A 288,358-nucleotide genomic window follows, 5' to 3' on the forward strand; every position below is an offset into this window, starting at 1 on the left:
TGCACTTCGCAGATACTGCGGTTTTGACAGATTGAAGGTTTGTGGAAACCCTGCCTTGTCAGATGATGGTTAGCATTTTTTAAGCACTGAACTGTTTTCTACTTAAGGTAGGCACATTGGATTTTTACACATAATGCTACTGCACACTTAATAGACTACAGTATAGTGTAAACACAACTTTTATATGCACTGGGAAACCAGAAGATTCATGTGACTGACTTTATTGCAATATTCACTTTATGGAGGTGGTCTGGAACTGGACCCACAGTATCTCTGAGGTCTGCCTGTACTGTGCACTCCTTATCCATTTACTGGAAGCAGCCAAGCGTAGTAGAGAAGGCCCAAGGCACCCCTGTGCAGATAATTGACATAAGGCACGAGCCTTGTGTCAGTGAATAAGAAAAAGGTTTAAGCTCAGGAAAACATCCCTCCTGTTCCTCCGCTTCCTTCCCAAACCTCCCCAGTGCTACCGCTCGGCCCCTCGCTATGCCTTGCAGCCCTCCTTCGTTCCAGCCAGCGACGGTCTCTGGCAGTCCCACCATCCTCCTCCATGTCCCCTCCAAGCTGCTGCCCAAGCTTCCCGCGAGAACTGGGAGCATCTCCTTTGTGTCTTCTGTGCCGCCTCCCTGTCTTCCTTTGAAGATTCTGCTCACTGACTCTAGGAAGACTTCGTGTGCAGTTGTCCTTCTGCACCTGCGGAGGACTGGTTCCAAGACTGCCCACCCCTCTGTGGTGACAAAACGTGGATGCTCGGGTGCCTGATATAAAACGGTGCTGTGCCGTCGGCCTTCTGGAAACTGAGTGACTGCACTGCATTTCCCAACTGGCAGGTCACCAAAGCCCGTGACGGGTGTGTTATTTTCATATTGAAAAATTCAACAGTCATTTACAGGTTAAGATTCATACAATCTTAGAGGCTGGAAGGGACACCGGTATCATGGAATTTGCCAGTTTTCAAACACTTCTCTAGCTTGTAACAACTTTCATCTGTAAAATGCGGGTTCCAGGCCTTCATTTCTAATGTTCTAGAAGTCTGCAGCTTGCTTACAGTCACACAGCAAGAGGGGACTAAAATCTGAGCCAGAGGGACAGCTTCCACCCTCACCTCCATCAACCGTGTGTGCAGATACCCCCAGAAGCCAACCTGCCTGCCTCCACCCCTCTCTGAGAATGCTAGCCGATTGGAGACCAAGGAGCAATTCTTATCCTTTATATCCTTAAGGACTTAATACAGTATTGGCGACTGGACTGAGTCTTCTTAATTGCAGGCACTCAGCATCCATCTCTTGTTCCACCAATCACCCCCCGCCCTTCATGCTTTGCTTATGATGATGCCTGATAAATGCATCTGGATGAATGAATGAATGCAGAACCTCCCATTTTGGGTTATCTCAATGGTACTGCTCACCAGGTGACTGGAGCCAGACTCCCTAATTCCCAGGCTAGGTTTCCCTCCAGACGTGTTCTTCTACGGTCTTGGTTCCACCACTAAATAGCTGCATCACTCAGCAGTTACACAGTCTTGCTGCACCTCCATTTCCTCATCTGTAAAATGGGGATAAAATAGTACTTACCTCCTAGGTTACTATCAAGATTAAATGAGAGAATCCATTAAAAGCGCTGGGAACGTTGCCTAGCAATACATGGCAAAATGCTCCCTAAATATTAGCTATTGTCGTTTTATCCTTCATCGAGCATAACCTTTGTCACACATCACTGTGATTCTTCTTTAATTTGTTGACTTTCCAGAAAGATTGTAACGTCACGTCTGTCTTGGTCTTATGCTCAGCATGGTGGTCTGGCAGGTGGTCTGGGGGTCAATAAATGTCTAAGTGCAGCCATGCAAGGAGGGGAATACTTTACAGCTGACACAAATTTCCCCAACCTTTGGACATTTTAAATAATAGTTTTAACTTGTGCTCCTACACCATTTAAGAAGCAGGCGGGGGACCCTATTGCAAAGTGTTTAAGAGCCACAGACAGCAAAGCCAGAGAGAATGGATCTGAATCCCAGCTTCGCCACTTACCAGAATGCAACTTTGTATCACTTAACTTGTGAGCCTCTATTTCCTCATCTGTAAACTGGGAATAATAATAATAATAGTACCAACCTCAGAGGGGTCTTATAAAGATTCGATGAGTTAATGTTTGAAAGTCCTTAGCTGCTCTCATGACCATCATCATCATCACTTGTAAGAACGTGACCCAAAGAAGACCTGAGAAAGAAAAAAAAATGTGTGCAGCTTTGCACTTAAAGGAAAGCATTTTGCAGCAAATACAGAGAATTCGTGGGATGGCTGAAAGGCAATGTTCCAAATAAACACAGTGCTGTGCCATTAATATACTGTCACAATATTGTAGGTTCACACAGTCAAGGCCACGCTTGCGGTAGGGGGTTACGGGAGGAGGGTTTTCAGAAGAGTGTCTGCTTTGCAATGTGCCACCATTGCCTTGCCCACCCGCTTTCTCCGCAAACCCTGCTCTCCAGTTAGGTGGAAATACATCTACAGCCCAGCAACCCTCCTTGAGACTTGATGTGGCCGGGACCACCTCGCCAGCTCCTCCTGACGTGGGTGTTGTCATCACCGCAGTTCAAGGGCCCTTCAGGAACCTAGGGCGGCTGTTTGCTTCTTGGCTGCTGTGCCCCCAAAGGCACAGGGCCTCAGAGAAGGCCAGCTGCCCAGACGACAGCCGCCTCCCCACTGGGCCTCACCGTCGCTGGACCACAGGTCCCCAGGGATGTCCCAGAGCGCCGCCGCCGGGCCTCTCCAGCATCCCCCACCCCACCTTCAGCAGGAGGCGGGGGTGCGGCTTCACCCTCTGACTGAGGAGGGCGGGCGTCAGGGCTCAGCTCTGGGACGATGGGGGACTCTGAAGCTCCAAGAAACCTCAGGGATCTTAGGGAAGGGACCTTAGGTCTCAGAGCAGCTGAAGAGCAGAAATGGGGTCGGAGGAAAGAATGCGAGAGCTTTACATGTTCTGCTTTCTGTTTTAATTAGATACAGTTGACATACAATAAGATGCCAGTTTCAGGTGTACAACACAGTGATTTGACATTTACACACGTTGTGAGATGATCGCCATGGTAAGTCTAGCAACCATGTCCCCATGCAATTATTACAATATTATTGACCATATGCTTTATGCTGTGTATTACATCCCTGTGGCCTGTACGTGGTTTTATTCCGTTTCCGCACAAGGGCTTCCCCTGCAGCCCAAAGCAGTAAGGTGATGTGAAGCTCACCGCATGTAGCCACAGACTGACTTTAAAAGTATCCGTGATTCACCAGCTCACCACTATCTACCTGCCTCAAGATTAGATGCTGTCCCTATCTCACCATCCTCTTATAAGAGGCTAAAATCAAAATCTCTTCATGGGTGAAATTAGTCTCTCTAGTTGTGACCAGGTGCTGTGGTTTATTATCGTAGAGTTCTCTATTCTAGCATTTGCTTAACCTGCCTATCTAGTTTGTTACATGCATTCGTTTTTCTATCGCAAGTCCTATGTTAGGTATGGGAAGAAAATCGCAGGGGAACCTGTCGTGGTTCTATTACAATCAGTACCTTACTTGTTGCATCCGTTGCATATCAGGACCTTTTGTCGATTAACACCCAGCCTCCCCCCTTACACGTACACACACACTAACATGGGTCTCTGACGATACATCGTAAATGGGTCAAATTTGCTCAAGATCCATGGATTTTACATAATACTATTAAATACTAGTGCACCTATTTAAATCATCTTATGTTACAAGATGTTAATCAGTGAATCTCATCTCCTTGGGATGGCCAAACTATCGCATCATGAGACAACATGAATGCTGACGTGGATGCCTGGCTGCCAACAGAAGTTACAGAACCGGGTATCAGGAAGGGTCTCTGGAGGGACCCAGAATGTGGTCCATGCAGTTTCTCACTTGATAGAGCAGGATGGAAAGCTTCATTCATCATTGCCTGACCCTGGTGGGCACATTCTGTCTATATACCATACAATTTTTAAAAGATTTTTAAGATGCATAATGGCCCTCTTTAAATTGGCCATGCAGTGGTATAAAGGCTGAAATGAAAATTCCTCATGGCCTTCCCATGAGTGGCATCACAGTCTTCGGAGAGAGAGGCGGGGGGAAGGCTGGGGATACGTGTGCTGGAGTGTGCTGGGCTCGTGGCACCACTCTTCTGGGATACCAGACAGGTGCAGATCTCTTGAAGCCAGCTGGAGACCAAGGTGAGCTGCTTCACAAACACTCAGCCGATATATAATCAAATGTTTGGAAAAGCACTTAGACGTCATATGTTGCGGTGGTAACTCAGTGGAAGCTTCTGCTCCTGTGAAGAGGGACTATGTGGGAATGGAGTGATGTTGTGGGGCGGAAAGAGCCCTGCCCCACGCCGCAGGCACACAAGAAGGCCCCCTGGACGGGGTAGGCGGCCAGTCGGGCCCAGAATGATGATGGCATGCCCAAGAGAGGTCCGGCTGATACCCAGATGGTCTTCAGACTCCTCGATGCCTCTGGGTTCGAGTCAGGCTTCTTGATTCAGGACTCTCCCTGGGCTTACTATCCACCAGACCTTCTAGGACCAACCCCTACACTTATCCCTCCAGCCCCTTCTTGGCCATATGCTCAAAAGCTGAGGACCATGCCGAGACATCCTGGAGTATATGGACTGTTTGCCTCCACTGGTTCCCTAGGTTTTGTATGACATCCCCCTAGAGCCTCTCACAAGCCGCAGGGACATCCTCCGGCTCAGGAAGCTCTCCTGCCAGCACATGACATCAGTTCTCCATCACTGCCACTTGGTGATTGTTCTTCTTGGAACGTCGTTTCCTATCAAAGCGTTGCCCTCAAAAGGATTTCAGCCGCCGAACTTCCTGTGACCGCGTCACGCCCTGAGCGCCACTGCTAGCACCGGGGCCATCTGGCAGCCATCCTGGGCCAGGGGCTGGGCACCGAGGCCGAAGACCGGCTCAAACACACACTGCCCGACACACGCCCTCCCACGCTCTTCTGCGGTGCGTGATGCGGGGCTGAGTCATTGGCCAGCGCAGTGCGTGATGCGGGGCTGAGTCATCGGCCAGCTGGATGCCTCCCGGACCCACGCTGCCGACTCGTCCGAACAGCGTTCACAGCGCTGCGGTCGGCTCAGCAACAGCGTGACGCCGTGACAGGCACCCTTCAGCAGGGTTGCCCAGTCTCCTAGCCCGGGGTTTATAATGTTCACTGAAACAGATAATGCATCTGTTTAATGAAAGGACAAAAACAACATGATTGTTTACCTAGAGAAGGGGACAGATCTCTGCCAGCCCAGGTGAAGACGCAGGGCCCTGGGGTGTGATTTTCCTGATTACACAGAGCTTTCGGATCGGGCTGGTCGAAAGGACACTTTGTTCCCCTCCTTGTTGTCATGATTGCTCTGCTGAAGCTAATCACCCTCTAATCCATTAGAAACCCAGACAAGAAACAGAAGAGAAGAAGGTGCAATGGCTTCTGCCGGCCGTCCTAGCCCTGTGGGAAACCCTGGTTAAACCTGGTGCCCGGGCTGCGCTGCAACGTGCTCTCCGCGAGCGCAGAGGCCTCGTCCGGCTTGTTTACTAACGTGTCTGCACTGCCTAGATGAGCTCCTGATGCACTGTGGTCACTTAAAAAGTATTTGCTCAATGAAGCCATGAATGAACGAATGGACAAACCAGGCCAGGGTCATCCACAGCAGCAGAGGGGCCCAGGGTCATAGCGGACAGAATATGCAATTGAAATAAAACGCCTTAGGCTGAGTCCCAAGTCGTCTTCTTTTTTTAATTGACACATAGTCAGTTTACAGTGTGTCAATGTCTGGTGCACAGCATCATGTTTCAGTCATACATATACACACACGTATTCCCTTGCATAGTCCTTTTCATTATAGGTTACTACAAGGTACTGAATATAGTTCTCTGTGCTGTACAGGAGAAACCTGTTGTTTTTCTGTTTTATATATAGTAGCTAGTATCTGCAAATCTCAGACTCCCACTTTATCCCTTCCCACCCCCAAGTCTTCTGACTGCACGCACTTGAGTAAATTACCTGATTTCTCTGAGCTATTTCTCCACCATAAATTGGAAGTAACAGAAACAGATATTCCACAGGGCTATTTTATGGATTAAATGATAAAGGTTGTGTGAGTGTATTTCATAAAGTACCAGTTGCCCACACTTGTAATCTGGAAGTTACCCTGGATCCCGCTGACTCGCCCGCCCCCACGCTCCTAATATTTCCCATCTCCGCTTCCTCCCCAGCCCCGCCACCGCTGCCTTGGCCGTGGTTCTCATGACTCATCACCCAGACAGCTGGTCCCTTCCTAATGGGTTTCCTGCCTTGAGCCCGGCTCTTCTACAGCCCCCTCTGCCAAAAGCTTCATGGGTAAGGAACCCCTACAATTGCACAAAAGGGCCCCCCCATTTGAGGTTTAATGCTCTGTGATTGCCATCTTGAAATTCTTAATAATTTTGTGTTTTGGAAGTGAAGTCCACGGGATGACAGACCACGCGTTGGGGGCTTAGGGCCTCGGCTCATCTTGGCAAATTAAAAAAATACCGTGACAGACTGAGGGACTGCAGAATAAAGGGAAAAGCTCTATATTGTAGTACCTTCTTCAGCACTGTTTTTTCTTGGTTTTTTCGTTTTGCCCGGGGCGCCAGTGGCTGGGCCCGGCTCCTGGTATGACTCTTCCAGAGCCTGCACCTGAGCATCTCACTCACCTGGAGTCTCCTTCAGCGCCTTCCCGTTACACGCAGCATAAAGCTGAAGCTTCCTGGCCAGAACCCCGTACTCTTCCTCGTCTGGCCCGTGCTGACTTCCTTAGCCTCATCCCCTTCCACTCACCCCCTCTCTCCCTCCTTCTTGGCCGTCGTGAAATATTAGCAGCTTCCCAGACGTGCCCTGCTGCCTTCTGTCACCGGTCCTCACATATCCTTCCCTTGGTTGCCATTCCCCTCCCCCGACTTTCATCTGACTGTGATCACTCAAGCTCCACTTCCTTCCATGACCCTCACGGACCACCCCCAGCCCGCCGGGCTGAGATGGGTGCTCCTCCACTGTGCCCTGACAGCAAGCCTCCCTCCCCACCGGAGGAACCTTATCATGGCCCTTATCACTCTGTCCTATAATCACGGATGTTCCTACCGGACTTCTCATCAGACTCATGCCATGTGGTCCTGAGAACAGGGACCGTGTCTCCTGTGATCGTCTATTCCTAGCACCAGGCAGTGTCTGGCACTTTAGAGGGGACTGTATTCAATATGAAGCCAGACATGCTGGCTCTGTCTGCTCGTTGCCTCCACTGCCTGCTTAGCGAGATGATCAGAATCACACAAGTCACATTCACAGCAGCCACTGTCCCCTGAGAGAGGAGTCTTAATACCAGAGGTGCCCAAGGCACCATTTTAAACCCGTTTTATAGACCTCCCACTTTCTGACCACGTTGCCTTCAGTGTGCCCATGGGTGTCAGCCCTTGCTGAGCCAACCCCAGCCACAGAAATCGGGGGTAGGAGACCTGAGGCTCCCGTCGGTAAACAAACAAATCATCTCTACTTTTCAGCATATTCTTAACGGTCTAGCAACTCAAGCCCAGGACCAGGATCTCCCCCATCACGTCCCATGGAGACCAGTGCCCCCACCATGGGGTTCACAGTCTTACACCTGGGTCCTCAGCGTAAGCTGGCCCATCGTCTGGTCCACACCTGTCGCCTTGCAGTTGCAGGAGGCCACGTGGCTGCCGACCCCTGGGCCCAAGCTCCCTCCACGGCTCCATACAGTCTCTTGTGAACTGGGAATATTATTTCCTAGCTTTTAATTCACCCTTTTACCCATCTCTCTTTGAAGATCAAGGTCATGCCTCTGGGTTTCTTTTTTTCAGATCTCTAGAATGTTATCTATTGAATTACCCAGTAACTCAAAACCTACAAGCCTGTACTAAGGTGATCCACGATTCTGGCATTCTCCCCCGTCACTTCCCACCGGTGCTTCCCCCAGCCCCTGCATGCCCATCGGGTGGTGTAGTAAGAATTGGGAAGAGGAGGGGTGAGACCGTTGATAGCTATCAGCGATGAGACAATACAGCCAACTTCACTAAAGTACGGCGGGGGGTGGGGGCAGTGGTGAAGAAGTGATGCTCACTGACAGGCAGCACTGGCAGTGTCCACACGAGTCACATGCAGTCTCTCTCTAAGCCAGCCGCTCACTGGCTTTTGGGGGCAAAATAATTACTTCTACCACGATTTCATGAAGAATCCCCTTCTTATCCCACCCCCATTAATGGATGAGCTAAGCCTGTAGGTTTCTGTTCCAGGCAGAGAGCAATCTGCAAATCTGAAGCTTTCCAAAGAGACTGGAAATGGGTAGTTTTATCGTACACATCCCCAGTCACCTTTCTTACAGCCCTCAGGTGTCAGAAATGTCAGTAAATATTCTTTTCAAGAAAAACAGGAGCCCCTAAATCTGACCTCCCTCCTCACCACCACCCTCCCCACTGTCTGCATCCCCCAGGCACATTCCACACTCAGAGCAATGTGGCCAGGAGAGAGTTAGGCTGTTCCGTGTGATGCGATACGGCCTGCTCAACTTTTGCATAGCAATTCGGCAAACACAGTTTTAAGCATTCAATTCTACTTCTACAGCTTCTTAAAATTCCCTGCAATATAATTATACTGATGGGAATGCAGAAAGATAATTGCTTTTAGAGGAAAGTTTCTCCTTTGTTCCATGTTCATCTGGCTTCCAGAAATGGAACAAGAGCCCTTGAACAGCAGAAATACGCATCCATGTGTCTCTAGTTATCATTTATTTACAAAGATAGACCTTGACAAATGTAATTTGTTCAATAAAGTTAAAAGGATGCACGATAATTCACTTAGACAAAGAGACTTGAAAGGGGACGTCATCGACAGCCGGGCCGTCCATCATTCCAAATGATCAGCTGACTTTGAAGAAGTGGCAGGTGTTCCCCTTTTGGAATGCAGCATTGAAATAGTATTTAGAAGGGGGGGAAAAGAGAGCTAGGAATTGGAGCAATTCTTTATTCAGGCAATAATTATACAAATTAGATCTATGAAAGCCAGAGAATGACTGTGCCTTGAACCCTGTCTGTGTGCATAGAACAATGGGGAAATTAATAATTAAATCTATTACATATGCTCATAATTCAATACAAAGGATACCTCCATAGTTCAAACACTCCTGTATTTTCATTTGAATGAGGCTTTCACACATTCTCCTCATTATATATGTATTATATTTTAAATTTAACAGCTTATTTTGTTGCCTTTATGTTTGAATTAATAAGGGCACACTTTAATGCACTAATGGGGGATTGCATTAGCCGGCTCTGCAGACATAACTTTGAAAAATCTCCAGTTTCCCGAGGGTGAAATCAATTTGCCCCAGAACGTGTCGTCTCACAGACACATCTGGAACCTTGGAAGAACAGCTCCCCTCTACAAGCTTCTGATTGGGTCTCTGTATCTGAAAGAGGATCCCCGGAGTAGAAACATTTGCTACATTGACCCGACCCATCGAGATCAAATTCTGGATCTGGCAACCTCTTAGCCAGCTGACATGGTTTCCCCACCTGGCCCATGTTATTCTTCCAGAGAGCAAAAATAATTTGCTTATGAAAAAGTAAAGGTTTATTTTGAATCCAATCATTCATTTTCCATTTTTTGCGTTCCCTCTTTCCCTCTGGCTCCTTCATATCCGTATTTTTAACTCTTCATATGACCTCTGAACCAGGGAGGGTGGCAAAGGGAAGTTAGAGAAGGAAAGAGAGAGAGAGGAAGGAACGCGTATCTTATGGTGGGTGATGTTGGGGTTCAGGAGGGGGTGCCACAGTTGCCGGGGTGTGAGGTGCCAATTAACAGCTCCGGAATGACTGGGGTTCTGGGACAGGGGGAACATTGGGTAACCTGGAGCACTGAAATCCAAGCGAGCAAAATGAGTTCACAAAGCGGGGGCCCCAGTTACCAAGAAAATAGAGTGACTCCACTGGGGAGATTCAGTGCTAAAGATGTAAGCAAGGCAAACAGCCATCCCCCTGCAGCTCAGAGAAAAGACAAAGGAATCAGTAGCTGAGACAGAGAAAGATAGGAAGCCTAACCAAATGCTCCTATTTCGGTGCGAAGCGGCTGCCAGCACCCCCGGCCGCCCAGGCACACGAGGAGGCGCATGCCGCTGCCACCACTGCAGGATGACGAGGAGTTCTGTGCCTTCGGAGGAGCACCAAATCCAATGATGCTAATTGCATTGCAGATTTCTAGCATCATTAGCAATTCTTAAAATTACATTTGCCCTGCTTAAGTTCTCTATTTCCAGCTTGGCCTATGGAGGGGGCAGGTCTCTGAAGGGGATATGGGTTACAGAGAAATTCAATCGGACACTTCAGTTTCAGGTGTGCAGGTGGAGGCTGGCCGGTGGGGATTCACGGACCAGGAAAAAAAAAATGCTTGTTTGTCTTATTTTAAATGCTGATTGCCGGGAGAATAAACAAAACCTGCAGCTAAATGGGCCTTAAAGGAACACTGGGAATTTTGGAAAGAAAAAAAAAGCCTTACCGAATGACGGTCGGAACTAGCCCTGTGGGTCCTATGGTGACAAGCACCATCCAAACACCCCGAGCGATGGAGTAACTTGCATTTGAAATAGTTGGTGCAGAAAAAACCGCTTCTCCTCTCTCCTTTCGTTTGTTTTCATTTAAGACAAATGAATAAAATCCAGATGAATTGATGTTTTTGCTTTGTTTGTTTGTTTCCTTAAAGAGAACATATTTGCTCATTAGGAAAGCTAGACAGTCAGCTCCGGAAACAAAAGCCCCAAGTCCATATCTCTTTTTCGCAAGGACACTTTGCCCCGACACATCCCAGCTCAAGCATCTCAGTACCATTGGGAAGGGAAGGGACATCCTGGTGCAAGAGCAGAGGTCAGAACCCGCCTCCCCCCAGGCTCCGACTCCCGACACTGGGGCAGGGCTCCGAGCAGATGGGACTTGCACCGTGGAGAAGCCACCAACGCCACACCTCCAGGATGTACCCCCTATGCTGATCTAGCAACAGAAGGGAGGCCAGCTCCTGGGCATTTTTTTTATATCATGTAATTAAATACACACACATAGTATCTACACATACACACATGCGTATACACACACACTTAGAAATGAATGTTGTATGTACCAGCTCTACGTATACACACACACATAGAAGGGATGTACAGCTTTTGATTGGGTCATCTTTTCACAGTAATTAAGCCAGTTTTAATACAATACTGTTGATGGCTGTTGGCCATCTTTTGCAGAGCAGAAATAAAGTGAGTGTCTCACACTAGAGGCTGGCTGGCTGGATCAGTCACGTTTGTAGTTATATATTCATTAACAAGCCTAGTTCTCTGCCCGGGGCCAAGGACCACAGGGTCAGGAACACTGAAACCCTGGCAGCAAGTCCGGGTCTCCCGCTGACCGTCACGGAGGGTCATCAGATCTGTGTGAGGGGTTCACGGTCTGCGAAGGACCAGAAGAAGGGTTTGCCTCCTGTCAGACAGGATCACAGCAAGAACCCAGGCCCATCTGTTCTGCCCATGGAATGACGAGGTGACCAACGCCAGGCTGGTGAGCCTTCAGAGCTGCCTGGAGTACCAATGGGCGCGCCAGACCAGGCCGGGGAAAGCTGGATGAGTGGCGGGAGGTCCCCCTTCTATATTCAAGTCTCCTCGTCTACGGAGTCAAAGAAGATAACTGCTTGTCTACCCCATAATATCAGCAAGATAAAAACACAGAGAGGTTTACTCAGATGTGAGGTGTGGACAGTGTTACTATTTTAAACTCCTGAAAGGAGGGTCGTACACCTTAAACGAACACAGTGTTAGAAGTCAATTACATCTCAGTAAACCTGGAAGGGAAAAAACCAGGGCAGCCATTCTCCAACAGGACATACATGATCTCTGCAGGACAAAAATTTAAATAAGGCTTTTCTTTATATCTTTGGCGGCAAAAGGTATTTAGAGGCAAAGAAATGCTTGGTTTCATTTTTAGTCAAAGGGATGGTTTACACAGTCTCACACTGAGAAATCTTTACAAACTCTGACTCACAAAAGCTGAGCAATGGACTTGCCACATGCAGCTGCATTCCAATGAGATGGTACAGCAATACTGGGTGTCCCAAAATATTTTTTGAAAGGAAGGGGCCTGTGTGAAATCCCCCACCGTCCACACGAGGAAACCGACGTGCCACAGGGTTGCACCACTTACCGCCGGCGGCACGGCTACATCAGGAATCCCTCTTCAAGAGTCCCGGGAGGAGAGAGGGGGAAGAGAGTACGCCAGTTAACCCTCTCTTCCTTTCTACCAAGGAAAGGAGGTGACATCGTGGCTCATAAAACGAAGGAAAACACTCATATTTCAGGGAAAGTTACTCCTAACCTCAGACTGGGGGATGGGAGGGGCAGGTACTTCCGGAAGTCTGTGAAATCAGTCTGCGAGGCGAGAGCAATGGCTTTGATCTGATCGTGCTAGCAGCTATCACACTTGAGCCCTCCTTACTGCCAGGAGGGCACTTCACAGGCGTACTAGTTCGTAACCTCCACCACAACCCTATGAAGTCGGCGGCAGTATTCCCATTGTACAGAACAGGAAATTGAGGCTCAAGAAGCGGAGCGACTCACCCCCAGTCCCAGAGCTCTCGGCCGCAGAGGCAGCTTTCAGACACTGCCGGTCCGCAGCCACGGAGCCTGGTTCTTGTAACCCTTCCTGGTCCTCCCTTCCCCTTTTCCTTCGGCCAACTCTTCACGCTCTGTCTGGCGTCTCTTTGGCTTCACAGCTGAGGCTTAATGTAGTTGAAGTTTCCATCCACTTGCCAGGCCTGCACTCCTAGGACATTGTACTCACCGGTAAAAGGCAACTTCGGGGGCATAAAAAAGAGAGAGAGGAGAAAGAAACTGCCCTTACCCTCAAATCACGCCCATATCTGACAGTCACGGTGAACAGGAAAAGAATACCTGAGGTGTGCTTTCCGCCCAGAGAAGGAAGGAAAGGGACCACACTTGGCTTAATTTCTGATTCTGCAGAATCGGGGAGTGGAGGGATGTCTTAGTGTGGGGAGGGGTCCCTGATCCGCCGGGTCCAGCCCAGCGAGCGGTCCTCGGAGGAAGGAGCGGAGATCTGAGGCCTGAGAACCAGTGGGGCCCAGAAGCCATTTGTGCGGACGGGGCAGAAGAAACGGGCGCGGTGTCGCGGGCGATGCAGACCGGGACGTGAGAGGACAGCAGTTGACTGAAACGGGGCAGCTTTATTGCGGTTTGAGAGGCACCTGAGAACCTGGGCGGGATCCGGGGGAAGGGAGCCCCGCCCGCCTCCAGGGGGCGCTCGCGGCGGCAGGGCCGGAGGGCACGCGGGTCCGGGACGCGCCTGGCGGAAGAGCCTCGCGACACCTTCTCCAGGCACGGAAGCCCCCGCCGCAGCCTCTCTAGGCCTTTCGGGGGCGCCCATCAGGCAAGCATAGTTGGTATTACGTCTGCAGCCTTTTAACACTAGAGAGATGGGGAGGTCCATTTAGCGACCCCCAAACCCTTGGAGCGGTGCCACTCAAAGCAAATGAACCGTTAATGACACAGGGGGCGCCGGCGGGGGAGGGGGCGGGGGGCGACGGAGGAGGAACAGACACCCTCGGCCCTTCGGTGTTTCCAGCGCTGGGTGATCCCAGCACCAAATGGGGCACCACTCCCATCGCCGGGCAGGACGACACCGGGCTCTCCCCTAGAGAGGAGCCGTCCTTCTGCTGGGAGGACAGCGTGGCGAGAGGCGGCCACAGCCGGAAGGAACCCTGACCCTGCGTGGAAACCCCGCGAACGCCTCGGCGCGGCGGAGAGTCCTCCCCGGCTGCGACCGCGCCTCGGGCCGCGAGGATGTTCCTTTGGCGCCACCTAGTGTCTGTGGCGGGGACAACGCCCTGGCCAGGGCTGCAAGGACAGGCTGACTCCCGCCCTGGGACCTCAGACTCAGGCCCCCGACCTTGGAATAGGCCTGTCATCTTGTGGACCAGTAACACCCTTCGGCTGAGCAAAAAGTCTCCCAAGACCCCTGTTCCTGCTGCCATCAAAGCGAAACAGAAAATTTGCCAGAATGAGTGGAATAAATGAGGCTCCCTTTCGATGAGACATCCATGAGGTGATGTCTGGTTTTTCCTAAATACAATGGCAAGTCCATAATTAATTCATCTTGAAAAAAAATACTGATGCTGTCATCGTATAAACACGAGTCCCGAGCAGAACTGAGCCTTAGACCATCTGGATGGGCTGCCTCTGAGAAACAGTGAATTAGAACTTTGGGTGGGTCTAAGAAGATTTTTACTTTTTATTTAATGGTAGATGGAAGACCTCCAGGGAGAGATCCCGCAGTGCAATGGAAAGAACAGGGATCAGGGAGCCAGGATACTAAGGTTCTGACATTGGCTCTGCCCCCAGTTATCTGTGTGACCTGGACCAGGGCACCCAGTTTTTACCTCTCACAACAATGAAAGGTCTAGGTTGTTACCACTAAGTGATGGACAGAAAAAGAGGGGCTTCAGGAGGTTACTCAAGGTCAGAGAGCAGGTCAGTGTCAAAGCCAAGCTTCAAAGCCAGGGCTGCCCAACTCTAAAGAGACATTGACTCCCTCTGTGCTTGGCTTCCCCGTCCACAGCGTGACGGGGCCGTGCCAAGTGGTCTCTTGGTCCCTTCCACAATCAGCAAACCCTGATCTAAGGTCTACTCGTCCCTCAAAACTCACTTTTAGTGCTCACAGGCCCCATGGTGATAACAAAAGGGCCTTTAAAAACCTGAAGTCCCACCTCTAAAAACCATCGGATTTTATTTTCAGCTGTGGGCGAGAGAACACCGGAACAGATGTGTTGGAACATCAAACCTCCTTTGAAATTTACGATGGAGGGGAAAGAAAATCTGCAGGGGCCGGAGTGACAACTTCTGGGTCTGTGGCAGAAACCAGACATGCTGGGCACGGCTTATCTCTTGAGCCACTGGCCTCCCACGGGATAATTGCCTTCTGATAATTGTGTAGACTTGATAAATATGTGAAACCAAGCAGTGAACAGTTTATCAGGCTACCAGTTCAGATCTGGACAGAACTAGATTAAAGACTCAGGCACATTTGCAATAACCTCAAAGATAAACCCTTCCTATCAGAGACAGTTTATCTCCTCAAGGGTGATACCAGCCAGTAACTGTCCCCTCAGAAAGAAGGAAGGGAGAGACACACCAAAGGGCTGCAAATCGGCCTTGAACCCTCTCTTCCTGCTGACCCTCACAGGTCACCAGCTCCAGAGCAAGGGGGTGGGACTCTGCCCTTGCCTGGAAAGCCTGGGGAAATATGTTGGCCAAGTGGTGACCTCAAAGCCAAGGTCACCTGCCTCCGAGGCCAATGTTTTCCTCATGGGCTCTCCCTCTACCTCAGAGGGACAAGCTGAAGGAACTTCAGACGTCCCCTGCAAAGATAAGACAGGAACGGCGGCTGAGATCTTGGCCCTAACTGGGCCACGAATTAACCGTGTTACCAACGTCAAGTTCCAGCTTCTCTGGATCTGTTTCCTCAAGTCTAAGCTCAGGGCTTAAAGTTGTGTAGTCTCTAAGACCCTACTGAGCCATTTCATGGACCAGAATCAAAATGACACATATCCTTTAGGGTTTTAGAGGCCACAGGCTTCCCTGAAGTACCGTCTCCCTCACTTACATTCTCCCTCAGCTCCCTTCCCAAAGGCGTCCTCTCGTTTCCCAGCATCCTCCTCTCATTCCCTGGTCACACCCCTGCACCCTCAAGCCCCTCCTGCCTGGCTCCCCGGGAGAGCGTCGCCTCATGTCGCAGCCCCGCTGGGAGGACAGCTGAGCGCTTCCCGTGGATGGTGGACGCAACTTTCATTTTCCACCTGTCATCAAGAAGCGAAGCCCCGGCTCCCATTCCCTCCTCGCACCCTTCTGCCTCCCGGCCAGCAGACTCTGGAGCTTTCCCAGCGCTCTGCTGGGGGTGGCCGGAGTCTTCCTCAGACCAGGTCACTTGGCTCCGGTTACTGGGCCAGCCCCAGCCTGGCGCACCGCCCGCCCTCGCCCCCAGCCCTGAAGCAGGCTCCGTTGGGCTCAGCCGAGCAGTAGCCAACAGTCTTTTCCACCTGCTCTAAAGCACTGGCCTGACACCGTCTCTTTTGGGGACCCATAATTGAGCTATATTCCAGGAAAGAACCTTAATGAGAAAGCCATAAAGCGTTGTTTTTCTGAGAGCCTTTTCTCCCTCATCTTGCACCTTTTCTTCCCCAGCGGTCGTAGGAGAGGGCAAGGGGTAGGGACAGTCTGTCCTCTGCAGCCACGGGTTCAGCCAACTTGGATTGAAAATATTTGGAAAAAACAAATTCCAAAAAGTTCTGAAAAGCAAAACTTGAATTTGCCCCACTCCAGCAGCTCTTTATATAGTGTTCTGTTTTAGTAGGTGTCATGAGTAATCTAGAGATGACAGAGTACGCAGGAGGGTGTGTGTAGGTTAAGTGCAAATACTATGCCATTTTCTATAGAGACTTGAGCATCCCTGCTCTTTGGTATCCACGGATTTGGTATCAGCAGGGGCCCTGGAGCCAGCCTTTCAGGATGCTGAGGGACGACTGTACTGCCTTTTTTGGGAAAGAGACGTCCCAGAGGGTTGAGATAATTCCTTTGTGGTGACAGAATGCTCGCCTTTCAGAGCTCCCCCACTGTGCTGGCTGCACAACGAGCATTTATTAGGTGCTGGTTAATTGAGCAGATGCAACGTCCTGGTGGATCTCCTCAGTATAGCAGATTACAGAGCTAGACGCCAGCAGAGGCTAAGCACGCCGCCCCAGCCTTCAACCCGCCCGCAGCCCCACCTTCCTCCCTGCCCAGCCTCACAGCAAAGCGAGGGGAGGAAGTGAGGATGTACCCCCAAGGAAGCTGCTCCCCGACCTCCAGGCCAGTGTGCTGTCCCTGGGGGCCCTCTGTTTTCTTCACTGATTCATGAGCAATAATATATATTAGGGAGGAAACAGCATCCTTCAATTCTTTCTACCATTTCTCTTATCTTTTCAGGGTTCTTATTAAGCACTATCTACAGACTTATTTATGTGATGTCATGATAAGCAGCCCCATTGTCAACATGCCACTTGCCATGAGCACTGAGATCAGTAAAAATAAAAGCCAAATAAATGCCACATTGTCTCCATGCAGAATCTTCTCTGTGCGTGACTGGGAGGCTGGCTATCCACAGAGAGAGAGGGGGAACCCCTGGAGATGATCAGATAATGGTCACTTTGGCTTCCTGGATAGTTGAAGAGCTCTCCTTCCCCCTCCTCCGGAGCGATGAATCCAGGGAGGCCTGCTTCTTACCGGAGCACAACCTCCGTATGCTCTCAGAAGCCGACTCAGAACTGGGGGCACAGAATCATGGGGGGCTGTTTATTGCCAAAGAGCCAAGTCATTGTCCTTTGCGCCACGTTTTTGTTAGCTTCTCTCTGAGTGGTGGGAAGGACACACAGATACGTCTTTGATCCTTGTTTTCATATCGGAAATGAAGGGGCGGGAGGAGATGGGGAAGGAGCCAGCCTTGGGGCACATCGGTGCCCAGCACCACGCGGGGAGCTTGGACCCCTGCCCAAGCCCTCCGACCCTGGCCGGCGGGGTCAGGGGGCGGGCGTCACCTCTTCTTCCGTATTTGGATAAATGCTTATATTTGAAAACGGCTTGAACCACAACCACAGACAGTGGGGCGCCTCCACACGACCCCCACGTCTTCTCCCAGATCACCCCTTTCTTCTGGGCAGGGAGCCCGCCCTGCGTTTCTCGTCCTCTGATCGTGCATTCCCTTTCTGCAGTGCCTTCCCCCCTCCACGCCCTCATGCTCAACCCCCTTCTACTTTTCAAGACTTATGCAGACGTAAACCTCGAGAAAGCTTCCTTAATCCTCCCTTGTCTGATTGACGCCATCGGGCTGGGCACCGCTGTGCACAGACGCCTTGTGCCACACTGGTCACCAGGGCGTTGTCATGCTCTGCTGGCTCTCCTCTTCCCCAGGCTACCCGGGGCTCTTTGAACACAGGGTCTTGTTCATGTTTGCATCCTTAGCACCTATTGGTTGAATTCTAGGCCCCACCACCACCCCTCTGTATTCTAAGGAAAAGATGCGTTTTCGGGAAGAAGGCAGATGCATCATTCCCACCCACCCCATAGGAGACTCTCTGTCTGCTGTGGAGACCCCACGCAAGGCTTGACCAGCATATGACTCCCTTGTCCAAATCAGAAGAAGACACCCCTTTGTCCTCGCAGACGCAGTCCAGGGCAAGGAGCGAGGCTTGGCGAGCAGCACGTGAGCCGGATTTCTGCACCCTGCACCCCTGCACCCCTGCAGCCTGCAGGCCACCTGCCAGTCAGTCACCCAGTCATGAGCACCGTGACCATTTCTCCTGACCTCCAGCTCAGGCTCCAAGACTCCAGGCTGCCTTTCTACTTTGCTTCCCACCACCTCACCACCGCCCCTCATGAAGGGAACAGTGTGTGTGTGTGTCCGAAGTCACAACACCCCGTGAAACCCAAACACAGACCCCAGGAGGGAGGCTGAAGAGGTCCTACTTTTTCCAGCCGCTGTCTGGGCCTGGCCACGTGGGCCCGTTTACATGGCTGGTTGCGAGCCTTTGGCAGACGGAAGTGCTCAGATAGTTGATACGTGTTGGTCATCATTAAACCTCCCCTTCAGGGTTTCTTGCCACCTTTGGTTTGTGTCTCAATCTGGAGCAAATTTAAGCCAAAGTTTAGGCCTCTGCGTTTCCTTGGTCTAATTAATAATTCATGATGAAGATTTAATCAAGGCATTAGCTTTTGTGGAAGTTTGTAAAACATTTTTATTTGCCCTGGAGATCAGAAGGACCACTTTCTAAATCTGTGAAATCATTTCTTCCCCCAAGATGAGGAACTTTTACTCTCAACTGTAAATTTCAGCTGTTTGCCATATGTAACCACAGAGAACCTGTTTATTGACTTAGTATATTAGAAGTAGTTAGGCAGGAAGGAAAAGGAACCCGAACTCCAGCCGGGAGAGGGTGTGGGGAGGGGATGGGGGGGCCGGCGCTAGAACTGAGCCTCGGAGAATCAGAGGAGGGACAAAGGCTCACGTCCCGAAGGAGAGGGAGACGGGCAGTCGGTGCCCGCTCAGCACAAGCCCTTTGGAGACATAAGCAGAGAACTTGATGGAAAATGGGGGACTGAAGGGGCTGTCAGACACTGGGAGGCCCCGGGGGATGGAGGCCTGTTTGTTAAAGTCTCTAACACGGGACAGGTTTCCACCCGCCTGGAATCGCAGAACGGAGTTCTTGACAAGTGACAGACAGAGGGTCTAGGCAAGGGGGGCTCAAGACCCCACGTGCAGAGGCTTTGCAGCCGCAAAGCCAAATCACTAGGAAAGCAACTTAAAGATGCAGATTGCTCAGCATCCACTTTAAATGCCTCTTGAAGCTCTGCAGGTGACTGATGTGCGACCAGGTTTGGGAGCCAGTTGTCCAGATGACCTTTCAAGGACCAGCACTAACTCTGGGATTTTTTTAAAATTAAGTCAAGAGAGGAAGGACAAAGTTGGTGCAGAAGAGCTGGACACCATCTGAGGATTCAGGCGCTCACACACAGTGATCAGTGGTTCTTCAGAAGAATCATTAGAGTAATGACACCATATTAAGTGTGTGGTTACCCCCACTTAATCTGACAGCAATCCAGAGAGAAGGGGATCCCTGTCCCCAGTTTACAGAGGCGGGGATGGAGTCTCAGAGAGGTGGGGTGACTGGCCCAAAGCCACTGCTGGTGAGTGGCAGGGGGTGCCGGGTTTGGGGTCTCCTGATCGCAGGTGCCTTCCTCAACCCCGTATACCCTCTGTGGACCGGTCCTGCTTATGGCCTGCTTGAAGTTAGACGACATATAACAAGGGGGTTTGTAGGTGTTAAAAGTTAAAAGGAGAAGCCCTGCAGACCCCAGCCACCTCTGGTCCAGGCTTATGAGGACAGACCAGGATGAGTGAAAAGAAATGAACTCTTCAGGGGCTAATAGCCACCAACACATTTCTCATGTGGAATCATGGCCAAACAAAAAGTTGGGGGTGGGGAGGTGGGATCTGGTTTGTCAGAGAATTCAGTGACCAGAACAAGAGAAAAACAAACCTGGCTAGTGAAATAAGCCAGTCACAAGAGGACAAACACTGTACCATTCCACTTATGAGGAACCTGGGGTCGTCACATTCATCAGGACAGAAAGCAGAATGGCGGGTTCCCGGGGCTGGATGGGAAGGAACAGGGAGTTAGGGTTTACTGGGTACAGAGTTTCGATTTGGGAAGAGGAAAGAGTTCAGGAGATGGACGGGGGTGATGGTTGCAGAACCTGGTGAGGATATTTAATGCCACTGACCTGTAAACTTAAACATGGTTAAGATGGTAACTCCTATGTTCTGTGTATTTTTAAGATGTATAACGTAAAAACTGAAAAACAAAAAAATGTAAACAAACAAACGAAATACAGCCAGGCCCTCAGGAGAGGACAAACCACTTCTGATACTGAGACAAGGACAGAGTTTCTCCTTAGAGATCCAGCAGGGGAGACTTGGTAAGGCTGTGGGAGATGGCCTCACAGCAGGACCGCAGGAGATGCGTCTCCCAACCCTCAGTGTATGTTGATGACTTGACTCTAAAATGCGGTTCAGTGAAGCTACTCAGGGGGCCGGGGCGATGTCAGGCATTCAGACAAGCACACTGTGGCTCAGGGAGGCCGGAGGAGCCATGGCCCACATGGCTGTGGGACCACTTGGCAACCTGCCTGGCCGTCAGCGCCAACAGGAGGGACCCTGTGGCAGCACCACTGTTACCCAGGCTACAGGAGACTTGCAAATAGTGTCACCTGACCACCCACTTCAGTCAACACCAGTGTGAGACTAGTGTCTCCAGGTTTTCCAGCCTCCAAGGCTGAACTCTGTCCTGAACCCAGAATCCAAGCTAGAAGACCTCCGGTCTTCAGTGCATCCTTCCTACCCCAGGTATTTCTGAGAATCCCCCCAGAATATGTCCACATCCTGGAGTTCAGGCCTGTTTGTCACTTGTCATATTGCCCCGGACTGTGTTCCACTCCCTCTCAGTCCCCCTGGATCCTCCACTGCATTAACACTGGCCCCTCCACTAGACCAGAACATAATCACGACCAGCCTATATAACCTTGATCAAGATTTTCTGAAAGCTTAAAGACAGCAGAAGGGAATTACAAAATACAAACAAAAGGCTTACACCCTGGAGGTAGGGAGTCTGAGCTGTCATAGTCCGTAGCCCCTTGCTTGACCCCACATTTCAAAGTCACCTACTTCCCCCAGGGAAATGCTGTGTCTCTGTCCCTGCTCCCGAGAATCTAGGTTCCTCGGTGCCTTTCACAGTCCAGCAAGATACAGAAACATCTCAGCTGGCCTCCAAGGCAATGCAATAATCATCTCAGAGACGCAGCTCTGCGCGCAGAGGAGACAACCCGTCACATGAGTTTACGGAGGCACCTAGTTCCTCTTTGTCTCAAACATCTTCATTCCACGTAGGCTTTGCTCGAACATGACCGAGTGCCCATTAAAGTGCTTCCTCCAAGATAAAGCGCCATTTCCCTCCACGATGAATCATGAACCTGCAGTTTGTCCCCGTTTCTAGTTATCATGTTTCCAAAAGTGGAGGGGGTGCCATCTAAGCTCCAGCCACACCCTCCGCCCACTCCCATCGCCGTGGAGAGGATGGGGGCCAGCCTCGTTCCTTCTGCCCACTGGACTCCTTCCGGCCGTGGGTAGGATGGCTTTAAATGTTTGTGGCTCAGTGATTTTAGGACTCATTTGCAAAGCAAATGCAGACCATCTCAAATGAAGGTTCAGTGAAGTGGGCGCTGGCTGAGGACTTCTTCGGTTTGTTTTGTTTGAAAACCGCAGTCTTGCTCTAGAAAATTACCACAGAGCTAGCAAGACGGCTGATAGCTTCTTTTCGCTGTATTCTACTCTTCCAGATAAAGCTGCGATGGACGTGTCCTAATGGAACAGGCTATTGAGGTGGGGTATTTGGCTGGTGGCAGCTGAGTACCGGTGCCCTTAGGGACAGGCCAGCCTGGAAAGTTGGCCTGGGCACTGGTCTCCGTGTTGGTGTGATGGGTCATGGTCCCCAGTGTGTGTGTGAGGAGGGGTGGGGTTGGGCTCTGATTCTTCTTAGGGAAGTGTGGTGTAGTGTTTGGTCAAAGCCCCATGCAACTGCCTCAGATCTGTATTTCAGACGCAACCCAAGTGTCATCCAAATGTGGAGGATGGGGGCGGGGAGCAGCGCTGCCCCCTTCCACTCAGTTTACTCTTGGCAAAACAGATATTCCTGAGTCTCGGGGGGAAAAAGCAGCTTAGACAGACATAAACAGGCCCTGAGGCCCTTTGGACATCAAATAACGCTAGCAAAACAACATTTAGATGAGTTAAGTGTAGATCAGTCAAAAACATATGGACCATATTTCCCTGAAAATACACAGGGGTTTACAAATTACAGGCACGGGGGTTTGGCAAAATGCAGCTCAGGTTTTGCCAAACCTAAAATGTTTGGAGAAGATTTAAAGAAAGTAGACTGACCCCAGATGCCTTCAACTCTGCTCATCCCTGACACTGATAATATCCCACACAACCACAAGCATTTAAGTGCATGGGTTTTAAGAGATTTATATGTTGAATAAACTTAACTACTCACAACAAGCTGAGATTCTTTTCCAAATGAATGTTCGCAGAAAGCTGAAACTGCCAAGAGACCCGCTCACAAAAGGGGAAAATACCCACCTTCTGAGTTGGGCCAAGGAGACCTACGTCGGTGTTTAAACTAGCAACAAAGTGGAGTATTCTGAGCTTTACAGCCTATAATTGCACATTTGTGGAGCAGAGGCTTGGCTCTGCCCCAGCACGGGTCTGTCTTTGCACGACTAATGGTATGTGTCCATTGGCTGTGTATGCGGACAATGTGTGGATGAAAACACTCGTTCCTCCATTGTGTGGTGACATTCCCACATGTGGCAGGGCCATGAGGCATTCCTGTCTCGAAGGAAGGCTGTCCCAGTGGAACCAGGGAACCCAAGATCCAAATGTTTGGGTTTTGAGACTCAAAAATGGAGATATAAAAGATCTTGGCGGACCCCATCCTGAGATGAGATCAAGTCCTCAGGCTGGATGGGGCCAAGGGGAGCGAATGGAAAATAAGAAGACACTGAAAATGGCCCTGCCTCTCGGAGGACGGAGGGGAATGAGGGAGCTTGGGGCACAGAAGAGCAAAGGTCCCCTCTGCCCTTCTCCCTGAGTCCAGGGGACAGCAGTGTTACAGGGGAGCTGCCCCTCCCCACTCCCAACATGGGCGGGAGCAACGGAGTGAGAGTGATTCCCGAGTCCCCAGATCGAGTCCTGTGACAGCCCCAAGGAGTCCCCACAGCTCAGCGGCAGTGTGGGGGGGGGGGAGGCAGAATTTCTCCAGGGCTTCCAAAGAGGCGGGGTAAGTAGTAGGAAGGAGGCAGGGCAGGGGCTGTGGGTCAGTGCCCGAGAATGGGAGGGGATGGTACAGACCTGGGAGGCTGGCGTGGACAGAGGGACAGAGGCCCTGGTCCAAGCTCCCCCCCACTCCCTGCCCCCACCCCCCATACCACTGTGGCAATAACAAGCCATCCAGAATGGGGACACAATCCCGAGGGATAGAAAACTATCCGGCAGTAACCGAAATTGTCAGCCACCAAGAAGAATGGGATTTGAAATGGAAATGACATTAATTTAAACACGAAGTCATGTTTCTTGCACACCTGAGCAGTGGTCCTAGATTCGTGCCCTTGCATCGCATGGATGAGGTGACAGAGCGGGTCAGGGGCAGGTCCCTTTATACTGTGCAGGACACACCCTGACCTCTAGGAGGCAGTCAAAGCTTCCACAACCTCACTCCATCCCAGGGAGGAAAGGAAATAAACTCCTTTGGGTCCTCAGGGAGGAGCTGAGGGGCCGCGGGGGCTTGGAGAGGGTGCAGGTTTCCACTGAAGAAGGGGTTGTCACGGGACAGAATTTTAAAACCCCCTTTTGTTGTTTCTCTCCTCATGGAATCCCAGACCTGTGAGCAGCTGCTGGAGGGAGGTGGGGCCCACAGACAGGAGAGAGCCTCGTGCCACCCTCCACCCCCGCCCGCACGAGAAGGCCGAGGGCCTGGGGACGCTGCGGAGTAAAGCGGGGCGAGGTGGGGGCCCAGGGGGCGGGGAGCCAACCTGGGAAGCTCAGCCTCGCTTGCTTTGTCCCGTCACTGGGACTGGAGGCTCCCTTCGGTCTTCGGAGCCGTCCGCACCAGGCCAGGCCGGGCGCGGGCCGGGGGCTGGGGGCCAGGCAGACGCCCCGAGCAGGCAAGACCCGCCCCTGGTATTTCACTGAACAGGGTGAGAAAATGCAAATTACACCAATAAAAACACAGGGGGTGTAATGTTGTGTGTTTGGTTACTAAAATCCCGTAGTGGGGACCTGGGACAGGGTTTGGGGAATTCTGCGTGTTGGTAGTTGGAGGAACAAACTGGCCATTCAGAAATGAACAGAAAATTGGCTTCCTTTGTCCTTAAGGCAGAAGCTGGAGTTCGGACAGAGGTTTTCCCTCTTCTGGAGGTTCCCTCTCGTGACTCTCTGGGTCATATAGATGTCAGTGAAGTGTCTCCTCTGGTTCTGACCTTGGCCAAGTTCTCCATGTGCAAAGAACATGCTTCAGACTGTGGCATTAGGAGCAGAAAGTCTTTGTTACCGACTAACTCTGGGATAGGCACTTCATAGGAGACGACTTGAGAGAGAGTTTTATAACAATTAGGAGGGGGAAAAAGGTTTGATTGGGGCTTGAACTTGAAAAATAAAACTCAGTTATGAAATTAAGTTTTTAAAAATCTAATATTTAACACAATTTCAGGTATAGTTACAAATGCACATTCTTAGACTAAAAAAAGATGAACCATTAATTTTAGAAAAAAACTTCAAAATTTAGAAATATTTGTGCAACAGCATCGCATCCTCTGCCTTGCATTTTACTTCTCTGGCCAATCTCACGTGAAGGGACATTTTCACAAAAGCATGCAAGGGCTTTATGAGTTTTCCCAAAGGCTTCTCATAGTGATCGATGGACACACTTTTCCCTTTGAAGTGCCTCTGAGGGTCACTCTCTCTGCCGATTCGTGAGTTTTCCTGTTGTTAAGTGGCACACCTCCACCACTCCCCTGTTTTTAAGGGCTTGCTGTGATTTGGGCAATGTTCCAACTTCATCCCCCTCGATCTTTTGCAAGACTTGAAATTTGCCTTTGAAATCGATTTGCATCACTTGCACTGTCCTGTCAGATGTGTGTAATCCCCACAGTCATCAGGTAACTAAGCCAAAAAGGGCTTCGTGAGGTGGGCAGGAGAGGGGCCATGGTGGGTGTTCGCGAGCAAATATTTCTGCGTTTTCATGACTTTCATTTCCCTGCACAACCTTGTAACTACAGGGACTCCAATAATGAATCTCTGGATAACCTCTATAATTCTGTTCATTGTTCATTAAAATAAGGGGAGAAGCAGTACTTCCCTACAGGAAGAGTTGCTGTTTTGTGGTTTGGTTTTAAACTCTTCCCTTTCCATGCTCCTTCCTCCTCTTGGCCTTTTTGAGGCAGACATCCAGCAGGTGCAGCCTCTAGTCGAGGCCTTAAATTGGCAATTCAGAATAATTCCCAGGCGTTTGCACGAGGTCCACGGCCGATCACCGAGGAGGAGCTTGAATGATGGTTGGAGGCCGACACTCTGGCTGAAAAGAGTGTTCGCTTGCCTGGGTGTCCATGGAATCAGAAATAGAAACAGTGAGGACGACATAATCGGTATCTTTAACAGGTAGGAAATAAAGGGTGTCATTGGAAAACACTTGTATTCGCTCCTGCCCCGCAGCCCGTCTAGGCCGACCTGGCCCCTGCACCCCTGTGAAATCTCAGGCGCCCTAGAGCATATCCTTTCAGTTGAGATCATTAAGTCTCTGGCCACTTCCGATCACAGGAACAGACAGTTCAGGGACCAATGTGTCCAGTTCCGTGTAACATTAGAAGAGGGCTCCTCCCACCCTGCGGTGCCCAACCTGCAAAGGATGGAGAGCGAGTGAGAGGTCAAGGGTTCTCTGAGAGTGAAAGAGGGGCGTGGAGCAGAGGGGGGCGAGGGACCACCCCTGGGTTGGGCGTGGTTGTCCTTGCCCACGGAGGAGGGCAGTTCTGTAATCTCTTGTCCAAGCCCAGACACCTCTGAGACTGGAGGGGGAGCCCCGGTCTCCCAGGGGGCCCTCCCATCTGAAGTTCTGCTAACCCAGGCCGTGCGTCCTCCTCCACTGGCTTCTTACCCCCGCCGCCCGCCTCCGAGTTCTGCAGCCCATTCCCCACCCATTCTCTTGTGGGGGTCCCACAGCCCCTCCAGAAGGTCCTCTTAGACCTGGAAGACCACTCCGGGCCACCCTCCATGGGGCCCGTCAGGTCCGCAGGAAACATGCTCACTGCCGAGCTGGTGAGGGAGGGGTGCCACAGAACACAAAATAATTCTTTTGAAAGAAATTTTCTCTCCAATCTCTGCTGCTCTTTTGGCTTCTGAATCTTCTGATGGTCAGTCAGCCAGTGGTTGGAACACCGGTTCTGGCCGCCTCCTTTGCACACTGTGCTTTTGTGGTCAGCGTCTCACTACGAAAAATGGAAGAAATTGGCACCTGTCTTACACTGACTACAACAGAAAGGGTCCATGTACACCATCCTTTTATAACAACAAAAATAACAGTTCCCCTCGCCTCCTGTTACTATAAAATAGCAACTGTGCTAAGGGCTTATGGGATCATCGCATTTAATGCTTACAGCAACCCCATGAGGCAGGTACTAATTACTAGCCGTAGTTTAGAGATGAAGAAAATGAGAAGTTAGTTGGCTGCACTTCACACAGAGCAGAGACTCACACTCGTATTTCTCTCACCAGAGAGGATTTTGGAATCCGGAACCCTGATTCTCTTGAGAGAGAACTCTTTGGGACTAGTTAATTGCTCCCCCCTGCAGGGTAGATTTGGAACTGGCTGAGGGAATCAAAACATCAGCTCTATCGCTGGAGAAAGCTGGGTTGGGGAATGCAGCTGAACTCATAACCAGACAAGACTTCCTGCTCCTTCTCCTCTGAGTGGACCTTACCCCCCTCCGCCCACTGGTCAGATGCTCCCTGAGAGCCCACCCAAGTGCACTTGTCATGGGGGCTGGGGGGTGGGGGGGCATGCAGGCCCCTCGGGGGGGTCAGCAGATCTCAAAGGCAGACCCGTGTCCCATTGCCCCCTCCAGCAGAAATCATGTTCCAGGCTTTCCAGGCTATCAGGCCAGCCAGCTACCCCTGCCTGCTCTGGGAAGGCCAGGGAGGAGCTGAGAGGTGGAGTTCCAAGAGGGATGGTGCATAAAAGCTTTGCTTGATTCTGGAGTCAGCAGTGGCCTAGAAACATAAGAACTTTGGGGAAGGGGGGGAACTTGGAATTGTTCGTATATGCGCCATATTTGCTTTAAGGGGCTGGCCTACAAAAGGGAAGTTAAGTGGAAGAGAGGAGCCAGCGGGGACACAAGAAGGTCTACATTGTCTGCCTGCTTGTGTGGCACATCGAGTGGTTGAGGACGGCCCATAGTGGGGATTTTCCCTGCCTCCCTCCTCTTGGTTAGAACGTGGTGCGAGGCACGGGGACTTGCAGCCATTGACTGTGAGGTGGCACCCACGTCCAGGAAAGTACCCAGAGGTTTTACACATCTCCTGCCTCCTCCTCAGCAGGAGGGGCCCAGAGAGCTGGAGAACCACCCCACTTTCCCACACCCCCAGTATTTCACAGCTGAAGCCAGTTACTGAAGACTCAGTGACCTACAGATTTATCATCTTACGGTTCTCAAGGTCAGAAGGCCAAAATGGGTCTCACTAGACTAAACTCAAGGTGTCACCAGAGCTCCATTCCTTTCTGGAATCCACGTTCTTACATTTTTTTAGATTTTAGAAGCTGCCCATCCTCCTTGGCTCAGGGGCTCCCTTCCGACTTCAAAGCCAGAAAGAGCACGTCGAGTCTTTTTCACATTGCATCACCTGACACGGATTTTTCTTCCTCTTCCATCTTTGTGATGACACTGGGCTCACCTGGAAAATCCCGGCTAATCTCCTGATTTTAAGGTCAGCTGATTAGCAAACTGAATTCCTTCTGCAACCTTAATTCCCCCTTGTTGTGGAGCAGAACACGTTCCCAGGCTGCGGGCGTTAGGACTTAGGACGGGGACACTTTTGGGAGGTCATTATTCCAACTAGCACTCTCCCCTCAACCCTGCCAAGCTTCGACCGGTGTGCGCACACACACACGCATGCGCACACACACGCACACACACAACGTGCCTAAATACTCCTAAAGAGGCAATTTGAACAATGAGCTCACTCAGGTCTACCAGCCTCTGCCTCTGTTCTGTACGGTCCCTCTTCCAAGTGAGGCTGATGTGTTACTTTTCCAGACGTTAGAGATTCACTGCTTGGTGGGTTTTAATCTTATATTAAGTTGGAAAGGCTTTAACCCAATTGGGAACAGCATGCTGCCTTCAGATGTGAGCTCAAGCCGGCTCTTTATTTCCACCAGTGTCAGCCGAGCAGAGCCCCGGCCGGCCGGCCCTCTCCCGGAGGTGTGCTCCGGAGGGTCTGTCCCAACCTCCACAACCACGTCTGTAGATTTCAGAGCAGCTTCCTAGCAGTGGAAGTGTTAACTGCATGATTAAAGATCATGAGAAGAAAAGAACTATTTTATATTTTTTAAACCCCACAGTTATCAATCTTTATTATAAAAAACATATGTGCCTCCCCTTCTGTAATAGACGAGTTCCTGACTGAGTATATGTAAATCAAATTCTTTATAAATTGAGTCATATTTTAAATGCACTAGGGGAGCTGGCTATTTAAAGGGATCCTGCTGTGAATATTTTTGTCAAGCCAAGAGGCTGTTGGTGATGTTAATTTTCACCCCTTAATTTGTCTGTTTCGTAGGTGCAGATTTTCATCAAACCCCAGCAATTCACAAAGCAAAGCAAGGCACACCTGTATCCTGTATTTCAAGGCTATCTTTTTCATGAGGGCTCGGAAAGCTGTCAGGTGGACTATCTCATTTATCTTCCAACATTCTCCCAGAGGAGTGGGGGGCGGTCATCATTATCCTCGAAGGAGGTGTAACTCTGTCCCCAACAGCCACCGCGTGGCGGGGGCCCCGTGAGAGGCGGAGGCTGCTCAGCTGAGAGCCATTATTCTCCAGTTCACAGCCAGCCCTGTGCCGGGAGGGGTGCTTGGGCAGGTTTTCTCTAGAGCGCGGAATGTTCTTTTGGCTCCTCTTCGCCACTGCTGTTCTGAGAGAGAGAAACTGAGGAGCAAAGAAATTAAGTGCTTTACAAAAGTCTTAAATGTTTACTGAATGCCCACTATGCACAGACATGGTGCTGAAGTTGAGTGGGGTACCAATGTCATGATGGCCTGACCACTGTCACCTAGAGCTGGCTGCCTAGTGGGGGAGGCTGGCAGGTGACGGCACCAAGAACCCAACATTAGGAAACACCGAAGCCTTCAACTTGCCCACGGTTTTCTTCTCCCAAGGACTTTATAGATGTGACCTCATTCAATCTTCACAACTCTGTAAGGTAAGGTTGGCTTTGGTTTTACTTTTTTCAGCACAAAGAAACTTAGAGATTGGTGATTTTTCAAAAGGCACATGGCAGGTAAGTGAGTGAGCCAGGATCTGAATTCAAGTCTGTCTCATCCAAAGCATGTGCTTCACACGCCACTGTTATTGAACCTAAGCACAAGCAATGAGCTTTGTGGTTATCGTGGCAGGAATAATAGATTCTGACCATCAGGATGAAAGAAACTGTCACAGAGAAATGCTCTTTGATCCAGGCCTTGAATGGTGAGAAGGATTTCCACAGAGAACTGGGAAAAGAAACTGGACAAAGGCATGAAAGTATATGTGAGTGGTCTGGTGCACCCAGGTTACAAGAGAGCTATAGTGCTAAACAAGGCTGAGAGTTAGCGACATATCATAGAAGGTCTTAAATTCTTCTTTAAAGGAGGTGAAACTCCTTCCCACAGTGGTGGGAAGCCACTGAGACTTTTCGGTGGGTGGGAGCAAATTCTTTCTGGAAGACATTCTGTCATCAGTGCGGAGAATAAATCTGAACCAGAAGATTGAATCTTGATCGTTAGATAGTATTTCAACAAAACCTTGTAGCACTGCTCGAACCCCTGGTAAGAAAAAGGGCAGGCAGAACTGGAAGCCATGTTGCCTCACTCCCCGCTGTCTCCTAAGCCACACACAGAGAAGCTGGGCTTAGAAAGCACAGCTCTGGGGCACGAGAGGCAAACGGAATCATCTGAACTTCATCTCTTCTTCTCAGACACAAGTCCATTAGACTATCCAAATGGAATTCCAAGGACTCTGAGCTGCCAAACCAGAGAAAGAGAAGATGGGAGAGCTGGTGGGGTCTGAGGCCACCAGAAGCCTCGGGTCTCCTTCCCCGAGTCAGACCCACCCACCAAAGTTTATAAATCTTTAATATCCACCCTTCAAAGCAACTTTGCCAGGCTGTGAAGGAGGAAGGGAATTGGAATAAGGTGTACATTTGCCCTCGGTTTCTATTTTTTTGGCCTGCAGCATACATCTTGCATTTGTTAAAGACCTTGGGGCTCCTGGAAGAAAGGAAATTCAAGTAGAAAAGCCATTATGAGCGTACTGCTATTAGCAGTCGTGGGTTTGGCAGGAGGCCTGGGCCACCCGGACTCCAGAGGCCTGAGTGACTCAATGGGAGGCTCCGTCTGACTCAGAGGGGCCCGTGCTGTCAGCCAGGGAGGTGCCGGGAAACCGCCCCTGAACACAAAGGGGAGCTGGGGGGCCCGGGAGGTGGGTGCACAGGGGGATGGGGAGAGGCAGTAGCAGGGGGTGGGACCGGACTCACGGGTCTCTGAGTAGTCCAGAGCAGATACCACCTATGAAGTGACCCTTCTGGGGGCAGAAGGCCCTCCTACTCACTTGCCAATGTGCCCCCCCTCCCGGCTCCAGGGTGCCGGGCTCCCACGAAGCAGAGGTTTTTATTCCTTTGGCTGCAGGCCTTGTGTACACTGTAAGTTTCCAACTCTGCCTTCCCACCCTGGAAGGGTGAGACTCACCAGGCAGAGATCTCTCCAAACCCTTCTTTGCAGAAAGGGCCTGGGTACATGGTGGGAGAGAGTGTGTGAACCGTAAGCCCTGGCAGAGGGTAGCGAGGGCCAACCGGCAGGGGGCAGAGGCCCTGGGAGACCAGACTTTGCTGGGTCCCCATGTTGGATCCGGGCCAAGGCTGCCCCAAGCAGCACCTGGGGGGAGGCTCCACACCTTCTCCCTCCCCAGAGCAGCCCGGACAACCTCCTGCCGCGGCGGCTGCTGTGCAAAGGCAAGGTTTGCACCCGGGGTTGCTCCCAGCACCAGAGAGCCCCAGGAGAATTCCTGAGATGCCCTGGCTGGCCCGGGACCCAGAACTCGGCCTGGCCCGCGCGTGGAATGGCAGACCCAAAGCGCCTACAACGATTTTTCAGTGACTCTGGGAATCTGGTTGCCCTTTAGACAGCAACAACAGCAAATGCCCGTTTATGGACGGGGTATGAAGTATGAAGTCAGAAGTTAGAAAGACACCTTTCCAAAAACCAAAATGGCCCAAGCGTGCCCCTCCCAACCCTTGCAAGCCTTCCTGCTGGAGGCCTTTGCTGAGCTGCAGCCGCAGCTGTGGCCCACATGGAGGAGGCCGTCGCCCTGGGGTCTCACTGCCCCTGTTGCCAAGCCCTGTGGGGCTGTAGGAAAGAGGCTGGAACAGACATGTGGCAAGACTTTCAAAACAGACCCTCTCCCCAGCCTGTCACAGCTGTCAGAGCCTGTGTCGCACGATGGTTAAGAGCTAGAAATTTGCAGTCAGACCTGGATTTGAATCCTGCCTCCACCACTCCCCGGCTGTGTGATCGTGGGAAAGTGTCTGGACCTCTGTGAGCCTCATTTTCCTCATCTGTAAAATGGAGCTGATAGTAGCCTCTTCCTTGGAGCTTTAAGAGGACAAAATAACACAGGGAAAGTGCTTAGCACGGTGCCCGCAGACAGGACATGCTCTCTACACCGACAGCAGTTTCAAAAAGAACGTTTTGAAGAGAATGCATTGCGCCTGAGGGCTCGGCCGCTGCTTGGCTGATCTGCAGAGCCTGGGGAAGGAAGGCTTTGCTGTGCAGGATGGGGACCGGTCCGGATTTCTCTGGAAGACCTTTGAGCTAGGGACTAAGCCTTGGTTTGGCCCCTTGCTTCATTTCAAGGAGAAAAAAAAAACTGCAGAAGAAACTTATGGGAAGCACATGGGTGCTTTTGTTTATGCTGCACAGCGGATCTCAGCCAGTAGGGAGAGCACCAGGGATTTTCAAGTAGCTGCAGGGACTCCCACAGCACCTCAAGCCATAGCTACACAGGTGTCGCAAGGCGGGGAGCAGGGAGCCCTCCTGCCATTAACGCCTTCACAGGGAAAAATTAGGAGTGGACAAGGAACTTGGGCCAGGAAGGATCCGGGCGAAATGTGCTTATTCTGGATGGCTGCTTCGGACCCTCAGCTGTCTTCCTGGATTCCCTGGCCTCGGACATCCAGTAGCCTTTCTGAGGACCATCCCTCCTGTTCGTCTCACCTAGAAACTCATTAGATGGGGCAGAATGGGCGCCTTACTCCAGAAGGACACATTCAGAGACACTTTTCTTCTATTGACCTTCTCTCCTCCCTCCCAGAGGATATTTCAGAAAAGAATTGTCTAAAATGGAAAATCTAAGCTAGGCTAGAATAAGGGAGCCAAGATAGAAAACAGGTGACGTTGGAGCCAGACAGACCTGGCTCACATCCTCGCTCACAGCTCCTTCGTTAGGAGAGGACTTGCACGGGTCACAGCCTCGGTGAGCCTGTCATCTCATCTGTCGGCCTAGCACTGGTGCTCTAGGCCAGTGGGCCTTGAACTTTGGTCGGAGTCAGGACCACCCCGAGGGCTTGTGAACACGCAGACTGCTGACCCTGCGCAGAAGGCCTGGGCTCATTAGCCTTTGACAAGCTCCTGGGTCACGCTACTGGTCCAGAGACAGGATTCCAGGTCGAGAGCCACTGAAGCTGTTACCCTGGCTCAGAGTCCTTGTTCACACAAAGAGGCAGAGACAAGAAGGACATCAGAGTCTGGTGGAGGGAGACTCATGACGTCTGGGTGCGTCCGACTTCCTCTGACTAGCTGTGTCAGCATCCTCAATTGTGAAGTGAAGAGGACGCCCACCTTTCAAGTGAGAGGGTAGTGAGGTCCATATGAAACAGCCTCGTGAAGCACAACGCTCTGGACAGCTGTAAAGGGTTAAAGGCGAGGACTGTTCTGAGGGTTAAAGTCCACAGGGCACGAAGAGGTCTGTGGTGCAGGGACTGGCACACAGTGGGGCTCAGTGAATATTAATTAAATCTAAAAACGCAGTAACTCAAAATAGCCACTGACTCCATGCCAGAGGTTTCGGTCTCTGTCATCCATTAAACAAAAAATGGTAATAAAGTTACAACACATGAAATTCACATTCCAGGCGTGGGTGGCGGAGACCTCCTTGGCTTCCGATCCAATTCATTATTCAATCCTTTTACCAGCAAGCTCCCTCCACTGCTTAATGTGGAACCAACTGTGGATCTTGATAAGAGGGAAAGACTGGGCTCTGTTTCCACTTTGCTCTTGGCAGTCCTCGGGCCTCCAGTATAACTTTCTTACAAAATGAATAGTGTTGGATCCCAGAGAGACAAATCTAATCTCATCTTGTCCACTCAGAAGATCCGTATCAAGCAGTGCAGACTGTCTGACTGCAGTCAGGGGCATCTGATCCCATCTGGATTTGGACCAGAGTTTAAATGATCAAGTGGGGAGCCATTAGCATGTAACTGACCCACTTTTTTAAACGTTGTTCTTGTCTAAAGTTTTATTTGAACAGCCCCCATGTAAGAGGCAGAGAGAGAAACAAAGAGAGAAAGAGCAAGAAGGGAGTTTCAAGTCCATCACCTCCTTTAGCAACATACGAATGCGTCAGCATCCCGCATTTTCACTGTTTATGGGCAGGGCGGTCTGATCAGATAACCGTGCTATGCCAGGAGACCTAATTACCAAGCCTCTGGAGAATGTAAATTACTCCTCAAGGAAAAAAAATAAGTCTCTGGTTACTCTTGGTTGAATAAAATGTCACTTATTTCCACTCCGTCATTTTCAGAAAAGTTCTGCCCACTGCAGATGGAATTACTGGTGACCTGTTACCCAGAAAAGGTATACCTCAGCCAGTCAGTTTTGAGCGATGCTTAAAAACATCAGTTTTTCATGCATGACTCTCTACATTGTTTTTTTTTTTTCTTTTCTATATCTCAACCTGGCTGTGTTATTAAGGAAACACCCAGAATCAGTAAAAACAGATATAAACTAAATGTTGCTGCCACAAATGACATCTCTAGGGATGCGATGTGAAATTCCCTGATTTAGGTCAAACTGGTTCCTATTTGTGAAAGGAAACCGAAGTTCAGACACCAGATCACTTGGGGACTGTAGGTCTACCCTTTGCCGAATTCCAATACTCGATTAGATGCAGACGAAGGCTTTAATTTGGTACTTTAAGAAGGCACCATCTTTTAAAAAATCATAAATTAGGTGTTTAAGTGTCAGAGTATCTTTGATGTTAAGTTTTCTCCTAAGAGACTGAAAGATTTAAATTGGAAAGAAGGAAGAAGGAGAAGGAGACAGAGAGGGAAAGAAAGAACTCAACTCTGGTTCCAGCCTCTCAGTGGACTGCTTAGGGAGAGGAATTTCTTAACATTCTTACAATTCAAAATACTTGGCATCATGTCGCCTGTTCACTGGGGATGGAGGGTGGGGGGTAGTACTGAGCAACAAAACCTGAGCAGGAGGTGTTTTACTGAACTTAGGGCTCATCCTGTTTCTTATCCAGCATCACTGAGAGGCTGACAAATCTGGTAATCTAGTTGCCCAAACCTTTGAAACCCTACGATGAAAAGCAATCCCACTATTTCCCTGTGAGGTCTCTCAGGACTAAGGATGGGAAGCGTTTCCAGGCATGACTTCAGCTTTGGAGCGTCAGCTTTGGGGAAGTCACAGAGATAAGGTAGGGGCTGAAGTTGGCTGGTTTCACAAGATGCCTCTGTCATCAAACCACGGGGCAGTAGGGAATTTTGCGGGAGGTTCTTTTCTCGCCTAACCCAGGTAAAATCTTAATGAGCAAAAAGAGACAGGGGAATCAAATATTTGAAAGCAAGACAGTGAGTCCTGTCTTTGTGATCCTAGGTTCTTGGGCAGACACTAGTCTGTTTCATAAACTTTCATCTGGAAAACAGCCATCACTGGGGGAAAACAGCAGAAAAAGATGGTGAGCTCCTGGAAGGACATGGCCCTCAGGTTGCTCTGCTCTGATGAAGGGATAAAGCCACGAGTGTTTAGATGAACATGTGGTTAGGCCCACATACATAATATTGGTTCTACATGGATTTCAAACAGCCAGTTTATACTGAATTCTGAGAATACAGCCCCTTTGTAGATTGGGACTAGGTGCATTGCTTTGTTCGTGTTACTTATTGTTTCAATGACTTTGGAATTAAAATGCACTGGAATTAAAAATTACATCTGAATGTCATCAATGGCTCTGGCGGTAAAACCTTATTCTTTTAACTTATGAACCCAATTCAGTGTCTAGATTAGTGGGAGGACCATTCACCTGTCGTGCAATTAAGCCTGTCATATAGATAAAGATCGAGTTTACTCGTTAGCGCAAAATAACAGGGACTAGGTGTCTAGAACTTGATTACCTGGGTGAGGTTGGCGCTTCTGCTAGCTCAAGGGTGAAACTAAGAGAGGAAGCTGTTAAGCGTATTAAAAGGTCCAGGGCAGTGGGTTATGAATCCTTAATAACAACATCAACAACAAAAGAGGTGGTTTGTCGGGAAGGAAGAGATTCTTGCATGATTTTTTGCTTTGTGTTTCTTCTTTACCTCCTCTCTCCTCAACAAACAGAGGCCATGTCTCTTTTGCTCATCGTTTATCTCCCTCCTGCCCGGCACATGTTAATGAGTGACTGGGTGGATACACGCTTCAACACAGCATGTCCAAGTAGGTGGTCTCTCATCTTTTACTTTCTTATTTATCATAGATGGTAATGTTCGTACTTCCGTAGTGTTTACTACATAGCAGAGGCCAAGTAAGTGCTAAGGAAGTTTATACATATATTATCTCACTTAATCCTCAAACTCAGTCTTGCTATTAGTGTTATTCCCATTTTACAGGTGAGGAAATTAAGAGGTGGGGACATTAGTTTGTTCACGACCAGACAGCTGCTCAGTGCTGGTGCTGGAGGGCCCATGTCCTCACATCCGTGCAAACTGCCCTTTCCCCAGCCCCTCAGAGCTCTGTACCATGAGAATGCATCCTTCAAAAGTGCCCTCCAGTTGTCCAGCCTCATGAGCATCTCCAGAAGCAGCATGTATATGGTGAAGGACTGGTGGGGGTGGGGAGGGAGAGAAGGAGGCAAGTACTCAACCTTAGAAATCACATGAAATCAGATGAGAGCTCCGTTTTCAAGGAAAAGGGAAGCAAAGCTATCAAGTCTCACAAAAAAAGGATATGGTGGTCTTACCAAGCCGGTCATCTGGTTTTGAATAAACACAGGACCAAAAGGTGGGAAGAAAGGAGTACCGGCTAGCCAGCTCTTAGGGATTATCTTTTCATGGTTTCCCACTGTCCCTGTTTTCAGTCCAAAAATAATCTGTTCAAGGGACTAAGTATTCTCCCTCACAGAATAAAACAAGTGAAAGGAAAAAAAAATCCTTTTACGTATTTCCTGTTGTTTCCCCTCACGGGTCTTAAGAATTAAATAGAGTACCTAGAAGTCCATTATACCTTAAATCGGGCCTTGAAATATTTTTAAAGTGTATTTTAGTCTAATGTTACTAGAACAGAGCAAATCACAAAGAGAACAGTGACTGTGTAGTTTCCCCTTGTTTGTTCATCTGCTTATTCCTGAAATACACAGTGGGGGAAACTCGCACTGTGATGTCAGTTTTGTTGTTGACGCTGCTCTTATGTTTTTGTTTGGTTGCAAGGTGCCAGGCTGACACAGGTGAGCCAGGGCGTGATGGAGGCGAGGAAACAGAACGGGTGAGCCGATGCCTTCCGAGAAAGAAGACAAGTGGACGGAGATCTGGAATTTGCATTTTTGCACCTGTTACCCCTGGAAGAAAGTCCAGGAAGTTCAACTGCTGCTTTAAAAAAAAAAAAAAGAGCTGGTGATGCTGGGAGTGCAGTGAAAATATGCTTAAGGCAATGACTGTTACATACTGAGTTTACTTTCCAGATATCTTAAAAGCCTGGGATTCTAACATGACCAGTTAACTTATAACTAAGACAAATGTCCTCTTTGCTTAGAGTATGGACAGTTTTCTTGCTGTTGAAAGACTGCAGATCATACTCCAGGCCTCCTCAGTTTTACACACGTACAACCTCGCAGTCTGCACTGTTCAAACATAGTAATATGTGAACACAGACCCTTCTGGAACGAGTAAGTCCCGTCTCCTTTAGAATCATCAGCAGCCCCCTGTCTCCTTTCTCATAGAAAATTTGTAGGTAGAAACAACAGTAGGGATCAGAACCAAGAATATTTATGCTATAGGCAAATAAAAAGTAAAAGACATTCATAGGTGGTCAGTAAAAAGTAAAACTCAGTGGTATTCAAAAATATTTATAAAAATACCTTCTCTAAAGTGACACAGCTGGTCTTCCCCAGAGCCCGAAGGGCAGGCCGGCTTCCTGACAAAACTCTCACGCAGCACAGAAAAGCTACCAGTTATTAGTCTGTCCTGGGCCAGTACTTGGTATCTGTCTTGTCCAACCTTTACACCAATATTGTTCTCCCCGCTGACTAGTCACATTGCTAAACGCGGGTCCATTTGACTCTCAAATCCGTGCTCTGTTCTGCCTCTGTGGATACAGACCAAATTCCCTGTTGAGAAAATGTGTCACTGAACTGGCATTTTATTTCAACCCAGTATCATCTAATACTTGCTGGGAACAATGAGCCAGTGGCTGAGAGCTGGGAATCTGTGCAGTTGAGAGTTTCTCCTTTAAGGGTCAGAAATGTGTATCTCTCAAAGAAATATTACAGACGTGTCTCAACTGTGCAATAATGTTAATCACATTAACTTTTTTTCTTTCAAATTCCCTTTTGATTCTAAGTTGATAGCTCTTTCCTTATTTCCTCTTTTTTTCTAATTAAGTATATCCATCCAAAGTCTACTTTGGAAACTTTCTCTCTGAAATTTCAGTTCCCATGATGAAGTCCAAAGCAAAAAGCAGCAGAGGCCTGTCAGTGTGCATGTCACAAATCGGCCAGAAAACCGCGACAGACCAGGGGGGACGCGCACCCCTTTCGGTGACAGTGATGCCTGAGGGTTAAGGTGATGACGCTGAACACTGAGGTCCGTCAGTGTCAAGGCTACGGAAGAAGATACGAAAACAGGACACCAAACCATTTTTCCCCTTCCCACTGAGTGTTTATTTTATAGCTTTTGCATCAGGTAGTCAACTGAAACACTTCGACAACAGAAAGCTGGCAGAATGTAAGGAAAAGGAGTGATTATCTCTCCAACAGATGTGACAAAATGGTTTCAAGTTGGAAACAGTATTGCATAAATGAATCAACTGAACAGGGGAGGGAGAGAAGAGAGAGAGAAAGCAGACAGAGGAAGGAGCCAGTATCTTCCAACATGGATTGTGAGGGTTAAAAAGGCACTGTTTAGCTGTCTGTGTATTCATAAAACCAAAGTCAAAATATACAATCCACGTTTGTCAAAATTACATTCGACACTGCTTCAGAGATGCCCACACACCTGACTCCCAAAGGAAAGCTACAGAAGCTGTCTGAAAAAATCAAGTGGACAGGACCAGTCTGTCTTCCTCACAGGGTCACCTGCCATGTGTTTTAAAGAGATGCCCATCAGGATCCTTCTATAAATAGTACTGCAAAGGTCACAAAGCTGCGCGAACTTAAGTTACAGGATAAATCTGACTAGCTGATCGCCCAGTTCAGTCTTCACAATTCCCACTCCAGGAAATCAGAAAGGAAGCTCCACTCCAGAGGAGCTGAATTGGCAGTGCATCTGGAGCAGAGTTGCGTTTCTCCTCAAAAGGCTGCCTGAACAGCAGTTTAGCTGGCATCTGCTGGCAGCTTTGCGGAGGGTAAATGGATGCAAAAATTCAACAGCAATTGCCTTGCTTCCTCTCAAAAGCAAATGGCACTAATTTATGAAGAGGCGAATTTTCAGATCATGAAGTAGAAGCACCTGGGCCTCTTAAAGCCAGACTTTGTAAAAAGTTTACAGTACTGGGTGCTTCTCGTAACAAAGGATTCTGGGACCATAGGTGTGTGTTGGAGGATGATCAATGGGAAAACCTGGATAGATGGTTTACACACATGTTCTCTATGTAGAATCTGAATATAAATTAAAGTACCAGCTATGCATTTGGGAACCAGCCTTTAGTTAAATTCTCTAGTGCTTTTAGAATTTTTATTTCATTTTATTAGAAAAAGAGAATCATTGTCTACAAACTATTTTCTTTCTAGCTATGCAAATACAATGAGCAAATCATTTGCAATATCAAAATACGTTTGTAAATCACTGATGGCACTGACAAGTTTAGGAATTTCCAATAGGACATATATTGAGAAAGAGCAACAGTAGATTTCAAATTATAGGCATTAACTGAATTTTTAAGAATAGAAAGTAAAATGCAAAGTTTAAAAGTCAGTAAGGTTTTCTCTGATTTTCAGTCATTTAAACCCAATCATCAGGGATTCGGAAGCACCCAATATGTTCCAAGTTGCACAAATGCGTATGGATGATAGAAAAGTAACCCCCATGCAATATTTTAAGTGTTGCTATCAGATATATTTAAGTGATACTTTACAGATTAAAGCTGGGTAAAATCAAAATATATCCTCCCCAGTACGTTTTAAAACAGTCACAATAATTTATCAACAGTTGCCATTTCACAGCAATTAGAAAACAGGAGTTGATACAAGTTGAACAAAAACATACTTTTTCCTCTTTCAGGAAATAAACATATAGATACATACACATACACACGTAACATCATCTTTTAAAATTCAAAGTGGTTAATTTGCTTTTGTATTATATAAAAAAAATTTTTTTTCTCCCATGATCAAAAGACTGAAAAAGCGCAAAGGCTAAAAAAAGAAAACCACATTTGCCACTTTAAAAAAATACATTATTGTCTCAGTGGTTCTATTGATTGGATTATAAAGTTAGGTATCATAAGGACTCTGCGCTTGTCAGACTCCTAGGATGACACTGGACCACACGGAGTTAGATGGAGCCCTTCCCCAGTCTCTCAGAAGGATGCTTCTAACCCACCCTAAAAGGTGACGGAGTAAATGCCCCTATTCTGAACTGCTACACTGGGAAAGAAAAACATGCCCACCTGGAAGCAATCTATGTCGTATAAGTTTATGAATCTGTGGGAGAGGCCGCCTGAATCAGAAAGCTATTCTTTGGATATATGTTAGGAGCTTTTGGGGAAGTATATAAACTCTTTGAGGCCCTCTCTAGAGTACAGGTTCAAAAGTGATTTCTCCATAAATAATCATGTTACAGGGATTGGTGAAGTACAACCCATGGTCCCTATCTGGCATGTCACCTGTGTTAGTAATAAAGTTTTATTGGGACCCAGCCATGCTCACTCGTTTATGTGCCGTCTACGACTGCTTCTGTGCTGAGACGGCGGAGCTGAGTCGTCATGAAGGCGACCGATGGCCTGCAAGGTCTGAAACACTCTTCATTCTCTGGACCTTTATAGACGAAGTTTACTGACCCCAGACCTAGTGCGCTATGTGCTACTCCAGGAACCTAACGGAAGTGATGCTCCTCAAGAGGAGGTCAGCATGTGCTCCAAGCACAACCTGCCTCCTGGGGCTCCTCAGCAGATGAGTGTCGGGTGCCCTGTCCTGAGCTGGTGCTTCACTTCCACGCAAGGAAACCACTCATATGTATTTTCAATAAATATCTGAAAAGAGTATTAAGTACACAAAAAAAGAAAGAAAGCCAAACAAGGAAAGTACGCCTGTTGGTGTCCTCTTAATATGTTCCTATTTCGGGGGGCAAGGGGTGCTAAAGTGATTCTTTCTGTCAATGTCCTTGAACTTTAATTTTGTTTATACATGTCTTTTAATTAGCAGTGTTCCCTCCTTTTTCCTCCCATGTAATTGATAACCTTTAAAGCAACCTGCCTAAAATGCTTTCATCGTTTGGTGAGGCCTTGTTCAGGAACATGTATTTAAACGAAACATATTAAAGATTCTTCTTTTAGAAAATGTTTCTAAAAATTCTTTATCTCTGTGACTCCAAGAAGCGGAAGAAGATAAAGAATGCACAGGGAAATTAAACTCTGCAAAATAGAATATACCTTAAAAACCAGAGGTATAAAATAGCTACCATTTCTGAATGGTTAACGTAAAGTCAAAACAGAAAAATCTTCCAAATTTGAAGAGCAAATTTTCCCCTGTCCTGAGTCAGTTAATGAAGTCTTTTTTTTTCCCCCCCAAACAGGTAACCTCCTGAACTCAAGCAGCTGCTCATGAATCTGTAAGAGTTCACAGGTGTTTCAATATTTCAATAGTTGTTGAAACAGGGAAGATAAAACACCGAGAAGCTATTTATCAAACACAAATTTATATCAGGGTTAACTTTTTTTTTTCAACCAGCTTAAGTGGACTTTTCTCCTTCTTTGTTAAAAAATGAATGGTGTAAACTATACGTTAAAGATGTTTCCATAACACCTTACATTTCTAGAGCACGCTACAGTTTTCAAAGTGCTTTCACATGCCATCTCGTTTAATCCTCACAACACCCCTGTGAGGTAGGTACAGCAGGTATTATCATCCTCATTTCAAGATGAGGAAACTGAGGCAAAGAGAGGTTAAGTGACTTGCCCAAGGTCACACAGCTGGTAAGTGGCAGAGCCAGGAGAAGAAACCAAGTTTTCTGACTTCTTGTCCCGCACTCTTTCCACTTGAACTACCGCCTCCGATCATGAATAATGTACTGTCTATCCAAATGGAAAGGTTACTGAAGTTCATTTCAGTGATGTCTTAACAGTAAAGTTAAATGAGAAATACAAGAACAGTAGGTCTGATGGTCTTACTCGACATAATAAAACTGGTGCAAAACCACTTTTGTCTAATTACTTATAACTTTTTGGTCCAAATACATAAAATATGCAATATTTACAGCATTTTCCTTTTTTTATTTTTTGTAAATGCAATGCTTTAAAACACATTATAAAGCACCTTAGTAAAAATAGTCTACAAGAAAAAGTACAGAAGAAGTAGGAAAACCCTACCCATACCACAGCTCACTGATGGAATTATAATATGGAGTCACCGGTACCTCAGTTTACAGCTTGATAAATAACCCATGGAGAAACAAATGCTAAACTTACTTTTTTGATATGAATGTGTGGAAGCCTTAGCTAAAACTTCAGGCAATGTCAACATTCTTTGAAGTGTTTCCCCAATCCTAGATATGGGGGAGACAGGAATGAGAAATACTGCTTTGATTCTTTTTACAGTATTAGTAATGGTTTAAATTGATTTTTAACACTAATAATCTTTTTTTTTAAGAAAATAAAACAATCTACATAAATATGGGCAATTCCAACTGCAGCAGAAACATCCTCAGCAAACATGATCAAACATCCCAACAAATGTCATGAGACGTGATTCACAAAAACAAAAACAAAGCACGCACTGCCAGTTAATAACACTATTCAGTAGAGGTGTATAACCCAAACCTCCAGGTGAAGGTGGAAATAGCAAATGGATTCATCTTCACTCATGGTTAGTTGAAAAAAAAAATGCTTTATCAAAAACAGAGTATCAGAACTTTTCTGAAACTGTATTTACCTTTTCTGAATTTGTATAAACCTGCTATGTGTTTTTGTTAGCTGATGTGTAGGTTTTGTCTAGGCAGGAGGTTATGACTCCCACCAAAATTTAACCAGGAAAAAAAAAGGCTGAAACTTAAAGTTCCTAGGCCACTGACATATCAGGCAGAATCTACTTCCTTGAGGTCACTGTATCCTAACTCAGCTCAGTACACACTGTCTTGTACACCGATCAGCAGTCCAAGTTGTGGAGCTGAGAACTAAGGTGAAGACGGGCTCAAAGTTTTAGCTGGAGACTCTAACTGCCATACCTTGGACTCAGTTCGATTTAGGGTAAATCTTTTCATAGAAAAAGTTTTGGGCGAGGATGTAGAGGTCTCCGTCTTTTTCCCGCACGGCATGGGCTCGGATGAACTGGAACTGCTCCAGTGCAAACTCGTAGAACTCGTTCTCCATTTTCCAAACGTCAGACTGCTGTAGCTTCGCGATGGTTTGTTTGGTAGGGAGCTTCTTCTCTGTGGTTTTCCTAAGATGGGATTTCTTTCCTACTTACAAAGGGAAAAAAGACAAGGAAAATAAATCCCAAGAACACACAAAAGACCAATGCCCCTTTATTTGAAGAGTTGGTTTAAGTTAATATGGCACATGGAAGGGAGGTAACGTAACTGTCTTGTATTGATATCATTCAGGCAAAAATGGTGCCCTAATCATACTAGAACTGTGATTTGTTCGTTTATAATGTAAATCCTTACCCTTGCTAAAGAATGAGATGTCAAATAACAAAAATTAGAATCGCCACTCCGTAAAGCGTACAGGCTGTCCTTACAACGCTGCATTCTCAAAGGCTTGCTGCTCTAACTAGTTTATTTTTTTAAAGTATGATAAAGTATCTATTTTCAAACTTAGTGCTAGTTTCTCATAACCTGTAGTCTCTAGAACTATGTGCTAGAAGCTAGGGCATATGCACACCCTAGGCAAAGAAGTTTTTTGTTTTTGTATGTTTGTCTTCTTTTGCTTTTATAATTTAATCAAAATAAAGATTGCACACTTTCAGAACTACAAAGTTCAGTAGTTATTACACGAGGTGAATTAAAGTAGTAAATCTAGTCATAGTGATAAAACCATTTATCCACATTCCCATTTAATTACATTAAAATGATCATTATAAAAACAGGTAAAATTTTGTGAAAATATCCCTGTTTATTCTAGCTTAGAGGAGTTGTGCCCCCAACAATGGACCATCAGCACAGCATCAGGTCCTCAGTCATACACCAAGTTTTCCATCCACAGAATTTGTCAAACGGATTTGGTGGCCCGACAGCGATCTGTTAGCCCATGTACCAGATCAAGCATGCCGCTCTCCTCATCAGCGACTGCTCCTTATTTCTCTAACATGCGCTCTTCAAAGGTGAGGGGACAGGTGGAGAAAACCAAGGCTCCCTCACACATTCCCAAACCATCAATATCCATGAGTGTATCTTATCAAAGAACAACAACAAAAAAATCAGAATGAGCTGGACGAGCGCAGTCACATGCAGACGTGGAATCCGGTCGAGGCTGCCGGGGCACTCTCAGGAGTCCTGTGACAGACACAGCACAGGACCGTGACTAATGTGAGCCCGCCTCGGAACTCTGAAGGGAGGAAGGCATGGCCGGCACCACTGACCACCACACGTTTCTGCGGCTGGCTCTCCAGGCTGCCTTTCCACTGTTCCCACAATGCCTTTGAATTATCATCTCATGCATGTTTATTCCTTCAAAAAATATTTAATGGACACCATCTGTGCGCCAAATACTGTTTTGTATTGAAAATGGTGAGGAGGAACAGACAATATGCCTGCCTTTCCAGAGTTACTTCTTGTGCTTTACTCAAGAAACTTCAAGTCACACATATGATTTCATGTTGCCAACAAACAAAGTAAAGGACAACTTTAAAAAGAAACCCATCCTTTGTGTACCTGTACGGTAGAGTTCTGTGGCGCCCCTGAAGAACCGAGGCAAAGCTGCCTCCAATAACATGATAAAATCTTCAAGCTCTTCTGTAACTCCCACCAGAAAGTATTCATTAACCAGGTTGTACTTGGCTTGATCCATAGCCCACCTGCTTCCCACATTCCTAAAACCAAAGAAAAGGAATAAAAAAAAAAAAAAACCTGATTGTGAAATCTGTTAAGTATTTTTGATGCTTTTGATAACGTATGTTATGGAAAAAAACAGATAAACACACGTTCATCCAAAGCCTTACTGCCCTTTTATTAATGTCCTTTGGGAGGCACTCCTGTTCCTAATTTCCTTTGCTTCTGTCCCCAATTTCTGCTCAACTATGCAGTGCTAATTCAGACTTTATTAGGGGATACTTAATATGAACAAAGTTGAGGGCAGTATAAAAATGTGCATATATATCCTCCCATCTGATTTAGTGTAAGTGCATTTAATTTTTTTTCAACTACAGCTGACCCTTGAAAAACATGGATTTGACCTGTGCGCATCCACTTCTATGCAAAGATTTTTCAGCAGTAAATACTGCAATACTACCTGGTCCGTGGTTGGTTAAATCTGCAGATGCCAAGGAACCTCAGATACAAAGGCGCCAACTATAAATTATACTTGGATTAACCCCCACCTTATTCAAAGGTCAACTGTAAACGAAACTTTATTCATTTTGAGAGCTCTCTAGTAATTCTGTTTACTGCCTATCTTAATTTATGAGGTTAGGTTTTTCTGAAATTTCTTAAAAATAGAAATAGGGTAAGCAAATGGTTCTGCTAAGAATCCTTTATTTTTATTTTTCACATTGTCAGCTAGTGGCTGGTAATGGAGATTTGGCCCTGAAGAAACTATGCCTTTGAGTTCTTTTTAGCAATGGCATTCGCTGATCCGAACTCTAAGCTCTGCCTTTAAGCAGTGTGATACTGCTGGCGATCTCGCCTTTCTAAGTTTGCCTTCTCAGCCATTAAAAGGCTGGGATGGGGAAGTAAAATAGTTGATTTCTAAGGTCCCTCCCAGTTCTATGAATCTATGAAAATGAACTTCTAAAGAGATAATGCCCAATACTCTTTATTGTTCTAAGATGGGGGGTTGGCAGACTCTCCCTATGGACTCTGCAGGCCACACGGTCTTGGTCACAATCACTTAACTCTGCCCTTGCACTGTGAAAACAGCCGCAGACAGCAAGCAAACAAATGGATGTGGTTGTCTTCCAATAAAACCTTATAAAAACAGTGTCCAAATTGCAATTTGCCAATTCCTGTCATAAGAAAATGATTAAAAATTGAGAAGACATCCTTTCTATGCTTCCAATTTTTCTTATGCTCCTAGAGTTGGCCCTTTAACAACATGGGAGTTTATGGGCACCAGTCTGATCCAACCCCCCCACTCAGCCAGTCAAAAATCTGTGGGTAACTTTACAGCCAGCCTTCCAGATCCCCAGTTCCATAACCACAGATTCCAACTGTGGATTGTGTAGTACTGTAATATGTATTTATTGAAAAAAATTTGCATATAAGTGAACTCACAAAGTTCAAATCTGTTGATCAAGGGTCAACTGTATTGTGCTTTGATGTAATCTACTGACCAGGACCTTACAGTTCACAGTAACCCAGTGATGACCAGGACCTTACAGTTCCCAGTAACCCAATGATATGTCCCAAATAATGAAGGAAAGAACAGAAGGCATTCCTTTCATCTTTTATCATGGTTTTAAGGAAGATACTAACTTTGAATGTGTTCCTGTTTTTTTTTCTACTTTTACTTTTAAAATGATTGATTAGAACAAATATATATGTACATTATTTTTGTTTGTTTGTTTTTAACAGACTGTTTTTTTTTTTTTAAAACAGTTTCAGGTTCACAACAGAACTGAGCAGAAAATATAGAGAGTTTGTACACAGCCCTCCCCACCCACACATATGTACTCCCCTACCCTCAGCGTCCCTTGTCAGTGTGGCATATTTAGTACAATCGATGAACCTACATGGGCACATTATTATCAACCAGAGTCCATAGTTTACATTAGGGCTCACTCTTGATGCTGTACGTTCTATGGGTTTTGACAAATGCATAGTAACATGTAGCCACCACTACAGTATCATATGGAATAATTTCATTGCCCTAAAAATCCCCTGTGCTCCATCTATTCACTATGTACCATTATTTTAAATTGAAAACTCAGCACATTCTGAGGAAATAAACCATTAAAAAATAAAGTATCTTTACTTTACCTTGGCATTTCTCAAAGTCAGATCGGTCTAACCAGGTGAATCATTTACCCAGTGAGCCTTTTTTGATCTAAGATGGATAGCTGAAGCATTAAGCTCAGGAGAATGAGGTTTATGAAATGACCCCGCCTCCTGATTCAGACGTCCACTAGGACAGAGCAAAGTACGTAGCACCAAAAACAAAACCAAAACAAAAAGAGAGAAAAAAACCAGCATCCGAGAAACCACTGCAGGCATGTTATATGTAAGAACCCTTTTCATGCACCTAAAGGTAACCACACAACTAGGCACTACTTAATTACGTGCTATCTTCAGTCTAGTCTCTCACTCATTCCTTACGCCCAGCCCCTGACTAACACATTCCCCCTTGAGAAACAGATTCTGGAGAGAACAGATTACTGATGGAGGCTAACTGCATTTCCCTACCAGCATTCTGAGCTGTGGCCGCAGAAGAACGGGATTTGAAGCCAGAGCTTCTCGGGAGCACAGTCTGAGCCGCCCTCAGCCACACATTCATCAAAGGTCTGGAATAAAGACAAAGCAGCACATGTGAGCCAGAAACCCAAGTCTCACCTATCAAGTATCTTAATGTGGTAAGTTATTAAATAAATGGCAGCAGTGGGTGGGATGAGATAGTGAATTGAAGTGATCGGTTACAAAAACATACTTGAGATACTGAAGAAAGTTAAGCACGGATATCTCTCACATCTTCATTTTATGCCAATGTTTACAAGGATTCTTTTACTATACGAATGGAACACTCCCCCAGATAATAACCTGTCCTCGAAAATAAGTAGTGGTTTATGTTGAATTTGTGTATTTATATTTTCTATCCCCTTACCAAAGGAAATTAAATAAAAACAAGGATAAAGATACTCCTTGTGAAATAATTATTTGTAAAGAATATGAAGTCGGACTACACAAGTCTTTTCCCCTTTTCTTATTAAAACAAACAAGAAAATCATCGTACAAAGCAGAAATGACCTCAGATTCTCATGACTTGCATGCCCTCCTCTCCAAATGCATCTCACTAAATTAATTAGAAGGGAAAGAGACTCACAGATTATGGATCTACAATTAAATCAACTCCACTTTCTTGAGTACCTACTGTCTGTCACAGGCATTTTAACAGGAGGCATTATCTATGTGAAATGACATCAAGATACCAGAGAACAAACTGAGAAGCTCAGCCTTGCATTAGACATCTATAAACACCACCCGTTATTTGAGAAGAGGGAGGATGAGAGAGTAGAAATGGAACACACCCAGGTCCAGATCCCCGAGTTTCCAGAACCATGTTTAACTCTATTTTAAGTAAGTCTTTACAGCCTTCAGACCTCACTTTCTAATCTATAAAATTAGATAAATTCAAAGGTCCCTTTCAACCAAAAATCTATTGAGAATAGGGCCCCAGATCCTTAGACCTGGCTATGGGTGAAGCTATAGTGGAATAATTATCTCCGCTCAGGCCAACATTTAAGAGGCATCGGCAAACTGCAGCCCACAACTGATCTGCCCATTTCTTTTACAAATGACCTTCGCCATGATTTAGGAAGAAGATCTACAACTTGGGTTTGAATCCTGAAGCCCAGAAAACCTAAGTTTTATGTTAGCTTCCTTATCCAAAAAAGGAGGGCACAATCTTCCTCTGAGGAGGAAATAAAATCATGGATGTAAAAGAATCCACCTCAAAGACTGGTTCACTGCAGGCATTCAATAAATGGGATGTGTCTATGTCTGAGTGTGTCTCTGTCCCCACCTCTCCTCCCTAATAGTCAAATATAATGTTTTGTTGGTCCTTATTCTCCCTGACCTGTATAGCATTTGTCTGTTTCCATAGAGTCACTATGGGGACAAATTTGGGAATGTAAACATCCACTATTGGAATTAAAACTGTTTAAATGAATAAGCACATAAAATGGCTATTTTAACCCAAATTCTCTAGTTAGCCAACTCCTAATCCTGGGTTGTTAGAAGTCTTTTAATATTTCAAACAAAGACAATTTGTAGCTAATCTTCAAGCCTATTTTTGACCAGTAGTTCAAAATGTACTGGCCTCCTCTAGCAGTCTTAAGAGTTACCATTAAAATCCATTCCTCCTTTCCTCCACAGTCCTAGAGTTTAGCCTCTTGTGTAGTTAGGTATGGCCATATGACTCAGTTCTTGCCAGCGGACTGGGGGCAGAAGTGATGTGAGCAGGTTCTGAGTCACTTGGTTAAAAGGAAATTGGTGGCTCTTCACTTCCCTCCTTCCCATGAGCTGGAAGGCAGATGTGGTGGTGACTCAAATTCAACCAAGTGCATAAGGCAAGTCCCTAAAGGACAGCAGAGCAACAATATGGCAGGAACCCAGCTCCCTGAATGACAATGTGGAGTAAAGCAGCTCTATAGCCTGGCCCTTCACCTTTAGACTTTTAATGTATGATAGAAAAAAAATCTTATTTAAACATTTGGGTTTCTTTGTTTTAGAAGCTTAATATCTACACTAACTAATCCACCTATTAAACATTTTATTAGACAATATAAAAAGTAGAAAAACAGTTTGAGTTTTGCCTCCTTTATGGCTCCTTTTTACCATTTGGCAGAGGTGTTTCACTCCCATCAACTAAAAGAAACAAGCCAGAGATGGCCAGTAGCAAGGGAGAAGGAAAGAAAAATAACAACTATGAATAATCAAAAATTGGTGAGCATATATGAATGTGCTAGGTCTTAGCATATAACGGAAATTCCTGTTTCTTTATAAATATGTGATGAATAAAATTTCCTAGTGAGAGAAGCCAAGTTAACGCAACTCCATACCATCTTTACTACATATAACTTGATGAATCAGTCCACTAAGGTTTTATTCAGGATGAACTGCTGCACTCACTCCAACAGTGACAAGAGCCCCGGGCTTCTCATATCACAGAAGAAGACTGTCACTCAAACGCTGGTCACCAGAACTATCCCGCTTAGTTGCTAACTTCTACTAGTCTTCTCCTAAACATTTTGGTCACATTTGAGAAATAGAATTTTTCTATAAATATTTCTCTCTTACAAAACTTCAAGTTCTTAAAATAAAAAGCAAAAACAAACAAATGACATAAAAACACTCCAGATCCCGTCCTCTCCCACAAAACCTAGTTCAGTATACCAGAGAAACAAAAAGTGATGGTCTGCTTTTCCACTTAAAAACCGTCAATGCTTAGAAAAAGCAATTCTTTGTGACCTAGATACAGATGTTTTTTACAGGTACAAAATATCAAAATATTCTTTACACTATTTAGATTATTAGCTCAGATACTTAATTCCTAAAATTGAAGGTTAAAGTCATTAAACAAAATTTGATGCTTGATAGTGATGGAAATTATATTTACATTCAAACCCTTTTCTGCAAATGATCTTGCTTCTTATCTTATATAGAAAACTGATGCTAAGAGTGAACTCCTGTGATTTCCTGCTTAGGTTCAAGCTTATCTGCATCTGCAGCCCCCACTGCTCTCATCTTTAAAGAAGCATTTCCTCCTATCTTTGAATACCATTCTCACTCCCCTCTGAGATCCTGCTCCATCCATTTTTTTCCAGTTTCTTCTATCATCACCCCTTGCTCTCTTCAGCTCTATTAATATGCCCAAGTGTCTGTCATCTTAAAGAAGTATTTTCTGATTTCTTTTGTTCCTTTCAAAGCCAAACTTGTATTCAAGAGCAGTCTTTCCTCTCGGTCTTAATTTCGTCTCTCATTTACTCCTCCATCTTTTTGATTCCACTTAAACTCCTTTCTCGGACATCCCTAATGACCTCCGTGCTGACAAATCTAACAGCCTCAATTCAGTAGCCTCTTTGCAGCTGAAATTATTTTCCCATGCATTTCAAGGACTTGTCAGGTTTGTCTTCGGATTCTCTGACCTCGGTCTCCTCGGTGTGCTCCCCTCCTTCCTCTGTCTATTCCTTAAATGTCGGTACTCCCCAGAGCTACAGATTTGCACACCCTCTTCTTCTTCATCCATTTTTCATTTAGTCCTCTCTTCATGCTCTCTGTGTCTCCCAAGGGCAATTTCATTCAGTCCCTTGTTTCAACTCCCACCTTATGCTGATGACTGAGACAGAGGAGACTGGTCTACGACAAAAAGTTACCAAACCTTTAAATATAAACTGCAGAGATATTACCTTGCTTTCCTGTGGCACTTTTTACATATAAAATACTTTCTAAGCAAACAGTAGTAAGCTCTCAAATGCCTTTGTGAGACAGGATAGTAAAAGCCATGCTCCACAAGTAAAAACCGTGGTCAGGGGTAATGAACTGCTAAGGACTAGGGAGGCAACACTTTGTAAGCCAGTGGTGGGACCACGTAGTGGCTAAGTATGGATTTCTTCTAACCTCATTAATATCTTTTATAAATTAATACATATTTTAGGTAGAATATTCTAAATTCATTATAATTCAAGAAGTCTAGTTATTTTAGAGTAAGAAATACAAAAAGCAAATTGGAGAAGGAACTGGGGTCTCTGGGACCAGTGGGGACTTCTTAAACATAACCAGATTGGCCCCTTAGATTGTTACTTACACTTAGGAAAAGAGTATATAGTTATGTGCAGTGACTCCCTTGCTGTTCTGCTGACAAAACAATTAATAAAAATGTTTAATAATCTATAGGGCAATACAAACCCAAAATATCTATAAAAGATATTTACATATTTAGAAAATGTGAGTGATGAGGTTTCCATGCATAGTTCTTTGGAAGCCATAAAAAGGCTCATGCTGAAAGGAGGATTGAGAAACAAACTATTCAGACTTGGGTATTTGGTTATATAAACAAATATATTTTTATATAAATATATATAAATAACTATTTATGAATAAATAAATATAAATATAATATAAAAACAAAGTGTGCCCGTCACTTGAAAGAAAACAACAGACAGTGGTTCTCAACTGGAGTGTTCCGACCCCAGGGTGACATCTGGCAATGTTCAGAGACATTTTGGGTTCTCACACCCAGAGGGTGTCAGGGGGGATGCTACGAGGCAGAGGCCAGAGATGCTGGTAAATACCCTACGATGGACAGCCCCACAACAAAGTGCTATCTGGCCCAGAGCAACAGTGATGCCAAGACTGAGAAATCCTATGGGAGCCAGTGATAAAAGTTAAGCTTTCAAGTAAAAAAATAAAAAACTTTAAATTTATTTTTGGAAAACTTCATCTGTCACCATAAGCCTGACAGTGTCCCAATACTTCAAGACTTTTCTGATGAGGTCAGAGGTGATAGTAATGAATGTGAATTTTTGACACTCAAAAAATAAATAAATAAACAGGTGCATTGAGATGTATTTTATAATGACATAAACAGCCAATCCAAGCCCTATCATCATTAGGGTGAAAAATGGTTACATTTCCAGGCTGGAGATGGCATACTTACCCAAAACATTCAAAGATGAAAGGGAAATTAAATTAAAATATCTGCCTGCATTTTTCTGTGGAAAGTTTTTCCCATAGAACATTTTTCTCTGGAACATACCTCATAAAAATATCGAGTAACATGCTGCATTCCCTCCCTCCTTTTTAAAGGATATAGAGAGGTTGAGACTGTGAGCTCTGGAGTCAGGGTGCTGGGGTTTAAGTTCCAGCTCCCCCACTCACTGGCAGTGTAATGCCAGGCGCGGTACTTAACCTTTTCGTGCTCCGGCTTCCTTAATCTGTTAACGGAGACAATTACAGCAACTATCCCATAGAACGGTTGTGTAGACCACTTGCAAAACTACACAATATGACTTAAAACAGAGCTGGATACACAATAAGCACTCAAGAGATGTGAGCTATTATTGTTATTCTATTAAGTATTATTATGACCAAATTCCCCAAACCACACAGGACAGCAGCCACAGAACCAGGGTATCCAGGTGTGACGTGACAAATGGTGGACGCAGGAACCTACGTGACTATGAATTCGTTCCTTACCAACGTTAATTCTCCTTTAGTTGAAGGAGGGAGGTGGATACTAACAATTACCAGATGAGAGCTAGTGTAAATGATGGGGCTAAAATTAAAATAGAAAGCAAGCAGTTAGCACGGAAGTGAATTCAGAAATAACTAACAATAAATTCTAAAGCACTAGGTCACAACAGAGTTATATTATTAGATTTTATAAAATTTTGCACAATCTCCATAGTAATATAATTACACATTTTTTTTCAGAAGATTAAATAATACTAAGAGATGAGTGGACAGTGGGGGAAAAAAAAGGTACTGTTTGGCTCAGAACCTTCTGTCTAAAGCTTTGAGACAAAGGAAAGAAACAACAATTTCTAGAAAACATAAAAAAGTAAAACAACAAAAAAATTGCCTCCGCATGTGACACAAAGGGCACATCTAACTTAGAAAAAAACTCTTTGTTGGATGTTAGTTATTACAGTACATCAAGTATCTAGCATCACTACCACACATCAGTTTGGGTTGAGAAGGTGCAGAACTCCCTCGCTGAGCCATCTGCTCAGCACTTACAGATGACTCGGCACCATGCTAGATACGGGGCAGACAAAAGTGAATGAAATACAGCCCCTGCTTCAGGAACTTCACAGCCTCCTGAAGAAGACACACATGTGAACAAATAATTCTTGTACCACAAAATAAATGCTTAAAAAATAGAGATTTGAATGGAGTGCAGTGGTCTGGAAGCCTTGAAAGGGACAAGAGGTTAACATTTGAGTTGGATCTTGAAGGTGGACAAAGAGTTTTCCAGAATGAAGCAGAAACATTCTAAATACAGGGAACAACACACGTGCAAAAGGTATAAAGCAGTAAGTCTGGAGGATGGTGACATCTCACATGGCTGGGGCGCTGGGCGCCTCAGGGAAAATGAGGTGGAGAGGGTGGTCTCAGGTCACATCAGACTCTGTCTCCTGTGCCCTGGGCAATCCTGTGAGCAATGAGGTCCCAGTAAGGGCTTTCCACCAGAAAAGTGACACAGTTTGGTTTCTTAGAAAAACAACTCTGGGGCGACTCTGGAGGATGCACTTAAATAGAAGACAACTCCATCTGAACCTGCTAAGTAAGAACTCTTTTGAGCTACTGTTCTCGTCTTGCCTGAAAAAAAGTAGCTTCTTTAACAGAAGAATGTCCCTAAAGAGATGATCACAAATCAATATAAACCGCTATCATCAACACTATGAGAACCAAAGCATGTACACAAACATCTCAAGTGATAAATAACTATAATGGCCTTGTAGAAAATTCTTAACAGGACTATAATAAAACAAATATTCAGCTCTGGAACAAAAGTAAAATGGCTTTTAAAAGGACAAAACATCACATATACTTCAAAATATCAACTACAAAGTGGTTTGACTTTCGCTTCTTTGTACTGTTGGGTTCTTTTCAAAATTTCCTCAATAAGCAAGCAACGTCCTTGTAACCACTAATAAATTTTAAAAGCACCCTGTTCATTGCATTTCATAAACAATTATCTTTACAAAACATCTTAAGACTAAAATATTACCTTTTTGTCTCCTTGTTTTCGTCGTCTTAACCCTGGTCTATAATCATCTCCAAATCGCAGAAAGTAATAGTAAGAAACTAGCCTCTCGATAGGGTCCCTTATGACATTGATGTAAACTGGCTTCCTCTTCACACCAAACCTGAAACGGGACAAAGTTCGAAAGATGAAATCGACATTTTCACTCCCTGTGGGGTGTCCTGAAATTACGCGTTTGAGGTGTTAATTCTATACTGAAAGAACATGAATTAATGTAAATAAAACAGAGTATGTGGAGATTGACGAACTATTTTGTGATTATTTATGTTACAATCCAGCAAAAAATAAGAATTTTAAATTTACAACTGAAGATAAAGGAGAGAAGGGAAAATTGAATGAAAAATAATTTAAAATTTTACAGGCAAGAATTACATAAAACATTTCAATTCCACGGAGCAACGAGTCCTCATTTCTGGCCCATCAAGCTAGATAAACACTATCAATGGATACAGCAGAGGCCCACACACATGTGACCATTTGAGCCTACCTTCTGTGGCTGCTAATTTTATTTATTTTTTTAAACATTTTTTATTGAGTTATAGTCATTTTACAATGTATGTGTCAAACATACATATATTCATTGTCACTTTTTTTTCGCTGTGAGCTACCACAAGATCTTGTATATATTAACAAAAACAGACTCATAGACGTAGAATACAAACTTGTGGTTGCCAAGGGGGTGGGAAGGGACAGACAGGGATTTCAAAATTTGTAGATACTGACAGGCTTATGCAGAATAGATAAAACAAGATTATACTGTATAGCACAGGGAAATATATACAAGATCTTGCTGCTAATTTTAAAGATGAGATAGAAGTGAAAGCCTTTAAGTTCTCAGCATTATTTCCTTAAGGAATGACAGAAAGTTGAAGGAAAACAAAAGGCTTTTACTTCAGCAACCCCTGCAGACCCCAGACCTACCTAGCTGGTCCCTGTTCCTATCCTCACTCGTCCCAGTCTTGAACCTTAATGTTATCTCGACACTCTGCGTTCCTTCATTCTTCCTTTAGCAGTTACAACAAGCCCTTTTGTTTTTCTCTTTTGTGGGCCTTCTCACAGACTTGACCGGTCTTCATCATTACCTTTCTCTTCACAACTGCCCTCTTCACAGGCCCCTTGCTTGGATGACTGAAACTAGCTGGTTTTCTTGAATCCAGTCTCTCCCCTTTCAACCCATCTTCATAACAATTCTCAACTGCTATTCCTAAAACACTGTTAATGGGCTCACTCATCTTAGGAACCTGAAATAACTCTGCTGTTTACGCTGACATCACACCCAAACTCCTTTGCCTGGTTGCTAATGTCTGTTTGCCTTACGCCTTGGGTACCACTTTACTGACCTAACTTTATTTTCAACTATCCTCAAACAAGAAACCACCTACCCGTGATGGTTAGGCCCCCCCCGTCCACCTTCACCAATGTACCATACATATTCCTATTTCTCTTTCCATGCCTTTGCTCATTGTATCTTCCTTAACTGGAATGCCATTCTTGTTTTCTATTCTTTCCTTCTATTATATCAATTCATCCAAAAAAACACCATTTTTGTGTGTGTGTGTGTAACCAATATATGCCAGGAACTATTCTAACACTAGGAATAGAGCAGTGAATAAAAAAAAAAAAAAGACAAAATTCCTTGTCCTTCTGAAATTAGCATTCTACTTGGGAGAGAGAGAATATAAACCATTAAATAAGTTAGACGGTAAAAACACTAGTACCAATGTTAGACAGTAAACACACTAAGGGGAAAAGCAGTGCAGCGGAAGAGGATACAGAGACATGGGGAGAGCACAGTGCAAAACAGGGCATCACCATCATTATGTGATGAGAAGAGAGCCATGTAGATGCCTGGGAGAAGGGGTTCCAGGAAGCTCAGACTGCCAAGTCAGAAGGCCCTGAAGCAGCTAAGTGCCAGGCGTTTTGGAGGAATAGCAAGGAGGTCAGTCTGGCTGCCGCAGTCAGAAAGGGGAGAATAACGGAGAATGGGAGCGGAGAGACGGGGGTGGAGGGAGAGCAGGTCACGTGGGCCCTACAGGCCGTGAGCACCAGGAGGGGGCCTGAGTCAGCAGAGAAGGTCACAGTGCGGAATCTGACTTATGGCACGGTGACTACAGCTAACAGCACTGTACTGTGTACTTGAAAGTTGCTATGGGAATAGATTTTAAGTGTCCTCACCAAAACCACAGATCGGCAGTCATGCGAGGTGAGGATGTGTTAACTAACCTTACTGTGGTAAACATTTCACAATATATATGTGCATCAAATCACCACACTGTACACCTCAAATGTGCAAGATTGTATATCAACAATGTATCAATTATGTCTCAGTAAAGCTGGTGGGGGAGGCCACTGGCTGGTGTTTTGGAGTCAACTATGGGGGCAACAACATCTTGTGAGGTCTAGGAAGTCTTGCTGGGGCTCGCAGGTAGTGCTGTCTGCTTTCCTTTAACACCTGAACCCAGGAGCTACTGCTGTCCCGCAATTTCACTCTATACCTTTGCCTGCTAGCGCTTCTCTTTTAAGCCCGTTCTCCCCAGGAGCATTATAAGCCACCTGAGGATAGGCACAGTGCTTCACTCTACCTTTATATATTTCACAGGGCCCAGTACACAGTACTTGCCCACTGACTAGCACTATTTGGAAGACTAAAAAAAATAGCAGTCTCTCTTAAAATGGGACTCACTGTGTGAGATGCAGTAAACCTAAGCTGTATGTCTCTGAGCAGGAGGCAGTGAAAACTGCTTCCTGTTTTGACCAGTCTTGCTATGTTCACTCGTCTGTCCACAGAAACCCTGAATTTAGCTAACTGCTTACAATTTAAATTTCCTTTTTTTACCAAAATCTTTTTTCAAAGGCACTAAAAAGCATTCAGCTAACCTAACCAGTTTTACATTTTCCCCTTCCTTCTGCTTATTACAATGCATGTCTTACACACAGCAGGCATCCTATAAATGTTTTATACGAAACTCTTAAGCAAATGAGTAGTGAAAAGAGGCCACGGAAGAGAAAAAAGCAAGGTACCTGCATAACTCGTTACTTTCAGCCTCTGAATTACTGAAAATTAACTGAACAGGAAGTTCCTAACTTACAAACGGGTTATCTTCGATAAGAACTGCTTTGTGCGCAAAAAAAGGGGTCAGCTCTCTTGAATTCTAGCCTTTTTCTATTAAGTAAGTCTAGGTCATTAAACTTGATACATATGGAAATACTGGAAACTACAGAGAATTTTTTTTTGCAAAACATCATTACATTAATGATGTTGTTGGCTGATCAGAACTTAGGATGTATTTTTTCACTGAACAAACCATAAACCTATAAAACCAACAACAATGCAGTAAAAATTTTTTTACAGATTTTTAAAAGAGGAAACAGTATTGCTGCAAGTATATGCAAGGGAGTATTGTTGCAAATGCATTAGAGTAGACGCTCCAGGAGGGCAGGGGGCTGTTTCTGTCTCGTTCACGGCTGTGTCACTAGTGCTCAATGTCAGGCACAGAGGTGTTGGATAGTAGAACCAGGTTGAACAGACTGTTGGGAACTAACCACTTACAGAAGCCCTCCTGTGGGAGAGTGCACTCACTAGTGAGAAGAAGGTAGGGAGGGCAGGCAGAAGGGATACACAGTCGCTCCCTTTACTGAGAGAGCTGAGAGTCTTGTAATAGGGATGTAAAAGAAGGGGGAAGCACAGGACAGCCGGGCAACAACTCCATTCTTAAGACTATGGGATTCCCTGGAATCCAATTGGTCACCTCCATTTTTAGCCACTGATCCACCGGAACTATTCCCTTGGGAACTACATCCTCCCAGAACCTCTCCCACCAATGCTTCTGTCCTCTTTCCTCCTTTCCCCCAGTCCCCGACACGTGGAACAGACAGCAATTTACCACGGAGAAGTGAAAAAGGGACCTGGGACTTGACAAAACTCTTCTTGCTGTCTGGGAAATGACTTCCTGGGGCGCCACTTTGGGTGACACTTCTATGTATGAAACATAATTTTAATGCGATAACCTAGGTCAACTTCTTCTGAAAATGGATCAGAACTATTAGTTGTAGGTTAGGGTATGGCTGTGCAGACAAAGAGGCAAGGAATTAGAACTGGAAATAGGCATGATAAAATGGTAGCAGGCCATCCAGCTCAGTCAGTTAGGAAACAAATGTCCTTTAGGTTTGTAGGTTTAATTCTTTTACTAACCAGGTGGTTTTGTACAAGGGGGAAAAAACGTTGGGTAGTTGCAGACTCCACCTTTAACCCTGGCCAGGCATCTCAGCTGCTCCTCAGGAAGGCTTGGGAGGAGGAGCAGAAAATCCATCTTCACTCCAGGAAATAAAACTACTATTGACTTATTAGGTAAATAACATATTTGGTAGGAATCTGAAAAGTTATATGATGAGCAGAAGGGAAAAAATATAATCTGAGCAGCAGGGTGGTTAAGAAGACATCTCAGAAACCTTACTCCAGCCATGTCAGCATGCACAGCACGGCACAGCCAGGAGCACCAGCGAGCCTCCTTTCTTCACAACCGCCCCATACGGCTTTGAGAGATGGACCAACGAGAGGATGGTTAAAAGAACAAGCACGTACCCAGAACACGTGAAAGGAACCTTGTCAGCTGGCTGGGCCAAGCCTCAATGATCGGCGGTGAAGCTGAAAGGGGGCTGGACCGCCTTTGGGAAGCATTATGCTTTGAGATTTCTGCTTCCTGCTAGATTGAACCTTTTTAGTCACGTGGCAGTCTCTCACTGGGGACGCTGACCCATGGTCAGGTGAATCTGGGGATGCAGAAGCTGCAAATACCAAGGGAGGACTGTGCACATTTCTTCTGGACTCTCTTATCCCTAAAGGGTTCACAGAAACTTTTTCAAATCCTTCTAGTGGTAAGTTCCCACTGTCTTGTTTCAAAAATAGTGAATGACCTGCTGAAATGTGTTGGTCCCACTGATACTAATGTTAAGAAGGAAAGATTTTAAAAGTATTTATCTCCTAAAAAGGGTGTATGTCTGTTAGAATGGCCCAAATTAAAAAAAAAAAAAATATATATATATATATATATATATGACAGTAGCAAATGCTGGCAAGGATACACAGCAACTGGAACTCTTGTGCACTTTTGGTGAGATTGCAAAATAATTTAGCCACTCGGGAAGACAGCTTAGCAGGGTCTTAGAGAGTCACCACATAATCCAGGCATCCCACTTCTAGGTTTTACCCAAGAGAAATGAAGGCCTTGTGTCCACACAAAACCTGACTGCAAATGATTTTGGCAGCTTTACTCACAATCCGCAAAAGCCAGAAACAGCTGAGGTAACCAGACTGGTGAATGGATACAACTGTGGTGCTTCCATCCTTACTACTCAGTATGCATCCATCCTGCTCGGTCAGGAACTAACTACTGATTCAGGCATCAAATTGGATGCCCATCAAAAGCATCAGACTAAGTGAAAAAAGCCAGGTTCAAAAGACTTGGTGACTGACTAGACAGACGTGGTGAAGAAAAGCGTTGTTCAAGACAACACTAAGGTTTCTTGCTTGGATGTCTTGATTAATAAAAATGGGTAAACCCCCCCAAAAGAGAATGATGTTGGCAAAGACAGAGCCCTGAGCAGTGCCTTCCTAGGAGCTGGGGATGAGGAGGGCCAGCAGAGATTCAGGCCGGGAGAGGAGAACACCCGTAAGACAGCGCGGTAACTGAAAGGAGACAGCGTTTTAAAAGACCCTGACAGCTCTGTGTGAGACCCAAACTCAGAGCTCCCCACACATGATCGTGTTCACTCCTCACAGCCACCCGTGCCGTAGTTACTTGAATGATCCTCATTTGGCAAACGGGGAAGCTGAAGCTCAGAAGGCGTGGGGCTGAGGCTGCCGAGCTGGTGGGGGACTGAGGGGCTAACGCGGAGCTGTCTGACTTAGGGGCTGCTCCTTGGCAGCCGGCAGGACCGAGGCTGCAGAAAGAGCCAGCAACACAAGGTGAACAACGAGGCAACCTCCACATACCGCCTATGACGGTGACAATCATTTTTAAAAACGTTTCTACAGTGTGGTGATATGCTTGCTGAAATGCTGCCAGTTTCAACCAGTTCAGCAGAGGAGTACAAGGTAAAAGGGACAATCTCACGTGGATCTATATACTACCACACTCTCCTCAGGCCTAAAATGTCATCACTTTGTTAGTTCTCTTGCATATTTTAGACCTAGGGAAGCATTCAGTTATTTGTTCTTGTCCCGACAAAGCTGCTTCTTTACTGATTCGCCTCAGTTATTCTGAAAAAGACAACGGGGGTGATATGAGAAACCAAGTGACAGTGATGAAAACCCAGACTCACTCCTGGGGACGCCACAAAGGCACACACCTGATGTGTGTCTGAATAAAACTGACTGCCATATCGAAAATAATTTCCAAACATCTTCCTAAGACAGATGCTGACATGTGACCCTCGGTAGCTAAATCACAAAAAAATCTCAGCAGAGTCTGAGCGAAACCAGCATGAAAATAGTTTGCCTTCAGCTGCACATTTTTCTTTACAAAGGAAAATGTTTTGAGAAGGATTTTTGAAAGAGATGTTCAAATGTTTTTCTTTTGCAAATTTGAAGAAATTGGAAGTGGGAGTAACAGATGCTGTTGGTTAATGAGTGGGATGGATTTAAAAGGGAAGGTAATCTGTAATATTTTCATTGTTTATAAAGAAACAATAAAAAATGTACAATTATAGGGAAAAAAGGGGTTTCACTCATGACAAGATCTGCAACTTATTCAACTTTATATTGCCTGCACCCTAGGACATTTTGAAAATGTCCAAGCTATAGAATTTTTTTAAATTAGAAATTTCTAAATTTATGATGTTAGCATATCGACATTATTTTAAAATTGTGTTGTCTATCAATTAAAAAAAACTAATTAAACTCTAAAGGGAAAAACTGAAGGAAATGTGCTTAAAAAGTAAGAATACGGTTAAGACAAAAAGGAACAAGACAGGACAGGAATGCAAATATGTAACGAGAAGATATTTTTGTTATTATTCTAAAGTTCTGAATAAAACCAGATAAAGAAAACCAAAGCATGGCTTGAGCAGACTTAGGCTTCCAAATAAAATGTGTGCCTTTTAGTGATCAGTCTAAATTAGAGGGAACTTTTCACTTTTTATTTCTCTATCTCACTGCCTGGGTTTCCACTCCTTTCAGTGTTTCTGCTAAGGCACCTGAAAAGCTATGTGATTAAGTATTTCTTTCACCAAATTTGACCGTTTTCTCCTGAAAGCAAGTATTTTAATGGACTCAGTATAGTACGACACTAGTTAAGACTATGTTTTCAAAATTAAGGTATTTTAAAAATTGGTAGGTTGCTGTTTCTTTCCTCTTTCTTACACATTCGTGGTATGACAGTCAAACTAAAAATTACTTTAAAGATACAAGTTACATCTAAAATAGTTCATGACTCCATACATCAAAATATATTTCCTCTAGTTGATTTTTTAAGCTATTTGTTAGAAATCTTACAGAAGTCTATTACAATTTTTCATAATACTTTTTGCTCCCAATAACATGAAACACATTATGAAAATATTCAAACCCTTAAACGTTCATGTTAGTATTTAATCAGTGAGATTAATCTTTTCAAGAATCTTTATACTTTTTCAACTACAAGAATCCTAGCTTCATTCTAAGTCTAAGACTTTTGCCAAAAGCAAAAGCACTCAATATATTATTTTAATAATGAAAACCTCAAGTATGAGAAACCAAGCAGTGTGTGGACAAAAAATAAATCATTTAGGTGAAAGGGTAACAAACACTCAATTGAAGGATAATGCAGCCCGGAGGGAAAATATGCACATGAATGACGTTTATAAAATCGGTTCAATGCCTCTGCAAAGAAAAAATAATTAGTTTACTTTAAAGCTGCCTACAAAATGTTTTCAGTATTGCCGTATGAATCATTTATAGAAAAATGTGCATCTGACTTTAAAGCTACCACTTTGCTGAAAGATCTTGAGGGCTGCGGGAGGAACTAGAAAGAAGAACACACTGTGATATGTATGTAACATTTGGGGGGTTCCTTTTAATTACATGCTTTTCACAAAAGTTAAAGAGTTATTATCAGTGTGAATCAGTGATATTTCATTCAACTCTTTCTTTCCAAATTTCAGAGGTCAAAATAACAGTGGGAGATCACTTTACCTTTCAGATTTTATGCAGAATGCCCTTTTAAAGTTGACAGACACATGAGGGTGTTATTACTTTGAAGTCATGGATGCTAATGAAATGACTGAGCAAATATGTCTAAGCTGAAATAATTAAAAAAACACTTTAAATGTTTTTCAAGTTATTGCAGAATCTTATTAGGGAAAAGATTTGGATTTGAGGTTTTACTATAATGGTATTCTACGTGCTACCAAAAAACGTTCAAATGGATTCACCAAGTCACGTATATTTAGAATATTCCTTTTGACCAGTTTTCTTATTAGTATTTGTTTTGGATGTTTTGGGGTTTTTTCTTCTTTTTTTTAAATTGAAGCATAGTCAGTTTACAATGTTGGGTCAATTTCTGGTGTACAGCGTAACGTTTCAGTCATACATAGACATACATTTATTCCTTTTCATATTCTTTTTCATTATAGGTTACTACAAGATATTAAGTATAGTTCCCTGTGCTGTACAGTATAAACTTGTTATCTATTTTATATATAGTAGTTAGTATCTGCAAATCTTGAGCTCCTACCCCTCACCCCCGCCACCAACCGTGAGTCAGTTTTCCTGTGGCACAGACTCGAGGGGGAGCCACACAATGCTGGATACTGTACCCAGGACTGTAGTTTTTACGAACTTTTCTTGAGAGAATTATGACAGGAATACCCTGATCCCACTCCTCCCCAAAATTATGGAAATTGAGTTATTTATCTCCAGCTTCAGGCAAATCACTATAAAGGAAAATCATTTAAAAAAAAAAAAAAGTCTCTTTAGAATATATCCCAACTTTAAAGCTAAAACAAGGAATCCCAAGGGGACCTGACTGCGTCTTGGCTGCGAAGCAGACGCTTCAGAGAACCCGTAACTGAGTGATGGCTTCTTTGCTTTCTCTGTTCTCGGTCAATGACATGGTTAAGTCATAATCCAACTGGCCTCTAGGTTAAAACTTGGGGCTCTCCTAAAATAGTGTCATTTGGCTGTACAGGAAGCAGAAAAATAATAATGATGAATAACTTTAAAGGGTATTACCTAAATTTAATCTACCTTGAATTTCTAAAACTAATATAATAATTATCAATTTATGAACACTAGAGGGCAGTAAAATACTAGAAGGTATACTTAAATTACATAGCTAAAAGTGGCAAAGGCAAGCCAAAGTCGTAATAATTTAAGTCAAAAATTGTAACTTTTTTTAAGTCAAAATCATAACAATTTAATGAATTTATTCCTTTTTAGGCTGTTAAAGTACAAAGCATTCTTTTGTGTGTCATTTTAGGTATAACTTACTTTGCAAAATCCAGATAAGAAACGTGCCCATGATAAAATCCTGGCTTCATCTCTTTCCAGGAAGTTATATTCTTTACAAAGCGCACCTGAAAAGGGAGAACATATTCATTACTAAAGTACAACTTGAGGAAATTTGGTGATAGCAAAATATTTTCCACTGAGGCATTTATAACCAGTCACACCACTTTGACAATTACAGAGCTTGACATACAGTCTTCAGCTAAGGAAAGCAGAGGGTGACCTGTAACTACTAATTCATCATAGAGAAAGCTACTGTCACCACACTCAGAAAGGAGTGAAAGAGGACCCTGGAAACAAAAATGCAAACATTACAATACTGTGCAGTGAGTACGTTTATATGGGGTGAGGGGAAGGTGGGTACCAACACACACGTTGAAGCAGGCGCACTTCAGCACAGGGGTGTTCTATGCAAATCTGTTTTCTTCTCAGAGACTTGTTATTCATAAGAATTCCTATTTATCAGTGACTCAACAAATAAAACAAAAATCGCTAATCCTTAAGCCAAATGATTAAAGACGACTATCAGAAGACTTTGAAGAGCTAAGAGCAGACTTCATAAGCTTGTTGATGAGAAAGATGAATAAAATTAGAGAGGTAAATACAGGTAAAATTAAAAAAAAATCTAAATATCAATTCACTGTAATTAATTTACTATTAATTCACTGGAATTAAAAATATACAAAAGATAAGTTAATATAAAAAATCCTTTAAGTGTAAGTATATTTAAAGAACTGGTGAATATAGAACTCAATCAACCAGCTGCAAAGCAGTGATACATAATTTCTCCAAGAAAAATGGTACATATTTTTGACAAGCAAATCTCTGTGTGATAAACAGCAAGGGACTGAGAATCCCTTCTGGAGACTAGAGACGGTGAGGGGGTGGGTGAGGGGTGGGCGCCCACCCCCCTCGGCTGCACTGAAAGCATCCACAGGCTGGGACCTCGGCCTCTAAGGCACAGCCCTGTCAACTGCGTACTTCTGACAGTTTATCAGTCTTTCATTTACATTTTACAATAGAGTTAGTCACAAGGAGATATTCTGGAACACTTCTTACCAGCTTTGCAGTAAATTAGTAGCAGTGAATGTTGATGGCTGCCTTCTGGATAAGGCCTATTGGAAAGACAGAGGAGGGAAATGGTGCAGAAGCAGCCTTATGTCAGAGGATGTGGACTAAGAGGAGAGGGGAGAGTCTGGAAGAAGAATTTATTTTTTTAGGGAAGGCATCACTAATTCGTTTACTAAAAGAAATAATGGAGTTTTTAGAAGGGAAATGAAATAAACCTTATTTCATTATTTTACACACCGACATACACACACCTTTAAAATAAAATATGAAAATTCAGTTAGAAAACAAAATTATATCACTTTAGAAAATTCAGATATTTACAGTAGATATTTACAGTTTTTTCCCCACCAAAACCAAGAGCCAAAAAAAAAAAAAAAAAAATTGAGATTCCCAGGTTCCTTCCTATATTTGTTCTTCAAGTAAGGCCCCAAATGGAACAAAAATACCAAATGGCAAATAAAAAAGAAACAGAAAATTAAAAAATTAGATGACCCAAGAACTGAACCCTTAAAAAACTGTACCTGTTGAATATGAAAAGTCCTTATAATTTCCACTTAATGGTAAATTATATAAGCCTTTGATCCTGTGAAAATCAATTCCAGTATTTCAGCCCCAAATGAGGGAAAAATCAAAGGCAAAGGAAACAGGAATGGGAGGTGGAGGTTCAAGGCTGCTTAAGACATATTTACAACTCCACTCTATCTTCCAGAAGCTGAGATTTAGTATGGATGTGATGGTGTTAGAGGGAAAACAACAGGAGATGCTGGATTGAAGTCTGAGAAAACTGGGCTACAGAAGCCAAATGTTAGAGGATGCTGTGATGAAAGACTCAGGGACAAACTTCGTTCCCTTTTCCCCTCCTCCCTTCCAAAGGACAGTCAGGATCAAACTAAACCCTCCTAATGGCACACTTCATCCAACGTGTGCCCTTCAATGTGCGGTGAAGAGCCTGGGATGCCGGGTAAGATCTGGACTGCTGCCAGGCTTCCCAAACTCGGTGCGCGAATGAATCACCTGGGACTCTGGTTAAAACGCCGGTTCGGAGTCAGCAGGTGTGGCATGGGGCCCAAGACTCTGCACTTCTCATGGGTTTCCACCTGCTGGCCAGGTCAGTGGGCCACACTGAGGACCATGCCTCCAGCACGTGTGTGTGAGCTCAGCAGCTAGCTCTTGGTTTTAGGAACTTGAAGCCTGTTTCTATAGTGCCTGCAAAGGAGGCCTGGGGTCTGCAGAAGCTTTTTAGCAAGGACATGCTGTCACAGTCACTGTTTTCATGACTCGGGAATAAGTACACTGAAATAGAATGATTTTTTAAGGATTATCTTATAAAACAATAGATAAAACAGAATGCGGGACAGGAGCGGAATGGACCCTGCCCACTCAGTCTTCTCCTGTCACCCTGAAGCACACTGAAACCAGAGCATTTCAGGAAACACAGTTTAAAAACTAACGAAGGAAGAAAAAGGGTTGTGCCTCCACTTGGGCTCAGGGAAGAGTCTGGTGAAGGCAGAACAGAACAAGGCATGAATCTTCCACTGCAGTCACCGGTCTCAATCTGTCTTAACTACACAATCAGCATTTTCGAGGGGAAAGGGGCCGAGGATATCCTGTACTCTTTAATTTTACCAATAAAGAAACTGAAGCCCAAGAACCACCTACCTCAGATTTTGGTCCATCACCCTCTGTGCCACTAGCTAACTTCCTTCATCTATTACTGTCCAATTTAAACAAGGAGGGGAAACCAGAAGGATATGAAAGGAAAGAAGAGCAGACAGACATCATTCATATCGTGATTCTGGTCAACAGACTTGAACACAGAGAATTCCAGGTTTTATCCACTGCGGAGGAAAGCCCTCAGATCCAGTCATTCAAGACTCCTCAACCTCTGAGATCTCAGAGCTCTGCTGACATCTCTCTCTCTCTCTCAGTTGCTTATTTTCCTCATTACATTCATTATAATCTCAACTTCCAATCTACCCTGTTCACAACTCTCATGTTGAATAACCCTTTTTCAACAAGACTTATTCATGCCTTTTTATTGTCTTGAGTAACCTCGGGAGTCGCTAAACACTGCCAGTCAAAACTAAGAGACCCAGTCTAAATGTCCCTGTAGGACTTTGAATTGTATTTTCCTAAATTCATTCCGAGGTAAATTCCGGTGGGTTATTAGTGCTTTTAAATTCTCTACACTCTGTGAAAGTCTCTAAAACACGCAGAATCTTTCTCTAATCTCCAGCTAAGAGAACACTGAAGGCCACAGACTTAATGTATGTGCGTATGTATTTTTTCTCTTTCATCTCATCAACATTTAACTAAGGCAATCTGTTAAAGTCTCATTAATAAAGCTGTAGCTGATTTACAATTTGCAATAAATCAAAAGATGCTGAGCTGAGATTTACCTACCCTTCCCGGGGAAGAAAAACGTGCTAAGCAAACAAATAATGTCAATAAGGTTAAAGCGGTGGTTCACACTAATCTGGAGAATAGGCTGAGCATTTAGAAGTGTCATTTATAAACGACTGAAATCCTACACCATCCTAATCTCCTCTTCAAAAGTAACCTCCAGGGACATAAGGGTCTAATTCATCCCCTTTGAAGAACCGTATTTTTAAAAAGCTTTCCTTTCAAAGTATTAATTTAGCCCTTTCTCCTTTTAGCCATGTTTAATATTTATCGTCTCAGTTCTTCGCAACTTTCCCTGCCTCTCCTCTCCTCTTCACCTTCCCCCTTTCCTCAGTTCCTGCTCTGTCATTTCCTGCCCTCTCGCCTCTCCTGCACAACTTGCCTCCACAGTGACTTTATTCAAAGAGGATTTCCATACTCTGAATGCAGTGGGCTATCAGGACGGACATTCCAGAGGCAGTCGTCAGATACAGTACATGAAAAGAAGTGTTTTTATGGGTAGCCTGGAGCAGCTCCTCAGCGGCGATTTTCATCAGATTTTATAACTCAGGCACAGGCAGGCTAGCAAGTGATCAGAAGAGGCCTTTAGGGAAAACACAAGAAACACAGGGAGTGGTGTTGTGACTTATTTATCAGCTGAACCAGACCTGAACCAGCACTTATAGGAAAAGTCAATAAAGCACCATCTCGCTAACACTGTATCTAGACCTACATTCTTAATAAGATTAATCTCAACATTATGATTATCTGTGATCACAAGGGAACTTATTTTCACTACCTAAAAGTAGAAATGTCACCCTGAACTTCCTGGCCGAATTCCATCTCTGTAATTACTACCTACTGAATGAACACTACCATTAGCTGGGTGATTACAGATTCCGAACTCCTACCCGTGCATATAGTGAAACATCCATTGTACAGCTGTGGGTAGTTTCATGAGACTAGAGAGGAAGTTTTCTGTGCAAAGAGAAAACCTGAGTGATAGTTGGATAAAATATAAGAAAGGTTCAACAGCAATAGAACCCAATCTTGTCAGTAAAATTCAGAACTGCATTGTTCAACCCTTTTTTTTTTTTTTTTGGCGGGAGAGGATGTGTGTCCCAAATCACTTGAGGAAAGGGTCAATCATACTGCCTTCAACAGAGGGGCTCACTCTGCCAGTAATTATCATTGTGGTACTATGTTCAGCTAAGGACTACTTTCAGAATCTAAGTTGGTTCATTTGGTCATTCATTCACTCAACAAAGAAATTACGGACTCTCTACTATGTCTCAGGCACTGTTCTAAGCACAGGGATACAGTGGTGAACAAGAAGACAAGGTCCCTGCCCTTAAGGAGTTTATATTATAACAGAGGAAAAGACAGACAGCCAACAAATAAATCAATAAGTAATAGGAAAGATACTGAAAAAGTGATGGCACTCAGTAACTTGGAACAGGAGTTTATATCTAGGATGGCCAAGTAAGGTTTTGCTATGAGGGTGTCACCAGGCTGAAACCTTACATGAAGCCAACTGTGAGAAGCCAGAAGTGGCAAGAAGAAACAACTAAGAGGAAACGCCAAGTGCAGAGGCCATGAAGTGGGAAAGGCCTGGTGTGTCCAGCGCACCAAAGGGCCAGCGTGGCTAGTACACGAGGTTGATGCAGTGGACAAGGGCTTGATTAAGAAGGGCCTGCAGGCCTAGGTAAGGAAGTTGGATTTTGGTGGGGAGGTAGAAATACGAACTTAAAGATAAGAAACTCACCATCTGGGGAAGATCATAATATGCATCTTCCCATCACCTCACTGAGAATCACATTCTAGATCTTTGCTATTCAAACTACGGTTCAAGGACCAGAAGCATCAGTTTTGGCATTGGCAAGAAGCCTTTTTACAAATTCAGAGTATCAGGCCGTATCTTAGTCCTTCTGAATCGGAATCCGTGTTTTAACTGATGATTCATGTACACATTACAGGTTGAGAAGCATTCATCTAACGCCTTGCTCTGAAAATCAGTATCTGCAGCTGATATCAAGTTACACATTCTAGTGCAAAGGACCAGAAATGGGCTTAACAGCAAATTAAAAAGAAAAGAAAAAAAATTACCATCTTGTCCTACAGAGAATGCAAATTCTAGATGTTACCAATTTCTTAGAAAATGGGTTAAATATGATCAGACCTAAATATGTGAGAGCAGAAGAAAATTAAGAAAGATCAAAAAGATGCTGTACTTCCACTTACCTTACTTTAACGTTACTATAAGGCATATAGACGTAGCTACTTTAAAGACAAGGTGTTTTCTAGTATAGAGATCTCTTCGTGATAGCAGGGTAAACTTCACTGTCCACTGGAAGAGCTGACTTCCTGTCTCCTGCCACCTCCTGTCTATTAATGGAGTAAAAGCTCATCTCAAAAATACAACTTTCATGACTGAGTCCACCTCATTCTTACGCCTCCTCATGCCTTATGTTCTCAAAGGTTTATCTTTTGATCCCCTTGTTCTAACTTTTCCTCTTATTTTATCCCAACTTCTTAACTTTGAAAAATTCCTAAACTACAGAAAACTTGAAAGAATAGTAGTCAACATCTATACACTTTTCACCAAGAGTCATGGGTGACATGTTGCCACTTTTGATTCGCCCTTTTTTCCCTCTCTCTATGCACACACACCACACACTTAATTTTTTCTGAACCATCTGAAAGCAAGTAGCAAACATTTTTGATCAAGGATCCAACCACAGGTCACCAAGTACACGTGGTTTCCATGTCTCTTCACAGTCTCCTCTAGGCTAGAGAAGACTGTCCCACTCCAGTCCTGACCCCACCTTTCTTGTTGTTGGTGTCATGACATTGACACTTTAGAAGAGTTCAGGACAGTTGTTTTAGAGAATGTTCTACAATGTTGATTTGTCTGTTTCCTCAAGATGAGGTCCAGGTTAAACATTTTGGTGAGGATACCATAAAGTCATGTTTTCTTTGAAAAGTCTTCGTAGCTCCTGCAACTATGTTTTACGTTTTCTGGTAAACTATAAATAATCTCCTTGAAAGATGGAGACTTGCTTTTTATTTCCTTGATAATTCCCCAAAGAATGAAGCAGAATCTCTGTACACATGACATACTCAATAAATAAATGAAAACCTAAAAGCAGCATTGAGAACAGTTTCTGAGGACAGCAGAATACAGATAGCTGTGACACACTGAATATTTTTACACCAGTTTTTGAGAGAAATTTTGAGGGAAATAATTGAGCATGTACACAATTTAGCGCAGCGTCTAGTGCAAGATACATCAGGAAAGAGCTTGGGCCAGAGGCAGATTCTAAGCAGACTGCACTGCTGAGACTGGAAGGCAAGGGAATAAATACTACATCCCAAGTATTTTTTTATGAGTAAACTGGGCTTTAAATGGAAGATGGGGACAACAGCAGATTTAATAAAAATCTCATCTTTTACGTCTCACTTGAGTTAGATACTGATTAGAAACTACTTCTCAGGGAAGAAAAAAAGAGTAAAGTAGGCCATTTAATTCCTATTTAAGTAAGAAGGCAGCTGAGACCAGCACATAAGGACAGCAAAAATATGGTATTAAAATCAAAGAATGTTACACAAGATGCGGCTCAGGGAATATTTAAAAAATTATTTTCAAGGCACCGAGTATAATTTAAAAGTTTACATTTCGATGAAGCTTACTAGGTTGAAAGTGAAATTAAAATGTTAACATGTCACGCAAAGGAAAGGGAAGTGGTACCTATGATTTATCTGAAGAACTGCTTCTGTGCAGGAGAGACCAGTAAACAATTTAGATGTGATGTATTAGAACATTTGGTATATAAGCCATTTCTAATTAAGACCAGGTGTTGAACTACCAGCTGACATCTTGAAGTATGTCAACTAATGATTAAGACTGTTTTCCCCAGGGGGAGGGTACAGCTCAAGTGGTAGAGCGCACACTTAGCATGCAGAAGGTTCTAGGTTCAATCCCCAGTACCTCCTCCAAAAATAAATGAATCTAGTTACCTCCGCCAAAATAAAATAATTACATAATACAATAATAAATAAATAAAATACTTTTTAAAAAGACTATTCTTCCCCTCTGCCCCACACATATTTTAAGTGCTGCACATTATGTAAGTCAGTTGCCTTTAAGATAGTGTTTATGCTTCTCTTCTGCTGTGTGTGTGTGTGTGTGTGTGTGTGTGTGTGTGTGTGTGTGTATCTGTTAAACTATTGAAACAAAAGTTTTATCTCAACCAAATGCAACTGGGAAAAAGTACCACTACAAGGTGCTTATAAATGCCTCTGTGATGAACTCCTGTAGATTTATATTTCATGGGAAAAAAAATAGTCAGTGTCGTTATTTGAAATCTTTTAGCTGCCAGACAACTTTGTAACGCTGAACACAAAACAACTCTAAAATCTGAACAAACAAGCTCACTTTATTTTTTTAACAATACTACTGAAGAAATCAAATTAGTATGTGAGTATTAAGAAATGTTCTTTTTAAACCAAGATATATTCTGAAAAGCAATCATGCAAATAGATTTAAAATCTACTACACACTGTATAAAAATGGATAATTTAGGATACTTGCCCTTGAGACATACAATATTACATAATGAATAGTTTTTATGACCCACTTAGCTAAATAAGCTCATGTTTCTTCTCATTTACAGAAGAGTTATTTGATTTGGCTGATGAATGTAGATTTTTGGTTCTATTAAAAAAAGGAATTGAGGACACTACAGAGAGCCAAGAATTATATGAGCAGATGATAGGCCGTAAACAATTAGCCTTCACAGACAGCTCTCCAGCAAGAAAGCGAACCTCGCCTGCGTATCAACGTCACTCTCCCGCTGCAGTGTGAGGACTCCAGGTAAGCTAAAAAGTGGGGTACAGTCCGTTCTGTGACAATAGAACAAGTCCAGCTATTTTCAAACAGATAAATAACATTCAAACTATGTGACTATCACAGATGCCTTTAATAAGCTCCCCCAACATGGTATTTGATCCTATCTAATACTTTCAAATATTACGTTTTCTTCTCATGGAGCCCGATTCTCATTCCCTTCAATATTGGTAGAGAGAACTTTGTTTATAATTACAGTCAGATCTCCATGTGTGAAGAAAATGTCTGCGACTGCTGCCAAAGAGGGGAGTAAATTTCATCTCATGGGATAACTTCCTCCACTTTTCTTAAAACCATTTCATACAATTATCTAGCCACCTGTTTATCTAAAAAGTCTTGACAACTTAAAAGGCAAGATTATGTCACAATCCCTGTTCCCCATGAGTTTATAGCTAATATTTATACAAATTATGGTGAAGATAAGATGAAATTCAGGAGTGTAGTCACAAAATTGAGCCATACAGGCAAGAGAGATTCATCGAGTAAAGATTTCTCAATCATAAGTTGAGACAATGTAATGACATTGTAGGGTATCTGTTAAAATATATTTCACATTTTTAAAAGGATACCATACTGAAGAGTGTCAGTTTTCTCTTCAGAAAGTCAAGCTATTAATTAATTCATTTATTTCACAAATATTTGAATACACACTATATGCAAGGAAATGTACCAAACACTGTGAAGAAAGTAAAATTATAGATGAGTTTGGTTGACTTACCGTTCCCCTCAAGAGATTTAAAATTCCCCCAAGAGACTTAACAACTCATTGGAATCAGCACACACATCCCTTAAAATGCTTTATCTCCTTGGAATACAAAATTCGAATGAGGAAGTGTCAGGAAACATTACACATCCCCACCGTGGTATTTACCTGATCTTGTAGTGACATTACTGGATTATTTTTGGTAGTGTTGATGTGAAGAACGTGGTATTTGTTCTTTGCACACAGGTCATAGGCAATATTGGTAAAAGAGGTGCTTGCTGTTTTGGGGACTCTGTTATAAATGATCACCATGTCCTCTTCCTCATCTAAAGCTGCATCTTGCCGAGGGCCATCCATCGTGTGTCTCTGCTCAATTTCTCGGACTTCATGCCTTGCAATAGCCCTTTCTGCAGAGAAAAACAGATATGAACTCAGTTTTAAAAGACACTATGAGAAAGTTATAAAACACTGAAAATAACCTCCTATTCCTGGAACATCGTTTTCCTATTCAAGAACTGGGTAAGAACAGTTGAAATGGTCTGAGGACTAAAATTTCAGAATTACCTTTGAAGGCTAATGCATTACGCGTACGAGGAACAAAAGAATAAACAGAGTCATCAAGTTGAGAATACTGCAGAGCAGAGAGCCCTTCAGTGTAGTTCAAAAGTCATTTTACATTCTAACAGAATTTCTGCAGCTTGAATTAATTCTCAAACACACAAAGACAGATTGCACGGAAGACTAAACTCCACAGTAAAACAATGCACTCAGAAAATAAATCACTTATAATTTAAGCACGGATTTTGAAATGTATCACTCAGCATGTAGTTACTCCCTGGTTTATCAAAAGGTAGCAAGGCAGTGATTATAAACGCTGGTGTGATTTTCCGTAGCAAGAGCAAAAACAACACCATCAGAAAACCTTTTTCTTTTTGGTGTTGCATTACAGCTAACTCCTGGCTATGTTTATTCCTTAAATTCCATGGTTCCCCTAATTCAAATCACTGTCTACCAAGCAGCTTGAAAAGCAGTTACATTTTGCTTTTTCTACTATTCTCTACTTCGTATAAACGTCAGCTTCAAATATTTTTTAGAATAGGAAAGCAAGAAAGGCGGAAGGAAGAAATAAGGGGAAAAACATAACAAGATTGTAAATTACTTTGTACAAGACAATTATGCAAATAGCATGTACCCTCTATCACCAGATCTTTGTGCGAGCTCTTACCTGCCTTGAACTCATCCGTTTTCCTTCTACACTAACCATGCCTAGTGAGCTCCTCAAACTTCACATTGAATTTAATCATCATCTGCAAGAAAAGCATCATCTAATCTCCCTAGCTAGGTCAAGTCATACGCGCACACACGCACACACACACACAGAGACACACACACACACAATGTATGTATATGTACCTCATACTACATGTCTCATACTTATCATAACTGCAATTTTACATTGTAGGTGCATTAGCATCTGCCTACCATATTGCCAACAATTAAGTAAAGTGACATAAAAAAATCAGTGTGGTATAATTACAATAATAAGTTCAGGCTTCAAATATTGTCTGATCATGCATCCTAAATCTTGGTTCAGAAGATACAGTCATGACATTATAGAGTATGCTCTGAGTTGAGGATTAGCATTTAGAAGACTTGAATTATTTTTCTTTACATTAAAAATTTTTTTTTTAATTTTTATTGAAGTGTAGTTGATTTACAATGTTAGTTTCAGGTATACAACAAAGCGATTCAATTATACATATACACACATACATATTTAATTTTTAGATTCTTTTCCATTATATCTCATTACAAGAAACTGAATGTAGTTCCCTGTGCTATACAGTAGGTCCTTATTGTTTATCTATTTTATATACAGTGATGAGTATCTGTTAATCCCAAACTCCTAAATTATCCCTCTCTCATCCTTTCCCCTTGATAACCATAGTTTATTTTCCACTCCTGTGAGTCTGTGAGTTTGGTTTTTTTTTAAATTTTTTTTGTGGGAGGAGGTAATTAGGCTTATTTATTTATTTTTAATGTTGGTACTAGGAATTGAACCCAGGACCTCAGGCATGCTAAGTATATTCTCTACTACTGAGCTATACCCTCCCCATTTTGGGTTTGTAAACAGAATTTGTATCTTTTTTTTTTTAAGATTCCACATACAAGTGATAGCATATGATATTTGTCTTTCTCTGTCTGACTTATTTCACTTAATATGATAATCTTTAGGTCCATCCATGTTGCTGCAAATGGCATTATTCCATTTTTATGGCTGAGTAATATTCCATTATATATATATTATATATATACACACAGATACACACACAGACAGATACACACACATACACACACACACACATATACACACATACATACATACACACACACTACATCTTCTTTATCCAATCATTTGTCGATGGACATTTAGGTTGTTTCTATGCAGACATGAATTAAACTTCCAGGCCTGCTGCTTATTAGCAGTGGGCTCTCCAAAACAGGAAGAGAAGCACATACATGTACTTATATGTATCCTTTTTCGGGGAGGGGAGCTGGTAGGCAACGTGGGGAAAAAAGAGATGAGATTCATGTTGAACACACTGTTGGACTGGGTGGGACATCCAGGAGATGTTAGGTAGATAACTAGGCACATAGGTCAAGTGTTGAGAATAAAGGTTCATGTAGAGGAAAGACATTTGGAAAGACCATGGAAATAGATGAAACTATCCAGATAATGCAGAATACATAGCATGGAAAGAGAGCTTAATCTTAGAACAGAATCTTAGGAAATACTAACATTTCAGAGGCAAGAGAAAAAGACACAAGGCGAAGAAGAAATAGAAAGTAAAAGAAATCAGGACAGACTTCAGAAACACACATCACATATTAGAAAGCATGGTATTTTTCATATTGACAGTGCTTTCCAAAATGCTCCTATATATCAAGGTACTGTGTGATGTTACAAACATCTACGTAGGATTTGGAAGTTGTCTCAGATTAAATTCAGCACGTATCTATAGAGAGCCTATGCATATTATTATATTCAATGATTCTAAAAGGAATCTTGTCTTCCAAACAACTGCAAACTGCCACCATAGTCCAAAACTATTGTGGCTCTGTTATGTCCACACACCCTCCTTTGTCTACTCAGGAAAATAAACAGTGCTGCTGTCATTTAAGTGCCGACAGAAGTCGGAGAGGCTTCCTACAGCAGCGCAGATATGCATGAAATTACTTTCAAAGGCTACACCTACAACCAACAATGCTGAGTTTACTTTCGCTAGTTTTTCTGAAATCTAAGTATTTGGAAAAGAAGCAGATTTTTTTGTGTTATTTCACAAATGATTATCCACTTTACTTATAGGAAACTTAATATTAAAGAAAATCTATTAATAGTTTTTGTATTACTCCACTTACTTATAAAATTTTACATGCCCAGTAACTACTTTGAAAATTAGCTAATAAATTAATTAAAATATTTTTTAAAGAAGTTATTTAGTCTGTGGTTTTTTAAATTTTCTAATGTGCTAAAACTCTAGCTGGGGCATGAAACTAGCATGTTTTAAGAATTAATCATTGTTCTTGGTTCATTATGTAAATTAAATCATACAAACTGTACATTTCACACAATTTTTAAGAATCTGTTACAGTAGGACAAGATATAAATTCAGGTAACTACTTTCTTCATTTAAATAATATATTTACAGGCATTTTCTACTTTTCAAATGTTTTTACTTTACTTAAACAAACAAGACAATAAAAATTATGGCCTATTAAGAGAATTTTTGTTGTTAATAGTAGTCTATAAAGTCAAATCTCACTTGGTTGAACAGTAACAGTAACTACTGCTGATGGCAAACTGCTGTTTCTTTTTCCTGTGACAAGACTTAAAATCAGCACAGATGTTTGCAATACAGCCATTTTCTTTACTTAGTAAGTATCTGATAGTTCCAATTCTTTCTTTTTAATTAAGTTAAAAAATTTTTAATAGAGGTGCTGGGGATTGAACCTAGGACCTCGTGTATGCTAAGTATACACTCTGCACACACCTAAGCTATACTCACCCCCACCCCCGCCAATTCTTTTTATCACAGAGGCTCTGCACCTGATTAGTAGAACTTCTTCTGAGACTCTCTTAAATCAATGGGGAAGCTTTATTAGTTACAGCACACTTGGAGTGCACTTAGAAAATGGAGGCAGTATATTTAAAAAACTAAAGATGCATTTTGAAGTAATGTATTTTTCATGTTTGAGTAATGAATGACAGTGAACCTGCTATGCAAGCTATTTCAGAACCACCACATTACGCACAGCCTACAGATGACATGGAGCGCGATCCGAGTCACACATCACAGGCAGGCCAGGCGCCGCTGGCACTACCATTCTCAACACTGAAGATGGACACTGAACTCCAAGGCAGTTCTAATTCTTCCAGGCTCCTGTTGAACATGACACATACCTCACCTCCACAAACCTCACCACGTGGCAGAGTATCAACGTACTCAAGTCTTTTAAAAGACCATTCATAACAGCAATAATTAGCAATTTTTGCACCGACAGGGCATTAAAGGCTTATTTATTGAAAGAATATAATGATCAAGCTAAGTATATAACACTGAGTTCAATATACCAAACTAAATCCTATACAGCATTAAAGTCACAAAGATATATATATTTGACTACAGAAAAAAAGAAAAAAGAACTGAAGAAAAGATTTTATTTCCTGAAATCACAACATATCTTTTCATGACCAGTTTTTTTTTTAACATTAAAATTGTTGTTTTGGGAAACACCTTTTCTTTTTGAATATTTAATCAAATGTTCAACGTATTAAATAATTTATATAGATAAATAAATTCTGTGTTCTGTACAAATTAAAGGACCCATGAGTATAACCCTCTCTACCAACAAAGGTTAATTGTGAATGGTCTCAGCAAAAAATAAATATTTCACAGATGTGCAAAATTTGTAGTATTTCTGTACTGTGGGTAACACTTCAGGATTATAGGGATTAAAAAAAAAAAAGCAAATGGGAAGAACAGAAAATTGCCTTGCCTTCAAATACTGAATCTTGGGCATGTTAAAGTAAAAAATATATAGTTTTAGAGAATGGGTAAATAGATAATAAATAAAAGGCAAAGAACATTAAGGAAAAAATGACCAAATTTTTATTATCTATAATTATAGAAAGAAAACATAGAAATTGACGATAATAATATTAAGACTTCAGTAGATAATAAAGGTGGTTTATAAGAGATTTAAACTACATACACATAATACAGCAGAGCAAAAATATGCATTAGCGACTCATAATGATTTTGGGGTGGCAGACCCCTTTGAGAATATGGTGAAAGCTAAGGACCTGTCTCAAAATAGGTTGACTTGTGCATTTCAGAGCTTCCTCTTAGAAACTACGGGCAGGTGACTCCCTGACCTCAGTTAAATTACTCCTAAAAAAATGGCTCCCAGGACAGCAAGGCCTGATGGTAAAATGTCTAAAAGCACTAATACGTATATTGAGAAAAAAGGTTACTCATAGTAAGGACTGCAGGAAAAGAGAAATGACTGAAGAAACTGGCAGTGTCTACTGGAGAAATGTCTACAGGGAGGGTGCCTTGGCACAAAACTTGACTTGTCAGGACTCCCTGGCAAATACGCCTACTGGAGCTGTAGGTAAGTTGGGCTCTTTGAGCTGGGTGCCATCAAATATCTGAATTAAAGTGGATCCTTAGCTCTCTCTAGGGTTAGATCCTGAGTTATTGAATCCCCAATACTGTTCTGAAGTGTAATTTAGTCCCCATAAAATGTGTACACAATGAGAAGCAGGAAGCAACAAAGCTGCACCAAAAAGCAAGCTGTCAGAAGGTTACCGAACTGATCCCTCTTCCAGCACCACTCACTGCGAATGTGCTGTCCAGCCAAACGCTGTCTGATCCTTGTGGAAGTAGTATTTTGTAATCATTATGAATTAAATAAATTGGTCGTCTGATGGTATACATCCTTTTCTTATGAATATTTTTAGCCTGAATCAGTCTCCTTGAACTCAATCACCATGGGGACTGACAAAATAAATTTCTACATGGAAGACGGAAGGCTGGACTCTGAACACTGGCAAACGCTTTCTTGTGTGGATTCCAGGCAGTCAGCAAGGGTTGCATGTATATATCATCAAAACTTGCAAGTATGTTTATGTGAGTCACCCTATAAGAAAGAGCTGATAGCACCTTCCACTTCAAGGAAGATGGAATGAACCTGTTTTGCTAGTCCTCCTATGAAGTGCAACTAAAAACCCCGGACATTTTGTACAAGACAAACATAAGACTCTAAAAGGTGGGAAGAAGAAGACAGACGAGTTAGGGCCTTTGGGGCCCAAGCAACAACAGAGTGGTGAGTTCCTTAAGTTTTCTTTAGCCTCATACATCCCAGACTTAGAGCAGTAGAAGCTGGCAACCCAGAAGAAAGCATACATAAAAAGAAACCCAACGAAAGCCTGCCCTCTCTTGCCAACGCACCAAGAAAGGGATAGCACAGTAAGACAGAAGTTTTCTAGACAATAACCACTCTGCTTTAGTTGAACTCCACAGAAGAAACTGTGGTCCCACTTCCATTCTCACAGGCCGGGTGGGGAGCCTAGACTTCCACCCTCACACGGCTGTAATCAGGTGCCCAGTATCTTTGATGGAGTGATGTCAGAGAAGACCAAATAGGGAGCCAGGACTTTCATCCCAGGCAGCAGGTGACAAGGCACCTCTGCAGTGCCAGTGAAGACCAAGCAAGGAGCCAGGATGTCACCCATTACATGGCAGTAATGAGAGGTCCCTTCCCTTCCCCACTTGGTGGTGTCAGAGGAGACCTAGCAGAGAGTCAGGACTTCCACCATCATCCTGTGTAATGAGGCCACTCCCAACCCTCCCCATCAGTAACAATGAGCCCCCAGCTGTTGATGGAGGCTGAGTGGGGAGTCCCGACCTCTACCTCCACTTGGCAGCAACAAAGCAGCACCCCTTTCCTTGCCAGAGCGGTGTTGGAAAAGTCAACTAAAACACAAGGTTTAAATAAGATCCAGAGTCTCCACAGATAGAGAACAACCAGTGGTTACCATGGGGAGAGGGAAGGGGAAGGGGCAACAGAGAAGTGGAGGGCAAAAGGGGTTAGTATGAGATTATATAAAATTATGCATGTGAAACTTTAGGAAATTGTAAAGTACTATAGAACTTAAAGAAGTTTTCATTCAATAATTTAAAAAAAAATCCAGAGTCTCACAACATAATATAAAAAGGTCCAGGTTTCAGTCAAACCCTACGCAACATATCAAGAACCAGGAGCATCTCAAACTCAATAAATACAGACAATTAAGAAATGACAACATCAAGAGGACAGAGATACATGTTAGAATTAACAGAGATTTAAAGCAGTCATGATAAAAATGCTTTCATGAACAATTACAACCAAGCTTGAACCAAATGAAAAAAATAGCCTCAGCAAATAGGCTCAGTAATGAAACAGGACATATAAGGAAGAACCAAATGGAAATTTGAGAAATTAATCACCTGTATGAAATAAAAATACTGTTAATAGCTAACACTTGAGTTCTCACTACGTGTTGTAAATGCATCATCTATTATATGCATGCTCTGTGTTAAGCATTTTATGTGCATTATGTTTTGATTCTTAAAACAACCCTAGGAGGCACTATTACTGGTCTCATCTAGATGACGAAACTGAGTCTCAAAGAAGTTAAGTGATCATCAGCGGAATGCTCATGTAAAGATACCATTCCAGGTCAGCCTGACCAGAGCCTGCGTTCCACGTTATGCTGGTTGTCTCAGATTCAGTCTGTTTCTGTATTAGGAAGGAGTACAGCCGCATAGTTAAACACAGCATGATGACACTATGGAAGTACCAACTATTTTCCAAGCACTTATCTTTAAAATATATCATAGTTAAAAATCACAGCTGAGCTTACTTTAAGACTTCACTCTTTACAGATCGCAATGACGTGAAATGAATACCGATGGAAAATGGGGACTCCAGCTAATGTGCTTTTTCCTTTTCTCAAGCTTTACCAAGATAGGACATTTCAAAACATCCCTCACATCTTTTTACATACTTCTCAAGTGATCTATTCCTATTTTAAGTTTCCACCTTAAAAGCTTTTAACACAATTTGTTTGTACAAAATCAAACAAATACCATTGTAATAAATGCTAAAACAGGGAACAAAATACTTCTGAAACCAAGAATGGGGGTAAAAACGTAAGGAGAAAGATACACTGGATAAGTTGAGCCTTGAAAGGATGGGGCAGGCTTTCAAAATGTAGAGATGGGTCATGGGGGAAGCCACAAAAGCCTGCAGAGTGACTACACTGATACATAACAAATATACTAGCATAATTTGATAATAAAGGTATTTAACAACAGTAGTGTGAAACAGCTAAAAGAAAGCCTACGGCAATTGTAGGCAACACTGATAAGCATACAATTATCACAGTAACAACTGTTCCACTTACTGGGGCTTTACTGTGGGCCAGAAGCCATGCTGCCGTCTGAGAATTCAGGGCAGGAGGAAGACCAATTAGCGCAAGAGAAGAGAGGAATTCAGGACGTTTGGAAATCTACACTGAAGTTCCAGCTGAGAAGTCAAAGATGTAGGTGGTTTGTTGAAGAGTATTTTCATAAGGGCTTTAGTTTGAACTAAGGTAAGAATACTGCCAAATCCAACAGGTCTAAGAGACAGGGTAGAGCACTGCACACGGCAGGAAAGATCTGGACTGGAGAGTGTCATCCGGCATCTCTCTGCTCCCAGCCCCATGGGTGACCGTATAGCCAAGCGTCTGAGCTTTTGGAGAAAGGGAGTGCAGATGATGATGAAGGAGCTGTTTTAATGAAGGGCTCTGTAATACACAGGGCACCATTTAAGTTAGGGAAACATCACCTACTATAATAAATAAAATTTCTATTGTTTACTGCAACAAAAGTTTAGTTCCTGTTCAAGTTCCAATGTGAGTGCTCCTGGTTTGGTAGGTGGCCTTGTACACAATGATTCAAGGAACCAGGCTCCTTCCTTCTGGTGACGCTGGCATTCCCTCAGGACCTCAAAGTCTTTTGCATCCAGCTAGTTGACAGGAGAAGAGTAGAGAAAAAAATAACAGTTTCTAAACGGCCTTGGCAAACACGAGTCACATGGCTACACCTAGGCGTGGGGCGTTTTTAAGAAGCTTCATCCTTGGGTGGGCAGTTGCTTCCTAGAAATAAATAGATATATCAGAGGATGTGCAGGAACAGCTGGTGCATGGTGGCCGCCTCCTCACACAGGCACACAAAGCCGACCCACAAGTGATGAAGTACGTCCCAGATGGGGGGATGTAAGAACTTTCTCCATTTGTACATGGAACATATCATCAATCTCAACACCATGAGGGCTCTGGTATTTTCTGACATTTCCTCTTGGGGCAGCAGCAGAGATAATTATGCTTGCTTGATGGCAGAGGTTGCCCAGTTGACAAACAGGTGGCCGAGCACATGCCTGGACGTTACCAACACTATCTATACTAAGTATATGTGCGATCCTGAAACACATGGCAAGATCAGGCCCTTACCTACCGATGACTATTTTAGGTGTTTATTGGCCATACTGTCCACTTTTAAATATCTGTACTTACTACACTTCGACATGTAAAGCAGTTTTAAGACATACACCCTTGCTTCACATCTTACTGATACACCTTTGGAATGCTTTAAGAGCTTGATAAATTTTGTAACTTACAAAGCACATATTTGAGCCTTACTACTAGAGAACGCATTTAACTAAAATAAATCTCTGCTAGTATCCTTTTTTAAAGTAAAAACAAAGATGTGAAAATGTGGAAGTTGTGAAGAAGGTAGAAAGTTATTCAGAGAAGAGACTTTTGTTCTTAAAATGTAAACACTTCAGGAAAAATACAGTAGGTGGACGTGATTATATGTAAGCTTTGGAACCCATTTAAAGTATTAATTTTGTTATTAAACTGGCAGGAAGATTCAGAGATTTGCTCAACTTTTAGCAGAGGTCCAAACTGTTATAAAATAGATGTGCTTCGACTGTTGAAATAAATGCCATACCAAAAAGATTAAAGCATTTTCAAAATCAAGAAAGAAATGCCAGTATTGTCTACGGAGCTGAATTACCCTCACACTTCAACAACTGCACCTGGTGCTCCACTGACAAGTACGTGAAAGAGTAAGGAGTAACTGGGACTCAACTCCAGCGGGGCTGGAAGATCATTAACTAAAACCTATGCAGCAGCTGTTTGAAAATGAGCTTAGTGATGCTGAAAACTTGTCATTATTTCACGAGAGCTTGATACACAGCATATTCTACAGCAGTGGGTTTCAATTTGAGCATGAATCAGGGTGATTTGCAAGGTTTGTTACAATACAGATCGCTGACTTCCCGCCTTCTCCAGTTACTCATTCAGGGTCCAATAATCTGCTATCAAGTTCCCAGGTGATTCTGACATCATAGTTCAGGAACACTTTGAGAATAAATGTTCTAGAGAATATGTCTATTGTGGTTTATTAAGATACTGGGAGAATATTCTCTTTTCTATGTAATTAATTAATTTGTATCCCCGTTAATTTGGAATTTGCAGTAATTTTAGATAAAGTTTACAGATGTGGAAAACAACACTACTAAGTTTCTTGGTATAACCAAATGGTGAGGATGTTCTAATCAAAACGCCTGTTACCCTTTCACTCATGGCACTGATTCTGCTGAGCAAGGTGGGTGTTCCATCTCCCTCATGGCTGCCCACCAACCATTAGGTCCCCAAAGGTTAGCAGTTCCTCCTTCAAGGATGCTATAACCATTATTATGGATGCACAAGGGAAATGTTTCAACTGTTCCTGAGAATAAACTGTTATCAAACCCTTTAATATGCAACATTTATTAATTTTAACTGACTTTCACTACCCCTTACCCTTTCTGTCTGCAATCATTATTTCTGGATACATTCAAGAACCATAGGCATTCATTTTGTAGCACTCTACGTAAATGGAGAAATTCTGATCAGACTACAGTTTCCAGTATTAATTTGCAAAAGAATTAGTTAAGTTCAGGTAGACTACACATTACTGTCAAGACTGAAAAAAATTTAATACTAATTTTATATTTTATAGTTTTGTATCTTCTGAGAAACTGTGTTACACTATAGCTTTCTAGTTGGATGCATATTTTTAATGAGTTTTTAAAAATTAGTTACAGGTTTTAAGATTCTAGAGAACTTCATCATTAAGTGTCAATTTCCAAAATTCTCCCTCTGCATTGTCTTGTGTAACAAAAAACAGTCAATTGTCCAGTGTCCTGTTAACTACAATTCTTTACTAGCAGACAATTTCATGTGCCCACAGTGCAATGATGATTGGTATTCTCAATAATGACCTAACATATAGGAAAATTCTAGATGGTAGTATCAATCAATGAAGACTAACACTTGATGACTTGGATCTTATGTGTGTTTTATTGTATTTTAATTGTGTGACACATTAATAATCCAAGTATCACACAGATAAAATTCTCAGTTAAGTAGCACATTCTTCATCTTGCCAATATTTTCCACACAATACTATTAATGGTCATTTTAATATGTACTTTACAGTAAACTATTGTAAAACAATCCGCACCTATCCCATATTAGCTTCAAATTCATTAATGTGAGGGAGGGGCTTATTTCCCTCTGTCAAAAATAAAACTATACTCTTTATGTAAAGGTGTGAGTTGATGAAATTAATGGAGATGAGTAATTGTTTATTCTGTAAACTTATTAATCTATTTGAATCAGGCAACACAAATAAGTACATTCTAATTCTACACTGGGGCCAACAAAATTGTGGAAATTGGAAAATCACAGTAGAATTAATGTGACCTTTTTATTTTAAGAAGGGGCTGCACAATTTTTTACAAAATTACCTTCTTTCTTGGAAAAAAAAATGGTGGTGACCATTATTACCCAGCATAGAGTAGATATTAAATAAACTTGCTTAATGAAGACCATATGGTATTACTAAGTTAATCCATACAGAAGATACAGTTCTTTACTGAGCAATCCAAGATAGGACAATTTTAAAAATAAGGGAATGTTTGATATGATTTGATCCCTACTAACTTAGCAAAGTCACACTCAGCATGGTCAAAGCTGAAGCTCCATACATATAAGACTATTTACACGTGTAGGTTTGATATTTGAGGTTTGTCAAATCTAATCCTCAGGATTTTTTCCACTAAAGGTGCCAAGACTGTGTGAGAGAGGATAAGAAGCAGAAAAGTTAGAGATTAAAGGAGTCAAATAACCAGGGTAGGACCATGGTTTCTAAGCCTAGATGAATCTAAAAATCCTAAGAAGAGCTATGTTATATTAAAATAGATTCCAGGGCATAACAAATTCTGTAGGGCGGAGAAGTATTAGGAATGAGTATTTTTACAAAGCGCCCAAGGTGGTAACGTGTCTGAGTGACGTGAAACCTACACAAATTGGAAACATTACAAAGCATAATAGGACAACACTGGAACCTGGCTAAAAATTTTTAACTCTGGTTTATGACCCTATAGGTATCATTCTCCATTTTATACATAAATAAGATATTATGGAAGAAATCTTAGTAGCATAATTTCTCATCTTTGGAGGCTGTGGTATTTCTTATTGAGTCAAGTTTCTTTCTCCATTTTGGCTTTTTTTTTTTTTTTTTGGTGGCTTAATATAAACTGAAAATAATAAGTCTAAATAAAACAAAGTGGTTTTAAGGAAAATTAAGATTTAGGAACAAAATTATTCTAATTCTTAAATCCTTATTTATAATTACAAAAATTGATGTTTAGACATTAAGAATAAAAGATTTATACACCCCAATGAAAAGGCAGAAACTGTCAGACTGGATCTGACATATTTCAACATAGTAAGAGCTATTTATGACAAATCCACAGCATAATATGGTGAAAAGCTGAGCGCCTTCTGGTTAAATTCTAGAACAAGAAAAAGAGGTCCACTCTCACCACTTCTATTCAACACAGTATTGGAAGTCCTAGCCACAGTCATCAGACAAGCAGAAGAAATAAAAGGTACCCAAAACAGAAATAAAGAGGTACAACTTTCCCTATATGCAGACGACATGATATTTTATATAGAAAACCCTAAAAACTCTAAAGAAGAACTATTAGAATAAATGAACTCGGCAAGGTAGCAGGATACAAGACCAACATACAGAAATCTGTTGCACTTCTTTACATTAACCATGAAATATCAGAATGAGAACATTAAACAAAAAAATCCCTCTTGAAATCGTTTCAGGGGGAAAAAAAAAAACCCTAGGAATAAACTTAACCAAGGATGTGAAAGACCTATACACTGAGAACTATAAAACACTTATAAAAGAAACTGAAGATGAGACAAAGATATCCCCTGCTCTTGGATTGGGAGAATTAATATTGTTAAAATGGCAATACTACCCAAAGCAATCTACAGATTTAATGCAATCCCTACCAAATTACCTAGGACAGTTTCCACAGAACTGGAAAAAATAATCCTAAAATTTCTACAGGATCACAAAAGACCCATAATTGCCAAAGCAATTGTGAGGAAAAAGAACAAAGTTGGAGGTATAAACCGCCCAGATTTTAGACAATACCTCAAAGCTACAGTAATCAAAACAGGGTGGTATTGGCACAAAAACAGGCATATAGATAAATGGAACAAAGTAGAGAGCCCAGAAATAAACCCACACACCAATGGTCAATTAATCTTCAACAAAGGAGGCATGAACATATAACAGAGAAAAGACAGGCTTTTCAGCAAGTGGTGTTGGGAAAGCTGGACAGCTGCATGAATATCAATGAAGTAAGAACATTCCGTCACCTCATACACAAAAACAAACTCAAAATGGCTTAAAGATTTAAATATGAGACATGACACCATGAAACTCCTACAAGAGAACATAGGCAAAACATTCTTCCACATAAATCTTAGCAATGTTCTCCTAGGGCAGTCTACCAAAGCATAGAAATAAAAGCAAAAATAAACAAATGGGACCTAATCAAACTCATAAGCTTTTGCATAGCAAAGAAAATCATAAACAAAATGAAAAGACAACTTACGGACTGGGAAAAAAATTTTAACACCTTTATTGTGGTCTGGTTCCTGTACAGTAAACTACACTTATTTCAGATGTTTGATTTGATGAATTTTGATGGATGTATAAATCCATAAAACCACCACCCCAATAAAGATAGCTAACATTTCCATCATTCCCCAAGAGGTGCAATTATCAAATTCCCAATTTATTCCTTCCCACCCCCTTTATCCCCTGGTAACTATAAGTTTGTTATCTATGTCTATAAGTCTGTTTCTGTTTTGTAGATAAGTTCATTTGTGTTTTTTTAGATTTCACATATAAGCAATATCATATGGCATTTTTCTTTCTTTTTCTGGCTTACTTCACTTAGAATGACGATCACCAGGTCCATCCATGTTGCTGAAAATGATATTCTTTTATTCTTTTTATGGCTGAGTTGTATTCCATTCCAGTAATCTTCTTTATCCAGTAATCTGTCGATGGACATCTGGGTTGTTTCCATGTCTTGGCTGTTGTAAATAGTGCTGTTGTGAACACTGGGGTGTATGTGTCTTTTTAAATCATATTTTTCTTCAGATATATGCCCAGGAGTGGGATTGTTGGATCATACAGTAAGTCTATTTTCAGTTTTTTAAGGAACCTCCATATTGTCCTCCATAGTGGCTGCACCACATTACCTTCCCACCAACAGAGTAGGAGGGTCCTTTTCCTCCACACTCTCTCTAGCATTTATCCTTTGTAGGCTTTTTAATGATGGCCATTCTGACTGATATGAGGTGATATCTCATTGTAGTTTTGACTTGCATTTCTCTAGCAATTCGTGATGTTGAGCATCTTTTCATGTGCTTGTTGGCCATCTGGATGTCTTCTTTGGAGAGATGTCTATTTTGGTCTCCTGCCCACTTATTGATTGGGTTGCTTGTTTCTTTGATATTAAGGTGTATGAGTTGTTTGTATATTTTGGAAATTAGTCCCTTGTCAGTCACATCATTTGCAAATATTTTCTCCCATTCTGAAGGTGGTCTTTTTGTTTTGTTGATGGTATCCTCAGCTGTGCAAAAGCTTTTAAGTTTAATTAGATCCCATTTGTTTATCTCTGCTTTTATCTCCATTACTCCAGAAACTGGTTCAAAAAATATACTGCTGTGATTTATGTTCAAGAGTGTTCTGCCTATGTTTTCCTCTAGGAGTTTTATAGTATCTGGTCTTATTCACGTCTTTAAACTATTTTGAGTTTATTTTTGTATATAGTGTTAAAAAATGTTCTAATTTCAGTCTTTTACAGGTAGCTGTCCAGTATTCCCAGCACCATTTATTGAAGTATGATGTTAGCTGTGGGTTTGTCATATATGGCCTTTATTATGTTGAGGTATGTTCTATCTATGCCCACTTGCTGGAGCTTTTATCATAAATGGTTGTTGAATTTCATCAAAAGCTTTTTCTGCATTTATTGAGATTTCTGCATTTATTCAGTTTGTTAATGTGGTGTATCACACTGATTGATTTCCAAATATTAAAAAATCCTTGCATCCCTGGGATAAATCCCAGTCAATCATGGTGTATGATTATTTTAATGTACTGTTGGAGTTGATTTGCTAGTATTTTGTTGAGGATTTTTGTATTTATATTCATAAGTGATACTGGCCTATAATTTTCCTTTTTTGTGACATCTTTGTCTGGTTTTGGTATCAGGGTGATGATGATGGCCTTGCAGAATGAGTTTGGAAGTATTTTTTGGAATAGTATCAGAAGGATACCTGTTAACTCTTCTCTAAGTGTTTGGTTGAATTCACCTGTGAAGCCATCTGGTCCTAGACTTCTGTATGTTGGTAGTTTTTAAATTACTGATTCAATTTCAGTATTGGTAATTGGTCTATTCATATTTTTTTTTCTTCCTGGTTTGTTCTCAGCAAATAGTACTTTAGGAAATTGTCCATTTCTTCTAGGTTGTCCTTTTCATTGGTGTATAGTTGCTCATAGTAGCCTCTTAAGATCCTTTGTATTTCTGTGGTGTTGGTTGTAACTTCTTTTTCATTTCTGATTTTATTAATTTGGGCCCTCTCCCTTTTTTTCTTGATGAGTCTGACTAAAGATTTTATCCATTTTGTTTATCTTTTCAAATAACCAGCTATTAGTTTCACTGATCTTTTCTATTGTTTCTTTAGTCTCTATTTCATTTATTTCTGCTCTATCTTTATGATCTCTTTTCTTCTACTAACTTTGGGGTTTGTTTGTTCTTCTTTCTCTAGCTGTTTTAGGTGTAAGGTTAGGTTGTTTACTTGAGATTTTTCTTATTTCCTAAAGTAGGCTTGTATCAATAAACTTCCCTCTTAGAACTGCTTTTGCTGTGTCCCAGAGGTTTTGGATTGTTGTGTTTTCATTTTCATTTGTCTCAAAGTATTTTTTGATTCCTTCTTGGATTTCTTCCATGAACCATCGGTTGTTTAGTAGTGTATTATTTAGCCTCCATGTGTTTGCAGTTTTTTTCTTGTAGTTGATTTCTAACCTTATAACACTGTGGTCAGAAAAGATGCTTGGTATGATTTCAGTTTTCTTAAATTTACTGAGGCTTGCTTTGTGGGCCAGCATATGGTTGAGTTTGGAGAATGTTCCATGTGTACTTGAGAAGAAAGTGTATTCTTTGCTTTCAGATGGAGTGCCCTATAGATATCAAGTCCATGTGGTCCATGTCTTTTAGGGCCTGTATTTCCTTACTGATGTTCTGTCTGGATTATCTGTCCATTAATGTTAAGTTGAGTGTTAAGGTCCCCTACTATTATTGTGTTATTGTCAATTTCTCCTTTTGTGTCTGTTAACAATTGCCTTATATATTGAGGTGCTCCTATGTTGGGTGCAAAGATATTTACAATTGTTACATCTTCTTCTTGGACTGATCCCTTGAACATCATGTATATCTCTCATAACAGTCTTTATTTTAAAATCTATTTTTTCTGATATAAGTATTACTACTTCAGTTTCCTTTTGGTTTCTGTTTGCATGGAATATCTTTTTCCACACTCCTACTTTCAGCCCGGCTGTATCTCTAGGTCTGAAGTGGGTCTTTTGTAGACAGCCTATTTATAGGTCTTGTTTTTGTATTGATTTAGCCAATCTACATCTTTTGGTTAGAGCATTTAATCCATTTACATTTAAGGTAGTTATCGATATGTATGTTCTTATTGCCATTTTGTTAATTGTTTTTAGTTTGTTTTTGTAGTTCTTTTTTTCTTTCTTTCTTCTTTTTGTTCTCTTTTCTTGTGCTTTGATGACAAAAGAAGTTCCTCCAATATTTATTGTAAAGGTGCTCTGGTGGTGCTGAATTCTTTCAGCTTTTGTTTATCTCTGAAGCTTTTGATTTCTCCATCAAATCTTAATGAGAGTCTTGCTGGATAGATTCTTCCTGGCTGTAAGTTTTTCCCTTTCATCAGTTTAAATATATCATGCCATTCCCTTCTGTCCTGTAGAGTTTCTGCTGAAAAATCAGCTGATAATCTTAAGGGAGTTCCATTGTATGTTATCTGCTGCTTTTCTCTTGCTGATTTTAATCTATTCTCCTTCTCCTTAATTTTTGTCAATTTGATTACTATGTGCCTCAGTGTGTTCCTCTTTCAGGTGATCCTGTGTGAAACTCTCTCTGCTTCCTGAACTTGGGTGACTGTTTCCCAAATTAGGGAAGTTTTCAGTTATCATCTCTAAAATTTTTCTCAGGTCCTTTCTTTCTGTCTTCTCTTTCTGGGACCCCTATAATGTGAATATTAGTGTGCTTCATGTTGTCCCAGTGTTCTCTTAAACTATTCTCATTTCTTTTCATTTTTTTTTCTTTTTTATGTTCTGCAGTAGTGATTTCTACTAATCTGTCTTTTAGATCACTGATCTGTTCTGCCTCATTTAGTCTATTCTTGTGTGTCTAGTCTAGTATGTTACACGTTTCAGTAATTTTATTCTTCAACTCTGGGTATTCTTTATATTTTCCAACTCTTTGCTAAAAACTTCACTCCGTGCATCTATACTCCTGAGTTCTCTGAACATTTTTGCCATCATTCCTCTAAACTCTTTCTCAGATAGGTTGCCTATCTCCTCATCACTTATTTCTTCTTCTGGGATTTTATCTTGTGCCTTGGCCTGGAAGATATTCCTCTGCCACCTCATACTATCTATCTTTCTATCTGTATTTTTAGGGAGGTTAGTTATGTTTCTTGACCTTGGAAAAAGTGGCCCTCTATGGGAGACATCCTATATGTCCCAGCAGTACACTCCTCTCTTGTCACCCAAGGGCCAGGGTCCAGCCAGTCCATCCCAGTGTAGAGTCTGGTCTGTGTTTGTGGATTCCTCCCACAGGCTTTGGAATTGTTGTTTTCTTATTTCTGGTATCTTCTGCCTGGTGGATGAGGTTGGACTAGAGGCTTATGCAGGTTTCCTGCCAGGAGGAGCTGGTGCCTGCCCACTGCTAGGTGAAGCTTGATCCTGGCGGGTAGGGCTCTGCCTAGAGGTTTTTGTGGCTCAGGAAGTCTGGTGATGGGTGGGGATGCGTTCCCACCCAGTATGTTATTTGGCCTGAGGCTTCCCAACACTTAAGCCTACAGGCTGTTGGGTGAGGCTACATCTTGGTGCCAATGATCCAATCAAGACATCAGTCTCCAGGAAAGCTCATGTAGATGAACACTCCTGGAATGTCTGCCACTAACTTTTATGTCCCCAGGGTGAGCTACAGCCATCCCTTTCCTCTCCAGGAGACCTTCCAAAACCAGGAGGCAATTCTGGCCCAGGTTCCAATGAAATCACTGCCTCTGCCCTTGGACCCAGCACATGCAAGACCCCAAAAGAATGAAGTCTCTGTTTCCCCCCAGTCCCATGAGGTTCCTGGAGTTAAGCCCCACTGGCCTTCAAAACCAGACATCCTGGGTTCTCCTCCTCCCAATGCTGGAAATCTTGGCTGGGAAGCCTGACAAGGGGCTAAGAACTCTACTGCAAAAGCTAATACAATCCTGAAAAAGATGGATTCACAAAACTAGAAAGAAGAGGAAAAATAATATAACCTCACCATCCAAATAGAACCACTGTAAATATCTGGGAACATTTCTTTACTGTTTTCTCCTCTGTACTTTTTAAAAACAGTAATTATAACATACAAACACTTTTGTGGCTTGTCTTTTCCCCTTAAGTTTAGAAACATGCTAGTTCTCTCACATTATTGAAAACACTGTTATTTGGAATAGTTGCATCTGGTACAAGCTTTTAAAATTACAGAAGCCAAGCATATATGTGCTGATGCCTATCTATACTGAGGTACAAAGAGAGCCATTCATTTCTATTCTTAAATTTAAAAGTAAGAATTAAAGAAAATATGGATTAAGAAGAGCTAAAAATTAGATTCTTCATGAAGACACCATAGGCAATAAATAATTGCTATCTTACTTAAAAAAAAAAAAAAAAGGCCTGACCTGTTATTTTTCCCCTTTATTCTCATTTACTACCTCAGTTTATTCAATCTATAAGAACAGCTTCTCAGACAGACTAAGACAACCAGAAAATTGCTGCTAACTCAAATAACAACCTCTGGCAATTATCAAAGCACTTCCCACTTCAAAGAAGAACAGTGAAAACAATTACCTATGTGGAGTTTTTAAATAGAGTTTCAAAAACATCCTTCACTTCTGTAAAGACAGAAGCAGATTTCATGCCTGGTATCTAGCTGCTGCTTTCCTACATTTGTATTCTAGGGAATCAATCATGTAAATATAATAAAGATGACAGGAATGACAATGGTGTCAACTAGGAAGCTAAGAACAAGTAGAGCTGGAATGTCCAAAAATGTGAGTATGGACTGTAACTGCTGTTTCCTCACTGGCCTTTAGTTTCTTATTTTCCAGTTCCACATAAAAAGTATTGCCACATTTCAAAATTATATAACTGAATAGTGCTATTACTACCACAGAACGCTCCTCCTGCTGGGTGTTCTTGCTTGTTGATTATTTACCAAAGATTTGGTCTAAGCCCAAGTTTCAAGGGTTCTACAAAAATTTTAAAGCATTTATCTTAATTGCCCTGATGCTTAAAATATAAAGATGTTTTTCACTTATCCAAGTTTTCTAAAATAAACATTACTTATGGAATTCAAAGAAAATTCACTAACAGAATATATTATAGCACAAATACAGTCACCCAGCTAAAATTTAAAAATAGACATTTCTATACATGCATTTTGTGGCTACAGATACACTTACATACATTTATTGAAAAATACTAAAGTTGATATATAGAAACAAAGACTTGAAACACTTAGTAAAGTCCTACTCTTGGAAGCATTTTTATGCATATAAAAACATACACATCCACATTTTTCAAAGAGAAGGATGCCATTTGGTTCCAAGACAGGACTGTAACAATCAAGTCTTTATCTACCTGTACTTCTTACTACATTAGGATGTGGTGAACACCAAATCTCCATCAGTTGGTTCTTCGAGATATGAAGAAAGTAAATCTAGTAACTGGTTTGCTTTACAATAAGTTTAGAATAAAATCTTTCTGTTGATTATTAAATCAGTTATTTAAGCAGTTTTAGTTGATCTCATCAAATGGTTCAAGCTAAGGCTTAACTTGGAGAATATTATGCTAAATAAAACAAGCCAGTCACAAAAGGACAAATACAGCACAATTCCACTTATATGAGGCATCTAAAGTAGTGAAACTGATAGAAACAGAAAGTAGAATGGTGGTTGCCAGGGGATGGGGGACAGAGGAATGGGGAGTTGCTGTTCAATGCACACAGAGTTTCAGTTACACAAGATATAAAAGTTCTAGGGATCAGATGTACAAATATGCTTATAGCTAACAATAATGTACTGCACACTTAAAATTTTGTTATAAGGGTTAAAAAAAGGTTCATGATTATTTTTACTGATTTACTTTTTCCATCAGAAAATTTAAACAATTTACAACTTTACATAATAGGGATTATGTTAAATTTATAGATTCCTTTGAAAGGAAAAAAAAAAGCAACACACTTGAGTGATTCAGACATGAAGAAGTATTTCTAAAAGGCTGCAACAAAAAGTCTCAAGAGATTCTGTATCCATCTACCCAATTTCCATCCCACAGTTTATAACCAGTATTATTAGTTATCCCTTCAGAAATCATTTTATACATATACGAGCTAAAACAGCTCAACACTTCTTTTTTGACACAATTAGGATAACATATACTTTCTTCACCTTGCCTTTATTTCTTTTTAACATAAATGGATCTTAAAGATTTTTCCATATCAAAACATAAAGACCTTCCTTGTTCCTTTTTTTTTTCTTTTTTAAGCAGCAAAGCACTTTACAGTGTAAATATACCATGATTTACTTAATCAACCCTATTGATAGACATTTAACTTACTGCTATTCTTTCACCATAAAAAAAATTCTGATAAAACCTGGTACATACATTAAATTACGGAGCTTTTCAGATCCTTGAGAACAATAGTAAGAGTGCTAAAGGCTTTACAGAAACCCTTTTTCCTGACAGATTTGCCTGACATGACCCTTCAACAAAATTTTTCTTTCTCTAAAAATGGAGAGTGGAGGTTGAATTATCTCTATAGTCTCTTTAAATATAATTTTTATAGGATTTTCCAGAACATATGTACCATATAATACTCTTAGCTTAAATTCTGTAACCTTCAATTAATCTTATTGAACTTAAGTTCTCACTTGACATTTAATTTTGAAATATTTTCATGCAGGAACCCTAAAAGTAGATTTTAGAATAACATACAAGAGTTGTTTAATTACTTACATGTATATTGATTTTCCAGGGTGGCACCCCAAACAAAATAAAATGGACTATTAAATGTCTCACATACTGAAAAGAATTATTTCAGTGGTAGTGATGGACTTCACTCATCTGTATATTCACTGATACATTTCACTGTTTTTCTTAGTAATAGAAGACTCATTGTGAGATAACGGCTCAGTGTTAACACAGCATATTGTCATCCAACAACCAAAGCCATCTTGATCAAACGTATGATCATGACCTAATCAAACATAATCTGACTATTTTTTTAACTGTGATATTAAGAGGGAGCATAGTTAAGTCTGTGAACATTAATAAGCAAAGTTCCATTGGTTAAAATAAAGTATATTGATCACTAATTCTATAAAGCTTTTCATTGCATTCTTCTCCAAAAAGCATCCAAGATCAAATTCTACTAGATGAATGAATGAAACATTGACCAAAAAACAAGCTCCCAATAAAATGCTAAATGAGAAAAGAAGCCACAAAAGTATACAGACAATAGGATCCCAAATTTACTAAAAATAAAAATTACACAGATACATACAAACACACACAGTATGTTGTGAGTACAAACTGATACAATCACTTGAGGGCAATCTGGCAATATAAAGATGTGTGTCCTGTGCCAAGCAATTTTATGTCTAGGCACTCACTAGAAAAGCATTTGCTTCTGTGTACAAAGAAACATGAACAATAATGTTGATGACTGAACTGCTTATAACTGGTTAAAGAAAACAAGACAGATAAAACTTAAAAGTCCATCAGCAGAATAAATGAAAGATGGTACATGTATGCTAAATAGTATTTAAAAGAACTAGATTTAGAAATATCAATATGGCTAGCTGTTAGAACTATTAAGTGAAAAATACAAACTGTAGAATGAACATACACTATGATAAACACCTCTGCAAATCAATAAAAATATTTTTCTATGGTTACATACATGTGAGTAAAAATATTTACCAAAAATATTAGATAAACATACATCCGATATATAATAGTTATATTAATTCTAAAAGAGAGATGAGGGATCAGAATTAGAAATGGTCACCAAAAGGAACTTGAGCTTTATTTGAAATGCTCTATATTTTAAGAACTAACTTATACAAGCTTTAAAAATGTAGCTTGTAGTCTGAAAGTAAATATGCCAAATTGTTAATACTTGATAATTCTGACGGGAGTCATTTATCTCCTTTTTTGCACTTTTCTGTATCTCTAAAATGTTTTTATTAAGAGAAAAATGTTCAGGACAACTTATGCACAGATTTATTGGGCCAGAGAATTTTATTTTGTATTATAATTACAAACATACAGAATAAATGGAATGAACAGAAAACAGTTTAACTTGTGCCTTTCAACAGTAAGATGCATTGAGTAATTGTAAGAGTTATCTAACTCATAAACCAACTTAGAATCTTCAATGGCTGTCTCACGTCACAAGACATTATTCATTTTTGGAACAAAAGAGAATTATCACCAAGATACTCACAATTCACAATATTGTATCATCAGTTAACATTCAGGTACCTCTTTTACAATCAGAAAATGAGCACATTCAAATGACAAAATGAATGAGCATATTCAAAAAGCAGAAGTTCGGAGCACATAAAGAAAATGTCAGTATTTATAAATGTGGTAAGTTAGACAATCAGATAAATGAATTTATATTATTTATTTCATTGGAACAGGAAAAAAAAAACTTCAATTACCAAAATGAGTAATGCTTCATTTAACAAATATTGTTGGGAAATGAAGTGACATATACAAGTGAATTTTCTATATAACTGGAGCTTATCTATTAAAAATCAAAACCTTTCAATTTAACCATTCTGATGAGTATCTCTCAAAAATTATACACTTCACTGTGATCTAAAACACATATATTGAACTTATCCAAGGTTTTCCTTGAAAACTACAGGTCAGCATTCATTCATTCACTCACTTATTCAGCAAATTAGATTTGTCTTCAAAGAGCTTGCAATCCAGATATTCTGGATTAAACAGTCTGATTAAGATAATTTTACAATTAGTTCATCAATTGAATTAAAAATAAAATTCCATAAAAATGAGAATATCTAAGCACTTTTTCACTTTATTCCAGTATTACCTTCCACCTTTTCCCTAAATAAGTCTTCTAGTCAAACTGTTATGTCCCCATAAACTAGCCTGTATTTTCCCATCTCTGAGCCTTTGCTCCACTCGGAATCTCCTCCCTCTAACTGCTGCCAGAAACCTACTCACAAGTCCATTTCAAACTTCAACTATACTGTGAATAGTATTTTTATCTTCCCAATTAAATCAACTGTGCTAAAAATGTAAGATCCTCACTTTCCTGAACAACCTGTTTTACAACAGTACTGGGCAGGTGAATTTTAAATCTTGCTGGGAGATAAAGAGTTGCACAACAAATAAAAATTTACTTCAAATTAATGAGTCACAGGGTCATATTCAGGGTACAAACTCCCTTGTAAAATACAAGGAGCATCAAACTTGCAAGGTTATTCTGGAATTTATAATATATAAGGCCTCCACAGCAATGATCACTACACAGCAGATGCACAAAAAAATTGATGATCACTATGATCTACATCAAAAATGGAAAACCCAACCTAAATGTCCATCGACAGATGACTGGATAAAGAACTTGTGGTATGTTTATACAATGGAATACTATTCAGCCATAAAAATGACAACACAATGCCATTTGCAGCAGCATGGATGTCCCTGGAAAATGTCATTCTAAGTGAAGCCAGAAAGAGAAAGAAAAACACCATATGATATCACTTATATGTAGAATTAAAAAAAAAAAGATGACAAATGAACTTAAATATAAAACAGAAACAGACTCACAAACATCGAATACAAACTTGTGGGTGCCAGCGGGGAGGGAGGTGGGAAGGATAGACTGGGAGTTCGAGATTTGTAGATACTGACAGGTATACATAGAATAGATAAACAAGTTTATACTGTATAGCACAGGGAACTATATTCAAGATCTTGTAGTAGTTCACAGTGAAAAAGAATATGAAAACAAATATATGTATATCCATGTATGACTGAAAAATTGTGCTGTACACCAGAAATTGACACAACATTGTAAACTGATTATAATTCAATAGAAAAAAAAAAGGCAGCAAAAAAAAAAAAAAAAAGGAAAACCAAGCCAAGACGCCACTTACCAAATTATCCTAATAACAGTATTCTTTCATGGGCATGTAAGAACATCAGAAAATCTTCTAGGCCATGGAACTCAAATATGTGCTAGCTCTAAGAGACAAAAGCAATTTGAGGCAGGGCTCATTTATTTTCCCTGAGTACATGAAAAGTCTGAATAGCAAAGGAGAATAAGGTTTTTAAGGAAAGACGTATTTTCTAAAAAGTGTTAGAAGTAAGAAAAAGAAAAAAAGTGTTAGAAGTAATGGGTATAATACCAAGGGTTCAATGCCACTATTGAAAACTGTTCATGGATATATTAATTTCCTACTGCTGCTTTAACAAATTATCACAAATGTAGTGGCCCATAAGAACACAAATTTATTATTCGATAGTTCTGGGTATCAAAAGTCCTAAAATCAAGGTGTTAGCAAGCTTACGTTCCTTCTGGAGGCTCCAGGGTAAAATCCACTCCCTGGAAGCTCCCTGCACCTTCTAAGCTCTATCTGCGTCCCGTGGCTCATGCCGTCTCCCACCACCTCCACAGCCAGTGTCAGAGCATGCTCAAACAGCCCTCTCAGCAACTCTGCCCCCTGATTCTTACCATCATATCTCCTTTTCTCACTCTGACACTCCTGCCTCCCTCTTACAAAGACCCCTGGGATCGCACTGGGACCACCTAGATAATCCAGGATAATCTCCCCATCTGAAAATGCTTAATTTAATCACACCGTCAAGTACCTTTTGTCATGTAAAGTAACATATACACAGGTTCTGGGGGACCCGCTTTTCAGCCTACCGCAATGGATATTTTTACCTCTTTCATTTTATAAAGATTACTGACACTTGAACTCTTCAGTCCAACTTTTAATAATCTTTTAAAAGCAAAAGCTTACTATAAATAATTTAGTAAAACTGTAATAGTGTCTCAACTGATAGAATGTTCAAAAGTTTTAGAATATTCAAGATTTTTTCCAAAACGAGATTTTGATTTCTTAGAGCTTCATGTTACTAGCCGGACACAGTATATTTGCATTTTTGAAAATGTAGTTCATTAAATGGTCACGCTCATTAGCACATTTACAACTTGAGGATAACTGTGAATAATTTAAAGTTTCTTAGTGAAAAGAATTACAATAGCTTGAAGAATAAAATTATCAACCCATTATTAATTTAGTTTCTCCCCTTCAGAATCTGGGAAAACCATACATAATAGTTACCCCAGCGGCCACAGAAGACAAACACTGAAGGGAAAAAAGTGCCCGACTACTCCAGAATAATGATTCTCCAAGTGTATATTTAATGTACAATGGCTATTTCCCTGTAATACTAATATTTGCAATCTACAAGAGTTTACATTTTCATTTGGCATGATGTAATAACTTACTGTGACCTTCACTGGTATCTCATTAAGCCATTCTCATCACAAATTCCGTTTCTGTTTTAACACTTTGAAATAAATTAAAGGGTAGGTGGTCTATTCAACTTTTAGCTTTGATCAAGATTAAAAATGACTTCTTTTATCTTTGAAAGTTAATTCTTTCTTATTTGCCAAATATCACTCACTAGATAGGTAATACAATCTGTTCAGCCGCAGTGTCTCAGATGATAAATGAGGAAAACCGTCTTTCCACTCCTGTGTCATGCCTAAGCTCGCTGCTCACTGCGGTACTGCACACTGCTATTCATTATAAGGAATTATAAGTCCACATAACACAGTAATAGCATTATACAAATGAAAATATTTACCATTTTAAATTAAAATCTGCACTGAAGAATTAGAGAAAAAAGATAATTTCAGAGTTTTACTGTGGAGCTGCTGTGAGGGCATTTCAAACTCACACTGCAGAGTCTTAGTACATACTACACGACAGTCTTTGAACTTCAACAGAAAATTCATATTCCCTCCTAGCAAAGATTCTTCATTACCTATTATTACTTCTGAACACCCAACAGGGTTCTTGGACTCCATCCATTCTAGTTCATCAATTATGGGCCAGTAATCAAAGGAATATTCATGGATAAATTGTATGATGTCTGAGATACGCCCCAGTGGGGGTAGAGATGGATAAAGATTATATGTGAGATGATAATTGCTGCAGCTTGCTGTTAAATACAGGGATTCATTTTACTATTCTGGTTACATTTATCTTGCAAACATCCATAATAATTCAAAAAATACTCTCAACTTCCATAATTTATAACATTTAAACAATGGCATTTATCATTATTTTTCAACCCAGAGGCTCATCATGATTAGAAGACTGAGTTTACAACACATTAAATGGATTAGAAAAAAACCAAAGATTGGGAATGAGTCAGATGAAAGGAAGGAAATTATTTTTATAAAGGGCAGTAATCACAGATGGTCAAATTGAACCAGCTGTTCATCCAGAAAATCTGTGGGAGTTAATCTGGAGCCTATTCAAAACTTTTCATTACACTGGCCTTTCATATATACGTTTCATAGCTTTTTAAGACAAGAATATTTGTTATTGGGACTACCTTCTCTATCAAATAATTAGGGAAAAAAAGCAGTAAGAGGAGAAGCAAAACAAAATGCATTTTTATTAAAAACAAGAAGTCCGAGTAGGTAAGCAGTCTGGTGGATTTTGGTCCTTTATTCATCAAACATTATGTGGCATCAGTGTGCTTCACGGGTAAATACCATGTTTCTTTAAATGTCTTTCAAGATGTCCAGTTCTGCAAAATTTAAGATAAATTTGAACACATTTTATTTTACATATTGCATGTAACTTTTATTCAGTGTATACACTGACTAGATTCATTCAACAAATATGTTGTATTGGACACCTGCTGTGTGCTAGGCACCTTCCTAGGTACTGGAGTTAATAACAATGAATTATACAAAATGCTTTCTATCACAGAGCTTTAAGCAGTAAGCAGGACCGTGGATAAATAGAATCCTGATTATTCTGGAAATTAACTCCTGCCACTAAAGGGCTGTTACTACCAATCTAAAATAATCTATGACAGTCTATGAGTGTTTGCTCTGAGATAAAATAATTTCCTATAATACTCTATAAATGAATCAAAATAACAAAAGAAGAAAATCTCAAATGTATCAATAACAGAAATAAAGATGACCTTAATTTTGTCTTAAAAGTTAATGGTACAATTTAGATCTTTGATTAAACTAGCAGTTTAATATGCAGATCTATTTTTTACCTTTAACATATAAAATTATGCAGCATTGGGAAAGAGAATAGACACACCACAAGTTTCTAAAATAGATTAATTTTCATCCAATACTGTTTATAAACTATCTTCAAAGATAAAGACATTTATAAATTTACAAGTTTCACATCATACAATTACTTTAAATGGTTTTCTATAATAGTGAAAACTTTCTCGTGTGCCTGCTATTCTCAGTCCACTCACGAACAATCCTTTTGGTATGAGTTAAGTTACTTGCAGAACAATGTTTATTGATTAACTGATATATTTAAAAGCAATTATTTTCTTAATTTTCTCCACTTATCATTAATGGAATCCTATTTAAATATATCACAGAATTTTTTACATTTTAAAACTGCTTTGCCATCATTTTTAATAATTAACCATGTGTAATTCAATTATTTCTTGTGACCACGAAGAAAGAATGGTGCACTGAAGCAGGAAATTGTGCCATAAAATATTAGAATTATAATATCACAGTGGTAGAAGACTGACACCTAAACTTGTTCTTTAAAAAACATTTGTTCTTTAAAAAACTGTGACCCAACATTTTTAACCTTTCAAACTTTGCCATTTCCCTTATCTAAGTAATATTCTTCTGTTTATTGTCATTTTAAATACTGCAATAACAATTTAAACCAGTAAATTATAAACAACTATATAGGTCATATTCAGTTACAAAACTAAGAACTAGGAAAGCAGTGCTACTCAAGTGCTCATCTGAGACCAAATAAGGACCTTATACAGGAGTGTCAATTAAATTCACTACTTCCTTAATCAAGTCTTGCTACTTAAAAAAAATTTAGCCAAATTAAATAGTGCACAAATGCTTTACTTGATCTGTATTCTGGCACAAGCTGCACATATCCTTGTGGGCTGGAAATAAGCAGTGCAAAGACTGGCAGGCAGTCTGTGAACCACCCTCTGAGCAGCACTGCATTGTGGGTCATCCAGTTCAGAGGGTCTCAACCCTGGCTCTGCAGGAGAATCCTCTGGGAAGCTTTAGAACATGTGAACACCTAGGCTTCACCGTCAGAGATCCTGATTTCATAGGTCTTGGTTAGGGCTGGGACATTAAGTATTTCTGATTTAGGCCCATTCCATTCTGCAGATGGAAACACTGAGGCTTATAAAATCTCAGTTTCTAAGACCTGAGAATCACAGAACTGACTTTCAATACTATACACTTTCTTCTCTACTCCCTATATAAGATCAGTCGCAATTATTACAGCGCCACTCTACATTCAGGACACTGGGAGAGCAAAACACTTGTGAAATTTTTGCTTTCTCATTAATAAAGTTAGGAATAATGAAGTGTAAAGAAAATACTGCATGGTTAAGTTTAGGTTACTTGAAAGATTAATCACCTCTTCCTTAAGATACAAATAAATCAATTTCTGTTATTTAGAAAAATTCAAAAAGGAATATTAATAAGTTAAATACTGGTTTCAAAATATTGACTTATTAATACTTAAACAATAAGCTATTATCAAATTAACTTGATTGTTCTCATGTCAAGTGGAAAGGCATATATATATATTTTTTTCTAATTTGAAAAGATTCTGTGAGCATAAAAGCCAAATCGACTTTTATCATCTTTCTCTCCTGTTTAATGCTCACCACAAAGCAGTTAATCAGTCATCCTGGTCAGTGCCTAGGATGCGTTAAACAAGGAGCCCAGAGCTTTGGTTTTCTTTTTTTAAGTCCTATCAACCAGCAAAAGCATAAATGGGAGCAAGCTGGGGCTAATATTTGGAACTGCTGAAGTGCTTTTCTTCCTACTCATTTGAAAGAAAAAGTGTGCACTAATTTGCTTTCATTTTTATTAAACCGCTTTTCTTCTGGAGCATGAAACCAAAAAGTAGTGTGCATGTTGTAAGTCAAACTCAATTCTATTTATAAGACCAATACATTTAAACCTCATTAGTATGCGTCCTTCGAAGATGTTTCCTCACCTTTTGGAGTTTCAGCTTCCTCATCTAGATACATCTTTTAGCCACTTCCCCTAATTTCGTCTTCCTGTCTGTCCTGCCCCAGCTCAGTTGGGAGCCTCTCCTTTTTGTTATTTTAGACTCCAATACACAGAGGGGAGAGTACATGGAGTCATTAAAGAAGAATGGAAGGCAGCGTATAACCAAGCACTCAACTGTGTGGCTCAGATAATAGAAAAGGTATACATTTCAGAAGAAAGGGGGATAAACGAGACCTTGGATTCCTTTTATACAGGAGATAAGATTTGAGATGGGCTTGAAAAATGGGTAGAATTTTAAGACAGAGGAAAGCAATTAAGCAGGATTACTAGCCTATTTAGGGAGCCATAACAAAATTCCACAGACTGGCTGGCTCCAACAACATGCATTTACTTCTTCTGGCCCTGGAGGCTGGGAAGTCCAAATTCAAGGTGCTGTCCATTTGGTTCCTGGCGGGGGCTCCCTTCCTAGCTTGAAGATGGCTACCTTCTCCTGTGTCCTCACATGGTGGAGAGAATGCTCTGGTGCCTCTTCCCCTTACAGAGGCACTAAATCCCATCATGAGGGCAGCACCTCATATAAAGCTAATTATCTCCCGAAGGCCCCATCTCTAAATACCATCACACTGCAAGTTAGGGCTTCAATGGATAAATGGGGGGGGGGGGGTAATGGAGGACCACACAATTCAGGCCATAGCACAGGGTTTTGCAGAAAAGAAGTAACCTCAGTGAAAGCACTGGCGAGGTAACGAATACAGGATGTTAATAGAACTGGCAGAGATCTGCTTCTTCAGATCCAATAAGTCTTGGAATACAGTGGAAAATTTAGGGGATAAAAAGAATAGGATAAGATTATGAAGTTTCAGTCTTAGTTTAAGATTTGATTAAGCAGGAAATAAGAAAATACCAAATGTTACAGAGAAAAGCAGCGACAAAAGGAAAACATTCTTTAAGATTAGCGTGGCGAGCTGCAGCATGGCTTGCAGAACGTGTCACACACACACGAACACCCCAAACAACAGCTTTAAACCACCCTGTGCCCACAGTTAACTCTCTATACAGGGACCCGAAAGACCCTAGAGTTCAGGTGGCCCAGGGAAAGCTATGAACTGAGATGTAGTGCACACTGTCACCCATAATTTTGTGTCAGATGTCAAGGGAGTTACAGAACGGTGTCAAGGTAGAAAACTGGGGTGAGGAGCTTCTGGGATAATTCACTGTTTCACAGGCAAGCCTTGTTTTTGATCGACTTCTCTCAGACATCATCCTTATCCTGTCACCACCGAAATAAAACACAAACCAAAGCAAGGAAGGAGCCCCTGCACCATTACCCCAACAACAATTAACTCAGCCTAAAAGAGACCACTTAGGAAGGTTTCTCTCTCATGTCCAAACTAAGGATATGTAGTTATTTCAACCAGGAATTAAATATTAGGGCCAAATTTGTTTTGTTACTTTTGTATAGAATAACCTCTGATTTCAGTAGAGGTTAAAAAAAAACTATTTTTTAGAGGAAATATTCTTCAGTAGAAAAATAATAAGTGAATGGAGGCAGTAAACTTCAGTAATATCAGCTTATACTGTTTTTTTTTTCCCCCTTATAGCCCTTTTCAAGCATCCAGTCTAAAAATGGTGGGCTAATTTACCTTTAGGCCTGGGGAAAGAATGGCACTATTGCAGTCAGTTCCACTGAAACAGAAAATTCGCTCTTTAGAAACTCCCTTAAGAACAGGTTGCTAGTCTCCGCAAGTTTGTGTACATATCCAATATATAGTATATATCCACTGTTAATATATCCAAAATGCAACGTTTTAGTTCACTAATTTTTCCACAATTTATTTACAAGATAGTAAATAAAACAACACTGTCAGTTCCATGTGGAAGAACAGAGAGTGAAAGCTCTTTGGAAAAATAAAATTTCCCAAACTGAGCGGGCCGACCATGAAAAAGAAAATGGTGTTATTTGTGGGGATGCTCATCAATGGTTAGTCAAATTATTTTTTTTAAGACAATGGAATTATTTCCTTCTTTTGCAAATAAACCAAATAGATAAAAAACAGAAAGTGCTCTGATTTGAAGGGTGATTGGAAGCCCAGCAGGCTTCTACCCTGGCCCTCAGAGATGGCCTTGAAGCAGGATGGCCTGTGAGACCCTGCAGCTCCCTGGGGCACTGTTTGGAAACCATGGCCCACATTTATCTCAGCTGGGGGTTTCTATCTGGAGTTCTACTGACAAGAAAATCACTTGCCTAATAAAGGCGCCTGAATGTTCTACTTAAAGTAATTATTCTCTATTGTTATCCTCTACTGTTTGGCTTTTCAAAGGAATCTTACTAGACCCAGCAGAAGTGGGAGGTAACAGTTAATGCCAGAAACAAGCAGATACAGTCTAAGGCAGTATTTCTTAATACTTAATGCCCTATTCTAATAAACATAAAAAAAAAAACTTATGTCCTATTTTGATAAACATAGAAAAACCTTTTTGCCATCCTTGTCAGTCGAGGATCTGCAGCATTTCATCACCACCAGTTACTGAATTTTACTCCTGTAGATTGTATTAGAAAACAGTACCTTCTTAATTTTCATTTTCCCAGTATAAAATTATGCTATCATGTTAAATATGCTTTCTCAGGCCATATCACCACTTATTTTGATCTACCACTAGGATATGATTCCTATTTGAGAAATAATGACCTAAGCTCTAGGTGCTGAGTCCTCATTCAGGTTTCCAAAATGATGCCTCTTTCCTATAATTTTCAAAAATGTTGTCTACTATGTCCTTCCCTCCCACTGATCAGTATTAAAGTGATTTAATTATAGTGTCTGTCTTACAAATATCCAAGACATTGAGAGCATAAAATTAAACAATTTAATTATGTAATTGTCCTTATTTGATAAAAGAAAGTAAATACCATATAAAGACTGGGGAAGCAGCTCATGAGAATAAACACCATTTAGACAGAATTCCAGTTGAAGAAACGGTTAACGGGGAAAGCTATACAGTGCTTGAACACTGACACTGGCATTCCAGTGGTATTCCACAACCAAAGATCTGCACTGTTCTCAACTAATGTTAAGTAACTGACTTTCATCTTCATCAATGATAAAAATATGAAGGAAAATATCTCTATGCATATTTCAGCCTCTTTCAGACTATTAGCAGCATATGCAACATTGTTGTGTTCTACTTAATTTCTATAGATCGCTGGAGTGCTGTGTGTGACCAATTCATATAATTTACCCAAAGTCTGCCCTCAGGCAAAAGAAAAGGTGTTTTACGGTCCTAGCATATTTTTACAAAAGCTTCAGGCTAAAGCATGCTTTTAGAACAACTGTGAGTATTCTTCATTACAAGACAAGAATGTATCTCAGTGAAAGCAAGAGCCAACAGACAACTGTGGCTTTAGTGGGAACTATGTAACTAACTGAAATTTAACTGACATGTCTATAGTTGTAACAGAGTTGTGTCTTAATTATATCAGCTCATCTGCCATGAATACCAGTATCTGGGAAAAAAAAAATTACTCTCTTCAAAAATACCAAACTATTCTTAGTGAAAAATGCAGTTGTAATCTATTGGCTCACTTTTGTAAAGGGGGATAAGAACATTAATCTTTAAATCATAAAGACAGCCTTATCTCTACAAGTCCACCCTGCTCTAACTATAAGAAACAAAAAATCCACACTAGTAATTTTACTCAAATAATAAGTCTGTGATTGCAAAAAGGAAGTCAGATTTTAGGTTATAATTTTTAATTCAGGTTACATCCTAAAAATCTTAACACTTGGAAGAATCACATACAATAAAGAAGGGAAAGGTTTTCTAGAGACTCATGAAAGTTTAGATCAAATGTCTAGCAAAATTTGAGGTGGGTGGGTAAGTTGTGTGGAATTTTTAGTGAACTCAGTCTTCGTTTCTGAGAACAACACAACTAAATCATTGATGAAAAATGTATGAACAGCTAAATCCCTTCTAGAGACAAAAGGATTTCAAAAATGCAAGTTTTGACATGAAAGCAATATATAAATGTCATATTCAAATTATGATAATAGAAATATTCTACAGGTCTCTGTGCCATTTCTTAAGTTATTGTCTCTTAATTCCAAATTTACCTTTCTCTACTCTGCCCTGGGATCCTGGGGCTAGAGATCTGCAAATGACATTTATTTGTTCATTCAACCCTCCAACACCTATGTAATTCCCTATATTAAATCCCCTCTGTTGAAATGCATAGTGATTTTCTGTTTTACTGACTGAACCCTGACTGAACCATCCCTACTGTGATATTTGTAGCCATTTAACCTTAGGTAATTATCTTAACTGCAAAACATATCTTTTCATTATTAAAATACACATTAAGCATGATTAGCACACTATAGGGGCATTTACCAAATAATTTCTCACAATTCAAAATTACATTTTTGCTATGATAATTCAATCACAGACATATACAAATGTATACTTAAAACAATATGTAAAATAAAACTTACAAAATAGCTTTAGAATGGACCTTAGAAGCCAAATAGTATAACACTATATTGGAAAAAAAAAAAAAGTTCCCATTTCAATGGCAACAGTCACCATTAACTGAGAGCTTCATATAACATGGTGTTGAGTACTTTACCTTTTCTCAATCCTCACAGCAATCCTATACGATACATTACACTTGTTTCATAGTTAAGGAAATTTTAGTAGTTGCTTCTCGCCCAAGGTCACAATAGTTCCTAAGAAGCACAGCATTTTAATCTGTATCTTCTTGATTCTAAAAAAGGACTACAGATCCCTCCATTTCACCTTTAATCCTGACAGGAATCTCTGTACAAACTATTGCTACCAAATGCCCTTACGGCAATGCTCCTTCAATTGTTAGTAACGATTAATTAGCATGCTCTCATATTAGGCTGAAATCTGTCTCCCTTTACCGTCTGTATCAATTCACCCTGTGTCTGTCCTTTGGAGAAAGACACAACTAACTTAAACTAACGTCTCCTAGTGTCAGCTCTTCAAACATTAAAGATGTAACATGTCTGCCCTTTGTCCTGTTTTCCCCCTTCCCCAGTTTCTTCAGTGGCTCTGCATCACTGAAGTTTCTCCAAGATGGTGGTGTTCTGGTAGCATGACACCCAAAGATACATTTAAATAAAAACCTTGAAAACAGAATAATGTTCTGAGTACAGGAAAAAGCTCCCTTTTTATGCAAGTGATAGTATATCATACACACTGCTCTAAACATATCCTGAAAACATCACATTTCAGTTTGTATAAGTGGCTGTTCTGAACAGCAGCATGGTATTCCTCAAAATACAGGAACTATAACTTATTTAACCACTGATCTGTTAATAGACATTTAAGATGTTTATACTTTCTCTTATTACAAACAATTGCTGCAATGAATATCCTTGTGAATGCATCATTTTGCGTAAGTACTTATTTATCTCTAGGATAATTAGAATTTGTGGGTAAAAGGGTATGTGCATTTCAAATTTAATATATATCCTAAAATTACTCTCCATAAAAGTTATACCAATTTGATTAGTTCCCCTATAACGCCGACTTTGAAATGTGAATTTGTTCTAATACTGTTGATGTACTGGGAACAATTTAGTATGGCCCTGATTTCATCTCCAGGAAGCTCTACATAAATACAAAAGATCACACCCAGCTAAATTGAGCAGGGTAGGAATACACTAATCACACACACCTCAAACATCGACCAGCTACCTCAGTTTACTGCCTGTGTTAATAAGCCACGCTGTTTACAAGTTCCGCCCCATTTCAGAGAGTCTTCCTTCCACCACTTCACAATAACTCACAAGGTGCAACTCTTCCAACATCCACTTCCGCAAGGACACTTCATGTCTTTTGCAAGGTAAAGTACCATATTTATTGTAGTTTAACCATTTAACATGTGCAACACTGTTGCAAATTTATTAGACTCTCATATTTTTCATGTGTGCCACTGATGAAGTTTTTGAGTGTAGTATCCCAACCTCATTTTCTCTCAAGTCCTGTTTCCCTAGCGCAGTGACTTTTAGGAACACATCAAATTACAGCAAAATGGACTGTACTCTCTCATAACAACATAGGCTGATGTCTGTTTTCCCATACTCATGTACCTCGGGGTAGTTTATGTTTTAATTGTATCTTTAATATGAAGAAAAATTATCTTTAAAAGATAAAACTATCCATTTTTCCACTTAATAAAACAAGTCAATTATCTGTCAAACTAAAATAATCTCTGGCAAACAGGCCTACTGACTTCAGCCATGCTTTACTATTCCTTTCTAATCTCTCCGAGGAATTTTGGGAGTCCTGTGCCAAAACCGCATACTTGCTTCTCCCGTACGCACATATTATTTTCAAGTACAAAACTGTGTTACCTACAGACACTTCTGTGACTCTGAACGCCACATAAGAAGCAGGACACCACCTTCTAATTGGTATAAAATAAATGAGAACAAAACTTCTGGTTGAAAGGATCTGTAATATCACTATAAAAAACTGTCAACTACCAACTGTCAGATAAACCTTATTTTTTGTTTCAGAATCATGAATTTGACAAGCAGGCTGAGTACCCTGGTTTACAAGGCCATAATTCTTCATTATCCTAAAAAAGAGGTTCAATGAAGAAGATGGAACCTTCACAGAGCACGCAATTACTGGCTGAAAGGAGAACTCCATGTCACAGTCTCTGAACAAGGTCTAAACTGTGTACTTAATGCAAACTCAGAACACGTTTGCTGGGAGTGGGATGGGCCTGCAAGGAATTTATCCGTATGTAATGAAAGAACATGATACTAAAGACAAATCAGTGGAAACCTGCAGGTAAAGTCTCTCCACTAAATCCCGCAAGTTACCCCTTAACTAACCTCCTGGCCAGCGTCTTGGGTAAGGGGAGGGGAAAGCCACCCCAGACAGGAGGAGAACTACAGCTAGGATACAGAGGAACTTGGTTTTAAAGATACGGGCGGAGGCTCTTGGGAGTATCTCCATAGACTGATGCTCAAAACTGTTTCTAGTCACGGTTCATTTGGATGAAGGCTAAAGACACTGTTATGGGCTGAACTGTGTCCTCCTTGTGATAATATAATATTAATATTGTACACACACACACACACACAGTTGACCCATGAACAACATGGAGGTTAGGAGCACTGACCTACTGTGCAGTTGAAAATACACATATAACTTAAAGCTGGCCTCCCACCTCTGAAGTTCCCCTGCATCCACAGAGTCCACCATCCACGAGTTGTGCAGCATTGTACCACTGACTATTGAAGAAATTCGCATGTAAGTGGACCTGCTCAGTTCAAACTTGTGTGATTCAAGTGTCAACTGTATATATTCGGTCTTCACTCCAGCCCCTGACCAGAGCTCCTAAGACCCTTGTAATTTCCTAAGCAAAAAGAATGAAAGGAGAATCTTTTGTTATAATATTTGGCCTTTTGTCCTCTGTTTCCAAAATAGCTCCAGAGCCACAAAGGTGAAAAGAGTGTCTTGTGTTATTAATAACAAGCCCTTTTAAACACATCTGAGTACTTGTTAATGAACTGATTTTTGGAAAGCCCCTAGACAAACTCAGGGTGAGGCGCTGGTTGTCAGGTGAATCTGGGAAGGGGAGTGGGGCCTGAGGTTGAGTTTATCATTAACCAATAATGATTTAATCAATCATGTCTATACAACGAGGCCTACGTTAAAAAAACAAAAAACAAAAACACAAACAAAAGCAACCGTAACCAAAGGGGTTTGGGAGAGCTGCCGGACCGCTGAACACATGGAGGTGCTGGGAGGGCGGCAAGCCTGGAGCAGGCGCGGGAGCCCCACACGTCTCCCCCTGCCTTGTCCTGTGCGTCTTCCATCTGGCTGTCCCTGAACTGTATTTTTTAAAATAATAAACCAGTAATCTAGTAGGTCAACTTTTTCTGAGTTCTGTGAGCCATTCCAGCAAATTGTCAACCTGAGGAGGGGGGATGGGAACCTCCAACCTGGAGCTGTTTGTCGGAAGCACAGGTGACAACCTGAACTTCTGATTGACATGGGGGAGGTGGGATGGAGCCATTATTAGCCTGCAGGGTCTGATGCTAACTCCAGGTAAGGAGTGTCACAAATGAATTTTACAACACCCGGTTGGCATCTGGAGGTTAGCAAACTGGTTGGTGTGGACAAAGTCACACATCTGGTGTCAGGCACAGAAAGCAGAAGAGTCGTCTCCTCACACACCCCCAAATTCATCTCTCTAACCTCTGCTACTTCAGAATGTCACTGGATTTGGAGACAAGAGTTGTTAAAGAGGTAAGTAAGGTAAAATGAGGCCATGGGGTGGGGGGGCTAATCCCATCTGACTGGTGTCTTTTTAAAAAGAGGAGACTAAGACATAGACAAACACTTTGTGGAGACAGAGGGAGAAGACAGCCATTGTAAAGCTGAGGGGAGAAGCTTCAGAAAACTAAAAAAAACAAAAAACAAACAAACAAAAAAACGCTACCAACACCTTTATCTCAGACTTGTAGCCTTTGAAACCACAGGAAAATAGATTCCTATTGTGTTAGCCCCCAGAGTGTGGTACTCTGTTATGGCAGCCCTAGCCAACTACTACAGACCTAAAGAAAAGGGACAATAAAACAATCAAACTAAGAACTGCAGTATCTAAAATCTGAGACTCGGGGAACACAGTGGTGCTCTGTGATGAAGGCTGGTGCAGCACGCTGATGCAGCGCGTTGATTCGCTTTAGCACTGCATCTGCTAGGGCAGGAAAAAATAAGTAAACGGCCAGCTAGCAGCTGGTCAGACCTGAGGATGAGAGCTGCATTTGTAACAGTGGAACAGAGGCAAACACACATGGTGGGAACGAAAAACCTTGGAATCACTCGGCACTTAAGGACACTCCAAAGACCATCATTTTTATCTCCTTTCTTCTACCCCTCCACTTTAGAGCCAGGGAAATGTGAAATGGCTAGAGCTCCACATGATAAGGAAAGTGATTTCTGTTTAGTAAATGTGAACACATTCAGAATAAAATTTAGCAAAAACTACACTGCGAAATAATAAAAAACTCAAAATAACCACCCCACCCATCCACAGTTAAGCCTCACAAAATAATGGAAGATACTCTTGATGGTAATAGAAAAATAAAAAATTTTTAAAGATATTCAAAGGGACTTAATACAACCTCCTGGCCTGCCCAGCTGCCATTAGTAGTATACACACGGGCGAACCGACCAACTTCCACGGGAGTCAGAAAAAGTTTTTACTGTTGACAGCACAAACACACCCAGCAGACCAGATGCTGTCATCAAATTGTACTATTCAGTTCCTCTGCTTTGAAATTAAGTGAAGTACTTGTTTAAAAATGTTTTCTCATTAGACTGTACAATGATCATTTAGGATTCTATCTGCTATAATAGGACATTTCTGTCACACTGCAATCTGGACTATTGCATAAACACTATTGTACTTCAACAGATGGAAATCATAAAGTGATATTTAGCTACAGACTTCGTGTCATATAGTTTTGCAAACTGAAAAAAAAAAGAGAAATCAACATTCACAATCAACTAAAAACAAAATACTATGTTGTAAGCTAAAGTGATGCTCATGTGACACAGGACTATAAATGCCTTCAACTTAATGTACTGTGGCTGTTGGGGAAAAAGAAAACATAAAGTGATACCTCATAAAGTTAGTCAAGATTGTGAGGTGTGGAGGCAGGGCTCCTGGAAGAGAGGACTGTAAGGTGTCCACAACAGACATGCCTGGCATCTTGCTTAACAGTTTTAACTGATCAAGTGACGTATGTTCTAGTGAATTTACCATTTGATGGTTAAGAAATATCCAAAGCTATTACGGAATACCCTTTGAACTCTAGAGCCTTAATGTCTTCTTATAGAAAATGGATACTTACAACCTACTTCATAAAATTACTAAAGAAATTAATAAATCTATGCAGAGAACTATATAGTGCAAAGTGATTATAATTCCAAGGAGGGTTTTTTTTTTAACTCATTAGTAGATGGATGTCTAATCTATTAATCGCATGACATAAGATCACACTGCCGCATATATCTAAACTTCTGAGTTCAAAACTTACAGTTTGAAATCAATAAAGTCATCAAAACTAACATTGTGGTGAAATATATTCCACACTCATGTGCTCAAGAATAGCAATCTACACAGGGAACTATATTCAATACCTTGTAATAGGTCCATAATGAAAAAGAATATGAAAAGGAATATACATACACATATATATATGTACACAAATGAATCACTATGATGTACACCAGAAATTAACACAACAATGTAAATCGACTATACTTCAGCTAAAAAAAAAATCTAAAGAAACACCTTAATTAGTAATTTATATATATTAGACTCTGCATTTTACAGTGTTTCAGTCAAGGTCTGATCAGGAATTAGAAACCAACCAGCCATTTGAACAGGAAAAGTTTAATATAAAGAATTATTAATTCTTAAGAGTATCGGAGTAATAACAGATTGACTCCTAAGGAGTAAAGAAAACACTACAGAATATAAAATGAGCAACTATTAAGGAGCAAGCACCACCCCCAGGACTGAAACAGAGTGAACGAAAAAGAACCCCACACCCCATGCCTTGCTAAGACCCAGACAGCTGGAAAGGGCACGTGGTGCCCTGGGTGATAAAGAAGCTGCTGCGGCGCAGCACTTGCAGAATTTGCTGGAAATCTACCCTCTAGGGTGTGAAGGAAAGCCATTCATGGGGAGGTGTCCTACAGGAAGCACGCCATTATGAAAGTGCCCAGAAGCTGCTGCTTGCCGTATACTACAGGCGCCAAACGCTACCGCAGCAGCAGTGGTAGCAGCAGAGGCACTGGGCTGCAAAACCGCCCGGTGGGCGCAGGTCGGGGTGGTACAGGGTGAGGAGGAAGCTGCTGGCTTTTAGGTGTTGCTGACCATCGTGCACCGCAGGAGGCAGGGAAGCTGCAAGCACTCCAGAACCATGCAAGATCCCTCCCACCTTCGATGGGACAGTGCCAGCACCCTTAACCAACAAAACTTGACATGGTGCCAACCGGAAAAAGGAAAGCAATCAAAGGGTTCGCCTCAATTTTTCTAGATCAGCCAATGAAGGGTGACTACAGAGTAAGAGGTAATAAACTGGAGAGTGGAACACTGAGCTACAATTCCTAGAATTCACGTAAAATATGCATTTTATCTCGGAAACTAAAAATAAAGACAAAAGTGAAACAGTCAAAGACAGAAAAACCTTAGATAAAATTCCTTGAACCTCAGTTTCCCTGAGGAACTAATAACGGAGGAACAACCATTCACGTTTGACTCATTTGAGTTGGGGCAGCTTAATAAAATACAAAATCTGAAGTTTCTGATTTGGGGCCTCTTTTCCCACTGAAACTTAGGCCAAACCAGAAGAAAGGATACACTTGTAAAAACACAAAAACAAAAACAGGCACCTTGTATCTAGTTACCATGCAAGTAACCGTTTTTACCAAGTCTACTCGCAACCTCTTGACCTAATGGCTGTGTCCATTCCCTTCTGCTACCATGTCTGCTGGGCACGGCCAAGCAAAAGTAGCTGATACTTAGAATGTTCTCCTTGCCAAATAGGTGCAACATATTGGTTACAATGATTAAACTACGGTATATGATAAAAGTGAAGAAAAATGCTAATTAAAAAAAAGAGAGAGAGAACGGCATAGAAGCTGCTAACGCAAAGTTTGTTCTTGGTTCCCTTCACTCTTAATTTTAGAGTCTTGGCCTAGAAACCTTATTCACTCCCACGCTGATGACTAAATCTCCAGGCTAACTTCTTTTCTAAATTCCAGACTCTCAGATGCCTTAAATACAGCATACCATATGAAATGACCAAGCACCTAAAAATATGTGATAAAAATTGACACCCCCACTTCCCCCCTCAAAGAAAGAAAACCTGAAAAAAATCAACACCCATGAAACTAAACTGTAGCCGAAAATCTCCACCATCTTTACAACAACACATACGCTGTCTCAAACAGCATTCAGTTCAGATCGTTTACCAGTGATTTTTACCAACTCTTATCTTTTTAGAAGAGTCAAGTTATAGAAGGAAAAAGAAATGCCATTTTTGAGGCATTTAATACCTTATACCAACTTTAATAATAAAAGTGGACACACGTGGTACAATAAAAGAACCTTACAGACCAATATACCTTATAAGCATAGATGTAAAAATCCTAAGTATTGGGAGATTTTAAATATAAATGGTAGTAGTAGTAGTTGTAGCACAGCAAGACCAAGCCGGGTTACGACATCCAAGACTTGGAAACCACCTCAGTGCCCATCGGTGGATACGTGGATAAAGAAAGTGTGTGTGTGTGTGTGTGTGTGTGTGTGTGTGTATACACAAACAAAATGAAATACTATTCAGCCATAAAAAAGAAGTAAATTCTGCCATTGCAACAGCATGAATAAACCTTGCGGGCATCGTGCTAAGTAAGACAGAGAAAGACAAATACTGTATGATCTCACTTATATGTGGAATCTAAAAACAAAACAAAACATACAGAAACAGAGTAGAAGGTGAATGTCAGAAGTGGGGGGGGTGCAGGGTGACGGAACTGGGTAAAGGGGGTCAAAAGGTACAAACTTCTAGTTATAAGATGAATAAGTTCTGGGGATGTAATATACAGCATGGTGACTATAGTTAACAATACTGGTATATTTGAAAGTTGCTAAGAGAGTAAATCTTAGAAGTTCTCATAACTTGTAAATTAAAGAAAAAATTTTGTAACTATGAGGTGATGAACGTTAACTAAACTTACTGTGGTGATCAGTTCATAATATATACATGCATCAAATTGTTATGCTGTACACTTAAACTAATGCAGTGTTCTATGTCAATTATATCTCAATAAAGCTGGAAGAAAGCCTAGGAAGGGTTTATTCTAGAATTAATGGGATGTTTATTAATTGGAATACTTCTTAGGAAAACTTATCATATTAATAGACTAAAGAAAAAAAAAAACAAGTTACCATTTCAATGCATACCAAAAGCTGTTTATCTAAAACTAAATTTAGGAGCTCTGCTTTCAATTTTATTCCTCTTCCTGTGTTTTATGTAAACGTCTACATATTTCTTTGTGAACTTTTACCTTTTCCTCACTTTTCTCTCATCCAGTCTCTCTTGATCATAGCTCCAGAATGTCTCTGTTACTAGAATGGAAATACAACAGCTCTCTACATTTTTTATGAAATTTTTTTCAGTTTTTTTGGGGGGGGCGGGTGGGTTAATTAGGTTTATTTATTTACTGGAGGTACTGGGGATTGAACCTGGGACCTCGTGCATGCTAAGCATGCACTCTACCACGGAGCTACACCTTCCCCCACAGCAGTTCTCTACATGATTCCTGCCCCCGAACAGACCCCATACCCAGGTTATAAGAGTCTACTAATGAGTCTCTCTTCGTCCAGCTCCTTTACTTTTAGGTACTTAATGTTATTACACACTTCCTCTCTTCCCAAAGAGAAAGCTTATTTTAAAAAGACATCTGGAATAAGATCCATAAAAAATCAATAAAAAGAAAAAAATTAGCTGAGGAAAAGAAAGCAATTATGTCAACCTTAAGGCTCAACATATTTGCCATAACTGTGAAGTTTCCAAGCACTTGAGGAAAAAAAAAAAAAAAAAAAATTCCATCCCTTACAGAAATCTTTGTTACCAAAAATGAAGAAATACATCATTTCCTGAAAGAGGATAATTTCTCCCTAAATAAACTCTCTTAGAAATTTTTCACATGTTAAATTATATAATATAATGAGTAATGTCCTCAACAATAATCTTCCAGCAAATAAAGAGATTCATAAAGCTAGCTTTTGCAAAGACTTTCAAAAGTGCAAAGTATAAAGCTGAGATACAGCTCAGTAATTTTCAAGAACCCCAGGATGATTTAGTCCAAGTATATATTCTCCCAGTAACCCAAATGGATCCAAGGAGAGGATTTCGGGTTCCTAAGGGAAGGATGGATTGCCTGGTCTTTAGACAAAAGTCCTCCAGAATGCTAACAAGGGCAAGTCGATACACAGGGCAGTGAGAGAAGGCAAGGTGGAATTCTATTCCCCGTCGTAAATCAGAGCCACTTCACTTTTCATGTTTATATACAGACATTTAAGCTATAAGGTACTAATATCCTCCGAGGATTGGTTCCAGGACCCCCACAGAAACTAAAATCCAAGGATGTTCAAGTCTGTTAATGTAAAATGGCACAGTATTTGCATGAAATCTATGTACATCCTCCTGGGTACTTTAAATCCTATCTAGATTATCTAACTTATAACACCTAGTGCAATGTAAATACCATGTTAATAGCTGCCAGCATGCTGCAAGTTCAAGTTTGCTTTTTGGAACTTTCTGGAATTTTTTTTTCCTGAATATTTTCCATCTTTGGTTGGTTAAATGAACAGATGCAGAACCCACAGATAAGGAGGGCCGACCACAGCGTAAGACTTCCTAGGAAAAAGTCTTGCATTCTGCAAAGTAACACACTGCACATAACTGGATTTGGGAGGAAAAACACGGTTAGTACGGGCCACTCAAAACATACACAATTTGGACTAAAGAACCAACAGGCATAAAAACAATTCTAATAAAAAGGCTTGTTAAGTTCCTAATAAATAATTACCTTAGCAAACATAGAGCATTATTTCTAAAATAGAAGTGAAGATGGCTCGACAGAAAAGGATATAAGAAACAGCTGAGTTATGGGAAAAAAGGGCAAAGTGAATGAAAATTGTGAAGCACAGAGAATAAACCCTAAAAAGATACAGTACATAGTCAAACAGAACCAAATGACAGAGTGTGTGGTGAATGGGCTGCAGGTATGCAGTTTCAACATTCAGTCTGTTTCGCATTCAACTGCTCCAATTGGGAGGTGCTGGGAAATACCACCATAAACCAGCTCTACTGACATCATCCCCTGGTGCGCCAGCAGTGTGCAAGCCAAATTGTCCTCTCAAATGAACAACAGAATCAGTTGTGCTGTGTTTCCAAGACATTTTACTTGAAAAAGAATTCTACTGAAAGGAGGAAGAGGGAAGCAAGGGAGGAGGAAAGAAAGAGAGGAAGTGAGGGAGAGAGGAAAGAAGAAAAAGAGAGTAAGAAAGAGTAACAAACTGGTTAATTAATTAATTGACTGACTGACTAATTTGGGAAACAACTGCATGACACTATCTTCCCTAAAACTGACTCACCTCATCCAGGTTTCTAACAGGAAGTGAGTAAGTAACAACCGCAAGGCTAAGCACCACCGATGAGAAGCCAGGATCCCGGAAGTTACGCCTTCTGCTGTTAACTGTGTCTATCCAGAGTGGGCTGGTACATTTGGCTTTAAATTCTGAGTTAAATGAAGATGAAACAACTAGAAAAACCTTCAGTCTAATTGAGAAAAAAGAGCTAAATGACTTCTTACTGGCTTTACTTTTCAACTCTATGATAGGAATTCAAAACAGTACCACTCCAAACCAGGAAGTTTAACTTAGAGTAAAATGGGCCTCCTTAAGGCATTTTTTTTTTCAAATGCCCTTCCAGAAAATACCTAACAAAAAAAAATCTGATACCAAAGGAAAGTACTGCTGAGTTGAGGCATGCTATATAGCTATTTCAAAATTTGAATGTTGACAGTGATAGAAAAATTTATGATTTGAATACAAGTGCCAATAAAAAGGTAGAATACTGATGGGGAAGAAATCCCTAAATGAAGAAAATAAATACGGGAAACCTCTAAGCAGTTTCTGTTCTCTGAAAGCACTGCAAGACAATACTGTGGAGAGGAATTAATCAATTAGCTATGAATAAATGCACTGCACATACACTGAAGGAACACCTTCATAATTCGATGTTACTATGCAGACACAAAACATGAACTGAGTATGAATTCAAGTTAACCTTCCTCAGCCACTAAAAAATATAAATAAATCAATGTGTCCTAGATATGCTACTTGCACCTCCAAAACCAGGTATAAAGAAGAAACCTACTGCATCAATTCCTCCAAGCACATACCTGAGACCTAAATCTGTCATCCTGACAAACTACTTTTGGCTTTGGATGGTGCTACTACTGAATAAGAAAAATTCTTGTCTACCCTGATAGAGGTGCTCAATATGATATTAAGATTTAAATTATGCTGATTTTGGTAGGTAAGACAGATGGCTGTCCTATAAAACAATGCCCTGATTCTATTACTGTTGAATGAGTTGAGGAATGAACGGAAAGAGAAACTGCTTATAAAATTAAACCTTTCAAATGTTATTAAGAATACTGAGGATACAATTTTCATAAAAAGTAAAAGTTAATAACTAACTGAACAAAACCATAGGAACTGGTGCTCTGTTGACTTGACAGAAAGGAAGTTCAAGATCTCTATTTTATGTTTAGAATGGTTTGAAATTCATTAAGCAGAATATTTCTCTATAACAGATTTTAAGAAGTCGGCAAAATATCTAGATTATCGGACTGTCACTATTCCCACACATCCTAATATATTTTTATGCAGGGTCATTTTTCTTTAATCTCACCTGGTTATCACCGGGACACTATCCTGCCTACAAATTTCCTCAAAGAGCTTACCAATGACACTACGAGGTAGGTACTATTACAACAGATGAGCAAATTATACCATGAAGAGGTTCAAGAACTTATTCAAGATGACAAAGTTGGTAAGGAAAAGAGCTAAGCTATACGCCTAAGATAAAAGTGTCTGTTTTCTAGCTATCCTGTGCAATTCATGTCACCAGCAGGTAGTTTTCTGGGTAAGTTGTTATTGTTTGTTAAATGCAATTTCCACATGGAAACAAATTCTGGATTATAAATAAATAAATTTTACAGAACAAAAACTTTTTTTGTTGTTTGTTTGTTTCGGAATTTGGGAACTCTTTCTGTATTTCATCACATCAACTGTCTTAGATGCAATAATTGTGGGGAATAAAAGCCAGGCAGGTGTCTGCGGGAACTTTAAAGAGCAGAGCCAGGGAGGACAGCATTGTAGTATCATAAATGCTTTTGAGCTTAGTAGGGATATAATTCAACTAAGTTTGGCTCAAATACTAATTCACAATTTACTTCATTCTGGTTTTTTTCACCTTGAAGACTTTATGAAATTCAAGAATGAAAGCAAGCAACAGAAATTTGAGGGTTCTTCCCCTAATGGGTCTGTCACTGATACTTTAAAATCTGTTTGTCACTTTGTTGCTTTCTCATCCTTCATTCTCCTACCTCTAGGAATCTCCTATGGCCCTATAGGGTACCTTTTTAATCTCTTTCTTGCTTCCTATAAACATTTGGTTATTAATTCTTGGCTTCATCCCAGAAATCTTCATCAAATCCTATCTTTCCATCTACATGGCTACTGTCATGTTATCACTTTTTCTTATCTTTAACTTGGATGCTGCCACTGGTTCCCCTAAATGCAGTGACTGTTAATTGTTGTTCACGTTCCACAAGGGAGACAGAATTTTGTGAATGGAGGGAGCAAGAGAGGTTATTCTTTTATCCTATTTTTAAAAAAAAAACTTCCTGATGCTCTAAGTCCAAATGCCTTAGTTGGCAAACAAAGCTGTTAGTAATCAAGTCCCAAGTAACCAATCCAGTTTATTTATACCCATTTCCTTCTCCTTGGTGGATTTTTCCCTATTCTCTGTTTAACACAGTCTTGCATGGTTGCTTCTAACGGCTGTTCCCTCTTCCTGAGATGTCCTTCTAAACTTCCTGCTCAAATTTCAAGGTCCAGTTCAAATCTCAGCTTCCTTGAATACATCATTCCTCTAGATATTAAGTTACAATAATTTGTTTCCATCTAGATGACAGCAGTACACATTTTACAATTACTCACTATTTACATGTCTGTCTTCCAAACCAGAGGAGGTCCTTAAAGATAACAAACATATCTAGTTCATCTTTATAACCCAAATTTCTCATCCACAGCCTGGCATATAGTATGTACTGAGTGGTTACTGCGCATGGGATTAAGAGCACAATGTTGCAGTGACATCAGCCAGGTGGCAGAATAAGAAATCCTAGCCTGCACTTCCCCATGGAAATAGCAATTTAACAATAACACAAGAAGAACCAAAAGACCTTTATAAGATTTCCAGATTCCAGTTAAGAAGACGCAGTACCCCAGGCAACATTAAGCCAAGAATAGCTGTCCTGAAATGGATAAAAAGAAAGTTTCACTGTACTAGCAACAGTTCCTCCACGAAGCCAGAACAGATGAGCCCCAGATCACCCTGACTTGGAACTTCTCCTGGTGGTTGGCTGGGGTGGGGGATGGAGCATGCATCCAACATTATGGCTTTTTGGAAGGAACACTTAAGGGACTCATTTCTCTCTTGCCTAACTCTTATTTAATCAAGGAGGAAAAAGACTTGTACACTGAAAAATACAAAACAGTGTTGAAAGAAATTAAAGAAGACACAAATAAATGGAGAGACATTCCATGTTCATGGACTGGAAAATTTAACATTGTTAAAATGCCCATACTACTCAAAGTGACTTACAGATTCAATGCAATCCTTATCAAAATTCCAGTGGTATTTTTTTACAGAAATAGAAAAAACAATCCTAAAATTCATATGGAACCCTAAATGGCCAAAACAACCATGAGAAAGAAGAACAGAGCTGGAGGTCTCAAACTTCCCAATTTCAAAACATTACAAAACTTCAGTAATTAGAACAGTATGGTACTGGCATAAAGACAGACATATAAACCTATGGAAGAGAAGGGAGAGCCAAGAAATAAAGGCACATATATGCAGTCAAATGATCTAAGAGTGCCAGGATTAAATACTGGGGAGAAGATAGTTTCTTTAACAAATAGTGCTAGTAAAACTGGATATCCATATGCAAAAGAATGAAATTGGACCTTTATCTTACACATACACAAAAATCAACTCAAAATGAATTAAAGACTTAAATGTGAGACCTGAAACTATAAAACTCCTAGAAGAAAACATAGGGAGAAAAGCTTCAGGACATTGGTCATGGTAATGATCTCTTGAATAAGATACCATAAATACAGGCAACAAATGCAAAAGTAGACAAGCACTACATCAAACTAAGAAGAATCTCCATGGAAAAAGAACAATCAACAAAGTGAAAGGCAATCTATAGACAGGAAGAAAGTATTTGCAAACCGTATGTCTGATAAGGGGTCAATATCCAAAATATATAAGGATCTCCTACAACTCAATAGCACAAATACAACTCAATTAAAAAATGGGTAAAGGACTTGAATACACTCTTCTCCAAAAAAGACATACAGATGGCAAACAAAGATACACAGATATTGGAAAAGATGCTCAACATCACTCATTATCAGGAAAATGCAAATCAGAAACCACGATAAGATGTATCTCATACCTGTTAGTATGGCTTTTTTTTTTTTAATGCTCCTAAAGATGTGGAGAAATTGGAACTGTTGTTGAGAATGTAAAATGGTATAGCCACTATGGAAAACAGTATGGAGGGTCCGAGGAAAATTAAATATAAAAGTACCACATAATCTAGCAGCCCTACTTCTGGGTATTTATCCAAAAGAATTGAAATAAAGATCTCAGAGAGATATTTGCACTCCATGTCCACTGTAACATGATTCATAATACCCAAGAGGTGGAAACAACCTAAATGTCCATTGACAAATGAATAAAGAAAATCTTTCATACACACACACACACACACACACAAAATGGAATACTATTTAAATAAGTCAGTTACAAAAGGACAAATACTTCATGATTCCACTTATGTGAGGTATCAAAAGTAGCCAAACTCGTAAAAGCAGAAAGTAAAATAGTGGTTGCCAGGGACTGGAGGAGTTGCTTTCAGTAATAAAAAAGATGAAAAAGTTCTAGAGATCAGCTATACAACATCGGCCTTACAGTTATAAGTACTGTACTGTACATTTAAAAGTTTGTTAAAAGATCAGGTCTCGTGTTATGTGTTTATTGTGTTTTTTTAATCACAAAAACAAATGGAAAAACCAACTACAATGTTGATGACGTTATCTGCTGGAGAATCTACAGACTATCTCAGAAAAAGGAAGAGAGCACGCACGAGGTCTAACAGCAACAGGTGGTTCAAGGTTGTTGGGACCAAAGTGGATAATTTTACCAGAAGGAGAACTGCACAGAGACACAACTTCCAGAGTGGGAATATGACCAGAATGAAGTCTTTGTCAAGTTACTATTAAGGTGAGTTAGGATATGTAAGCATAAGGAAGCATACGTAAAATCTGAGCACAGGGGAAATGGGGAGGAAAATTCATCTTGATTGACAGAGTTTTACACACCTGAGTGCAGCCTGAGCATTTTCACTGGGCAGTAACCACAAACAAAGAAACCATAAATAGGGCAGGGGTGAGCAGAGCGTGGGAGGCAGGAGATAGGAACTAGTATTCCAGATTCTGGATGGTATGTAAGTAAGAAGAATTAAAGTCCTCTGCAGAATTTTTAGAGACAAACCTTGTTTCAGTATCTAAGCCAAGAATTACTAAGAAATTTGATTTACTGAGAACAGTGTAGCCATCATTAGGCTTGTGGATACCAACTCTGGAGCGCTGGCATGGACTCTCTCATTAAGAGAGAAAAATAAGTAGCTTGGGACCATAGACAAAGCAGCAAAGTCTACCCTAAATCCAAGATTCTCATAAATAAGACATCACGTATAAAAGCGCACTGTAAACTATAAAGATAGATATGTTAGTTGCAGATACATGGGTTTATATAGTTACATACTGTTAATAGCTTAATATTCATATTCATACAGCAATATGCAGATACTGCTAATTTCTAGTGCAACCTGTGAGTTCCATTATTTTATGACCCAGATAATCTCAGCCATAGCTGAGATAGCTTTAGTTTCACACACAAATGTTATTACAATTATAGTTATCTTCTGTTTACTTAACAGCAAAGGTAAAAATTACCAGTCTGTAGTGTACTATATTCTAGTTGAACTAACATTCTATTTACCTCGTACTTCATTATTTTCTCTTACATATACCAATCTTCTGTACCAATCCTCCCCAAAGCAGCTAACGTAACATTAGACGCAAGACACTGAACAGGCACATACACACAAAAAATCCTGTCTTTGTCTAAGTATCACTTTGTAACTCCACATCCTGGAATCCAAAGACCCTTGCATTCATTGGCTGGCAAATAATTGTTAATGATAGGTTTTGAATTCTAAGCGGAAAATCCAGCACTTTTAATAATAACACAGTACATAACACTTAACATATTAATACAAAAGCCATTTTAAAATTGCTAGACCCGTTTTTATTTTCTTAAAAGCTCTCTGTAATAAATAATGTGGCCTTTATGATTTACATACATGTTTAGTCTTTTCCCTTTCTCTCTTCCTCTAATTAATATATTTTCTAGTCTAGAATATTTCCCCCCTGTAAACTGACTCAAATGCTTTGTATATTCTGAGAAGTTATAAATAACTGTTTAACATTTAAAAAGTAAAACAAATTATATTACTTAGAATTTTTTTTTAATTTCCACAAGTATTTTGGATTAACTGTATGATGTTCTGCAGTGATGCAAAATGAGTTGGAATTTAATGATTTAATTTTAGACAGAAGACTACATCAAGTAAAGCAACAATTCTGCTTCATTTACTCCAGCAACTAAACACAGCAGTTATTATTACAATCATAACATTTGAAATGTGTTGACAAACTGAAACTATCAAGGATTTAAATTTTTTTAAAGAGGACAAAAAGCTATCTATTTAATATGTGGCTTATAAGGGTTTACTCTGACTACCCAACTTTTCAACTTTGTTTTGTGTCTATACCCAATATCTTGAGACCAATTTTCTTTTCTAATCTTAGAAAACTGTCCAAAAACCTAATTAAGAAGCCTAAGCACTGTTTTCTATCTGTTTTAGTGAAGGATGAGCAGAAGAGCCTGGAAAACCTGAGACACATCAATGCCAAGTCTTAGTCACTATACGCGGAAGGAGTACTCTTCAGGTTTTGTTCAACTTCGTTCCAATGAGAGGACCTCAGCTCGACAATGCCATTAATCTGTATGGATAAAGGAAGCACTTTTCCCATTTACAGTGAGGAGGAAAAGGTACTGAAAACCTACATGTGAGAACAGGGTTTCAGATCTGGTGTTGCTAAGTTCTTAATGAGGTAGTGTAAGGAGTGGGTCTTGAGAAGTCCATGCGGAAGTGTAAGACCATTAAAATGTTACCAAATCCCAAAAACAGTTTAATAACTGAAATGGAACCTGGTTTTATAACATATAAAGTCACTAGCACAAACCTCCACTACAGCACTTACATTGTATATGTATTATCAGTCTTTCTCAGAAGAACATCCCATGACCTAAAAGATTAGAATCAGTCAATAGTCTGCTGAATGAATGAATGGTCTTGCTTTTTAAAACACTTTGAAAGAGTCTACTTTCCAAAAGGCACTAGTTGGTTTTAAACCAAATAAATGCAAACCAAGCAAAACTCAAAAATAATTTTTTTAATCAAAAATAAAGTCAAGGTACCCAAACCAAATGCAGGGGATGATGAAACAAAAAATGCAGAGAACTACTCTGGTATACTAAAAAATAAAACTCTACAATCTACAAATGAAACAGGACTCAAAATATATTAAGATGTACCATATGGGATGCTTTTTTAAAAAGACAATAGGACTTATAATTTAATTTCCATGGTATAGTGATTTGTGTTTTAAGCAACTGGCTGTTAAATTTGTGACAGATACTACATGTACCCACTAAAATTATAGTACTTATTGCCCTTTTCCAAACGCTAACAATAAGTGCTTGATTAGCATTATGTAATATATACCTCTTTTCTGATCAGGACCAGGCAGAATATTTCAATACAATATGCACACAATACACTGAATTCAGTTTATATTACCACAGTAACATTCGACAGTAATAACTAAGTATTAAGCAGAATGCAGGTTGTCTTTTGGAGGGTAATACCAAAAACGAACACCAAACAGCAATAATAAGAAGATGTATGTTACTTTTACCAAAATGAAAGTACGGAAGTCTCTTCTTGTTTTTATGTGCTTTTCTTTCATTTTAAATAGTACGTAAGAAACCTACCTTAAAAGCTTTGGTACTTTAAAATATTTCAAATTTATATCCATATGAATACAAGAGGAGAACATTACTTTTAGTCTACATATGAAAATATTTGACATGAGATATAAAAACGTATAATATGAAGTAATTGGTTAATCTAAATTTCTCTATTGGTTCCTTCATCCCCTGAAAGAAGCTCTGCCAAAAAGAGGAGGGAAAGATCTTTTTTCCTACATTATTTTCAACTTTTTGTGGTAGTGACTCAGAAGAGGTCACCAGAATGAATATGAATAACATGATATGCTCTGTAGACTAATCTCTCTACATTCACCAGTATCTCTGATTTTTACTGTTCCTAATTTCTGCTCTGTAATACATAAATGGTAATTAAGGAAAAGAATCAAGAATCATATAAAAGCTAAAAAAGTTTTTCTGTACTTCTCTACCACAAGCAGTAGGGGAGGGGCAGTGGTGGGTGAGGGTAGGGAGACAGGAATGTTAACGCCCGTGTGATAATTTTGTTACTGTCCTAATATTAGCTGCCCCGCCTTTACTGGGACTTTTCCTACAGGAGAGTTCTATTTTCTGCTTCCATCTGACCTGCTTTTTGCCAATGAAACATGAAAATGGCACGTGCTGGTCCCAAGCAGAAGCTTTAGGAGCTGTCATTCAAGTTCTATGACTCTTTTCCCCCCTCCTTCATATGTCTCGGAAAGAGGGCAGAGACCAAAGCCACAACTGATCTGCAAAGTGTAAATGAGAGCAAGCAAGCCACTGAAATTTTGGAGTTGTCCATGGTTACAATTTAGCAAACGCTCTCTAACACACCCTTATCTATAGCAAGTGAGAGAGGTACCCAATATTATAAGCACAGACATTAAATGGTCAGATGGTACATACCCATGGCAACTGTTCAATACAAACTCCTTTTGCGCCTACAAGTACTAGCCTAATCGAGTATCAGGAAACTAGCATAACAAGGCCAGTTGCTCCCATGTTTTCAGATATCCCCCAGGTATCTGTGATTACATTTAATTTGACCCTGCTTACCTTTTCTTTCCACTATTTTCCAAAGACTACTGGAGGTCAATAATCACACTTACATACAGGATACTGCGATGGGGAAAGGTAAAAACGTAATACATGTTGCACACAATTAGCCAGTGGCACTAGCCAGCTGGACACTAGCAATACTGGACACAGCAGCTTCCCAATCTCAAACTCCTGCATTTTGCATTTGGGGAGTTACAGCATTAGCACCTAGACTAACATTATCCATGAGGAATTTATAATGTAATGAGGATTGCCTAATCTTCTTAAGATACAGCCAGCCAAATATAAAGTACACCTATTCAAAGTCTTTTAAATTTTATTCTGCATTATTTCCTAATAAATTCACCTACATGCCATTTTAAAAGGCTTGTCAGAACATTAATTTATGCATTGGGCTAAAAGGCTACTAACTGCTGAATTTAGAAAGTTCACTGAAGAACTGTGTTGAAGCCTATAGATAACTGATAGTGGAGTGAATGCAATTAAATAAGGCACTAACATGTCATTTTTGCTCAGCAATTATACTTCAAAATATTACAGTGTGTAAATGCTTTGTCAGATCATGGCACAAGCAATCAGTCTTCACTTTCGCTTAAGTGCTAGATACAATTTATTTACCAAAGTCCAAATATAAGGCATAACTAATGGTATGTGTCCTTCATCATGTCAGCACTCTTTTGCCCTAAGAACATGAGTTATGAAAAGAAAAATGAGACGGATCTCCATGTAAGACTTGTTGAATTTTTCGTATTTTTTTTAGTCACCCCCGTATATGCTGATTCTATCTAGGGTTCTATCTAGGGAAGATTTTAGGTAAGTGGACTTGGCTTCTCTGAGATTTAACGGAGACGTTTGATTTAAATCACTTGTCAGGAAGACTAGACCTTATTTCTGCTTTAAGTAACCATCGTTCTGATACAGTATTATTTTCCTTTCTCCACAGTTAAGAAATCTGAGTACTTTTTATTTTTTTCTTTTTCAAGAGGTCTTCTAGGTGTTAGGCCTCTTTTTGTTTTGTTTTTTTTTCCTAGGGGGAGGGATTAAGTTTTTATTTATTTATATAAACGGAGATACTGGGAATTCAACCCAGGACCTCGTGAGCACTAAGCATGCACTCTACTGCTGAGCGATACCCTCCCCGCCCCACTGAGTACCTTTTTTAGCTGTTACATCCTACAATTTAGGGAAGCAACTTTTACTTCTAAATTAATTTTGCAAATAAGTTTAGAAGGTAGAATGACTTGTACCATTTTATGTTACTGAAAATAAAGATAACATGATTGAGAATGTTGACAGTTTTAAGGATGGATGTACAGGAGCACACACACACAAAACATAAACACAGCATTTCTATGCCATTAAGTTTAAAAGAAAGAAAGGCAAGGGACCTGGGCACCAAGAGGGGATGGTATCAAGTATCAGCACTGTGCATAAATCCACACTATCACGTACTGCTTAAAAACACCAAAAAGCCACGTATTGTGCAGTAGGCTTACAACGGAAAAAATACTGTATAGTTGCATGTCACTGGAGATGTCCGAGAAATTCTGAATGGAAGACAACAGGTGAGAAGTTAAACAGAAGATGTGGTTTCATCCATCACATTGTAACCAGCCTTGCCATGACAGCAGTGCATGGGGACCAGTGCAAGGCTCCTACTGCCTGAGTCCATGCCCTTCTGTGTATTCTCTATAATACCCAGAGGCATAAGCCAATCATTGTGGGAGTCTTGGCAGGAGCTACCAATTAAGCATGTGGTAGCTCCTTTTATTCATGTGCTAGGAAGCCAAGGACCATGAAACCTAAAGTAGATTCTAAAGCAGATGGAAAGATGCACACACATACCTATGTATCTCTTAGGATTTCACATGAATACATGTGTGTAAGGGTATGCACATGAAAGTATCTTCTAGAATATAGATTTTTTTTAAAACTAAAACAAAATAGTCTCAAACACTGATGAATGAGTTCCTAAATGACTTTTATCAGCTTCTGGTGTGATCATGTGGCTGAAGGAACAAGACTGAGAGGTTATTTAGGTACAATCCATACAGAATTTGTTGACCTACAAGCTATTATGTTATTGTTAGAAGAGAATTTAACTCTCCTACTGCGTGGACAGCATTACTCACTTAGTTAAAATGTACTACTTTAAAATGCTTTCTCTTTTACAAGATTGTTATTTCACTCAATCTACACAGTAAAAGGAGAAGTTTTAAGTTAAAAAATACTAGTAACCATATAGTGAAAGGGCTAGAAAAATTATATTGAAAAATTAATGACGATTTTTCTTCTCTAACTCAGCAGCACAAGTGAACAAAAATTTTGCTAATAAAGAGATTAAGCCATTATCTTATGTTAACAAATATTTGAAAATTCATTTCAGACTAATCAATATACTAGGAGAACTGACTAAAATCAATCAAACTTTACTCAGAATATTCATAGCATGACTTCAAGTAGTAATTTTAAGCTTTAATAATGTCAAGTGAAAAATGTTAGTGTAACGCAATGTGATTCAATCTATTTCATTCAGAATTTTCATCTTGACCCTTCTAATTAACTAAAATCTATAATCATTTGACTATTAATCACTTGTGCATAGAATTGCCAAAGTGTTGCCTTTAATAAATACAATCTCATGGTAATAGACCTAATCCATCAGTAGGCAGGCAAAGCCTATCTATGCAAACCAGCCTCTGTTGCCCACTAAGTGCTCTGTGCACTTTTACTCTGATGCCCTTGGTTTAAGGATTCCCTGCATCTTTGGGTAGTGACCTAATACTGACCTACCTCAGCAACTCCTGTGGCACACAGAACTACTAAATGTCTTCTGCTGAATATTTTGGCAGCAAAAAATAAGCTGACTGGGCTAGGTCAATGCTAAAAGTTTTCATTAGTTCACTACTATTCCTAGGCATTAATGGTGCACTTTAAGGCGATGAAAAACATTACAAGGAAACCAGTAAGCATTTCCCCAAATCTGAGTGGGACACTGAATATGAAACTTGCCAGTATGTTTTAAGAATTTCATAAAAATATTTCTCTAAAATTTTTTAGTAATAACAGATTGGACAAGAATTTCTCCTGTTTCACCTAATTTCGAAATATTACAAAAACCATATTCTTATACAAAAATAATATGATTCGAAATACATCTTTCTCTTCACTCAATTAAAAACATAATGAGGATATTTTCTCCACATGGGAAGAAGTAGAGGCAGAGGTAATGTAATTTTCCACTGCTCACAAAATTGCTAAGAGAAATCTACACTCTTCTGCAATTATGCTCATTCTAAAAACTTCTAATAAAATGTATTTGGCTAGAGGAGAATTCTTCCAAATACACAGTTTTCATAATCTGATTAGAGGAAAACAAGGGTTGGCATATGAGGATATCTTTCACTAATTAAATTTTAGGAGCATCTCAGTTCTTCCAGTAAAAGAGGATCTCTTAAATACATTACAAAAGTAATTTAAGTACGCACATACTCAACAAGTAATAATTTACAATGGAAGAGTATTAAAAATATTTATCTCACTCCTTTTGTACAATCTATGATTGAGTGGGCTGGAAAAACAGCAGAGGCAAATGTATAGAACTTGGCCATTTATGCCTCTGCACAATTAATTTTGTTACTATATTTTTCTTAAGATTCTTCTTTTTATAGCTACTTTGCATCTCCCTAGGATCTTTTTTCTCCCTAGTTTTCTCTATTAATGAATGTTAACAAAAATATATGTTCATTAATCTTTAATTATTGAATCCAAGGACTGCTGCAGAGAGATTATGTACAGTGTTCTTTTGCCAGTTGGTGTAAATCACTGACACCTATTTAAACACAGGACTTTAATATCACTCAATTTTGGCTTTTATTGTAGTTAATTTTTTAAAGACTATACCTTACTATTCACTGTATCAATAAATATAACAGTTCTTAAGAGTTTTTAAATATATGACTATAGATTAAAATATTTTCTTTGCCTAAAAAATTATCAGGATTGATTTATTTGAACACTTAGGAAAATTATAGGATCAAGTACCCCCCAAAAAAGTTCTCAAACTATCAAGGCATAAATTATGAAAAGCTCATGAAAAATACAAAACCAACATATACAGAAGAGGATTCTGCCTCTAAGTGGGCAAAAGAGAATTCATATGATAAATGATCCTAAGATGCTTCTAAATTTGAGTTTTATAGCAAAAGACATACACTAGGTATTAAAAAAAAAAAAAGCTAACTAAAGGAACATAACTATCTCTAAAATGACAACTGCCATGTATGAAGGCCAGATTAGATTAGGTTTAGACTGTTAACTCCACAGGTCAAAAATGAGACCAAAGAATAGAAAATAAGAAGCATCTTTAGTTCAACTGACAAGAGATTTTCCAAAGAGAGTTACTTAAAAACGAAACTGATTACCCTTTACTTACATTACAGTTTCTTGGAATTTCAAGTAGAAGACTGATGCTGGCTTATAAAAAACAGCATGGAGTCGATTTCGATCCTGGTTGACAGGGTGAACTATGTGGCTTCTAGCTCTCATTCCCAGAAACATTCCTGGAAAAACTTGAACTTCTACAAGCACCTTAGTATTCACCGTGAATCCACTCCTGATATTCCTAGCCAGGATATTTTTTTCTTTTATGTTCTCATATCAAACCATGCATAAATTAGTTCAGGGAACACATTCAAACTGCTACCTAAAATTTTATTTTGTCATAATTCAAACGACAATGACTCCAAAACAGAAGTAAGTATTGCTTTATAAAAGCTGGTAAACAGTCTTTGCTGCAGGGTGCACTCCTGACAGAGAAGCATCTCCTTAGTCAACAATGACATAATCATGGTTTAGGGGCTAAAGTTTAAAGTTTGAGACATATGGCTGGCACTCAATAAATACTTTTGAATCAATAAATGAATAACAAAAAGTACTTGGAAACTATTTTAATGGCATAAGTAAACATATTCCTTAGCTACATACTAAGAATCCTATTGCTAAAAAACACAAAAGGCTGCTGACTAAAAAACGTACAATTACATACGTAATAGTATCTGTAAAGGTAAGAGCATCAAGCAAAATTCAAGAGAGGCATACAAGAAATTACAAAAATGAACTATATCTGTTCTAATATGCGCCCCCTAAGCACATTTGATTAAATGGGCCAATGGTAATACAAGCACTTAACTTTATAATGCTGTTTCATGAGAAGAAAAAAAAAAACCTCAATAGCTTTTGTTCATGAACACTGTACGCATTCAAACTTTATTTTTAAACTTTGGTTAACTGCATATAAAATCCCATCTACTAAGAATACTACTGTTAAGTTTTTATCTAACTTCAAAACTGTGTAAACATTATTCTACTTTTTTCTCCTGAACTCTGACTTCAATTAATTTCGTATCTAACACAAAACACAAAACCTCAAACAGCTTTTGACTTAACTGTGCCAACTTCTAAGAAATCAACCACAATCAAGTATTTCTTCAAAATTTATGAGGCAGGAACATTTTGTACTCCCTGGTCAAAGATCCTTCTTCACCTGACTCGCCTCTCACTAAAGACCCATTCTGCGGTCATGGAGCCCAAGGGGCTTGGGTCCCACACTGCCCCTGCTCATACAAGTCTTTGGGGCTCAACCCCAGCTCTGTACCCCCTGCTTCAAAAGAACAGTACACTTCTGTGCCTCATATTTATACACTATAAACTCCTATGAAAGATTTTAATTCAAGAGTTCCACAACTTATGGTTACCAGACGGGGTGGGAAGGTGTAAGTTGGGAATTCAAAATTTGCACCTCTCGGGGAGGGATGGAAATGTGAGCTATCTTGACTGTGGTGGTGGTTTCATTGGTGTGTACATCCATCAAAATTCATCAGATTGTATATCTGAAATATGTGTACTACTGTACAGGAATCATGCCACAATAAAAGTGTTAAAAAATTTAAAAATAAAATAAAAACAAAAAAAGGGCCCCACTGCTAAGAAGTCGGAAGAGTGATTGCTCTAAGTCTACATTCTAGACTAAGCAATGACTCCCAAAAGGCCTCAGGTGACCCCCAAAAGGTCCGATCGTGAGTAAAACAAGGATTTTCAGGACTGCTGGTGACCAAAAAGTAGACCATACAAGATATTCAGTGGAGAAAAGAAAAGGAATTAGTATTTCGCTGAAAGGGTAAGAAAAAAATAGGAATTTTTTATAATTAAAAAAAAAAAACTACATTGAGATTAAGATACACAGACTTAACATTTAAGGGTCTGATAGTAGCTACACAGGAAGTTGTCACTTACCAAAGGATTTAGAATGAAGAGTTATTTTTTTAAAAATAGGAACTGATATCACAATACACAATCTTCTCAGTCTTTTTAAAACTATACTTTATCTTCAAAGCTTTTTATTCTAAGCCCTAAAGTTCTGAAGGTTCTTTCTCTTAATTTTCAGAGCATAACTGTCTTGGATTTTTCTTTAACCATTTAAAAGTAAATATTTAACGTCACATTAGATTTTGGATTTTATCCTTTCCAGATAGCCCATATGAAAAAGGACAGAGCAAGGAAGGTTTGTAAAACCACCACTAAAATAGACTCTTTTTTCAAAAGGAAATAAAGATTTGAATCTCATGATACTAACAAAATTTCATTCAGAGATTATATGGGTATGTTTTAGAGACAGGAACTTCATTCAAAAAAGATCTGAACAGATTATGAGAAATAACCTATTTACACTAAATCCAAAGGTCTTCTTATATAGCACCTCTACTCTCCTGACTATCCTAACATTTCAGCCTTTCAGAAAAGTATATTTTGAAAAAATATTTTTGCTGTAGCTTTTAATCTATTTTGTCTATTCCCCAAATTAATATAGTAAGATCGCCAGGGTTCCGCTCATTTGAATAAACACGAAAATGTTCCCCCATTATAACTGAGACCAAGCTTCTATGGACCTGCACACTGGGTACCCCTCACTGCCCTGGCCCTTCGTATGTCTGGGGGGTAGAGAGTCTGCATGATCATTGTCAACTGCAGAAACCCCCTCCCCAGTAGGGGTTGAGGCATCTCTTCCCCGTCACAGTGTCCCAGGCTCCCATGGGAACCCCCAATCCACCCACCCATTAATAAAAAGACTGATGTACCTCGTCAAAAAACAGTAACAACAAAGGAAACAAACCTGGAAACCAATATACTGTAGACATTAGTTTTGTTTTGTTTTTTAACAGGGGAACAAGAATTTGATTTATTTTAATAATTATTCAATAAAAATTCACAATTTTATTCCATTTATTTATTTCTGGTTTCATTAGAGAAATACAAGTATACTTCAGTGGTTCAGAAATAATTCTTTTCTCACTGAAGTATAGCTAAATTACTGTATTATATTAGTCTCAGGTACACAGCACAGTAAATCAGTATTTTTTGATTATATACCATTAAAAGATACTACAAAATAATGGTGATGAGTCTTTGCTCTGCATATGTCCTTGTTGCTTATCTATTTTTTATTTATTTTCTGTTGAAGTACAGTTGATTTACAATGTTGTGTTAGTTTCCAGTGTACAGCAGAGTGATTCAGTTATACATATTAACTTTGATTCCTAGTTACTGGAATTTTACATATCTTTAAAATAGTAGTAGTATTTGGCTACTCTTCAATTAAAAACAACTGCGGGTAAAACTGTTAAAACTGTTTTAGTTATAACTGTTTAGTTATAACTACATAAAACCGGAGAGTATTTTCCGAAGGCAAAACTGCATACATTCCCACTGTGCTATATAGCCGAAGCATACAAAAGCTATAAAAGGTAAAATGCTTGCCATACATAAAGAAAAAGGCAGTTGAAAAAATGCACAGAGTCAAACTTGGCAAAAATCTTACAAGCTTTTAAACACATAATTTTAGATGTCTCCAACAATCCATTAACCTCACACTACCAAGTACACCCTCCTCTTGGATCATTTTTCAGAACATGAGGTCTTTATGTTAAAACTACTCACGTGCACAGTCTGACTCCAAACGCTGTCATTTAATCCAAGTGCTAACCTTTTATTCCAAATTGGAAGTGAACATAATTTGCAAATTTTATATCTTCGAGCTTCCGAACTTTAGACTGAAACCCAAAAGCTAAGAGATGTGTTCTGCATACTATTTTGGCATGAAATAGAAGCAAACATTGAACTCCTGTCTCAGCTTCCTTTGCTGTAAAATAAGAGGGTGAGGATGTAGGATGTTTAATGTTCCTCCATCCTAAAATTGTGCGTACATTAGTATCTATTAGTTTCCATTTATATAATTTAATTTCAGCCTTAAGAAATAACTACCTGTCCATTTTATGCTAAGCAATCATACGGAAATATTAATTCCTCTTCTTATGTACCTAAGGGTGAGGGCACTGATTATTTCTTCATAAGAACCACTCTATTTTGCACAGTTTGAAAAGTTTGATGATATGTATATTTGGGACATGGTGAACATCAGAAATGTAAGATAAGAACGCAGGTGAAGAAGTTAGGGCTGATGTTACTTTAAGAAGTACAGCAAAGAGCTGAGGGCCGAAGAAATGAGACTAAATTAGATAAGCAAAAAGAAAGGAAGGGATACAACAAATGACATGGTACAACCACCCGGAACAAAATTAATATTACTATTTTCTAAAAAGCACAGCACAGATTACCTCCGCCTCTGAGATAGTCCTTAAAAGCTTTAAAAACACTTTGATTTTTGATTGTACTTTGTGTGGGGCTCTAGGAAACACGCTTTTAGATCAGTGCTTTTTGGACTTCAATATGTGCAGGAATCACTGTTTATTAAAATGCAGATTATAAATCAGCAAATCTACAGTGGGGCCCAAGATTCTGCATTTCTAATAAGTTCACAGGTGATGGCCACAGAATGCTCTTCTAAGGACCACAGTTTGAGAAGCAAAGTTTTAGGTGAATTTCTAAAAACAAATCCTGAGATTAGATTTTGAGACAGAAGTAACAAAATACTACACTTAGTGAATTTCACTAAAAAATTGAATACAAGATCCTTAAAACATGGCAAAAATAAATTCTGATCAAAAGAACATGTTTTAAAAGTTGTATTAAATACTTGTCTGTGTGTGTGTGTGTGTGTAGGAACAGAAACCTAAGAAAATTCAAGACCTCAAGACTGAATAAAATCAATCCTATTTAAAAAAACAAAAAACAAGAAACAAGCTAGTAGTTCCCACTAATAAGAGAACAGGAATGACTTTTGTGCTTCTGAAGTAAAATTACTGTCAACAGTAAGTAAAATAGAGACATTATGTTCCTTGAGAGAATAACTATTTCGTGTTTTGCTTTCTGTATCGCCTGGAAACTTTCTAGCGCAATAGACTTATTGACTTAGACAAGCATATTTGCAAAGGTACTTTAAAAATAATTCTCAGCAATAACTGTAGAAAATGCATTGACCTATTTAAAAAAAAAAACAAAAACAAAACACGCTCCTGAGTGCTCATGTTCCTGTGACCACTGAATGCATCTGGTCATGCATTAACTGTGCTGGTCAATCCTGAGGACACTTTGGTGCTTACATCAAATGTCCCTAAGCATTTAAAAGCAGGCTGCGTACAAGAGCAAAGAAGAACTGGAAACACAGCTTTCAAGTTAAATTTTTTAAAAATGACTTAAAGAATTATGTATAGATCAACACAAGGATATCCTTGACCTCTGATTACTTCTCACCTCATGTAGCAACTGGGTATAGCAAATGAAACGTTAACAAGGATCATACATTGTACTGGGCAGACAATGTACCATTATGACCCAAAGATGTATTGTTTCATAGTCTAAAAACTCAAGCAATATTTGCATTTGAGACACAGCCTAACTCTTCCATATTTTATAAGACAAAAAAAAATCAGTATCTGGCCTATTATTTTATTTCTTTAAACAGACTCATCACTAGCTCTTAAAAACAAAGAAACTATACACATGTGAATATATCCTAGCAGTGTATATAGATAGATAGATAGACAGACAGACAGACAGATAGATAATGGCTTAAGTGTGCTTCTTACTAGTCTTTGATGGACTTGAACCCAAATATGTCTCCCTCAAGATTGCAGAAACCTCACATTGAGTATTACCTGAATCCCTGCTCTAGGAGGTATTAAACGACTATACTTGACGGGGAGTTTATTTGTGGACATTCTATACAGAATGTTCAGTCCTCTGCAGTTGTCTCATCTCCAGGATTTGGCCTCATTCCCCAGCTTCTTTGAACCCTTAGCCCAGTAAAACTGCCTCTTTCTGCTTGAGCTTTATCTGGCACTGAGAACTGGAAAATTACCTCAAGGGAAAAAACAATAAATACGGAGATCACTTCATGAGCTTCTCTCTTTTTTTAAGAATCACTCATAGTCCCCCAAGTGCAGCTTGCACTGGTTGCTCTCCAAGGCCTTCAACTGGTTGTTTTATACACATGGCTCAACTTTATAATCAATCTCAGTGGGTGGGTTCACTCGACACAAACCAATCAATAAAGCCCTGAACCAGAAGGCTCACTGACTTCATTACTGTGTATTCTCATTTCTAAAACTTTAGTCTATTCCTTTACAAATCTGCTGTGGTGTTTCTTATGGTTTCCGTGCAGGTATTTTCATGTGTGTCATAATTTGTAAGCACTGCTGTTTTAAATCTGTGTTTAATAATTTCAATATCTGAGGTCTATGGAGTTCCGAGTTTGCTGTTTACTCTTGCTGGTTCAGTTCAGTTGTCTGTTTCTTTGTGCGCCTTACCTTCACTCCTTGCTCAAAAAGGTATTGCAGGGGTTCACTGTAAGATAACGTGCCTCAGCCATAGAAGCTTCTTCTGCCTTGGGGGACACTACCGGACAGGACCGTATCCAGCCACAGCGGGCTACGTGAACCTGCGACACGGTATGTATGAGAGGCAGTCTGTGGCCATACTTAGTTACTCCTTTAAAAACAAACCTCTTTCCATTTTATTGTCCTGTTCTGCTCGGCATTCAGTCCCTATCAGGTTATAGGCTGTTCTGAAAAAAAGTGGCTATATTTTTAGAGCTTAAGTATTTTTGAAGCATTTAAAAATATATTTGATCCAGTATATTTCTTTAATTTCAGTGAAAAAGCTGATCTAAGTAATTCAGCTTACCATTTTAAGAAACCAAACACCACTGGTGTCCTCTCATCACCTTAATGATCATCTTTGCAATACGATCATCCGTGGGGCTCCCCGATCACTCTTCATCACCCCATCCTCTGTTGTTTCCTTCATAGCACTTACTATTCTATGAAATTATCTCATTTGCTTATTTTTTCACTATCCCTGAATAAGAACATAAGCTCCAGTGAAGCAAGAAGCTTGTTATCCTGTTTTTATTGTATCCCCAGAATACTGTTCTTCCAAAAGATATAAAAGGAATATGTTAAATCAATAACCTAGATTACAAACCTGAGATTTCCAAATGGCCTAGTAACGCCTAGGGGTGGGTAGGAGGAGACATTAATTTCATTTCTCTCTTTAGACAAACTAATTTCTAACAGTCAGTCCCAAGTGTCCAAACCTAATCCTCTTTTACTCTCCATGTCATCTCTATGTCGCCAAGGAGCTGCTAAATACAGAGAGAAATAAAATATAATGTTGACACTTTTAAGAGCCTTCAAGTATCAGAATGCGTACCATTGTAGATCATATCCCGGTAGACAGATTAATACTCATCGGAACTGTTAAACACCAAGGTAACTCATATACGCAATGAGAGTAGCTATTTTTATATAGAGATGTTAATGCTGAGAGTAAATGGTCTACAATGGATTTAATTTTTATATTTAAATGTATACTTTTGAAAACAAACAGGTCAATTATAAAAATCAACAGTAAAGTTTTGTTTTAATTTCCCAACTGATAAACAAGAAATCCAGCAGTTAAATAACCATACAGGTTTGGACTCTTTCATTCCTAAGAGCACTAAGATGACAGAGTTGAGAGAGAAAAACTTCCTACAAATTCTATCAAGTTGAAACTTACTATTTTTAACACATGTAGCATTTTCTTCTAGGCTAAAAAATTTTAAGCAAGCAATAACTTTATTCTTTATTCTGAATTAGTACGGTTAATGCTACAAAGAAAGTTTGGTCAAAAGAATGGTTAGAAATTTGAAATATTCCTATTCCTATTCTAAGCATCCTTGCTCAGTTAACAGAATTTCAGAAAACCTTATTCAACAAAAGTATGTACTTTCTGTTATTTGAAAATACACAAGCAAAACACTGCAAATCAGTGTTAAGCAATAGCATACATTTTTAGTTTGTTAATTCTTCAAGAAACAATACAGCTTCCATTTTGTAATAACAGGCAGAGCCCAAACATTAGCTTTACTTGTCCCAGCATTAGGCTTAATCACTGAAACCCACTGCAAACTCTGACATCTCAAAGATTACAGTGTACTTTCACACTGTGCCTTCTGAAACCATCACTATTATTAAACTATTTTTAAAGAAACTGATGAATCCCCCGAAAGGGAAGGGAACCATCTTTGTGCTGAACATTTCAGTCTCACTTTACAGTTCTTATCATCACAGGTGCTTCAGCACTGCAGAATTAGCCAACTGTCAACTGGGAGCTGTTTTCACTACGGGACCTATTAAGACGTAACACATAGTAAAGCAAATGCATTTTGTTGCCCGTAATGAAATAACGTACCTCATCCACTCTCTTTACACACTATACACACATATCCAACTGAAGAGCACTGAAAAATAAAATGTAGACAACTACGTATTGTGTGAAACATTTCTTTTTATCCAGACAAACACCAGTTTACCAAATTGCATCAAGAGAAAATGCAATCATATTGAATAGATTATCTGATTATGAAATGATTATATCAAGTTGTCCCTCTTGGTGTAATTTGGCAAATGTGAATTTATGTAAATGCGCAATAAGGCTTCACAGATAATGTAATTCACACAGAAATGGGACCAAGGTCCTCCTTTAACATACTTAAACACTACATTTATACACTTAAGTGTCCATGTAGGGGGTGTGTGTGTGTGTGTGTGTTTGTGTGTGTGTGTAAGTACTGTTAAAATACAAGGACATGACCCACACAGAACCTACATGGGTAGAATAGTAAGCATATATACCTTAGTGATAAGACTATATTTATAAGCCCTTATGAAGAGGGTATGTAACCAACTTTTAAATTATCTAGAAATAAAGACAACAAAACTTAAAAATTACATGTTCAGGCAGACATACAAACAAACAAACACCACTGCTGTATTTCTGCAAAGGGAAAACAATTTTGTTCTACGTACTAGATAAACTTGTGTAATTGATAGAGGTAACTCCCCCCACCCCTCCACCACCACCACCATTCCTCAAATACTCTTGTTGGTTTTTTGATTTCTAAGTATGGTTGCATAAATTACTAACAGGACCTTTATGGCAGAAGTCTGTGTATGGACTGCAAGTCATACAAAGTAGGTCTATGAACTTGAATGTGTAAAGTATAAATAAAGCTTCAGATCAACCATGGCCCCTTATGAGAACCCTGATGCAGTCAAATCATGGTCCAAGCTTTCTTAACAATATATCCACCATCAGCCATATCTACAAAGGAGACAATCTCGAGGGTAATATTACCTAGCCTTGTAAACTGTGATGGGAACAAGGGGAAGAAGTGGTAGTGCTCCTTCCTTCTCTCCAGGTTCTAGAGAATTCATTTTCTTGCCTTTTCCAGTTTCTAGAAGTTGCTCTCAATCCTTGGCTCATGCTCCAGCTTTAAAGCCAGCAACAGACATATCTTTCTCACACTGCATCATTCTGACATTGACACCTCTGCTTTCCTCTTCCACATTTAAGTATCCCTGTGTTTACCCTGGGCCCACCTGGATAATCCATGAGGCTCTCTCTATTTTCAAGTCCATTGATAACAACCATAATGTTACCTGTTACCTTAATTCCCCTATGCCATGTAAACACATTCCAGAGACCAGGACACAGATATCCTTGGGGAAGGGGGGCGGTCATTGTTATGCCTACCATAGACAAGAGAATCAGAAGACTGAAAGGGTAATAATGTACTTAGGATGGAAAATTGCTTAGCAATAAGATACCAACCTAGTGGAACTAACTCAACCCTTTAGGTGACAAAGTTACATAGCTAAGGTAACTGTAACAAACATGGGCCAGGAAAGGCTTTTTGTTTTTGTGAATTTACATACATAAGTATTTACATTAAAAGTTCTTTTAAAAACCCACTAAAAGATATAAACCTTAAATTACATTATTTAATGAATTACTTTTAATAAATTTAGAAGTGAAATAATATTTAGTGAATACATCAGAGAAAATGATCCCTGACTGTATGAAATTAGGGCTGTTCTGAAAATCTGGGAGGCTTTTCTTTTTAATTTTTGAAGAAATAAAGCTAAGCCCATTAACAAACACCTCAACTTGCCAGGCAAAGTTCATAAATTTAAGATGATTTCATAGAAGTAGAATAATTTGTGATACTTTCTTAAAAAAAAAAAAAAAAAAGGTGTCAATTCCTGCCTTCTAGGTAAATAAAAATGGTTGGTTTCCTTTGTATGGTTGCTGTAAATCAAAATTATTAGATGGGGAGGTAAAATGGGTGAAGGTAATCTAAAGGTATAAGCCTTCAGTTATAAAATAAGTAAGTCCTGGGGAAGTAATGTACAGTATGTTGGCTATAGTCAACAATATTGTACTGTACATCTGAAAGTTGCTAAGAGTAGATCTTAGAAGTTATCACAAGAAAAAAAATATGTCACTATGTGTGGTGATGGACGTTAAAAAAAATTAGTAGTAGCCTGAGTTAAGGTAGAGGGGGAACAAACATGAAGTAAAATATGAAAGGTTTTAAATGCTTAAGAATATGGTATTCTTACAGATAAAATTTCCCTAAGCTAATGAAACTGAATGCATCAAATATTTTGTCAAGCTAACAATGTAGGATGTTTTACTATTTATTTATTTTATGAGAAATAACCTCAAACACATTCAAAAAATCAACTGTAAATGTATGCCAAGATTTGAGGTGGGATTATTCAGTGTTAGAAACGTACGGAAATGTATATACTTTTAGAAACTGACCACAAATACCAGAAGCAACACGCAGAATAGGTTTAAATTAACAAATTCCAACACTTTTACCCAAAGAGAACTGGAGAGAAAACAAAACTTGCTTAAGATGAGCCAAGAACTGGCTTTACATAGATTTTTAAACAACTTGAGGAACTAATTCACATTAAGCAAACACAGAGCAACCTGATTTATAAACCAGAATACCAATTTATAGTATTAATTAATGGACAAAGCTAAGACAGAGTCTCTACCCCTGTCTTCCAGTAACTATTGCAATAAGCATCTCCATACAAAAATACATATAAAATATATTTAACTGATAATTAAAGGATACTAGCAAGACAAAGTGAGTGGATATCAACATCTAGGGAACTGAGGAACTTTTACACATCTTGCAAATGCTAATAGGATACTTAATAATTCATTGTGTTCAACTGGATTAAAGTATTATCTGTAAGAAATGTCACATATTTCTCTTAAACATTTAACTTACATGAAGCTACTAAAATCCCACAAGAAAACAAGATTAAGCAAAGTATATCTTAAATCTCTCATTGTCCTTTGCTTTCAAGCTCTAATTAACCACCTTACCTCCATTTCCTCTGATTTCAATGTGGTGGGGGTGGAGGGGGGGACAACAGGGACAATGACTTTTGAGAAATGCTTCCTCTTAGAGAAAGCTGAGGTGACAAAAGGAATTCAAAGCTAGCTATCACATAAATTAGGCGGGTCAGGTCAATAGGCAGCTAGTAATTTTGAGTCAGACATTCTATGCATATGAATCAGAATTCTGTGAATGCATTCATTTGAAAGCCTTATTGGCTATTTTATCTTAAGTCTCTTAATAACTACTTTTTTAAACCTGAAATATATATTACTTTGTGACTTTGGAACAACTGAGTAACACTGCCAGGCCCCAGTCTTCCCATCTATAGTACCTTCTTTTACAGGGCTAGAGGCACTGTATGCTAAATGCTTCCAGCAACGCTTGGTAATTATCAGGCATCTAATAAATGGTTATTACTCAGTAGAAAAACTGTGTTTCTAAAGAAGGGACATTTTCTGTGCTGGTCAGGAAAAATTAAGAAGAAGGGGTCACTGTAAGGTTCCCTAGCAGTGGTGACGTTCAACAGTCAGAATTCCAGTCCAGGATGAAAGGGAGTGAGACGGCGAGGGTCAAGGCTGACTGGCTGGCCCTCTTCCTTTCTTCCTTGAAAGACATCTGAAGCTTCAGCTCCTGCCATAGCTTCAGTTTCTGCTCCTCTGCCATAGCACCACCCTGCTCTCTCTCCAGAGCCCCTTCCTGAAGCACTGCTCTATCACTAGGCACTATCCTACACCTGTTAGGCTGAGAGGTCCTCTTTAAATCAGAATGTGACATCAATTCAGAAAAATAGGGTTATTCAAAATTCAGTAATATTTATGGTGTTACATATTTCTCATGCTTTTTTTTTAAGCCAGAAAGAATTGACTGTAGTGAATTTTCCACTATTTCTTTCCTTGTTGATAAAAATGACAAGTTCTCATTAATAAAAACTAAGCTGTTTTCAAAATGGTACTTCTTATTTAGGCTAAGATATTCTGATAGTGCTGGAAGGAAATGGACCAAAAATAAAAACTATTTTCCTAGAGCTAAAATTAACATTCTTCTTTGATCACAATAAACCTTGAATTTACTCGGCATAAATTCAAGGCAGACCAAATGTTCATTAATTGGTCAACATTGGCAACATCAGAGAAAGCAGAACTAAGCAGCATCCCTCTCCTTTATGTAATTATTATAACTTCTAAAGTAATAATACATGTAAACTGCAGAAATTTTAGGGAATTGAGAAAAGGGGGAAAAAATCAATGAAATGGCTCATTATCTTAGAACAACTGTTACCACTTTTTGACATTATCTAACAGCCTCTTTTCACAAGCATTTTTTAAAATGAGATAACTGGTATACATAAAATATATAATTATAATCTGTATGCTTTATTTACTATTACTAAACATCTTCCCTAAAAATTGTATACATTCTTTGAAGCCACACTGTTTTATAGATATATTCCACAAGTTATTATATTTTGTGTATTCATTAACTTGTTGTCTCTCTCTCCCATTAGACTACAAGTTACCTCAGGGAGGGGCCATGATTTTCTTATTCATCACTGCATACTCACTGCTTAGTGTAGTGCCTAACATGGAATAGGTAGGTTTTTGAATTTTTTGAATGAGTGAATTAACGGACTAACTAGCCATTCTCCTATTGTCAGAGATAATTCTCCTTTAAAGCAACAGTATAGAAGTTTTCATGCCACAGCTTACACAGTGTAGTAGTTTGTCTTTTATATTAAAAGACTGTCTAAGGAAAACAGAATAAATCCAGGGAAGAGAGGGATAATCTGAAGCAGAAATAAAGACAGACAAGGATATACTTCACACACGTTTGGATGGCTATTATCAAAACAAACAGAAAGCAAGTGTTAGCAAGGATGCGAAGAAACTATAACCCTTGTGCATTGCTGGTGGGAATATAACACGGTGCAGCTGCTGTGGAAAACAGCACGGTGACTCCTCACCACAGTGTATAATCAAAAGAAGTGAAAGCAGGGAATTGAACAGGTACTTGCACACCCGTGTTCATTAGCAGTATTATTCACAATGGCTAGAAGGTAGAAGCAACCCCAGTGTCCACTGATGGATGAATGGATAAACAAAATGTAGCATACACATAGAATAAAATAATATTCAGCCTTAAAAAGCAGTGAAACTCTGACATATCACAGCAAGTGTGAACCCTGAAGACATTATGTTAAATGAAATAAATCAGGCACAAAACCACAAGTTCATTTATATGAGATACCTGGAACAGTCAAGTTCATAGAAACAAGGTAAAATAGAGGTTACGACCAACTAGGGGAAGTGGGAAGTGGGGAGCTGTTGTTTAATGGGTACAGACTTTCAGTTTGAGATGATGAAAAAGTTCTGGTGACAGGTAGTGTTGGTGGTTGCACACAATGTGAATGTACTTAATGCCACTGACTGTACACTAAAAAATGGCCAAAATGATAAACGGTTATGTTGTGTCTATCTTATCACAATAAAAAATAAAATATAAAACCAAATAAGGATATAGGTTCATAATGAAAACAAAAACCTAGGAATCAGTGTTTTCCAATTAAAAGATTTTAGGTAAAGCACTGTCAAAAGGAACTGAGATACAGTTCAATATCTATTTTACCACTATCAATATACTATATCCTCAATTAAAAATACTTCCATCTTTATTATTATATATGTATAATTATTCAGTTAGGAATGTAATTAAAACAAAGTAACATAATTGCAATGTTCAGATCTTCTGCAACATGCCAGATTATACAGTGATTTATTAAATATTCAACCATAATAACCTCTGCTAATTGAGATAGTAGTCTATTTAAATACAGTGAGTCTGACTCTTGATCACTGTTAAATAACAAAAACTCAACTGAGTAAATCTGAAGATCTAACTGGACTTATTGAACAATTTGTGAACCAGGCAGCATCCATCTAGCAAGCAGAAAGGTGCTCCAAGGAGCTGTACAAAAGGCAGAAGGGGGAAGCAGTGGATTGCTCCAGGCTGAAGTAACCCGCCTGTGGGGGACAGATGGGGTTATGTGCTTATACACGGAGCTTAGCACAAGTGACTCCATTTGGCGCCTGTAGCTTCCTTTTAACACCATATACGGAAATAGAATGTAAGGAATAGAATATTTCTCAAGGATTTCAAAATTGATATTATACACTTTAAAAAAAAAAAAGACTAGAAAAATTTTAATATGAAGTATTCCTTACCTTTTACAGTAAAACTTGTCTAGTACAGATAATTTGAATTTGTTCCACCTTTTGACACTGACCAGTATTATCTACAGATCAAAGCATGCAAGGTATGTAACAGTTGATAAATTCTTAAAATTCTCTAAAAACTTTAAAATATTTATAGAGTTCTCAAAGATTTTTATTAGCTTTTATATGTGTATGAACACACAAATCGATGTTCTGAACTTTTCTTCAGTTACTGTTTAATTTCTGACATACACCTCTATATTTCCATATGTCTCAAAACAGGAAATGTTATCTTCAGCTAATATATTTTTTCTCTTAAGTAATTTTCCTTAAAAACATTACCAGATAGCCAAAAGAAGAGAGAGACAAGACTTAATAAACTGATGACACTGTCTTGGCTTTCTTTTGGGCTTGAGATTAAAGGCCTTTCCTATTTGAAAGGTTGTTTAAGTATTAAGTGAGTACCCTCATTTAAATACAAGACTTTTGATATTTTATTAAATGGTCTTTCACATGCTCAGATAACCAAGGAATCATAATTCTGTCTCAGTAAATGTCATCACAGTAGCTTATCTCAGGACATGACATTACAAATATGCAGTGTGTCTTAACTGCTAAGCCTGTATGACACAAAATAGTTCAAATTAATCAAAGACATGTCTGTTAGCCTCACAATGCACTCAGATACTGCACACAGTATATATTAAGAGTCAAAATCACACAACTTGATGGTAATGGCAAATAGCAAACAGTCATTTGCCAACAAAGGTTTCCTAAGTAAAAGAATGTGACTTTCAGAGGTACACACAATGAAGTGAGAAGATTTCCTCAGCAATTCTACATTGTCTGATGAAAAGAACAGGTAAAGAAAAAGACTAGGTTTGAGTAGATAATTATTAGTCTGGCAAGAGGTGAATTACTATTCTTCCTATCAGAAATAAGTTAATGGAAAACAAAAATACCATTAGTCTTCAAAAATCACTTATACCAACCAGTTATGATGCCATGGTTTTCAAGGGAACAGGTGGAAAACTGAGGGACCATGGGGCACAAGAGGCACTGTCACTTTCTTTAAAAAATATGGATACATAATTTTACAAAGAAATGATCAATTTACACACTGTCTAATGCTCTAGAAATAATACCCATTCAAATAAGAGAAAATCATTTTCATAACATATAATTTGGATATATTACCCATTGAATTAGTCAAAAGTAATGTTAACTTAGGCTCACATTTTTCTCCTTTAAAAAATTTTTGCTTTATCTTGCCTGTTTTTAAATGAGAAGAATCAATTTTAATTATACCTAACAAAGCCAATGGCTTCAAAAAGCTTTAGCCTCTCTAACTTATATCCCATTAGGAAGCATTCAGCATTGTCCTAGTGAAAGCTTTCCAACAGAACAGTGCATCCTTTTCACTCCTGGGAATGAGCAGCCAGATAGATCACTTCAATAGCAAAGATAAAAGATGAGATAGCAAGTTACTTTGCCATGGCAACAACTTTTAAAATTCTAAACAGATCACTTCCTCCTATTTAAATACAAATGTGTCTAAAGCAGCTGCTACAATGACTGACAAGTTCTCAATCAAAATTTATCACCCCAAGGGTTTCCAACTTAGACTGCTTAACAATTATTGGCTACTGAATAGAGACAGAAGCTTAAAATGTATCATTCCAAACTATGTTTCCACTACAGATATTTAAATTCCAGCATTCAAGTCTAATCTTAATCATATGTTTAATAAAAGTGTATTTTGGCTTTATTTCAGAGAATTAGGACACACACAAAAAAATCTGCCATGGCATTTTAAGTTTGAGTTTATAAGGCTGGATGTTATGAGAGCTATTTAAATCTCCCAAAGTATTTGGTCAAACACATATAGCCTGTAGAAATAGGTAGTGAAGGATGGTATTTTTATTTATTAACCCTTGTATCCCACCCTGAAGTTGTCAGGCTCCTACAGAAATTTAACCTGGGAACAAAATTTATAATATTTCTCTATTAATAATTCTGACACATAAAGATTTACTAAATGACATCAGTTACATTTTTTTAAAAAAACATGATTTTGGCAGAAGGTATAAAATATACAGTACCTTAAAATGAAGCTAAATCTCTGGTAAATCTGATTTTAAAATCCAATCCTGATTTTCTTCCTTCAGATTTAAGTAGAACACATATTTGTAATTTATCCAGCACCATTCAAGGTCATCTTCATACCATCAAAAGAACTGTATTAAACACCAACTACACGTGTGATCAAAAGCTCTGCCCTACCTTTAAGTAGTCTATCATTTGGTAGCTCATCTGTAGATTCAGAATTTCTACTTAAATATAGTACTATCTTAAAAACTATGTCATTGTGCTTACCCTTTCAGCCTTTGATTTTCCTTGGGGAAGAGCTACTAAGTTTACTTCAATCAGGAAAAACAAAATTAAGCTGCTTTTTCTATGCTGCCAATTAGCACTTTGAGCACCACAAATCCCAACAGCACTCCTTCCTTTGCCTAGTATCAACATCCGAAAAGCCAGAAGTATAAAACGCTGATCTCCCTTTCACAGAATATGGTTTTAAATTATATGGAAAGTAACATGATTTTTAAATACACATATAAAAATTATTTCTCTACCAAAGTCCTTAAGTACTCAGAATAAATTAAATGTAAGGTACATACACAACACACACATACACATACACTCACACGGGGCACACCAACAAAATCAATCTCAAAAACTACAGATAGACAAATAAGAAGTTCCAGGAGCTTATCAGGATCCAGGTAGCTCTGGAGTGGCAAATGGAAGGATAAAATTCTGTTCACAAAGAGCCCCAAGAAGTTGACTTCAGTCAATCTGATCCCCTAATCAACAACAGCCCTACTCCCTGAATAATCAACTTAAAAGATTTAAGAAGACCAAAGGCTTAGAATTCTAAGGAGATCAAAGAAAAACCTAAGAGTTTGGAATTCACTTAAGAAAAAGAGTAACTTAAGAGCCTTAGATCTAAGACATGCTAAGATTTCACTGAGGCATAATTTAATACAATAAAATATGCTACTTTCAAATGTATAGTGGGATGGGTTTTGAAAAAATAATTAAAATATAAGATATTTCCTTCATTTCAAAAAACTCCCTCAGTCCCCTGTAAGGTCAACGTCCCATCCTTGGCCCCAGGCAACCAATGATGCACTATCATTACAGATTAGTTTTGCCTTTTCTAGAATTTCACATTGATTCTTAGTATTAATTCTGTGAGATAATGTGTGGCTCAGTGAAGTTAAGCAACTTGCACAATTTCACACAACTCCAAGAATCGAATTAAGGATCTGAAGTCAGGTGTATATGATGCCAAAGCCTACTCTCAGGTGACATTATGGGATTTGGGTCTCTTTCATTTTTGCATTCCTAGCATTTTTGCACATCTGGTCTCTGAATGATGAATTAAAGTAAGCTGATCTGAATGAGGTGGGACACCAAAAAAGATAGATCTTGAATGATAAATCAGTGTCAATGTTTAAAGGGAACAAAGAACGATAAAGGGTCCTTGAATGTTATTTTCATAGTCTCAAAGTATCTCCCAAGAAATTTATTAACTACAATGGGAAAGGTAGTAGCTTTACACTGGAAAAACCCAGCAGAACCCACCTCAACCCAGTGATCAAGAGCAACACCACTAGTAAGACATACTGGCTTCATGACCACCATGATAAAAGACACACATCATATTTGTGGTACTCTTGTCAGACATGCATAACTTTAGTCTAATCATGAGAAATCAATGGACGAACCCCACTGAGGTCATGAAAGACAAAGAAAGTCTGAGGAACTATTACAGACCACGGGAGAATAAAGACAAAATAATAACTAAATCCCATGTAGGGTCCTGGATTGGATCCTGATCAGAAAAAGGGCATCAGTGAAAAAATAAGTGAAATTCAAATAAGGTCTCTAGGTAACAAGATTGCACCAACGTTAATTTTCTAGTTTTGATAACCATCCAATGGCTATGCAAGATGCTGATATCTGATGAAGCTGGTAAGGGACATTCTGTTTCCGTAACTTTTCTGTAAGTCTGAAATTAGTTCAAAACAAAAAGTTAACTAAGGGAGAACCTTGAATATTTTTCTGCAACTTGTGAAAAGAAAATAAAAAATGGAGTTGGTATTGCTGAGAGAGCTCTCTAAAACGGAGCCAGGAGGCTATGAGGAAGTGTGACTTATGCACATCTCACTGGGACAAAATCTGACCTTTTGACCATTCATTGTCCTCCTCAAGATAATTACCAAATCATGATCATAAAATAATTCATAACAGCCTATCTACTTATTGGATCCCTACCCCAAAAGAATTTGATTCCCTAAAGTCAAATACTTCCTGACTTGTATCAGAGTCTATCACAATTCTCACCAGGCAATTTTAACAGCCATGTGGCTTTTTTTTTTAATTGAAGTATAGTGAGTTTACAATGCTGTGTCAATTTCTGGTGTACAGCATAATGTTTCAGTCATACATATACATACATATATTCATTTCCTTAATCTTTCTCATTATAGATTGCTACAAGATTTTGAATATAGTTCCCCGTGCTATACAATAGAAACTTGTTGTTTATCTATTTTATGTATAGTTGTTAGTATCTGCAACACAAATTCCAAATTTATCCCTTCCCACCCCCTTACCTCCTTGGTAACCATGAGTTTGTTTTCTATGTCTGTAAGTCTGTTTCTGTTATGTAAATAAGTTCATTTGTCTTTTTTTTTTTTAAAGATGTCACATATGAGTGATATCATATGGTATTTTTCTTTGTCTTTCTGGCTTACTTCACTTAGAATGATGATTTCCAGGTCCATCCATGTTGCTGCAAATGGTATTATTTTATTCTTTTTATGGTTGAGTAGTATTCCATTGTATAAACATATCACAACTTCTTTATCCAATCATCCATCAATGGACATTTTGGTTGTTTCCAGGTCTTGGCTATTGTAAATAGTGCTGTTATGAACACCGGGGTGCATGAATCGTTTCAAATTAGAGTTGCCTCTGGATATATGCCCAGGAGTGCGATTGCTGGATCATATGGTAAGTCTATTTTTAGTTTTTTGAGGAATCTCCATACTGTTTTCCATAATGGTTACAGGTGTTGTTGGGAAACCTGGACAGCCTCATGTAAATCAATGACGTTAGAAACCTCCATCACACCATACACAAAAATAAACTCAAAATGGCCTAAAGACTTAAATAATAGACAAGACACTAAAACCTCTTAGAAAAAACCTAGGCATTTTCTGACATAAATCTTAGCAATGTTCTCCTAGGGCAGTCTATCTAGGCAATAGAAATAAAATAAAAAATAAGCAAATGAGACCTAATTAAACTTAAAAGCTTTTGCACAGCAAAGGAAACCATAAGCAAACAAAGCGACAACCTATAGAATAGAAGAAAATATTTGCAAATGATGCAACTGAGAAGGGCTTAATTTCCAGAATATATAAATAGCTCATACAACTTAATAACAAAAAAACAAACAACCCAATCCAAAAATGAGCAGAAGAACTAAATAAGTAATTCTCCAATAAAGACATACAAATGGTCAATAGGCACATGAAAAAAAGCTCAATATCACTAATTATCAGAGAAATGCAAATCAAAACTACCACGAGGTATCACCTAACACCAGTCAGAAAGGCCATCATTAAAAAGTCCACAAACGATAAATGCTGGAGAGGGTGTGGAGAAAAGAGAACCCTCCTACACTGTGTGGCATTTGCCTTTACAAACCCAGCTCTTCCTCTTCCCCAGACCACTCTTTTGGTTTTATCCAAACCTGTGTCTGAAAACTGCAATTCTTAAGACCCCAAATAAAGCTCTTTTGTTCTTTGCAGCCTCAATAATGATTATTGTTCAACAAACTCAAACATACCTCATAATCTTGCAATAATGAGCACTTAAACCAAGCATATGATAAAACCATATACGTTCAATTTTTGTTAAATTCAAATTATGTCAACATTTACTGAACATCATCTCCATGTAAGTTAGTACAGAATGTGGTGACATGGTGACTGCCTTCAAGCTACTTAAGGTTTAAAAAGTGAGCCATGACAAATACAAAAAGCTGAAGGTCAAAATCTTAAAAGAGATAGTTCCAAATACAAAACCAGTTATTCTGAAAAGTAATAGTTTTCATATTTTCTGAGATTTGAATGGTTTCGCTTTTCTAGTCTCTTAAGAATGAAGAATTCAATTGCAGACAGACTATTAAATACAAGTACTAGATCTTCTCTCTTTGCAAAAAATTGCTACAAGTTCTTAATAAAAAATGAAACCATGGAATAAAATCTGAAAGTCCTAACCAAACACAACGTTACATGAGGGTACATACTGTTAGGGAGTTTGTTTTGTCTGTAGAGAACACAATGGCACAAACTTCCTACTGTGAAATGCTCATTTCCTTAGGTTGGAATTGTAAAGAAACTCCCATTGGTATTAAAATCTCACTCCTTCATGGCCAGGAGTCTGGCGGGTCTAGAAGTAGACTTTTGACCAAAGCTGATTCCATCATAAAACCCCACTTCAGGTCCAATTTATATATTAGTTAAGCTCTTGGTTTAAAGCAAATTGAAGAAATTATACGTAAGAGTGAGAGGGAAGCAGTCTTACTGGAAAGACCGGAAGGTACTGGGGTAGTTCACAAAACTGAAGAATTAAATCATCAGGCTTTAGGATGGAAGAACGGGGGGGGGGGGGGGGGGGGCTCTCTGTAGACCTTAAATGCATGTATTCATGGCCCTGCCCTCTTGGATGCCACCATCTCTATGTCAAGGCACAATTTATTTGTTTTAGGAGGGCAGGCCACCACTGTATCTCTAGCAATGAAAACAATGTCTATCATAACAGGCCCTCAATAAACATTTGCTGACAGAATGAACTAATAAAAATCGTTACAAAAGTTAACTCCTGAGTAAGAAATGCAAAAAGCCCAGTTTATTTCAGGGACCTGCCCCTCCATCAACAAACTGATCTAGGATCAGATGAAGCCCCTCTAGGAGCTTTTCCATAAAAGAGAGGCTTATAAATGCTAACTGGCACCTATTATGTATACGAATATTAAAACAGTTCACATGTAAATTACTCTATCACAACAAAGAAGGCATTTTTATATACATTTTAAGGCCTCTAGATTTGCACATATGTATCATCTCTTATTTTACTTGTATAATTTTCTGATGCTTTTTTATCTCATAAATAATAGGCAAAGCTATGCGTGAACCAAAAAAACTTTAAACATGGGCACCCATGCCATCACTGGCAAAACTGAATAAAAAAAATATAAATGCTAAAATTAGGCTTAAAATCATTTAACTTGGGTTTCATTAAGCAGATTTATTCATTCAGTTTTTTGATTCATCAATGACCTACATTTTTCTTAGTATTTAGATTGCTTATACAAGAAATTGTACTAATCATGTTTATTTGAATTAATACATTATTAATTGTAAAACATCCATTAATAGAATGAATAACCTAAACAAGATTTAATCATTGTCATAAAATGTTAAAGTTGTCTCTTTAAATATTCTTTTTTGTAAAGTCTTTTATTTAATTGAAGTTTAATTGACTTAGATTAGTTTCAAGTGTACAACATAGTGATTCAATGTTTTTACATATTACAAGTCTAGTTACCATTTGTTACCAAAGTTATGACAATATTATTGACTATATTCCCTGTGCTGTACATTACACATCCTAACCAATGCTCTTCATTAAAAGATTTTATGTGTCAATCTTGTTAGTGAGCAAGTTTAACCTAATTGTCCCAGCTAAAAATCAAAAGCCAACTAAACAAGGAACAATTCATCAAACTGTGTTTATAAATTTATAAAATTAGCTCCTCTGCATTCCATGATCATAATTCTAAATGTTGGTAATACTTATACAAGTAATTCATTTGTTTGTGTTTGAAAATATGACACAATTATAAAAGTCTAGCCTTTAGAAAAGAAAACCATTAAATCGTTCCCACCTTGAACTGAGAACAATTCTATGAAATTAGCTGAGAAGGAATAACTTGCAGCTGAATCCTTCCCTCAGCCCACACCTCTTTGTACACATGCACGATTGTTTACAAAGCTACTGCAGCAAGTCAGAATTAGAGAAATGGGCTCCATTAGACAAATTACGATGTTTGTTTCAGAAAGAAAATGTATAGGAGGAAAATTTATTCTTAAAAGAAATTCTAATTGAGGCTTTAGCAGAACCTAACTAGATACCTGTAACTGGGCACAGGATTAAGAAATAAAATTTTAAACCTAAAAAGCAATTTTAAACCTGAAAGATTAATGTAACTTTGTTTATGAACAGGCTTTTAAGGGAGAATCTCTGTAGGTAGATCAAAGTAAAACTGTTCTAAGTCAAGTAAGAAAAGTCCCCCTTTATACTTAGGATTTTGGAGTACAAAATGTAAAATCAAACTGCCTCTGGGTCCTGGTTGACCTTGTATTAGCTGTTTCCTCATCTGTAAACACCTTTTAGGTCTGTTGTAAATATCAACATCATAACACAAGCAAAAGGCTGGGAACTGTATTTACTATGTGGTCTTCAATACATACAGGCTACTGATTTTTTTGTTGTTGTTGTTGGTAGATAAATTAAGGGGAATTTTTTTACATTACATAAAGACATTGTTGTGGCATTTTTCTAAGGACCAATTAGTTGTCCCCATATAAAGCTCAAACCTGGATTAACAATAACCACATCAACCTAACAAGATAATTCTCATGAGAGGTAGATCTAAGAAGCTCCTTTTAACACTCCCAATGCTAATTTTTCAAATAAGATTGATCAACGAATACTACTTCCAGGAATTGGAGAGATGTATAAAAATTTATGAAATGACTGTTTATCATAGCATTATTTACAACATTTAAAAACTGAAAATAATATGTGTCTACTAATAGAGGACTGGTTAAAATTGTAATCAAAACAAATGATTATCACCACCATCACCACCATAATCATCATGGATAATAATTTTTAAATGCTTACTAAGTCACTGTTCTAATAGCTTCACATACTGCAATTCATTTAATCCACAACTCTATAAGGTAGATGGTATTATTTTCTCCAGTTTCAGAGATGAAGTGATAAAATACCTTATCCTGTATCAAATGGCTAGAAATGAAAAAAAAAAACCAAAAAAAAAAAAAAAAAACAAGATTTAAACCCATGTGGTTCCAGGACCAATGCTCTTAACCATTAGGCTATGCAACTAACACTGCAAAAAATTAAGTTACTGTTTTGACTGGACTGGGCTATACTGTCAGTACTCTGGAGAGCTTGCGCTTTGTTTTTAATCTTTGCCTGCAACATCTATTCCAAATGTTTCTTCAAAACAAATAAAGATAATAGACATCTTTGATAGCACTTTGATATGGCCAACAAAGGTTATCATAATCTTTAAGTCAATAGTTCCTAATCTTGGATGATTACTAAAATTTTCATCTGGAAAGCTTTCTAAACATACCAATGCCCAGGTCCCAAGCCCAGAATTCTAGTTTAAAAGCCATCCTTACCCTAGTCCAATTAAATCAGATCTCTGAATACAGGGCTTAGGCACAATTTTATTTTTTAATTCCTCAGGTAATTCTAGGTGGAAACAGGGTTGACAACCACAGCTTTAAATAGTGAGGGTCTAGAGGAAGAGATAATTTACATGAGCTTTCAGCAGCTCCTGTCAGCAACCATGAGAAATGAGAAATAGATGTTCCTACCTAAAGAATACACGTATGTCAAGAAATCATATATTTGGAAGAACCTTACTTACGTGGAGTAGGTACAAAGAATTTAATGAAAGTATTCAATTTCTTTGGCAAAAAACTTAGTTTTCTACACTACTCAGCTGAATGGTACCAATGACTTCATGCCTCTACGCAATCAAGAGAATAAAATTAGTTTACACTTATTTTTAACAGGGTTGAAATTAAATTTCCAAATATATGATTTCTTAACGTCTTAACTCTTAAAATGTAGCAGCATGAAATTTTGATTTTTTTTAAGCAAACCGAAGACACTGAAACAGTACACAGAAATAGAGGAGGTTAGAAGAGCCACTTATGTTTCAAAGACTAGAGAAATAGGTAATACTAAAATGACCTGAGTCAAAACAATACAAATATCCATTATGTTTTTGCCAGGACTTCAAGGACTCTGCTACCAAATACACACATTTGCTCTGGATATCATGCAAAGCCTACACCTGAATAAACGAATCCCACAGCAAAGAAATACAGTGAAATGGTCACATATTAGTGAACTAGCTAATATCCCCTTAAAAAAATGAAAGATTCTATAACTTGTTCAAGTACCAAATGATGAACTATAATTATATTAATAAACTTAGCAAATGTCACAAGTGTTTGCTGCCTTAGTATTATATTTCCAAGAACTGTAATGGTTTGTTTTTTTTTTAATCAAGAGAATTAATCAGGTAAATTCTCAATAATATGCCCTAACAAATAAGCCAATATAACTTACTATAATCTTCCTTTTGAAAGAAAACTAGAGGTTCTTGTTAAACAACTCCCTTGTGCACTATAGTTCTAATCCTAAATATCTAAAGAATGGAATATATTCTATCATTTAAAAAAATAATCTAAATTTAAGTTTGGTTGGAGATCTATACCACGGGTTAGAATGTAAAGACGAAAGAGATACCAACCATATTCTTATCAAAATAATTACTGGGCAAGAAGTATTATTAAAAGCGGGATAATTACAAATGGTGTTGCAACAAATTCTATTTTAGAAGTCATGATAAGTATATATTTCCCACCAGGTTTCTAACTCAACTAAGAAATAATCATATAAGGGCTCCTTCCATACTCATCAGTATGCGTATCCTCCAGTGGCCAAATCCAGGCTACGGGTTCAGCCCCGGAGGCAGAAAGAAGGAAGTGAAAATTTGGAGATGAATCTAAAAGCAAATAGGCAAATGATAAAACAGAGTATATCCAAAAACCTCTTTTGGTATTTAGTAGACATTATACAGACTTTGTATTTCATAAGGCCTTATCCATATCACATTGTTGTCTAAATTATGCCTTTCCTGAAGAGCCTGGGAATCGTCCTATATTCCTTAATTTAAATTTTTAATCCACTACATCTAAAAACATGAGGACTGTATCTAGGCAGTTCAAGTTTTAAAGGATTCCATGGGTCATCTACCCCAGTGGTTAGATTTTAATCAATGGCTGGAGATTTTAATCACCTAAAGAGTTTAAATACACACACGCACGCGCACATACACACACACACACACACACACACACACACACACACACATCCCTAATACCCAACCCTCACCAACCCCACCCCCAGACCAATTACATCAGAATCTCCAAAAGCGGAGCCCAATCACTGGTAGTTTTTCTAAAAACTTCTCGAAGTGATTTTAATGTGCAACTGAACTTGAGAACCATTAGTTTATTCAAGGTATTACCAGAATTCTAAGGATTAAAAATTAAAATATGCTCAATGATGCACTAATATCACAGCCAGAAGAGGGCAGCAAGGAGCTGCTAAGGAAAGCCACGTCTGGAAAACTAAGGTACTAAGCAAGGAGCTGTCCTCAAGGAAAGACCCCATGGAGATTCACATATTCTGAAAGAAATGTCATGCTTCCAGTGGAAACTAATGAATGGTAAGGAATCAAACAGAGAAAAGCCAGCAAATAGAGTGAGTTGAAGAACAAGAGAAGTCCAAAAATGGTAAAGTACCTGGCACAAAAATGACCACTCAGTGAATGAAGAGGCTAAAAATTAAGTCACCAGGAAGCAGAAGGAAATTCTCCAAAAGAAGGCAGAAATTAGAACAGCTTCCTGAAGTCTGCATCTTCTACAATAACAACTCCAGCTATACGAGAAAAATAGTGTGAATCTTGAGAGGTGGTTTGGGGATTCACAAAAATATAATAACGTCAGCATTAAGTGAGTAGCTTAAAAACCATCCTGGACAGTATAATAGGAAGAACCAATCAACGTGAGATGTCAGAGGGACCCACAATAAAAACACATCCCCATTTTAAAATTGAAACTACAAAACTTACAACCTTTAGCAATGGGTATATGACTTCATAATCCTGTTCTACAGGATGCTTGGGAAAAAACAACAACTAGATGTTCCAATTTAGGCACTTATCTACAGCTGTTTAGAAACCCGTATATATTACACCCCAAAAAGCAAACAAACAAAAAATTTACACCACTTCTCTTTCACACCTAATCCTTCTTTTCACTGGCCATTAGGAAACTCAAGGCTTTTAGAAGTCTTTTTTCTGGGTCTTTTAAGGTTGGATGTCATGGTGTACATTTTTGAGGATTCATATTATCCTTACAACTACTTAGCTTCCTTGTGCTCATTTTCCAGTCATCCAGATTTCCTTAGCTATTTATATCACCTTATTGCATCACCGAAAAATAAATAAAGTCCTTTTCAAAATGAGACTGAGATTCAGGGAATCAATTAAAATAGGACCCAGACCCATCCAACCTTTACTTAATGGCTCCCTTAGTACTCTGTAAACACTAGCAGTAATGCTACAAATACATGACGTTCCAAACATGTCTAGTATAAACATACCAGTACAAAACTATCATGACCACTAAAACAACAGCTCTAAGCGTACAGGAGAGTTTACAATTCCTTATACATTAAGATAATATGTCTATTACTACTAATATCTCTGCTACTGACCACATAACAAAAAAAATAAATTGGGGGGTTCAAGATGGTGCATAGGAAGAGCCTAAACTTACCTACTCCCACAGACATGACAAATATACAGCTACATATGGATCAGTGCTCTCTGAGAAGAACCTGAGAACTAGCTGAACACCTACTCCACAAAAAAAGGATAAAAAGGATCACATCAAGATGGGTAGGAGAGGCAGAGAAACACCCTTGCTAAAATCCCTAGACCTGTGGCTGAACACAGCCAGGAGGGATCTCATCAGACGGGCACTTTACCTAGGCGAGTGAGGGCTTGCCCCACATAAGGCGCCCCAACCCCTGGGATCTACACCAGACAGACGAACTCCTAAAATCTCTGGCTTAGAAAATCAGATGCCGATATCTGAGGGCCCCAAAGTGCTATAGGACACTGAGACTCCCCTCTTAAAATGCTCTCATGCCGTCTTATTCACCCTGAAACCCAGTGAAATAACAGCAGTTTAAAATAGTGCCAAGACTTATATGTGAAGAGTCATTTTCAAACCTAAAAACTTCAGCTGGGGGGCTGGAGGATGGTGGAAATGCTCCCTAGAGTGATGTGGCACTATCTCAATCTCAACACATCACTGAAACTGGAGACCTCTGGCTGTGGCAGCACTCACTCCCACCTCCCTAGGTGGGGAAACAGAGAACCCAAATAAAGACAATTGGAAGTCAAAGAGAAGTCACACTGATACCACTGAAATACAAAGAATCTTAAGAGATTTTATGAACAGTTATATGTCAATGAATTGGGCAACCTAGAAGATATGGATAAATGCCTAGAAACAATCTTCCACGACTGAATCTGAAAAAATACAAAATCTGAATAACCATTACTAGTAATGAAACTGAATCAGTAATTTTAAAACTCTCAATAAAAAAAAGTTCAAGACCAGACAGTTCCACAGGGGAACTCTATCAAACAGTTAAAGACTAGTTAATATGTATCCTTCTTAAATTATCCCCCCCAAAAAATTGAAGACAGGGGAACGCTTTCAAACTCATTTTTGAAGGCCAGCATTACCCTGATATCACAGCCAAGACACCATGAAAAAAATGAAATTACAGGCCAATATCACTGATAAAAATAGAAGCAAAAATCCTCAACAAAATACTAGCAAACCAAATTCAACAATACAGTAAAAGAATCATATACCACATACCATACACCATATACCATGATCAAGTGGGACTTATTCCAGGGATGCAAGGATGGTTCAACATCCTCAAATCAATCAATGTGATACATCATATTAAAAAAACAAAGAATAAAATTCATACCATCATCTCAATAGGTGAAGAAAAAGCTTCTGACAAAACTCAACATCCATTCATAATTAAAATTCTCAATAAAGTGTGTATCAGGGGAAACATATCTCAACACAATAAAAGCTAACAACACACTCAACAATGAAAAGCTGAAAGGATTTCATCTAAGATAGAGAACTGGAGGAGAATGGCGACTCTTGCCACTTTTATTCAACATAGAATTGGAAGTCCTAGCAAATTAAGCAATTAAGTAAGAAAAAGAAATTAAAGGCACCCAAATTGGAAATGAAGTGGTAAAACTGTCTCTACTTGCAGATAACATTATACAATATACAGAGAAAACCCAAAAACTCCAACAACAAAAAAAAACTATTAGAACTAATAAATGAATTCAGTCCTTTACCATATATGTTTTGCAAAAAATTTCTCCTCTTCTGTGGCTTATCTTTTCAATCTCTTAAGAGTATCTTTCACTGCCATTAATTTCTCATTTTAATTAAATCCAACTTACCAATTTTTTCTTTCATAGATAATGGCATTGTTTCTAAAAAGTCACTGCCAAACCTGTGGTCATCTAGATTTTCTCCTATACTATCTTTCAGGAGTTTTATAGTATTGTGCTTAACATTTAGGTTTATGATCCACATTGAGGTAATTTTTGTGAAAGATGTAAGATCTGTGTACAGATTTTTTTTTTTGCATAAGCGTGTTCTGTTGTTTGAACAGCATTTTTAAAAAATGTTCCCACTGAACTGCCTCAGTTCCTTTCTCAAAGATCAATTGACTATAATTTTATTATTTCTGAGCTATATTGTTTCATTGATCTACTTGTCTATTTTTTCACTAAATACCACATTGTCTTGGTTACGTCACTTTATAATGAGTCCAGGAGTGTCAGTCTTCCAACTTTTTTCATCTTTAATACTGTGTTGGCTATTTTGGGTCTTTTACTTCTCCATATAAACTTAGAATCAGTTTCTCAATATCCAAAAAAATAACTCCATGGAATTCAGATTGGGAGTACATTGAATCTACAGATCAATTTAGGAAGAAATGGTATCTTAACCATACTGATTCTTCCTATTCATGAACATGGAATATCTTTCTGTTTATTTAGATCTTTGATTTTCTTCATCAGAATTTTGTCATTTTCCTCATAAAAATCATGTACACAATTTGTTAGATTTAAAGATGTCAGATTTTGGAGTGCTAATGTAAATGGTGTTCACATTTAAATTTCAAATTCCAATTGTTGGATTTATACCGATTTCGAGTTTTTGTGATAATGTAAGTGGTAATATACACTTAATATCAAACTTAAATTGTTCACTGCTACTATATTAGAAAGCAATAGATTTTTGTATATTAAACTTGTATCCTGCAACCTTGCTATCACTTATTAGTTCCAGAAGATTTTTGTATTGATTCTTTGAGATTTCCTACATAGACCATTATGTCACCTGCAAACAGAGTTTTATTTATTCCTTTCCAATCTGTATATTTTTTATTTCCTTTTCTTGCACTACTACTTAGTTAGGACTTCCAGGACGATGCAGAATAGCAGCAGTCAGAGGGGGGACAGCATTATCTTTTTTTCTGATCTTAACAGGGAAGCATCTACTTTCTCACCATTAAGTATGTTGTTATCTGTAGGGTATTTTGTAGATTTTCTTTTTAATCAAGTTGAGTATATTTCTCTCATTCCTAGTTTGCTGAGAGTTTTTAATCATAAGTGGGTGTTGGAATTTATCAGAAGTTTCTTCTGCATCTACTGATATGATCATATGATTTTTCTTATTTATTTAGCCTGTTAATAGTAATGGAGTACATTAACTGCATCTTAAATGTTGAGCTGGCCCTGCATACCTGCAATAAATCTCATTTGGTCATGGTAATCAATTCTTTTTTATACATTTTTAAATTCAATTTGCTAACATTTTGTTGAGGATTTTTACATCTATATTCATAAGAGGCATTGGTCTGTAGTTCTCCTTTCTTATAAAGTCTTTGGTTTTGGTATTAGGGTAATGCTGGCCTCACAGAATAAGGAAATATACCTCTATTTCCGTTTTCTGGAAGAGATTGTAGAGAACTGATATAACTGTTTTCCTTAAATGTTTAGAAGAATTAAAGGGATTTAAAAAAATATAATATTTAGCTTTTCAGGTAGATATGTGAAGGCAATAGTTGTTGCTTATTTTTAAACCCTTAATATCTTCAAGGCAATAATTCTAATAATACTATATTTGCAATCTTTTCAACAAACCTATGAGTTATTAACTCCCTTATTAGTTCCTTATTATAATGTCTTTAAAGAAGTGAGTTCATATAAACAAGTACCTTGCCCACGGTCACCCAGCTAGTGTATACAGATTTGGTGTTTTAACCTAAGTATATTTAACCCTTAACGTTTCTTCTAGTTCTTCTAGATTTTATTTTTATTAAAACAAGAGAAAATTTGGGGTTAGAAAACAAAAAGCGAAGTAAATTAAAAAAGCAGATACCCTGGCAATGCAGCCTTAGGAGAAAGATAGAAGGTAACGTCACAATACTGTTAGCTCCATACATTTTGAGAAGCATAACATAGTGGTTAAGAGTAAAACTGCCTCGGCTTAAATCTTCATTCCATCACTTGTTAGATGTATGATTGTGGGCCATTTATTCTGTTGGAGCCATGTTTTCTTCTCTGTAAAATGAGTCGATTAACTACTTGCCCTTATAAGGTTTTTGTAAGGAATAAATTACCAAATTAAAGAATCTAATCCATGTAAAGAATTCAAATAAAAGTCAGGAGTTCTCTCCTTTAATAATCTGTCATTACTTTTTAAGATAAAATTTTTTCAAGAAAATTACTCTACATGTTCATAAATTTGCTCATTACCTAAAAATTCACTTTGCACATACTGACAACTTGTAGCCCACAACCCTTGATAATTTAGGCTAAATTATCTCCCCCTTTATAACATAAAGCTTAAAATGTGGCAGATCTTTTCACAGCATTTCTCATCTGCAATTTCAAATGACAGTATCATAAATGATTTCAACGTTAAATATAATTCATTTTTATTGTCCAAAGATTCAGGAATGAGAAGAAAAGTTCTATTCTATAGTTTCAGAATATATCCCCTAATCCCCTAAATTCAACTAGCAAAGATCTGTGTGTAACTAACAAGCAAACGTTACTCAAAGTATAAAGAGAGAACCATGCAGCAGTATAAACCTCTCTAAATGCAGGGTAATTTACCATGTAGACGAGCACCGCAGACCAAAGCGGTATTTTCCTGGTAGGAAAACCTTCTTAAGTGGCACCCTATAAAGACACCACCCTTCCACCTAAACAATAGGTTTTCCTTTTCAAAAAAATCACAAGACAGCAGAGCAAAAAGTCAGATCATAGAAACTGACTAAAGCAAAGGCATCACGAGGGGACAATCCGAAGGGAAAAAAGTTCCTTTCACCAACAGTTCCTTTTTGGTAGGTTCACACTGCTCAAAACCAGATTTTTATGAAAGCATTACTGGTACTTTCCTGCAGCCACAATGGCCAACTGGGAGTATTTGTTTGAAACCATCTTCTAGCTAAACGTAACTAGGCCATCTATGTTTTAAAGAACATTGAGGACTTGACTGATTCCTTTTCAACATTAAATCAGACAAAAAAAATTTGGTCCTTCAGAAAAATCCTGGCTTTACCTGGAGATTCTCTATTGGCCTACTTTCCTCTAAATGTGGGACAACCTTGGATTCAAAAGACAAAATTTTTAAATTCTGCATTTCCAGAAAAGGAAATTATCACTTGCCTATTTCTTCTTTTTTTTTTTTTTGGTGTATATATATATATATATATATTTTTTTTTTGGTATATATATATATATATTTGTTCATTGAAGTATACTCAGTTTACAATGTGTCAATTTCTGGTGTACAGCATAATGCTTCAATCATACATGAACATACATATATTTGTTTTCATATTCTTTTTCACCATAAGTTACTACAAGATACTGAATATAGTTTCCTGTGCTATACAGTATATATATATATATACTCTTCCTCCAACCCCCTGTAACCATAAGTTTGTTTTCTATGTCTATGAGTCTGTTTTTGTTTTGTAAATAAATTTGTTTGTCTTTCTTTTTTTTAGATTCCACACATGGATGGACCTGTAGATTGTCATTCTAAGTGAATCAAGGCAGAAAGAGAAAGAAAAATACCGTATGATATCACTTATATTTATTTCTTAAAATAATAAATCCACCCCTAGTTGTTAACCCAAAATAACTGCTGCTTAAGCCCGTTCCTTGCCCAATTCTTATTAACAAAGAGATTTAAAGAAATCATACATATATATATATATAATAATTATACAAACTTTTATACAAATATATTTCATGAATGTGTGTGTATATATATATAGAGGCGGGGAGGGCGAGCTAAGTAATCTTTATACAAAATCTTTATATCATTTTTGATACACATTAGGTTTTACTTTTGCATAAAGATTACTTACTTAGCTCCCCACCCTTCACCCCCAATAAAATTACACCTAAGCTTCGTTAGCTTTCACTTACGGTGATGTAAGAAACGAGCTCTGTGAAACACACTACATCATTCCATACTCCCTATATGAGGCCCCCTTTAAGAACTTTCTTTCAGAAATAGGCACTAGGAATAGTTTTGCCCCCTCCAAGGAACTAGTGTGTTTTACTTCTGGCTTTAAACAGGAGGAAATTCTGAGAATCAAATTCCCAGCAGCCCAAAATCATTAAGCTGTACACTTAAGATTTATACATTTTACTGTAGGCAAATTATAACTCAAAAATTTTTTTCAGCTCAACCTTAGTGAATAAATTCTGGTGAAACAAACATGAAACACATATGTAACATAGAAACTAAGATGCTTTTACTTATTTTGTTTCCTTGTCTGAAATGCCTTCCTATTAACTGGCTGAACCAGCTTACAACTGCTTATCCCAAGTTCAGCGCAATTCCACCTCCTCCTGAAAGGACTGCTCCAACTTTACAAATCCATCCTGTGCAACCATCAGGCAGAAGATATGGAGGGGCATCTCTTGGAATTGTCTGCTGAGCAGACAGAGTAAGAAGCAACTTCTTTTAACCCCAACCTTTTACTTCAAAAAAATTCAAATCTAAAAAAAGTTTGTAAGAAAGTACAGTGAACACCCTTACACTCTTCATCTGTATCATTCAGTCTCAGTGGGGGAAATACTGCCCCTCAAAGGGCAAAACTGGTTCATGGGAGGGATGTGGAAAAAAAAAAATCTATGACATTACAAAAAGGTTGAGAAACCTAGACTGACTGATTGTTAACATTTTGCCACATGTGCTTTCTTTCTTTACACATACAACTTTCTTTTTTGGTTCAACCATTTGAAAGTTACTTGCAGCATCATGACATTTCACTCATAACTAAATACATCAATATGTACTCCTCTAAGAGCACAGGTATTTTCTTCTATAATCACAATACAATTATTATACCAAAAATCTATTATTATTATTATCATTATTATTATCACCACCATCCATTCTCAAATTTTTCCAATCATTCCAATATTATCCTTTATATCCTTTCTACCCTCCAATCCAATATTCAATAAAGGATCCAGCACACAACACAGTTAATTGCCATATCTCTTTAGTCTCCTTTAATTTCCCCGTTTATTTATTTAGTCTTTCATGAAACCAGTATTTGTCAAGGGTCCAAGCCAACTGTTCTAGAGAAGATTCCTGACATCAATTCATCTGATTGTTTCTTCATTAAATTATCATTGTTTTTAAACTGACAGAAATGCCACACGGGCGAAGTTTTATTCTTCTTGGAGCATCACATCAAGATGCATTTAATATCAGTTCATCCTATGATGTTAAGTTTGTTTCGATAAGCTAGTAAGATTTCTCCACATTCTGTCCCAACAATCTTTCACCCCATGGTTCCAGCGTCTTATCTCAATCAATTATTTTTGAGGTGATTATTCTATTTACAGATGTTTCTATTTCTATAATTCTAGCCACATTTATTAAATGTAGTTTAATAAAAAGAAGAGCAAAGGAGCACTTTCCAACCATGGACCTAAGGGCCCTGTGTTATAAGGGCCTTGGGGGGGTCAAGTGGAGTAGTGGAGTGATTCTTGGATCTCCTGAAGAGCATCTCTGCTTCTTCCCACCTTTTATATTGGATTCTGGTTAAAATTTCATGAATAAAAGGTTCTACCAATTGGGATGAAAATATTGAAAACCACTAGGTTAGGACAGCACTGTCCAATACAACTTTCTGCAACAATGAAAATGTTCTGCACCATCAACAGCAACTACTAGACACATGTGGCTACCAAGCACTCGGAATGTGGCCAGGAGCACCAAGAAACAGAATTTTTAATTAAACTTAAATTTAAATACCATCTGTGGCTGGTGGTGTTTATTAGACAACACAGGTTTAGACAATCTCCACTCTAAAATTTTTATCATGTTTGCCCCTTAAATGCAAATACATGCAACAAAAATCTAATCAGCTTTTTAAAACAATAACGTGGTAAGAGGAATAATAACTACCATTTGAGAATCTTTTACATACCAAGTTTTATATAAGGTGCTTTAAATATATTTTTACTTAATCTTCACTATGACCCTCCAATCAAGAATATACCGTTCTGAGAAATGTTTTGTAATTAAATTAACCATGTAATTACAGCAAAGTTCTGTTGAACAAAATACACTTAGAAAAACTAGGGTCAGCTAAACAGTTAACTGATCTGTTTTTAATATACTAAAACTTTTAGTACTAGAGTAAAAGCATCAGTTGCAAAAAAACCTATAGTTAATGAAAACCTCTAACAGGTGAAGTTTTTTTAAAAGTTAGCAACACCTTTTCTATCCTGATTAAAAATGAACGGCACCAGGGAAACCTTAACTTCTAATGTCACTGGATAACTTAAGAATATTGTGTGGACCATATTGTGCCTGGAGCAAGCGGTAAGCTTTTCAAATGAAAAACCAACCACGATTTCTGGTCAACAGGCAATATAGCGGTCTAGTTAAATAAAGCTATTTTGAACATTTCATTACTGATACACAACTACACAGTAATGAAAACTACGCTTTAAACAGCAAACTCGTAAGCAATCTCCTCCAAAAACTGGTACCTTTAATACTGCAGCATTCTAACACTAAAACATAAACAGCAAAATATTTCTCCCCCTCCTCCATCCTCCTCCCACCAAAAAAAAAAAAAAAAAAAAAAAAAAAAAACAGATTTTTTAAACGTCTGCATGGAAGGTTTCACATATGATAAGCACAACCACTGAAATCCATAAAATCAGAACTTCACTCCCTGACAGACTACAGCCTGCAAAGGCCTCAACAGGTTTGAATTTGAAACTTCAGCTTTAAAACTAGGTTAATATCAGTATCATGAAATACTCACAATTCTACATTCTTCCTTCTGAACCTTCACACGTACTGCTCTTCTTCTTGGGATGCTCTCTGCTACCTGTCTTCCCCAAACCCTCTGTACATGCTGCTCCCTCCCTGAAGAAAATTCTTCTAACCTTTAGCCTATGCAGTCTCGTTTCCTTAAATGGCACAGGATTGGAGTGAGGGTTAAATAAAAATAAAAACGCCTGGCATATAACAACTGTGAATGCAGGACACACAATCATACGTAGATACCCTGCTAGCACACAGATTCTGGTCCGTGACAGGAACACTCTAGGCATTTCCTGAAATAGCACAGAGGGAAAATGTTTTGAGACAAAAAGATGGGGCAAGAGGAGGAACAGGGTGTATTCTTTTGGCATAATGGAATTTGAATATTTTAAAAGAAAATCCAGTTAACCAGAATACCCTTCATCAAAACTAAGCAAGTTAACTTTCATGGTACTGTAGTTACAGGGGCATGTAACATACAAACAACAACAGTTTTCCTCCAAAATAAAAACAAAGTACACAGAGATCACACTTCTGAAACCCTGTTTATTTTAACATATTTAGATTGAAGAATAATCAGTGACCAAGTCTGTCTAGTATAACATAACATCTTTTGGGAGACAATTCTCCATTGGTCTCTCGGATTTCTCCATGCCCTGCAAGCAGAGGCACCGACAGATCTTTGCTCCAGGCTATCTTTTCAAGGGTGGCTGTAAAGCAACAGATGGAAGATAAAGACAGTGTCTCCCTTAGGAGCAAAACACATGTGCTCCCTACGCTCAGGGCTCCTCTCCAGCAATGCAGCCCTCCTGGTGTGCAGGTGTCACCCAGCCCACTTCATGTCCCCTGCGGTAGGAGGAGCTCAGGAAACTGGTACAAGAATGCGGATACTCATGTCTTCTTACCAGCATCCCTGAAACTACAGCAGGCTAATTAGTTGGTTTGCAATAAAAGCCCAGAATCTGTATATCCATAAAAATAATCATGTGGAAAAATCAGAGATCTCACAAGTCTAATTTTTTTTTTCCTTCGTTTTTCAGAACATGTATGGTAATGCAATCAAATGTCTTTTGTGAGCACTGGAGAGAATAACTTTATGGTATCCATCTGCAGTGCAAATAGTTAGATTATTAAGCTACCTGTTTTCTAGACACCTATTTCCAAACCACAAGGATATTCTGCATGTTTCCAGCCACAGGGCTATGCTTAGTGATTAGAGATGCTCTTGAAGTGATGGGCTCTCTAGCCAAATGGTTTTCAAAGAGCAGTTGATGTATGTATTTTGTCAAAGGTTCACAGGAGATTGTGACAGATAGCTTCCCATATCTTACCCAGGTAAGACTATTCATTGCTTTAGGATTCCAGCCTCATAAACAGTAAGAAACTTCTACTAGCAGGGCGCTGGTCTACAGAACTCCCTCTTGTTAAATACTTGTTAAATACAGTAGTGCAGTTTAGTAATAAGAGTTCTTGCTCTAGTTCTAGTTCTAACAGCCTTAAATGAATAAGTAACCAAAGCCACATCACCTAGTTCCATGCTTCATTTGCCTTACCTGCACAAGAAGACTTCACTGGACAATTACTAAGATCCCTTCAATGGTAAAATTATTTAATTCACATGCTACCAGTTATCAAAATGGCTGTGATTCAATGGAAGACATTCACATACTACAACAACAACAATATTTCAGTTTGACATTCCTGTAAGATACAAATAATGCTATCTCTGGGTTAGAAAAAAATCAGAACCAACGCATATGAATCAGCTTCTAAATTCAAGGAGCCGAGGTGGGTGCCCACGTTATGACGAAAACCAGACACTTTTCGGTCCAGATCTAACCTGTCAAATATTTATAGCCTAAAATAGAGCAACGAGGGTCTCCCTGAACACACAGGTTTAACCATTTGTCTCAGAGACTTTTTTTGTTTTAAGAGTTTCGGACATCAAGACGGTGTTTTGTTATCCAAAATAAACACAGCCTTCTTTCTGGGGCCATCAGTTCATGTGTCCTGTAGCAGCGTATTTATATTTGAAGTTCTTCTGAAGCTTGGCACATGAATGATCATAGTTCTTTCCTCAGTCCAATATAACAGTAAATCACCTCGTCTATAAGAAGTTTGTGCTTGTTGCAGATTTCTTGTATAAAATCTACAGGTCACTGCGAAGCAACTTTAATCAGCTAGAGAGGACTGATAAGGTAGCATAGTTTAAGAGAGATGTGGATTCAAATCTAACTTATTAGCTGCTTGAGTCTTTTCAGCCTATTTAGCTTCCCAAAGCCCCAGTTTCTTCAAAGGATAATGTCTGCCACATAAGACTGCTTGTAAGAATTAAATGAGATTATTTCCTAAAAGGCCTGACACAGACTTGGACACACAGTAAATATTCAATAAATGACAAGTACTATTACCCAATGAGCTGGGACTCACTGTGTTCCATGGTCTCTTCCCTATCGTCCCAATGGCATTCCACTGTTTCCTGACAATACAGTACATTTCTAACATGCCATACAACATCTCATACGCTGAATATACCTTTTGTGCCCCCATCTTCATACCTTTGATCATGCCATACTCCCTGCCTGAATTTTCCCCGTCAAATTTTTATTCATTCTCAAAACCCTGATCGAATAACCCCATTCTTCTTCAAGAGAACTTCAAATACCTACTTCTTTTCAGAAAGTCAGTTAGACCCCTGGTGCTTGCAGCTGGTGCTCAAAGGGAAACAAATCATTAACCCCCAAGAAAATTTAGAAGGCTATACAAGGTAACAGGTGTGGGCTTTGTGCAAAGGAGAAACTAGCAGCTTGAACACGAGAAATAGGCCAAAAGGATAAATCTTCATTTTGAAGCTAAACTTATCATGAAAGCAGGGCAGAGACAGCAGAGTGTCCAGTATACACCGGAGTTGCTTTGTGGCTATGTGAGGTAGTGAATGTCAGGAAAAAAGCCTACAAAGTTTAAAATATTATTTTTCATGGGTCTTTGCAGATTCAGGAATTGGGATAGCTATGTTGGAGACACAGGCTCACCCTAGCCTTAAAGCAAATATGCTTTCCACCATTTAAAAAATCCTAAATAGCAAGATACCATTCACTCTCCCAGACGTCTCCTTCCACTAATTTTTTCTTAATTTTATAGTATTTGCATTAAGGTCAACCTATTTAAGTCTCTTTTCATAATTTAGGATCCCCAAAAGAAATGACAGGCATTAAATCTTTCAAAGTGACTCTTGAAATCCTTTGTAAGAAGTCTTCAGAACTAAATATTTTGAAATAAAATTTTTATCTTTGGGGGCATACCAGGTCCCCTCGGGGTCAGCAGCTGGTGGGTCTAGTTCCACCTGCCCGGATACTGACTGATGAGAGCAAATTTATTCCTCTTTCTTCAGTAAGAACTTAGAGCTTTTTCTTCAGAAAAAGTTAGATGTAAAGTTCAGTATTATACACTTTTGCCATATTAATAAATATTCACTGATTCATATGTAATATTGATACTAACATTTCACACTAAGTACAAATTTCTAAATGTCTTATTCTGAATTTTTAGAATCCTTTTTGAGAAATCTGATCTAAAATCAGTACTTTTCATTGAACGTGTATTATTAATATTCCTTTATCAGGCTTTTAATATTATACTCCAACATTTAATTTTAGATCTTAAAAGTCATCATAGTATTTTAAAGCTGGAAAAAACCTCGAACATCTCGTGCTTCTTATGAAATGTAATAAAGCTTAAAGGAAGCCTAGAAGAGGTAAAGAGGTAGAATCCAGAAAGTCTGATGACTGGGGAAAGGAATCAAGGATGACTCCTAGCTTTCAAGTCCAAAAGCTATGCAGACATTAAGAAATCATTTGGTAGAGTTTAGAAATGAAACTAATTTTGCGGGGGCAGGAAGAGGGGAAGAAGAGAAAGGTGGTTTTGTTGTTGCTGTTTTAAATAAGCAGAGGAGGACACTAATCTTACCTTAGTGCAGAAAAGCTCATTCCTTCTTAGAGAGGAGACTGGAAGGGGGTACGGGGGGGGGTTGGGGGGGAGCAGACGAGGGTGGGAAGGGGGTCCGGGGGAGGGGGAGGGTAACTAATCACTGCCTCAGCAGGAAGTAGGAAATCTGTCTCCATTCTACACATGAATCCTTTTTCATTTCCCACAAATAAATACCTAAATTGCCTGAGAAAAAAAAAAAAACAGCCTTCCAAAATGTTGGTTTTCTTATAAATAATACAAAATATTTTCATTATTTCTGAAATAAATGTACCCATATTTTTGAACTCCAGACAGATTTATAATCTTTGTTCCACCCTCTTCAGCATTACTTCAGCCCTTTTCATGTGAACCAAATGCAACAGCACAGAGAACCAAGATAATCTAATCAACAATAACCTATTTCAGCTGCACTGTAAATTAAAGGCTAAATGAATTCTATTCATTATCTAAAATTTAAAGGGATTGATCTCTTATTTGACAGAGAATTTACTAAAGATAAAAGAGCTGGCTGGTTTTGGAGGTGCTGGCACTGTTAATTGTGCCTGCCAACAACCTAGTCCCATAAACATTGAATTCTGTTCATCCAGGGGTTCCTTGTCTACAAGCCATAATCACATTTCGACACACATTAGTAGATTTTAACAAAGGAGAATTAATCCTTTGTGTCTCCTTATAGCCTAGGTTCTCAAGCTTTCACAATTTTTTAACAGGAAAATCTTTAAACAGTCAGCACTGAACATTCAGATATAGACAGATGAAAAAAATCTAGCTGCAGAATTGGTTTTATCACTATTAACAGCCTCGATGGGGTATCCAGTTTCTGCTCATAAACACTTCCCTTCCAAATTTCATTCCTTTTGATTCATTACTTAAGAGATTGATTTGGTTTATGAAAATATTTCTGAAAAAGATAAACCCCACACAGTGGTTACCTGTGCAGAAGAAAGGGAAGCAGGTTCAGTGAGAAATTCCAAAGGCCTAGACATATCTGTGATGTTTTATTATGAATGTGGAAATATATTAATATTTAATAAATCCAAGTGGTGGGTACACAGGCTATAAATTAAATATATGGTTGGGGAAAAAATATGGTACAAACTGCCTTGTCTGTCTCTCGACCTACCTGTCCCACCTGCCCCGCCCAGAGAAAACTCTACAGCTAAGAGAGACCTCAGTGCAGGGGAGAGAAGAAACAGTCTGGGGATATTACACCTTTCATAGGAAGACAAATCGAGTAATGTATAGAAGTCAGAGGGACAGGGTCACAGGACTACAGACAGAGTAGGAAAAACTCCAGAAAACAGGCAAGTACCAAATACAAATTATGATATAATTTTGCCAAGAATTACCCATATCAGTAACTGTTCTTAGTGACGCTTCTAAAATTATCCTTAATATCATTTTTCCAGTTGTACAGCAGATTATAGATGTTTGGGCCACATACGTTTGATCAGCATGTGAGCAGCTTTTCTACCTTTTGATGTGTTTTCAATAGTCATCATTTTCCAAAATCATATGAGATTTTGGGTTTAGTTAATTTTCCCATACCCAAATATACTGAAATACGAAGACGGCCACCAGCCTTCCCCTAAGCTACATCAATTATTCTGAGTAGAACACTGAATGTCACTTTGAGTCTAATTGGACTTCCCACCATAGCCTACTGAATTTGAAAATAACATATGAGAAGTTATCTATAGAAGATCTTAAACATGTACACTTAGTAAACAGTAACGAAGTGTTAGAATGATGAATCTGTTCCAGTAACGTTTGCACACACAATTTCAAAAACCTCTGCTCAGGTTTTGAGAATGAGAGAAAAAGGACCCGAAGGCAGATGGGGGACTTACAAGACACCTTGTGGAAAAACCATGCTGGCTGGAAACGGACCAACTGGGATTTTACTCATCCCCCCGAACGATGTCAGATGTGGGGCTGACCAAGACAACAGTATTTCTCTGCCTATCTTGTTACTTCTCATATTTTGAAGGAAATAGCAGCTCACTATTAAAGGCAGTTCATTGTTAGTAGGCTTTTTGGTCTTTTGACCAAATCTGGTAAATAACTATCAAAATATAGGGAGGATTAACAATGTTCACTTTAAGGTGACCATGGTAAACTCAAAAATGTAATTTAAAATATTCATGATACATTAGTCTTGTAACTATGACAAGGATTTTTAGGAGCTAATTAAAAAAAAATGTTTCTGTGCCTTTGAACTAAATACGTCCAGTATGAGTCTCTAGCCTCAGCTGCACATGAGAACCATCTAGAGAGCTGAGGTCCAGGCCACATCCTGAACCAATCAAACCCATCTTTGAAGGGCAGGACTCAGGCACCAGCATTTTTGAAAGCTTCCAAGGTGATTCCGCAAGTAACTCTGGTTAAGACACACTGCCCTGAGGTCCTAACAGTATAAACCTGTTATACCGTTGTGGTATTCCACAAAGGGAAAACACAAACACATACAATACGCAGTTGAAAAAATTAAACAGTCCACTTGTTTTGTGGGGCAACACACGGTAACTTCTGTCTAAGTGATCCTGACATCCTTCAGCTCGGGTTAATTTTCCCGCCACAAAAGCAAATAGCAAATCCAACAGCCAGAGAACTGGGAGGGATGAAAACACCTTTCTGTACAACTGAATAGTGCACATACCTGCATCTGGTCTGCACCCTGAAGTAAGCGTGAGATGAAACATTTATTTTTCCTAAGGAATTATATTTCACTTTTCTCCTTAAAGAAAATAAAAGTCCAAGTGGTAATAATGAAAATTCATCCCTATCAATGAGAAAATACATCTGAAAGCAAAACTCAAGAAGCCCTCCTACACATTTTATATGGCAGGAGATTTAAATTGAATCTATCTGCATAAAAACTTCACAACTTTTTTTTTAAAAAAAAAAAACCACTTAAGTTTTACATATGTTCAAGTACTAATTAGTATTCAGAATGAGAAATCATATAGAAACTCAAATCCAGTCTCTCCCTTAAAGGAAGTTTTTTCTACTAGCTGAATTACATTTTTTTTCAAAGCAGCTTTTACTTTGTCATAATAGTAGTTTGCATTTATACTGTTTTGACATTTCCTAGGCTCTCTAAGAATCAATCCATCCAACATCTCTGTGAGGTGGATACTAATCAGTTACCCACACATTATTCTCAACTCCTTATTTCCAAGACTGCAAAACTTACTCGTAAGCAGTTACTGAACTGAGCCAAGGTGAATGAGAAAAAAACGAAATATCTGAACACTTGCCAACATTCACTGTTTTGTTGTTCTGTTTTGTTTCACTAATCCACTCCATCCCAGTCAAAAAAGGGAAGTTATAACATGTGAACATTTATCCCACTGTTTTTCATAACTGGGGAACCACAAAAGCTGTGTAGGGAGTCCTCGCCTTCCAAAAAAAGAAGAAAAAAAAAGCTGTCAAAAGAGAGCAAATATAAAGAACTCAATTAGAAAGAGAATGAAAAAGCTCAAGAGAAATGGACAGGAGGAATTATTCACAGCAATTTAATTGAAAGTGACTGATATTTTAAGTATTAGGAAAAAAAGATTCTTGTTTAAAAATTAAGCAATAGTGCTTTAATCAAGTCCAGAAAATACCCCATTCCAATACCGAAAAGCATAGGCACATTTTAATTTCAAGCGTGTACAACTAAGTAAATAAGCTCACCCAGTTTCTCATTAACGTAGCACAGAACTTCTGAAAAAATGTCTCTGGATACAGTCCACCTTCAAACATAAAACAGAGTACACTTTATGCACCCTGTTCTACCAAAGTACCTTTCCTCTGACCAGAAGAAATTAACATACAATCATACCTTTCCTTCCAGAGGATTTCAGAGTATTAATGTTATGGTAACAGCTCAGGGTTAAGGCATGCAAGACAAAAAACAGCTAACAAGGGATCTAGCTAGATACTAGAGAATGACTATTGTTTGAGTACACATATAACAAAGGTTAGTGACAAAAATAAAATGCTTTTTAAAGGATTGATTACATAGTTAAGATCTGTAAGCACAAGTGTGGTTTGACAGCTTCTTCCTAATGAAGTTACTGAAATAAATGTAAGACAGGTAGACGGTACCAATGAATGCCAATGCGGAAGACAAAAGCACCTAAAGAAAAGCAATATAGCCACACTAAAATTGATCAGCTCAGATGTGAAAGGGACATACAGGTACAAGGTATAAGAAAAGGCAATCTGACAACAGTAAACGTAAGAGTGACACAGAATTAAGAAAACTGTTAAAGATTGCAACTAAGAATACAAAATTAACCCTTTCCCCACAAATAGCATGCTAAAAAATGTCAGAGAAGGAAGCATTCCTACATGGGGAAGAATATTAAGTAAAATGTCCTTCATGGCTCCTTTCAAATAAAAGATACTATTATTTTATGATTCATCCACTAAGTCAGTAAAGCCTTGATATCCTCTTAAAGTCATCAAAAATAAGAATGCATACTAAACTTAAACTGCTGAGGAGTTAACTTTTGATGTTTCTCAAAAAGGTTAACTATACACTGTTCCTCATAATTAAAGATAAAATAATTTCATTGGACCACCATGCTTAATTCCACATCTATCTAACTAAAAAAATTTTGCCTTATTTAGATACTCAGTACTGGCTATACCTTCCAACAAACACCTGTGGAGGGAAGACACAGAAGGAGAAAGGAGCAGGCTTAGTACTTCTATCCTTTAAAAAAATAAAGACATCTTTGATATCTACTTAAACACTGAAATATCAGTTTGCAAACAGTGTTTAATCTGAATTTTATAAAATTAATTTATTCAATTCTAGAATGCTATCTTCCATAGAATAAATGCATGCCCTAGAATCAAATTCATCTGAGTACCTTAAAATTCATCTTTTCTATTGTTTATAGGGGTTAATATAAAAGAATGGTTACATGCAAAATAAATAAAAAATTTAAAAACCTGGTTTGAGCCACTCCCTACACAATGTGACCTTAAGCAAGTAAATTATTTAACGTAAGCCAATTACTACTCATCTGTACACAAGGAAAATGCTGATGCCTGTCTTAGGAGATTGTGAGGATAAAACAAGATGATTCATTTAAGGTGATCAGAATTCCTGAAAACACTGTATATGCACTCATTACATATCAATGATTAATTTTAATGCCAGATATTAGTGAAACCAATTGTACACATTTGCCACTAATTTTCCTTAAAGGTGAAGCCTAAGGAAAATTACATAAAAATCAGGCACAAAATACGTAAAATTTAGAAATCTAGCCAATGCAATGTGGCATGCTTTAAAAAGAAACAAAAATAACATTATTAGTAAATAAGATTACATTCCTAAAAATATTCAATGAAAGCAACTTAAAAACCTTTAGAATTTAAAAATCTATTAGCCAAGCAGCTTCCTGGAAATAAACAGCATTATCGCTCTCCAGCAAAGAGCAAGAGGAAGAAAAAGAAAAGGGGGTGGGAGGGGAGTTGGGATGGGAAGAGGTGTGTAGTGGAAGGCCATTCCAATAATAATGTCATATGTAAATATATGTGTTTAAAGAATGCATGTAAAAATTGGTGAAATCCAAATAAAGTCTATAGTTAACAGCATACCAATGTCAATTTCCTGGCTTTGATAGTGGCATTATAGTTTTATACGATGTTATCACTCAGAGAAGCTAAGTAAAGGGTACACAGGAACTCTATACTATTTTTATGCTACTTCCATTAGAGTTTAAAATTATTTCAAAACAAAAAGGTTTTAAAAATGCAGAAAATAACACCTCACAAGAAACTTCTGTAACTGAGACAAAGTAAATTATAAACTTCTAAAATGTAAAAGAAGACCTGAATGAACAAAGAGAAATATGTTTCCAGATGGGGAAGTCCAAATATAACACTACCATTCTAATCATATTATTAATCCTTGGAAATGACCTAAAAGTCCACCGACAGATGACTGGATAAAGAAGCTGTGGTAATATTTATGCAATGGAATACCACTCAGCCATAAAAAAGAATAAAATAATGCCATTTGCAGCAACATGGATGGACCTGGAGATCGTCATTCTAAGTGAAATAAGCCAGAAAGAGAAAGAAAAATACCATATGGTATCACTCATACGTGGAATCAAAAAACAAAAACAAAAAAAGACACAAATGAACTTATTTACTAAACAGAAACAGACTCACAGACATAGAAAACAAACTGATGGTTACCAGAGGGTAAGCAGGGTAGGAAGGGATAAAATGGGAGTTAAATATTTGCAGATCCTAACTGCTATATATAAAACAGATAAACAAGTTCATACCGTATAGCACAGGGAACTACATTCAATATGTTGTACTAACCTATAATGAAAATGAAATAACATATGAAAAGGAATATATATGTATATGTATGACTGAAACATGTACACCAGAAATAGAACATTGTAAACTGACTATACTTCAATAAAAAAAATTATTTAAAAAATATGATTAATCTTAAGCAGTTCTATTTATAATCCTAATGCTTTTTTCTTTTATTAACAAAATGGTTCTGAGGTTCAACTGGAATAATAAATAGACAAGTAAAGCAAAGAATTATTCAGGAAGCATTAACCCTACCAGGTACTGAAGAATATAAAGCTCTAAGAACTGGAAGTACTGTAACCTAACATAAGAATTATTAGACAAAGCAGTATAACAGGATGGCCTAGAAATATATGTTATTCCCTACATCCCTATAAACCTAAATTTCAAATGGACTGAAAAAGAAAAGCCCCCAAAATAAAATAAAATTATGTGACAACCTATAAAATATCATTAAGGGTTTCTGGTCTGACATATAAACAGCTTAGATGTCATTACTACCATTCTCATGACAAGAAAAAAGCTGAACAAATGGAAAATCACCAGCTCTTCTTAGATCCATCAGAGAATTGAGATCCAAAGCAAACTGCTGCCTGAGAACTGGAGAGACAGATAAACACAGAGAATCACAGCTTACAGGATGCCGAAGCCCATAGTTTGGGACAAGTATCCCCAGAAGCACTTAAGCTATAACTGATGAACTGCTGAAAGCTCAGTGTGAACTCGCTTGAGAGCTAAAAACTCAGGGAATGGGCAGTCTTGGGGAGGGGAACTTCCCTGAGTTTTATCTCCAGGTGCAGCAGCAAGTTCCACTATGAAGAAGTGAGAAAAATCCCCTTATGCTCTTAGCAGAGGGGGAGTAACTATTTTGAAATAACTTAGCACTCTCTGTTCTCTAAAACAAAGTCCTGCTCACAAAGGAAACTTTTCACCAAAGACTAACCAACCTGAAGGAAAGGGGAAGGAAAATACCGAATTTCTTCTCTAAATGTCTCACCTAAATGTCGAGTTGGGAGGGCAGGGGAGCTAAGAAACACTCAGGAAAGTCACAGCCAAGAGACAGAGGCTCAGTAAAAGACTGAGACCTAATCACAGGATTGTAGAATGCTTCTTCTCCCCCTAGCCCCCTAACCCCCCCTTACCTACCATCAATAAAGTACCTATATAATAAGGGGTATAGCTGGAAGAACCACAAGCCTCAGGAATTACTTGGGAAGCCCAAAGACAACCAAAAGGAAATTTTAGCCTCTGACACCACAATTACAGCAAATAGTAAACACAGCCGAACTCCTAACACAACACCTCACACTAAAGGCCTGTTTTCCTTTACTCAATACATCATGTCTGGCTATCAACAAAAAAATGACAAGCCATGCTAAAATGCAAAAACACAGTCTGAAGACACAAAGTAAGCATGAAAACCAGACTCAAACTTGACAGAGACCTTCAGAATTACCACAGTGAGAATTTAATAACTATGACTAATTAACGCTAAGAAGTTCAATGGAAAAAGTGGACACCATGCAAAAACAGGTAGATAATGTCAGCATTGTAAGCAGAGACTTGGAAACCCTAAGAGTCAAAAGGAAATGACAAAAATCAGTAACACTGTAACAGAAGTGAAGAATCCCCTTAACGGGTTCATCAATAGACTGGACACTGCTGAAAAAATAATTGGTGAGCTTGAAGATATGTCAACTGAAACCCCGCAAACTGAAAAGCAAAGAAGAAGAAAGAATCAGAAACACAGAACAGAATATCCACAACTATGGGACCATTACAAAAGGTCTAACTATGCATGATGGGAAGATTAGAAGAAGGAATGGAAAGGGACAGAAGAAATATTTGAAGTAACAATGGCTGATAATTTTCCAAAATAAACGACACACACTAAACCACATTCTATGAAGTTCAGAGACCATCAAGCAGGATATATACTGAAAAAAAAAAAAATCTACAGTTAGGCATATCATATTCAAACTGCAGAAAGTCAAATACAGAGAAAATCTTGAAAGAAGCCAGAGGAAAAAACACCTTCCCTAAGAGGAACAACATGAAGCCTTAGACTAAAATCCTCTTCAGAAACCATGCAAGAAGAGACTGAAGTGAAATATTTAGTGTTGAAAGGAGAAAAATAAACAAACAAACAAAAAACACCAACCTAGACTTCTGTATCCAGCAAAATGACCCTTCAAAGGTAAAGGACAAATCGAGATTTTCTCAGAAAAACAGAGAGAATTTGTCACCAGTAGACCTGCCCTCAAAGAAATATTAGAAGTTCTTCAGAGAGACAGAAAATGATACGTGTCAGAAACCAGATTTACGTAAAGGAAGACCCTTACAGAAAGAACAAATGAAGGTAAAATACCATTAAGCACATACACATTTAGATAAGATTTTATATATACATATGTATTTATTACATCTTTATTTAATACATATAACCAAAGGCAAAAACCCAAAGGAAAAATGATTTGGACTACATCAAAATTAGAATCTCAAGATCTATCACATAAAAATACCACACCAAATTGAAATGTCAGTGTTATCTAGGGAAAATTATGAAAACAGACGTAATACACTTTTTAACAAAGCAACCACAGCTTGGAAAGGGGGCGAGTAAAGGATCGATTGCTTTGAATACAAAATAAACGGGTGTATTACATTAACTGTGAAATTTTATGTACTGTACCATGGACAATGAGAAGAATGGTTTGATTTAAAATATTTTAAAAAAGGAAACAGCTCTCCTCAAAACTATCTGTAATTTACACTTTGGCAATTTCACATTAGCCTTTAATGTTAATCTAACAGTACTTAGCTTAGAAATGTCAAGTCAATCCATAGTTTTCTTACCTATCAGGGCTACATTAATCAGTTATAAACTACTTTACCAGATTTTCTTAAACTAAAAACCACCAAAGAAAAAGATTACCAACATATCATAAATAATTTTCTTCTAAATAACAGCATGGTCTTAAATTCTCTGTCAAAACGTAATTAATACATAAAAGTTCTACCTCGATGGATTTTACATTGAAAATGACCTCATATCACAATCAGAGCTTCTGGGATCACCGTAAGAACAGTCCTGTGGCATAAGCAATACCCTAACCTTCATGCTGAGGATTAGAAGACGGAATTCCCAAACCATCCTTGTTACCACTAAGTTAAAGGACCTTCCCATTTCACTTTTATTCTGTGATCAAAATGCAAGTATGAAGTATGCTTCCCCCCGGCTCCTTAAAGAAAAAGGCAGCACATATAATATTACTCCAAAATTTACCTCAGAATCTGAAGTAAGGGTTGTATATCACTGTAGTTAAAAAGACCATCTACAGAAATCTTTTTGGTATTTTAATACCTCAATGGCCAAAAGAAAACAAAATGGGCTTTAAAAAACCCCATTAAAATGGCAGTTAATACTTACACAAATACTTCTTTTCCTACTTTTTGCCTTCTTCACTCATTCTGTATTACATGTACATCTGTAAATCTCAATTTTTCAGTACAAGTAAATGAATAATAAACGTGAAAATGCATAATTCAAATTTATAAAGTCGACTGCAAACATTTAACAATACTCATCTCAAAACCTGCTATTCCACACGTCACATACAACTCCATTTATATGAGACCATAATTAAAATTACCTACTATTCTCATTTAGTAAGTTTTTAAACTACCCCTAATTTCAAGGAAGATTATTTCTAGAGACAGTAACTTCGTTTGAGGATGGGGGAAGGTTAGGTGAAATCCAAACGGTTCACAGAGTTCTTCCATTCTATCATCCTCAGTCCTGGAGAGGGAAACTCACTAAGAAATAAATTCAGAAAAATCTTGAAGTACAGCTAAATGCAAGTAAACAGAGCTCCCAACAAACCCAGCGTCTTGTTCAAAATGTTTTCACTGCTAATTAGGACAATCAAAAGTTCTTCATAAACATAAAAAGTTACTATAATATGCAAGTCAAATCACTGCTCATTCATGTGTATAGCAGTTATATGTTAAACCTTCAGTAAGGCTGACCAGGACTTGTGAATAACGCTCTAATGCCAGAAAGGAGAAATAACAATAATATATGATGACAGAGGTGGTGACACCGCAGTTTCTCTCTCACAGTCTCCATCTCCCTGGCCTACCAAATCTTCTGATTGCAGAACAGCAAATAATTGTTGACCTGAGTTAAGAAACCTCTGAAGCTGTGTAAGAGCCAAGAATTCTGTTCTTTGGAATTCTCATCATCCCAGCAATAAATGTAAACGTACAGCCTATTCTGTTCTATATCTGAGTGAAAAAATAAGAAAAAAATTGAAATTCATAAATTAAAATTACGGATACAAAACACATTGTTCCCCTCTATTTGAGAATATGACAATGAATCACTGTGGGAAAACGGACAATAAAGGAACTACCATGTAAAACTTTTTCCACAGGGAAGGAATAGGCTTTTTCCTCCACTAATTTGACCATCACTAATGCTCTAAAAAAAAAAGCACTCAGAAGCCAAAGAGTTGTTTTACCATACATGTGTATACATACACTCATACAGAAATTTCCCTGTCACAATTCAAAATTAATTTGCATTTTATAAAAACATATCCTTAAGGGGAGGAGGGTATATCTCACTGGCAGAGTGCACGGGCAGTCTGCACGATGTCCTGGGTTCAATCCCCAGTACCTCCATTAAAAATAAATAAATTTAATTACCTCCCCCCACCAACACACACACACACACAAAGCACATATCCTTAAACAGCCAAGGTGCTGAGAACTAGTAAGAAAGCGGGAAGGTTTCATCATGTTAAAAGGCCAGGAGTTTTCTATAATTTACATGATAGCAAATAGATTTCTATCTTTAAGAGCAAATAATAACATGAATTGCTAGTGATTTTTACTCCTTCGTAAGCGAGGAAAAAAATGAACAGCCAATCTGAATGCCAAATCTATAAGTCATGGAAAATCATCATCTGATTTACCTGAACTCTTATCAGACAAGTGTGAGCCTATGAGGTGGGGCACTGCGGAAAGCCTACAGCAGAAAGAAATGTAAATTCTAAATTACATTAAACCAAAGACAACAACAGCAAAGAGAAAGCAGATGTATTATTATCACTATCAAAAACAATTTAAAATTATACTTTTCATCGTTTACAAACATTTTCACATTCACTATATTGTTTGAAAAATTATTTGATTTTCCCAGCAACTGAGAACAGCAGAATAAGCATCATTTATATTAAATAAAGTTATACATTTACAAAATACTTAGAATATGCCTAGTACACAGTAAGTACTCAGCAACTGTTGGTTATCACTGTCTGCTACAGCACAAGGTTTAGAGGTCATGACGGCAAGCCACTGGTGGGAAGGGCAGAAAACCATTTAAGAAACATGGGTCTAATGGCAAAGTAGGGAGAGATTCTAAACAACAAAAAAAAAAAACAAAGGGAAGTCAGAGTGGTCATGAGGAAGACTAGATTATGAACTAGTCACAGGCTTACTTAGTCACAGAGTTCCAACCTAGGGCAAAAGGAAAAAGGCACGTATCTCATCGATCAGACATTCCTGGACAGATTCATCCCAAGTCAAACAGAGGCCATGATCACTATCAATCCCCAGGTTCAGGAGCAAAAAGTCACATAGACTCCTAATTTTTCTCACTGAGAAACCTACTTTGAGACACTAAAATATCATCACAAGTTTGCTTTTTCCCTTGTTTTAACCTTCAAAACACGAAGGGAAGATAAGAAATTTACCTTCTAGAGGACGATGGTGAATGGTTTTTATTCTATCCTATGTAGCAAAATGAAGAAGCTGCCTATTAAAACATCTTCAAGATCATGTCAAGCCAGGCTTTCTAATCAGTTCTTCTGTGGAGGAAACAACTGAGCTAAGTTGGTTTTCTGCCAAAGATGTAGAACACACTGGGAACATGCAACACTTTAATAAAGACATGAGTGTGTTTTGTTAAAAAGCAGTAACGCTATGCTGAAATAAAAAAAATACTGGCAACCGGAAGCAGCTTCCTAACATCCAAATACAGAATAATCACAAATTTGTCAGTCACATTTGATCAAGAATCTTCGTGCCAAAACTGACTGCTAAACTAGTTTCAGTCTGACATGGACAAAGATTAAATAACAAATGCAAGGTTGAAGGAGGATTTTATTGATTTCATTTAAATCCAAGAACTCAATTTACTCAAAGCTCCAACATTCCTCCAAATATTCAAAATATTATATCTTTATCACTCAATATTTGAGATATTATCCTTTTTTTATCACATCTTAGAAATGTAAAGAACCGTATCAGCCCTAATTAATCACTAAGCTCTTTGCAAGAACAGAAATAGGATAGAACTTACAACTCTCTTTATTGAAGATCAAATAAAAATTCATTTTTTGCAGTAGGATCTTAGTTATAATGTTCATGCTGTGCAGCTAGTTTTTTTTTAAGACTTTATATATTTTTTAAAGTTATTATTAACTAAAATAAAAGTATACTATAATAAGGCATTATTTTGAAAGCACAGTACTAACAGAGAACTCAATACAGAATTCATTGTTTAAAGACAAGTATGGAAACCCGGATACCAACACCTCCTGACAGATTTACCAGAAGAAAGTCAACTAGAGTTATCAGCCCATTGCCTATACTGTCTTGCTTCAAAGCATAAAGGGAATATACACCAGGAATATGTTATCAATGAACCAATATCATCTCTAAATCAATTCAAACATAATTTACAGTTAGAAATAAATACGCCAAGAACTAGTCTGCACCTGCACAGTCACTTAGCCTCATTGCTCAATACTGAGCAAAATTTTAAGGCATTTTCCAACTCAGACGTCTGAAGAGCCTCTAAATTCATTTCTGTGTGCTTAACTGTGCAAATGACTTATTTTTAGCTATGTCATAAACTTAGCCAAAAATAATGGAAATACATCAATGACATGTGATATGATCATGCATGATTCTTAAACTCTACTGGAATTTAGAAAAATGGGCATTTCTTTCCCTCTAAATTCAGGTTTAAATTGCTACATAAGTATCAAATCAATTTACAGTTTTTCAAACCACTAACTCCCAAAAGGAGAATCCAACAATTTCTATTAAAAATTGTCATCCCTAATGCTCTGTAACACTCATAGGGATTCAGTACAACCTAACTACCTTTAGCAAGAATTATATCATGCAAAGTGGACGGTCTGGTAACTGTAACAATAATGTTCACCTTAAGGTAAACTAAGTACATTTTCTGTTGATGCAACATAGTGATTATAACTACTACTGGTACCATCATCTCTTATGATTTTCTTCTCTACTACTTGGCTTAGAATAGGGGTATTACAAAAGGAACACAGTTCAAAGAAGTCTCTGAAGAGGACTATTCATCCACCCACCCCAGCAAGGATATGACCAATTAGCTCAAGAACCATTTTGACAGGAAAAGCAGAAACCTCTTCAAGAGCCAGAGACTTCATTGCCCAGTTTGAAAGAGTGTCCTTTGGGCTCAGCTGTATCTAAAGGGATGCAGTAAGAACTAGTCTCTTGCCGTTACAGTAAAATTGGTAACGTCTTAAGGAATTCATTGCAATTTACTTGAAACTTCAATGGGGAAAGGAGGAGATGTGTCTATCGTGGACAAGACTTGCCTCTAACTTTGAGTAAACAATTTACTAAGGGCCTGTACACAATACCATGCTAGAAATTATGAGGAAACAGAGAAGATAAAACATTATTTCATCCCTAAGTTTATAATATTAGTTTTAATCATCAATTATAATTCAAATTATCCAACTTCACTACTTTCCCTTAAGTCAACCTAGGGACACACCATCAAAGACAACTAGGCCACCTCGTTTCCTCGTCCAGCCCAGACAGAGCAACTGGGCATTTGCCCTCCAACCTGAAACAACTGAAAGAGAACAGATACACAACAAAGTTTTCAGACACTGGACATTAGACAGGAAATCAGTACAGGACGGTGATCCCTAAGAGAGAGGAGGGAAATGAGGTGAGTCATATGACTGAACAGAGTTTCCAGGCTACAGCACAGAGAAGGGGAACTCGGAGCCCAGCAGCCTCCCTGGGGGCTCAGGGAGGCCAAGGCAGCTGAAGTTTGCTGGGCAATGGGCTAAAGAGGACAAAGCTGCAAAAAGAGAATTTCAGCAGGGGACCAACCAATGCATATGTGTGAAGAAACCAAGTGAGGCCACCCAAAAGGAGGGACAACCTCTGGGATTCCCTCAACCACCACTCCCACTACCCAGGGTGGGAAAAACTTGTAATACACCAGGCACTGAGTAGAGCACCCCAAAAAAAGCTGCAAGGGTACTACTGCCTCAGTAGTGGAGCAAAATTAATCATAGGCTAAAGGCTATTCCGGCCCCATCTAACACACGTAAAAGCAAACCTAGGAAAGATCAAACTGTTTCTAGGTAACTTGAACGTGTCCTAAAACAAAGCTTAAGAGTATATTTATGCATCTGAAAATACCCAGCACCTAAAAGGTACAATTCATAATGTCTGGCATCAAATTGAAAATTACCAGGCATGTAAAGAAGCAGGAAAACATGATCCATAATGAAGAAAAGAGTAAATAAACAGAAAGCAATCCAGAAATGGCACAGATGCTACAATCAGTAAACGAGAACATCAAAAGAGTCACTATAACAATATTCTATTTGTTAAACAAAATAAAGAAACATAGAAGCATATTAAAGAGAGAAAGAGAAGTCTGTTTTTTTTTAATACAAAATGAACCTCTAAAAATGGAAAAGAAATGATTGAGATGAAAAATGCACTGGATGGAATTAAAAGTAGATTCCACACTGCAGAACACAGAATTGGTGAACTGAAGACATAGTAAAATAAAAAAAAAAAAAATTAAACAATAAAAAAGAAAAAAGACTGGGAAAAATGAACAAAACATCACTGAACTGTTATGACAATTTGTATAGCCAATATGTGTGTGATTTGAGCTCCTGAAGGAGAGGGGAAATGGTACATAAAAACCATTTGAAGAAATGATGGCCAAAAATTTCCAAATTTAATTTGGAAATATAAACTGACAAATCCAAAAACTCAACAAACCCCAAGCATGAGAAAAATGAAGAAAACTACAGCAAGTCCCTTTATAATTACTTAAAACCTAGTGAAAATCTTAAAAGCAGTCAAAGGAAAAAAGACACTATGCACAGCTGAACAAAGACAAGAACGATGGCAGCCTTCTCGTCACACACAACGCAGACCGCAAGACACTGGAGCCATGCCTTTACAGTAGTGAAAGAAAACCTGTCAACCTAGACTTCTATACCCAACAAAAATTTCTTACAAACACTAAGGCAAATACAGACTTTTTCAGCCATGCAAAAGTGAAAAGAATTCATCACCAAGTTGAATTTCAGCACAAGTAATTTTAAAAGAAGTCCTTGAGGATGAAGTTCAAGAGCACCAGATGGAAATCTGCATCTCCACAAAGGGATGAAAAGCATTGGAAATGATACATGTATGAGTAAATATAAAATACTTAAAAATATTTTATATCTTTTTAGAAGATAATGGGTTGCTTAAAAGAAAAATAATAACAATGTATCATAGGACTAATAGAAGTAAAATATATAACAACAACAATGTAAAGCCAGGGGAGAGAAACTGGAAGTACAATGACTAAGGTTCTTATTCTATGCATGAAGTACTATAATGTAAACCATAAGCCCTAAAGGAACCATTAAAAATACATAAGAAAGAGCATTGCTAATAAGTTATCAAATGAGATGACACGGAATCAAAAAGTGCTCAGTTAATTCTAAAGAAGGCAGAAAAAGAGAAAAGGGAACAGATGGAACAAACAGAAAACAAATAATAACTCAGAAATTTAAACCCAATCATACCAATAATATTAAAAGTAAATGCTCTGAACACCCTCATTTATAAGGGAGTTTGTGAAATTGGATACAAGCCCCAGCTAAACATTGCCTACAAGAAATCCACTTTAACTAAAAGGACACAAACAGATTAATACTAAAACAGGAAAAGTTACACCATGCTAACACTAATGAAAACTGAAGTGACTATATTAATAATAGACCAAGTAGATTTCAGAGCAAAGAATATTACCAGGGATACAGAGGGCCATCTCATAATGAAAAGGGGATTAATCAATCAAGAAGACATGACATCCTGAACACTCATGCAGCTAATCACAGTACTTCAAGAAACATGAAGCAAAAAGTAATAAAACTTTAAGGAGAAATAGACAAATCCACAGTTATCACCAGAGACCTCAAAACCCATTTCTCTACAACTGATGAAGCAAGTAGGCAGAAAGAAAGGCAAGGATACAGAAGACTGGAACAATCTGACCTGACAGTTACAGCACCTGCTACCCTGTAACAGCAAAATATACATTTTTCATGTTTACACAGAACATTTACCAAGACTGTTTATATTCTGAGTCACAAAACAAGTCTAAATAAATTTTAGGATTTATTGGAAAGGATTCAGAAAGTCCTATGTATGTCCCCCACCTTCCACAGTATACAGTTACAGCTGATAAATGACTGCCAGCTAAAAAAACCATTTCCCAGCCTCCTCCCCCTGCATATGGACAGTAACCTGTCCTCATGCACTAACTGAGGGTGAAAGAGGTCAAAGAAGTTGAGAAGGGGGCACCTCCTCACCCTTCTCTTGCCCCTTCCCCAGGCTGACAGCAGAGAATTCCAAAGCCAGAGGGGATGGCCTTACTACAGGACAGAAGGCACTCAAAATCCTGAATCACCATTAAGAGGAAAACCATCCACCAAAATGATCACCTAAAACAGGTATGGGGGAAAAAAGGTCATTTATTGTGTTTAACCAATAAAATTGTGGGCGTGGCTTTAAAAGCAGCTAGCATTACTCTAATTCAGGAAGCTTCTAAAGAGTTTTATGCAGAGGAGTGACATGGTTTTTTTAACATTTTAAAAAGATCACCCTACTATTGTATCAAATAGGCTGTGGGAAGGCAAACGTGGAAGCAGACAGACTAAGGCAATAACTCAGGTAAGAGATGATGGTATCTGGAATTAGGGTGAAAGAGTGGAAGTGCTGAGTAGCAGTCATATTCTAGAAATAATTCTGAAGGTAAAGCTAACAAGATTTTTTGTGACAAGTTAGATGGAGAGTGTAAGAAAAAGAAAAGTCAAGTAAAACCCTAGCACATGGAAGGCTAGAGCTGCTATCAAATGAGACAGGGAAGGTCAGAGATCAAATGAGTTGGTGGGAGGGAGTCGAGGCAGGGGACAGAGATATCAGAAGATCCATTTTGGCCATACTGAGTTTGAGAAGTCTATTAATGACTCAAAGAAAATTTCAAATGGGCAGCTGAATTACATGAATTAATGTTTAGGAAAAAGGTCTCAATTAGAAATATATATTTAGAAGTTGTTAGCATGTAAATCACCAACTAAGGAATAGTAAAGAGAGAAGAGTTCCAAAGACTGTGCCCTGGGGTATTCTTATGTTAACAGGTTGAAGAGTGAAAAAAAAAAGGAGAATCTAATACAGGAGACAGAGAAATGGCCAGTGAGGGGTGAAGAAAACAGAGTATGATATATTGGAAGCCAAGTAGAAAGTCTATCAAAAAAGAGGAAGTGATCAAATTGTGTCAAATTCTGCTGACAGATCAAGCAAGATGCAGACCAAAAACTGACCGTAGGATTTAGGGAAGTTACTGGCAATTGTGACCATTAGAGATGGCAAAAATAGACATTTTTTTTTTTTGAGTTTTAGAAGGGAAGCTGAAATATGGGACAGAAGTTGGCTGAGAAAGGGGGAGTCAATAGAAAATATCATTTTGGGTTTTGGTTGGGAAAAAAATAATAGCATGTACACATGCTAATGGGAAGAATCCATCAAAAAAGGAGGAAATGATGACTATAGGAGAGTGAGGGAAAACTTCTGGAACCATGTCTTTCAGTAGGTAAGGGAACAGGATCAGGTGCACAAGTGGTCCAAAAGGCAGTTAATCAATAATTAACAGTCAGAAAGGTGAAGTACATAAATGCAGTTACTACAAGGTAGGTAGATAATTATAAATAATTAGGCTACAGTGAACCGTGATTATCAAGTCCATCCGTAAGTACATCCCTCAAAGTGGTCTTTCTGGAGAGCAGTGTTTGAATATTTACTGCTATTTCAATTTCACTAAGTGCCAAAAAGCTCTTAGAAGGTTTACCAGGGTGGTAGAGAGATATCCTGGGATTACTTTAATTGAGATCAACTGTTTCAGTTGACTACTCCGTAGCACTGGATATCGTATCCAGGACTCGTAAGTGAGACGCCACTTAGCAATTCCAGAATAACTGCGTTCCAATTAACCCAAAGCCCTCTAAACAGTAACTACTGTGAGGTTTTCATACAATTTCATAAGTAGAGAAGTTTATCATTCTTGGGAACATTTTACAGGTATGTATGGTTTCAGGCACTCATAAAAACTACCTAATTCCAAACAGCAGTCTCAACCTTGGCCCTGGAGTTAGTTCATTAGTTTAGGAGGGTTTTAAGAATATAGGGAGTAATATAATTTTGACCAATGAAGACGGCTACATAATCCATTCTGAGTTGCTGTCCTCATTTAAAAGATTATGTCCTAATGCATTCTTAAATTTATGTGGTGGTTATAAGCATGTGAGTAACAAATATTTTAAATGCCTAGGCCCTATAGAAAATAATTCTACAAGCATATAATTCTAACATCATATAACAAAGGTTTCATTGACTATTCCATCAGTCAGCATTCGCAGCAGTGTGCTCTTAAGATTCAGAAAGAACTATTTTGTAAAAGCAGAAAATTCTGAGATGCAGATTCTAAGTAACAGCTAAGCAACTGAGTAGTAAGCTAAGTTATAGTTTTCGTTTTGACTCCATGTTATCTGCATCTCATTAGAAAAATTATGTATACATTTCAATAAAATAGAAGTTTTTTAATATAACATCACAGAGAAATTTTTCATTACTAATGTACTTGTATCCTAAATTTAACTCACAAGTTCTTTGTTGTAATATGGTAATATTAAAAACAAGCAAAACACACACTTACTCCATTAAATATAAACCATCTACTACAAATCATCAGTGATTCTTACCATTAAGAGGACTGCATACTCCTTTGCAAATCTGATGAAAGCTATGCATATAATTTCAGGGAATTCATGGATGCCTTGAAGGCTATATATGGGTCCCCGAGATTTAAAGAATCTCTGATTAGTAGAAAAGAATGGTGTCCAAAGTTGATCCAAGAACATATGAAAACTAATATGCATAATATACGACTAAAAGAACTATAACACATAGTGGGAAAAAAACAGATTAATTATTAATATAATATTTGCCATAAGTGGCTCTTCACCAAGAGAAATTACAATAAATCTCTATAAACATACAAAAGCTTTAAAGAGCTAAATGTAAAAAAAGTAAAACCTATAAAATACTAACAAAATACCCAGAATGCACATAATCCTGGTTGAGGGAAGTCTTCTTAAGCAATGTAAGAAACCAACTTTCCTAAACTGATCTGATTGTGTAAATTGTTTAACTTCTACATAAGCAAAATACAACATAAAATCAAGGGACAAATGACAGACGGGGAGAAAAACAAATACAAGATACATGACAGATAAAAGATCACTACTGATAATTTTTTTAAAACCCTAAAAATTGATAAGATAAACTACTACCCAGCAGACAAATGAAAATGAACTAATAAGTAACCGATGTTCAACCTAATTAAAAGCTGAGGAAATTTAAATTAATGCAACAACATACCATTTCACAGCTTCAGACTAGACAAAAATTAAAAGCTAACAGCACCCAGTGCTTGTGTGTGTTGTCAGCGTAGATTACTGTAACTATTGGGGAATGAATTATTTGGAAAGTAACAGATTTTAAAATCTGTTAAATTATAAAATACATACATTCTTTGTCCTAGTCATCCCTTAATGGGAGAATTTATCCTACTGAAAAATGACACCAACAAATAAGGAGTTAAATAAACACATAAGGAAGTTTCTCATAACATTGTTTATAATGCCAAGAAAGAAAATGGAGAAAAAAAGCAGGGGGAGGGGTTGGAGAAAAACAGACAAATTGAATGTTCATTATTGGCATAATGGCTTAATAAGTTATGAAACATGCACACTATGGAATACTATATAGCTGTTAAAATGAGTCAGTCAGATTTATACATATTGACCTGGAAAGGTATCTATGATATTACAGTTTTTAAAAAATGATGCAAAATAACATAAATCACCATGCCATATTCCTTGGGAAAAAAAGATAAAAGAAAACTATTATGTGATAGTCTTTTTTTAGGAATTTCTGTTTATATACTTAATGTCCCAACTGGTCAATGAATACATCAAAGTTTTGAATACATCTATTGCTCTATTAGAGATCTCACCATCAAAATATTCCCAAATTATGGTGCATACAAGGCATTATCAGAAAATGCAATCCTTTGGAATCCTCTACAACAGAGAAGATAACAATAAAAACTAATTTTAAGAGCAAAATGTTTAATAGTTTTTCTGACGCCAAAATAAAAATGCTTTTAATGTTGTGATTTTTACACTTACAGAAAACAACCAGAGATTTTTTTTTTTCCCACTGTAGCAGAAATAAGCTATCTATTTCAGTCCTTCCACTGGGTAATATAATTATGTTCATTATATGGATATAAACAAGCAACAGACATTACACTAAACTAATTCCTTTGTGTTAGAAATTGAATTTTCTAAGAGTGATATTCATTCTTAGCAATAAATGCAATTAAACATTGGTATTACAGTTTAAAAATTCTATTCAAACTGCTAAATTTTAGTGTAATGTCAATATAAAGTCCCAAGCAGCCTGATATAATTAAAGGGAAACTTGATTTGGAATCAGACATACTTGGGTTCCAGTTCTGGCTCTGCCACTTAATAGATATGTGGTCAAGTTATATAACCTATGAACCTGTTCCTGCATCTGTAAAACATGGTTTTCTGTGGTGTTCTTGGAAGATTAAATAAGAACATCACATACAAACTGCCTAGTACAGCATCTGGTTGTCAAAATATGCCTCCTTCCACGTTCCTTTCCTAAGGAAGATTACTAACTGGCAACATCTGTTTTAGTACTGCCTGTTTCATAAGGCTTTTTTTTTTAATCAAAAGACTGCTGAAATAAAGTTACATTTTATTTGCTATGATTTTGCTTCTCCAGAGAATTATTGGCTCCTTCTAGTATTTGTATCTGAGGCTCCTTTTCTTGGTTCATTTTTGAGAATTTCTTAGTTTAAGCCATATTCATTCACTATTTCTAATTGAATTTAATGGTTTCTTTCTTGTAAAAAGAAAAAAATCATGAAAAAACACTTTATCTTCTACCTGTGGCTTTCTACATCCTCAGATAACTCTTTTTAAAATCATTCAGGTTGTGCCTATAGAAAGTACTTTCAAGTATTAAAAAAAAAAAGGAAAATCAAACTTTGAAATTATTCCAACCCATTGAAATATGTCTAAGAAATTCAAATAGCAATACAACAAAGAACTAGTACAAATTTTAATTTTAATAACAACTTTCACCTTTCTTTAAAAGGAGAAATTTCTTCCGTTAAGCTAGATCATTAACCAGGCCAGAATATGACCCTGAATGCTGCTAAATAGATACAAACAAAAAAGAGTGTATTGGCTAACATTCAATATTTAAAGTGAGTATGTTTCCATCATACAAGACACATTAATAAAATCATAGTAAAAAAAACTTGGTATTTCTTCAAAACTGAACAGGGTAAGTTTTATTCTAGCGTTGAGGTGTGAAATTATCTCTAGATCCTCCACAAATTCAGTTGCACTTCAATTAGATTTATTTGATGCTCTTTGATAAACTATTTTAAATGTCTCCAAGGCTTTTTGCAAAGTCTACCGAAACTGGAAGTAGCTACTATTTGAAATATTACAATTATTTTCTGATACATTTTCCCTAAATATTAATCATCACCCAGAGCATCATCTGTTACTTCTTAGTCTAAATTATAATACTGCTGGTATTTCATTGTTTGCTTTTAAATGATGCTGAGGTGAAAGTGTATGCATAAAAATACTTCACATTACTTTTCCACATTCAAATTACAGCCTCTTCAGCTGATTTTTAAGTGCCATGTACAATTTTTAATCAAAATGTATTGCTGACATTCTTTTAACACTCCCTCCCCATCCCTAGTTCTTCCCAAATGCCAAAGTTCCCTACTAATCTCTAAGTACCTATTATCTGTGCATTCTTCTGATTTTTCACATCACACTCCAACTTTTTGTTCTTCAGACCTCTTCTCCCATGGAAGTTAAGTACTGATAACTCCCTAAGGTACTTAACCGTAGGGTAAACAACTTTGTATACTCTTACTTTTCCTTTCATAACTTAAATCTCACTGTAGTAATTCCCCTTCAGCGTTTCCTCGTCTTCTAACTTCACTACATCAACATTGCCGCGAAGCAACGTGCACATATATCCCTGTTCTTTAGCTCAAAATATTCATCAGTTTAGCGCCTCTAAAAAAGAATTTAAATGCTTGGATGCCACGTTTCAGTACTTCATTGAAGCTTTTTATTTGCTTTTCTGTCCTACCTGGGCAGCCTATTTCTCCAGTTGTGCGGTCCCTTGCTGCCCCCAGCACAAGAGTGCAACTCACTACAGTGTATTTCTTCTACTCACCATCATTACAGTATCTCCCTCCATTTCTGCGCATCTACACCTTCGTGAACCTCCCCTGCCCCAAAATATTCCGTATCTCGGTGCCCGCATCTCCAATTAGAATACCCCTCGCCTGACACTGCCGGGGCTTTCTGGACGACTTCAAAGAGAACACGCAAGCCTGAGCGTTTCTGTCTCCTCCAACAGTCAGCACTCGTTCCCCAACGAGTTCGGTCTTCTGTTGCTCTCTCCCTGTGGAATGCCTACTTCGGGGTAACCCTTTGGCTCTGGGAAGCCAAATCTTGCAACCTCTGCCCCGCGACCTCGCGAGCCCAGCATGCCACTCAACCTCAATTCACACCATTCTTGGAGCTTGTGCTCTCGATAGCCCCAGTCTCAGCTCTCTCTGCAACCTTTCAGTCTCCTGCCGCCGAGCCAGACCCCAGGTTAGACGGACGCCCAGTTGCTCGGGTTGCAATGCCTCCCCGGCCCGGCCCCTTCCACACACCACTCAGCCCAGAGTGGCTCGGCTCCTCACCTAGCTTCGATCGGGACTCCTCCAGTTTCTGGATCTGGTTCTCCAAGAAGAGCATCGCCACTGCGAAGGCCACCACCGCCAGCAGCTGCAACTTGGGCGGCATCATAATCCTGAGGAGCCCCATGAAACCCGCTGCTCGGGATCAAGACATACCGCGGGGGGCGGGGATCGGGGCCCCGGAGGCGAGGAAGACGCCGGGAGGAGCCCCCCGAGCCGGGAGAAAAGCAAGGAGAGCGCGACAGCGAGAGAACCACCGCAGCGACCCCCCTTCTCGCCTCCCCAGTCCCCCGCCCCCAGGCGCCAGCACCAACGCCGCCGGTGCCCGCTTCTCCTCGGCCGACTCCACGGCCGCCCCCTCCAAAAGCCCGCGCAGCAAACAGCGCGAGGCGGCTGCCGGGCTCTCGCCTCCCTCTGCTGCCTTAGTCCCCGACCCCCGCGCCCGCCCGCCTGCCCGCCTCCCTCTCTTCCTTCCTTCCCTCCCTCCTTTGCTCGCGGCCGCGCGCTCCCCGCCAGCGCTGCAGCTGCGGCTGCGCCGCCCTCGGCCCCGCCCCCTGCCCATCCCCCTCCGCCACCACGCGCACGCATCCACGTACGCTGCTCGGCAACCAGAGGCTCCGCCCTCTGCTCCCGTTCGGTGGGGCCTATTGGACCGGAGAACTCCAGCGGTTCGCTCTCGGTTCGTGTTACGGTTGGTTTCCTTTGCCATAGGTGTCAACCAAAGCGGTATTCGATTGGGTAAACTTGGAGAAGGAGGCGGGCTGAAACTGTCGAAGGCGGGGCTTCTTGGCTGCTCCACGAAATGTCGTGAATGAAAGGAAGGAGCCCGGAGAAGCACAGCTTTGGGGAGTTTACGAAAATGCCTGATACGAGTGTTCGAAAGGACCCAGTGACTTTATGTTTATATGAAATATGAAGCTATTTTGGCACCTTGACGCTTCCATATGTCCTTAGTTAATACCCGTCTCTGCAGAATTAGAGATTTGATGGCAACGGCCTTTAGCCGCCTGTTTTGGATCAGGCTCTGGAGTGGACGCCCCTAGCAGAGGGGTCCTCTGGGCAGCCCGAGACCGACGGGAGACGGCAGCGATGGCGTCGGGGCCGGGCGGATGGCTTGGACCGGCGTTTGCGCTGCGCCTGCTGCTGGCCGCCGTGCTTCAACCGGTGAGTGCAGGTCACCTCCGCGGCAGCCTCAGGGCGAGTGGGAGGGATTGCGCTAAGGAAGACAGAACGTTCGGTCGCGTTTGGGAGCCACACTTGGGAAGGGTGGGAGGTCTGGACTTCCTTGGCGACTGCTGCTGCCGACATGCGACGTGGCTTAGTTCCGCGTCTGATGCTTAGCCTTCCCTGCCCCCGGTTTCTAGCGGCTCTTTCTCCTGACTTAAGACTCTCTTGAATGCAATCTGTAAGACATGGTGAAGGGGAAAAAAAAGGCACAAACTTTTGCAAAGGAATGAAGATTGTTTTTAAACGGGCAGAAGTGCAAAGAACTACCGTTACTTATGACTCCCAAATCTTGGAGGAAAGCCGTCAAATCTTTGGTCCAGGGTACACTTCCTTTTTACTTCTTTCTCTCAATTGTTTATGGTCTCTGTAAGTCACTTTGAGGAGGCCTTTTACCCCGGTTTGCTGGCATTCACATGCCGCTGGGTGCACTTCAGTGCCATTTGTGGTTTTTAAACAACATTGTTGCAATAAAAGCAGCTACTCTATACCGAAGCATAATTTGTTTTTGAAATTGATTTTCTAAAATAATAGCCTTTATCTCGTTTACAATCGAGGAGTGTTTAACCAGGTTTTAAATTTCGTTTTTCTCCATTAACAGAACAGATGTGTTCTTTATCTTTGAATGGGGAAAGGCTAATTTTGACTTATTTACTCACAACTTACTGTTTGTTAATTCCTCGTTAGAAGTTTTTACTCTGTTTTAACTGAATAATAAGACGTTTTAATAGGCACTGTACTCGGAGTTTTTACAAATTTCTTTTATCAGACTAAGTTTCAGGTGTTCTCTTTACTGAACCTGCTGAAAAGTATTCTCCTAGAAACCTGGTTTAATTAATTTATCCAAGGTTTGGAGGAGTTAAGGCCTATACTGCAGGTCTCTATAAACACCTGGGCTTTTCTTTCAAGGAATTTGAAGAGCCTGCCTGTTTCCTTTTGCAGCCTTACCTAAAAGGTGAATTCTTTGCTTCTCTAATTAGCTTTACAGTACTCCATTATTCAGGCATTTGGTGCCTTAGAAATTATTGGGAGATCCCTCTCTAAACTTTGTACTCAGGAGGTTTTTTTTGGGTTTGTTTGTTTGTTTGTTTGTTTGTTTTTGTCAGTCTTAGGCAATTTGCGTTCACCATCACAAAAAAAAGATTTAAAAAAAAAAGAAAGACTAACATTTCCAGTTGCCTTCTGATTTCCCTGTCTCTGACTGTTTCATTATCTGTAGCTGTGTAACCACCCCAAAATGTAACGACTTAATATAACGATTTCTCGTAGTTCTGTGGGTCTGCTGAGCACTTGTTCTGTTGGTTTCTTCTGGCCTCGTTTATGCAGCTGTGCTTTAGCTAATAGGTCAGCTGAACTGAAGGGTCCAGGATGGCTTCATTCTTAGTGGTGCTGACTGTCCACTGGGACGACTTGCTTCTCTTCCCAGTGACCTCTTATTCTCCGGTAGGCCAAATCAACTTCTTTTCATGGCAGTCTTAGGGCAGCACTCCTGAAGAACAAAATCTGCAATGCCTTCTAAAGCATAGCCTTCAAAGTCACATATATCACTTCCACCTCATAATATCTGCCAAAGCAAACCACAAGACCAGTTGAGATTCCAGGGATGGGGAAATGGACTCCATTTCTGCATGAGAGCAGTGACGTGATCACATTGCAAAGGTTGCCCAAGTGGTTCTGAGGCACAACTGTAAATGTAAATATGTACTGTTGTCTGTGTGAATGCAAACTATCTTCCACCTTTTTTTCCAGAAACCAAAACTCAAAAAAAAAACAAAACAGAATAGCAGGAATTTATAGCCATTAAACAGTCTACCACAGTGACCATCCACAGAATTCAGGCCAGAAGCTTGGATGTCACCTTCGACTCCTTCCTTTCCTTACATACCTCATATCCGTATTTTGCTTCCTAAATATCTCTCAAATTCATCCACTTTTTTTTTATTAATTCCTCATTTAGGCCACCAACCACTCTCTCCTTAAAAATAGTGGCCTCATGGTTCACCCTTTGAATTATCAGAATCTAAATGGTTGATTTTGCCAGCTTCCCAATTGCCCAAGCCAGAAATTAGTCATTTTAAATTCTTCTCTGAACTCAGTCAGTCATTAAACCCTTAAAAATCTCCAAACCAGTTCTAAGTTTCTCTCCACAAGTGGTACCTGAATTCAGGCTACCATCTTTGCTTGCCTGGAATTACCACAGCAGCTTCTGTAACTGGTCTCCTTTCTCATTTTCTTCCACTTCCTAATCCAGTCTCTGCAGTGCATCCCAGTCATCTTTCTAAAACTTAGATCTGTCATTGTTAAACAGCTCTTCAGTGGCTCCCCTGCTTTTAAGGTGAAGTCTATCCTCAGCGTTCCTTAACAGAGCCTCTTCGACCTGATACTTGTTTATATATCCAGGCTTAATTCCCAGCATTTACCTCTACTGGGAGAGCACAAAGGTAGAAGTGGAAAATTGGGGTCATTTGTTTTAGTTTTTCTCACATAACCATGTTCTCTCACCAGGCCTAAAGTAAGGTGTTTAGATAAAATGAAAGGCTTAACTTACATCCCATTTCCAGATTTGCGAAGTCTGATATACCCTCTGCTTTACATATTCTGTCATCACACGTTGTGCTGTATTACACAGATTCACAACTGCACCGAAGCTGTGTGTGTGGTCTGTATCCCTCCAGTCCCCCACACCCCTGCCAAGTAGAATGTAGCCAGAGGGAATACAGGGACCATTTTTCTTTTACATATTTTTTATTGCACCTCATAAGTGCTTGTTCATTTAAATCCCTCAGAAATGTGAATGGCCTCCTAGTTCACTTGAATTTGTTTCTTGCTCTCAAAGTCATTAGGATATCTGTATTTTATATAGAGCAGTGATGAACCCAGCCAAGCCCTACAAATACACAGTGGCTGTAAAAAAAGAAAGGGTAGCCTGAGCAACTCACCTTTGTTGAACTGTTTTAACTTCCCTAAAGCTTATTCCCGTCACCTTCTTCTGTAATGCCTAGTGTTTTTAAGAAAAGAAAGCAATAGAATGAAAAGGGAGGTGTAGGGGATGGCTGGAAAAACTCTAAGAAATTAGAAAACGCTGCATTTCACAGTTTCAGCCTGAGGGGGGAGAATGGCCAGGTGGAATAAGTAATTGACAGTAATAAAAATAAGCCAAAGCTTTGGAACCTGACAAATGAATAAAGAGAATGAAGGAAGAATTTCTTGGTGCCTTGCAGTTGAGCTGCTGGTGTGGATAGAGGACTTAGCTCCTACTTTGTTAACTGACGCCTCTGAGTCCTCAGACTAGACAAGTTGAGTTTTTATTACTGTCTGTGCCCCTGAAAAGCTCTAATTTAAAGTTAATAGCAACGCACAGTTATCAACATTCCAACGAGGTGACCACTGGGAGGATATAAAATGATTTAATCTGAAGATGTATCCTGAGTATGCTTAAGCATTAGAAAAAATATTTTAGTATGGCCTAAGGGAGCTGTTTTCTAGAGAGCCCCAGAACCAAGTGGTATTCAGTTCTTCAGCTATACATAATACTGCTTCATTCAGAACGGCAGTGTACTGAGGGCAGTATAAAATGATTTTATGTATCATTGATTCTGAGACACCACACCCCATCCCCTACCCCCTTTTCTACACAACTTAACATCTGGATCGGTCTTATCTCAATGGTGGCACAATTGTAATTGCCAGCATTTTCGTTGTTATTCTTAGCGGTACATGCAGTAATGGTGCATGATGGATTCTCTGAAGGGTGGTAGTTAGTAACAGTGGTAAAGTGTTTTGAGGGCAGGCCAGGCTTAAAATCTTGATGCTGCCACCTATTGTTCGCTGTATTGTTAGGTTACCTCAACTATCCCAAGCCTGTTTCCTTCTCTATAAAGTAGGACTAATACCTATTTCATAGGGGATTAAGATTAAATGGAATAATGATGTAACGTGTTAAGCAAAGTACCTGGTGCTTTGTAAGAGCTTGCTATAATGGCTGTGTTTCTGGTATTCGTTTTTATGGGGTTTGTCTGTAAACCCATGTATTTGCTTTTGCTTCCAATTTGAAATCTTAGAATTACATGAGAAACCTATGAGTTTATGCATAAAGGTAAGTTAAGAGACAGCTAATCTTGTGTATGTGTAAGTATAATAAAGTATATAGCTGTATCAGGCTTTTGCCTGAAAAGGTAATGTTGCAATATAGTTAATACAGTTTCCCTGCCAACAGCCCTTATGTTTGTAAAGAACGTAGTTATATCAAAAAATAAATCAATGCATAATGCAAAGGAGTCTCTTAGCTTGTCAATCCTACTTTGAATTGGAGAAAGGTAAACTGTTAAATGGTTGTATCCCAATCAATGTTATCCCACCCTGTCCTTAAAATCTGTCTTTGTTACAAGGGTAGCTAATTATTTTAAAATTTAATACTTGGCCTTACTATGCACATTTAAGTGCTATTCAGTTTTTTTTTTTTTTTGGTAATAAAAATATGGGTGGGTATAATTTATAACTCTGAACTTTTCTATATTATTTAGCATTTTGTACTTACCTATGAAGTTAAAAATATGTTCTAATGTTCTTAGATTCAAAGCAGTGGGTCTGCAAAATCAATGACAGAAGACCCCAAAAAAGATCAGTTTACTCATGAAACTCAAGATACTTTCAGTCTCTGCTACACTTATCTCTATCCCGTGTCTAGTATAATGATTTAAAAATAAGTAGTGTTTTGCAGTTTTTAAGTGTGCTTTCACAGTGGAAAGTGGGAATGATTCTAACATTAAGTACTCACTGTGTACTGGGTAGGATACTAGATGCTTTCTGTACTTTTTTTCCTTTAATCCTCAAAACTCTGAGATAAGTGGTAATTACTCCTATTCAGAAACTCACAAGATTGCTCTGTGCTGGTATTTGATTCCAGATGTCATCAGACTCAAATATGTGTTTTGGATGTTCTTGCTCCCTGTCAGTAGGTACTCAGAAAATACCGGAATAGAACCAAATATTACCATCACATGAGTATTTGAGATTCTTGGTTTGTAAAACAGGCTTTGGTAACAATTGCTTACATTAGATAAGCAGTTCACAGTTTCACAGTGATTTCGTTTTTATTACTTGGTTTAGTTACTGCAAGTTATTTGGCTGCAAAACAAATTACCCTAAAATTTAGTGGTGTAAAACAGTTGTTTATTTTGCTTTCAGATTCTGTGGGGTCAGCATTCATACAGGGCACAGCAGGATGGCTTATATGTTCCATGGTGTCTCAGACCTCAGCCTGAGACTAAAAGACTAAAATGTGAAGGCTTTTTACTCACATGTCTAGTAGTTGATGCTGGTTGTCAGCTGGAGGCCTCAGTTGCTCTCCACATGGGCCTCTCCACATTCTCTCTGTAGTTTAGGCCACCTTCCAGCATGGTGGCTGAGTTCCATAGTCGAGTGTAGTAGAGAAACAGAGACATGGCACCTGCAAGCACTAGCCAAGCGGAGATTGTTTCTTTTTTTTCTGACCTCAGAAATCACAGAATACCCATAGTATCACTTCCTTGACACTCTGTTGGTCAGAACAGTCCCAAGCCCCTTCCCAGATTCAAGGGGAGGGAACATAGACTCCCACTTCTCAATGTAAGACTGCCAGTCATATGTAGGATGGTGTGTGTGTGTGCGTGCGTGCGCATAAATACATATTTTGGTGTGGCCATCTTTGGAAAATAGATATTAACCTGTGAAATAAATCAAGAAGATCACTTTACTAGTAGATAAGTTACACAAAGTATAGTAGCAAGTGTCTTAGGTCCCTCCCACTAGACTGAAACACTTGATCTGTTTTGAAGGTGATGTACATTCCACATTAATACTGAGATAAGGTAAAAGATGGTTGTACAAGGTATCAAGTTAGGATGTTGACTTAATATAACGCCATTGGGATGTCAGCCTTTTGGAGGAATATGCCAGCAATACTTAAAGTTTTTTACTTTGGAATATGCCATTGAATTCTAATCTGCCTAATCGATTAGTCAAATCCAGCTAGCCTTGCTTTTGTAAATAAAGTTTTATTGGAACACAGACATCCATTACTTATTATTGTCTGTGACTATTTTTGTGCTGCAATAGCTGAGTTCAGTAGTTGCTGTGGAAACTATATAGCCACCCAAGCCTAACATAATCACCACATGGCACTTTACATAAAGTTTGCACACACTTCCTTAGTCTGGAAGGTCAACCAGTCACAAACAATCTGAAATTCTCCCTACTTGAGGCTGTGGTTTTGACCAATTCATTTGTTTAACACACATGAGAACTAGCACAAGTGCTGGAAATGCAGAGAAGTTACTTAATGCTTGTCCTCAATGCCCTTGTAATATTCTGGGGATTCCGACAATCCTAGGTTTACATAGTACGATGTTATGAGAATTGCTGCCTTACAGCTCTGCATAAATTTCTTTCTCAGAAAAGTCTGCGACTAAAGATTGAGATCTGACTTTTTTCAGAGAAGCCTTCCTAAGAAGACTGACACCAGTCAGGGTCTTGGAAATAAGTAGAAGTTAACAAGATGGAAAGGTGAGAAAGAGCCTTAGAGTAGAAAAAGTACGAGCAAATGTATGTTTGAGTAGAAGTTTTATACTTCCAGGTACTGTAGGAATTCGTTAAAGCTGAAAAGTAGAATGGGATTGGAGAAGTACTGAGAGGGAGGACTAGCTGACCACTTAACGTACTGAGGCGGGAACAGATTTGGGAGCTGTTGAAGAGAAGAATTGTCAAAACACATTAATTGATTGGTTGTAAGAATGGTGAAGAGTATGGAGTCTAGGATGACCGACCTGGACAACTACATGGTCAAGGAGAATGGTGCCTTTTTGCTAAGATACTCAATACACTGGATGGAATAGATTGAAGAAGAAAAGATAAGTTTCCCTGTTGGAGAGTTTGAATTTGCAGTGCCTGAGCAACATGTAAATGAGACCTCAGGTGGGCCGTTGGCTTTGGAAGCTTGGAAGTTTTCAATAAATGAGTATTTGAAGCCATGGAAAAGATGCAGTCATCTATAGAAAGTATGCAAAGCAAAGAGAATGCCAGAAATAGAAATGGGAAGCAACAGTATTTAAGAGATGCATAGAAGAAGGAGGAGGGCAAGCCATGGAAGGAGCAGTTGGAGCAGAACAATTTTGAATGCCGCTGCATTTAGTGATTTGGGGTAAGTTTAGCTGAATGGTGTGGGGGGATCAGAACCCAGACTAGCAACAATTCAGAAATGACAGAATATGGGGAGAGACCATTAGAACCATGGGGCTTGAATACACTGACGATTTAAATTATCAGTGAAATTAAATCCCTGTGGAAATGACAGAGATAGAATTCAAAGCAGAGGTAGAGGGACTGACTTTAGACATGGAGGTGTACCACCATCACTGAGACGTGAGAGAAGAATGGATACAGAAAGACAGCTAATACTCTTGAAGGCTTTTTTTCTTTGCTAGTCATCCTGTTTGGTTACTTTACATAAGTCATTTCATTTAATCTTTACTGCAGTCTGATTTATTTGGGAAGTTCTATGCTTTATCAGTGAAGAAATCAAAGCTTCGGGAGGTGTTCTTGCTCAGTGTTACGCACCTTGTAGTTGGTGGAGCTAGCGCCTAAACCCTAACGTTGTATTTTTGATGTGCTCCTGCTCTCCCTCACTTCATCCCTTTCTGCATCCTCCCCCTGCAAGATATGAATGTAGGTAAGTCTGTAGGGTATAGTACGGACCTAGAATTTAATGTTACTCCATAGAGCATGTGAACAGGTACTGAGTTCTTAAAATGAAATGGAAATTCATTTTTCTTCAAAAGATATATAATACATCTCATAAAATAACATATAATATCTTTTTTGTTAATCCATATTTTAGCCAAGCTGTAATATGACAAATTTTTAAGGAAAAAATTTGTGTGGGAGGTGGGAAAAACCAAAAACTCATATAAGAGTATAGAGTTTAAAAACAATTAAACATTTGCCTCCAAATGAGGCTATTTCACAAACTCATCACTAGTGTGTGAGATTTTGACAACCCCGGTTTCTCCTTTTTCGGAAGCTTTATAATTTAAATGTGGAATTATGGGGGTTTTTCTTATTTTTTATTTTCAGGTGTCCGCGTTCAGGGCAGAGTTTTCATCAGAGTCTTGCAGAGAGTTAGGCTTCTCCAGCAACTTGCTCTGCAGCTCCTGTGATCTTCTTGGACAGTTCAGCCTTCTTCAGCTGGATCCTGACTGTAGAGGATGCTGTCAGGAAGAAGCACAATTTGAAACCAAAAAGGTATTTCTAATATCTCTCTTCCATTAGACAGTTTAGTTGAGGTAAGGTAAAATATTAAGTTGCTTAGTCAGCTTAAATAAAGAAGTCTTTAGCTTTTACATCTTGTAGTTTTGGAAACTCAGTTGATTTCTGGCCTGGCCCATTGGGTCAATCAAAGCAAATAAAAGGAAAAGTATGGTTACATACTGGGACACCATCCTACCATGGCTGTCCAGCAGAGGGGAAGCAGAATTGCTATAGCATGCTTAGATCCTAAAGCTATCCACTCTTCCTCACTTCTGGCCACATGAAGCCAAAGAATAATGTGATGCTTTTATTTCATTTATAAGAATCCAGTCTTATAATGAAATTTGAGGTAAAAGTAGAGCACCTATTACCTGGCACACAATTGTGCCAACAGTAAATTGTAACTTTTAATCTGGTTAACAAAGGATATGGTCTGTTAACTTGCACACCTCTTACCAATACTTTCAGATACCTAATCTCACCTTTAACACCTGAAAACAGCCAAGGTTAGGTAATATCCAATACAATCTGCTGTGGTTTTACCTACTGTTCAAATTAATACGAAACTTCCTCAATTTTTAAATCTTTTCATTATATCCTTAGACTTCTTTAGTTTATAAAGTATCATGAAAAGATCATTTACATTATCCAAATAAAACTGAATTAATGAGGTCCCTGTGTTTGGGTGAGAAAAAAATGTTAGCATCACTCTGTTTCCTTCTAATATTCTCTTTCAGTTGTACATTGTGAATCCTATTTGAGGTGTTACGGTTTGTAAAGCTTTCAAACAGTAATTGTATCTTATTACTAGGTAGTAAAGGTTTATTTCTAACACTGAGTAGTTTTATAGTTCTAAAAGAAAAAGCAAGCAGACAAGCTTTGAAAATGTTAGTATTCAACGAAAATTTGACACTTGATTTTTTCGTTGTGAACCTGAAATTCCTGTGTCCCGAGAGCAGCTTCCATGTCTTCATTTTCTTGAGTCACATATACCAATAATCATTTTTAATGTTTAGAAGATTTCCATCCATGTAAATTCGTCTTTAATGCAGGTAAATAAAATCTAAACAAGTTTTTAAGACTCAATTTTAAATCTCAAATCTAAATTTTAAAGAGATCTAAAACATAGGACTTAACTTGTTCTGTAGGACGCTTCCCACTTGTTTTTCTGCTTTTTTTTTTTTTTTTTAAATGAGATTCACATGCAACAAATTGCTGAAGTGTATCATCCTCTCATCTTCAAGCTATTACTCTATGGTCTGTACAACTACTCAGCCAACAATGATTATTTCCTGAGACACCAAACTTACAAGGATGAATAACAAGGGGTATTTTATAATAAACAATCTTTATCACACACACATCCTTGTAATTAAGGGTATATTAAGAAATTCTTCCATTTGATAGCAAGTGTGTCTAAACTGTAAACCAAGTGCACATAAAAAATACTTTCATCTATTGCCCTTTCTCAGTAACTCTTTATTGTACCCCAGTATAATTTTAGCAGAACCAAACTTGGATCACATGCTTCTCAAATTAGTTATATTCCTGTGCAGTTTTCCTTATTAGTTGAGCTACATGTGGTATCTTGACACCTTTCACACCTTTCATCAGTTACAGCTCAACAATAGTAGTAGGCAAATAATCCACCAGTTAATATATGCCTAACTAATTACAATCTGAAATGATTATTGCATCTAAGTACAGGTGAGCCTGTATCCTAATGTATCTTTTATACTATACCCAGTGGTCTTTTTCCCCTTAACTTCTTGTGCCTCACCTGTAAGATATACTTCTCATTAAGCATTTGCTAGCACAGTATGGCACAAAATCAATGAATGGTTTTCTTTAATAGCCTAGTGGAACTAAAACATAGGAAAACACTTAAAATAGTGTTAAAAATATTAAAGTATGGCATGTTAGGCAAGCCTCCATTTAGATGCAAACCATATTCAAATGTAGCAGTGACACTTGATTTAATCTGTACAGTACTACTCTCTAGATTATTGGTGCATAATCATAGGTACAATATATACAATATTTTTCCTGTCTCAACTCTGGCTTGATGCTTAATTTTGAAATCATAATTTAATTTAGTCCTAGTTTAGTGAAAGTAAAAATATGCAGTATATAGACTAGTGCCTTACATCAAAAACATTAAAAAGTACTTAAACATGGCAGTGTGTGTTGTAAATCATTGGGGATATAAATTCTTTAGAGGAGAAAAATTGTGTTTTATATACTGGAAAGTTTTAGCAATTTATAATGAGGAAATGTTACCTGAATACTCATTTTGGTTCTCACTTAGTTGCATACTTTATAGGTTTGTTCAAGGATGAGGCTGATCATTTTTTGCATGCTTACTCATTTAGCAGGCTGAATTTAGCCTTTGATAGGCAGAAGCATAAACTTTGGTTAAAAAAAAATTACAATAAAAGCAGAAAATGTCTTTGAAATCCTTTATCATTCTGCAAATAAATATTCCATTATTACTTTTATTTGCTCTTGTATTTTTTTCCTCCATTTTTAATCACAAATAGCCTAAGTAAGCATCACAAATACTAGCTAGAATGAGATTTTTTTGATAAGTTACTTTACTACTATTTTCACTAGTTTTGCTCGTAACTGTATGCCTAGGTACTGTTGACAAACATTAGTAAGGATGTTGACTGAATTATAAAAAGCATAGGAATTTGCAGCTTAAGAGAAAAAGAAACTAATGAAGGAAAAAATATTTAAATTTTGGTGGTATTTTTATACAGTTAATATTACTAAGTAGCACAAGTGACTTCAGCTTTCTGTGTGTAGAATCTTAATATGGAAGGGATGGGTTCATTCTTTTTTCCACTACTGACTGGCTTTTTCCATGTGATGGGAATATATAGTAACTGCCAGTTCCTGCGTGTTTTATCTCATGGCTTTTCCCACCAGAAAAGGACTAACTCTTCCCCGTTTACATTTTTGAAATATTTTAGACAAGGATTACTGCTGGCTCAAGCTGGCTCACCAACCAGTTGTTAGCTAGGATTATGGAATGATGTAAGAACCATTAGTGCCACAGTAGCTGTGTGGAGTGTTGCACTAGGGAGCAGACAGATGAAGCAACTCTCAGATACAGAACAGGCTATTTTTCCTTCAGTTACTAGAGTAAACCACTTCTACTTGAGCCATTTTAAAGATTTAGCTTAAGTGCCTCCTATTCTGGGAAATCTTCCCTAATTTTTCTTCCTTACGCACTACCACTGCCACTCCCAAGTTAGGTTAGCTACACCTCTGTATTCCCGGAACACGTGAGGACACCTTGATGTGCACCTTACCTCCACTATACTGTATCTGTTGTTTGGTTTTTCTTTCTCTGCCAGTATATTATGCTGTTTGTGGTCCAGGACTACTTTTTGTTTCTGAATCCCCAGCCTTTAACTTACAGTATTTCACAAGTTTTTGTCCTTGAATAAGATTGTTTTTACTAAGAATAGGTTAGAGTAGGTCACTTTTTTAAAAAATTATCTTGAAAATATACTTGAACTTTGTAGATGCTTGTAAATACCTTTTTCATATATTTAACTTGTATGTCCTAAATACAAAGAGTAAGAAAGTTTGTCTTCATGTTGTCAGTTATTTATTAGTCATATTTTGGTTATAATTATTTATCTAACTATAAATATAGGACTCTCATTTCTATATTTTAAGGATTTCATAAGCATCCCGAATCTATCTAAAAGGGAGATGTTAATTATTTAGCACAAATTTTTAGTGATTCCAGTCTGACCACTAACATTATTTTTCAAAGAGTTAAAAGTTTCTGGGGATTTTCTGTGGTGGGGTGGGGGATCAATTCACTTTTATTTTCTGTTAGGAATTTTTTGACTTATTTTCTAAGATTTATAAAATTAAATGTAGTCTTACAATAGATGGGTTATTTTTCTCATGTTTTTTATATTCCCAGTTCTGTGAATTTGAACTTTGTGAGCTAGGTGCTTTTTTTCTGTCTCATTCATTTAAGATTTTCATATCTTAATGATTTCAGCTTCTTCCAAACATTATTACTGTATAACTTTTGTATTTCTCCTTGTTTGTATTCCCCTATTTCCTTACCTACTACCCGTTCTTTTTAAGATCGTGACTTCACCAGAATCCTTGTAGTTCAACTGCTGTCTTTTTTCTTCTTTCAAATTATTTTGATTTAATTGGTTTTTAGTTCTTTCTGTTCTTTTGCATTCATATCTACCTTATCTCTGAACTACTATTCTGAAGGTTTGGGAGGAAACAATCCACTTAGCCGAATTACTCATATATATGAACCAATAAGTGAATTATTTCAACCTAATTTGCTGTGTTCGTTCAGTATTGACTGGATTGGGAGAGTTGAGAGCAGTGATTAATAAGAGCACAGGCTCTGATAGGAAACTACCTCAGCTCAGATCCTCCGCTCCTCAAGTTCATATCTTGAACAAATTACTAATCACTCTGTACCTGTTTCCTCATTTACACATCGAGGATAATATTAGTTCCGATCTTCTAAGGATTAGATTTGCCAGTGATAAAAATTTGGAACAGATCAATAGGCACATGAAAAAAAGCTCAATATCACTAATTATCAGAGAAATGCAAATCAAAACTACAACGAGGTATCACCTCACACCAGTCAGAATGGCCATCATTCAAAAGTCCACAAATGACAAATGCTGGAGAGGCTGTGGAAAAAGGGGAACCATCCTACACTGCTGGTGGGAATGCAGTTCGGTGCAGCCACTGTGGAAAACAGTGTGGAGATTCCTCAAAAGACTAGGAATAGACTTACCATATAACGCAGGAATCCCTCTCCTGGGCTTATATCCAGAAAGAACCCTACTTCAAAATGACACCTGCACCCCAATGTTCATAGCAGCACTATTTACAATAGCCAAGACATGGAAACAGCCCAAATGTCCATCAACAGATGACTGGATAAAGAAGAAGTGGTATATTTATACAGTGGAATACTACTCAGCCATAAAAACCGACAACATAATGCCATTTGCAGCAACATGGATGCTCCTGGAGAATGTCATTCTAAGTGAAGTAAGACAGAAAGAGAAAGAAAAATACTATATGAGATCACTCATATGTGGAATCTAAAAAAAAAAAAAAAAAAAAAAGCATAAATACAAAACAGAAATAGACTCATAGACATAGAATACAAACTTGTGGTTGCCAAGGGGGCGGGGGGTAGGAAGGGACAGACTGGGATTTCAAAATTGTAGAATAGATAAACAAGATTATACTGTATAGCACAGGGAAATATATACAAGATCTTATGGTAGCTCACAGCAAAAAAAAAATGTGACAATGAATATACGTATGTTCACGTATAACTGAAAAATTGTGCTCTACACTGGAATTTGACACAACATTGTAAAATGATTATAAATCAATAAAAAAAATGTTAAAAAAAATTTGGAACAAAATTCTCTTACTATTGCACTTTCAAGCTCCTGGATCAGCTGAATCAGGAGGAAATATCCTATGATGACAGAATTAGTGGTATGAAAACTTTTACCGTTTGTAATTACTTGCTGATATGCAACAAAACACAGAAATAAATTATGTCAAATATAACCTTAAATTTCAAAATTTTGAATTTGACACATTTTTAATAAGGAGAACAGTGTGCAAATTTGAACTTTAAAAATGTGTACCCTTTTAATCATTTTAAAATACCAAATGAAAAACTGCATTTGAAGAGAAAAGGTTTTTCCACTAAAAAAAACTCAAAATCATTGGTAAAGTGGAACTCAGTTTTATTAGGACAGTCTATCCTGAAAATTGAATGAGACCCATATTTTAAAGTCAATTTAAAATAAAGTATATTATTGACTTTCAAACTTTTTCAGATGGCAGATCAGGTAGAAGACATGCAGTATTCTTTGAAATCAGAAATAACAGAAAATAAATTGAACTATATGTTTGAGTTATAAAAATAATCACTTTGCAAAACCAGCAGGCTGTCAAACTAATCACAGTTATTTCTAACTTTCCTACTAACATTCCTCTGCTACTTATATTTTTAATCTAATACTTAGTAACAGATTTCAGAGGTTTAAGAGAATTTTGGAAGAGAAGAGCTTAAAAGTGAATTTTTATTTCAAGACTACAGATTGAGAAGAGATTTCTTTTATTTGAATTTGGAACATCTTGGTCTCACTCACAGAATACCAGTAGAGCCCTAGGCTGCAGGTCACCAAATCATACCATTACTGGTTCTGGAAAATAAATCAACAGTTAAGGTATTTGATAAGGGAATTCTATTTTCACTGAAAAATCTATTTTTTGGATAATATTAAAAAGTTTAAATATTTGTCTTCAGTAATGATTGTATTACCCCAGCTTTAAATAAACAGACCTTAAGTAGTACATAAAATAATTTTAAGAATATAGTTTTAGATTCCCTCCGCTTCCCACTCCATTACCTAGTTGGAGTTATACTAGTGTTAATTGACCAGCTTTGTATAGCAACATTCCATTTTCTGTGTGTATAATATTCTGCCTTCACATAAACACGCACTACCGCAAGATGGAGACAGGACCCAGGTAATATTAACATATGTATGGGTCATTAGAAGTTTATCCTCTTCTTCCTTTTATATAAAAGTTTTTGAAAGAGTTGAATTTTTAATCTCAGCTTCATTGCTCAATGGCTTTTGTGACTTTGAGCCAACAAATTACTCTGGGATCTTCAGTTTTGTTGTAATAATTACACTGGTTCACCTTTTAGTTATTATTTTACCTTGGTTATGTGCTGAAATGTTTTACCTACATTATCTTTAATCCTCACAACAACTCTGTAATGTAAATAGTATTATCCCTATTTAACAGTAAAGGAAGCTAGGGTGTAATCTGGCCAGAACCTGACTTCATCTCAAGTCTGTTTGACTCCAAAGCCCCAAGTTTTTATTTTTTTCTTTACTTTTTTTCATTTTCATATTTTTTCATTGAAGATTATTACAAGATATTGAACATAGTTCCCTGTGCTATACAGAAGAAACCTTTTTAAAATCTGTTTATATATATATTGGCTAACATTTGTAAATCTCAAACTCCCAAATTTATCCCTTCCCACCCCCTTTCCCTGGTAACCATAAGACTGTTTACTATGTCTGCAAGTCTGTTTCTGTTTTGTAGATGAGTTCATGGTGTCTTTTTTTTTTTTTTTAAAGATTCCGCATATGAGTGATATCATATGGTATTTTTCTTTCTCTTTCTGGCTTACTTCACTTAGAATGACAGTCTGTAGGTCCATCCATGTTGCTGCGAATGGCATTATTTTATTCTTTTTATGGCTGAATAGTATTCCACTGTATAAATATACCACAGCTTCTCTATCCAGTCATCTGTTGATGGACATTTAGGTTGCTTTCATGTCTTGGCTATTGTATACAGTGCTTCTTTGAACATTGGGGTGCATGTATCTTTTTGAATTAGAGTTCCCTCTGGATGTATACCCAGAAGTGGGATTGCTGGATCATATGGTAAGTCTTTTTAGTTTTTTGAGGAATCTCCATACTGTTTTCCATAATGGCTGCACCAAACTGCATTCCACCAGCAGTGTAGGAGGGTTCCCTTTTCTCCACAGCCTCTCCAGCATTGTCATGAGTGGGCTTTTGAATGATGGCCATTCTGACTGGTGTGAGGTGATACTTCTTTGTAGTTTTGATTTGCATTTCTCTAATAATTAGTGATATTGAGCATTTCTTCATGTGCCTATTGGCCATTTGTATGTCTTCATTGGAGAACTGCTTGCTTAGTTCTGCCCATTTTTGGATTGGGTTGTTTTTTTGTTATTAAGTTGTATGAGCTGTTTATATATTCTGGAAATTAAGCCCTTGTCATTCGCATCATTTGCAAATATTTTCTCCCATCCCATAGGTTGTCGTTTTGTTTTGCTTATGGTTTCCTTTGCTTTGCAAAAGCTTATAAGTTTAATTAGGTCCCATTTGTTTATTTTTTCTCTTATTTCTATTGCCTGGGTAGACTGCCCTAGGAGAACATCGCTAAGATTTATGTCAGAGAGTGTTATGCCTGTTTTCTTCTAGGAGATTTATCATGTCTTATATTTAAATCTTTAAGCCATTTTGAGTTTATTTTTGTGTATGGTATGAGGAAGTGTTCTAACTGCATTGATTTACATCCTGCTATCCAATTTTCCCAACACCATTTGCTGAAGAGACTGTCTTTTCTCCATTGTATATTCTTGCCTCCTTTGTCAAAGATTAATTGACCATAGGTCTGTGGGTTTATTTCTGGGCAGAGCCCCAAGTTTTTAAATATCTATACTGTTTGGCTCTCATCTTGAAAATGTTAATAGTAATACCTACTTCACAGAGTTATTGTAGGAAAATGAATGAATTAAACATAAAACATAAACATTAAGGGCTTTCTGAAAGTCCCTTTTGCATTTATAGTTTAAAATTTTTAAAGTACCATCCCATTACTAGTTTCTGTTTAAAATTATCAAATCTTTACTCCTCAGTTTACTACAGATGCTAATGGCTTCCACTACTTGGTGTTTTTCAGTAATATATGAAAAAATTGGCTTTATTTAAGGCCCAACCAAATATTTTAAATAAATTACATGATTTTTCTTAATTCTGGTAAAAGAACATTGAAACATTTAGTTATTTTCAATTTACATGGAAATTTTGTAGCCAATTTTAGAGTGATTTAGAAGTCATCTTAAAAAGCATTATTCAAAACAGTGGCGAGTTTTAATCTTTATCCTATCAGAACCAATGTTACTGGTGTGTAAAACATAGAAGGATGAAATGGAGGTTAAGCTAACTGTGCATGAAATTGTAGTCGCTAAAGAAATTTCACAGTTGCTTAAAATAGCTCCGCTTTGGTAGTGTCTGTAGCATCAAATATGTGAACTGATTTCTTCAAAGGAAACAAAAATATAATTCAACAGATTATAATATTAAAACGTTGTTCACAAAGAAGCTTTTTTTAAGACCTCAATGATGTTTGGCAACAGTTCAAATGCAGTGTAAGAATCTCTAAGACTCCTGAGTAGCAACAATACTAAATAATGACACAAATACTTAATAATAATAGCTACTGACATTCAGTATGTTCTTATTATATGAAGACACTGTTCTAAGACTATGCGAATTATGTAACCCTCACAACAGCTCTGTCAGGTAAGTACCATTATCATCCCCACTTCATAGCTGAGTCTGAGGCATGGAGATCTTGCCTACAGCCGTACAGCTGATAAGCGGCAATAAATATATGTGTCATAAGTTTGTATAAGAAAAGTTTAAAGTTTCTTTTGTGTAGCCATTCAATTGAACTGAAAATATTACTTAAATTTATTTTTATATTTTCTAAATGTGGAATTTCATCTGCCTTTAATATAAAAAATGCAGTCAGTTTTTTTTTAGATATTTACAAATTAGGATCGGCTTCTATCTAAGCACCTTAAAACAGTCTGTCACATTTGCAGATTGTAGTATTTAAAAGGAAAACAAACCCTTAAGGTTACTCATGATCTATATCCAGGCTGTCTTACAACTACATTTCTTAGACATACCTACCTCAGAGTGAAACTTTCTGTTTATACACTAAATAGCACTTCTTAGTATAGTCTCTGAGAATGCCAGAATAAGACAAGTCACTGTCCTCGAGGAGAAGAAGAAATAGACGTGGAAATTGGACTGCTAGAATGCAGCGGGCAGGATATTTTGTTGAGCTAAAACATAATATCCAATGTAATAACCGCTAAAAGAAATAGAAATAAAAGTTGGAAGGAGGAGGGAATCAATAAATCTCTTAAAATTGACATAATCAAGCCCTATAGATTTAACCATATTAATCATATGGATGTGACCAACAGAAGAACTAAAAACAAACAGCTTAAAAGGTATTGAATGAGAGATAGGAGGCAAGGGAAAATTTTTGCTTCTTATTTATTATTTCCAGATGCATTGATTAAAGAACTCGGTGAGATGTGTGCTGTAAATAAAATACTTGTGTAGTGTGAAAGCACGCAGGAGGGGCATAGCCATTTGACAGATCAGGTAAATATTACCACTTGCTTATGTAGAAACTGATGCTTATGATAAGATGGAAAATGATTAGGAGAAGGTCATCTCTGGCAGAAGGAGAAGTCACGGAAAAGGTACAGAGTCATCGTGAGAGAGATGGCGATCTAAGATAAATCAGGTAGCTTTTTACAAGGAGAGATGAAGATGGTTAAGTAAATAGGGCCTGTGTGCCCTGTTAGGTTTAGACTCTAGTCCATAGGCAGGGGACAGAATTTAAGGATTATAAACAATGAACTGACATCAGATTTGTATTTTAATAACTTTTGGTGGCGGTATAAGTGATAGCTGATAAGGCAGAGGGGAATACTGTTGTCAGAAAAAGAACTTACGTTGCCATTTTCCAGAGGCTAGGTACAGGGGCTTAAGCTAACACCCTGGTAGTAAAAATGGAGAAGAAACAGATCTGACATAGATTTAGGCAATAAAGCCTGCAGGATTTATTGACTGACTAAACTGGAGGAGGAAAGAGATGAGTGAGGATGCTTTCCAGTATTCTTATTTGAGAAATTGGTAACCCCAACAGGCTACAAAAGACTTCCACTTAGCTACAAGGTGGCCCCTTACGCCAGTGGAGGTGGGTGGGAGAAGGGGCAGCAACAGAGTTAATTTTTAATAAAGCGTACGTCCCTTAGCTGCAAACTGCTTTTTTAGTTTTCTTTTTGAAGAAATATGTGTTAAGTTTTAATTTAGCAGGACGTGAATTTGATCTGAGCACCATAATGGATTCTAAAATAGATAGTATACTTATCCAAAGAGTGGGCAAAAAATAAAAATATGTGGCGTGATCTAGTTTCTTTTGTTCTAGTTTCATACTGCTTAAGTTTTATATACTATTTAACTTTTGGATTACTATTGCTTTTTTAAAATCTGTTCTTAAATATAAAATATATTACATGATTACATTCTTTGATTTTTAAGAGAACGAAATCATCATTTAATTTGTGCCATTGTTTCTCTTTATTTCAGATACCTGTAACCTTTCTTAAAGATGATCATAGTTGTCCCCTTTTTTGACAAACAGCGATGTTCAGTATTAGAGTGGGAGTAGCAACACTAACACAAAAGACTCAGTTCTCTTTTGAAAAGCAGCTTTGCTGCCATATATGTCACCTTCATGTTTGTTTTTTAAGGCTATTGAACGTTTGAGTGTTGAACTCTATTTTAACAGGATCTCAGTTTTTCAAATTAACAGGAATATGTTATAATTTTCAAACATTTTAGGTTTAAAGAGACATCGCTTTCTCTTTATTATTGAGTACTTGTACTAAATAGCTTACCATTTTCCAAAATATTTTTACTTATAATACTTATAATACTGATTGGTTAGTTGGTCTTATTTAAAAACTATTTACTAAAATATTTAAGCTTAGGATCATTTTTATCATTCTCTGAGTATTCTGACCTCAGGAAATACAGTGACATTGTATAATTTTTTTCGTTGTATGATATTCTCTAGGTAGCAGTAGAATTGAATACATTGTTCCTAAGTGATACCCTGAATTATTCATACTTGTAGCTAAAGTATGTATGGGAGTATGTGTGTGTCTGTATCTGTGGGTATATTAGTTTCCAGGTGAAATTCTCATCCTTACAGTCTTAATCTCTTGCAGATAAAATTCTCTTTGTTTTAGGTATATACAAATTCTGTTCCTCATCACAGTATTGAAAGAAGCCTCCTCCTTTTTTTCCTCAGATTTCATGGTCTAGTTTAGATTGTGGTGATGTTAAAGAAACTTTTTGGGTACATTTTCATTGAGCATTTTTGGAAAAGCAGTTGCATCTTTAGGGAAAGATTCCCCCAGTGTATTTTTACCTTCTTTAGAGCCTAATTTAAATTAAGGTAGATATTATCTTGCTAGTTCTGTAGTTTTCTCAATCTCAAGGCAGACACTAAAAATAAAAAAGGAATAACAGTGTAGGAGATAAAGTTTTAAACTTATGGAGCTTCCTTAGGCATAGTCATTGCTTTGTATTTTTTGAGAGTTCAGTAGAAAGCACTTAAAAATGAATAGTTTAATCTCGGGTATAATATTAGAGAGTTATATTTAACAGCTTGGTTTGCTATAATTGTAAAACTTAACTTATTTCCCTAATCCTGCATATTCACTCATTATTCCTATGCAAGAATGTCATCAGTCAGAGCGTGTATGAAAGTGTCAATAAATACCTTATACATCTGCTCTTCAGTGACTTAAAGTGAAATCTTGACAAAAGCTTACTACGAAGTCCCAAAGAATTTAGTGCCCTAATTATTTGTTCATGTCTAATTGGAGACTTATTGTTTCTAGCACTACAGGCACTTTAAAAAACATCAGAAAATATAGGAATGACTTGGTGATGATAATTAAAATTTAAAATATCAGCAGCTCAATAGTTGGATTTAGTTAGAACTAGTGGTTTTAAGTAGAAACATTTTCCCTGAGGATTAACTAGCTGAATTTTGCTAAAAATAGCTTATACATGATGTATTTTTCCACTGCAGATGGTCCCCAACATACAGTGGTTCGACTTACGATTTTTCAACTTTATGATGATGCAAAAGCAATACACGTTCAGTAGAAACTGTACTTTGAATTTTGAATTTTGATCTTTTACCCGGGCTAGCTGTACACAGTACAGTATTATGATGCCACAGCTCCCAGTCAGCCACTCCAACACAAGGGTGAAAAAACCAATATATTTACAACCATCTGTACTCATATAATCATTCTATTTTTCACTTTCAGTATACTATTCACTAAATTACATGAGATATTCACACTAAATTACATGAGATATTCAACACTTCATTATAAAAAAAGCTTTGTGTCAGATGATTTTGCCCAACTGTAGGCTAATGGAAGTGTTCTGAGCACATTTAAGGTAGGTTAGACTAAGCTATGATGTTCGATATGTTAAGTATATGAATGCATTTTTAACTTACGATAGGGTTATAGGAAGATCTGTGTGTGAAAGGAGTAAAGTTGACTTTAAGAAATTACGCTGGATGCGATTAGTGTTTGGCAGAGTGGCTCACATGTATTTGGATATATCATAATTGCTTTTCATTTATCTCTAATATCTATAGCTTTCATCATATTATAGTCATACTTCTTATTTTAAAGTTTTCATTTTATTTAAGAGCAAACCTTCAGAAGACCTGTGAAATAGTTACTCCTCAGATCTGAATTTTTTTTGGCAGACAAAATTTTCCCTTTTGCTCACCTAACATTAGAGCATTTCATCATATTGCTATTATATATAGTCAAAGTTATTTTTCTAATGTTTTGCTTTAAATAAAACATTTCAAAAATAAGAATGTATGACTGCAAGCAGTACTTCATTAAGGGAAGAAGAACAAGAGTCTCACAGCATTAGTCTTGCTTAGTCAGTGTTTACCCGGCTTAGCTTTTAGAATTGATTTGGTTTAGTCTATTGAGCAAAAGCCTATTATTTGATTGTTGTGTAATTTTTGCCTCATTAATAGTTGAGTATAGTCCAAGGCAGTGATTCTCATCCTTGACTGCCCATTACAATCACTTGGGTAGCTTTAAAATTAGTAATAATAATTAAGATACTGATGCCTGGATCTCACCCCCAGCTATCCTGATTTACTTGGACTGGGGTGGGTTCTAGGGAGCAGTAATTTTCAGAATCTTCCCGGGTAATATACTTGTACAGTCAGGGTTAAAACCACTGCTCTAAGGTAATTTGAATTTGAAAGCTTGAGAAATTTTGAAGTGGCCATTCTAATTACAGGGGAACAGTGAACAATAGCCCTGAATAGCCCCTGAACAGAAAGCTCTGTGAAAGTAGGTTTCAAGCACACAGCTTACATAACCATAACCAATAGTGTGAAAGAAAATACTGTAATATTCACTGTTGTTATTGAGCATCTGAAGAATCCAGGCTTTTTGCATGTTTGGGTTTGTTTTTTTTTTTTTCTAACTCCTTTTATTAATTCTGGAAGGCAGGGAATATCTCTTGTTTAAACTATAAACTGAAGCTTGAAGAGAATGACTTATCCAAGGGGACATGCTGCTTGTAAGCGGCAGAACCACAATTGGACCATATACACATTTGATTTTATAACTTGAGCTTTTTTCACTATACTCTTAAAAGATAAACTGAAGCATATTAAAACTTTTAATAGGTTGTGCAAAAATCGATTCCAATTGAGCAGTACCAAACTGGAGGTTGATTAGAATGCCCCACCTACAGGAGTTAGGGGCAAAACTTACAGAAAAGATGCAGAGCAAAGCAAAGCAATTTTTTGACTGGCTGTAAATTAATTGGTTGCCTTTCTTCGGAAATCCTAGTTCATTGTTTGTGATTGGTTGTCTTTAGGTTTTTGACTCAGGTTAAATAGTTTATTTCAAGGTTTTATTATTGTCAAGTTTCTTTAGAGCCATAGATTTCATCACCAACAAAAATATATTAAGTGCTTATGCTGGAAAGTAGTAGAATATTTCTGACTTGGACTAGGTTTACAGATTTGCTGTGATGGTGGTGGAATGATGGTAGCAGTAAAAGTTAACAAATGCAACACTTTGCAGGAAAGGTGTAGCTCAGTGGTAGAGCACTGTGCTTAGCATGCACAGGGTCCTGGGTTCAATTCCCGGTACCTGTATTAAGAAATAAATAAATACATGCATGCATACATACATACATAAACAAACCTAATTGCCTCCTCCCCCCAAAAAATAATAATTAAAAAGAATGCAACACCTTTTAAAGAGTCTTCAGAAAATTTACATAACTCACACGTGTTGCCTTTGATTTTATAAGTTAAACTATCTAGGAATCCAGCTATCTGGTGAAAAACAACATCTGTTAAATCTGAACCACTTTATGGCACATAATTAGACTTTAATTATAGCAACGTTATCACTACAAAATAAACATTTTGGCCTTTTTCTATATGGGAAAACCTTATTATAAACCCTTATTAAAATTTTATAACAACAGGTTGGTCCAGTGGGAAAAAAATCATTATATTCCAACAATAAATTACCAGGGAAATCCTTCTGCGATAAAGGGAGGACATTGTCCCAAATTATTAGGAAAATATGTGAAATGTACAGAATCTAAAATTGAGATAGGTGCAAATAATCTTGGAAATGCTTAAAATATACTTATTAAAATTGTGAAAAAGTTAGCCACCCACAAAGCTGAATTTGAATTTAAAAATAATAATTATTATTTTTAAATGAGAGGGAAATTAGCATATTAAAAAATCCTGCTACAAATAAGGTAACTTGGTTCTAGAGCTGAAGCCGTTAGATATTTCTGATTCCCACCCAGAGGACCCTATCCGAGGTTTAGGAAAACCTGGCAATAATAAGTAATATGGAAATAGGTGTGGATTCCGAAGGGGAAAATGCAGTTTTGTGTATCATTCTCATATTTTTCTAAAGGTGTTCATATATTTCCGTTTAAATTATTTGGGCCAGTATAATATGACCCTAATGGAATACTGCCGGGAGTTAGATTGTCTGTACAAATAAGGCTTCTCTAGTGCGTACAGGAAAGAAGCCTGCTGGCTTGCTCTCTAAGCTTGCTGTGTAAAAGTGATGTGATTTGTTTCTTTGATTTCTCTTCTGTTGGTATTTTTCCACAAATGTTTGAAGGTCAGTGTTTTTGTATGCCAGTGATGTTACTTTAAGAAGTAAAAGTGCTAAAGGTGAAATTCAAGGAAATTTCAAGTTTTAACCTTTTTTAATCCTTTCATACTTTATGCCCTTGAGGAATTCTAAGTAGCATATATTTCCTTGTGTGAATTTATGTGTTGCCAAAGATGCTTATGATTACCTTACAAATAATTGAAAATTTACCGCAATTTGTAGTTTATTTATTCACCATGAAAAACAAATGTTTTCCTATGAACACTATAAATTCTTTAGTAAAAAAGGCCAAACTAGCATCACAAATTAATGCTTTTAGAATTGAATTTTAATAATGTTAAGCAGCTTTGAGTTACATTTTGTTTACCCTAGACTGGAACTAAACATAATCTACAAAGCATGTCAAAGGAGCTTGAAATGCTTTAAAGTTACATGATGAAAAAAAAGAGTCATTTAATTCTGTTAAGTGAATAATTCTGTCCATTCAGCACACACATATTGAACGGCTTTGTGTCCATTTCTGAGGAGAATTGTGATTAAATAAGACATTTCCTGTCCACAGTCAAGTTATGGAATATTTATAGTACATTATGACAAGGGCAGAATTCTGCGTAAGTTTACTAGGAGAGTAACTCCTAGTAGGAGTCTCCTAGTGAGAGAAGGAGATAAACAAGTTTTCCTTGCAAAGCTCACATCTAAACTGCCTGTTAATTAAAGAGTATGTTCCCAGTATCTTTAATTAATGAGTCCATGTTTTGTGGTGCAGAGAAGGCCTTTCCATGAATGGGTTACAAGTGTGCTAGGATACTGAGACCATCAATCCTTGGAACAACCAGATGAGGGCTGAGATGAGCAGGGGCTCCCAGGCTAGTCATCTGTAGTTATTAGCAGCCTCCTCCTCTTACCCTAGTACTCCAAACAATTATTATTTTCATCGTGTCATGATAATGAAGAATATTGAGAAACAGTGATATAGAGAAATACCATTACATAAAGTAATGGGGTCTCCACTGAAAACTCCCAGGGGATCATCAACTTATAAATAAAAGATAAACCTAATAACGAAATTTTAATATGGCTTTACAGTTTTTTTAATTTTCTTAATTCTGGTAAAATATACAGAACACAAAATTCACCATTTTAACCATTTTTAAGTGTACAGTTCAGTGACACTACATACATTCACATGGTCATGCAACCTCCATCACCTTCTGTCTCCAGAACGTTTCCATCTTCCCGAACTGAAACACCGTATTTATTAAACGATAACTTCTATTCCTCCCTCCCTTAGCCCCTGACAACCACCATTCTACTTTCTGTCTCTGAATCTGACTACTCTGAGTACTTCATACAAGTAGAATCATACAGTATTTATCCTTTTGTGGCTTCCTTATTTCACTTAGTATAATGTTGTCAAGGTTATTCCTTGTTATAGCGTGTAGTAATTTACTTCCTTTTTTAAGGTTGAATAGTATTATTCCATGGCATGTATATACCACGTTTTGCTTAGCCATTCATCTGTTGATAGACGTTTGGATTTCTTCCACCTATTGACTACTGTGAATAATAGTTGGTATACAAATATCTGTTTGAGTCCCTGCTTTCAGTTCTTTTGGATATATACCTAGAAGTGGAATTGCTGGATCATATAATTCTATTTTTAATTTTTTAAAGAACCACTATTCTGTTTTCCATAGTGGCTGCACTGCTTTACATTCCCAACAGCAGTGCACACTGAGTGCATTTTCTCCACATTCCAGCCAACCACTTATTGTTTTCTGGTTTTCTGAAATAATAGCTTCTCAAGAGTGTAAAGTAGTATCTCGTGATTTTGATTTGCATTTCCGTAATGATTAGTGATGTTGGACATCTTTTTATGACCTTATTGGTAATATGGTCTTGTATTTTTTAATTAAAGACTTGGGAAGGGGAGGGGCTGTGTAACCAAGACTAGTCAAATCAAATTCAGAAATCTTAAAGATCATCAGAGTTCTTGATCTGAAATCCATCAGTGATTTCAAAGAATCCATGAACAGCCTGGAGTAAGGCAAATTCCATAAGATTCTCACTATCTTTGAGCCCCTTAAAACTTAAGAACGGTTACTGAGCTAGCCCAGAATCACCAAAATATGGAAAAGTCATTATTTCAGGAGAGTTGGAATTAAAGTGATTGTTAAATTTCTATTTTGTGCTTTTCTGTATTATCTAAAGTAAACATGCGTAGTGCATGTGATTTTTGTGCTATTTTAGAACTTGGAAAATAAAATCCATCTTTAACTCTTGGACCTACAATTTAAAAAAAAAAAAAAAAAGGCCAAAAGCTAAGAAAAAATACAATGGATATAGTATGTCCTTATAATTGCCTGCCTTCTCTTGGACTCAAGGCATTCCCAAGTCAATACCAGAATGGGCAGGGCTCTACAGCTACAAAAAAGTGATGTTTACTGTTGAATCCATTTCAGCTGAATTCATTGCAGTAAAATATTTGCATCTGAGTTTTTTATAATGAGCTTTTACTATAAAGAGAATACACAGGTTCTATAGCTAGAAAAGCAGTATTTACCATTGAATCCATTTCAGCTGAATTTCATTAAGGGAAGTATTTGCATTCAGGTTCTTTATAATGAGATTTTACTGGTTTGTCTATAATATCTTTACGTAGTACTTAAACTCTACTTTTTTAAAGGTATTGAGTTTTGTTTAATTTTAAAACATCGATCACTCAATTTTAAAACCAACCGAAAAGAATTCTCATTAAGTATTTATGTTGAATAGATGGATATATACATGTGTTCAACTTAGCATCCTAAAAAACCGTAGGAAGTCCTTCTTTGTGAATAACTTCCTAGTTACCTATTCAGGTTCATTGTCAAGTCTCCATATCTCCTTCCATCTTTTTGGCTAAGTTTAAGAATACTCAAAGTAGGGCTTGATAGCTCAAATAATACTCCTCTACTATTTAATATGTAAGACCTCCATTTTCTCTTCTGCTATTTGTTTGATCTGTATATCTGCTTAATTTTAACGTTTATGCTATAAAATTTTATATTTATAGCTGTGTATTTTTTAAATTTATACAGTTTTTTTAACTCCTGTTTTTCCTTTTGCAGCTGTATGCAGGAGCTATTCTTGAAGTCTGTGGATGAAAATTGGGGAGGTTCCCTCAAGTCCAAGGTACATGAAATTAACTAGTAAAATTCCAGTTAATAATTTAAAATCAGCAATTCATAAGAATAATTTTCATTAAATATTCCCAAGAATAAGAACCTGTAAGGTTATATTTTCTCAATAGTATATGAATTCTCTCTGCATGTTTTTGTAGAGGTGGAGTTTGATAGGAATTGTTGAATATTAGGTTACTTTAAGCAATCGTAAAATACGAAATTTAGATTTAAATACAACACGTGATGAAATGGTTATTTTCTTAAAAGGAGAGCTTTTTCTTTTTTAACCAAGTATGAATTTTATGAAAAACTGTCTTTTACTAGATGGAAATGTAATATTTCTAAATAATATATCATTTAGTATATTTTAAATGTAAATTTATTTATATAAAACCCCTAAGGAACAGTTGCATTAAGTGAGAGTAGACAAATCAAGAAGAGAACTAATTGCCGTAGAACTTGAGGTGCAGAAGAGAGGAAGTCATACATGTGTATCTTCACAGGAATTAAAGATAAATATGTGAAAAGGTAATTGTGAAAGTGTATTCTTTTGGTTGACATCAAACAGTAACGGAGCTTTGTATCTTCAAAAAGACTTGGACTAAAGCTTTTCCATTCTGTCCTTGCACATCACTTGAAAATCAGTTTTATGAAACGGAACTTTGTCTAAACGTAATGAAGTTGGGTTTGGGGTATTTTTTAACTGAAATACATAAGTGTTCTATTTATATACCTCATTCTGTTTTTGTTTCTGCTGCCTTTCCCATGATTGCTTGCCTTGTTTACTTAATGGCAAGAGAATTTCTTGGGTTTAGTATTTTATAAAATTGCCTATATTAGTACATGCCCTTTATTGCTAACCAAGAATTGTTTATAATAAAATATTGCTCATTTTTGGCATAGAAACAAAATTGAATAGTTTAACTTGGGGACACTGTATATGAGACCTAAAGCAGATGCATGTCTAATTAAATACATTGTTTGTTAGAATAAGTGCATATTCTGATGTAACACAGAATATAACATTAACTTCTTCTGCTTAGGGAGAAAATTCCTTACTCTGTGATTTATCTTGCCTCAGACACTTCAACTCAGAAGTGTACCAGAGTTGTTTTGGCTTTTTTAATATAAATTGTCAATGTGAGCATTCTAACTCCTAAAAAGTTTTTGCATATCCTTTTTAAATATATTAATTTATATTTACTGACTTAATAATCTTTTGTGACTCAGATTTTCATGAGGTCAAGAGTAGCTTGCAATTAGCTGTTCTGTTTGTGATATCAAGTTTACTACGTCCATTATAATCATTGCTACAGTTGCTAGTTGAGTCTTTAAAAGATTGAGTTGTAGATTATTCATCCTTGGAGTGCAACTTAATTTTTTATACATATTTCTTATGTATAGTTAAATTATTAAACCTGTGGGTACATGGAGTCATACAGTCTTTTCCTTTTGAAAACAATTGGATTTTAATTCTTTGTGTAAATATTTAATTAGCACAAGCTTATTTAAATTAAAATGATTACTTCTATAATCCATAACCATATTTAATATAATTATGTATAATACCAATATCTGAGCCCATGAGAAGCTAATATTTTTTAAGTTCACTTAATTTAAATTAGCCATGTCATAAAACAGAGAAAAAAATAATGTTAAATTATTCCAGAAGAGAGAAGGATTAAAATTTGAAATGTGTTGTCCACATTAAATAACTTTGTAGAGGGGGGAGGGAAATTACCAGATCATTTCCCATGTTCTGGTTTTTTAAGTACGAAAGGCAATATATGTAATAATTCCTCATAATTGGACCTAGTGTTTTTTTTATCATTTATGGTGACATCAAAAGTGATGATGTTAAGTAAGTATGCTTTCCTTCTCAAGCATGAGTCTTACCATGTTAAGGATATGTCTGTAGTCTGTCTGTCTGTCTCAAAAAATGTGAATTTTCCCTAGTTTTGTAGATCTTGGCAAACTTTTTCTGTAAAAGTTCAGATAGTAAAAATGTTCAGCTTTATAGGCAACGAGGTCTCCATTGCAACTATTGAACTTTGCTTTTGTGGTATGGAAGCATCCATAGAAAATATTTAAATGAATATGTCTGGCTGTGTTCAAAAAAACACTTTGTATACAAAAGCAGGCAGGCCAGGTATGGCCTACAGACCGTAGTTTGCCAACCTCTGTATTAGAATCATAAACCTTCAGACACAGGAATTTTAAAATAATGTAGAACTGAGATAGCAAATAGCTTTTCACTTCAGACCAACTGTGGCTGACTGGGTAGTGGTGCCGAGGATTATGATGCGACCTTGGAGTTTTGCTGGAAGGAATACTGAGTCATTGGTACTATCTTCATCAATTTTTCTCATTTATAAAATGGGTTAATAGACAGTATAAAATTGGTTAATACCTATCTTACAGGACTGTTTTGAGAATTAAGTGAGGTAACATGTAAATCACTTAATGTGTGTTCGGCACCAACATACAGAGTAAGTCATTCACTAATTCTGTGAATATTTATTGAGTGCTTGTCATATGTCAAGCACTATTCCAGCACTGAGAATATTAAATGGTGGGTATCGTGGTTCTATCTTATACTCTTTCTTTCACGAATAAGTTTCAGTTACTAACCAACAGGTATTCACATACTCATTTATTGGCCATCTTTTAAAAAAAAAAAAAATAGTTCAAATCAGCACATCAGTTATAGCAGCAGCCTGACTCCTCATGGTATGCAAAATTTTATTTGCTCCCAGCCAGCCATTCCTGAGTCTATGACAGGCTGGCTTCTCTTTCTGCCATTTTTCCTCCTGGCTATGACCTCTTACTTGACTCTGTAGCATTTGAAACTCTATCCTCTTCACTTGCGCTATCAAGTCTTCCCATTCTCCTTTCCTGGCGTCTCGTCTGCCACACACACTTGCAACGTTAGTGTTCGGGTCTGTGTTCATGTTTTCTTTTTTTCTTACTGTCTTGAATGATATCCTGCTCCCTTAGTTACAGCAGCAGTGTTTACCTGATGACTCAATCTGTATTTTTAAATCAAACCTTTCTTTTGTTAGGTATCACATTTCTGACTGCAAATCGGCATTTCCCCTTGCGTGGCTCATAGTATCTTAAAGCAGTGTACATATGTGTCACCTGGATCGCCTGGGATCTTGTTAAAATGCAGAGTGTTACTCTGTAAATATGGTTTGCACCCTGAGATTCTGCATTTCTTAACGATCCTACAGACTGTGGCCTGCATTTTTGGTAGAGAGGCCTTAACCCCAGCATGTTTAAAAACCAACTCCTCTTCTCTGATAGTAGTTTGCCATTTTCTTCCCACAGATGGTAGTATCGTCACGTAGGAGCGTGAGCTTGAAACCCAGGAGTCATGATTAATATTTCTTGCACACTTTATACCCAGTTAGCCACCAAGTTGTGTCTCTTCCCTCTCCTTAATGCCTTCATATCTTACTCCCTTGGCCTTCTCTATGATTTTAATCAGCCACTTAGCATCTTTATCCCAAAGGATTAGTTCACTTGTCTGTCTGTCTCTGTTCCCTTTTCTTACTTCTGTTATCTCTTCTACACAACTACCAAAAAAAATTTTCCATGAGACAGATTTGATTATGTGAGCCTCTTGTTTAAAATTCTCTATGGTTCCCCATCACATACAGAGTAAATATCAGACTCAGTGGCATCCATGCAAGGCCTGTCCTGACATGGATTCTCTTTCCTCGGTTCACATCTCTAGTTTATGGGCAGAACTATTTGCAGTTCTCTGTACTCGTAAGTCTTTGCACACACTGCGTGTCTTCCTGACCTGCTATACCCCTTATGTACCCCTTGCCCATTCTTGTGATGAACTCCTATTCAGTCAAAATGTAATTCGAGTCTTATTTTGGATTTGCCTTCAGACAGAATTTTTCACTCTCCCCATGTGTTCACAGCAGTTTCCACGTAACTTGTTAAGTATTTATTTGATTTACTGGTCTTCTGCCTCTGCCAAACTAGGAACTCCTTAAAGCTCAGAATAGTTAAAACTTTTATCGTTAATTTACTCTAAATCTTTCTAAATCTGCACCTCGTATTAAGATGACTTCAAATAATTATTGAGCAAGTGAATGGATTTTCTAAATTTATCTAATTCATAGGTGCCTCTATTGACAAATGGGAATCTGGTAAAAAGCCTGTGTTTACGTTGGTTCTCTACCCTCTATGAAGTTATAAATTATAAAGTAATAACCTTTTTAGCTTGTGTGCGTTATTGTACCTCCAGGCTCCCCAAATTCTCTTATTTAAGTTGCTGTTCTCTGAATGTTTTTAAGTACTTTTAAATTGTCTTGTTGGGAGGACCGAAATGACTTAAGACTTTGCACCGCAGACAGTTTGTATACAATAGTAAGTTTTCTTGTTTTAGGAATACGCTTAGATGCCCAGCAGCTTCCCTTGAGCACAGTTGGGAATTCAGTTCCCCTGTTTGTTGCTGCTGCTCTTCTCTTTGCATTGTCGTTTCTGGGTCTGCTGAGACATTTTTATTCAGAATACAGTCTGATTCAAATAAACTTGTTTTCAACCAACAGGAAAACATCTAATTATCATTCCATATAATTTATATGGCAGTTTACAAATCTTAATCGTACCTGCCATAAGCCCTTATTTATTCAGTCTTAAAGCCAGTAAAGTGTGTTGACTGCTTGTAATGTGATCGGAGGTACATCATTAAATTCAGCCATGTATGTTTTGCCTCTTTTCATGTTGTTACTTGTTTATGATTCTGAGAATAACATAGTTCCAACATTTTTCTTTGACCTCAAGACATATCCTTCCTATTATCCCTCGTCCCCATGTATCCTCTTTGGAATGAAGAGGAGGCTAGGTTTTGATTTTTTAGTACTCTTTATCGTTGACTTGGAAGAGCCTCTGAGTTATGAGCGTCCCCCGTGACTTTCCAAGCAGTGTGAATAGAAAAACTTAGCTCTTACTCGTCCTAGCAGCTGCACAGATGGCATCTGATAAGAATCTTGAGAACAAAACAAACATTTAACCTGTTTTCTAATCATTTCTGTATATTTGATCACTTTGAAGTATTATTTACAAATCTGCCTTTGTAACTGACAATTAAATGTGGCATAAGAACGTTCTATTAAAATAGAGTGACTGAATTAATTTCTTTAGGAATCTCCAAACTGATATCCTTTATCTATTTTTAAAACAGCAAAAACTAAAATAGAAAATAAGTTTCAATGGGGTCTTTTTGCAAGTCCCTTATATTCTCATATAGCCTATCCCAGCACTATGTGTATATAGTAAGTACTCAAATATCTGTTAAAAGATTAATTTGCTGCCTATAAAATGTGATTTGCTCCTACAGGACATTTAATAGCTATTCCCCTCATTCAAAATTAGGATGCTTATGGATTTATACGCAGCAGAGAGACGAGAAAAGGACTGATGAAAATAGTCATTAGTGACTAATCTTAATATTCCTCTTAAGTTTGTTTGCTCATTCCAGCCTGTTAAAAATCTTTTGAATGACAGAAAGCTATTAAATGTGCTAGGCTGTGTTACAGATAGAAAAAAATATTTAAGAATAGTCCTTTTCCCCAGGAAAGTTTCTTACATAATGGTAAACACACTTACTGTGTATTATTTGGTGTTTTGCATAGGTGTGCATGTAGCATTTGCCAACGGAGTGGTGTAAAATGCAACCGGACATCATAAGCTCTTTTTTGTTTGCGGATTCAGGAGTCTGTAGGGTATTTGGACAAATTTTAAAGGATGAAATTAATAGAGAAGATACTCTAATAAGCCAGAATAATATAGTCAGTTTTATTTTGAAATAAATTTAGTAGGGGAAGTCTGCAAAACCTTCAGTATTTACTAATCTTTATTTTATTGTCCTGAATGCAAGTATATTAAGATCTTCATAATGAAACATGTCTATTGTGCTAGTTAATTATAAGTTTAAAAAATAAATTTTCAAAAGTGTGTCACTATAAAATAGGGACTGATGTAAACAATAACAGAACTGGTATTATGAACTGTCAGGTATCTAAGTGAAACATCCCATTTGTGTTTATTTTAGAAGAATGTATTCTAAATTCTTTAACTTGGACAATTAGACATGACCATTACTGAAGACTTGGTAAAATTAGTAGGTCAACAACCCAAAAGGGAAAACATTTAAAATTTTCACAAACCCTATGCTCCATATGTAATCCCCTATTAAAGTAAGAAGTTATTTTTGAACTGCTTTGTGTATTGTATTTCTTAATCTTTAAAAAAATATATTATTTAATACTTCTAGGCTTTTTCATTTGCGAACATATATTTATGTAAGAGTTTACTTCTGTATCACTAAATATAGATTGTTATAATTTTTAATGATTGGATGCATTCCATAGTGAGGTCCATGTTAATTTATTTAACCAGTAGCTTTTTACACACTTGGATTATTTTGAAATTTCCCTGCTTGGTTAGCAGGACCTTATATAATGTATCTTTCATTATCTTTCATGTTGTGGTTATTTCCTCAGAATAAAGAAATTCCTAGAAAGGGACTTTGCAGATTTCCAAGACTTTTGGTTCATTTTGCTAAATACCCTTCAGGAAGGATGTGTCCATTTATATTTCTCCCACAACTAACCTGCAGCAAAATCTTCTCTTCCCCATCTCTAACCTTAAATATTCTTTTTATTTTTTGTCACTCTGAATGAGGTTACCTCGTTTTCACATTCTTTGATTATTTGTGAGGTTGGACATTTCAAATGTTCAGTGGCCATTTGTGTGTTTGTATATTGTACACTTCTGTCCTTCATTCACTTCTCTACCTAGTATTTATTTATTCTTATTAATAGGAGCCCTTTTATATACTGTGTTAGAGATAAAAATAACATATTGGGGAAAATTAGTTTTATTTTTGCGTATAGTGGTGTTTTGCTGCACTGAGGTTTCCTTTAAGTTTCCATTTTTCTATAGGCACATCTATAAAGCATTTTCTTTAAGCTCATGCACAGGAAAAGAATTTTATATTACGTATCTGGGTTGTCTGTGTTAAATGCTATGATAGTTTTCTGAACTTTTTCTTTTTACAACTTATCATGACTGAAATGGCCAGTTACACAGTTACTTGTTTAGCACCTTTCTTCCCCTCCAGACTTAAACTCCCACCAGAGCAGGAATTACGTCTGTTTTATACAGCTTTATCTCTGCTGTCTGCTATACAGTAGATATTTAAAAGTATTTATTGAATAATTCACACACACCCTCCCCAGACACCCACAACTGTAATCTCTCCCTCCCCACCTCTCTCTCTGGTTTGTTAGCTTTACCATATTGAAAAATACAAGTATTTTTCTCTCTGTAGATTTCCTAATCTGTTTGTTTTATCCATTGTGGTATAAGTATCACATAGTATATTAATGAACAGTTGAACAAATTCTCCCATATTTTACTTTTTCTAAACTGCCCTGACTATCCTCAGACATTTACTCTTATAACTGAGCTTTACTGTCATTTGGTCAAGCTTTCAAAATTCCATTGGAATTTAGGACTTCGATTAATTTGAAACAATTATCATCTTAAAATATTTAGTCTTCCCCTGAAGAGTATGGGATGTCTTCCCATTTATATGTGTTTTAATTTTGTTGGTTTTTCCATATCTGGGAGCTAATTTTTTATTGGGTTTATTTCTACTTTTTGTATTGATCTTTGTAGCTAGCTTGGATTTGAGAGTGAATGATTTGAATCTTTTTTTTTTTTCTCTTAAGCTTTTGTCAGGAGTGATAAACCCAAACTATTCAGAGGACTACAAATCAAGGTAATGTAATTTTAATGGGATTTTTTTTTCAGCATTAATTTAAATACTTAAATATTTTAATTAATAGGTAATTTTTTAGAGCAGTTTTCGGTTTACAGAAAACTTGATTTGAAAGTTCCCGTTTACTCCCACCCTCAACTTCCCTTATTAACATCTTGCATTGATGATGTACATTGTGACAGTTGATGAGCCAATATTGATACATTATTAACTAAATTTCCTAGTTTGCATGAGGGCTTATTCTCTGTGTAGTTCTAGGAGTTTTTCCAAATGCTTAATATCATGGATCCACCATTACAGTATCATACAGAATGTTTTCACTGCCCCCAAAAGCCCCTGTGCTCTACCTGTTCTTTCCTCTCCACACCCTGCCCTCCCAACTCCTGGCGACCACTGATCTTTTTACTGTCTGTGTAGTTCTGCCTCTTCCAGATTGTCATATAGTTGGAATCATGCAGTAGGTACAGGAGGCTACAGCAGATAGCCTTCTCAGATTTCAGTTTGAACTCAGTATGCATTTGCAGTTCCTTTGTGTCTTTCTTGTAGCTGGATAGCTCATCGTGAACAATAGGCATAGTCTTCTGTTACACCATGGTTTGTTTTTCTACTCACCTGTGGAAGGACATGGTCACTTCCAATTTTTGGCAATTATGAGTAATGCTGCTGTGTATTTTGGGGTAGACATAAGTTTAACTCACTTGGGTAATTAGGAGCACAGTTACTGAATTGTATAGTAAGACTGTTTAGCTTTGTAGGAAACCGCCAACCTGTCTTCCAAAGTGACTATACCACGTTGCATTCCCACTGATGATGAATGACAGTTCCTACTGCTCCGCACTCTCACCAGCATTAGTTATTGTCATTGTTTTGGATTTTATCCATGTTATAAGTATGCAATGTTACTCATTGTTTTAATTTGCAGTTCCCTATTTGAACATCTTTCCATAAGCTTATTTGCCACCTGTATATGTTCTTTGATTTATCTGTTGAGATCTTTTGCCCACTTTTTAAAATTTTAATTGTGGTTGAAAAACAAAACTTAACATTAAACTTAAGCAGCTTAACACTACCAAACCGTAAACTTAACATAGCTAAGTGTATTCACACTCTTTTGCAACGTATCTCGATTTTTTTCATCTTGCAGAACTAGAACTCTGCCCACTAAACACTAATTCTCTCCCCTCTTTCTCAGAGCATTGCTGAGGAGCTCCTCCAGCCCTTGGCAGCCACCTTTCTACTTTGTTTCTGTGATTGACCACTTGAGATACTTCATAGGAGTGGAATCGTACAGATTTGTCCTTTCATGACTGGCTTATTTCACTTCAGCATAATGTCCTGGAGGTTTATCTGCACTGTAGCATGTGATAGGATGTTCTTTCTGCATCTGTTGATATGATCATAGGATTTTTCTTATTTAGCCTGTTGGTAGTAATGCATTACATTAATTTTCAAATGGTGCACCAGCTTTGCATATGTGGAATAAATCCAAATTGGTCATAGTATATAATTCTGTATCTGTTGTTGGATTGATTTAATATTGAGGATTTTTGCAACTGTGTTCTATAATTTAAGTTTTTTGGACTGAAATGAGTTTTTAAATAAAAAAACGAATCACAAAAAAATTGAATTTTTTAAAACAATCTATGTTCATAACCTGACCCAAAAGATTTAAAGTAGTAATGTTACTGCTTCATTAGCTTAAGAGGGCCTACTTCTAAACTCCACAAATGGGTGAGAAAATACCAGATGCTCATAATCACAGAGCTTGTCTCTATCTCTGGAGTTCATAGCCCTGGAAGACCTAGAAAAACGAAAGTATAATTGCTGAAAGAAGTTCTGAAAGCCCCCTTCCTCATCACTGCTACATTTTTAGTTACACGGCTCTAACTTAATGTATCATTGAAGATTGATCGCTTAACAAATGGGATCATATTTGTGTCACATTTACCCAGAGTCAGAATTCCTCAGGGCTCTCTGGCAAAACATTGGACCCCACTAGTAGATCTGAAGTTTCAAGAATCCAGTTGAATTATAAACTAATAACAAAATCGTCAGATTTCTTAAATCAAAGAAAAATGTAAAGTCCAATACAGAATAATAATTTGTCTGGTAATTTGTATGCACAGCCCATTTCAACATGATTCTCTCATTAATCATTTTGAGCTTGTCTGCCTCCTGCATTAGATTCAACTCATTTGAGAGCTTGAGTGTGTTGTGTGTGCAATATTTATTACATTCAACAATAAGCTTACATCCAAAGTAAACTGTCTTGATCCCAGCTGGTGTTTCTCTTCAGAAGTAAAATGAAATTTTTTTTTAATTCTCATTTTTTATGAAATCCCATTACACTTTTTTGAAAGACTTTCTTGAAGACTTCTCATGATATTATATCTAAAAGCCTATTACTATTAAATTTAATAAAGCTGGAATTGGTTTGGATTGTGGTTGAAACTGGAAAGACACTAAGCAGAGAATGCTCTTCCTCTTTTTTGTAGTATGTTCGTGGTTCAGACCCTGTGCTGAAGCTTTTGGACGACAGTGGGAACATTGCTGAGGAGCTCAGCATCCTCAAATGGAACACAGACAGTGTAGAAGAATTTCTGAGTGAAAAGTTGGAACGCATATAAATCTTGCTTAAATTCTGTCCTATCCTTTTGTTACCTTGTCACATGAAATATTACAGCACCTAGAAAACAGTTTTGCTTTCTTCCATCGATCAGTCTTTTACTGTGAGGCATTAAACCGCTAATTAAAAGTTGAAGTGGCAGCACAGCCCATGATACGTGAGGAGTTAGCAAGCTTAACAAAACCCATTTTTTATAAATTTCCATCCTCCTGCATTTGTCGATACCACTAACAGAATGCTTCGTAATAGTCTTGTGGTTGATTATGCAAATGATAGTTTGTGATAATCGGTCCAGTTTTACGAACAACAGATTTTTAAATTAGGGAGGTTAATAAGGGAGGTGAATACTCTACCTCGTGTGCTGTGCGCTCTTTGAACGCAGTGACAGAAAACCACAAAGCGGGTGAGATTACACAGAGCCTCACCAGATTGCCTGCTGCTCAGATCCTCTCTCATTTTTGTATTACCCAGCTTTCCTTTTAATAGAAATGTTATAGTTTATAATGAATGCACTGCATAAAAACTTGATGGCTTCATTATTGTGAAACAGATTCAAGATCTATGGTAAGAGTGAAACATTCACACAGAGATTCGCGTTAATGAAGACTACACAGAAAACCTTTTTGAGGATTTGTGTGGATCTGATATTTAGCAAATTTTTGTGCTTTACATTCTTACAGCAGAGTCAATTTTAAAATGAATATGTGTAAGACCAAATATAAATAAAAGGTTTCTAAAATCTGAATTTGAAATTCTTTGCTTTTGTCCTTTCACATTTCTCAATTCATCTTTTTCACATAAGCCTTTTTTTAGCCAAAAGACACAAATAGCTTTTTTGTTTAAAATATAACTTCTTGTTGTTATATATATATACTGCTTTATATTTGTCTGAATTTTTTTTAATTTTTCAAAAAGTGCTTTCATTTATGAACAGATTTTCGCTGACATATAAGGAGTAGCTCTTAAAATACAGAATTTTTATGAGCTATTAAAATGATTTTTCTTTACTTATTTAGCTTTCCATCTGATGAAAATGACTTCTTCATTAAAGGTGGTTCACTAAGACCAGCATTCATCCTCATGACTTTGAATCATATAAACCTCTTTACTAACTTATCAAATTGATCTAATATCGTATTATGTCAATTCAATTTTAGGGCAAATTCTTTCAATCTGGAAACTTTAATTTTTTATTTTGAATTAAATTATCTTAATGAAAGATATTTGAAAGCTTTTTAAAGACAACTCTACCAGAAAATGTTTATGGAATATTTATTTTGACAGAGGTCAGTTATTAATCTTTACTAGCATTTTGTGTCATATTTAAAATTAAGACATTTTAGAGCCAACCCGAGAATGAATAAATCCTGGGCAGTTTGATTAGTCAAAATAAAATACTATGAGAAATCCTGGCAGACAGGCTGTGGTCTGTTTCCGATCATCCGTAGTAATGGAGAGGGCCATCACTTTGACAGTACGAGGCTCTGAGTGATGACTAGTCCCCAGTGGTGGTTCTTACTTCAGAACAAGAGAGAGTGAAGCCAGTCATGGGCAGTGGGGAAAACAGCAGGAGAGGAGTTGCTACCACATTCACAAGAGTAGCAGGATGGAAGGGATGAAACTTCAGAACTGCTGAGATTGGCAGAGAAAACTAATTTGTTGTGGGCAAGAGGGGCCGGTTAAATGAATATCTAGCCTTGAGACTTAAGAATGAGAAGCCTATTGTATCAAGTTATTATTAGAGATCAAAAGAGACTGAAGAACCTTGAACTTTCAAGAACTTAAAGCTTTAAGTTCTTGAGTTGATGAATAAATGAGTATCTCTACCAAGCTCCACTGTTTTAATTGGGAAGTTTGAGTTAATTAGCCAATTCCAACTGTTTTTTGCCAATTCCAATCCAAAAACGGCTAAAAGCTTTTTAAAGACATGAATCTTGATTACCAAGAAAGGGGCATAGAAATACTGATCCCAAAAAGTACAATTTTATAGCCAAAATCTGACGTTTAAGCTTACTCAGGTTCACAAATATGGATATGCAGTAGTCACTTGATATTTATAAATTTGCTCCCCTGCCAAAATGATGTTACTTATAATCTAAAACGGTTAATTTATCTCTAAATTCCTGAATTTGGCAAAAGCCTCTTGCAAGAAGCTATGAGCAAGAACTGACATTTCCTGTTTTAAGAGGATTTGAGACTCGAAAGCCAATCTAAAATTAAAGTTAATAAAACTGCAGAAAATATTTTTGAAAGAAAACACTGCAAAACTTTGGAAATTTAAATTAGCAGGAGCTAGCATGTGAAAGCATGTCTACAAATATATGGAAAGTAGGAGTACAGATTAGAGATTAGCCCAACTTTGTATTTCTTTTACTTGAAAATTAAAGTAGCTTTTAATTACATTCTGTGGTAACAGAGGACTTTTCCTTGGAAGAGAGGGCCTACGTTTGTGATCCAGGATTCAAATTAGACTTTTGCTGATTAAAATAAATATTTTACCTTCAAAATGGTCCTTAGCCCAGGAATCAGTAGCAGGAAACATGGTTATCTAGAAATACCAAAGAAATAAAACTAACAGCTGTCTCAAATTTCTAAAACTGGTTCTTTCCCGTTAGCCACTCTGGAAACTACAAATACATATAGCATTTTATCTAGCATTATAAAAAGATTGAAGTTTAGATCTTGAAATTCAAAACTTTTTTTAAAAACCATATTTGCAAATTCACCTACTCGTTAAAATTGTAACCCCATGATCACAATACTCTTGGTGCTTTTGAAGCCATTCACGGATGTGCACAGAGCAGTGAAAACTTGGAGTTCCCCCGCCTTGCACACATTCCCAGCCAAGGTCAAAGTGACAGTCTGCCTTGCTTCAGTTCCTGCCGTGAACAAGAGTCCTTTTTATAGTCTGTTTCGTGCCACATTTTTTTGCATTTTTATACTTTTTGCTGGTGATTTAGCTCTTTAAAGTGGCCCCCAAGTGTAGCACTAAAGTGCTGTCTAGTGTTCCTAATGAGTGCAAGAAAGCTGTGATGTGCCGCATGGGAACAAATACATGTTTTGAACAAGCTTTGTTCAGGCATGAGTTACAGCGCTCTTGGCCATGAGTTCAGCGTTAGTAAATCAACATTTTAAATTAAGTGTCTTTAAACAGAAACACATAAAACAAGTCTATGTATTGATAGGTTGGCAAAAATGTGACCAGAGGCTTCCAGGAACCTAACCCCGTGTGTCCCCTAAGAGCAATGGTTTGGTGTTCGCTAATTCAGTACTTGCAGCAACTTTACAGAACATAATTACTACTATGAGTAATAATTTAACATTTTTATTGGGACATCATTCATATTTAAAATTCAACCACTTGGAGTATCCAGTTCAATGATTTTTGTTGTTGTTGTTAGTATATTCACAAAGTAATGAAACCATCACTACAGTCTAAATTTAGAACATCGTCATCACTCCAAAAAGAAATCCCTGTGCCCATTGGCAGTCAGTCCCACACCCATCCACCCTCAGTCCTAGAGTCTGTCTAGGTGGTCTGTATGATTTCTGCCTGGATTTGCTTGTTCTCTATACAAACTCTATATAAGTTGAATCATACAGTACGTGGCCTTTTGTGTCTGGTTTCTTTCACTTAGTTTGTCTTCAGGGTTCATCCGTATTATTTCATGTGCCAGCCCTTCATTCCTTTTTTTTTTTTGGCTGAATAATATTCCTTTGTATGAATATACTACATTTTATCCATTATTTGGTAGATATTTGGGTTGTTTATACCTTTTGGCAATTATGAATAACACAGCTACATACGTTGATATACCAGTTTTTGTGTGGAAATGTTTTCGTTTCTCTTAGACACGTAACCTAGAGGCGGAATTGCTGAGTCATATTATCTGTGTTGAACCTGTGGAGGAACTGCGTAACTTTTCCAGGATGGCCGCACCATTTTACGTTCCCATCAGCAGTGTACAACTTTTCTAATTTCTGAACCACCTATGTTCTTCATCGCTCATTAAGGGTACTCATTTTACAGTCATCAGGGGTCATTGAGATGTGTTAAGCACATTTCCCTCCACTAAATGGTCTTAAGACTGCAATTCTTTTAATTCTTTAGATGGTATGTTCTATTCCCTCAATTTTTCCTGCCTCTTCTGCTTTCTGTTACTTTACTGGATTTTAACTCCTTTTTCTCTTTTCCAGCTTCAGTCGTGGAAAGAACTATAATGTCCCCACATCTAACAGAGATCACATTCTAGAGTGAGAGGCAACCATTAAACAAAGGTACAAATACATGCAATTATGGTAAAAGCAATGAAGAAAAAAGTTAGAAGAGAATTACAAAGGAGACTGGTGAGTTTAGAGATCTCTGAAGGATGTGACTTTTAAACCAAGGTCTAAACGATGAACAGAAGCCATGCAGGAAAAGAGTAAGCTGAAATGCCTTTCAGTTAGAGGGAAGAGTACGTGCAAAGACCTAGACTTAACAGAAAGTCTGGAGGCTGGGAAGGGAGGGGGATCCAGCTCATGCTACCTTAAGAATTCAGCTGCTGCTTTCAGAAAAAAAAGAAAAGAAAAGGAAAAAACCTCAAGCAGAGGAGTGACAAAGTCCACCAAGATCCGCTCCAAAGTCACGATCGGCAAATACTGTTACGCCTATGTAAACACGTGCTTTATCTAGTACACTACCAACCTCTTCAGGAGCCTCTAGTGTACATTTTGTTCTTTAAAACTACCTATCAACTTGCCTTGAGAACAAAAGACAAGCCTAAGCAAAAATGTTAAGACTTTATCAGATTCCAATATTCATTTGTGTCTATACTCAAAGAATTATTAGAATATTCACTAGTTACATGGACTAATAGGAGATGCCTAGTCCTCCTTGCCCCACCTCTAAGCTGAGCGCTAATCTCAGTTCTAACTCCAAGGGAAGAACGTGGAGCTCAGCCTTGGGACTATTTGACTTAATAGCCACAACAGTCTTTCCATCGCCACCTCCATCGTAACCAGTCCCAGATCGCTTGAAGCTGGTTCTACCCCCTCCCTGTAGACTTCTGAGGCAAGCCCCCAGTTCCTGTTACGTGATCTCCCACATCATGAATGCCCATACGACCCACCTAGACGACTCTGTCTGCTATTCCAGATTTTGGAATCTATTCTGCTCTGAAATGTGTTTCCTTGCCTTCCTTCCTGGTTTGAACATCTGGACTGACCTGTAGCCCAGACTCTGATCTAAGTTCAGTGTTTTCCTGCCTCAGCTAACCCTATGAACAGTGGCTACCTCAGCCACTTTAAATTCACGTATCTCTTCATCTTAGCCCAACAATACAGTGTTTTTCCCCATAGACAGTGAGTCTCTGTCCAGCTCTACCCCTTGCCGATCTGCTCAGTATCAGAACTCATCCCAGCTCAGATCCCAACCAAGCTCTTCTAGTCTAGTTTCTCTTGCTGCATAACAAACCGTCTCAAAGCTTAATGTTTTTAAGAATTTGAATATCTCTATATAGAGAGGGAAAAAGATTCTATTGATTTTTTTCTGTAGAGAACTCTAACATACCTCTTGCAATACTCTGTGTTAATGATTAACTTTCACTTATAAAGATTTGCAAGAAAAGGATCAACATAAGTCTAGATTATAGGCTCTTCATACGGCCTCTGTTCAGAGATTGTCAGACTGACAGAGTTTCAGTGTTAACAGAATTTTGACAGGCTCCTCTTCATAGGCACCTAGCCAAAGCGTCTCTGTCAAGGTGGTGGTGTTTTCCTCGTTAGCCATAACATACAAGACTGTGTTTATGTCTGACTGTATACAGTGCATACCATCAAAGCTGATTAAACGAGTCACTTAAAACTGTTTACAGGAAAAGTGTTTAACAGATGTCAGAAAGAAAAAAAGTCATCTTTTGAGTGTAAACAATGATGTCAGTTGGTTCAGAAGTTTCTGAAAAGCAAAACAATAGAGGGAAAAATATGTTTTGTAGCTGATTTGTAAATGGAAGTGGAAAAGTTACTGGGTAGTAAGCTAGCATGGCTCTGGAAGAAATACTTCTTGTCAAATTAATGTAATCATGTTCAGTAGAGTTATTGGCCTGTTAGAACAGGGGGAAGTGATGGGTGAATCTGTCTTCAATGTAGCCAGGTATTTTTTCCTGTCTGACATCACACAGTTATTTGTAAACTATGTGAAAATATGATAGAACACCTCGGTTCTTAACTGGGTGCATTCGAGAATGCTGAGGTACTGTTCTTAGTTATTTTCAATGGCTCAGTATCAACAGGGCAAAAGCAAGTGGCGTCTTAGGTTTCCATCATGTATGACTTGCTAGAATCACGGTACTTGTCAGTGATTAGCCAAGAGAGGGGGGAAAGTTACTGACAACTGACGATTCTCTTACTCCGTGTCAGCTTTTCCATTGGCGTTTGACTTGTTTCCCCTTCATGTGACGTCTCTTGGAATAGACTACATTTGCTTCAGTCTCACACTCTCTGATGCCAGCTGCCTGTAGAGATAGCCCCTCTGCCCTCTTTTTAACATTTTGCCCCATGTTGATTTCTCATGATCACTGGATACATTAGAGCTTTGTCTCTTCTGTGCCCTCATCCCTTTCCACGGTACTGATGGTTAGGGCTTCAACAGATGAGTCTGAGGGGACTCAATTCAGCCCATAACACTACCAGCAACCAGATTTCAAGGAAGTGAGAGGAGAATTGAGCTGAGCAGAGATTGGGAGGTGGGAAGCAGGGACAACTGTTTGGAGAAACTGGAATAAGATGGGAAGAAGCTAGGTTGGATTTGAGAGTCAAAAGAGGAGGTACTTTTAGCCTGAGAGAAACTTGAGTGTGTTATTAACAGAGAGGAAGGTGCCAGTGAAGAGGAAGTAAAATGAGGGAGAGGCAATGGGTCACATACATGTGTGGAGAGACTTGGTTTCAAACAGAAGGGAGAGTGTAGAGGACAAGTGATGAGGATGGGGGAGAGGGTAACAGGGTAGGAAGATAATAGAGACAATTCAGGGACATCCGCTTCCGCAGTGACCCAGGAGGCAAGCTTATTCATCAGGACTGGAGAAATCAGACAAAGGGTTGAGCAAAGGACTTGTAAAGGTTTGGAGTAGTTGCTGAGGAAAACAGAAGAGGAAGCAGAGGGAAAACCAATCTCAAGAAGCACCGATCTTCCTATTTGGAGTCGAGACTAACCCTGGCTCTTCACTAACCCACTGTGTGAGTTTGGCTTCAATTATCTAATTATTCTTTCTCATGTCATTTTCATCTGTGAAATAGGGTTAATCATAGCTATGGTGAACACTCCACATTATTTTGAGGATTAAATAACTGGTTAAATTTTCAGGGACATTGGGAGCATTCTGGTTCTTGCATTGCCCAACACTGTACCCTAGTTGGAACAAATTGGTTCCGATTTCTCATTTTCTTTATTCAAGCTTCACCTGGGCCACATACCAAGGACTCATTTGTCTGATTGTGTAGATTTGATGCTGGTACCCTCATTTCCCATTCAAACGTTAAGCCAGGAGGTGTTCCCTTGCCTGTTTAGTCTTAAATATTCCCAGAACATCCCAAATGCAGCCTGTTTTTCCTCAAAGGAAATAAAACATACACATACCAAGACATTTTCAAATTAAAATCAGCACTGAACAGACATATTTCTGCCAAGAATAATCTCTGCTCAACTCAAAGCTGGTTTACAGGATTGTAAATTGAGACCAGCCTTTGCTTCTCACTCTATAGGGGCAGTGAGTCAGGAGTTCCTGAAATTAACCAATCATGTAAAATGCATTAGTGGCTTCTAGAAGACCTCAGGCTTTCTTGTGCCAAGAAATTAACCTAATTCTTGGCATCTCTTTCATATCCACCAGTGACTTTGGTTAAGAACCTTCTATCAAACTCACATTTACTATGACAATGTAGCTAAGATTCGTCAATGAAGTTTATTTTTTTTCTAGGAACATAAGCCTGGTGATGATTGCTGCATATCAGTGAGAAGGGTGGATTTTAAGTCTGAATTTTTTTAATTTTTTTGGTCAAAGCTACACTGGCTACTAGTCCTAGCTCAATTCCTTGCATCGCTTAACCCAGTTACAACCTCGAACGGCAATCTCCTAATTGCTAATCCCTTGTTCTCACTCTATTTGAACTTTCTGCCCCCATTCCACTTCTGTCATGAAACACCTTTTGCTTTCCTAGTTCTCTTCTATCCTTTGTTGGTTATGTCTCCTGCGCCTACCCCACAGATAATACACCTTGTCCCTCATTGCCCCTCCTCTCTGTCAAGTGTCAGAAACTCAAATGGCAGCAGGGGCCAGGTAGGTAACATGAAGGTCAGATATAGTTAATAGGGAATGATAAGAACTCTGGCAAAGAGAAAAGGCATATTCCATATAAAACACCCACAGCTGAAAAATTTTTTAACATCTTGGCCAAAAATCCTTTCATGGGTTGGACTGTACAGGTGTTTCATGACAGTCATCCTCAGAACCGAGGTCTTTCCCTCCAGGACTCTGAGGACAGGGCCTGTTTATAGGGTGTTTTGTGTACCACGTAACCCGTGCACAATAAACAGCAATCATTCCTAACTCTGAGTCCCGGGTCCTGGATAAGTCACCCAACCTGATTTATTTTTAATCTATGAAACAGACTTCCTTAGAGGCTCACTTAAATTGGTTTCTCAACATGTTGCAAGCAGCCTTTTAGTAAGTGGCAGTGACATCATTCATATCTTATGTTTTCCACAGGGCCCTTTTCCATTTCTCTAACTTACAAGTGTCACCTCCATGCATCCTTAGGTTCTTTCCCACCTGTCACCCGCCCAGAGTTTACTTACACTGTCACATCTGAAACTTGTGCAGAACTCATTAGGAAGCATGCAACTCACCTTCTCCATCCAGAAATCTTGTTTTTTGTTCTATGCCTGTGCAGTATTGGAAGATTCTATTCTCTTGGGCTTAGCACCACAAATGTCTGTTTCTTTAACATCCTTTCTCATTCAAATTCAATTTTCTATGAGAAAACAGTTTTAAAGACTCTGAATGAAAATCGTACATCTGAAGATACTTTTTCTTGCACACTCAGAGTAGACGTTAAAAAAAAAGTATTTTCTTGACAAAGTTCTTTAAATGATGCATAATCTGAGTAGTTTTCATGTTTGCTGAAGCTGCTACAAAGACGCCAGAGACATCACCAGCAGAGACTAAAAAGATACAGCTGCTTCTCCATGATGTGTTGTCCGCAGCTCAGCAGAGCCAGTTCAGTTTGCCTCCAGAATCACTGGTCCTCATTTTGCAAGATTCTACACAGGGAAACACTCCCTGCCCTTAGTCTGAGATGAAAGAGGATCTAGGTTGTCAAAGTATTAGACAAAAGAGACAGGAAGAAGCACGAGGCTGAATTTCAGGCTTCCCACCACCATCCCACACTCGAACTCCATTCCCCGCTTCCCCCAGCTCAACCCCTCCCCCCCACCAGCATACCACAGATGAAAATGCACAGGATTTTGATTACATCCTCCCTTTAAGCTGTCACCTCATTTCCATCTTCCTCCAGCTCATCCAGCCTGCTCTTTCCTTCCACCTTTGTCTCTAACAATTGATACAAATCAATTGTCTCCTTACACCAGTGTTCCCTGCCTACCCCACTAGAGGGCGAGGGCCATGAGGACAGCTACCCTGTTCTTATTACTGTTGTCTTCACGGGGCCGAGTCCAGAGTCTGGCACAAAAGAGATGCTTCATAAATATTTGTTAAAATAAATGGAATGTTCATTCACAGTGCAGGTCTTTGTCCCAGTAATTCTCTCTACCCAGAACGTCCTCACTTTTCATCTCCAAAGTCTCAAGGCCACATTAATCTCTGTCGTGGGCTGAATGTTTATGTCCCCCTACCCTAGATTCATCTGTTGAAACTCTTAATTCCCAATGTAATATTATTAGGAGGTGAAGGCTATGGAAGGCATTTAGGGCGTGAGGGTGGGGCACTCGTAAATGGGATTAGTGCCCTTATAGGAAGGACCCAAGGGAGCTCTCACCCCTTCAGCCATGTGAGGACACAACAAGGAAGGACCCAGGAAGCCAGCTCTCACCAGACAGCAGATGTGGTGATCTTGGGCTCCCTAGCCTCCAGAACAGTGAGAAATAAAGTTATGTTAGTTACAAGCCACCCAGTCGTGATACTTCGTTGTAGCAGCCTAAACTGACTACGATAATCTCATTCTTCTAACACGAATGGCATTTCAAGTTTGCTCTGTACAATTTAGTGCTTCTGAATATATCCCACACTGGTGAGATCCATTCAATTTTCAGGAAAAGGCATAGTCAACTGTTAAGTTCTTTGCTGCTCCTGACACGTTTGGTTGCTCAGTGAACACTGAAACTCCTTAAGTAGACACTTACTAATATCTGCAACTTGCCAGAAGGAACTCCACTTAATGTTTTGAGATCAGGACTGCAGTGTTCGGCTTTCAAATAAGTCAGCTTAATTGCAGGGAAGTCTGAGCAACTGCAAGAAATTATTCAGAAAGGATAGAACAAGCCGCCCTGATCCAAGGAACAAGAGCACTTTACAGCAAAGTCATTTCCAAAGAAGCAAGAGAAATTCCCTCAGCAGGAACGTTTGGGCCTGACTTTTCTGAAGATCCAAGTCTTCCCCTCCACACAATAAAGCCTCGCTCCCATTTTTACATGCACCAAGTAAGAGCTCTTCTGTGGGTTTCCTAAGTGTTTGTGGGTGAAGCCTCTGGGATCGTCTTGTCCTGCAATCACTCAAATGAGTATTTTGGTCTCTTATGGGCCACTTGTTCTAAGGCAGAGACTCGTGGGGGTACTTGTTTCTCCTTCCTGACAAGAAGGAGATAAACACCAGTTAAATTCCACCTTCTGTGACAATGACACATGACCCTAAACAACTAGCAATTGCAGAATGGATTTAGGGGTTTTTTTTTCCCCAGAAGTTTCTATTTGATAACAGAAATGACCAATTTCTCTATAATTATGCAAACTACTAGATTAATTAAGGTCATATGTTTTCAAGTGGAAACTTGTGTCAGGACTCATCTCATTGTAATGCTATAAATCTAAGTCAAACTAAGCCTAAAAGGGAATTTAGTGGCAAATCTAACTCCCAAGGTCGTCTGGCTTTAGGTATGGTCTAGGGCAGGAGTTGGCAAACGATAGCCCATTGCCTGTTTTTGTAAATAAAGTTTTATTGGCACACAGTCATGCTGGTTCTTTCACATAGACAACAGTCCACAGCAGCTTTTAAGCACAAACAGTAGTACTGAGTACTTGCAAGAGAGACCTTATAGCCAGCAAAACCGAAAATCTTTGCCATGCAGCTGTTTTGAGAAAAATATTGCGCCAGCCCCTGACCCGGGGGCCCAGGTGATGTCATCAGGGCTCTCTAGCTCCTGCCTTTGATCCTCCACTGAGGTGGCTTCACTCTTGGGCTTTATGAGCATCTCCAGCAACTCCATGCTGGTATCATTCCTTGGTGCTAACAGTCCTAGTTGAGAAGAGCACTTCCTTTTCAGTAACTCTTGCCAAAATCCTAGAGTTTACTCTAAACTGACAACTTGGGCGAGGCACCCATCCTTGGATTGATGCTTTATCACTAGGAGGATGGCTTTTCACAGATCGGCTAAGGCTGAGTCACACCATCCTGGTGCTGGGGTTGGCTTAGCACCCCAAAGCAATGGGGACTAGGAATAAGGGAGAGGTTCTCCAAGGGGTGATGCTAGGAAGGCACAATCTACAAATGTCCATTATAAACCTTTACCCTCCACCTTGTGCTTGGTCACATTCTGGTCCTGGGTATTTCTCAAAGTCTGTCAATGAAACGTTCGGGTGATTTTAGAGAAGCTTAAGGAGTTACTATTAATAACAACCACCACTTACTATTGATCAGGTTTCAGTGCCAGACACTATACTAAGTATTTGATATTACCTAGTTTACCCTCTCAACAGCTATAAACACTAGGCATTTTTATTTCCACTTTACTAATGAGGCAAATAAGGATGAGAGATTTAATAAATTGTCCTAAAAGTCCCACAGTCGGGATTGGAACCTAGAGCTGTCTAACTGTGAGCTTGAGTTATGCTGGCCTCCCTCCCCAGCCTTATAGCCTCACATTTCTGGGAATTCCCAGCCACACCCTCTGTGTCTGAATAGTGCTTGTGCACTGCACTGGTGATCAAGAGGCCTGAGTTCTAATGATCATCTCTGCCACTAACTCACTGGATGACTTTTGGCCAAGTTAATCAGTTTTGGGAACCTCAGTTTCCTCACCTGTAAAGTGAACAGCTCAAATACCAGTGACATTCAAATTATGTTCTTCTAGTTGAGGGGTTTCTGCAGAAGTGCCTTAGAGTTTGCCATAGAGAGTGAGGGACCCCCTACAAGGGCTCCCTCCACACTCATCCAATCTCATCATATCTGTTGCTTACTATTGGGCTCCTTAAGGATAATATATAAAGAATAAAAGTTTCTGTTGCCAAAGTAAGTAAATAAATAACCACGGGACTAGAAGACCTTCAGGATCTGTCAATATCCTCTGCTTGTTCTTGCACCCCTCTTTTCCTGTCTGTGTCCTGGGACGCTGACCTATATGGCTGGACCACATCAGCAGGTTCCCTGCGCTCTGGCCAATGGGAAAGCAGCAGAAAAAGAACGGAAGTAGAGAGAGGTTGAGGCACTGATTCCCCTGGCTCAGTGGCTGGGTTCAAAGACCACAGCTCTTTGTGTGGCCCCCTCATCCAGCTCTTTTTGGTTTTGGGAGATGTGTCTATTCTCTACCCCAGTCTCATCTAGGAGTAGTCATGGCTCACTGCTGTCACCAGCCCTGGGGTACACTGCCATCCCCCAGAATCTTGTTGCAATGAAAATGTGTCTGGTTTATGTAGATACTGTTGTAAAAAGCCCCTTCTTTAAATACTCCTCATTGGAGAAGGTGGCCGAGATGGCAGAGTAGGAAGACCCAGAGCTCACTTTCTCTTATGGACACATCAAAATTAAAACCACTTACAGAATATCTATGAGAATGACCTGAAGACTAGCAGAAAAGATTTTCCACAGCTAAAGACAGAAAGAAAAAATATCACAATGCAATGGATAGGAGGGGCAGAGATGTGGTGCAATTAGGGCTCACACCCCTGGGTCAGTGACCCACAAATGGGAGGAATATCCTAACTGTACAGCTCCTCCCCAAGGAGCAAGGGAACTGAGCCCCACGTCAGGCTTCCCAACCTGGGATTCCTACATTGGAAAGATGGTCCCCCAGAACACTTGGCTTCAAAAACAAGTGGGGCTTATGTTCTGAAGAGCCAGAAGGCTATAGTAACCAGAGAATTGCTCTCAAGGGGCACATGCAAAATCTCACATGCTCCAGGTCCCAGGGCAGAGGCAGCAGTATGACAGGAGCTTGAGTCAGAACCACATGCTGATCTCAGAGAGCCTCCCAGAGAGACAGAAGGCAACTGGGACTTCCCCTGGGGATGAGGATGCTGGCAGCACTCCTTTTAGGGAGCTTGTTTTACCACAATAACGCTGGCACTGGAAGGAGTCATTTTGGAATCCTTCCTCTAGTCTTTTAGCACCAGCGGCCTGGCCCCTCCCACCAGTGGACGGGCAGCAGGCCTGCACCCCCAGGTTGTACAGCCACCTAAGCAGGAAGCCTACCCCTCCCTCCAGTGTGCTTGCAGCCACTACACAAGGCACAGCCTCGCAGCCAACTGGGCCAGAGGCCAGCCCGCCTGCCCACCAGCGTGCTCGCAGCAGCTGGCCCGGCCACAACAGAGAGGTCCACACAGTCCACACAGCGGGCACCTCTAGATCACATAGCTATGGTGATCAAAGGGGAGCACGCTGCTGGGTCCCAAACAATGTTTTCTACATAAAGCCAATTCTCTGAAACTGGGAAATGTAACCGACCTACCTAACACATAGAAATAAACACAAAATTGGGCAAAATGAGACAGAGGAATATGTTTCAAATGAAGGAACCAGGTAGAACCTCAGAAAAAGAACTAAATGAAGTGGATCTACCCAATAAAGAGTTCAAGGTAAAGGTGCTCAACACACTTGATAAAGATGTTCTTACCTGTAGAGATAAAGACGGTCAATGAACTTGAAAGAATGGATCAACAAATTACTAACAAATAGTTAGTAAATAGAAACAACCAAACAGCTGGAGATTATAGTAACTGAAATAAAAAATATATGCTAAATAAAGTGAAAAAATTACAGATAAAGAGAATCTTAAAAACATCAAAAGAAAAGTAATTAGTTACACACAAGGAAACCCCCAAAAGACTTTCAGTTGACTTTTCAGCAGAAACCACAGTCCAGAGTGAGTGGCATAATATATTCAAAGTGTTGAATGAAAAAAAAAAACTGAAAACACCTCATAACTAAAAATGCTCTACCTGGCAAGGTTCTCATTCAGAGTTGAAGGAGAGATAAAGTCTTTTAGACAAGCAAAAGCTAAAAAGAGTTCAGCACCACTAAACCAGCATGTGAGAAATGTTAAAGAAACTTCTCTAAGTGGGAAGGAAAAGGTCACAACTAGAAATACAAAAATTATGAAAGGAAAAATCTCACTGGTAAAAGCAAACACAATAAAGCTAAAACATCAACCACTACAAACCTAGTAAGGAAGGTTAAAAGATAAAATTAGTAAATATCATCTATATCCACAATAAGTAGTTAAGGGATATACAAAACAAAAAGGATGTAAAATATGACATCAAAAACATTAATGTTGAGGGGGAAGGGAGTAAAAATGTAGGATGGTTAGAATGTGCTTGAACTTAAGAAATCTTCAATTCAAAATTCAGCTTAACACACATATATAAGTTGTTATATACAAATCTCATGGTATTTACAAACCAAAGATCTATAATAGATGCATACCAAAAAAAAAAAAAAGAGAGAAAGGAATCCAAACATAACATGAAAGATAGCCATCAAATCACAAGAGAGCAAAAGAAAAAAGGAATAAAAGGAACTACAAAAACCAGAAAAAAAAATTAACAAAATAGCAATAAGTACACACTTATAGATAATTACTTTAAATATGATGAACTAAATGCTCAATCAAAACACACAGTAGCTGAAAGGATAAAAAGAAAAATGACCCATATATATGCTGCCTACAGGAGACTCATTTCAGATCTAAAGACACACACAGACTGAAAGTGAGGGGATGGAAAAGGTAACCCATGCAAATGGAAATGAAAAGTTAAGGTAGCAATATTAGACAAAAATAGACTTTAAAACAAAGACTGTAAAAAGAGATGAAGAAAGACATTACAGAAAAAAAGACATTACAATGCAACAAGAAGATGTAACAACTGTAAATAAATATATACCCAATATAGAAGCACCAAAATACATACAGCACATATTAAACACAAAGGGAGAAATTGGCAGTAATACAATAATTGTAGGCAACTTTAGCAACCTACTTGCATAGATGGACCGATCATCTCGACAGAAAGTCAGTAAGGAAATGCTGGCCTTAAATGACACATTAGACCAAATGGACTTGATATATACAAAACATTTCACCCCAAACAGTGGAATATACATTCTTTTCAAGTGTACATGGAACACTCTTCAGGATAGATCACATGCTAGGCCACAAGTATCAGTAAATTTAAGAAGATTGAAATCATTTCAAGCATCTTTTCTGATCATACTGGTATGAGACTAGAAATCAACTACAAGAAAAACTGCAAACATACAAACATGTGGAGGCTAAACATGCTACTAAACAACCAATGTATCACTGAAGAAATCAAAACAAACAACTTGATTAAAAAATGGTATAGGAACTGAACAGTTGTTTTTCCAAAGAAGATATCCAGATGGCAAAAGACACATGAAAAGATGCTCAAAATCACTAATTATCAGGGAAATGCAAATTGAAACCACAATAAAATTCCACTTCACACCTATCAGAATGGTTGTCATCAGAAAGACAACAAATAATAAGTGTTGACAAGGATGTCGAGAAATGCACGTTGGTAGGATTGTAAATCAATGCAGCCACTATGGAGTATACTATGGAGGTTCCTCAAAAAGTTAAATAGAACTGCCATATAATCCAGCAATTTTATTTCTATGTATTTACCTGAAGAAATCACTAATTGGAAAAGACATATGCACACCAATGTTTATTGCAACATTATTTACAACAGCCAACATATGGAAGCAATGTAAGTGTCCACTAATAGATGAACACATAAAGGAAGTGTGGTATATATACACGAGGGAATATTACTCAGCCATTAAAAATGAAATCTTGCCATTTGTGACAACATAGATAACATAAAGGGCATTAAACTGAACAAAACAAGGCAGACAGAGACAAATATAATATTATCTAACTTATATGTGGAATCTAAAAAATAAAAACAAAATAAACTCAAGTACAGAGGACAAACGAGTGGTTGCCAGGTGGAAGGGGATACAAACTCCAGTTATAAAATAATCCAGAGGGATGTACAGTGTAAGAATATGGTCAGTAATATTGTAATAACTTTGTATGTGGCTGATGGTTACTACACTTACGGTGATCATTTCATAGTATATGCAAATGTCAAATCACTATGTAGTACACCTGAAACTAATATTGTATGTCCACCATATTTCAACAAAGGGTGAAAATTAGTTAAAAACCCTCCTTTACCCATTTAGAGGGGACCATCAGACTTCTGACGGTATAGTCTTTAGGACTTCAGGATCTACAATTCGACACATAGTAAACTTAAGTCCACCCTGCCACTTTTATGTCCATTCCCTCACCACTTGAATACCTACTAAGTGGCAGACACATTCGACAGTGGATGGTGCCTTCAGCGCTACACTCTAATGGACTATGACTCAAAACCTGATATCAGAAGTTATTTTTGTGCTCTTGTTTTAAGCAGATATTGGCAAAAGATAGCAAAATAAACTGACACCTGGGAATTTCTTTTGAAACATTTTTAAAAGCACCTACTTTTCCTAATCATTATTGCTTTTATTCCTTCACTCTTCCATTTAATATTTATGGAGTATTTGTGTCCTAGGCATTGACTTGGTGCTAGAGATACAGGACCAGCACAAGTGTCAAGGATGTCACAAACCCATGAGGGACAGACAATCTGAGGGGGGATTTACCTATTATGTTTACTCAAGGGGAAATACCCCTTCCCACCCATTCCCAGAATGACTCACTTTCCAACACTGAGATATCCTGCAGTGTAAAAGGTGCCTCAGTATCTTTCAATAAGGGTTGCAAAGCAAGCTTGTCTGGTTAACTTTAAACTGAAAGTAAAACTTACTGTTAAAAGGTAATCTATCTCTAAATATAATTCTCTTGCACTTAGACTCTACTAACTCAGATTTTAAGTGATTTATTAAAGTATTCATCTTCACTATTGATAAGCATAGTAATTCCTTCCTCTGCAGATTACCAGAAGTCTTTTTTCATTAACATAAGGAATTCAATCTGAAATTTAGGGTTAGTTAAGACAAACGTAAATAACTAAAATAAGATGGCGGATGACAAGAGAAGCATGAGAAGTATTGGTGCTTGGGAAAAGGGCAGTAAAGTAACAGTACTTGAATTGTCAGGGCCAAGTGGAATTGGTTGGCAGAGCTTGGAAGAATGTTCCAGACCAACTGTTCCAGAGGAAGAGAACAATGTGACCAAAAGCCTGTCAGCAGGGAATTACAGGATGTGCTTCAGACACTATAAATAGTTCAATTTGACTCTAGTGTAGGTGTGGGAGACATCTGTTTCTGCCACTCAACAACCACAACCATTCATTATTCTAATGGAAATGATATCCCATATTGTACTTGGAGAATAACCCCTTCCTGCAGTTATCCTATTAGGTATGAGAAAGATCGACAACCTTCATGTTCAAGTGTGGTCCCCCACTGGTGTCAGTTAATCAGGAAAGTCTAGCCCGTTGGCCAAAGTGATTGGTTCAGTGATGGGTGTGTAATTCAATTCGGACCAATGAGAATCAGATACAGGAGTTGTGTTTGAATGTGGCAGAGTTCCAGCCAGAATTCAACTGTGAGAGTCCTCTTCCCATTGGATTTGAAATTCAGAGGCTGTAGAGGCAGGAGCTGCTGGAGCCAGTTTGTGATCGTGAGGTGAGAGGCTAAGAATAGAGCCAGCACAGAGGAGAGGCATCCGAAAGGTAGGAAGAATCTGGTTTCTGATCAGTCTACTCCTAAGACTGAAATAATCCTTGAGTATTCCATTAACCAGCCAATCGTCAATCAATGAATTCCCTTAATTTCCTAAGCCAGTTTTAATTAGGATTTCTATGTCTACTTAGCATGTAGACGAAAACAAGAGACAAGACAGTAAAGATGGTTTGAAGCCAGAGCACAAAAGACCCTGAAGACCAGGTTTTGAACTAGATTCAATAGGAAAAAATTTTTAGCAACGGTAGACATAACTCTCAGATTTCCCTTTAGGCTGGACAGAGTGGCTTTATGTAAGTTACTGTACTGAATCTTCTAGTTTCCCCAGACAGTTCGCATTATCTACCATTCACAAATGAGGAAGCGGAGTCCCACAAAGGCTAAATGACTTGCTTAAAATTGTGCAGCTCATGAAAGAGCAAAGCCTCAGTCTTGGATCTTTTGATTCTGAATTCATGAGCTAAAACCAAAGCTACCTCACCAACATGCACAAAACACTGAACCTGATGGTCTCAGATGATCCTTCCCGCAGAGATGCCTTTCTGATTTGATAGCCCGTCGGCTCTGGAATGCCTGTAACCTTTGGACAGAATGCGGTCATGCTGGTCTGGACGTCTTCTGATCCTACGAGTCATCTAGATTGCGTGGCCCTGGAAAGAGTACGGGCTTCAAATACACAGAGCGCCTGACCACTCCTTATTAGCATGGCCGCTGGGAAATGCACGTAACATTTCCTCGTTTGTAAAATGGTGATGGTACAACAGACCCTTCCTCACTGGGTTGGTACGAAAACTGAATACGTGAAATTCCTGACACAAAACAGGCACCAGTAAAAGTCTCTTTATCATGGAAGGCAGCAGACGCGAGGGTTTTGAACCAGACAGCCCCGGGTTTAAGCCCTGACACGGGTCCTAACTAGCTGTACGGCACCAGCTAGTCAGTAGTTCCCGGAGAGCAGGGACTATGTTTGTCCTTATTCCTGCTGAATCCACAGTGGCCCGTAAATGCTTAACCAAATTTAAGTTTTCTGTGCTTAAATTTAAATAATTGAGATAGTACAAGACTACTGTAAGAAATAAAAGATACAACACAAAACAATTCAATGCCTGGCCCATGGACAGTGCTTAGAAGTAATTTTAGCTAATTTCTATCGAATGTTTACCATGTACCAGTCCCTGTTCAAAACACTCTACGGATATTCGTTCACCTAATTCTCAAACCCCCATCCCTACTTTACAGATGAAAATCCAAGCCCTATTTTTATTATCCAAATACTAGATGTCCACTTTAGGCCTCAAAACTTGTGAGTCTAACTCTTTTAAAGTTTGGGACTCTCAAGGCGTCTGATTCAGGGCCCCCTCAGCGATGGCCTCTTTTTTCTCTTTTGCATTATTAGGAAGGAGTAAAAGCGTCTTTCTTTAAAACACAATGAAGACTTTCTCTCAGTCTTCCTCCTCCCTCCCCCATTATTTTCAGAAAGTGAGGTTGCACTGCCTGAGGTTTTGTCTGGCAGGAGCCCTTTAATTCAGAGCCAGCCAGCAACTCAACAAGCCAGCGGGCCTTTGCCCTCTCCCAGCCCACGCTGAAGCAGCCAGCGTGGGACCGCCCAGTTCGGGTTGTCTCTGGTTCTCTCTCTGAATTGCCTGCTGCCATCTGCTGACCAAATTAAGTTAAAGTCATCACATGGATGCTTTCCAAGTTTCCAGGTGAGGCTCCTGTTGTCTCTCAGAACTGCTTCCCAAGGCACCTTCAGGGTCTGCCCCAGAGGCGGGATTAGCAGACAGACCGACTTGGCAAGTCTGCAGATCTTGGTTCGAAGCTAAGGCGCTCAGGCAAAGACAGCTGACTTCCATTCAGGAACATGGAGGTGAATCTGTTCAACTACACCGGTGAAGTCAGGGAACTTCTCGAACCATTATCCCTAAACCAGTCCTCCTCCCAGCCTACAGATGTGCCATTTTGTCCAGAACCACAAGTTTCATACCCGCCTCCACTCCCACCAACCTCCCTGGCGTTAGCATAACAATCACCTACTTAAGTGTTCTGGTAAACAGTTGCACTTGGAAAAGGTACAAGAAGAGTACAAAGTAGTCCCCTCTGTCCTCCCAGATGCCCCATTCAAGTTTTCCCAGTTGTCTCCGGAGCTCCCTTAGAGCAGTGGAGTCTGTCCAGGGTCACGTGCTCTCCAGTTGTCATGTTCTCCTAGTATCTTTCACTCCTCACTCTTTCCTGGACTTTCATAACCTTGGCAACTGCTGGGCTACACCCCGCAGGCTGCAAGCCTTGTAGTTGCCAAGCCTGGAGACTGAAGAGCGAGCTGGGAGGCAGTGACAGAGACATGAGTGGTTTAATAGATGGGAATCTTAACACGTCTGAAGTGAGGTCCTGGAGCGACACCCCACCACGTGGGACAGACGGCGAACAGGACATGGCGACAGTCTTTGCTACCCCCGGGGAGAAGGAGGCTACCATTTACAGGGGGAACTGACGTCAGGTTGCCTTATCAGTCACCAGGGGAGCCGGCAGCTGGCTCCTGACAGCCCCTCAGGTTAACAACCATCACCAGGGCAGATGCCTCCCTTTGATAAACTAGCAGATGGAGCCGCTCTGGCCTAAGGCATGAGCCTGGGCACGTGAGTAAGTGTAGGTGAGGCAGGGACTGGTCGAGCAAGGGCTGAGCAGAGGGCGAGAGAACAGCCCCCTGGAGCGGCCTGATCATACACTCCACTCCTCCACACCCTGCATAGCCCTTATGGTCTCGGTCCCCCCCTTCTGTGATCCCCTGGGGTCCGGTGTGTCAAGGGGCGGTGCAGCCAGACACCACAGATGCAATACAGACAGCAGCAGCTACAGAGTAGCAAGAGAGCGAGACGTGGGCAAACTCTGGAGCCAGGCGATTGTTGGGTCCGTTTTTCACGGAAGCCCAGAGGCAGAGGACAACGGCATCTCTCTTTAGACCCCACAGGCAAGCTCACTTCACAGCGAGGTCACTGTGTTGGTCCCTAGTCTGAGCGGAGGGACTCTGTTCTCAGACTGGGCAGCCTGTACGATGTCTAACAGGCACAATACAGGAAAGATCATGACCACTAGTCAAAATGCAGGCAGCAGCAGCACTCTGAGATGACCCCGCCTGCCCGTGGGTTCTGTCCTGACCTGTAGAGCTAAACCGCCCGTCCACGCTCCGTCCCCGCCGCCGGTGCTGAAAGCCGGCGAGCTGTGTAAACGCAGACCAGGAGGTTAACGTAACGGTGGCTCTACCAGTGGGAGGCCCCAGTACATCACCTTTGTAGTCTCAGGTGCGCAGGGTAGAAGACAGGTGACGTTTGTAATCCCTTTCTAACCCTGTTCCCCACAAGGCAGCAAACCCAAACTGCAGGGCCATTTTATGATGTGTCCCCTGAGGGTAGGTCCTGGGCAGGGGCAAAAGGGAGCTATTGTCCCGGCCAATAGTTGGCAGCAGTCCTTCCGTGGCCGACAGTTGGCCTCAGATGCCGTGGACTAGCTGCGTCTGGGCGAACAGGGCGCAGGCACTGGGACGATCGCTCCTGGGATGTGTCCACATGTTGAGAGCCTTCACTGCTGAAGTGCCTGCTTGTCCTTCCCGCTAGCTCAGCAGCAGTGGGTTGTAAGGCAGGTAGAAAGGCCAGTGTTCGCCATCTTTATCAGCCCATTCCTGAACTTTACGGCCGGCAGTGTGGGTTCCTTGTTCACTACAGATTTTCATGGGGGTCCCGTATGTCACACATAGCTGTTCTGGACCTCAGCAATGGGTTTTTTTGTGTCGCACAAATCGGGAAGGCCTCTTACACTGTCTCCCACCCGTTGTAAGGCTCTGTAGGCCGCACACAGCTGCGTCTCCATCACACTGTGTACTCGCTCTGCCCCCGCCCACAGCTGGGACCAGAAGCCCGAGGGCCCTCTTTTCCTTTGCCACAGGCCCCAACCAAACCCTTCCAGGTGACTGGCCACATCCAGTTCACAGGCCTGTCCCTGAGTTAATATCCCGAAAGCCTGTGCCACAGGCCTATTGCTCGGGGGTGGTGCGTGAGGGATACGCTTGCCTTACCCCATCAGGTAACACCCACGTATTTGATAACCAGGTCCTTGCGTTTTGTCTGTGTTCACCAGCCATCCCCGTGCGGGTGGTGAACCATGAGCAGGGGGCTGCTACTTTTAAACTGGAAAGAGACTCTGAGGTTAAGCAAATGCCATTAATGTAAGGGAAGAGAAAGACACCTCTCATGGGGGTCAGCCGCCACAGGGCCCCTCATACCAGTGGGCGGCCTCCTCTGATCACGCCTACAACTATCCTTTCCTGTCCTTCTGTCCCAGCATCTCCGCGCTCCCGGGAATCTCCTTGGCCTCCTGGCTGGCTTGACAGTCCTTGGGCCACATCCTGCAACCCTTGTAGTTGCCCAGCCTGGAGACTGAAGAAAGAGCCAGACATGGTTGAATAGAGGGGAAATCTTACACGTCTGAAGAAAGGTCCTGAAGCGACACCCCATCGTGTGCAGCAAATGACAGGCAGGACATGACAGCAACCTTTGCTACCCCGAGGGAGGAGGCGGCGGCTACGATTTACAAGGGGAACTGACGTCAGGGTGGCTCATCGGTTACCAGGAAACCAGCCGCTGGGGCACGTCCTGCACAGCCCCTCAGGTTAACAGGCACCACAAGGGCAGGTGTTTCCATTTACTGCACTAGCAGGCGGAGCTGCTCTGGCCTAAGGGCACATGGGCAAGCACAGCCCTGTGAGGAGGTGTGGGCGAGGCAGGGACTGGGCGGGCAGGGGATGAACAGAGAGCAAGGGAGCAGCCATCTTGAGTGGCCTGAACACCCAACGTTTGTCAGAAATGACAGGCCAGTCATTTTGTAGAATGTTCCTCAATTTGTATTGTCTGATGTTGCCTCATAATAAAACCCAGTTTATTCAGTTTTAGCTAAAATATAACACATGCTGTGTCCTCTCACTGTATGCTGCCTGCGGTGCACAATGTATATTGATCTGTTTATGATGGTGTTAATCACTTTCGTTCTGGAAGTGCCTGTCAGATTCTTTGTTGTGAAGACACTTGTTTTCATTTTGTGATTGTATTAGTTTCCTACTGCTTCTGTAATCAATTACCACAAACTCAGTGATTTAAAACAATACACTTATCTTGCAGAGGTCAGTCTGATGCGCCTCACTGATGTAAAATCAGTGTCATGGGCTGTGTTACCGCTGGAGGCTCTTGGGGAAGATGTGTTTTCCTTTTTTTCCCCAGCTTCTGGAGCCACCTGCATTCCTTGGTTCCTGGCCCTTCTTCCCACCAGGTCTGTCCCATCATGATCCTACAAGCATTTTTTAATAGCTTTAATTATGTCCCCAGCTTCTACCAGCAAATGTCAAACACAGTCGTTAACTATATGGTGTCTCCCCTCCCCTGTCGCTGTTTTCCTCTCAGACACCAAGTCCTAATGCATTTGTGTTTTCCCCAAGTGAAAGGCGTCCTTTTCAGTGACAGATGGAAATAAGCAGCTGACCCTTTCAGAGGGCACCTAGGAAGCGAGGGCTTGTGCTGAAACGCAGCTGCTGTAAGCGCTGAACTTGACTGCTCAGCACAAAGGGCTGCAACTTCAGGCATAAGGAGCCGCACTTTCTTCCCTCTCTCAGGGAACCTGCCTGTCGGGGGTCATGCTGGGTGGGTGGAAAATGAGCATAAATGGTGGTGCTGTCTCCCTGAAGTGAGAGCTCTGGCTAGGAGCGCAGGAGAGGGACCGAGCCCAAGCACGCAGGATGCTTCTGGTGCCAGGACCTCGCAGCCTTTAACTGTCTCTGTGATGAATGCGACCCGCACTCCCCCCCGCCCCCCAACCCTCCAATATCCCAACTACAGCCCCGGCTGCCTGGCTGTGTAGACCCAGGGAAGGTAAAAGATAGGAATCCCAAGGGCTGCCTCTGACTCCAGGCCCCTGCGAAAGCACTGAACTGCCCTCCCCACTGTTAACTGTCTCCATCTGCAGCCGGAATTTCTAGCCCATGGTTCTCAGCCCTGGCTGCCCAGAATTATTGTATGGAAGTCCTAGTGCCCAGGAACCAGCACCACAGATTCTGACTTAATTAGTTCGGGTGGGGCCCAGGGTCAAGTCCACTCAAAAGTGGCCCAGGGATCCCTCTGTGCAGCTGGGGCTGGGCAGCACCATCCCTGCCTTGGGCCTCCCACAGGCTGCGAGCGTGAGGCCAGGGGCTCTCCGCCTTGGCGCACGTTAGCATCACCCAGGGAGCCTTCTAATAACCCCCAGTGTCCAGGCTGCTCCCCAGATGACTTACATTGTAATCTCCGGAGGTGGGAGCCAAGATCTGCATTTTTCAAAACTCCTTAGGAGATGAAAGCGGGCAGCTGAGTTTGAGAGCCTCAGAGCTCCGTGTGCTTCTAAAGAGTCTTGATTTCTGTACTTAAAGGCTGTTAACAGTTTGTGGACTTGAGCTGGTCTGTGGGCCACACTTTTAAGAAGCAGCATTCTGAGAAACACCATTACAGGCGCTGTATAGCTAAGTATTGTATGGTGGGGGGGGGAGTCCAATAGATTTGATAAACGCAGTAGATTATATCCCAAGTTTAGGACATCAATGGCTCTAGGCTATTAAGGACTCAGAATTTCTGAGGCAGCAAAACCTGTTTCGTTTTATTTGTTTCCCAATCTTATAGAATGGATACATTCCCCTCCTCAACCTGCCAGCAACCCTATAATACATATATGAAGTGTAACCTGTTTCACATTTCAGTCTCAGTCTTATGAAGCATGCAGACTCACCAGAAACAGAGAGGCACATTTTTGCAGAATTATTTCCTTGCATTGCTTTATACCCAGTGGTGCCTCATTCATCTGTGGCTCTAATCCCAGTGACATCCAGGCTGTCATCCAGTCCCGCCAGCTCTTCCCTAACTGTGCTGGGGTCTGTCCAGTTCTGCCCACTGGCTCTACCTGAACACCTGCTCCTTGCACTGAAACCAGAATGGCCCTGCTGAAATCCAAACCATGGTCATGTCGCCCCCTGCCTACAGCTCTTCTTTGGCCTCCCATTGTCTTCCATGTCTTCACCCTGACAAACAGTGCTGCCTTCTGCCTACCCCTGCAGCCTCATCTTCCATCGCTCCCCACCTGTCCACACTGAATTGGTAGCATTTCATTCCCTAAATACACGAAAGCTTCCTCTGGCTGGCCCCGCCTCTCCCTCTCACCCTGTCCTTCCTGGCTCATTCAGTGTGCAGGGTCGGCCTAGATGTCCCCTCCATGGGAAGCTTTCCCTGCCCACCTAGTCTCAGGTGGGCATCTCTCATGTGATCCCTCAGGACCACTCATCATACGTACTGTGTTGTGGCTGGCTGTTGACTCCACTAGACTTGAGCTCCTTCAGGACAGGGTTTGCGACTTACTCATTGTTCTATCCTTAGTGCCTGGCACCCAGCCTAGCACAGATGAGCTAATCAATAAATACTTGTTGAACGAATTGATTAACAGAAGAGCAATTGAATCACATGCCATCCAGGCCTGAACCCTAAGGGCCCTAGAAAAGCCCTGAAGATGGCATTTCAGCGTCTCAGAAAGTCCCCAGTCCCAGCGAGTACCTCCATTTCTAACTTTATCATCAATCAAGTCACCCAAGGGGTCTCTTTGTTCCTTCTCCTGGGATTCTGACTCTCTGTTCAGCTCCCTCAGGCTGACACCTCTGTTGGACCTGGTTTGTAGTTTGCATTTTGCTTTTTTGAAGCTACCTCTCAGATCATTCTCATAGTCCGTATCCCAAGGATCATCTGGGGTCCTCATTTCCTGACCCTAGACCAGGAATTTGGGCCCCCTCTTTTCCTAGTGGAGTTAGGGCATTTATTACCAGGCCAATGCACCTGCTTAGCACAACCTTCCAGTCCAGGAGGACCTGACCAGTGCAGAGGGGGACTTTCTGAGACTTGTGGAATTATAAACCCGCTGGGCTGGCTACTCTGCCCTCTGCTCTCGTTCCCTACCCTCCTCTGTCCTGCTCTGCGCACCACGTCGGCTTCCCTGCCCTGTGGGTTCCCGTTGGGTTCAGCTAACATGAGGCACCAGCAGGACGCTGGAGGTAGGGAGGAGGGAGAAGTCTGGAACACATGCCTTGTCTCCGTCCTGCTAGGCTGGGGGGTTGGTAGTGCCCGGATTCCTCTACGACCACAGGTCCTGTGGGCTGGCTTCTCCTCCAGGGCTCTGGCTCTCACCAGCTTCCAGTAACACTCGCTGCCCTTGCCCCTTTCAGAAGGTGGGGGGCAACGGCTCCCTGCTGTGTGAGTCCCTGGACGCTTCATGGTCTCTTGCTGCTTCCCTTCACCCTGCCCCATACCTTTGTTAAAACTCCCTCAATGAAACTCGCTTTAATTCACCCTCTGAGTGAACCATCTGTGTCTTGCCAGGACCTGTCTGGTGACAGCCTGTTATTGTACAGCAACTAGAACAGACATGTCCTGGGCTGGTCCAGTGCTTTTCCCTCCCACTGTCATCACCCCCATTGCTCTGGAATCTAGAACCTAAATATTAAAATAATAATAATAATAATAATAATAATAATAATAATAATAATAAGCATTCATTTGCTTTTTTCTTATATGCCAAGCATTGTGCTAAGTGTTTTATGTGAATGCTTTCGTTGTATCCTTACCTCAAGCCTGTGAGGCAGGTGCTGTTTATTATCCTTATTTAAAAAATAAAAAACCTGTATCTTGGAGAGGTTTAGTAACCTGGCAGAATTTGTGCTGCAAGTAAATAGCAGAGCAGGGATTTTTGTCTGACTCCTTGACTCCAAAGCTAGTACTTTTATAACTACAAGGGGCATTTGCTCTCGGGATGACCCCACAGCACTGTTGATTCTTTGAGCCCACTGTCAACTTATGTCCCATCCAGTGATAGATGTGGTCTGGCTGGGGCCTGCTGGGAAATCAGGATGAGGGGAAAACCAGCCCAGGAAATGGCACAGAGATGAGATAGTCCTGCTGAACAAAGGAGCTGGCAAAGAGAGTTTAAAAAAAAAAAGAATAAATAATGCCATTTGCAGCAACATGGATGTACCTAGAGATTATTATACTAAGTGAAGTAAGTCAGACAAAGACAAATATCATTTCTCTTATATGTGGAACCTAAAAAAAATGATATAAATGAACTTATTTACAACTAGAAATAGAGTCACAGACATAAAAAGCAAACCATGGTTACCAAAGGGGAAAGGCGTTGGGGGGAGGGATAAATTAGGAGTTTAGAATTAACATACACACACTTCTATATATAAAATAAATAAACAACAAGGACCTACTGAATAGCAAAGGGAACTATATTCAATATCTTGTAATAACCTATACTGGAAAAGAATCTGAAAAAGAAAAACATATATATGTATATGTATAATTGAATCATTTTGCTGTACGCCTGAAACTAACACAACATTATAAATCAACTATACGTCAATAGTAACTAAGTAAGTAAGTAAGTAAATAAATAAATAAAACAGAAGCCTGTTTAAAAAAAAAAAAACAATGGCTGCATCTCAGCAGAACCAGGGGCAGAGGCTTCAGGTGGAAAAAACTGTAGGCAGTTTAAAAACACCCAGAAACTGACCACCCTCCTCGCCCATACAGCTGGGGACCAGAGCTCCGGAATGCCCAGAGAGAAAGCACACTTGTGCTTGGGATTTTTAACAGCAGTAGAAGAGAGTTTGCCACTCTGTATACTGGGAGCCCTCTCAGGGCATCCAGGCCAGTCAGTCTTTGTTTATTTATTACTGCCGTCTCTGGGTAAAGGAAAAGAAAGCATAAGCCTTTGAGCACAGAAAGACCACGTTTCTCTCTTGCGTTGCTCTGTTCTCAAGTGGCCCAGAAGTGATCAAGGTGAGCCCTTTATCTTGTCCCCTACTTGTCCCCCAGTAAGAGTCAGAAACCTGACTTCTATACTTTTCTGAGCCTCCTTATATATGTCTGTTTTAAAAAAAAATAAATTTTATTTTTTCCCCTTTATAAAAATATGTTTTTATGGGAATTTAAAAATATATAGATGGAAAAGTGAAATAAATGAATCACCTTTAATCTCACTATCCATATATAATCCCATTAATCACATTGACATACGTAGCGTGATTTTCAAACTGCTCCAGAGGACTCTTCGGAACATGAGAGTGTCTGGCCCACAGCACCCGAGAAGACGCATGGACGGTGTTCCTGGCCCCTCACCTGGATTGCACCAGAGCTGTTCCTTGTTATTTGCTCTATGATGTAGGATTCTGTGTAAGATTTTCGAGTGGGGTAAACAAAGCTGCTTTAAAAAAGGCATGAAAACGACTTATCCGCATCTTTATTTCTAATGGCTTCATAGTACATAGAGAGCTCATAATTTGTTAAAATATTCAGAGCTCTTCAGAGAGTTACCCAGGAGAAGACCATAATAGATAATCATTTTGAGAGATTTTCAAACACTCCCAATAATAATGGCATTTATCTTACTAGAATTAAAGCCTAAACTCTCCAGCTCTCAGATTCCGTAACACCTCAGTGTCCTTCTCCATCAAATACTTGATTAAACTCTATGAGGAATAACCCTTTGATGAAAGAAAAGCAATGACATTTAATAAGTATCTGTAACTTTTGCTCCTCCCAATGAGTTGAGAACTGTGGCTGAACCCCTATATTCCTTCCAAAAATAGAGGGTAAACTTTATATATATATAGTTATTGAAGGTTAGTCAGTTTACAATTTTGTATCAATTTCCGGCTTGCAGCACAATGCTTCAGTCATACACGAACATACGTATATTCATTTTCATATTCTTTTTCACCGTAAGTTACTATGAGATATTGAATATAGTTCCCTGTGCTATACAGTATGAGCTTGTTGTTTATCTATTTTATATATAGCAGTATCTGCAAATCTCCGGAGAGTGAACTTCTAAGATGTCTTCCTACGGAAGGCTTTTTTCTTCCTGTTCTAAATTACAGAATGCAGTTCTTGGAGTTGGTGGTATTTCTACCTTGCAGGCTTGGCTACAGATGAAGGAAATAAACGCCCTGTGTTAGAAGCATTTTCCCAAGCCCGCTTCATTACATGTTCTCTGAAGAGTGAAGTTCTCATTGAGGACTCGCCGTCATGAGTGCTTCTCCATGGAGAGCTATGATTTCAGAAGCACTACATTGACAAGGTGGTAATTTTGGAAACCGGCATTAAACGTATGATGAAGGAGTCATCATGGCTGTGAGACGCAGTGAGTGCTCTCAGCAGCTCGGCAGAAAGTGCACTTCTAGAAGGAAGAGGGAGGCTGAGGAGCCAGGGGAGGGGAGAAAGAAACAAGGGGTCGTGGCGGCCGGTCAGGATGCTGCCCTCTTGCACACTCACCCTTTTAAGAGGCTCAGGCTGCATTTCCTCCCAGCGCCTTGTGCTAAGGTGTAGACCTCGCCTTCCAGGCCAAGCCCAGTTAAGAGCATTTCCTTTGTAGAGGAGTGACTTTCAGATCTTTCTGGTTCTTTTTTGAAGTAGCAATCTCTCCATTCATTATTCCAGTTTTAGCAGTTTTGCTTCCACTCATAATTGTGTAGAGACATTTTAAAGCTTTAATTCATTTTGTGATATTAAATAGTCCTCCTTTCATCGTTCATGTCAGACACCTATTAACATTTCTTAAAAATTTATAAAACAATTCTAAGCTGTCAGAAAAGAAAGTCTCTTTAACATTCAGAGTACTAACTTGCCGTCTGCTCTCCATGTTAATGTGTTTTCTATCAGTCACTGGTGTCACAAAACTATTTGTACAAGGCTTAATATTCATAAAGTAATTTTATATTTTTATACATGGGAAATGTTTTCCTAGACTCCCTTCGCCTTAAATATGCTGTCTGTCAACCTCTCCTATTTGTTACACTTTGCTTTATCTTTGACCCTTCTCAGTGTCTTTCCTCTGAAGGGGCTGTTGACCACTCCCTGTGGGAAGTGAGGCGGTGTGTGTACAGCGCTTAAGCCCGCGGCTTCGGAATCAGGCAGGCCTGGGTCTGAATCTCAGTGTGGCCTCTTCCCAGCTATGTGACCTTGAGGAAGTTAGACTCTTCTGAGCCTCAAGTTCTACAGCTGGTAAACTGAGCAACGGTACCCTTGTGTAGCTCATAGTAACTGCTTCATAAACTAACTAGACACACGCACAGAGACACACACGTGCGCACACAGAATGTACGTCTGGTGACACTGCAGCGAAGTTCCCGTCTATCCTTCATCTCCAAGGTAGGGTAGTTGAGAACCCTTTCTGTCTCTCTTAGGAAGCACTGGAATAAAGCCGTCAAGAGAAGGCATCGGAAAAAGCTCCATTGGTAGGAATCTTGGGCATGAATTACAAGCGTATGTAGACGAGTAAATCATGAAATGAAGTACAAAATACCATTAGACATTGAGAAGATTATGTCTTATCCTCTCCCATTTATAAATACTCTTAGATAACTACAAATCAGAGATTTTAAACAGGCATGGTGAATGTGTAGTTAATAAGCAATTAGTCTTCTATATCTAGCACATGCTAAGAAGAATATAAGAAATATGAAAGCATTCTTGCTGGTGTAGTGGAGAGAGAGGCCCTCAAGCCTGAGTAGAATTCCTGGGCTTTATTCCCATTCACTCTGGGAATAAGCTTTCCTTGTCTGTGAAGCAGGGATAAGAGGAAATACCACACAGAGGTACTGTGAGAGACTGGATTACAAGTACCCAGCCCTATGCTTGGTCCCTAGAGAGCACTCAAGCCGCTCTCAGCCCCTTCTCTTCAGAGAGCCGACAGGTTTTGTGAGGCGAAATAATTAGATAAGATGGTTCAGATGTTAAGATGCTGAATGTAATTAAGGGCAGAGAGAGAAAAATAGATGTGCCTACAATGGTGAGTGAAGGCTCCTGGAGGCGGGGGTCTTAACCAGGTAAAGTGATGAGAAAGGTCTCTCTCATAAACCCAGGGACCCTCCAACTTTCTACTCTTAAGAAAAGGAGGGGCCTCAGTTTGTTCCCTAAAGAGCATGACTCTGTCTAGAGCCTGGTTGCTGTGTGCCTCAGGATACGACAGTTTGGGTTAGGAATCCTAGCATCAGGCTGAGATTCTTCAGGAAACACCTTCAAAAAGCCAGTGTAAATAGAATATTAGCAGGACCAGCAGGGAAGGCCCCTGCCTGCCGTTGCCCGGTTTTTAAAATAGACCGTTGCTTTTGTCTTCAACTGTTGTATTTCAGTTTTTTCAAAGGAATGGAGGTGATTCAAGCAGACAAACCTCCTCTGTTGCCTCCTTTCATCTAAGAAAGTGCCCACTCTCCCCTCTTCTTGCCTGCTCTGGAACCCTAAAGAAGTTCAGCATCCAGCAGGGGAGTCTCACTGGCCAGTCACAGCGACTCCGGGACACAGAACGCAGCCGTCCCTCCCCTGGTGACCTGGGGCTTCCCCCGTGCTGTACTGCACGCATCCATGCTCTTCCCCCTTCCCTCTGCCTGCAGCCCAGGAAAGGCTCACAGGAGGGGCAACAGTCCTGAGAAGCAAATTGAGGGCCATCCTGGGCTTTTGAACTTAAGCAATATGTGTTTACACTCAGGCCCTCTGCAAATGGTTCTTGAAGCCACTGATGGTTTTCCTTCCTCGGATGATTCTCCCCAACAGCTAGACATTTCTGTTCGTTCCAGGACACCCATTAGAGAGAGAACTGTGGCCACGCCTTCCCTTTCCTCCAGGGAGCAAAAATATGACTTAGAGGTGGATAATAACCACAGATATGCTTTTGAAAGCTCAACACTTGCCAGCCCTGGGGTGCTTTGGTAGGGATATGAAAAACCCCAATTTAGTCCCCATGGGCCACAGCAGCAAGAAACAACTCTGCCCGCAGCCAGCAGACGCTTGGCCCAGAGCAGCTGGAGTGGGCAGGGCACCCAGGAAGCTCACTCCCAATGTAAAGGCTTCCTGGGGGCTTTGGAGCAAACCAAATAGGTGGTGAAGGATCATAAAACCCTGCCACCTGGAACAGCTGAGAAGAAGCAGGACGGTCGTCTGCAAATGTGAGAAGAGTTTCTATGGGGAGGAGATTAGGTCTGCTCTAAATGAACTTGGACTGGGTTCTGGATCCACCACCAGGATCTAGATTCAGATCCCTGTATTTTCAAAGGCTGAATTGTCCAAAGAAAAGAACTGTTTCAGGAAGTAGGAACATCATAAGAGAGGTTGTATGGGTCAGCTTTGCAAAGCCCCTTCCAATCCTGAGATTCTGTGAAGAGCAGCGGAGAGAGACCCATTCCCTTCCTCTCTCTCCTCAGCAGGGTCACAGGAGAAACGTGGCTGCTGGGAGCCGCTGACTGTTAATTATGGGGAAGTGGGCAAGTCCGTGTCCGTTCTCGCAGAAGAAAGCATGGCTCATGGGTGGATCAGATACCACCAGAGGAATCAACCCCAGCAGGACTCTAACTCAGCCTTGAGTCAGAGGCAGCTTCCGAGAGGACACCATGTACAGGCTGAACATGTGAAGACTAGTGGGAATGGGAAAAAGGTGAAGGGGTGGGACAACAGGGTTCTTGTAACAGAGAGAGTCGTGAGCAGAGAGGATCTAGCATGTCTGGGGAATTTCAGGGAGGTCAGTGACAGATGCGCATGGAAAGATGTGCAGAAGTTAGATCATGAGGAGTCCTGTAAACTTTTTACTGTGTTTAGACTTTACTGGGAGTTCAGAGGGAAAGCCTCACAGATTTTTAAAGAGAAGTGAGGGGCATGATCAAATGTTTATGTTGGAAAATTATTGTAGCAACAATATGAAGAATATATTGGGGCTGGGCGAGACTGGTGATTAGGTGAGTGGGGTGTTGCTAGTCTGAACTGAGATCACAACAGGAAGAATGAAGAAAAGAGTTGTGTGGCTCCTAGGACACCCACAACAGCACAGTGCCTGATGTAGGTTGGGACGTTTGCTGAACGATAGCAGCACAGAAATCAGATAAACCGGAGCTGCTACCTCTGGTTCAGATATTTCTTGTTGCTTCGGTAATCCATGAGGCTAGGCTGGGGGACGGGCTAGTAAATCCCAGCTGCAGGTCAGCACCCTGGAAGGCAGATTAAAGGTACTCTCTCGCATCATCATTTGTAAGTGTTTGTACTCCTTGACGTGCTAGGGAAATTTAGCTTTGTCACTCAGGAAGGAGAGAAGAGTTACGGACGAGGGCAAGGCTGGGAGGAGGAGGAGCAGGGGGATGAATGATACAGAGCTCCATCCCAACTGGTTTCTTCCGTTAAAAGAAGCAGAAGGGCTTGTTTCCCAGTGAGTCTTTGTGAGGTGTGGGAGGGGGATGAGGACAAGATGACAGCTGGTCACAGGAAATGTGGGGGAGCCAAGCAGGAAAAGCGCATGGTGGCTGCTGTGAGAGATGCAGCTGTTAGAGGGTTTCATGGGCCCACATGGGATCCCCTCTTAGAAATACCTGGGGAGAGAGGGAAGGGGCCCAGGGGAAAAGGCTCGGTTCCTGCTTCTGTGTGTGTGTGTGTGTGTGTGTGAACACCAGGAGGGTGGAGTGGAAGTTTATGTGTGCCTTTGGAATTTGAGCAGAACTTTAAAGAAACCTCATTTCCTAGATTGGAGGCCTGGTCTTTGAACCAGACAATCGAGGGTCAAGGAAACCTATAGAAAACATACTGGGAAAGTAAGTATTTATTATTTTGTTCCTATGTCTCCCATGTGGGGGTATTTTTGCTCACGCTCTGGGTCTGCAGGACACACTACCTTGCCAGTGTGGCCTCAGTGTGGATCTTCCAAATGCCTCAGGGCTGCACAGCTGAGCTGGATCACCGGTAAAGTTCCCCAAGCTCACAAAGACATGTTCCACCAATTCAGCTATATAGAAGGTTTCCTTTTATAAATCTAACAGTGGGGTCCATAATCTTCCTTCTTCTTCTTTTTTGTATCTAGAAATCTCTTTTAAAGTAAGTAATATTTATTAGTTTTTATTTTATTGCACTAAATCAATAATTTAAAAAATTAATTTAGGACAACACTTTGTAAAGGTCTTTGTTTAATTATGAACAATTCTATATGTAGCTTGTAAAAATAACTGATAATAAAATATTTGATCAGAAATTTCCATTCAGATTACAAAAAAATATTTACCATCTTATATAGTTAAATTTCCTTCTGGTGGCAAATGTGTTACACAAGAGCCCACAATGGTCTAGAAATAGATGTTTCTTTTAGAAAATCAACTGTATTGTGCTCTGGGTGGTTTGAATTTGACTGATGATGAGGAAAATTTCTTTGATGAAAAGATTGAAATCTGGATATTTTCCCATAGATATTTTGCCTTTGTTTTATAAAGAAGTTGGTGCATTTAACTTGTGTTTTGGTACCTTGGGGATGACATTATTTCCTGATAGGAGGAAATGCCTTCTTTTTTTTTTAATAGGAAGAAGTTCTCAAGTGCCCTGCCCACATCCCTTGGATTGAGACAGGAGGGAAGGGCACAGCTGTTGGAGGAATGACACAGCCATTGAGGACAGGACAAACTGCTCAGAACCAAGATGGCGGGAGATCCGACTTGCAGCAGACCTGGAGCCTCATGACACACCCACAGGCGCCATGACAGTTCCTAGGCTAATCACAAAAGGTAAAAAAGTGGGCGGGGTGCCAATTCCTGGAACTCTCCACCCTTTCCCCCAAAATAGTTGGAATAATCCTCCTACTTGTTAGCATATGAAATTACCGGGCTCATAAAATCTAACTACCTGTACCTCGTGGTGGCGCTCTCCCTTGCCTTTTGAGGTGGCCCTTTCTGCCTGTGGAGTGTGTATCTCCTAAGCTGCTCTCCGTTCTGGGTGAGACAGAGCACACTCTGTGTATTGAATGTGTGTTTCCCTGGATAAACTTACTTTCACTTTACCATGCCTGGCACTTGAATTCTTTCCTGAGCAAGGCAAGAACCTACTTTCCAGCAACAGGACTCCACTATTTCAATAAACTTCAAGATTTCCAACTGCCTGTGTCTCTCTCTTCATGTTTGAGAACTGTCTCCAAAACTGAGAAAAGCTGCCACGGAGCAGGCAGGAAGTGCGGGAGAATTAGCAGTAGTCGGGAACAGTCCTCAGCGCATGACTAACGGGGACTGGCGTGTAAATACCCCAGCTCAGTGCCCACGTGGGTAGGATAATTCTGACATCGGTGTTTTGTACAGTTGCTTACGGTTTCCTTGTGGGCTTGAGCTGCAGCGTCGCTCATGACAGTAGTTGCCTTGATGATCCACTCTCAAATTAATTAAACCAATAAGTTATTAGACTGAGGTGGTTTTAAGGCCTTTGTTAGCAGATCAAAACCTAAGCTGTAATGCCCCAAGGTTAAGAAAATGAAACTAAGGACAACAAATCGCAAACAGTGAATCAGGCTTTCCCAAATAACACAGCCACGTAAGCTACGGCAAGTCATACAATTGCTTTTGCCTCTTCTCTATAAAAGCCTTCCCTCTAGCTCCTGTCAGTGGAGCACTCCTAACCACTTCTGTTTTGGCGCACCACAATTCAAATCCGTTTTTTGCCCCAATAAGCTCTTAAACTTTTGAATATGCCTCTGTTTGTCTTTGAACAACCCTTTGTTAGCTGCCTTCCATAGGAGAGGAAAAATTCTCCCATCTACCCTTCTAGGTTCTGTGGCTGGTCTAAGAATTAAATTGACAGAAGACGAATTAGCAGGGGAAAATTTTTAAATTACCCACCTGCACATCAGTTTGACAAGTCTTATATTCCATCCTGAGGTAAGGAAAGCAATAGGGGTTTGGACTTCTGCGGAAGATGGGGGGAAGAGGCAGTTCACTGGAAGGTAAGAGAAGGAAATGAATGGTAAATAAATTTTGCCTTGCTTTGCAGATAATTCTCTTGGGTGAAAAAAGTTATCTCTGACAGTCGCTCACTTCTTGGTACAAGTACTCTTTCTAATGGAAATTTCCTTTAAAAACGTAGAATTCCCTCACAAATGGGGAAATTCATACTTTCTTTTAGACAGCTAAAGAGGAGTTAAGCACGTCTACTGAGTCTGCTGGGGTTTGATTGCCTCCAGCTCAAAATCACCCACCTGCCAAAGGGGCGTATTCTTTTTTAGCGGAAGGGCATGTTCAGGGCCCCTTCACTTAGCCGTGTCACTTCCCCACTTCCCTTCCAGTAGTCCTTGTACCTCCAAAGTAAGCTACTTGTGCTCAGACCCTTGTCTTAGGGTCCACTTCTGGGGAACTCAACCTAAGACAGTTCTGTTTGTTAAAAATGGGATCATTCTGCTGTTTCAAATTCTGTTAAATGCTGGTAGAGTGTCAAAGCATAATTTTCAAACTATTAAAAAGATGATAATTCTCAAACAGTAGATAACATATGTCAGGGTTTTATTTAATTCATTGATGAGGGAACTGGCAGAATAACAAAGCTGATTCAATGTATAGTGTCAGTAGAAAAAGGAATGCTGAGTAAGACTGCTAAATTAGATCTAAAATTAATGTCCTGCTGCAGGGCAGTAACTTCATAACCTTTGAGTTATACTATCACTTAGAGGAACAGATATCATCATAGCATCAGCTTTTCTGCAGAGATAAACTCTAACTTTATAGGCTTATAAGAGATCTGAGCCCCTGATCCGTTGGTAATGTAGGGGAACAGAATCTGCCATTCCAGACTGTGTCTCTTTGGTCTGAAGATGAATTTAGGCTGATTATTTTTAAGACCGAGAAGACTCAGGAATCTTTGATCTTCCCCCTAGCTTCCTAAAAGAAGGGAAATACAGGACCTGTTGCAGGAAAGGAGCTATTGCCACAGATAACTATAGTGTGAGCTAGGTTCTCTCTCTCTCTTTATATAGTGTGAACTATAGCGAAGAAACTAGAAAGTCTGTTTATTAAAATTCCTTTCCACGTCCCACCATCTCTGCATGGCCTAGCAAACATTTGTTTACCAAACATACTTTTCCGTCTCTATGTAAATTACCTCCCTCCCTTTTGAAGTCACAACTACCCCCAACCTCTTCTTTTGTCTTTAGCTGAAGATGGTATTTAAGGTGAGGGCTTAAGCCATTTTGGCGAACTACTCAGTTTTCCTGTGTCTCTTACATGCACACATGTTATCAACCTTTTGTTTCATTTTTTTCCTGATAATCTATGTTATGTCAATTTAATTCTTAGGCCTCCAGAAGAACCTAGGAGGGTAGAGGAAAATGTCTTCCTGCCCAAAAGTAATGGTTAATCAAATAATGTTACATACCACATGGGCTTATTAGAAAATGCCTGAACATGATCAAAAGGTTACCCATTAATCTTTTTCACTTACTTCCAAGTTTCTAATCATTTTTCTGAACAACAAGAAAATGTTTAGGATGGTTTGTAAGTAAACTACAGGCTAATGAATTCAACATTCTTAGTGGTAGGTCAGTAAGTTGTGAAATGTATATGGTTTTAATGTATTTTAAAATGTTAATTTTACTTGTTTGGGACCAAAATATACTTTAAAGACATTTTTTTAAATAATAAATGCTGCACATTTTGATACAGATATTTAAAAAGTATAACATAGACTATCAAAAAACAAACTTCCCCTCTTCTGTAGGGATTTGGTCTTTTCTGTTTCAATTTTTATTAATTGTACCTAGTATTTTTGTGAAATTATCTGTAAATTATAGATCTGGAAACTGGTTACAGGTGTATTGTCTCCAGATTTCCCTTACTGGTACAGGGTCTTTGTGAAAACGTCAATTATACTAGTTTTAAAAACAAGACAACAGACCCCAAATAAAGTCACTTATGCTAAGTGCAATGTCATCAAACCAAAACTTAATTACAGTTTCAGCCCTCCCAGAAATGGAATCTTAAACCAGTCAATCAGGAATCACCCGATCAGCACTAGTGAGGTAATTTGCCTGATAGACTCCTGCCACCCCCTAAATGAAAGTAATCTTGCAATAATCAATCCACCTTTTGGGGCTAGTATAACTTCCTTGTTCCTACTCCCTTCTGCCTGTGAAAGTCCTTCATTTTCTCCAGCTCCTTGGAGCTCCTTTCTGTCTGCTAGGTTGGGTGCTACTCCATTCATGAATCATTGAATAAAGCCAATGAGATCACTATAGAGGTCTAAAAGTAAATAAATAACCCAGGACATCTATCACCACCCTCTGAAAATTGTCCTTTTCTTGGTTTTATCTTAAAAGAATCCAAATGGACTTCTTTAAGATCACAGTATGTTTTCTTTCTCACGTCAAATTATGATCAATGACGTAAAAAGATGAAGATAATCTTCCTTCCACTCTGCCTTGTTAGGGAGCCCTGAAGGGTTGTCCCATTATCAGCTTAACAAGACCCACCTGCAACACTCAGTTGGAAAACTCAGAAAAGATAAGCAAGGAGCATCCTCTGCTCTCAGATACCAGGGGATCTGGAGTGGAAAACCTTTGCATATTATCAGAAATTAAGAGGAGGTAGTTTAAGAGACATTCTCAAAGGCTGAGTTCAAATAGGCTCTCTCTTCTCTTCCTCATTCTTTTTGAAAGCCAGCATCTCTGAATGCTGGCAGGAGACAGGAGCATTCTCTCTTTGTAAATTGAATGACCTGATTTTTATCTCTAGTTGAATTCCAGAAGGAAGCATGATGTCATTTCAACCCCTGGCCAACAAACTTCTTGCTTAATGAGCACTTTGAGCTTACTGGCAGCCAAGAAGGCCTTTGTTTACAGTGCTTAGAAACAGAGGTCAAAGATCCTCTTTCTCAGACTTTAAGAAACAAAGGATCAGGCTTGCTAACCAGCCCCTGTCTGTAAGCAAGTTTCAGACAATGGCAGACAGATAAATACAGCAGGCTCCCCAAAAGGTTGTAAAGTCCAAGAGGTCAATAGGACAGGAGAGAGAGAGCGCTGGACTGCCATCGAAGACGGGTTTTCTGCCTCATTATGGTACACAAGTCTTCCCTGTCTGACCCCAAGTGGAGGTGGAGTTTCAGCCCAGCACCCTGGGGCAGGTGTGGGCCACTCCCCTGCCCCCCGAGGCACTGCCTCCTGCACTGTGCTTCCCCCCCTGCTCCCCCCCTTGGCCCCCACCGGATTCCCTCAGCTGTTGGAGCGGTTGCGAAGGGTATGGATGGCCTCCACCCACTGGCAGCTGTCGAGATGTGTTCTGTGGGTGGAGGCGGATCTCTGGAACTCTGGCTACTAACTACTGAGGCCAATACCAGCAATAGAAGCAGAGAAAAGGTGCAGTGTGTTGACTCCTACTTGTGGTACATACTAAATTATGTATTAGGCCAAAAGGCTGAATATTAAGGGAAACACACTGAAGCCCATTCTCCAGTAGGAATACTGAAATCCTCTGATAATTTTTCTTTTTCAAAAAACTTTATAGAGCTGAGATGCAATAAACTATGCATGATTAAAGTATACAATTTGATTAGTTTTGACATATGTATATGCTTGTGAAAATTCATCACCACTGGCAGGGTGGTGAGTCACCTCCGAAAGCTTCCTCCTGCCTCTGTGTAAGTCCTCCTTTCCACGGCCAGCCCTTCCTCAACTCCCATTTCCCCATCCCCATGCGATCACAGCTGCTTTCTGTCACTAGAATTTATTTTGGATTTCCTAGAGTTTCATGTAAGTGGACTTACATGCCCTTTTTCATCTGGTCCCCTTCACTCCGCATCTTACCCATGTTGTTGTGTGTATCAGTAGTTCATCCCTTTATTCCTGAGTCGCATTCCGTTTGTGCTATACCTCAGTTTGTTTCTCTGTTCACCTACTGATGGATATTTGGGTTCTTTCCAGCTTGGTATTATTACAAATAAACCTACTATGGAGACAAATGCCACAAATACATCTCCTACTAAGACTGGTACACTATGTAGCAGTCCTAGTATGGACAGATGTTTGAATTTATCTTGAGTAAATACCTAGGAGTGATCTGGTTGAGTCATATAGTTTAACTTTTAAAGACACTGCCAAACTCCTTTCCCAAGGGACTGCGTTATTTTATATCCTCCCAGAAGGGCGTGAGGGTCCCAGTTCTTCAGCATTCCCATAAACTGTTGGTATGGTCAGTCTTTTTAATTTGGGGCATTCTAAAAGGTAGGTGTGCTTTTATCTTTTAAATTCTATACGTGAATTAGAAATGATTTATAACTCACAGTGACAGTATTCTAATATTCTGTATTTGTCTATGTATTTCCCTTTACCAGAGAGCTTTATATTTTTCTCCTCTTTCATGTTGCTGTCTCGCATCCTTTGGTTTCAGCTTGAAGGACTCTCTTAAGCAATTCTTGTAAGTGTAGGTCTAGTGATGATGACCCCCTCTGCTTCTGTTTTTCTGGGAAATTCTTTACTTCTTCAGCTTTGAAGGACAGTTTTGCCAGATATAGAGCATTCTTTGTTGGCAGTTGTTTTAAATCTCAGTGCTTTGACTGTATCATTCCACTCCCTTCTGGTCTGGGATAGTTCTGCTGAGAAATTCGCTCATAATCTCACAGGACCTCCCTTCCTTTCTTGGGAAGCAACTCATCACGTACAAGGAAGCTTCCCAGATAAACGAAGGTTGACGGGGTTTGTCATCACTAGATCCGTTGATGCAGCTGAAATGAAACAGTTTTCCTTACCCATTTCAATGTGGCTCTTCTTGGCTTTGAACCTGCCTTGGGTACTATGACTTCCAGACCGCTTTCTGGCATTCTCATCAAGGCTTTTTGACTGTATACTGTCATTCAGCCAATATCTCTATTGGGGAACAAGTTCTGGGGCTTTCCATTTTGCCATCTTGCTTATGTCACTCCATAATCTGTGCAGCATTTTTGCTAAAAACGTTTAACTTAAATCTAAACACGAGGAAAGGAACAAATCCAGGGAAAATCTGAAGACAATTAGCATGAATATTTCAAAAATGGTAATGTCATAAAAGTCCCCTACTCCCTACCAAAAAAAAAAAAAAAAAAGCAGAGAGAGCGCTTAGATTAAAGAAGGCAAAAGATGTATGATCGTTGATTAAGTGTTTGAAGCTTGATTGGATTCTGGATCTTTAAGGCAGACACAGAAATCATTTTGGGGATAATTAAGGAATTTGGATATCTTCTGCTTATTTAAAATCCACGATAAATGTCTTAGGTGTGATAATGGTATGGCAAATATACAGAAGCATGCCCTTGCTCCTTGGAGATGCAGGCTAAAATATTTAAGGGGGAAATGCCATGATGTCTACAACACACAGACATCCACAGAATGAGCAGCTATGACAAAATGTCACCCGTTGGTGAATCTATGTGAAGGTTATAAAGATATTCTTTAACATTGTCAATAGATTTAATTTTCAAAATAAAAAGTTGGGAGGGGGGGACCCTATGAGACGTTATTCCTTCCGGTCATCCCCACTTTACAGATGCGAACACTGTGGCTCACAGTGCCTAGAAGGCTTACTCTAGGGCACACAGTAGCAAAGCTGGGGGCTCCACCTGAGGCGGGTCACACAGCTTTTACACTATATTAAAGTGACTTCACAGCACTTGAGGTAGAAATCGTTGCTGCCATTTTTTATCGTGAAGGAATCTGTGGCCCAGAGATTAGATGGAAGTGCCAGGGTCGAGGGGTGTGGGGGGCTTGGCCAGAGCCGCAGCCCTGGGTTTTCTCTGGAGCTTGGTGCTCAAGCCATTGTGTGTTGCTGAGAGGGTGAGAGCCAGCGTGCCAGAGAGGAGGAGCTGGTTGACTGATTGGACAGAGGCTAAAAGCTTTACATTTTCTCTCCCTGATAAACTCCCCACCCTTTACCCTGACAAGTATTCCAGAAAGATCTGAGATAGGGCCAGTCATGAGATATGGCAACTCTTGGCTCAGTTTACAGTCTGATGAACACTCCGCGTGTGCTGTTCTCTTTACTTGCGCCCCTCCCCTCCCTGCCCCTGCCCCCACTCCCCAACACTCCCCACCTCCCCCACCCCACCCCCTCCCTTCCCTCCCCTTGTGCGCTCAGCCCTGCAAGCTTTACTCCTTCTCACCCTCCAGGCCTCATTTTAAACTCCATTTGTTTCAGGAAAATTTTCTTTCCCTATAGGTTAAAACCCCCTTTCTTTCAGAGCTTCCAGTAATCACAGCTAATATTAATTGGGCACCGTGAGTACTGAACACACATAGATTCATTTAGTCCTCAAAACCTGTAAGGTTCATAGGAATATGTCATCCCCTTCTTGTGGTGGAGAAATCAGGGCTTGCAAAGCTTAATTACCTTCCCTAAGTCACACAGCTAGAATTAATTCAAACGCAGGAATCTGGTTCAGAGCCTAAACTTTTAACCACTATATGGTAATTGTTATTAGCACGAGGAACAGTTGGAAGTGTTTGTTAACTGTTTTCCCGAAGCTCCAGGCTTGCTCACTAGTGCATCCTGGCACCTGGCCCGGGGCCTGGTATCACCCCGGAGTCAGAGACCGGAGTCTATCACTTGGCCGCTTACCAACGAGGTGATTCTGGATAGGTCCGCTGACTTTGCTGCGCGGTAGTTTTTGCATCCGAAAAATGAGAATTCAATTATTGTGTGAATTTGTTGCGGCTACGTCGGAAACTGTGCGATGAGCTGAACACCTGCATCAGTGTCGGTTCTGATGGTTTGTTGCACCTGATGGGTGGGTACATGGAGCATATGGTTCTTCCCAATTCCGAACGAGAAACAAGGCAGAGGCTGTGTCCAGAGAAAAGTCACTCCCTGCCTACGCCGAGCACATCTCCAGGAGAGGCCTGAAATTCTAGGTTAGGCCACAAGAACCTGGCCAAAGAGGCCTGACCGGGGAGGTGGCCAAAGTACCCACCTTGGCTCCTGTCTTTGTGAGCTCTGCTTAGGGTGTGAGACTCAGGGTGTCTGTGGAACTGAGGGCTAGTCTGGGGCTGAAGCAATACGTGGGAACAGTGCTGGGCAGAATCCAGGAGCAGGAATGCAATGAAACCACCGTCCCTGTCGCTGGTGGATGTAGCCGACGTCCAGGTTCTTGTCCTGTCCCAGAAAGAATTCAGAGACAACATGCGGCGGTTAAGAAAGTAAAGTGAGGATTTATTAGGGGAGAGATAGCGCACCCTCAAGGGGAGAGCTGGCAGGCTCAGGCGAGCGGCTGCCCTGAGTTTCTTTGGCAAGTTGGTTACATGGGGTGTAGAAATGAATGGGCTGAATACTGATTGGGGACGGAAGGGTTTGGAGTGTATTCCCTGATTTTCATACCAACTCCACCTCCCCGAAGGGAGGAGGGATTTTTGTCCTTATTTAGTCTGGGTCAGAAGTGTCACGGCCTCAGTGCATGATGGGTACTTCTAATCTGCAAGGCTAATTTTATTGTAATGAGGGCATAATGAGCAAAAGGTTACATTCAGACACTAGAGATTCCCGCCTTTTCCCACCCTTTCTTTGTTGGCCTCCAGGCGGCTCATCACCCCAAAAGGTGTGACCACTTAGCTCAGAGGTTCCTGCTTTTCTTTCTCTGCCCAGGGACCCCTGTTGTTTACATGATGTATGGTTTCCTGCATTTGGCCTGTGCCCGTCCTTTCGGCCCAGTTCCTGCCATTTGGCCTGCGTCCCCCTTTCTCTGCTCATATCTAGCTGTCTGCCTGCCCTAACATCCCCAGTAATGGGCACAGCCACTCAGCCGTGAGGGAGGATCTGACAGACAGACTGAGGGCTCTGCAGAGAGGATGCTGTGAGCACTAGGAACTTTGTTCCCTACACATGCCCTCTTCTAACTGCCCATGGGCCACTGCCCTCTGCTCAGACACAGGGTTTGTAAGCCTAGGACAAGCAGGTAATGATGAGGAATGATGATTAGGCCCATCCTTAATGCTGTTGGGGAAATATATAAAACAAAATAAAGAAATCCTGGGAAAACTTGGGCTCGATTGCATCAAGCCTGAAAGTTAAGCTAGTTCTTAGCACATATTTCTTAGTTGTCTCTATCTATGAGTCGTAGGTTACTTACAAGTTTGGCAGGATTCTGGAACGATTATTAAACAGAAGTTTTGAGAAGACTAAGAAAAGAAAGTGGCACGGCTCTGAGCCAGGATGAGTGAGGCAGGAACGAACGATGCCCTTACTGAAGGGGTTGCATGGGACCATGGGAAGCTGCAGAAGAGATCCCCGTTCTCATCCAGTCACGCCTTTCATTTCCCTTTTCCTGTCTAGATGACTTAGTTTGCTCCCCATTACATGTACAGGCACCGTAGGTCCTCAGGTTGCTGATGCAGGAACTCCCTGATCAGCCCTGTGGCTGTGAGGCCATGAAGCGGCCACACTTGATTCTTACATGCAGATCTCAGTACATCAAGCAGGCAGCTGTTCATTACCCAGACCAGACTATTATCAGTGTAACATGTTTCCTTGCTGTTTTCTAAGGGGAGAAGCTATGTCGCAGTGAAGTTTAGTGACTCATGTCAGGTCACACAGCATTCAGTGCCAAAACTCCAAACAGGGTCTGCTCCCAGGGTTCCCCATCCCTGGGGACTCACCTTTGTAGCAACTGACATCTGACTGTGCGTGTCTCTTCAAGGAACAGCAGGAGGCAGAGCCTGAGCAAGAACAGACGTGTGTTTCATCTCTGTTGGTGAGAGACGGGTCCACAAAAGTGCATCCAGCAAGGAGATGCTAACGGCTTAGTACAACCTCACAACTCAGGCAACTCCTTACCACCTGGACATTAACGGCTGCAATTAGTTTACACCTTGGTCTGACCCTCAGAAGATCTGCCAAGTGCTGTCCTGCCCCACAGAAGCTATTTTGCTGCCAAAGAAGAAAAGGCCATTTCTTGCCACTGAATTCACAGGGGGAAGCAATTCTTTCTAATAGGTCTGGAATCTGAACTTTCATAAAAGGCACCTTATCTCCCGACTTTCTCATATGTCTTCATCTGTTCCATTGACTCCCTTTGATGGAATGTACCAGCAGGCGCTGCAAAGTGCTTTTTAATACTTTAGTAAACAGTCGAGAGAGGAACCTCATTACAGACAAAGTGAGAAGTGAAGTTGGACAGCCCATTTATCTTACTCAAGATGAAATAAGGGCTATTGTTCAATTAGGCTAAAATAAAATCTCTCATGTTTCTTTCCTAATGTCTTGTTTGGGGGCAGCCGTGTGGGGGTGGGGGAAGTGAGTGGCAGGATGAGTGAGCTTCTGAAATATTGCCCAAGAATGTGACAACAGGAAAATATCCTCTTTTGAGGAGGGGCAATGGGCGTTGGAGGGAGGGGAACGGACCTCGGCAGCTGCTCCTACAGAAGTTGCTTTGCTTTGGTTTCTGCTGGCATGTCCAATTAGGAAGCTGGGGCTTGGGATGTTTAGGGGTACATGGGGGAGGGCCAGCTCAAGTCCTTCTTCAGTGCTGGCCACGGAACTTCAATTAGCATTCCTCAGGACAGAAGAGGGAGGATGTGGGGCAGGTGGCAGAGGGTTATTGCTGGGGCCTTAGGAAGGAGGAATCGAGTGTCTGTTTGATCCTAACTTAAAATGTATGAAGACCGTACATCTGTTCTCCTTTAGCCATTAATCATAGCAATTTTTTTTTTTTGGTTGATTTTTAGTGGGGATGGAGGAGGAAAAGGGTCGTGGTGCAGGCATTGGAGAAAGGATGGTGGCAGAGGAGGAGAGAAATAAAGCTTGTCTTGGCCACAGCTTGCACCTGACTCTTTCTCAGCTGCTCTGCTGGTTAAGAGAATGTTTTAGTTATTTTTTCCCCTCAGATACATATTTATTCTCAAAAACATGGACGGAAAAATCCCATTTTTGCTTCCAGACTGTTAATCTGGCAGAAGGTTAAAATCTTTGCTCCGAGATCCCTCTCCCCACATCCCACAACCCCTGCCCCTAACTTTTTCTGCTTTGCTTGAATCAGATCAAATGTAGCCTGAGATATCTGATACATTTAAAAAGGAAAGAAAGAAAGAAAGAAAGAAAGAAAGAAAGAAAGAAAGAAAGAAAGAAAGAAAGAAAGAAAGAAAGAAGGAAGGAAGGAAGGAAGGAAGGAAGGAAGGAAGGAAGGAAGGAAGGAAGAAAGAAAGGAAGAAAGAAAGAAGCAGCCAGAAGGAAAGCCCAGGTTCTGGCTCATTCATTCGACGTTTCAGAACTTTCAGGGACAAACATCCCTCCTGCCCTCAGTGCTGATCTCATTTTAACACGATGTCCAGCATCATAAGTACTGATGTTCGGTCAGCAGGCCCTGGGTCCCATCCACAATGTCCATGGAGGCACTTGGTCCTCGCCAAAAGGTCCTTGATATTTGGTCCTGTCCGAAACCATTTGTCACAGACCACATGCTCACAGATATTTTAGAAAGGACCAAATTTCCTGCAAGGCTTGTACTTTGTACTATGACTCCAATGTCTTTATAAAAGTTTATCTAGATAAAAATACAACCATTCACCTGTTTCTTCAAAATTTTCTTGTTAGCCTTAGAGAATCATGCAGGAAGGTATTGCAAATGGTATTTTATTCAATTCCTGATTAGGTTCTTAAGCTAAGAGAATTTCACTTCCTCAAGCCTTCCTGCCCTTCAAAGGATAACCAAGCACCCCTGGTTGGGAGGCCAGCAACGTCCCTGTCAGCTGGCCCACAGGACAGCGAAAACCGAAGCAACTGTCACTGCATCACACCTAAATCCAGAAGCTCCGGAGCTATGTCCCAAAGCTGCCTCTCTCGAGCCTCCAGGAAGGAGAAAATGCTTCAGAAATCACTTAGGATACTTTACTCATCATATGTAACAGAGCAGGATGAAAAATCTGGATTCGGTTTATGGAATGGTAAAGAAATAGCACCTCATTGTCGGGGTAGATTAGAGATTAATTTACCAGGAACACACCATAAAGTCACACTAAGAGGCTACTGTGAGGTTCTTCAATAGAGCGATCAGCTACTGAAGGGAAAATTCAACTACTCGAATGTTTGTTGGGGTGGGTACACCAGGGCGAGAGCCAGGCAAGACTCAGAGAGAGGAGCCAAGTGGCCAACTCCCAGTGCCTCCTGAAAATCACGCTTAAATTTCAGAAAATTTGACAGTCCTGGGGGAGGTGATCAGAGCAGCAGCCACTATAACTGCCACCATACGTGTGACTCTCAGCCTCACCTGTGAACTGTGAGCTGCTTGAGAGTAGAAATCTTGTGTCTCTCGTTTATTTAGTAGATGCACAGAACGTCATAAATTTGGCTGAACCGGCTTGAACTCAGTGAACGGCTTGACATGTCCCACTACTGTAGACTCTAGTACAGCGTGTTCGACTTTTCTAGAAAGTCCAGGAGGAAAACCTCATAAAATGGAAGGCTGAAAATCACCCTGCAAGAAGAAGCGTATTTTCCCATAAATAGTTCTGTCTCTGCAGAGGGGCGTGTGGGCTGTGCTGGGAGGGGAAGTTACTCAGGCTTTTCCAGTTGATAACTTGTTTGACCATCGTTCATCAGTAAGACCATCCAAGTCCAAAGTCAGGTTCTGCGTTCGCCAGCTCACCCTGAAATTACCCAGTTAGTTTTCCAGGTGACTGTCAACCACGGAGGAGATGCCCTGCTCAGGACTTTCTTTTTCAAGGGGAGAAAAGGTAAAGCTGAAGTCATTTTTCACAAGTTCTTTATTCAAGAGGATTAGAAGTCCTTTCAGAAAACAAAATGAAAATAAATCACAGTAGTCATGGAAAACAGAAAACCAAGGAATTAGGTGAGTACTGTGAGGGAGTTTCCTAAAACCAAGATGTGGATCAGAAAGCTCTAATGCTTTAGTGGCCAAGTTCATGTGTTGAATTAGACCTCAGGCCACCTCGTAGGACCTCAGGATGGTGGCATCCAACCCACGGAATGACACCCATTGGAGAAAAAGTGACTTTCCATGGGATCTTTACATTATCTTTAAGGGAATCAATTTCTAGATCCTCAATTTCCAACTGTGTCTTTTCCTAAAACTGACCTGCCCAGTCTGTGGTCTGCTGATTCTTCCTACCTCTCTTTTAAATACTTTTCTTTAAATGAAGGACAAACCTCCCACCCATCCTAAATCTTATGAACATGCATTGTCTCAGGGCACCAAACAAGGGGACAATTCCAGGATGCCTTGCTCTTGAGGGAAATCCTATGAGTGCCAGCAGGAAATACTGAAGGGAGACAAACTCTGGGTTGAGACAAACTCACAGCAAGGCTCTGAGGGCTTGCTTATCTATTCACCCATCCATCATCTTCTAGTTAGAATCCAAGAGTGAGATGGTTGTCACAGGACTGGGCATTAAATGCTTATTTGAATGGAAAAATGAAGTAAGACTTTTTCTGACAGAAAGCAATTCTGATCGGGATGATAGGTTTGACGATGAGAACTGGGTTTGCCAACTTATGTGTGGATGTTGTTCACAAATTGAATGAACTAAGTATTCAAGATTTTGACAAAAATATATTCAGAACCCATAGGCATCAAAAGAATACATTGGAAATTAAACATATGGTGAACATTTTTTTTGATATCAGCTTAAAATTATCTAGGGTGCACATAGGATTGTTTCAAAAAATTGTAAGGGAATATGCAAGAAAATTTGAAGGCAACTGACTCCTGGGATTCAGGAGGGACCAGGCTAGGCTGGAGCCATCTGAGGAGGTTTGCTGGAGTGGGACTGGGCTGGGTGTTACAGCATGCTCAAATGGCTCAAAGCGGAAAAGCAGGGAAAGGATATCTGGCCATTTGTTCAGTGTTGACAGCATGTGCAAGGACTTCGAGGTTGTACCAGATGTGTCCAGCAGTGGGCTGGCGGTGTGACCAGCCTCCACTTCAGGACAGGAACTGACGGGATGACAGGGACAACAACTTTGGCCACCTATCTTAGCCTGAAAAGATTCAGTATCTTTCTTGTTGGGGAGTAGAAGGAAGGTAGACCGGACAAGTGAGTAGGAAATAAGGTAGGATGGAAAAGGCTTTGGAAGTCCCATGAAGGAATCTGGATTTTAAGCCACGTGACCAAAGAAGGAGTTAATCAAGGTTAATCGCTCACCTTTTCTAAGCAGGGGTTAGAATGTTTTTTTTAACTCTTCTGAACTCTTATAAAATCATTTCGATTCTCCTGTTGTAGGATGTCTCCCTTGTCATGGCAATGACTTGTTCACACGTTGGTCTCCCCCGTTATCAGTCTGCGAACTTTTCAATAACATGGATTCTATCTTATGTGTCTTTGTAACCCCGGTGTTCAGCGCATCTTTCTTCCTGTGATAGGCTCTTAATAAACTGTTTTTTAAATAAATGAAATAATGAAATAGAGATCCAAGAGGAAAGTGCAGAGGGATGAAATAGCAGAGGAGGACTGATACCGCTGCGCAATCCTATGTACCGGGGGCTGGGCTTGTCTCCCTGGGTCCCCCTACCTGGAGGTAAACGCTTTCTCCTCTGACCAGCTAGTGTACTCTGTCCACACCTTTGCATTTTTGACCTGACGTATGATCACTTATTTGTCACTGATTCCCACTGCGGTTGTTGCATGAAGTCTGATGTATGTAATTCACGTGTAGGTGACATGTGGTAGTTAAAAAGCAACACTTTAAGGAAACAACTAAGTTTAAAGCCTGTTTTTCTTTTAACCAGTGGGGCACTGCAGCTGATGGGGATGATCTGAAAGCACAGTTCTAGACACTGAAGTTTTTTTCTTGTATTTAGTACTTAAATTATCTTCACCAAAGAGCCTGTACTATCTACGAAATCCTTCATCACAACACCACTGGCTGCACACTCGGTACCCGTTCCTCTCTTCCTTCCTATCAGAACCCTGATCTTCTTTTCAGGTATCTACTCTTCCCCTGTATTACTTAGCAGGTTGCATCCTCAGCTCCTAGAATTATCCTATTAGATCCTAAGCTAATTATAATAATCCCATTCCACTCACTTGGTTGGTTTATTAATGACCAGAGAAAGCTGAAACAGAAGCGTCCTTGTAGAATGGGGCTTACTGCAGAAAGGACTGAATCTCTTTAGCCTAAATGCAATTTTAAGGAAAGGAAGAAGATCCTTCTTTAGGGTACTGGCCAGACGTTAGGTAAAAGCAGAGATCTTTTTTTTAAGCCAGTGAGGTCAGCTAGGATCTTAATTTATTGCTCATGCTTTGCTTAGACAAGATAATGCACTTAGCACTGCTTGGTTGGTCTCAAATGCTTGGCTGGCTCTCAAAGAGCATTTGATTTGGGGAAAAGATAGAACAGGGCGTTCCCAGCCAGCCTTATCAGGGCCAGACAGTGCTCAGAACTGCAGCCTCAATTGTGTGTGTGCCCTTTTGTGAAACCTTTAAAAGGCTGGATCTGCTTACAGAGCCATTAACTACGGGCTCCCTAATGTCCCCTTACAGGGATGGCTAGCAAGCCTCTCCTAAGTGCACACCCATCATTAAGCAGGAGCCTTTCATTCTTAACCATTTCTGCCCCAAGACATTCTTAAGAGATGCAGGGAGAGTTACCAAAACTGTATGGGAATAAAAAGTTCTGTTAATTTTGTTAACATGTCATGAACTGACCCTGAAATGGGATGGTCAGAGGAGGAAATTCATAGGAAGCAGACATTTTCATCCATTTATTCACTCATGAACTTAGACTTTCTCAACCAGGGTTCCTCTTTTGAACCACCACACACAAAAAGTGACTTGAGTGAGTGATGGTTTTCTCAAATATTTTCTCATTGCAAGAATGGTACAGTGCTAGTGCCATCTCTGAGGCATGGGAGAGAACTTAACTCATACCATGGATGGTGGGACAGCAGGACCTAATTCTCTCGTGGAACTGCAGTTCATCTATTCAAGATATTTATTGTGTGCCTCCTATGAGCCAGGTACCACTCTTACAGGTACTGGTTATACAGTAGTGAACAAAACAACGTTCCTGCCCTCATGGAGCTTCCATTCTAATGGAGGATTCAGATTCAGGATAGATGTGAATATAGATCTGTCATGTATATGCTGTGTACCTGGGTCTTCAAAAAAAGACGGAATCTGAGTAGTAGACAGGAAGGGGAGGTCATTTTACATGGCCAGGGAAGGCCATGCCATATGGAAATGGATTCTGAGATCTCATCCCCCAGGAGAAAGGGCTAAAAGGGCAGGCTGTTCCCAGCTCTGACCCCCTGAAGCTCATAATCCCTAAGCACATGCTTTTTTGTCCTCAGGACCATGGTCAGGCTGCACTTCTAAAGGGGCAGATGATCCTGGCGTCAGGGGTCACTTAGGATCAATCTCTGCATTACCAGACATATGCAATTTTTTGGCTATATCACTAATAGCTTGACTTCTTAATTTAAGTTCCTCCAAAAGCATAGCCCAAGTCAAGCATTTATAGAGAAATGTAGTTATATGGAAAGTGATTCCAAATAATTCCCTGAGGGAAGTGGGAGAGTGCACTGGGAGAAGGAAGAAGTCAATGGGGTACACGTTACTGAGGTCATTGGTCTGGGCAACAGGAGCTTGACTCCGCTGGGACCAACTGAAGCCTACAGAATGGCTTCCAGAAATGTCCACCCATCCAATAGGAGACTGGGACATCTGATTAAGAGTTGTCCCTGGGGACGTAAACTATTCCTTCTTTCCGGAGAAACTGTATGCGGACTGAGTGGGCCCCTGTGGTTTCAGAGAAAGCCTTGAGATGGGAGAAAAGAGAAAGCCAGGGATACATCTGAGGCGAGACTGCCCACCACAGCTGCAGCTGTGACTTGGAGGATGTAATGCTATGGGGACACGTTTCTGTCACTTGCAGCCTTGAGTGCTGGCTAACCTAATAGCTTAGGATGAGTGAAGGGACCAGGGCTCCATGGTTTTAGTCTTGGCACTGTGTGGTCTCGGGCAGGACCTTTCACATCTCTGGGCTTCAAGCTTCCTCCTCTGATGAAACAGGGAGGTAGACTGCACAAGTTCTGAGGAGCCCCCTAGTGAATTTACTATGATTTGAACCCAACTTTCTATTTACCATGATTATACTGATTATGAATTTCAGCATCAGTCACCTTGCTATCCACTCTTTCCCCTTTTTAAATAGCTCCTGGAAGGCCACACAGATGGTAAGGATGAGACTGGGATTTATATGCAGGGCCATCTGACTATATCAGACAACCTTGACTCCACTTTAGAACACAGAACTCAAGTTACATTTTCCATTTTCTTTAATCCATTCATTCACTGGATAAAATTTTATTGCATGCCCACTGTGTGTCAGGCACCACGCTAGACTCTGGTATACAGCAGCAAACAAAAAGCCAAAGTCTTGGTCCTTTTGGAGTTTACACTCCAGTGGGGAGGGACGTTTGGGATGAAGGCTGGTTGCCAGCAGGGTCTTTGCTGATGACCTGCATTGGTGCAGTAGATGTCTGCACGCCAACTTCCATAGCTTTTCTCTTTCCACAGGTGAAGACCCTTCCCCAAAGTTGAAGAACTTTCCCTTCCTTCCTGGCCCTACCTTCTGTTTCTAGCTGGAGCCTTGTATGGCTGGAACAAGCTCTCTCATTCCACATGCCCTTCTTATAATGTGACTTTGACACTCCCCTGGCTCCTCTCATCAAGAGGTGGAGACTATGCTCCCTCCGAATCTGAGTGGGTTATGACATTGGAAAAAAATGATGTTATTTGACTTCTGAGGCTAAGTCATAAAAGCTGATGCGGCGAGTAGGGACTCTGACAGATGTTTGCACACCCATGTTCATACCAGCACTGTTCACAATAGCTAAGAGGTGGGAGCAACCCAAGTGTCCATCAGCTAACGAATGGATAAACAGATGTGGTACATCTGTACAATGGAATATGATTCAGCCTTTAAAGGGAAAGAAGTTCTGATCCCTGCTACCACATGAATGAATCTTGAGGATACTGTGCTCACTGAAATAAGCCACTCACAGAAGGACAAATCTTCATTATTCCACTTACTCGAAGTACCCAGAGTAGTCAGACTCCTAGGGACAGAAGGTAGAATGGTGATTGCCTGGGGCTGTCCTCTAGGGAGGAGAAAATGGGGCGTTCTTAAATGAGTATAGAATTTCAGTTATGCAGGATGAAAATGTTCTGGAGATTGGTTGCACAACAATGCGACTCTGCTTAGCACTTCTGGCTGTACCCTCAAACATGGTTAAGATAAAAAGTTTTAATTTTTTAAACCACAATTAAAAAGAAAAGGTGATGCAGCCTCTGCCTTGCTTGCTGGAAAACTTGTACTAGCGTCCTGCGCCACCATGGAAGGGGTCCTGAAGCTGCCCTGAGGCCACCATGCTGTGGGAAAGCCCAGCCTTGCCTGTGTAGAGATATCACGTGCAGTGGCCCCAGCTACTCCAGCCAGCCACCATCTGACTATAACCGTGTGAGAGACCTTGAACCAGAACTGTCCAGCCAGGCTCTCCCCAAATTCCTGATCCACAGGAACCTTGAGAGAAAATAAAATAATTGTTCTTTTAAGCCATTAAATTTTGGCATAATTTGTTATATGGCAATAGCTAACTTCTTGCCTCAATCTCTCAAGCTGACCACAGGCAGAAAGAGGGTAAGTAGCTCTAGCCACTGCTGTGTGATGGCTGATGGCCTGGCCATGCAGGTTCAAAGCCCCTGGGAGAGAGGCCCCTGTGTTCACTGTAGCGGCTACAGCCCCACCCCAGCAGAGTGCTTGGTATGTTTCAT

At 39.6% G+C, this 288,358-nt stretch overlaps 2 protein-coding genes across 4 annotated transcripts; one reads left to right on the forward strand and one right to left on the reverse strand.

Moving 5' to 3' along the window:
• Positions 1–38,690: 38,690 nt before the first annotated feature.
• Positions 38,691–196,221, reverse strand: HS2ST1 (heparan sulfate 2-O-sulfotransferase 1). Of its 2 annotated transcripts, none has more exons than XM_064493373.1 (7): positions 195,742–196,221; positions 73,559–73,797; positions 64,311–64,396; positions 54,809–54,947; positions 47,764–47,861; positions 45,079–45,236; positions 38,691–43,668 (listed from the first exon to the last, which is right to left on the reverse strand). In XM_064493373.1, exons 1-7 carry the CDS (start codon positions 195,863–195,865, stop codon positions 43,439–43,441), a joined length of 1,074 nt encoding a protein of 357 aa, XP_064349443.1. In that variant the 5' UTR covers positions 195,866–196,221; the 3' UTR covers positions 38,691–43,438. The 2 variants fall into 2 exon arrangements, with proteins under 2 accessions (XP_064349443.1, XP_010972963.1); XM_010974661.3 differs by having other exon boundaries at positions 38,691–43,665; positions 195,742–196,220.
• A 334-nt stretch (positions 196,222–196,555) lies between these two features.
• SELENOF (selenoprotein F) lies at positions 196,556–235,272 on the forward strand. Of its 2 annotated transcripts, XM_010974660.3 has the most exons (5): positions 196,744–196,902; positions 205,072–205,239; positions 224,041–224,104; positions 231,852–231,901; positions 234,397–235,272. In XM_010974660.3, exons 1-5 carry the CDS (start codon positions 196,828–196,830, stop codon positions 234,526–234,528), a joined length of 489 nt encoding a protein of 162 aa, XP_010972962.2. In that variant the 5' UTR covers positions 196,744–196,827; the 3' UTR covers positions 234,529–235,272. The 2 variants fall into 2 exon arrangements, with proteins under 2 accessions (XP_031321389.1, XP_010972962.2); XM_031465529.2 differs by lacking the exon at positions 231,852–231,901 and having other exon boundaries at positions 196,556–196,902.
• The last annotated feature ends 53,086 nt before the right edge of the window (positions 235,273–288,358 follow it).

This window comes from Camelus dromedarius, chromosome 14, assembly GCF_036321535.1.
Source record: "Camelus dromedarius isolate mCamDro1 chromosome 14, mCamDro1.pat, whole genome shotgun sequence".
NCBI lineage: Eukaryota > Metazoa > Chordata > Mammalia > Artiodactyla > Camelidae > Camelus > Camelus dromedarius.

What these genes read in the sequence shown, in the direction of transcription:
- HS2ST1 (XM_064493373.1), bottom strand. Translation starts at nt 195,865, where the DNA reads ATGGGGCTCCTCAGGATTATGATGCCGCCCAAGTTGCAGCTGCTGGCG. An exon ending in GGAGTCCCGATCGAAGCTAG is followed by an intron (nt 73,798 to 195,741) that starts GTGAGGAGCCGA and finishes TTTTCTCTGCAG; the next exon opens with AAAGGGCTATTGCAAGGCAT. An exon ending in TAATGTCACTACAAGATCAG is followed by an intron (nt 64,397 to 73,558) that starts GTAAATACCACG and finishes CTCCCTTTTCAG; the next exon opens with GTGCGCTTTGTAAAGAATAT.